Below are 288358 nucleotides of genomic sequence, written 5' to 3'. Positions count from 1 at the left end.
GTGTACTCTCTGGTCTCACATAATAAATTCAGTCTATTCTTCCCATCTCTCCGAGCCTTCTGACCTCTCCTCCTCATTTCTCTGCTAAGGTTGTTCTGGCTCCTCCTTGTTCCCATCATTGTTTCCAAGTCTCAGCGAGTCATCCCAACAGATTAGGATTGGCTCCAAGGTGTCCTTGCCAGGACGTTAAATCTTGAACCTCAGGAGAACGCCCTTGTATCAGTAAATGTCCTCCTGGCCAGCTGTACACTGTAAATCCTCCAGCCTGTGATGTTCTAGTTCCAGCCCATGCATATTATCCAGATCCTGTAATAATATCAGTATCTAAGCTATTTCCTCCAAGAGCAAAGGAAATGAAAACGGGAAAAGGGGGTCATTTCTAAAGAAAGATCCAAGGAAGTCTTCATAGAGATGACACTAGATCTGAGTGTCAGGAGCTGAGGAGAGTTTCAGAAGGCAGAGGGTGCTGGGGAGAGACAGAAGGGCTCGCCATGTGTGAGCAACTGCACAGGGTACCAAGTGGCTGGGCACATCGAGGAAACAGCCAGAAGAGCAATTTAGTAGGAGTGGAGAGTGTGAACGGAGTGCAAGACAAAGCTCAGGATGCAGACGAGGGTCACTGAGGGAGGGGCTCGTGCGCTAAATGAGAATGCTCCCAGGCACACACATTCACTAGTGCTCCCCCCAGCCCCGCGCTGGAAGGATAACGGACAACAGTTCTGTAGGGCTCAAATACCCCATTTAAAAGACTGTGGTTTGGAAGGACAGATATTTGTTCAGATACCAGAGTTGAGATAATCTTAACGATGGAGCCTACAGAGTAGATGCTGTGGGGAAGCTGAAATTCCATCTGCATGTCGGTGTCAAGTTTAGTGGAGGAAGTGATTCTCTACCTCACCTGCTGCTGAGAATGGAGTGTCTGATTGACACCACCTGCCAGACAGACTGGCTGCCATTTTTTATTGCTTTTGCGTTCCATACATTTTGCATCTATTTCTTATATCTATTTCACGCAGCTTCCCTATTTTAGAGTTGAGGAAGTTGAGTTTAGAGAGGTTCAATGCTGTCCCCAAGCTGTCCCAGCCAGTAAGCGACAGAGCTGGAATTCAGACCCAGGCTTCTTGGTTGAGTCATCTCCAAACATGACGCTTCATCACGTCTGACATGGAAATCGAACAGGCTAACGTAAAGGTTGAAGCTCTCCAGGATTTGCATCTGTGTGGCTTTCTGTTTAATATCTGTCTGGGTAACTTCTCTGAATTATTGCAAGATGATGATGATGATGATGAGAGTAATAATAATAATAAACATATATGAAAGGGCATTGTCAATGGTTATAATATACAACAAAATATGAGGAATTTGCTGTTGTTTTTATTATTAGTACTCACATTATTTTGTTTAATTTGTATTGTCATCAGCATCTTAATTTAAAATCATAACAGGCTAAAGAATTATTAGCAAGGCAAGTAATGCAACCCCTCACTGTGTTTTGTTCTTTTCCACTTGGGACTATAAATTAAATGTGTGAGAAAACTAACCTTTACTCCGGAGGAGAGATGATTTAATGTTGAATGACACCAACCCAGGTAGAAAACATCCCCAATGAAATAGGAACTCCAAGAGTGATTTAATGCTTGTTCAAGCGGGACAAAATCACCCCACGAGGCAATTAACTCTGGATAACATGACCAATGGGTTTCTGGACCTTGATGAGTGAAGGTGAGGAAGGTCCATAAAATCTGCAGGGAGCCATCCAGGAGGATCACAGTTTGTAACCAAAACATCCAGAGAGGGAGGGAGAGACACATGGCATCTGGCAGAAAGAATTATTTATCCAGATATTTATTCCAGCTCGACACCAAGCATCTGCAGGGAGCGTCCAAGCATCTGTCTGAGGCTGTTTGTTATGGAGGTGGGGTGCACGCGCGCGCGCGTGTGTGTGTGTGCGTCTGTGTATGCATGTGTGTGTATGTGTGTGTGTGTGTGTGTGCATGCACGCGTTTGTGTGTGTGAGAGCCCGTACCAAATGGAATAAATCAAACAAAACATCTGCAGAAAAGATGGAATGACCGAGGCAGGACAGAGCAGTTGTAAGCCCTCAGTTCTTTGAAATCAGACACAGATGCATTTAAATCCCAGCTCCGATGCTTACTGTGTGTGCCTCAGAAATTTTCTTAAGCTTCCTAAGTTTCAGTTTCCTGTTATGGAAAATGGGAATCGTAACCGAGAGGGTCGCTCTGGGGATTATGTGAGTAAACGTATGTAATGTGCCAGCTACAGGATAAGTAATTAGTAAACCCTGGCCACTCTCACAACCACTGTTGTTGTTGACAGTCTACTGTGTGAGCCCTGTGGAAGGATAATAAAGCAAAAACCAGACGGGTGGAATTTTCCTCTTTTTAACCAGACATGTACATCTCTAATAAAGCAGCTGGGATTTCAAATCATCAGAAAAGTGAAAGATTGGGTCACATTCAAAGAACAGATTTTGAATTATTTTGAAGCAAATTCTTCACAAAACACAAGGTTCTTGCCATGCAAAGTGTGCTCGGCATCACCTGGGAGCTTGTTAGAAAGGCACTGTCTCGGGTCCCACCCTAGAGTCTACTAAGTCAGAGTCTGCATTTTAACAAGATCCCCACGCAATTCATAAGCACTGAGCTAGGACAGAGTCTGCTTTTGTCCACAATCACATCAAATCTTCTAATGAACGAAAAGGAAAGGTCCATTTAGCCAAGCAGCCGATCCATTCAGTCAGACCTGATCCATTTATGCCCCAACAAGGAAAGAGCAGAGCTGACCAGCTCAAATGGAGCAACGCCCAATGCAACCAGCCTAAATGGGAAGCAGATGGTGCATGTGAATGGCCTCCAAAAATATTTTAAATAAGACAGTCCCTTCCCCCATGAAGTTTACAACCTATTAGGGGTAACAGAGGAGTAGAGTGCTGAGTCAAATTGCTAGATAAGTAATAAGGAGAGGAGGCAATTTTCTGACTTGGAAAATCAGAGTAGCTTTCTTGGAGAATATAGCATTTTTGGTGGTCAGTTGATGAATGAGAAGGATTTCAACAGGTGAAGAAGGAAAGGAAGATGCAGCTCAAGTAGAGGGGATCCATGGGGTGGAACAGCAGAAAAGCGTCTGATGTGTTCAGATGCATGAACGGACACAATGAGAGTTAAAGCTTGAATGGGCTGGATCATATAGTCTTGAAAGCTGAATCAGGTGTCCCAACTTCAACATCAAGGCGAAGAAAATCAAAACATTTAGGAATTTTGCCTTAAACAGGGATCTGTCTTGAACGTGTTTTTAGGCCACAAGTGATACCTATTTTCTTTAGACTTCTGCATAAACAATAGGGTATATAGGGTATAATCTCCCTGTGACTAGAGACAAGACAATTCTATGTATTCTGGCCTTGATGTGTCATGTATGGTGTCAGAGTCAGACCCCCGCTGGTCCTCACTTAGGTATCTAAGGAAACCACCTCTCTCTTTGGGGATTTCTAGACTTATTCACTATGCACTATAATTTACTCACTCTTCTGCAGTGCAGAGTTATTGCTGGAAAGCAGCCGCTCATTCTGGCCCCCCATTTTCCAGCCTCTCCTCACACGTACGTGTAATCGTAAGACTAATTCTCACCAGAAGAGTAGAAGCAGAAGCAGTGTGTTCATGCACAGGCCAGAGCTTTGAAGAAGTGGCCGTGTCTTCACTCTTTTCCTTGCTACAAGCCTGATGCAGATGATTACGAAACCCTAGGCGATGGTAGAGCCTGGGCCCCGAGTCTCCACGTGAAGTAAAGCTAACTACCAGACAGGAACATCCACATCACCCTGATACTTACAAACAAACAAGAAATAAGCTTCTACTGTATCTGAGCCACTACATGTTTTGGGGTTTATATGTTACAGCAGCTAGTATTAGGCTAATACAGACCTCACAGGAGCAACTAACAGAATCAGAGGAAAGATGGATAAGAAGTTGCTTTATAAATTATAATGTCCAGGGCTTCCCTGGTGGCGCAGTGGTTGAGAATCTGCCTGCCAATGCAGGGGACACGGGTTCGAGTCCTGGTCTGGGAGGATCCCACATGCCGCGGAGCGACTAGGCCCGTGAGCCACAACTACTGAGCCTGCACGTCTGGAGCCTGTGCTCCGCAACAAGAGAGGCCGTGATAGTGAGAGGCCCGCACACCGCAATGAAGAGTGGCCCCCGCTTGCCGAAACTGGAGAAAGCCCTCGCACAGAAACGAAGACCCAACACAGCCAAAAATAAATAAAAATAAATAATAATAATAAATTATAATGTCCAGAATAACACTTTCACTGCATTAAATATTCAACAAATATTGATGGAGCAGCTAATAGACACCAAGCATGTACTTGGTTCCGAGCAATCAGTGATAACAGGACAGACACACTCTCTCTCTCCCAGACTAGTATCCAGTCACTACCTCCCAGCTTCGGCTGGAGCATAAGAATCACACCGTCTGCCTTTCAGCAGAGGAAATAATGCATCCTATCCTCATTTATCCATCCAAGGGGACAAAAGCCAGGCAAAATTAGAGCCTCTCTCATCGAATGGCTTTCACTGAGTTTCTATCTATGTAGTTACTTTTAAATACTTAACTTGCTTTGTTCCAGACAAGATTTAAGACAACTTACAAGAAAGCTTAATTTAAAAATAAAAATGAGAGACGTAAAAATAGAATGAGAACATGAAATGCAGCCACAATTATAGCTAAATATGCAGTTACTAATGACTTACTCTCTTGCTACAAATTTAGCTCTGGGCTTCCTGGAAGCCGGATCAAAATGTGATATTCTTAGTGGTATGATATCTGTAATTAACTATTCAGTGTCTGTATTCCCCATAGACTGGAGGCTTCATGGAGGACAAAGTCTGTCTTTTACTTCCTGTTGTACCCACATGATGTAGCCTAGTTCCTGGTCCACAGAAGTCTCCAAGAAGCTTACCGTCAGGTAAAAGCAGATCAAGCCTGAGGTCCAGTCACACCTGGCACTGAGACAAAGAAGCACATCCCCCAGATCCCCAGCAAGATGAGCCAGCGTGGTGATGAACAGCATATCCTCATCATATGCTTGCAGTGGACCCAATGGTAAGTGACCTGTGGCTGGTCCCCATTTCCCAAACCCCATGTGTTCATGGCATCAGACCAAAGCACAACACAGAAAAAGCAAATTCATTAGGGAATCCAGTATCCTGTGGTCCCAAACCCCAATTTCTGCTGGTCTGATATGGTTCAGGGAGGACTGCTGATGACCTGGAAGAGCACATGGACACATGACTTCTTAAGAAGCCTCTCAACACTATCTCCCTCATGGTATTTTAGATCCCATCAACGAGGCAACTCTGACTTCATGTCTTTGACATATATAGGTCATTACAAGAAACCATTTTCTGAAGCCAGAATCTCCATTTTCCATGTGGAAAATTGAAAGGTACTGTCTACTCTGTCACTTAGGGGTTCAAATATGAAGATGTAATTGGTTGGATCAAAGTGACATACAAATGTCACTTTTGCTACAGAATTAGAGAAACCTTTCCTTCATGTCCTTTGGGTTCTTACGCTGACATGTTTCCCTTTTTTGCTTAGGGCCCTGATTCCAGAGACTGAATTGTCAAGATCACCAGTGTAGTCCCAGCTAGTTAGAAAGGTGCCCAGTGTAGGTGGCAGAGGATAAAGGGCCAGCAGGGGCAGCAGAGAGCAGGGCTATGTCTGAGATAAGCACTGAATGGAGGCAGATCTACAAACCCAGGCCACCGTGGGGACAGCACAGGATTCCCGAAGGCGTTCCCAAGAATGCACCGGAGTGAAAAAGCTGGGCTGGAGGTGAGCAGGAACCAGTGGCCTCTTGCACAACTCCACAGCACTATTTGCACTGGCCACCTTGAGTTCAATGCGATGGCTGCCCGTGAAGTTGTGCTGTGCATCTGACCTGCAGAGTGTGAGACGGCTCATCAACAGTAACAATAAGAACCAACATTTGCTGAGCGCTTTGGATGTGCCATACACTCTGCTAAGGACTTTATAAGTATTAGCTCATCAGGCTTTCACAACAGCACTGAAAGTCGACACTGCTGTCATTCCCATTTTACAAAAGGGGGGTCTGAGACTTAGAGAAATTAAGTACTTATCCAAAATCATCCAGCTGGTAAATGATGAAACTAGAATTTGGATCCAGTCTGACGTCACTGCTCATGCCCTTAACCACTCTACTATTACTGCCTTCCTAAGAGTTGATACAAGTAACTTTACTTTTCAAGATGATGTACCCAACAGTTTTCGAATTCTGCCCTAGCAACTGAGGACCCATGCCTGAATTTCACATGCTGATTCTACTACCTTGTCTAAGGGGACGTCTTCAAATTATGGTGCAGAGGTCAGTAGCCGCATGCACACACACGTCCTGGAGAGACATTAACACAGAGACATTCATGGTCAGGCCCTGAAAGCGCTCCTAGCACAGCGGGATGGATGCAGCGTCTAACAGAGAGCTCGGCAGCAGTAACCTAGGCATTTATTATCAAGTCCCACTGGCTAAATTCTCTCTTCTGATGCTAGCAGATGACTCCCATTCTCCATCACGAGAGCTGGGTGAGTGCATTCAAGGGCAGAGCACAGCCGGGGGCTGCATGAAGTCAGGGAGCAGGGAAGAGATGGCTTGTAACACATTATTCAGAGAGGAGCGGTCAGTGCAGAATAACCCTTGCCCAGCAGCCAGGGCACCTGTAACCAGGAGACACCTGTCTGCAAAGTGAAGAGGGAACAGACATCTTCACAGAAAGAAGACACACCCAGTGATGTGTTCTCAGTAAGTTTTCCAGGCATCCCCCAGATGCTTTTTACTCCCTCAGAGATAAATTGGCCTGGAAAGATGCAGCGTAATACATTTCAACCTTCTTTTTTCTTTTTTTTTTTTTGAGGGCTTTATTTTAGATCGCCTTGTTCTTCAACTGACACTTCAATCCTCTAAATGTAGATTTCACTTTTTAGTCTGTTTGGAGCTTGGTTTGGTTTAGTGGTGTGCTTTCCCTTCCTTTTGTCTACTTAAAGAAGATCACACAACATAAAAGTTGTGGTTTAAGTTTTATTCAGGGTCTTGCTGAGGACTATAGCCCGGAGACAGCCATAGTTGGCACTGAGGAACTGCTCCAGAGACGTACGGGGAAAAGCCGGTTTGTATATGATTTTTGGTTTCGGAATACGTGCAGTCAAGCATACATCTTGGTAAAAGATGACTGTTAATCATAAAGAACGGGTATTTCAAGTTAACGATTTTAGTGCTTTTCTATGAATGGGAAGATTCAGGAATCTGGGGTCACTGACAGTTTTCCTGAGATATGCATCTAATTATCTAAGGGGTCATTTATCCAAAGCACAGAGTGTCTCATCCTGTTTTTCATCCTGAATTTCTCTCAGGTTGCACTGTCAGTGGGCAACTGCAGTGGGTTATGACTTAACCCTTGTAGAACTGGGGGGAGAACAATGCTCTTTGTTCTTTGTTTGCCCTTTCCTTCCTCCTTCCTTCCTCCCTTCCTCCCTTCCTTCCTTGCTTCCTTCCTCCCTCCCTCCCTTCCTCCCTCCCTCCCTTCCTCCCTCCCTCCCTTCCTTCCTCCTTCCTTCCTCCCTCCCTCCCTCCCTCCCTCCCCCCTTCCTCCCTCCCTCCTTTCCTTCCTCCTCCCTTCCTCCCTTCCTCCCTCCCTCCCTCCCTTCCTTCCTTCCTCCTCCCTTCCTCCCTTCCTCCCTCCCTCCCTCCCTCCCTTCCTTCCTTCCTCCCTCCTTCCTTCCTCCCTCCCTCCCTCCCTTCCTTCCTTTCTCCCTCCCTCCCTCCCTTCCTTCCTTCCTTCCTTTTTTCCCTCTCTCTCTCTCTCTTCCTCTTCTCTCTCTCTTTTTCTTTCTTTTTCTCTTCAGATATCTGGAGCCCTGCAGACTGAACTAAGTTTAGGATGATGGGCCTTCATTGTGCAGGAGCTCTACACATACAAACAAGAGCAGAGAAGCAAATGACTGGATGCAATCCAACCATCTGCATCTTTGCCCGTCTCCAGCCTCAGCTCCTCTAGCATGCTGGTCCCTCTGGGTACCGGCCGCCCCTACACTCTTCCAGATCCTGGAGCATACTGCCTCACCTCCAGGGCCACACTCGGGCTGCCCCTCTGCCTAGAGCAGGGCAGGTAGGGGCAACACTATGGTAGAGTTGAGAATTAATCACTAATCTGGAGTCAACCGTTTCTGTGCCCTGCCCCCAAGTCTCCTAATGTCTGAGGCCATTCACAGAAAGAAGACAAGGCTCCCTTCACCTAAGCTGCTGGATCAACCTAGAATATTACTGTAAAGTGTCATAGTGTTCATTTTTAAAGTTTCCCACGTTTCATTTTAATTTTGCTTACAAATTTGAATCTTTGTCCAAATAACTTTTAGGGGATATGAAGAACATTTCCTATATTTTATGCCTTTTAAACACCTTTGGGTGAGTGTGTAATCATGTACAGCCAAGCTATTCAAATCCTCTTGCGGTCTTTACCATCCTGCAACTTTGAAGCATTTTTCCCATCCAAGGGGCTAGCAGGTAAGTGAAATAATTGGAACAGTTCTCAAGGTCTGGAGCAATAAGTACCTAACACAACTTCGCATTCTGTAGCAGATTTCTGTCTGTTTGCCTGAGATTTTGGGAAATCCCTAATTATAGTCCCCAACTATCTCTAGGCTTTCCAACACAGCAATGCTAAGGGTGCATTTTACAAACTGCTTTTTCTTCACATAAGCGGAGGGAAATGCTGTGGAGAGGGTAGTTTGTTAAAGAGATTAGGGGAAAAAAGTAGAACTTAAAAAAGGGATGTAAGCAGGTATGATAATAAAGCTGGTGGGGGAGAGAGAGAGAGATTGAGGGGGAGACTTTCAGAAAGTTCTGGTGAAAGTAGTTCTGTTTATGCCTTTGTTATAAAGTCCTTGAGAGAGGTTATTTGGGAGTCAGCATTTCATTCTGAGACCCCAGAATATCAATCAAAGAAAGCCTGCCATTGAATGGTTGGTATTTGCATCTCTTTGGAGTTTCTCTTAAGTCTATGGTTTTTCAACATATTGAAAGTCTCCTATAATGACCACTGAATTCTAAATCTTTCTTAAGGAAATGCCGCCTTTTACCAAGATAGATGCAAGAATTAGCGTTGTAGTGAGAGGACATTTAAGAAGCAGGAAAACTCCCAGGTGGAGGCTTTGGTTTTGATGCAGGACAGCCTATGACACACAGAAAAAGTGGTCACTACAGCTAATCAAAATTGTGTGCTTATGAATGGTGGCTCACGTTCTCACTAAACAGAGTCTAAGAGAGAGCTGCACTGACTTTGTATCACAATTTGACAACACAAGAAACATCCTTAGGAAGGTTTTGGTAAAGTACTCAAAGTAAATGTTGACCAATTTCTCCTGCTTGAATTGGTCATTGGTCTAATAACCATTAGTCATGGGTCTAATCGACCTATAACTAAAACCAAACAGGACCCTGTGGGGCTCCTGGGCACAAAAGCCTTTTTGTGTCCCCCTATTTTTGTTTGTAGGAAATAGGTTTCCTTCAGCCTCCACGACCTTCCCTGAGTTCCAAGGAGCAGGTTCAAACAGTTGCTGATCAGGGAAGGGAGGGTATGCAGAGATAAGGGAGGAGAGGTCAAGAAACAATAGTGCAGCCTTGGGGCAGGGTCCTGGTTTCCCCTCAAGGATACACATAACAATATCGTTGAGCTCTTCTGCAGAATTAAAACCCCCATCAAATGGAAAATGTTAACGACCTGATGCAGCATTCTTCATTCCAGAGAAGGTCACAGTTTGCCCATCATCACCTGAGGCCAGATGATCTCTAGATTGAAGCAATGCAGGCCTGCTCACACCCTGATCCTCACCAGCAACCCCACCCCTTGACTATAAAACTCCTCACAACCCCCCACCCCACTGGGACACACAGTTTTGAGATCATTAGCCCGCTGTGGCCCCCTTTGCCTGGCGAAGCAATAAAGCTATTCTTTCCCACTTCACCCAAAACTCTGTCTCTGAGATTTAATTCGGTGTCGGGGTAGAGAGGTTGGATTTGGCTTCATAACCATTAATCATCAGGGCCAGCGTGGACCACAGGATTAATGAGCTTATGCCTTCATTTGTAACTTAAGGAGCACTTCCTTGACCATTCAGCATATACCAGACAATTAAGGACAATGCAAAAGCACATGGGCCAAGATGATGTATAAATAGAAAAATGAAACGTGAAAGAATATAAAACAATGGAAGAACAAAAGGAATAATGGAAGAATATGAACAAAAAGCTTTACCTCCCAACCAAAAACATTTACTTCCCTTAAATAAATACCTATTTCCTCACAAATCCAAGGACTGCAAAGTAAATTCAGCAGTGAGACCTCAGTGATTCGAGTTCAGATCACTGTTGAGAATGACTCACCTCCCAGAGAAGGTGGAAGATAATCCAGGTGGAACAAAAGGGGCTCCATGGGCATACCAGTTAACGCAAGGTTCAAACCACCATCAGAGTGACTCCAATTGTGAAGGAAAAGACTGTCACTCACAATATCTGGGACAAAGATGCTGCGTTTATTCCTTTCTAAGCAGGAGAGAGCTGTACTTGCAAATCACAGTCTCTCTGAACAAAGCAAAGAGCGTTATTTTTGCAGAGACTGGGGATCAGAGGGCTTTCCCAAAGAAGAGCATTTAGGGATTGGTTGGCAGTCAGAACCATGGTCACTGTAGTGTGGGTACAGCTGATGGACTTCCAGGATGAGAGTACTGAGATGAGGCCGATCCTAACTGATTACAATACTCAAAAAAACACCCAGAACAACCAAAGCAGTTTAACAAAGACCAAAGTTGGAGGACTTTCACGTCCCACTTTGGAAACTTACTATAAAGCTAGTGATGAAGACAGTGTGGTACTGGCATATGGATAGATCAAGGAAAGTAAATTCAGAGTCCACAAATAAATCCTTATATTTATAGTCAATTAAATTAGAAAAAGGTGCTTTTGGAGCCCAGAGAAGGCCACCCCAAAATGTGCCTCAAAGGCATACTGATTATTTTGAATTGAAGTTACTTAAGAAATGGCCAATGCAAGATGGGCCTTCTAAACCTCCTTCCTATCTGCCTGAAAGCAGGAAGTCTCATGCGTGAAAGGTACACTCCCTGTACCTGGAGGTAGAAGAACACTTTATCACCAAAGGTAGGGAATAAGGGCTGAGAAGCCTGTATAAACAAACCTTGCTACTTCTATATTACCCCAAGCTGTTTAGATTCTTTACTGATTGGACACCTAAAACTTAGGTTTCTTTGTCCTAGCAATCCCGCACAAATTTATTGTTTTTGTCTAAAGAGTATGAAAGCTGCCTGCTTTGACCACTTCTTAGGTCCCATTTCTGTGGGACCTCCCTAAGCATGAATTTAAAAATTTTTTTTTCTACTCTTAATCTGTCTTGTGGCATTCTGGTTAGTCTGGCTACAAGAACTCAAGAGGAGTATAGGGGGAAATCTCCAAGAAAATTCATTGCGGGAAAAGATAGACTGTTTGTCCCTGTGCTAGACAATTAGATAATCAATGCATAAAGGTGAACTTAGGCCCCCACCTCACACAATACACAAGTATGAACTCAAAATGGATCAGAGACTTAAATGCTATAAACCTTTAAAAAAAAATAAGGGACAATCCTTGAGACTTGGGCTATGCAAAGATTTCTTAGCTACGAAACCACAGTCCATAAAAGAAAAATATGTGTTAAGTATTGGATGTCATTAAAACTTTAAACTTTTACACTCTAAAAGACATCCATAAAAAATGAAAATACAAGCAACCGACCAGGAGAAAATATTTTTTACATTTATATCCAAGAAAGGGCTCATAGCTAGACTTTATAAAGAATACCTACAACTCAACAATAAGAAGACAACAAAACAATCAAAATATGGGCAGAAGTTATGAACAGACATTTCACCATTTAAGATTTACACATGGCTAAGATGAACATCAGAGATTTTCAACATCGTTAGGGAAATGCAAGCCAAAACTACAATGAGATAACATTCACACACAATAAAATGGCTGTAATAGACACACAAAAACAGAAGTTGATGGGGATGTGAAGAAATGGGAACTTTCACATGGCGCTGGTAGTCATGTAAAGGGGTGCAACCACCTTGAAAAATATTTTGGCCGATTCTCAAAAAGTAAAGCATAAACTGTCATAAGAGCCAACAATTTCACGCCCAGGTGTCTGCCCAAAAGAAATGAAAACACTGAATTGCACCTGAATGTCCACAGCAGCATTATTCATAACAGCAAAAAAACAAAAACAGCCTACATGCCCATCAACCAGTGAGCAGGTAATCAAAATGTGGTATATCTATACAGAGGAATATTATTCAGCCATAAAAAGTGATGAAGTACTGACACATACAATAGCATGAAGGATGCTCAGAAACATTACACTGGGTGAATAAGCCATGTGCATAAGGCTGCATATTGTGACTTCATATATCAGAATAGACAAATCTACAGAGACAAAAAGTTAGTGGTTACCTAATGCTGCGAGAGGGAACAGGAATTAACTACAAACGGACATGAGTGATCTATCTTAGTGGGGGGATTAAAATGTTCTATAACTAATTTACGGTGATGGTTACACCACTGGGTAAAGTTACTAAAAATAACTGAATTGTACACTTGCAATGGGTGAATTTTATGTTATGTAAAATATAATTCAATAAACCTGTTAAAGAACAATAAAATAAAAAAATAGCCTATGGAGAAATATCAACATGTGTTAAATATAGAAAATGAATAAGTGAATGTCTGTACTATAAATCTCTACCTTTTATATGTTTGGAATGTTATATAATTTTTAATTGGAAAAATTAATAAATAAAATCTTTTACTATCTCAGATATGACATTACCCCTGGGAGCGTGTATCATCATGATTGCATGATGCACATCAGCATTTTTTTTTAATTTTAAGGGTTATTGGGCATCTATGCCTGTTAACTGCCCACTGTTTTTCTGCCTCTTCCACACCACCTGGCTCAGGGCCTGGCTTAGAGGAGACACTTGTTAGCTTCATTCAATGCCTTCTGTTTGCCCAGGTCCAGTGAGAGTTCCCACAAGTCTCTTGGCCATGCAAGAAGTTTTTCCTGAGACTTTTGCAAATCTTCTAATTAGAAAAGGATACTGTAATAATGAGCAATAATGGTGCTTTGAGATGCAAGTACAATGCCAAGGACTGAATAGACTCATTCGTTCAGTGATTCCCTTCTGCACCCCAGCCTAGCAGTCCCCGTGATTCAATTCTTGCTTCAGCAAAGACCCAAATCATTTTACGGAGTGTAAGCTTAAGGTGAGAAGCCAAAGTAGCAAATCCAAAATTTTAATGCATTAGTAATAATATCCTTTACACACATTTTATTAATTTTCTAAAAGTCTAATCGATTAACAGAAGCCATTATTGCCATATTATTGCCATTTTTCTGATGAGGAAATGGAAACGCTGAGAAGTATGTGACATACTGAAAATCGTGTGATACAGGAAACATGCATGTAGCAGATTTGGGACAGAACTTCAGTTCTCTCGTGTGTTAAAATCAGGTTACAGGAGAATGTATACAGTGAGATCCTATTTATGTTGATATTGGACAGTATATCTAAAACCAAATTCCTGATCTTCACCACCAGGGCCCAATCTGCTCCTTTTACAGTCTAGCCACTTCTGTAAGGGTAACTATCTCTCTAGTTGTTCAAGACAAAAAGGTTTTGGTCTCTCCTGAAATTTTTCTTTCTCTCCCCACATTCACTCTGTTGGCAAATGCTGCCATCTCTTCAGTACACATCCAGAGACCCACCACCTCTCAGTAGCTGCACCACATCAATAGTTGCACCACGTCAACAGCCAGCTACCATCTTGGATAAGTGCAACAGTCTCTTAACACACATCTCCCTGCTTCCGCCCTGGCTGCCCTAGAATCTGCTGTTAACTCAGCGGCCAGAGTGAATTGAAAGGAAGTCCAATCATCTTCTACTTCTGTGCAAAACCCCCCATGGCTGCTCATCTCAATCCAACTCTCTACTGTGTTCTACGAGGTCCTCTATTAGAAAGCCCCACTTCTTTGACGTCTTCAGCCACCTCTACCCTCTCTACCCCCAGTTTTCCCTCCCCACCCTCCCATCCCACCTTCTTGCTATTTATCAAAGATGCTACTCGTGCTACTGCCTCACCTTTGCATGTGTGCAGGTATGCCTCCTCTATCACTCCCTGCATACACTCGAATGTAACCTTCTCAGTGAGCTCTCACCTGACCATACACCCCCTGCCCTTCTTGATGGACTGTAAAAAAAAGAGGTCTCAATCCCCCTCCCTGCACCCGTTCCTCTGCATTGTGACTGCAGATTCTCCCACCAAGAGGGCAAGCCTCCACCAATTCCCTAGTGAGTAAGATGCTGGTTTTTTCAAAGGCCATACTTTTCCTCTCTACCTTACACTGGCTTAGTCTGCTAGATAAGGAGCTGAGAAATCAATTACTGATACAAACATGGAAGGCAAGAACAAGCTCACCTGGGCTTTCAGTGACACAACCCAGACTTGAACCCAGGCCTCCTGACTCTGATTTCACTTCTCTTTCCAGAACTCCACAATGCCTTTCAGGTAATTATTAACTGAGCCCAACCTTGAACTTTCACAAAGCACTTGAGTCACATTCTGTCAAAGCAATATTTCTAAGCTTGTCCTCATGAGATCCCCAGGAGTGAGGAAGTCAACCAGGCCATAAGCAGTACAAAAGCAGTCCGAGAAACGAGGGTATAAATAGCCTCTCACAGCCGGTGCACGTGGGATTACAAGCAATAATGCTTTATCACTGAAGACATTGCACTTCATCGCAGAAACACTTCAGCCATTGCTCTGATGTGTTTTATAAATAATCCAGAACTCTCAGAGGGTCAGCCCTACCAAGTTCCTGCCCTCCTGTCAAGAGTTTCTTGAATCTCAGCAGCGCCAGTCATGACTGAGTCCCTAGTTAAATCCTGACCTACTTTAAGGAATTCTAACCCAAAATTCTATGTTGTAGTGCCAAGTCATTTACCGATTATTTGTAACTAGTACATGGTGAATGTTATAACTGGGAGCTTATGGAATGTACATGGGAACATACAGCAGGACCTAACTTGCTGTGGTCAAAATATAAACGTTAGGGGCCTTTCATCATACAGGTGGTAAACTCATGGGATTATGTGATTTTAACCTGAGAAAATTTAAAGGATAAAAAGAGGGCCAAGAACAGAACTTCAGGTAATGGGAACCAGCAAAGGAGACAGAGATGGAGCCAAAAGAGGCAGGAGAAGAGTAGGTGAAGGATGGCATGGTAGCCAAATTGGGACATCATACATTTTAAAAGTAGGCAATAGATAGCAAATTCAGGCAATGGCAAGCTAGTTCATTACAGATCAACACTCCTGCCAAGAATAAAGCAAAAGCAGGATAAAATGTTAAAAAACCTATTTAAAGTCATTGGAAAACTACTCAGTCCGTGAGAGCATAAGGACCAAGATGCTAAAGAAAAGGAAAGCACAGAAATGTGAGCCCAAATCTACATTACGTGCCACTTTTTCCTTTTTTTTTTTTTTTTGCTGAGTTAAAGACAGAGCCTCCAAGAGTTTTGTGAGGTTGGAGGAACAAAAACTGGAGTTCAGGACTCATGAAAGATAAGTTTCCTTGGTTAAACAGCCCAAGTTTTCAGTGGGAATTCCTGAAGGACGAAACCATGAGAATTGGGGAACACATGAAACAGAACATTTCTCACAAATGCTGAAAAACATCTTTGATAAACCGGGCTTATCCAACAGAACTTGCTGTAATGATGGAAATGTCCTCGACCTGGGCTGTTCAATATGGCAACCACGAGCTACATTTGGCTGTTGAGCACTTGAAATGTGGCGAGTGCAACTGAAGGATGGAATTTCTAATTTTATTGAATTTTAATGATTTCCAATGTAACTTTAAATACCCACATCAGGATTGTTTCAGCTAAAGAGAGGTGACCTTGCCCAAGATCTAGTCTGCTTCCTGGGGTGACCCACATCAAAGAATGGTCCATACACAGGGTACAAAGGCCAAGCCTCTTGCCCTAATTCAGGACAACTGGGAAAAGCCACTTAAGCCTCAGAGCTCTCCATGGGGTTGGCCAAGCTCCATGGGTACTGCTTCATAGCACAAATTCTCCCTCTGACAATCCCTTTCTTTCCCTTCCCTTCCATAGGTATTGGTCCCAAGACTATTCCCCAGTAAAACTCCTGCATGCTAATCTCCAACTCAGAGTCTGGGTCCCAGGAAACCCAGCTTGTAATATTTGGAGCTTGCAGTAGTCTACGAAAGCAGATATTAATATGTGAATTTGGAGCTAGATCACCCTCTGCCCAGCTGGCAATGAGGTTCCATCCCTGGTGGGAGACGACACGTGGTCTCTGGCACAGTAGCAATGCAATTATAAAACTTTCATTAATTGTGAACTGGGATGGGATTCCGAGAGAAAAACACACATTAATTAGTGTGAGCTGTCAGACATTTGAGAAATATGAGGGGAACGGTAGCAGTAAGGACAGTGGAACTGAGTGCCTTTGCGGAGTTTTGATGGATGCTCTGGAAAAAACTAAATAATGAACAGCTGAGAGTAATTAAACACCAATTAAAAGGCAAATGTGAAAACCAGAGTGCTTCCTCAGTAGCATATAAAGAGGCTTTCCTCTCCCGTAGTAAAAGGACAGAGAAAGCTGAGAACCGCGCTCCAGGTCCAGTAATCAGAGTGGCCAAGCTCCAATATGGTTACACTTCCAAACAAGGAAGGTCTGCTGTGTCAAGGACCAAGGACAGGAGGCCCAATTACAAAAGGGTGAGGCTCTCATGCATGGAACAGCTGATATCTGGATAAATGAGCACAAAACCTTGAATTCCCAGATTCCCCATAACATCCTAAGCCTTCATAAATGGTCCACTCCTCCCAATTTAGAGCTAGGGCAATGCAGGGTCTTCCTGCCCCAAGGACACATGCACCCCTTCACAACCTGGCCCCGCCTTCCCTCCAGGTCAGTAGGTCTATATATTTAGGCTAAGGCAGTCACCACATAACCCACCTGATAAGAGAGTGAAAAGGACTAGACTCCAGGATCGACTTGACCTTGTCAGTATGTTCCATTTTCCAGCAAGAGCCAGGAGAGTACATGTGGGACTGTATTCTCAGGGTGCTTGATAAAGGGTCAGAACCTAAAGCTGGATAAAGGTGAGTGTATTGATTCTGAAGCTCTCTTGTGGGATACAGGAGTAACATGAGGCCAGGCCCCAAGAGATGCTGCAAATCCTGTTAGGATGACTCCTAGAAACATGAAAAGAAAAGATGGCTCCCACTACGTGAGACAGATACACTAGATTTCTTCGATAGACAGCGGAAGAAGGGATTAAACAGCTGAAGAAGCAGACGTGCTCAAGCGGATAGACAATGGAAGGCCGTAAATCCCACCAGAGAACTCCCTTCCATGGGAGGAGCCAGAGGCTACGCCATTTGCCTTAGCAACGTGCTGGTGAGTGGACACCAGCATCACTGAGAAGCTCCGTGAGGCCAGGCTGAGAGCAGGATACGCCATTACAGAAGTGGGCTCAATGACAGCAATGTGGATAATGGGGTCCAGAAGAAGAGAGTCCAGGTGGCTGTGTGTGACCCTCAGATGCCGGGTGGATATAGTCATCATAAGGCACAGCAAGGCTGGAGTGACAGTCAAAAGAGCCTGACCCACAGAGAGTTGCAGATATGGTTAGTATAACATGGCATCCATAGGGGCAAATACATGGGCAGCTATCAAGGATCTGGCTCAATCTGTACAACCAGAAGAAATCAAGAATGGATGAGCGAGAGGACGGGGACAATCGCCCCAGTGGAATGTCACAACCCACGCCTAGTTTCCCGAGCAAAGCCAGGTTTGGGGCCTGGGACCCAATGAAGGTAGTAGAGGCAGATCAGCAGGAGAGAGGACTCTGTGACAGCACAGCACGTGTGCATGGTAGGGATGCCCCCCAGTCGAACCCCAAAGGGACCTACAATCATATACTTGGTTAACAATGTGTTCGGAACCAAAGCAAGTCACGTGGCCAGCCCAGAGTCAGTAGGAAAAGGTCTAACAAAGGGGGCGGTACGGGGAGAGGAATGATATTGTTGCTTTTTTCATGTTCTATCTCACCACACACTGACCTCATGCTCTGTCCCGTTCACTGATCCTTCCTCCCACCATCACCCAATCACTCAAGCCAGGAGCCTAGCGTCATCCTTGATTTCATCCTTTATCTTACCTCCCGCCCCTAAATAATCACCAATCACCCTTACTGTTATCCCTTAACTACTTCATCCCCTACACTCCTCTTCATCCCACTCAGCCTGCTCTGCTGACGTCCTCACCATCAGCTACCCAAATGGTCTCCGTGCCTCCTGTTTCTTCTCAGAAATCCCGTCACTGCATTCCTATTTCAATTACATATCTAGAGTGAAAATTCACCCTCATGCTCAACCACACAAAAACCATACATTTCCCCCAAATACTGATAAGTCTGAGCTCTTCGTCATCCCACAGACCCCCCCACAACATGGGCCTTGACGAATGGTCAGGCTAATCTCCTGCCCCCTCCCAGCTCACGGGGTGCACTGCGCATGGGCCGCAGCACTCAGCATGTCATCTCACACTTCGGTGATTTGGTGCCTGCCTCTTCCCACACCTTCACCTGAACCACAGCCACTCCTGCTGCAACTCTCGGTTAAGGCGTCAGCCTCTATGAAAACTTTTTCTGATGATCCTACAGCACATTAGGTGACTCTCCTCTGACCTCCCAAGCATCCTGTGCTTACCTCTGTCATGTGTTCATTAAGGGTAAAGGCTCCAGATTCAGACCGCTTGGGGTTAGTTCCTAGATCTACTCTTCACTAGCTCTGTGACCTTGGGAAAGTCATTAAACTCTAAATCTCAATTTCCTCATCTGCAAAATGTAGATAATAGTATTACCTACACGAACCAAGACTTTTTTGGGGGTGCAAGTCAAAGAAACCCAACTTAAAATTATTTAAGCAAAAATGATGCACTGTTTCAGTTAATGTAACAGAAAAGTCTAGTGTTACAATGACTTCAGGCATGGCTGGATCCAGGTGCTCAAAATATGCCATTGAGATGCTGTCCGTCTCCATTTCTCAGCTCTGTTTCCTCTGTGTTGACTTCTTTCCCAGGCAAGATTCTTCTTCATGGTTGCCTCTGCTGCTTTCAGTCCTGTGTCTTCACAGCTAGGTTAGTACTAGGGAAGGAAAGAGCTTCTCATTCCTCGCAGGTTTAAAAACAAAGTAGACTTTCATTGGAATGGCTTGTCATATCATGTGCCACCCCCAAACTAGTTGGGTTTTCCAGGAGGTTATAATGAACCGATTGACCAATTTTGGGTCAAGTGCTAAATTTTTAGAACTGGAGGCTAGGGCCTTCCAGCAGCACTCACTGCTCTTGGACCAAGGCAAAAGGGGTGCTAGTCCTTGATCCCATTCTTTAGAGGGAACCACTTACCACAAATAGAAACAGAAATAGGTTTATTAAAAAACACAAGGGTGGGCTTCCCTGGTGGCGCAGGGGTTGAGAATCTGCCTGCCAATGCAGGGGACACGGGTTCGAGCCCCGGTCTGGGAAGATCCCACGTGCCGCGGAGCGGCTGGGCCCGTGAGCCACAATTACTGAGCCTGCGCGTCTGGAGCCTGTGCTCCGCAACAAGAGAGGCCGCGATAGTGAGAGGCCCGCGCACCGCGATGAAGAGTGGCCCCCAGTTGCCACAACTAGAGAAAGCCCTCACACAGAAACGAAGACCCAACACAGCCAAAAATAAATAAATAAACAAATCCTTTAAAAAACAAAACAAAACAAAACAAAAACACAAGGGTGTGTCCATCATGGGATCCTGCAGTCCCTGAAGCCTGGAGCTTCTTTTAACTTCCATCCTCCTTAAGTTCACTGCTCAGGTCCCAGGAAAAGACTTGCTCACGTCTCCCACCAATGTCCCTGAAGTGGACTCAGACATTTCTTAAAGCACAGTTGGTGGGGGGCGGGGGTGGGGCCTCAACGCCAGAAGACCCTTCAGGAAGTTTTGAAATAGCCATTGTGAGGAAGGTAAAGGGATGACCAGAGCTGACTCAAAACGCACCCACCCCCTACCCCCCGCCTTTCCTCTACACGGGATTCATTAACGATGCGCAGAGCAGATCATCTCTAGTATTCCTAACTCGGGCTGAGCATCAATGTGACGAGAGGAATCATGGCAGCTCGCAGGCAGGCGGTCCGGCCCCGAGACAGGCCCATTTCTGCCTCATTCCTCAGGCTCCCCGAAGTGCTCTGGTCCAGCTCTCAAGGGTCCTGCCAAATGGATTTGAGGAATGAAGAAACTGAAGTCCAGCCCATTTATTTTTAGCTAAGTGAACCCTGAGTTCCCACTGAAAGCGAGAGTGGCCTCGACCCCGCCCAGGACCAGACCAAGAGGCACAGATTCCATCCTTGTGCCTGGCTCAGCATCTTCTCTCTCTCCTTCCCAGCAGGAATCTTTCCCAAGTGCAGAGCTGACCATGTTGTTCCCCGGCTGAAAATCCTTTTATAATTCCACATTGTTCAAAAATAATAGGGTGCCTCCTATGTGTCAGCCTGTGTCCTAAGGACTTTATATAAATTCAGTATTTTAACCTTCACAACAACCCGATGATAAAAGCAGCATTATGTCCCCATATTACAGATCAGGAAACTGCGGCACAGAGATGGTAAACAGCCCCGCAAGGTTACACAGCAATCATGTGACAAAGTCAGGATTTGAACCCAGTGTCCGGTCTCCACGACCTGACTCTTAACATCTCTTGGAAAAGTGCAAAAAATGCAAGATCTCAAAAAAAGGGAGACAAGTCCATGGGAATCCCACGTGGGGTGGGCTCTTCTGCCCCTTTCCACTCCCTCTCTGTGCCTCTCTCCACAGCACAAGCAGGGAAGTGGGTCGCAGCAATCTGGCAGCCAAGGGATTGCGTTTCAGGGTGAAATGGAGCAGAACCAGAGGAAAGCCTGTCACTCGAGCTGTCAGCGTGCATCGCCCAGGTCAGGGGCCGGATGGGGCCAGGTGAGGAGGGTGGGAGCCCAGAGGGAGGTACTTCACCCCAGCCCCACACTCACTGAGCACCAGCCAGAGCCCCCAGAAGCCAAGAAGAGCAGCTGCGCGAATGGGGAGCTTTCATTTGAGGGAGATTTTGTGTTTTACTAAGAGAGCGAGCGCTTGTTCTCATTAACCGTTCTCCAGACAAGACGTTTGCTTCTCCAGTACACGAAGAGGTACCAAACTGGAATACGGTTACTGAAAGGCAGGGGCAGGAGATGAAAGTCCAGGCTCCAGGCAAAGCCCTGGAAGCTCCAGGCCCTCCAGGGCCCAGCCTGACCTTCCCACCATTCCTGGTGTTCATCGCCTCTCTGCCTTGGCCCATGCTATGCCCTCTGCCCGGGACGCCTCCTCTCTCCATGCCCCCATTCAAACCCTCTCCTGCTCACCCTTTACAACACCTGGGCTGGACGCTTCTTCCCCGCCACCCCCAGCTGGAAGCGACATCCCCCCATGGCTCTCACGGGATTTAGCCTCCTCTCTTAGGACACAACGGTGTCCTAATTCTACTTTGCACTTGCTAGACCCCTTGCCCTCTCAGAGCTCACTCACGGGAGGTACCGTTCGCTTCCCCAGCCGTGGGCAGGGTGGCATCATTCTCTGCATTGACAGAGGTAAGGGAGTCGAGGACCAGAGGGAGGGGACCTGCTGAGTCACAAGGTTAGTAATCAGGAAAGATGACCCTACCTCCCATACAGGGGTTCAAAGCCCAGGACTAACACCGTCTCCTGACCTTGGAGTTCCTAGCGAGCTCCACTGAGCCCTTACACCCGGTGGCTGCCTGCTCGCCGTCCAGGGGGTTTTGTGTGCTCTCCTTGGGAACTTCATTCGCCAAACTCTTCGAATGACTCTTCGGGTCCTGGGCGAATGGGCACCTACACCTGCGAGCTCCCCTCTCTGCCCTGTCCTCTCCTCCCCACGCTCTGGCCACACTGGTTTGCTCACGTTTCTCTAACATGGAAAACTCCACTTCTCTCCACCTTGGAACATTCATACACGTGGGTCCCTTCACCCGAATTTTCTCCTTCCTCCCCAGCGCCCTTGTCCTCCAACCCCCCACCTGGCCCTCTCTTCTCAGCTTGGAGAACACTCGCCCTGAACAGGCGAGGTCTACCTGCTTCACAATCTCACAGCCCCGTTATGTGTTTGATAGCATAAAGCACCTTTGGTGATTCATATTTTTATTTTTATAAATTGATTATATTAAAATAAAAAATATTTTATAATTCATTTAATGTTTATTTCCCTCACTAAATTGGCTACGTGGGTATAAATTGAGCTACACCTATTTTGTCCATCATGGCAGCTCTGTGCTTGGCATTGTACGTGCCAGGCATCAGCCTATCTATCTATCTATCAATCAATTGATCGATCGATCTATCTATGTATCTATCCAGCTATGTACCTATCTATCTATCTATCTACACATACATATTATAAATACGTGTGTGTGTATATATATATATGCATATATTTGCTGAATAAATAAATGAAAAACAAGATAAATGAAAAAAGTGCCACCGGAAGGATCCTGGAGTAGACAACTTTGAAAATTCCTTTTACTTTTAGAAAGAACATCCTTTTATTTTTTTAATTATTTTTTTATATCTTTATTGAAGTATAATTGCTTTACAATGTTGTGCTAGTTTCTTCTGTACAACAAAGTGAATCAGCTATATGTATACATATATCCCCATATCCCCTCCCTCTTAAGCCTTCCCCCACCCTCCCTATCCCACCCCTCTAGGTGGTCACAGAGCACCGAGCTGATCTCCCTGTGCTATGCGGCTGCTTCCCACTAGCTATCTATTTTACATTTGGTAGTGTATATAGTCAATGCTACTCTCTCACTTCGTCCCAGCTTCCCCTTCCCCTCCTGTGTCCTCAGGTCAGTTCTCTGCACCTGTCTTTACTCCTGCCCTACCACCAGGTTCAACAATACCGTTTTTTTAGATTCCATATATATGTGTTAGCATACGGTATTTGTTTTTCTCTTTCTGACTTACTTCACTCTGTCTGACAAACTCTAGGTCCATCCACCTCATTACAAATAACTCAATTTCATTCCTTTTTATGACTAATATTCCATTGTATATACGTGCCACATCTTCTTTATCCATTCATCTGTCGATGGACACTTAGGTTGCTTCCATATCCTGGCTATTGTAAACAGAGCTGCAATGAACACTGTGGTACATGACTCTTTTTGAGTTATGGTTTTCTCAGGGTATATGCCCAGTAGTAGGATTGCTGGGTCGTATGGTAGTTCTATTTTTAGTTTTTTAAGGAACCTCCATGCTGTTCTCCATAAGGAACATCTTTTTAGACAAGAAGGGGAAACTCAGGTTCTGTCCTTTTAGAGAAAGTCCTTAGAAAAGTCAGCTTTCCTGATCTCAGCTGTCTAGTCACGTGTCAAGGGTCCTTCCAGATTTAATTGAGCCATCTGTGGAGGCGCGTGTCTTGGTGCACGTCTCAGGGAGCAGAAGAGATAAAAGACGTTGGAAGGTGCTGGTTTCACTTGAGGGAGAAACAGACTGGAGGGAGGAGCCCAGCCGAGGAGCCCCTGGGAAGGAGCCCGGAGCCAGTGAGCTTCTAAATGCCCCACAGCTGCAGGGGAGGAGTCCGGATGGGTTCTGTCCAAAAGTTGAAGCCCCAATGCACAAAACTGTTCTTCCTGCCGTTTGCTTCACTCACCCACAGCAGCAAAAAAAAAAAAAAAAGGTCTTCTCAGCTTTGTTTTCATACACTCAATGGAAAATAAATATTGGACCAGCTGTCTCCGCTCTCAGCACCTCCAGCAGTCTCTCCGCCTCGCCCAGGATCACCCAAAGGAGCTGAAGGGAGTTACTGAGTTTATATTCTGGCCCCTTCAACTTTAAAAACTGAACTAAAATGAAATATATTCGGAATATAGGATTGAACTGTCTGTGCTACTAACTAGTTAATTGGCCTTGGGGAAATCATGTAGCTTTCCTGAAACTTAGCTTTTTGACGTATAAAATGAGGATTAAAAAATTATATATGAATTGTCTTTCGCACAGGATTATATCAGGGACCAAGTACATCCCGAAACAGCCCAGCGCCATGGTCTGGAAACAGGCAGACTTGGATTGGATCTTGATTCTGCCGCTTGTTAGCTCTGTGGCCCTAGGTAAGTCACTTAACCTCTCTTGGCTTTAGTGTCGTCATCTATAACCGGAAACACAAAGTTCACCTGCCTCTGACTGCAAGGGCTGTTGTAAGAATTAAATAAGAAAATGTACACAAGGTGTTTGGTTCAGGCCTGGTACATGGTAGAAACCCAAGAAATTATAGAAGCAGTAACAGTATTAACAGACTTAAGATAATGTAAGCTATAAATCACTATAATAGGTAAATATAATCAAGATCGTCATGATTACCAACAAAGTCAAACCCTTTTTCATGAAGACTCTTCCTAAGAATTATTGCCTATTAATCATTTCTTTTCCTAAACTCCTATAGAACATCTTCTCTGCGCTGCATATTTGGAATTTAACTATATTCTCCCATATGTTTTCTCTAATGGTTTAAGTTACAGTTAGAAACAAACATAGCTTGCCTAGGCCACGCCTCCTGGGCTGGGATGGGGTGTGAAGTGGGCAGTATATGATAGAGTCACCTGATTCAGAGCCTAGAAATTAAGGGTCCAGGGACTTCATCTGAAGTTCGTTCCCAGAACTGAGTGTTCTCCCAGGGACTGGTTTGTACCAAATCCCCTCTCCCCCACACCCTCACACACAAAAACAAATGCATGATAATAAGTAAGCCTGAATTCTAACACATTTCTTAGAGTGGGAAATAGTAACATCCAGGTACAAGAGCACAACTTTTCACAACCCAGGGTCCCCCTCACTGGCTGGAGGACCCAGGAAGTACCCAGAATGAAGGAAGTACTCAACAAATATTTGTTGAATCAATAAATGAATATTATTAATGAGAGAATTGTGGGAGTGGCAGTTACCTATTACCACAATGATGCTGCAGAAAAGCAATCCAAACAGGCTCGGTGACAAACTATTGCTCATACATGTCAGGTCGACTGCAAGTAGGTTAGGTAGCTGTGCCATCCTGGCTGAGGGGGGATGTGACTGCCTATGGGCATCACCAGAGGAGGAGCTGGGCAGGAGCCGGATCCTCTAGCACCAACCCAGCGCCCTCCCAATCCTCCCAGGTTCTCCTGGGTCTCAGTGCTAAGATTCTGTGTCAGGCAGAAGTAGAATAGATAGAGCATGGGTACTCACACCGTGCACACACAAACACAAGCTTCCCCATCGCATGCAGGACCAGCAAAATTCCAACAAGCTGGGCTAAGCCTGAAACAAGCTCGAACACCATTGCCAAGATCCGGGAGGCAGAATTTGGGCCAGTGCTACTAATGGGCTACATCTAACGAGGGACCAGGGAGTAGGAAGGGCTCCTTTGGGAACAGGAGTGTTTGCCTACAAGAGGTACATCATCCATCCCAGCCACTGCAAGGGAAGCCATTTGCTTGGCATATGCATGCATCACCCCCCGGCCCCGGGAGTGTTCTCTTTTCCAGTTCACAGATCAGAAATGTACAGGTGGTAAGCGACTTATTATATTTCTTCTGAAAGCCTGGATCCAGGGCTCAGAATTGTCCCCCTGGATCCAAGATTATAGTCACACACACAAACCACCGTGATGAATTAATTTCTTTAAATCTTGCAGAATCCAGTGAAATCATCGTTAGTCTCTTCTTCCTACCTCCAGAAAATCAGGTGTGGGGGATTTTTCAATCTTCACCCATTGGCTCACATAGAAAGACTCTGAATATGGGGTGAGATAAATGTCAGCCTCTGATCAAGGTCGTTCCCCCCCGCAGGGCCATCTTCCTATGTCTTGTGATTTGAAGACGTGGAATGGCCATTATTCTTTTAAGACTCGTTAATTCAGTCAGTAAGCATGCATTCAGCATTATATACCAGCTATTGGACTAGATATTAGTGTTAAGAATGAATAAGCCACAGTCTCTAACCCTCAGCCAATGACTTACAGGTGACTCTCACCCCTGAGTTTGTTTTGTTCTGTTTTTGTTTTTTTCTGCCTAGTGGGGAAAAGAGAATCATAAATAATTATAAAACCATTTGGAAAAACATTGCAATGGGTACATGAGCTATATAACACGAGATTAACAAATGAACCTGAAGAAGGAGGTAATATTTGACATCGATCCTGAAGGATGAAAAGGCAATCCTAAACAGAGAGAAAAGTATTTGCTGGATATTGTGGACTGGCTCATTCAAACTCCTTCCCTTCATCTTTCTAGGGGAGATTGGAAAGGCAAAATCCACATTTCACAGACTCCCTTGCTAAGGTCCAGATACAAATTAGATTCCACCAATTAGATGATTTTGAGTGGGATGTGAAAGGTAGAAATAAGCTGAACCAACTTATCTGCCTTTTGGGTGCTACCTCTGCTGGTAAGGAAGACTATGGGAATGTGAAGATTTTCTGCAGTAGCATTTCAGGGTCTACTGTCCAGCTCTGTATCTCCCAATAGGCATTTGAAATGAGAGTAGAAGTCCTTTATTCCAGGAGAACCTCCCTGACAGCCTCAGAAATAGAAGCACCCCTGGTTAAGCTATTCTATGCTGATCTGGGAGTGATTCCTCCCAGTGATTTCATTAGCACTGAATTCCTTGTACCAAATGCCTTTCTGCTTAAAATACTTAAGTTGACTTCTATCTCTTGCATTTAATTCTTACTGATATGGAATTTAGAGTCAAACAAATGCTTAGAGATGGGAACGTGAGATTTTTTTTCTGAGCTTACTGCGTTTGAAGGCAGGAAAAATGCCATTACCATTTGAAAATGGGTTACATGGCACACAAGGGCAAAACGGTTACTTAAAATATCACCTCTGAGCTTCCAGGTATGATGGTCCAACTGGTATCAGACTTGCCTTCCTGAAATAAGCAATCATGAAACTGAGAAAAGCATATAAGACAACTGTTTTTCAGACATGTGACAATAGACTACACAGACTGATATTCCCAAGAGAAGAGAAATTCCCAGGTGAGCCTCATAATTGCCCGAGCTCTCTGCGAGGGAACTTCCTGGCTGTGAACCGGAGTCAAAGAACAACAAGCTGAATTGCAGAGTGGCCAGAATCTGTGGAACAGGGCATTGGAGGGGACAAAGCTGTACACATGTGTATCTCAGGGAGGTCACCTACAAGTCACTGACTGAAGGCGAGGTTGCACAGGCAACGTGAATGACACTCCAAGAGGCTTACCATAGGAAGTAGAATAGAGATACTACTAGAGGTTGAACAGTGTCCAGGACTTTGAAGTTCTGGTCCAGCAAGAGAGGAGTAAGTTCTCAACCTAAATCAGAAGGGCCCTGATTTAGGTTTAAGGACCACATCCTACAGTTATGCCTGCACTAGATATACCCCAACAGATCCTGAAGTCAAGACATGATAAGACCTACAACAGAGACAGGTTTAGAGATTGGGTCTTCCCAAATTACAGGGCTTGAGAAACACCTTAGGTTTTTCACAGATCAATCTTTACAAAGCACAAAACCAAACCAACACAAATTCAAGGTGATTAGCTATTAATTGAGCCACCTCCAATTTAAAAAGTCAGTATTCTTTATTCACTTTGTTCACTAAAAAATTCAAAAGTACTAGACATGCAGGGAAAAATAATATATGGCTTACAGTCAAGAAAATTAAAAACCAAACACAAACTGGCACAGATGTATTATTTAGCAGACTACAATTTGAAAGCAGCTGTCATGTTCATTGACTTAATAGAAAATGTAATCTAAATCTAAATGGGTGAACAGATAGGGAATCTCAGCAAAGAAATGGAAACTATATAAAAGAACCAGATGGAAATTCTAGAACTGAAAACTGAAATAAAATAATTGGATGAGCTTAACAGAAAATTGAAAATGACAAAAGAGTCAATGAACCTGAAAATAGGTCAACAGAAATTGTTCAATCTGAAGAGAAGAGAGAAAAATCTTGGAGGAAAAAAAAAATGAACAGGGCCCTAGGGGACAAAATCAGAGAACTCCTCAGAGACTTGTGGGGCAATATCATATGTGTATGATAAGAATAAGAATAATAAGAATCCCAGAAGGAGAAGAAAGTGAGAACTGAGAAAGAAAAATATTTCAAGAAACAACAGGCCACTGGATAAAAAGCAAGAATTCTCAGAGCCCTTAATAAGCTATACATTAAGAATTTCCAGAAGAGACCATCATAAGCAGAGTCCGCAAAATTTGACTCTAGAACCTCTATACCATGGAGTATATCACAGAACCATGTTCTATAGAATTCACTTTGGGAAACATCCCCCTACAGACTGGACATGCAGCTCAGGCATTTCTTGGGGCTCAGTTGGTTCAGGTGAATGAGCGATCCCGGTCTCACAGAAGATGACATTCAGGGGTGGGTGACAGTTAACAATGACAAGAATACCCTAGGAGTTCAGGGAGGACACAGAAAGGGAGGTGGAAAGGGCTGAGGACAAATATCCTCCACAGACCGACACTGGCTCTGAGCCAGCCCCTACTCAAGTGCTACTTAACATCTTCAGGTTCACAAGCACTATTCGGTGCAAGCAGCACTGGGAGTCCCCCAGGGAAATCAGGGTCCAGAACTCAGAAAACTCATTTCCACCAAAGGAAACAGGAGCCCTGGAGAAGCGCCAAAATCCAGGTGGAGAGGATTGCTTTGTGTTTTCAATTTTTGAAAGTGACAAAATTGTAAGGAAGGCCATCCGATGTAAAAGGAATAGCACAAGACCACAAATTGCAGTTCTCTGGATCACAGCTGAGTCTGACCAACTCTTCCTATGTGACAAATGGGAGAACCCAGAGGATATTAAACAAAATAAACCACAAAATATAAAACAAAAACTCAAGTAGTGACTAAGAGACAGGTCATGTGACTGACTGCATATTAAAATCCTGCAAATGCATAACCCTTTCATGTAGAGAGCGTTTAAGAGTTCATTATTCCATTTGATCTTCAAGACAACCCATGAGGCATGTGGCATCTTTTCCATTTTACAAGTGAAGAAATAAACTCAGGAAGTACTGTGAATTTCCAGATACCACGTAATTAGTAAACAACAGGACTGAGACTCAAATGTAGCTCAGCCAAAATGGAAGGAACCAGCCAGGGCTAGTCCCTGGCAACATTGTCAAAAGTCTGTCTTATCCACTTCCTTTACCATGTCCCTCTTCTCACCACAGCTCCCATCCACCCCATCCCCACCATCATACTCCTTCCCAGAACTGCCCTTAATCTGGCAGCTCTTTTCTTCCTCTGCTCTCTTGTTTACTGCGTAGAGTTGGTAAGATACTGATTCTCTCTGCCTCAGTCTCTTCATTCATAAAATGGGATAATAATTGCTTCCATGCCTAGCCCATGATAAGTATCCAAAAAGCAAAAGCGTAGAAAAGTACTTAAAAACAAAAAATGATGTGTAAGTTCAGATATAATTTCCTCTTGTCTCATCCTATAGATACTGATTGTCATAGAATGAATAAATAACAGCTTTTCCTCCAAAATGAAAATTGTCCATCTCTCTAATTATAAAATTATTCAAGCAGATTATGAATAACCTAGACAATATCAAAAAGTACAGAGAAGTAAGTGAAGCGTCCATTTTACACACACACACACACACACACAGGAACATACATATATATACATGTATAACTGATAAACCCGATTGTCATCTTTTTATAGACTGTCGTCTTTGTGGTGTGGCATAATATAGCACAAAGAAAAACCTGGGTCATAAAATCTTAGGCGACTTTGATTTTATTGATGAAGGATGCTTCCCAATGTCATGAGAGCAAGGTTACTGGCATCTCCCAATGTAGCTCCAAGGCTTAGGCTGATCAATAATACAAAAGTTCCCTTTGCCCAGCATTTCAAGTCTTTCTAATTCCAGGTCCCCATCAGCATAATAACCCAGAACGCAAAAAAATCAGTGCACATCATTTAATAGTGAAGTACATGCAGAATGATCGATGCCTGAAAAGTGTCTAAATTTTGAGAACAAAGGGGAAGAAATATTAATATAGGTGACTTGAATCTCAGCTTACACAGCAACACTCCAATTTTAAGACATCTTCAAAAGATAAATATTTTCCTTTAAACAAAAATAGAATCATAATATATATACCATTTAAAAATCCACTACTTCCTGTTAATGAAATATCATGGGAAACTTATGTGTCAATGAGAATCTATCTATGGATTTGCCTGCTCTGGACCATTTGTATAAATGGAATCATGCAATATGTGATCTTTTGTCACTGCCTAGTGTTTTCAAGGTTTACCCATGGTACAGCATGTATCAGTACTTCATTCTTTTTTATTGCTAAGTAACATTCCATTTTCTAGATATACCAAACTTTGTTTATCCACTCGTCAGTTTTAATCCACACTGTCAATGGATGAATAATAGGTTGTTGTCTGTCTGTGCCCTCACTATTTCATACCTTGATGATTGGCATGTGGATCTTTCTAAATGTTTAATTTCTATAGACAACAATGCAAATCACAGATTTATAAATATTTCTTTATACACATTTGATAATATCCTTACCTCACACCATAAACAAAAATCAATTCCAGATGAATTATAGATCTAAATGTGAAAGATAAAACAATAAATGTTTAGCTGATAATATAGGAAAATATAAATATGGCCTTGGAGGAAGCAAAGTTTCTTAAATAGAACACACACACAAAAGAAGTAACTGCTAAGATGGTTAAAAGATGAATAAACGGAACATTTTTAAGACTTAAAACTTCTAAAAAATCAAAGTCACCATTGAATAAGATATTTGCAGTACATATATCCAACAAAAGGCTCATATCCAAGATTCCTAGAAAACTCCAAATCGATAAGGAAAACACAGGTAACCCAACAGAATATGGTTAAGAGAATTGAACAAGCACTTCACAGAAAGAATATCAAAACGACCAATAAACACATGAAAAGATTCTCCACACCTTCAGTCACAAAGAAATGTTAAATTAAAACCACAATAAGACATAACTACACAGCTACCAGAAGAGCTTTTTCTTTAAATAACAAATATATAGAGCAACTGAAACTCTTACACTGCTGCTGACATGGGTTTATGTTATTACAATCACTTTGGAAGACTGCTTGGGAGTACTTACAAAAGCAAACGTGTACCCTAAGACCCAGAAATTCCACTCTTAGGTATATATCCAACAAAAATAAATACATCCATGCATCAAAAGACATGTAATAGAATGTTCGAAGCAACATGATTCACAGTAGCCCAGCATTGGGAAAAAATGTCCAACAACAGCCAAATAAATAAATAAATTGTGATATAGTCTTGTAGTAGTAAGCGGTGCAGTGATGAAAATGAACCATTGCTACATACAAAAACATGGATGAAGTTCAAAAATATATGTTGAGCCAAGGAAGCTAAACACGAGAGTAGGTGACACATGATTTCATTTATATAAAGTTAAAAACTAGGAAAGTTATTTGATGATGAATGAGAACAATGGGTAATTTTGGGGCACTAGTAAATAAGGTGCTGTTTTGGTCACACAAGTACGTTCCCTTTGTGAAAATTCCCCAAGCCACACACGTGATTTGTGCACTTTTCTGTGTGTATATTACACTTCAGTATAAAGCTTATTTGAAGACAAGTGCTATCCAAGACCACTGGATGAACTTTCATGCCCCACCATTGTAAAACAAGCCGTTGTGATGGAGTGGTGAGTCTCCCCACCCACAAGGTAGCACTGTCCACCATCCGCCCACAGAAGGAGGAGGTGGTAGGGGCAGTGTGGTCTGATGAGCAAGGAGGTTGGAAAGGAGATTGGTCCAGGAGAAGAGACTCTAGGACCTCAGTGGTCTGGAAACTCAATGGTGCCCTTGACACCTGGGCTGAAGAAAACTAGGATTGGAGACACGGGGACCATCTTTGCTTCCCTGGCTGAAGTGGGAGAGGGCAGGGAAGGTAGCACTTCCTTTCTGCACACCCACCACCAACTGCCACTGAGTCGACAGAGACCTGGTTCTTCCTCCATCACAGGGCCATCAGCAGGCAGCACATCCCACCCCCTCCACCCCCAAGAAATGGCTCCAAATCATCATTAGGAGGATAGCAACTAAAAGGCCAAATTCAACACGTAGAAAACTATTTAGGGATGTCAAAATATAATACGCAAATTGTGAATTATTTAAAACAAAAAACAGAACATGAAACTTGAGGACTGCCTATCGTTCAGAAACAAGACAGACCACAGCACGTGCTCTGATTGAGCTGCACGCTGTTTTTTATTGAGTCGCTCCTCTAAGCTCAGTTATACTTGACCCACAGAGCTCTAAATCTCATGAAGGTTGTGTGGCAGTCTTTTTACTTTGGTTCTATGTCGTTTGTGTCCTCCTAAAGAAGGGAACTCAGGAGGGTCTTCTCTACTCTTTCCCTGGAGGGGAGGTGTATGCAGCTGTATTCCCCTCCTGCCCCACAGTGACAGATGAAGAGAATTCCTTTCTTTGCCAATGAGGGGAACTGGGGTAGAAAAGAGGGGCCCAGTCCCTCAATGTTTCAAATGCACAGAAGGGATCATATACACACTCAACCCTGACAAAGTTTTAAGTGTCTGCATACTTGAAGATTCTGATGATGGGATCAATCCAAGAGAATCAGAGGTGGAAAACCGGCCAACATGGCCCGAATCTGGCCACCATATCCCAATGCACCATGAAATGGATGGCTCCAGTCCCAGAGAGGCTTTCCTGCCCAAACTTTGGAATCACCCCCTACCTTGAACACTTCCACGCTCATGGCACTCTTGTCTTCTCTCCAGCTCCCTCAGCACGGATACTCTCTCATTTAACCCATTCCTCCAATGGACAGAGTATACTGTCCATCCCTCAGAAATTCTTAAATCCACATTGTGGCATGTAAATTGCATGGCCTTTGGCATATGTGGTAGGTAAAAGCATTCATTCATTCATTCATTCATTCAACAAATATTCACTGAATGTGCCTTTCGTCCTTTGCTAAATCTCTGCCTCTGGCTGGAGTGGACCAGTCCTAGAAGTGGGAGAGGAGGAATATTATGGGGTGGAGGTCCTCCCACTCTGAATTTCAGTGAGCTTTCTCTCCAGGTATGGTGGACAGTGGGTATGTTTTGAACACCCAGAACTTATTGATCCTTCTTTTCTGCTAACAGCACCTTGACTGCCCTTTGGCGTGCCACCCTCCCCCCTTTTTTTTTTATTTCACTTTTTAATCTATTTATTTATTTTTGGATGTGTTGGGTCTTCGTTTTCTGTGCAAGGGCTTTCTCTAGTTGCGGCAAGCGGGGGCCACTCTTCATCACGGTGCACGGGCCTCTCACTATTGCAGCCTCTCTTGTTGCAGAGCACAGCCTCCAGACGTACAGGCTCAGTAGTTGTGGCTCACAGGCCCAGTTGCTCCGCGGCATGTGGGATCTTCCCAGACCAGGGCTCGAACCCGTGCCCCCTGCATTGGCAGGCGGATTCTCAACTGCTGCGCCTCAGGGAAGCTCCACCCTCCTCTTAATATACATGCTTGTGGTAGCACAGACTCACTCCCTGGCTCCAGAAATGGAACACGTGAGCCAGCCAAGCCAATCAGAGCATTGGCCCCACTTTGCGGCAGTGATTGATGGACACCTAACCAGTCAGTGTTGAGATACAATGAAACTTCTGAGAAACAAACCATGCTCCACTGGATTTGGAGTTATAAGAATATGACACTTGAGGCCCTGAACCAAGATGGCAGAGTAGAAGGACGTGCTCTCACTCCCTCTTGTGAGAACACCAGAATCACAACTAGCTGCTGGACAATTATCGACAGGAAGACACTGGAACTCATCAAAAAAGATACTCCATATCCAAAGACAAAGGAGAAGCCACAGTGAGAGGGTAGGAGGGGCACAATCACAGTAAAATCAAATCCCGTAACTGCTGGGTGGGTGACTCACAGACTGGAGAACGCTTATACCACAGAAGTCCACCCACTGGAGTGAAGGTTCTGAGCCCCACGTCAGGCTTCCCAACCTGGGGGTCTGGCAACGGGAGGAGGAATTCCTAAAGAATCAGGCTGTGAAGGCTAGTGGGATTTTTTTTTTAATTTGTTTTTTATTTATTTATTTATTTATTTATTTATTTATTTATTTATTTATTTATTTATTTATTTATTTTTGGCTGTGTTGAGTCTTCGTTTCTGTGCAAGGGCTTTCTCTAGTTGCGGCAAGCGGGGGCCACCCCTCATCGCGGTGCACGGGCCCCTCACTATCGCGGCCTCTCTCGTTGCGGAGCACAGGCTCCAGACGCGCAGGCTCAGTAATTGTGGCTCACGGGCCTAGTTGCTCCGCGGCATGTGGAATCTTCCCAGACCAGGGCTCAAACCCGTGTCCCCTGCATTGGCAGGCAGATTCTCAACCACTGCGCCACCAGGGAAGCCTGGCTAGTGGGATTTGATTGCAGGACTTCAACAGGACTGGGGGAAACAGAGACTCCACTCTTGGAGGGCACACACAAAGTAGCCTGCGCATCGGGACCCAGGGGAAGGAGCAGTGACCCCAGGGAAGACTGAACCAGACCTACCTGCTAGTGTTGGAGGGTCTCCTGCAGAGGCGGGGGGTGGCTGTGGCTCACCATGGGGACAAGGACACTGGCAGCAGAAGTTCTGGGAAGTACTCCTTGGTGTGAGCCCTTCCAAAGTCTGCCATTAGCCCCACCAAAGAGCCGAGGTAGGCTCCAGTGTTGGGTTGCCTCAGGCCAAACAACCAACAGGGAGGAAACCCAGCCCCACCCATCAGCAGTCAAGTGGATTAAAGTTTTACTGAGCTCTGCCCACCAGAGCAACAATCAGCTCTACCGACCACCAGTCCCTCCTAACAGGAAGCCTGCACAAGCCTCTTAGATAGCCTCATCCACCAGAGGGCAGACAGCAGAAGCAAGAAGAACTACAATCCTGCAGCCTGTGGAACAAAAACCACATTCACAGAAAGATAGACAAGATGAAAAGGCAGAGGCCTATGTACCAGATGAAGGAACAAGATAAAACCCCAGAAAAACAACTAAAAGAAGTGGTGATAGGGAACCTTCCAGAAAAAGAATTCATAATAATGATAGTGAAGATGATCCAGGACCTCGGAAAAAGAATGGAGGCAAAGATCGAGAAGATGCAAGAAATGTTTAACAAAGACCTAGAAGAATCAAAGAACAAACAAACAGAGATGAACAATAGAATAACTGAAATGAAAACTACACAAGAAGGAACCAATAGCAGAATAACTGAGGCAGAAGAACGGATAAGTGACCTGGAAGACAGGATGGTGGAAATCACTGCCATGGAACACAATAAAGAAAAAAGGATGAAAAGAAATGAAGACAGCCTAAGAGACCTCTGGGACAACATTAAATGCCACAACATTCGCATTATAGGGGTCCCAGAAGGAAAAGAGAGAGAGAAAGGACCAGAGAAAATATTTGAAGAGATTATAGTTGAAAACTTCCCTAACATGGGAAAGGAAATAGCCACCCAAGTCCAGGAAGCGCAGAGAGTCCCAGGCAGGATAAACCCGAGGAGAAACAGGCCGAGACACATAGCAATCAAACTGGCAAAAATTAAAGACAAAGAAAAATTATTGAAAGCAGCAAGGGAAAAATGACAAATAACATACAAGGGAACTCCCATAAGGTAAAGAGCTGATTTCTCAGCAGAAACTCTACAAGCCAGAAGGGAGTGGCATGATATATTTAAAGTGATGAAAGGGAAGAACCTACAACCAAGATTACTCTACCTGGCAAGGATCTCATTCAGATTCGATGGAGAAATCAAAAGCTTTACAGACAAGCAAAAGCTAAGAGAATTCAGCACCACCAAACCAGCTCTACAACAAATGCTAAAAGAACTTCTCTAAGTGGGAAACACAAGAGAAGAAAAGGACCTACAAAAACAAACCCAAAACAATTAAGAAAATGGTCATAGGAACACACATATCGATAATTACCTTAAATGTGAATGGATTAAATGCTCCAACCAAAAGACACAGGCTTGCTGAATGGATACAAAAACAAGACCCATATATATGCTGTCTATAAGAGACCCACTTCAGACCTAGGGACACATACAGACTGAAAGTGAGAAGATGGAAAAAGATATTCCATGTAAATGGAAATCAAAAGAAAGCTGGAATAGTAATACTCATATCAGATAAAATAGACTTTAAAATAAAGAATGTTACAAGAGACAAGGAAGGACACTACATAATGATCAAGGAATCAATCCAAGAAGAAGATATAACAATTATAAATATATATGCACCCAACATAGGAGCACCTCAATACATAAGGCAACTGTTAACAGCTATAAAAGAGGAAATCGACAGTAACACAATAATAGTGGGGGAATTTAACACCTCACTTACACCAATGGACAGATCATCCAAAATGAAAATAAATAAGGAAAGAGAAGCTTTAAATGACACAATAGACCAGATAGATTTAATTGATATTTATAGGACATTCCATCCAAAAACAGCAGATTACACTTTCTTCTCAAGTGCACACAGAACATGCTCCAGGATAGATCACATCTTGGGTCACAAATCAAGCCTCAGTAAATTTAAGAAAATTGAAATCATACCAAGCATCTTTTCTGACCACAACACTGTGAGATTAGAAATCAATTACAGGGGAAAAAACGTAAAAAACACAAACACGTGGAGGTTAAACAATACGTTACTAAATAACCAGGAGATCACTGAAGAAATCAAAGAGGAAATAAAAAAATACCTAGAGACAAATGACAATGAAAACACGACAATCCAAAACCTATGGGATGCAGCAAAAGCAGTTCTAAGAGGGAAGTTTATAGCTATCCAAGCCTACGTCAAGAAACAAGAAAAATCTCAAACAATCTAACCTTACACCTAAAGGAACTAGAGAAAGAAGAACAAACAAAACTCAAAGTTAGCAGAAGGAAAGAAATCATAAAGATCAGAGCAGAAATAAATGAAATAGAAACAAAGAAAACAATAGCAAAGATCAATAAAACCAAAAGCTGGTTCTTTGAGAAGATAAACAAAATTGATAAACCATTAGCCAGACTCATCAAGAAAAAGAGGGAGAGGACTCAAATCAATAAAATTAGAAATGAAAAAGGAAAAGTTACAACAGACACCGTAGAAATACAAAGCATGCAAAGAGACTACTACAAGCAACTTTATGCCAATAAAATGGACAACCTGGAAGAAATGGACAAATTCTTAGAAAGGTATAACCTTCCAAGTCTGGACCAGGAAGAAATAGAAAATATGAACAGACCAATCACAAGTAATGAAATTGAAACTGTGATTAAAAATCTCCCAACAAACAAAAGTCCAGGACCAGATGGCTTCACAGGTGAATTCTATCAAACATTTAGAGAAGAGCTAACACCCATCCTTCTCAAACTCTTCCAAGAACCTGCGGAGGAAGGAACACTCCCAAACTCATTCTATGAGGCCACCATCACCCTGATACCAAAACCAGACAAAGATACTACAAAAAAAGAAAATTACAGACCAATATCACTCATGAATATAGATGCAAAAATCCTCAACAAAGTACTAGCAAACAGAATCTAACAATACATTAAAAGGATCATACACCATGATCAAGTGGGATTTATCCCAGGGATGCAAGGTTTCTTCAATATATGCAAATCAGTCAATGTGATACACCATATTAACAAACTGAAGAATAAAAACCATATGATCATCTCAATAGATGCAGAAAAAGCTTTTGACAAAATTCAACACCCATTTATGATAAAAACTCTCCAGAAAGTGGGTATAGAGGGAACCTACCTCAACATAATAAAGGCCATATACGACAAACCCACAGCAAACGTCATTCTCAATGGTGAAAAACTGAAAGTATTTCCTCTAAGATCAGGAACAAGACAAGGATGTCCACTCTCGCCACTATTATTCAACATAGTTTTGGAAGTCCTAGCCAAGGCAATCAGAGAAGAAGAAGAAATAAAAGGAATCCAAATTGGAAAAGAAGTAAAACTGTCACGGTTTGCAGATGACATGATACTATACATAGAAAATCCTAAATATGTCACCAGAAAACTACCAGAGCTAATCAGTGAATTTGGTAAAGTTGCAGGATACAAAATTAATGCACAAAAATCTCTGGCATTCCTATACACTAACAACGAAAGATCAGAAAGAGAAATTAAGGAAACAATCCCATTCACCACTGCAACAAAAAGAATAAAATACCTAGGAATAAACCTACCTAAGGAGGTAAAAGACCTGCATGCAGGAAACGATAAGACACTGATGAAAGAAATCAAAGATGATACCAACAGATGGAGAGATATACCATGCTCTTGGATTGGAAGAATCAACATTGTGAAAATAACTATACTACCCAAAGCAATCTATGGATTCAATGCAATCCTTATCAAATTACCAATGGCAGTTTTTATGGAACTACAACAAAAAATCTTAAAATTTGTATGGAGACACAAAAGACCCCGAATAGCCAAAGCAGTCTTGAGGGAAAAAAACGGAGCTGGAGGAATCAGACTCCCTGACTTCAGACTATACTACAAAGCTACAGTAATCAAGACAATATGGTACTGGCAAAAAAACAGAAACATAGATTAATGGAACAAGATAGAAAGCCCAGAGATACACCCATGCACCTATGGTCAACTAATCTATGACAAAGGAGGCAAGGATGTACAATGGAGAAAAGACAGTCTCTTCAATAAGTGGTGCTGGGAAAACTGGACAGCTACATGTAAAAGAATGAAATTAGAACACTCCCTAATACCATACACAAAAATAAACTCAAAATGGATTAGAGACCTAACTAAATGTAAGACCGGACACTATAAAACTCTTAGATGAAAACATAGGAAGAACACTCCTTGACATAAATCACAGCAAGATCTTTTTGGACCCACCTCCTAGAGTAATGGAAATAAAAACAAAAATAAACAAATGGGACCTAATGAAAGTTCAAAGCTTTTGCACAGCAAAGGAAACCATAAACAAGACGAAAAGACAACCCTTAGGATGGGAGAAAATATTTGCAAATGAATCAACAGACAAAGGATTAATCTCCAAAATATATAAACAGCTCATGCAGATCAATATTAAAAAAACAAACAACCCAATCCAAAAATGGGCAGAAGACCTGAATAGACATTTCTCCAAAGAAGACATACAGATGGCCAAGAAGCACATGAAAAGATGCTCAACATCACTAATTATCAGAGAAATGCAAATCAAAACTACAATGAGTTATCACCTCACACCAGTTAGAATGGGCATGATCAGAAGATCTACAAACAACAAATGCTGGAGAGGGTGTGGAGAAAAGGGAACCCTCTTTCACTGCTGGTGGGAATGTAAATTGATACAGTCACTATGGAGAACAGTATGGAGGTTCCTTAAAAAACTAAAAATAGAATTACCATATGATCCAGCAATCCCTCTACTGGGCATCTACCCAGAGAAAACCATAATTCAAAAAGACACATGCACCCCAATGTTCATTGCAGCACTATTTACAATAGCCAGGTCATGGAAGCAACCTAAATGCCCATCGACAGATGAATGGATAAAGAAGATGTGTTACATATATACAATGGAATATTACTCAGCCATAAAAAGGAACGAAATTGGGTTATTGAGACGTGGATGGATCTAGAGACTGTCATACAGAGTGAAGTAAGTCAGAAAGAGAAAAACAAATATCGTATATTAATGCATATATGTGGAACCTAGAAAAATGGTACAGATGAACCGGTTTGCAGGGCAGAAATTGAGACACAGATGTAGAGAACAAACGTATGGACACCAAGGGGGGAAAGAGGTGGGGGGTGGTGGTGGTGGGATGAATTGGGAGATTGGGATTGACATGTATACAGTGATGTGTATAAAATGGATGACTAATAAGAACCTGCTGTATAAAAAAATAAATAAAATAAAATTTAAAAATTAAAAAAAAAGAAAGAATATGCCACTTGAGCTGCCGCAGCCATCTTATAACCATGAGGAAAGAACCTGCTGAGAGTGGAGAGAAAAGGCAGCTGAGAGTAAGGGGAAATCTGTGTCCCAATGAGATGGTTCAGGTCTCTGAATCAAACCACACTTAAATCTGAATCCACCTAGAGTTTTCTACTATGTGAGCCAGGAAATTCCCTTTGTTCTTAAGTCATCTGGAGGTCTTATCTTGTTTTGCTTGTGACAGAAGGATTCATATCAGATGTGTCAATTACCTAAAATAAATTGGAAATCCCTCAAACATAAAGATGAATTTCCTAATGAAGCTCTCACCAGGTTCCATGAGAGTTTTGCATTCCTCTTACTAACATAACTTTGACCTTATCAGGCTTTAACAAAAGAAGGAAAATTTTCACTCCTACCCCCAATCCTAGGCCATTAATTTGACAACAAAGGGCACTAGGTCCAACCCTCTTCTATTTTACCAAGATTTCTCCCCCGTTGGACAAAGGTGGAGAGGTGGGCTGTCCTGCCAAAATCACAAAAGCCCCCCCAAACAGGTCATCTCCATCCTCTCAGATGAGGACACTAACACACACGTACCACCAAATGGCCCGGGAGGGGGTTCCACATCTGTCAACGTACCCCAACGGCCATGCCCTTAACCCTGCATTGCCCCATGTTATTTCCAGGACTGAGCTCTTCGGGAACCCACTTTATGGAAGTGCCAGGACTTGACTCAGCCTCCTAGGCCTTTCACAACCTGTGTTCCATCCCTGGCCTTTTCTGATTGCTGCACAAAAAGGAAGCAGATGATTCTCTTCTCAATGGGGCCACCGGCTCTCTCCTTCCAATCCACTAAGCATGGCATGGAGCTGTGAAACTCCGCACACGCCGTACTGTTCTGCGTAAATAGGGACCATCCATCAGGAATGTCACAGACAGGAAGCCAATGAAGTTTCTACGACCAATTCACAATCAGGATCTGCTGTAAAATGCACACGGAAAATGCCTTAACAGATTGAGAGGATGTGAAATACATATTATATGCATGGTCTATGGAGTCCTGTTAAATCCAGAAGATGGAACCCCATGAAGAAAAAGTGGAAAACGCACAAAAATGAGGGGACAAATGATGAAAAGGTGGGGTCTGTATTCACGTTTGAAAATATTATGAAAAACCGTAGCGTGGCAAATAGAGTAACAATGTCCCACTTTTGCCATCCTGCAAAGTCAGCAAACCAGGGGCACGCTTACAAATAAATGTTCTTGAAGCTGAATTTATCACCACTAGGCTAAAAAGTATAAAAACTTAAGATTTCTATTTAGACAGAAAATAAATTTAACCAAGGGGATAGCAAAGCAGGTTTTCTGAGCCTGAGCTGCCAACTTCCTCCAACCTTGTCCCAGAAGATTGACTCACAGGCGTAAAATTTCAGCCTGGGGTCAGGGGTGTCGCTTCATTTTTTAGAAGCTTTAAAACTATCCTTGCAGGACAAGGAGGAGATTTGTCCATCCTTCTCACCATAGACATCCTGAGCTCTTGGCTCCAAATCCCACTCTCCCAGGGACTGTATCCTGACTCCCCGCTTTACTCCAAACCCAAGAGAACACCCCAAACCATTCCACCACCCACGTGACTTTTACCCAGCCTTAAACTAAGATGCTCACTAAATTTATAGCTGAATGAGTGAGTGTGCTCAGGTTCAGGATCTAGCATAGAGTGAAAGGGGAATTTCCTGGCGGTCCAGTGATTAGGACTCCGAGCTTTCACTGCCGAGGGTCTGGGTTCGAGCCCTTGTAGCGGAACTAAGAACTAAGATCCCACAAGCCATGCGGCGCGGCCAAAAGAAAAAAAAAGAATACAGTGAAAGTATGATACAGAAATATACCCAGGATGGTGTGTAGGGTGCTATCACAGAGAAACATAATGAGATATTTAGGAGCAGAAAGGAGATATCCCCCCCAATACTGTGAGTCAAAAACCTAGTGTCCTTAAATTGCAACTATTTTTTTTTTTAATGATAAAGTATTAGGAATAACTTTTAGAATACTTCTTTCAAAGCCATCTCAGAGATCAATCATTACTCTCCAGTTCTTCACAGGTAAGCAATCTGATTCTCAAAGCTCATATATACCCTCTCAACAGAAAGGTGAACTGGAATGGTTGGTCACCAAAGATGAAAAGTCAATTTCACATCACAGCAAGAAAATCATTTTCCCAGAAGTTACACAGGTCAGCAAACAACAATATTCAAACCTCTGGGCACTGGCCTTGTCCAAGGAAATAAATCTTGAATTTAAGGAAACTGCCCAAAGAGATTGGGGTGAAGTCACCGCTCTAGAAATTGACACGACCAGTAACAAAATGCAGAAGCTAAGTCCTCCAGCTTTGCAAGGTTAACAGAAATAAATGTCTGTATAGATCAAAAACTGCAGGCCACCGGATGCTGTAACTTCTCCAAAATGAGTAAAAATCCTGTCAATTATAAACTAGTGAGCTTGACTTCCATCATAAAAACTGTCAGTTGAAAATGAGAACCTTCTTTACAAGCCCAGCATTAATTATGGCTTGTCACATCAGTCACGTCCTGAGCTTGCCAGTGGCAATGGACTCGCAGCCCTGTGGTTTACCACGCGTATGCTTCAAGACGGAAAAGTCAAAGTCCAGTGGAAGAGAGCTGCAATGAAACATTATTTGATGATTCTGCCTTCTTTGCATATCTCTTCGAATGAAAGAACCCTTCCTTTCGCCCTGCCCTTCTCAGGCCACGTGATTCACTCGGCCTTGACCTACACGGGCTCCTTGGGCGGGTGGCATGTAGCCTACTAGCCAGAGCAGTCAGTGAACTCCATCCCTCACAACAGTGATTATTTCAGTTTTGCTCACATGACTCAAATCCTGTTGGTTCACAAACCAGCCCCCAGTACACGGAGGGCAAAGAGGCTGAAGAAAGAGGCAGACGCTCCAGATCAGCAGGCGGCATGTTTAATAAGCAAGGGGACTTACTTAGGACCAGACTTGTCTTGGGCTACAAAATGAGTAGATGTCCACCCCAAGCCCCTGGATTCTTTCAAATACTTTTTTTTTTTTTTTTTTTTTTTTTAATTTTTATTTATTCATTTATTTATTTATTCATTCATTTATGGCTGTGTTGGGTCTTCGTTTCTGTGCGAGGGCTTTCTCTAGTTGTGGCAAGTGGGGGCCACTCTTCATCACGGTGCACGGGCCTCTCACTGTAGCGGCCTCTCTTGTTGCGGAGCACAGGCTCCAGACGTGCAGGCTCAGTAATTGTGGCTCACGGGCCCATTTGCTCCGCGGCATGTGGGATCTTCCCAGACCAGGGCTCGAACCCGTGTCCCCTGCATTGGCAGGCAGACTCTCAACCACTGCGCCACCAGGGAAGCCCAAGCCCCTGGATTCTTAAAAATCTATAGAGAGGCCTTTATAGGGTTCAGTCACATGCACCATCCGTATGGTCTCAACTACACATGCTCTCTCAAGGCTGCGTCCGTGAAAACAGTTCCCCCTGTGGGAACGGTGGGCAGAGTGTACATTCCAGGGACAGGGGAGGGTCGAGGAGCCTCCAATTGCCCAGGTTCAGTCCTTGGGTCAACCTGTGGTCACATCCTCTCCATGACCTCCTTCAACAAAATCCACCCAGTGAAGTCAATCCTGTGACTATTGCTGGAACTACTGAGAACGGGTCTCTCTCTTATCTCTAGGATTGAGAACCTGCTAGAATGTAACCTGGAGTTTCTTGAAGCCAGTACAAGGATAGAGGCTGTATAAGAATAAGGATATCACAGCGGGAGGCAGAGCTGAGTGATGGAATAAGAGGATGTGAGCGCACACTCAATGTTCCCTGATCCTGCCCTGACTCGAGCTAGATTCACCCCTGACTTTTGCCAAATGCCAGTAAATTCTCCTTTTTTCCTTAAGTTGCTTTGATTAACGTCCTGCCTCATGCAAATGCTGCACTCTCTGAGTCCTGAACAGCACCTCTCCCCAAGCTGGAGACATTTAGGTTCATCCTCAACCAGCCCAGGAACAAGCCTGTTCAAGCAGAGGACTAGGGAACAGTCATTCAAAAGCTTTGATGGCTTTGCTTTACACGTTGCTGATCCCCCTCTGGGCCCCCGCGTCGATAACTCCAATTCTGCCTTGTTCACATAAACGAGCTCCCACCTGGTCTCCCGTTGTAGGGCCTGGGTCCTGTCTCACTCTGTGTGCTTTTGAAAGTTTGCCTTCAGGAAACTTCCACACAGGCATAACTCCATCATCTTTGATTCCAAATTGCCTAGAATAGTGTCTGGGATGTAACAGAGGTCCATGAGATTTTTGATAATTCTAACAGTGACCTCATTGATTATTTGTAGCAGATAATGTTGGTGTCCTGCCCAGATCGTGTGACCCAGAGGGTGAACTCATCCCCAGCTGTGGGTGTTGGCTGCTAATGGCTCAGATCTGCACCTTCCTCTGAAGGACTGCCCTTGGCTTACCTATGACAGCATATCTCCCCGGAGCTGCCTAGAGGTTATGCTTCCCCCACAGCAGGGAGGAGCTTCTAGACAATGGTGAATCTGCTCTAAGCCACCTTTTCTTTGGGCAAGACAGCTACTGTGTCCAGTTCACACGCTTGCACTCCCTGTGGGATCAGGCTGAGGCCAGGCTTTCCCTGAAGCCTTCCCCCTCACCCCGCCCAAGTTTTATTGAGATGTAACTGACATGTAACATTGTATAAGTTTAAGGTATACAACTTGTTGATTTGATACACTTATATATTGCAAAATGCTTACCACCGTGGGGTTAGCCAATACCTCTATCCTGTCACATAATTTCCATTTCTTTTTTGTGGTAAGATTATTTAAGATCTACTCTCTTAGCAACTTTCATGTACATAATACAGTATTATTAACTATAATCACCATGCTGTACATTAGATTCCCAGAACTTATTCATCTTACAGCTGGAAGTTGGTACTCTGACCAACATCTCCCCCTTCCCTCCACCCCCAGACCCTGGCAACCACCATTCTAGTCTCTGTTTCTATGAGTTCATGAAACCTAGTTTTCTTTGTCTCGCTTCTTTCCTTGACCCATCCTGCTTGCCTCACTCCCTCACAGGTCCCTCTTTTGAACAATCCCTCAATAAATTGCTTTCATGAGAACTTCTCAGACATGATTTCCAGGGATCTGGGCCCAAAACATTGATCAAGCAATACTTGTCAACGTTGGGATCATACAGACCAAGGAAAGGCCACACTGCACTACACAGAAGAGTTGTCATTTCATGCAGACACTGAAGCATGAACGGGATTTCACAGGTGGAGGTGAGGAGAAGGTGAGACATTGCACAGGGAACTCCATGAGGAAGGGACCAGAGGCAGATCTGTGTAGTAGGAGCATTGGATAGACAAGAAAGGAGGGGGAAGCCGAGAGGAAAATACTTAATTTTCATCTCCTCTGTTTTACTTGCAATACGTCCCCTTCCACGATGTCATGACTGGTCATAAATCACAAGCTCAAATGGAGTCACAATTTCCTTCCCATGGTGCTCATGCTGGAACCCAGAAGATTCAGCTGGAGGAACATGTGAGTCAGTGCTGGGCTCAGCGTATGGAACGGCGAAGGATGACAAAGTTTTACACTCAATAGAGAAGAAGGAAAATAATTCCCCCAATGTATTTGTATTCACTGGAATACTCCCCAGGAGAAGGGATCTCAGAGGCTAATTCCAAGAAGGGGAAATGAGGAGTAAAAGCCTTGTAATAGGATTAGGAAAGTAGGGGATGCAGTAAATAGCAGATAATTTAAAAGGGAAGAGGCCTGAACATGTTTGGATAGTTGTCACGAGCAATCATTTATTAACTCAAGACAAATTTGTTGGGTTTGTATTATCCAGAGGCTGACAGAAGCAGCACACCCACGGTCAACGTAGTAGTCAGGGTGGTCTAAGGCTTCACCAGTCAACCCCTAAAGTGTATTTCCCCTTTGTTAAGTAGTCCATAATGAACATTCCTGGGAAGAAAATGTTTTTTATTCATCTATATAAGTAAGTAAGGGTAGATCCTGAAGCCTACATGGAATAGTTCAGGGAAAAGAGAAACTACAGAGAATAGGGCTTTCTCCAGTGCTTGTGGTAGAAATGGAGTCCAACACCCACAAAATTATAAATTCACAAATATCTAAAAGGAGAACCGACCGTACAGACCCTACGCTTTGCCTCCTGAGAGCTGAAACCTCCAGGTGGTCTTAACAAATACAAGTAGATGCTCTATAGAGACAAACTATCCAGTGATCAAAACTCAATAAACGTGAGGTCAGGGAGGCAACATGTAGTTGCAAGAAAAAGGATACACGAGAGAAGCCCCAAGTAATTTTTTTATTATACCTGGTACCTTCTCACTGCCCATGGCAGTAAAGTGGATGTTCAGCAAATACTCATTTCATTAAACTGAAGTTATCTTGCTCTACACCTTAAACCTTGTTAAGCTTAGGCTTCTTATCTGTAAAATGCCACCAGTAATAACCACTGTGCGTTGCTTCATAGGCTTATGTTAAATGAGATAATTCACATGAATTGTTTCTGTAAACTCCCAGGCACCATGCAAACATATTCACCTTCTCTGAAAGCAGCACCTCCAAAATACTAGCATGTTAATTATTTTTTATTGGTCAAAAATGAAAGGAAGGTCAAAATAGTGACTTAACTATACCGCCAAAAACACAAGAGATAGGGAAAAAAACTGTCTGCCATGAGAAAAAGCATTAACCTATGGCAATCTCTTTTTATTGTCTGCTTTCCATGCTCTGTTCCAAGCTTGGCATAGTTAGCTTTCTGAGGAAGCAGATGGAGGTTGGTGGACATGTGACCTGCCCACAACAATTACACAGCTTTACGGTGCTTTAAATCATCCCAAAGATAAAAATCAAAAACAAAGTTTTGGAGCTTGTCAAAACTAGTCTAATTAAAGCAGCAAATGTGCTAGTTGGCAACTGTGTCTCTGCAATGAGATAATGCAGACACTGCTGGCTGCAAGGCATGCTGGGATCTTATTGACATGGTCGGTGGGAGGAAGGATAAGGAAGGTGTTCCGGAGCACAGTGGACTGAGGCTTGGTTGGTCCTGACTGTACGGCTCAAGAAAGTCTAAGCTTAGGGGGGCAGGGAGTGGGAGATCATGGCAGTTCACTTGGGTACAAGACCCTAGCCTGCGGCTGGTTGGTAACAGTGGTTACAATTCTGGATCTCAGGAGCTGTCCGAGGTCCTGAGAATACAGGCTTGAAACAAAGCCTCAATAGCTCAGAAACTAACAGGCTAGGAGAGAAGACAAAAACACAATCAAAGCAATTTGGCACAATTATAGCAGCATATGCCATTTATTCATCCTCTACTCTGTGCCAGACAGTGTGTTAGGCATTGCTTCATTGTTTGACACCAACAAACAGAAATAGTCTTAAACACGCCGTCCTACACTGACCCCTGCCCACATTTAAATGAGCATGTATAGGAAAATTTCCAGGTGCCAGACACATTGCTAAGAATTTTCTATAAATTACCTCATGAGCCACATAAGTACAAGGGTGGTTCCCAGAAGCCACGTTTTACCACCTGGCCTGACTTTCCTGGCAACAGATTCTTGTACTGAATACTTTACTCTAAATGGGCTAGTGATAATGCTTTTCCTGGGAAAAGCATTTTTCTTAGTCTGCTATTTTTGCTTCATTCTGTCTCTTGAACAGAGGAGATTAAAACTAGGGATTTTTTTGTGTGTGTGTGGTCTTGAGGACTGAGAAACAGGTAAATCAGACTGCAGTGAGAATTATCCAATACATTTGCAGAAAGAAGCAAAGACGAAGGATGGAAAATCTTTCTGAGTTCTTACAGTTCTACAAACCACGGGCTCACATCAGCGGCCTAGTTATATCTGCCCCCCACCCCTTTGGAATCCATTACATATCCCTGAAACTTAAAGACAAATATTCCTATTCGGTTAAACTAGTTTAAGTAAGTCTCTTTTCTTGCACTAAGAGTCCTAACTAATGCGTCTCTCAGAGACACCTAGATTGTAAACAGGGATTCAGCGCAGTCTCTCAGACAGAAGAAACACTGGACTCTGAACCCACCACACATTGTAACTCCTCACGCCACCTTTCCGGACACTCTCTCTGTACACCCTCACCTTACGCTCCAGCCAAACCAAAGGACTGGCAATTATTTAAACTCTCCCTACAGCCTATCATCTACCTGTCATTGTAAATGTTGATCTCTGTACTTAAAGTTCCCTTCCCTTCTTGGTCTGGTACACTTGCATCTATCATGCAAGACTCAGCTCAAAAGCACTTGCCAGACTCAGCTCAAAAGCACTTCCAAGACTCAGCTCAAAAGCACTTCCAAGGCTCCAATATGGGTTTTATGTCTCCCACTGAGGTTTCCATACTAGTACACCTGGCTTTTCCAGTACACCAGCCTACTTCCAGGTTGCATATCCCCCTTCTGTGCACACAGCCTTCTGACTGTTAACGTGTCAGTCTCCCTCGCCACAGCCGGCAGCAGGGACCAAGCCTTTCATCTCTTTATCTCCACTACCTGGCAGAATGCTTAGCACTTAGCAAGAACACAAGTAAAGTTTTCTTTGTTTGAATAAACACTAAAACTAACATTTTTGGCTTTATACATTTCTTCCAGTACTGTGAAAGATGGTTGAAACCTGGTGCAGTGGGGGGAAAACAACCTGACTGGAAATCAAGATACAAACTGGGTTTATTTGGATAAATCTCCTATCACCGTGGGATAATTAAATTGAGAAAAATTTCAGAGATTAGCTAGAAACACGGTCTTTGCTGCTGGGCAAACTTCCCCCTACCTTTTGCCTGCATCTTCCTTTGCCCCTATATAATACCTCAGTCTCCATACAGCAGCCAGAGTGATCTTTCTGGAAAATGTAAATCAGATTATAACATTATTTATCTTAAAACCCTTCCATAGTTTTCCATTGCCTCCAGAATAGAATCCAAATACTTTATAACAATCTAACCCAAGTGCATCTCTCTGACTTCAACTTGTGCCACTTCCCCTCATTCTGTTTCAGAAACATTTACTTTCCTTCCATTGTAACTTACCAAGCTGGTACCTGCCTTAGGGCCATTGCATTGTTTTTTTTTTTCCCCCTCAACCCTCATTTTCAAATGACTAAATCTCATCCCAAATAACATCTTTTCAAAAAGTCTACCCTGTCTCTTTAGTCTAAAGTAGTCTGACCCTTTCCCCATCACTTCCTGTATCATTCCCCTCTTCTGTTAGTTTCACATCTATCATCACCTTAAGTATTTTGAGGACTTGTTGGTTTGCACCTATATTTACTCTCTCCTTTCTAGAATGTAAACTCTTTGATGGCAGAGATCATATCTGTCTTGTTCACTGCTGTACACCAGGACCCAGGAAAGTGTCTGACAAATATAGTAGACTCTCAATAAATATGCATGGAATCATTGAATACATATGAGTTCAAGTGTGGACTGTTCTTTACTATTTGGATGACTGTGGGGAAAAATCACTCATGTTCTCTGAGTCTCGGTTTTCTTATCTATAAAAGTTAAGAACCCTAGTAAACAATTCCATCTAACTTCAAAATGGCATGTTGCCATGATGGTGGGCCTTTGGGGGACATTAGAATGAAGGGACTTGCCCTTGGATAACTTTTTAATGACAGCCCCTTAATGCAAACACTGAAGTTGCACATGTCTGATGTCAAGGTTGATCAGCACAAGCCCAGCTGAGTATACTTTGAGTAGAAATGAAACTCCATCATGGACTTTATAATCATCTCTGGGGCTTTTCTATCCTGTCCATTTTACAGCCTGGAAATTGCATCATAAAATTAATGTATCTGTGTACCTTCCCTCGAATTTGTCTCTGTCCACCAACCTATGCAGAGAGGGAGTGTCTGGGTTTATCTAACATTAATGACAGCCTTGCTCTTGGTCCCGTGGCCCTGGCTCAGCAGGGAGGGTAAAAGTTCAAGCCCAACTGGACTACTGTTTATCCTCGGCCCTCCTTCCCAAGCCGTCAATTAGACTTCCAGAAAAAAATGGTTGTCAGAATCATGATCCTCCCAGCATTTAGCAGAGGCAGTATTTTAAAAGATTAATGGCCTGTGGCCAAGACTGCTTCTCCCCTTACTATATGTATTTCTTCGTGCAATTTACCTAACCTCTTTAAATCTAGTTTAGCTAATTCCACATTACAAGTTCTTTTTTTCTGTAACATTGGGAAATTATTTCTCCACTGTCTTCTTGACCCCATTGTTACTGTTGAGATATTTAATGCCAAGGTGATTTGTATTCCTTAGGGTTTGGTCTGTCTTCTCTCTCTGTAGAAACTTTTCGAGAAAGAGGAAAGCCTGGTGCTTAAGAACCCAGACTCCAGAACAAGAGACTGCTGGCTTCAAGAGCCATCTCACCTATGGCATGAGATCTTGGGCAAGTTACTTAAAACCCTCAGAAAATATTTACCTCCCCAAACTTGAATTTGAATTATACTGGCTTGCATATAAAAGCAAGTCACTGACCTTATGAATGAAGCATGACAACTGCCCCACATCTATGCTTTCATGTTGCTTTTCATGCCCCCTTAGACCTGGTAATGAGCAGAAAACCATAACAGATTTCTTATTGCAAGGAGTCTACAAAGGAAATCAACGGTCAAAGGAATGGAGATATGTGAGGACTGGGGCAGATCTTCTAAGGATCTTGTTCATAATCGTGTGCGGGGTTGATAATGTCTAGTAGCATCATGTCGGAATAGAGAATGCCTCCAATCCCAGAGGGCACCAGAACTGCCTGGACCGTGGAGCAAAGCTGGTCTTTGGAGCTGACTGATAACACACTGATCTAGCTGAAGCCCCACATGCACGATGGACTCCCTCTAACTCTTCCTGGCGTAGACTTTGCAGTGATACTGAATTGGGTTCAGATTCCACTTTCTGCCACCCTATCCATTTTATGGCCAAGTAATATAATGGCTCTATGCCTCCGTTTCTTCATTATAAAGTAGGGCCTGCTGTGAGCACAGATCAAGCACCTACCCTAAGCCGGCTGCTGTTTAGGAAGAGTCAGCCATACCTCTGACCTCCAGGATTTCACAGTGGCACAGACAGACTAGCAGACGTACAATTACAATAAGGTGACAGGGCTGTGGTAGAGGCAGACGCAAGCGAGGGGTCACGGACGGTTTCTTCGTAAACCTGCACTGCAATCTCTTTTTCTATTGATCTCTCAGCATGAAATCAATCGCTAACTCAAGCTTTCAATAATCACAGCACAGTGCTATTATAGCAGCTACTTTAGGGATACATGATCAACCCAGAATCTCACCCACGTCCTTTCTTTTGTGCTTAACACAAAGGGCTCTGGCAGGCAGTCAAAGGATTGGTTCTCCGTCCCTTGCATCTCGAAGATGTCCTTCTGACCTCAACTTCTGTCACGAACTGCACAACCAAAGTAAGCCAGAGCCCGAGGCATGCTGGGAGCTTGGAGCCTGAGTCCATGGAGAGTTAGGAGAGAGCAGGGAGTTGGCAGGAATGGGGCAGAGGAAATTGTGCCAGTGATTGGGATGGTCCCAGCGAGGAATGGTCATTGACAAGGGCCATAGAGAGTGTTAAAGGGATCTGGGTGAATGGGAAGTTGGTATGGCCTAGGATCACGCTATGTCCAGGGACTTGGAAACCTGACCAGGAAAAGGACAAGAGTAATGTTTCCTTCATCTCTGTCTCTCCCAGCACGGCAAGTACAGGGCCCCAGTACATATTTGTCAAATGAATTAATTAATAAATCAGTAGACAAACAAAAATGGATTCCTCCAAGCCTGGAGGTAAACTTTCAAAGGCAAGATTACATGTCCCTTGGTCTTGTTGAGAGAGTGTATGCTAAAGAGCTCTGAGTCTTTATCAATTTAAACTTTCCCCAGAGAAGCAGAAACCGGGAGAAGCCAAAAGGCAGTATTTACAGAAGAAGCCCAGGTTCCGCTCAGTCTGGCACATTTGTTGCAAACTCAGAACCAGCTGAGGATTTTGCTGCCCTAACCTCAGATGGCAGGCTGGGACTGTCAGGAACAGGCCCTGGTATTAGCATTTTAATAAAAGTGGAATCAAGCAGGATGCCATCCTCCGTGCCTGCCAACCGGGAATGAGCTAATAGAACAGGTCATCGTAGTCCGTCCTGGATATGAAGGCACATCCAGGAGGCGGGGTTGATAACACAGGCCTGGTCACAGGATCCCACACACTGAGGTCCAGGCAGTCACTCTAGAATGCTCCGTGCAAACACACACACTTTGCATTGAGACAACTACGGTGTACTAGGAAGAGGCTGAATTTGTTTGGCTAAGCTAGTGGGTGTGATATAAGATAAGCCAGGGGCCCAGAGTTGGAGGAAAACAGGCTGGAATCCCACTGGCTTCTAAATGACGGACGACGGCAAGTTTTCTAGCCCCTCTGAGCCTTAGTTTCCTTATTTGTAAAACAGGAATAATAAGATTTGCAGCAACACGGATGGACCTAGAGAATATTATACTTAGAGAAGTTAAGTCAGACAAAGACAAATACCATACGATATCACTTACATGTGGAATCTAAAAAATAATACAAATGACTCTAAAACAGAAACAGAGTCACAGACATAGAAAACAAACTTATGGTCACCCAAGGGGAGGGGGAGGGGCAAATTAAGAGTATGGGATTAACAGATATTGTACACGGCTATACACAAAATAAACAACAAGGATTTACTGTATAGTACAGGGGATTATATTCAACATCTTATAATAACCTATAGTGGAATATAATCAGGAAAAAAAGTAACTGAATCACTATTCTGTACACCTGAAACTAACACAATATTGTGTATCAACTATACTTCAATTTAAAAAAAGACCAGGAAAAAAAAAGAATATCCACCTCGTAGGGTGGTGGAAATGTGGGAATTAAATAGGACGATACATGTAGAGCAGCAGCCCCAGCTACCATCCCACCAGCTAATTGCCGATTCACAAGAGAGCCCGCAGCACGGAATAAAACCCACATACAGCGTGGCTCTAGGAGAGGTGTGGTGCCATTTGGGCACCTGGAAGGCACCAGAACACCCTGCCCACGGCAGAAGCTTGAGTATGTTCACAGCGACTCTGGCAGCAGAAACCAACCCGCTGGTATCTGCTGCGACCAGAGCAGCGTAATGCGGAAGAACTGTTCCTGAGAACTTGTGAGACACCACTGGGGCCTCTCAGAAATAACCAATGTGCTTCTTTAGGTGGGAGTGATGAGACAGCCAAATGGGATGGCTTATCCTTGAGGTGAATCCAGCAAAGCAAAGCCGGGAGTAGATCATGTGCCAGAAGCACATGGTCACGGCAAGCCAGGGCCACCGCCAGGCCAGCCGGAGTTCAAGCGATGGGTGATGTTGCCCAACCGCAGCTTGTTGGGGGATCCAGGGACATGAGGGATTCCTCTGGGAAGTGGAAACATGATTTCTCCACATCGAATCCCCACTTAATGCTCCGCGGGTGGTTTATTGAATTTTGTCTTAAGGAATACGAAGCAGATCAGTGTGTCTGGGACACACCATGCAATCAGTGAGTGTTCCTTGAGTTGACTTACAACAGAATGTATAATTTTATTGCCTCAGGGATGTCATTCAAAAGGTTTTGGGAACCACTTCCATGTAATTAGTGAAAACGATCAGGTAGCTACGGAAACAAGAGCACATTACGGCAGAAGAGGTGGTTGCTTCTGGAATGCACATTTCAAAACAATTTCCCAACTATTTCCTGATTGGATCACCTTATTCTAACTTATCAAATTAGGTGAAACAGGAATTATTAGGTATATTACACTGGTGAGGGTGCCTCCACAACTGGAACTCACAGACCCTCGGATTTCCACAGTCCATGGATTTGGCAGGAGGTTTGAGACAAGCTTGCCCAAACCTCGAGGGACGGGAAGCCTCCTGTCCGACAGCCGATTCCACGTGCAAAGTGCCGGACAAACTGTAGGACCTCAAGCCACATCAGCCCCCTGCCCACCCGCTAGTGGACAATGTGTTCAAAGTGACTTTCTGAATTAGCGAAAATACCGTCCCACCAAGACTGGTCTCTAATGCAGAGTGTGCTGCACTCCACAGCCAAGGAGATCCCAGGAAAATCAAGAATTGAGACACGGACCTGGAAAGAGAGGAACCAATCAGACCTGAAATCATATTGATTTCTTGACCCTAATTCAGCTCCTCGAATGTACGGCTCAATGACCTGTAACACTGACAAACGAGGTGCGTCTTCGTGTTAATTGGGGTATTTGTATAAGGTGCCTCCCTCCCCTGGGTGGTCCCTACAGCACTCAGAGAGGAGGGGGCTCTCCAGGAGAGCAGGGGCTCTGTGCTGAAGATCTGAGGATTCTTGGGAGTGTTTGGTGCAGACACATGTGAGTTCAAATTCCAACTTTCCTATTTACTCTTTGGTAACTTTAACAAATCACTGGGCTCCACCTATGAAATGAGGCAACAACAGTAATTGTCCATGTAATTGTATACATCTATTAGGGTTCTCTAAGAGCTATGTACAATTATATGTGCAATTGCTAGATACAATAACGTATGTTTGTGAGTCAGAGCTCATTCGACGCCTTCCCTGCCATGTCCTTGCTGTGTGGCTTTTGACAATGCACTTGACCTTCCTGCCTTTCATTCTCCTTAGCTGTAAAAATGAGGATGATAATCGTATCTCTGGCAGGGTTGATGTGAGGATTAAATGAGATTCTATATAAAGCAATTAGCACAGTGCCTACCACACAGTAGGCACTCAAACAAAGTCAGCTATTCACAATAATAATTGTATTATTTTTACTATTGTTATCACCAGTCTGTGGAGGAGACAGACCTATAAATAGTTGTGATAAAGCACATTTGGCCTAATCGTGAGGGAACTCCAGGGCAGAGTGACTAACACCGGGCGCTTGAAGGACAAGTGTCCCACAGGTTGGAGCAGCTGTGAGAGGGAGGAGAAAAAAGGAGAAAGAAAAAAATAAGGAATATGGGCGCTAAAACCAGGAGAGAGTTGAGCGTTGACGAAATGTTAACATATTTTAACTTCACTTAAATGTCACACACACGGATGCACGCACACACACACACATACAACCCTAAACTAAAGACAGTAAAACAAAGGACTCTTGAAACAAGTTGATAAATGTAAGTAAGAAGGCCAGAGCACTAACAGCTATTTTGAATGACATGCTCAGAAAACACAGTATTCTAGATTCATGGGCTCCCGTCCTCATGGGATGAATCTGCGCTTTGGAGCCAACAGGCTGGGTCCTGTTGGCAGCTCTGCCCCCAGTAACAATGTCACAAAGTCACTCTGGACCTCAGTTACCTCACCTTGAAAGTATTGTTTAAAAAACTACAGAGAAAGCATGGAAAGCCCCAAGCAGAGTATCTGGCACACAACAGATGCCCAGCAAATGACACAGCTAATAATAATGACAGCAAATACCAATATAGGATCTGCTAGGTACCAGTTCTCAGCACTTGAAATAGTCACTCATTCATGTGTCATGATTAGCTCCTGTGAAGGAACTACTACTATTATGCCTGGTTTACAAAAGAGAAGTAGAAGGAAGGTTAATAACCTGTTCAAAGTCACACAGCCAGTCAGTGGCAGAGCTGGGGTCCAAATTCAGGCAGCCTTAACTTTTACCTCCATTGCCTCTCCCAGTGTAATAATGGGGGTAGCAGAAGAATCGTTCATTAGAATCACAGGTTCTTAGAAAGAAAAAGCCTAGGATTTTATTTGTTCAACAAACCTTTACTGAGTGCGTTATCTGGGTCAAGGGTCAGGCCAAGCACTAGGTATACTATCATGGGGGAATCAGGTAAATTTCTCCCATAAATTCATTGTCTCTTCGAATTCCTAATTGTGGGTAGAAAAAGGGAAGAAGCTACAGTGGCGTACTGGAGCCAGCTCACATGGGCTTGCAAAAGCCGATTATTAAATTCTCAGAAATTTTGCAAGGTGGTTGTTAAAGCCAGCCATTATTGAAAATTAAATTACAGAAAGAAACATAATTAATTATATTAATAACAAAGATAATAAATTATAAAACTTCACCACTTGCTAATTATTTTGCTACAGTTTACTGTATCTATGCTCTTAAGGTAATTTGCATCTATTGCCCGTTTGGTGGAAAAACTATTAGTGATGCATCTCTTCCCAACTCCAAGTTCAGTGGCATCATATTGGTAGCTTGAAATCAGTTATGGTGGGAGTGTTTACACCACAGAAGTCAGCAAACTCTACAAATCGGCGCTTGACTTATTGTTTTGTTGATTGTTTAGACTTTGAAAAGTGATGGAGAAAATGGCAATCATATATCATGTCTGTAAGTACTTTGTTGTGAGTAGCACAGAATCTGAGGAAATAGTCTGGAATTCCAAAACTACTATCTATCTGACTCAGCAAAGAAGCTGCCCACGTCGTTGAAAAATGAGTGAAATCTTGACACACAATTCCATTGTTTCACGTTCATCTTATTCATTAACGTATGCAAAACTATCAACTAACATTCGTGTTGAAACTACTCATTCATCAATTACAACGGTAGGTTGCCTACAGATAAAACCAATAAAAAGTAAAGCTGTAATGACATAAAAAAAAAAACCAGTAAAAAGTTGGCAAAAATCATCCACAGTGTTCTGTAAGAATCTATTGGCTATATGGAACTTATAATAAAGAATATATTGTATATTTTACTATTATTTATAAATTGTGTGCCACGCATCTTTTATATAAGTAAAATTTATAAGCTTATGTGTGTGTGTATATGCATACATTCTTCCCATAGAGCCATTTGTTAAACATTTACCAGCAGACTTCTGGAAAAGGGTGAATTAGGGACTTCCCTGGTGGTCCAGTGGTTAAGACTCCGCGCTTCCACTTCAGGGGGCGCGGGTTCGATCCCTGGTTGGGGAACTAAGATCCCACATTCCGTGTGGTGAGGGCCAAAAAAAAAAAAAGAGGGTGAATTAGATCTAACTCACAGGGGATGTGAGGCAGGCATGTATATTTAGAAAATATGCTTCTGAAAATATTTAAAGGCCTCCCCACTTCCCCCACTGAGAGCTTAGTCTTAGCATTATAAGCCCATGTGTCCCTCAGGGCTTTCCTCACCTAGAGACAGAGGTAAACTTGGCCTAAACACCCCTCTGCCTGGAGTATGTGCACTCAGGGCCCTCCCCAGCGCTTTGGTGAACCCCTGCCCTGTCTTCCTCTTGGTGGATTCAATTCACTTCTTCTCCTTCCATGCTTGTTGTTTTGGCTTAGCTTTGGCCTGACCTGGGCAGAAACCCCAACTTCCAAGAAGCCCTTTCCCAAGAATAGTCCACCAAGCAAAATATCAAGAGTCAAAAAGATTGTACTAGGGAACCGATGTCCCAGGAAGCAGCTCTTATGATGAACAGGATTCAATGGAAAAAGTATTTCAGTTTCCTCACCCCTTAGGTGGGCAAACTCTGAAGCATGTTTCTCACTGTCTCCCCAAGGTCCCCATAAGAATTACCTGCCAGTTTCCCTTGGAAATAATCTGCTCAACACGTCTTGATTGCCTTTCTTCCCTTTCTCGGCTCACTTTCCTTACTCCCTTACTGCTATTTCCTGGGATCATCTCCCACCAAGCAAAGCAGAATCATTGTTTCATGGCTATAATGGATGGATTGCAAAAAAAATGGTCCCAGTTCTTCATCTCTTACTGTACCCAAGCCCTTATAATGTGACTTCACAGCTCTTCCCATCAGCCTTGTGGATGCCATTCATCAGTGGAATGCAGTGGAAGGGTCAGTGTGCCATTTCTGAACCTGGGCTTCAAGAAGTGATGTGCACTTCCACTGTCTCTTTCTCAATCCTTCACCATCAGACATGCAGCCTGCTGGAGTATGAGACGACTGTAGCAAAACCAAAATCAGCCCTGTTGCCTAAGCTGAGGACCAGAATATAAGAGAGAGTCCGGCCAAAATTAGCAAAGCTACCTTGCCAAATTTCACCTGACTACAGATATACAAGTGAGCCCAGCCAAGCCCAGTTCATGTCAGTAGAACCAGTCAGCTAATCTACAGGTCAGTAAACAAAAGTAAATGTTAACTGCTGTATGCTACCAAGCTCTGTGCTCAGTTATTACATGCAATACTGTAGCGAAAGATAACCAGCTAATCTATAGGTCAGTAAACAAAAATAAATGTTAATTGCTGTATGCTACCAAGCTCTGTGCTTGGTTGTTACATGCAATACTGTAGCGAAAGATAACCAGCTAATCTATAGGTCAGTAAACAAAAATAAATGTTAATTGCTGTATGCTACCAAGCTCTGTGCTTGGTTGTTACATGCAATGCTGTAGCAAAAGATAGCCTGGCTATGAATCACATTTTTCTGTTTCTTTCTATGTCTAGTAATTTGGTATTGCATCCTAGACATTATTAAAGATACACTGTAGAGACTCTGGATTCTGTTATGTTCCTTTTAGATTATTGATTTTCATTTTAGCAGGCAGGCAGTTAACTTGGCTGATCTCAAACTCCAAACCTTGTCTCCCCTTCAGTAGCCAACAGAGAAATTTCTACCCAGTTCTTTTCATTTTAGCTGGACTACTTGGATTTGCCCCAAGAATGCATAATTGAAGACAGAAATTTAGGCAGAGTTTATATATGGAATTTAGGCTGCCCCCTCTGTGTTTCCCTCCTTTACAGATTTCTCCTCTCACTTTAGAGATGTGGTGATTGTTCCAAACTCAGTCCTCTTGATCCCTCAAAGAGTAAAGCTTCAAGTATCTATCTGAATTTTTTGCTATAACTTGAACTTGCTCTCAGGTGCAAAGGTATAAAATGGGAAATTCAGTCAGGGATGATTCCTTCTTCAGGTGTCAGATCCCCTCTAATTTCTACCTGTTTTTGTCACTCTCCAGGGTCTTCACATAGTGCTTTTTAAAAATATTTTGCCCAGAGTTTACAATTGTTGTTAGAAGGAGCGTTGGTCCATTACAAATGACTCCACAGTTACTAGAAGCAAACTTTCAGCAATAGACACCTGGTGAGCTGATAGAAACACAGCTCTTCCTAGCATGGTAGCTTGAATTCAAATAAGCAAAAGAATCTCTAAGTTGGAAGTCATCTAGTGTTTGCTCAATCGATGTTGCTGAATTAAATTGGACAACAAATGTTGGGATCTCAGGGACTGATTTGTACAGCTGTAACATGGCTCTAATCAACGGCTTATTGACTGTTGTTCAGACTGGTGCTGCAGGAAATGTCTGTGCGCCAGTCCTGAGAGCCCAAAGATCAAGGGACCTGGGAGGATGGAATGCTTTTGCTCAGAACCAGGCTGGAAAATCATCTCCCTCCCATAACAAGTTGCCACAATTCTAACACCTTTAGGAAAGTCAGAGAAGTTCACAGAACTTAAGGGAAGGTTGCAAGAGGCAATGAAGGAACACTGCAGTTTGGAGCTTCTGAGAACTAGAAGACATATTCTCATAAGGAAAATGTCCTAGTGTATTCGGATATAAATATATGACCACATAGTCTATCATTCAAAACAGGGCACTTGTGAGAGTGGAAGGGGCTTCTAGTAATAATTATGCCAGGGCAACAGGCCTGAAATAATACTGCTGCAGTCAAATTGGTATGTATAAAACCCTGAATGGCAGTGGGTGTGGTATTGTGCGATGGTGTTGGGTCTCTCTTGGGCATATTGGAAGATGGTGTATCCCTGATTCCCTACCAGCAATAAAATCATGGCCAGTGAAGTTGTTACCCAGTCATCTTGGGTACCAACAGCATAGCTCTAGATGATCCTGGAACTTCAGCACTGGGCACTTGGCAAAGGCAGGAGGCTGGAATAGATACACTGGCCCCTGGAGCTGGAGCAGGTTTAAAACTAAAGATAGCCAAATACCCCATTTTCAGTGTCCAAAGGAGCCTGGAAAATGTGCGCTTGAGTCACATAGAAGCTGATATCCCAAGTAGATTGAACATGGCAAGCAACACCCACACTGTGGCAATTCTAGAAGCCATGGCATTCTAACTGGTTTCATTCATTCATCCATTCATTCATTCGTTCCATAAACATTTATTGATCCAGGGCACTGGGCTAGGAGCTGAAGACACAGTGCAGTTTGAAAGGCACCCCAGTTCATAGGGGCCAGGGTCTGGCCTCAGCAACTGGGGCTTTGAGGGCTACTCAGGTGGTCAGGGCTCTGCTGAGATTGCTGAGATTCAGTCCTGGGGTGCAAGGCAAGCAGAGAGCTGGCAAACAAACAGGAACTGTGGCAAAACTCAGATTACAAAAAAGCATGCACCTTGGGATGGTGCTGAGAGCTTATAGCTGGTGTACCTGTGAGTACGAGTATCACTTCTGCAACTTCTGTGCACCTGAAGTCGGGCTGAGGTGCACTGAGGACTCCCAGACCCTGCCTGCCACTGGCTTGTGAATGATAATAATCAGCCAGTCAAGTCAGCGGGACAGACATGCTGAGCCTGAGGGTGGATGCTTGGCTGGGTGGGGAAGCGGGGCCAGGGTTGAAAAACGGGGGGCCAACGACCCAATCTACACATCACACCGATACCATCCCATCCCCTCAACACCCTGTAAGGTGGACAGCACCATCCCTAGTACAGAAAACTAAAACTCAGGGGCGTTCATCCACCTATGAAGGTTAGAGAAAGAGCCAGAAACGAAACAAGCGCCACACCCTCAAGTGCCGAGTCTCCTTCCAATCATCGACGCTTCCCGAACTAGAGGAAAGGACTGGCACAGAGCTGAGTCTGTAAGTACTCGGTTCCCAAGGCTGAGGAAATGAGGACAGCCCTGTGTGCCCTGGAGACACCCGTGGAGGGTGCTGGCGCGCCCCAGAGTCTGGAGTGGAGCCGGGGGCAAGTAAAATCCAGAACGCTCAGGGGCTGGGCTGTATCTGTCCCCTGTTGACAGCATCCGGACCCAGGAACAGCGGTAAATTAAATCCAGGCCTCCAAGCTGAGACCTGAAAACGTCTAGAGCTGTGTTTCACCCCGACAATCGCCCTCAGAGTCAAGGACAACTGCTGTGAACAGAGGGACACTGCTTACACAGCCAGGTGCCAGTGAGGATGAATGTATCTGGGCAGGGGTTCTGACCCTGGGGAGGTTGGGGGCTGGCTGGGGGACATTCGTCAGCTGAGCTTTGCCTCATTCCAGCGCCCTGAGGAGATGCCTGGCTCTGGTGTTCAGACCTGAGTCCAAATTCTGGCCATACCACTCAGGCTTCTCATCTGCGGAATGAGAGTGATGACTTCCACTTTCCAGAACATCCAGAAGCTGGGAGCAGAGGCTGTTAGGGTCCACCTGGATCCCTTCTGCCACAGGTGCACCCAACCCCCAGCTGCTTCAAGGACTATGGGGAATTCTACCCCATAAGAGCCTGGGAGGTTACACACCTGCCCCAGGTGGCCAGTGACCATGATGGACATATAAAAGCCCAGCCCTCTTGTCTCAAGAGGGGACAATTCTGTGGCACAATTTACACTCCAGAGCCCCTCTGTGGACCCAGCCCAGGCTAGACTTGTCACCTTCCCTGGGACCACATCCTTGCTCCCCTCCTTCCCCCTCCCTACCTGTCAGGGGTTCTCCAGAGAACAGACCCATAGGACATACGAGCTGATGCTGTAATCCAGAGGCGGAATTTCTTCTTCAAGGAAACCTCAGTGTTTGCTCTTAAGACCATTAACTCATTGGGTGAGGCCCACCCGCATTATTGAGGGTCATCTCCTTTACTTCAAGTCAACTGATTATCAATATTACCACATCTACAAAATATCTTCACACCTAGATTAGTGCTGAATTACATCATTAACTGGGTACTATAGCCCAGCCAAGTTGACACCTTAAACTAACCCATCACATACCCACCTTCTTCACTCCCTCACAGGTTTTGTCTGAAGATCACACCCTCATTAAATCACATGCACCTTGCCTCAGGCTCTGCTTCCAGGGAACCCAACATGAGATAAAGGTTAAACTGCCCACTGGTCTCTCAGCTCCCTGACCACTGATCCCTTCTTAAGGTATTTGATGATTTGGGCAAACAAATCATCCCATGTCCTAAAAGCAGTTACATTTTAGTGGAGGACGGTTGGAAAGAAAAGGGACTTCGGGACCCAAAGGAATGTCTTCTATGCTTAGACTCTGGGTGACTTTCTCTGCTGGGGTGAAAGTTGGGGTCCCAGGGTTCTTAGTTGGGATTTGTGGCCGTGGATTTGCTGTGTGACCGAGGACAAGCTATTCATCTTTTACAATGCCAGCGATGGGAGATGGGGCTGAAAGCTCGTGACTGGAGAGGCCAGGCTGAACCCTGTGTACACTGAGGTTATAGGGGAGCAGAAGACAAAAAGCAGGCAAAAGACTTGAATTCCAGGCAAGAGGCGCTGGGGAGAGGAGATCAGGTCAGGCAAGGGCTTGGGGGCAGGAGAAGGAGCAGACACACTGTAAGGACAAGGCCACATGGCCGAGAAAGAGAAAGAGGCTCAGAGAGGCTCCCTGCGCTCCTCACCCTGCCCCGGTCTCACACATCCCTCCCTCATCCCCCTCTTCTTAAGGTGCCTGCGTGACTCTCCCGATCTGCCAACCAAAGGAACCAAGTGGCATCTGGGTGGCCCTTCCCCTGACTTGTTCACGTGGCCACTCCTACCCACCTTCAGATCTCAGCACAACCTCAGCCTCCTCCGGGTACCCCCAACCTCTCCATCTGATATAGACACCTACCCAAGTTCCCATGCTCCTGGAACACTGTGATGTCTAATTTCTCATTCTCCTTCCTGGTTAGACTGTGAGCACCCCCAGGACTGGGGCTGTGCCTTATCTGTCCCTGGACCCAAAGCACCGTGAGTGGCACACAGTAGGTGCTCAATGAACCAATGAGACACAAACAGGGCCCCGTGCCAGTGCGCAGGAAAGGGGAGAGAGAGGCAGCCCCGGTCACAGTGCTCCCATCTTTTAGAAGTGGCAAGTGCGTGCCTCGTTATCATTTGAAGTTGGTTGTCACAGTGCCATGGCCCAGACACACCCCCAGGGCAACACGAAGGAAAAGTGAATTCCAAGTGGGCAAGCCCAACAAGCCCTCCAGGAGCAGGGGGCACCTGAGCTGGCTGAGAACAAGGAGGGGAATGCCGCCAAGCGAACAGGAGGGGCTTTGCCACAAGGCCTTGGAGCCACAATGGCGTCTGGGAGGTGGGAGGATCCAAGTTGGGGAGACAGTGAAGGGCCCCCCAGGGGACTTCCGGGAGCCCTTCACCAGGATCTGCCCCATCCGTGCACCAGTCAGGCCCAGTGCGAAAGCAAAGGCCATCCATTGGCTGGTGTGAGTCGATGTCAAGGCCCAGCTTGGATTTACAGTGACGTGCATTGATTTTGGCTCTTGGAGGATGTCAGCTCACCCATAAATTAGAAGATTTATCTCAAGGAGCTACACAGATAAGTGGTTTTGCACATAAATACCTTTTCTTTCTCAGCTAAGAGTGCTAACGTGCTGAGGACGTCTGTGGGACAGGCTTTAGGGAGCTCCTGCCACATCCCCAGGTCCGGCTCTGGGCAGGCATATGGACACAGCCAAGTACAACTGCAAGGTGCCCCAACCCTGGTCCAACCTCAGCTCAGGAAAGGGTGTGCCGTTGGCCTTGCCTACCTTGCTTCGTGCTAAAGGATTCACTCACTCACTCATTCATTCAACAAACATCAACTGAAGGTCTGTTCAGTCAATGGCCACGTCGGGGGCCAGGGGCTGTGGATGGATGCAGAGGGGGACTAGCCCAAGTCCCTGCCCCCCACCCCCGGAACTCACATGCCAGCGGAGGACACAGGTGATCAATGACTGAGAGGACATCAGGTGTGCTCTGCGCTGTGAGGAAAGTAAACTGACTGACGTGAAGGATATGACCAGGGCGGGTGGAGGCTTTTCAGATGGGGTGGTCAGGGCAGGCCTCTCCGAGGGTGGCCTCTGAGCTGAGCCTTGAAGGATGAGAATGAGGTAGACTTGCAAAGAGGAAAAGGAGGGAGGGCATTCCAGGCAGAGGGAATTACAGAGGCATGGGAGAGCTTGGAACGTTCCAGAAACAGAAAGGAGGCTAGAGTGGCTGGATGTTGGTGAGCAAGTGGGAAAGAGGTGGGAGGATGGCATCAGGGGCTGGATCCTGCAGGCCAGTGGATGAGGTTCACATGTGACTGAAAACATCACGGGCAGCTAGTGAAATGGCCTTAAGCAGGGAAGTGAGATGATTCCCTTTGGGTTTGCAGGATGGCCTGGAGCGCCACTGGAGACTGGACTGGGGGGGGTCACAGGCGCGGAGGAAGGGAGGGCAGTTAGGGCTGCCTGGGCATCCAGGTGAGCGGGAAGGGAGGCTACTCAGAGGTGAGGGAGGTGACAGGAAGCAGAAGGATACAAGCTGCATCTTTGGAGAACGTGGTCGATTCCTGCGCCAGGAGAGAGGCCCGGCCAGCTGGCTTCCCAGGCTACAGCTGCTGCAAACACAGCCGAGGCCACCCACGTGGAGGCCACGCAGCCCATCCCTGCAGCCCACCAACATCGTCCTCGGATTCCCACGTCCGGGCTGCCCCGGGGCTAAGTCTTCTGAAGCCTGAGTGGCAGTAGCCGGACACGCTCTGCTCCGTGGATTGAATTTACGTTCCTACAAGCCCAGGGGAAGCGCCACAGAAAAGCAGACATTGTTCCATGTACCAAATGACCCCTTCACCTAAAATCCATCCTCATGTAGGGTCTTTTCCCTTCTATTTGGATATCTTATTATTTTTTTTATCACCCTTCTATAATTCTTGAAAAGGATTTTTCCCATCAGTTTTCCTATAATAAATCCTCATTAAAAGGCGGTACTTTGGTTTGTAACCTTGTGTTTGTGATCAGGCTGAGTATTTGGCAAAATGGCTTTAGACGTACTGGTCCCAAATGAATCTGCTGGGGGTGAACTGTCCCTGTTTTAGCATCCTCCACAGGACCGCTGTTTTTCAGAGCTGAGGATGGACCGGGAACAGAACACTGAAGGCTGCCCGTGTTCCCTCTTCCCACAGAAGACCCACCAGGACACATCGAAGGACCTCCATCCACATGGCAGACACCGCCGTTATCTCCTGGGTACCTGATTCAGTTCAGGTATCAGAGGAGGTTGCCCTCTCACATCAGAGTTGTTTCCAGTTCAAATGAGACACTTTGATTTATCCAAAGATGAACCCTGGGGGCAAGAAGGAAAGGGAGGGAGCGCTGGGTTGAGTGCTATGGATAGAAGAGGACAAGGAAAGGGGTTCAGCTGGAGTCCTGGAGGTCCCGGAAAAACACAGCCTGTATAAGCCTTCCTTGAAGAGTAGGTGAGGACCCCACATGGGGCCACCCAAGCATGGTACCCGAGGAGGATTTAATAAAGCGGTTATCAACAAAGGGGATGGGAGGGTGTGGAGAAATCACAGGGTGAGTGCAAGATATGGGGGCTGGTAACAGTGGGCACCTTTATTGACCTGAAGCCCAACAGGGAGAGGAAGGGCCATTCCCACCACCAGAGCAGAGACCTGTGCGTCCTATAGGAGCTGGGACCTACGGTCAAGGGATACAAAAGTCCTCAGTAACCCTGCAGGGGAGTAAACACCCCGACCTCTCTCTCCTTCTTCCTCCTGACCTCTCACTGTTGCTCCCCACTGGCCGGACCAGAGTGCAAGGGGGCCAGTAGAGGCAACTCATATATGTCTTGAGTTTCCTTTCGCTGCTGTAATAAATTATAACAAATAAAATGGCTTAAAACAGCACAAATGTATTACCTTACAGTTCAGAAGGTCTGGGGTTCAAAATGGGTCTCATTGGGCTAAAGTCAAGGTGCAAGCAGAGCTGCATTCCTTCAGACTCCAGGGGAGAACCTGTTCACTCCCTTTCCTACTTCCAGAGGCTGCCCACGGTCCTCAGTCCATGCTGTCTCAGTCTGTTTGAGCTGCAATAGCAAACTACCAGAGACTGGGTGGCTTATAAACGACAGAAATGCATTTCTCACAGTTTTGGAGGCTGGAAGTCCAAGATAAACTGATCCAAGATCTAAGATGGCGGTCTTCTCGCCGCTTCATCACAAGGTAGAAGAGTCAAGGAAGCTCTCTGGGGTCTCCTATATAAGAACACTAATCCCACTCATGAGGGCTATCCTCTCAAGACCCAATCAACTCCCAGAGGCCCCACCTCTAAGGATGGGGGGCTTAGGATTTCAAGATATGAATCTGGGCAAAACACAAACATTCAGTCCATAGTACATGCAGTATCTGTGACTGGTTTATTTCACTTAACATACTGTTCTCCAGGTCTAACCATGTTGTTGGAAATGGTACGATTTCCTTCTTTTTTGAGGGTGAATTCTATACACGTACATTTCACATTTTCTTCATCCATTTGTCTGTCAATGGACATTTTGGATGTTTCTAAATCTTGGCTACTGTGAATAACGCTACAGTGATCATGGAAGTAGAGATATCTCTTCAAGCTCGTGATTTCAATTTTAAATATATCATCCCAATTAAATTTCAGTCATCTTTCAGGGCAGAACGTTGTTTTTTTGTTTTGTTTTGGTTTTTATCCTACTTTCAGATGAGGGAATGAGATGCAGAATTAGTACTGGTGGGTAACTTGAAGCTCTCACCACATGCCAGGCCCTAGAAGTTCGGGACACTCTTGTAGACAAGGCAGTAAGTGGCAGAGCACACAGGGCTGCGTTGGCCGGGATCACTGCCCCATTCAGCGCCTGGTGCAGAGAAGATGCCTGGGAACTACCTGGTGGGGGGATGAATGAAGGGGCTGTGAATGTCCACCTCTCGGGAGGGTATCGGAGCATCATAGACAAGGGGGAAGGGAGGTGTTTAGAAAGACTGAGCCGTCTCGTGGGAAACTTTCAGCTTCCAATCTTCCCTCCATAGGAACAGCCCTAAATGTTTGGGAACTTTCTGGGACTTTGCCTCCAAAACAGTCTGCACCCCCCTACACTCTTTTTGTGACTGTGCTGGAAAAGACTCTCTTTCTCTTTTTTCTCATTCCCTGACAATGCATCAAGAGAGACCGAAGTTGGAAATCCAATTCCTGGCACCAAAGCAGTGGGTCCAGGTGCTGCATCCCAGGCTCTGGAAAGAGTCAGCCCCGAGGCAGCCAAGGACATGGGAGCTGCCAGAGGCAGGCACACCACCCAGGCAGGGGGCAAAGCCCTTCCTTCAGGCGGAGAGAAGGGCTGGAGAAAAGAAGAAAATCAAGAAAGGTGGGGAGAGGGCCAACCACTTACACGAGAGCACCGAAGGCTAAGAACCCACACGGACTGGGTTCCTGTCGTCTTCGGCAAATATTAAGGCACAACGGCAGGCATCTCAGTGCCACTCCGATCTGATCAAATGGCACTTTCATCATCGTAGCACAGAACAGAGCAGGAGCTGAATGGTGGCAAACGGATGCTCAGCTCTGTGTGTGTGTGTGTTTTAGAGTCAACCATTAATAATTCATGCCGCGAGGGTCGGAGCCATCCTCAGCGCCCTCCCCCAGGCACCAGCACCTGCTCCCCGCCACCGACCCCTCTGGGGGACCGCCCGTCCCTCTCTCTGCCTGGGACCAGAAGCGCCTGCCTGCTGTGTCATGCAGCGCCTGACACGCCCGGGACAAACGCTGACATCCTGCGTCAGGCTTTTCCTTCCACCCACCCAAAATCAAACAGGCTACAATGTGGCGATTTATCCTCCCTCCCATTGTCCTCAGCCTCACCCCTGCCCCTCAGAGGATGCGGGCCAGCTGGACAGGTCCCCCGGGTCACAAGCTTAATTCCCATTGGCCCCTGCCCCGCAGCAGCAGCCTATCCGATGTGAGCCTGGACATCCAGCCCTAGGACTAGCTTTTAGTGATGCCCAGATGCTTCTTCGAGGCACTGGGCAGGTTTCAAAGGGGGTGACGAATGCTGTATTATTTCGCCCCTCCTGCCCCCCAACCCAATTCTTGGCGCAGTTTGTCCCGGCACATCCCTGGACAGACGTTCCCATTCCTCACCTGAAAAGGGTTTCAGGACATCTCCTGTCCCTGCCCAACTCCATTCCTCAAAGTGGCCTGACACGTTATCATGGTGGTAGCCGTGCGGTCCCCGTAGCGGGGAGGGGAGGTCTGACTCAGGCCCCCAGCAGCTGGTGCAGCCGCAGCCCCGAGGGAAGCCTCTCGTCTCACCCCACAGTCCCCTGAAGTCGGGGCCTGGCACAGCCACGCAGCCCACGAGAAATCAAACCAAGGCCGCGAGGCAGGGGTGGGACACAGCTGTGTTACTGCGGACGCCCTGGGGGTCAGCGGAGACTGTGAACATCACACAGCAGACCCACACACCTCACAATTACTTCTTGGTGCCGTTTTTTGTTCCCCATTTACCTCCTGAGGGCCCATTTTTTATTCAGTAACTATTTAGGGACTGCATACCATATGCCAGGCACCGAACCAGGCACTGGGGGTAGAGCAGTGAGCGAAATACAGCCGCTGGAGCTTGTGTGTGTGTTTTGGGGTCGGGGGGGAGCTAATCACAACATATGGGTGTGGGTACGGATAGAGACGGAGATGCAGACTGCAGATACAGATGTCAGCATTGCACTGCGCGGGGAGGGAATAAATGAGTCACGAGGACCCTTCACCACCTCTGTAGACGCCATCTCTGCCCAAGCTGTTTTGCAGGAGCTTGCAGTCAACTATGTCCAGTTCAAGCTCCAGCTGGCTAAGAGGCTAAGACCGGCTGGGACCACCACCCCTCCACCTGGGCACGCGTTCTGTTAAGTGTCCGCTCGGTGACCTTTCCGCGTCAGGGGGCCGAGAACTCCACCTCAGAACACGCCCACACTGCCGTTTTCTGCACACGCGTCCCATGGAGAAGCATGTAGCTTAGCTGCACCTGTGCGGAGTGACGATGACCCTCACCTTTTCCTCGTCTCCAATCTCCTTTCCCCAGGCTCCCCAAGCCTCAGCCCACCCGGCTGCTTTAGCCCATAAATAACCCAGCCCCTCACCTTCAGGGAAGCGGACTGGAGTTCTGTCCTCCCGTCTCCTCGCTTGGCCGCCTCACGAATAAACCTCTTCTCTGCTGCAAACCTCGGCGTCTCAGCGTTTGGTCCGCTGAGTGTCGGGCCAACGAACCTGGTTCGGTCACAGGAGGGGCAGCCGGAGGCCGGGAGGCCGGGGGGAGAAGGCAGCGGGAGGCGAGCGCAGAGAGGCCCTGGCCCGACGAGGCACCCCGGGGGCGTCCCCCCACTGAGGGAGGGGGCAGCAGTGGACGGCGTGCGCAGAGGGTCCCCCTGACCTGACGGTGTCGTCACAGGCCTGTGCAAAGGACACGGGCAGGAGAAGGGAAGTCGGCCGGGGGGAGCAGAGCATCCAGGCCTTATGGTGCTGGGACCCGTCCGGCGGCTGTGAACGGGGCCCAGGGACCAGCCTCTGGATGGTTCTACAGGGCAGAGTGCCGGCTCTGCTGACGGGCTGGAAGTGGGGTGAATAGAGGCCCCTCCTCCTGGTGGAATCCACACCCTTCTCTCCACCTGGAGGAGGGCGTTGCCTGCTGCCCGCAGCTCACTCCCACCGGGCCCCGAGGCGCCAGACGAGCTCCGACCTGGCTGAGCTGCCGCTTCTACTCTTCCCCAAGCGCTAAGTGCAGAGGAGAAGGGAATGAACCTTCCCTGTGCCCAGGGCCTGCTGTGTGCGGAAGCAAGCCAGGCCCTTTGCTACACACCCTCAGCCAGTCCTCCCAACTGACCTGTGCTAGGGTCCCCAGTTCACAGATGGGGTGTCTTGACATCTCAGACTAGTGTGGGCCGGGGACAGCCCTGCGGGGTCTCCGCTACAGGAGCTGGCAGGCAGGGAGTCACGGCTCTCACCATCTGACTCCAAGCCACTTCCCTTTTCCCTTAAGAAAACTCTGGTTTCCTCTCTCTTGCTCCTGGTATAGAAAGGCTCTCCCGCCACCAGCTGTCAGCCTCTCTCACTCAACTGTTTCACTGATTCAAAGACACACCCTCTGCTGTTCCTTCCCCGATTCCTCTCTCCTCCTCCCTTGGTTTTAAGACTTTGAAAAGGAGAAATTTTATGGGAAAAGAGCTGCATACAAAATCATATATATTCTGTTAACTCGTTTTATAAAACAAAATATATGTTTATGCTTACATAAATACGTTGAACACTAATCCACAAAAATCTAAACAGTTTAATTCTCTAGAATTTGTATTTTCTTCTTTGTTCTTTTCTATATTTTCCAAATCACCTGCCATTTATGGGAAGCATTATTGCATGAGGTTTACAAACATGGGCTCTGGGACCGGGAAGCCTGGATTCATCCCTGGGCCCACAAACTCCTCTGATTTGGGGCCAATTCTCGGCCTCATTGGGCCTCTCCTTTCTCTTCTCTAAAATGGGGATCAGGACTCCCCTGGTGGTGCAGTGATTAACAATCCGCCTGCCAAAGCGGGGGACACGGGTTCGAGCCCTGGTCCGGGAAGACCCCACATGCCGCAGAGCAACTAAGCCCGTGCGTCACAACTACTAAGCCTGTGCTCTAGAGCCTGTGAGCCACAACTACTGAGACCGAGTGCCACAACCACTGAAGCCCGCGCACCTAGAGCCTGTGCTCCGCAACAAGTGAAGCCACCACAATGAGAAGCCCACGCACGGCAACAAAGAGTAGCCCCCGCTTGCTGCAACTAGAGAAAGCCCGCGCACAGCAACGAAGACCCAACGCAGCCAGAAATTAATTAATTAATTTTAAAAATAATAAATAAATAAATAAATAAATAAAATGGGGATCATAATAACACCCCTTCCTCCATCCTCGGGCTGTTAACAGGACCCAGCGGGGTAGGGCCGGGGAACTGCGGATGGCACTCAGGCCGGTGGTCAGAGCTGAGGGAGTCATGCCTCTCACAATGCACTTGCACTGCTTCTAAAATCACAGCGTGCAGAGCATTTTTAGAGAAATATTTTTTAAATAATTCAAAAGCCAGGGTGGGCGCAGGAGAATTAAAACTTGTTCTAACCTTCAGAGCCTGTGAATCTGAGGCTTCTGTGTTAAGAACATTTCAAAGCTTCCTGGAATCTATCTTCATTTGGTGCCTAAGCGCTGGGGAAAGATGATAAACAGGCCTGCGGCCACAGACAATTAACAAACCATCGGATATGGAGAGACATTCCTCAGGGAAGAAGCAGGGTCCTCCCTTGCTCGTGTTGCAGGGGTGAGGGTGGGGAGATGGTGTGTGTGTGTGTGTGTGTGGTGTGTGTGTGGTGTGTGTGGTGTGTGTGTGTGTGTGTGGTGTGTGTGTGTCTGTGGTGTGTGTGGTGTGTGTGGTGTGTGTGGTGTGTGTATGTGTCTGTGGTGTGTTGTGTGTGTGTGTGTTGTGTGTGTGTGTGGTGTGTGTGTGGTGTGTGTATGTGTCTGTGGTGTGTTGTGTGTGTGTGGTGTGTGTGTGGTGTGTGTGTGTGGTGTGTGTGTGTATTGTGTGTGTGTGGTGTGTGTGGTGTGTATGTGTGGTGTGTGTGTGTGTATTGTGTGTGTGGTGTGTGTGTGGTGTGTGGTGGTGTGTGTGTGTGGGGTGTGTGGTGTGTGTGTGTGGTGTGTGTATGTGTGGTGTGTGTGTGGTGTGTGTGTGTGGTGTGTGTGGTGTGTGTGTATGTGTGTGTGGGGGTGTGTGTGTATGTGTGTGTATGTGTGTGTGGGGGTGTGTGTGGGGGGGTGTGTGTGTGTGTGTGTGTGTATGTGTGTGTGGGGGGTGGGGGGGTGTGTGTGGTGTGTGTGTGGTGTGTATATGTGTGGTGTGTGTGTATGTGTGTGGTGTGGCATTGAGGACGTGGGTCTCCAGGGCTGGCACAAGCTGAAATGGAGGCATGCACACATCTCTGGTTTCACCTCCACATCTTAGCCTGCGTGCTGTGCCGTGCACGGGCTGGGCATTGCTAGCCAGATGTAGAAGGGCCCAGAGGTCCAATCACAGCCAGGTGGCCACTAATGGTCCAAGAACATCTGGAATGGCTGTCCTGGGATCACCTGGGACACCTCAGGGGACAGTGGCAGACGAGATGGCCTGCACCGTTCTGGCCTGGAAGGATCCTGCACTGGTCCGCACAGGGGCACCTTGGAGACTGTCCTTATCCATGGGGGGGTCCTGAACCACACTGGTCTCCTGTGTCCCCTTCACCCCCCCCCTTGGCCTCTGCTCTGTGACTTTCCATCTCCAGAGGCTGGGCTGATGGCCCTCGCCGACTCTCTTCAGTGGGTGGAGGCGAGATGGAAGCTGAGGGTGCTGGCCCCAGGTGGGGCGGGGAGATGGCCCTGGGCCACTGTGCTGGGCGCTACCGGATTGTCACCCGTGGCCTGGAGTCTGAGCTGAGGAACCGGACAAACGTCAGGGTCACAGGGAGCTCATGAGGCCAGAGACCAGACTCGAGGGAGGCGAGGGGCTGAGGAGCTCAGGGCCAGGTCAGCGGGCCACGTGGAGGCAGGACAGGGAGAAATGGCTCAGGTGGAGGCTGGGGTCAAGGACAGGAGGCTGGGGTCAAGGACAGGAGGCTGGGGTCAAGGACAGGCTGCTAAAAGCTTCTTGTTGCCGATCCTTGGTTGCATCCCTTCCACTCCACCCCTCGTCTGCCGGCCTCCAACACCCTGTGCAAGGCTCTGCTCTTACACGCCAGGCTCCTGGGCACAAAAGCCTTTCTGTGTCCCCCATTTCTTGATTACAGGAAATCGGCTTCATTCCATGACCTTCCCTGAGTTCCAAAGGGCAGGTTCAAACAGCTGCTAATCAGGGACAGGAGAGGATGCAGAGACAAGGGAGGAACAGTCAAGAAACAAGAGTGCAGCCTTGGGGCAGGGTCCTGGTCCTCCCTCAAGGGATACACATAACAACATCTTTGAGCTGTTTTGCATATACTGAAACCCTCACCAGGAGAAGTAAACTGTGTGCTGCCCACAAGCATGCAGACCCCAGACCAGGTGGAACCGGAAGGTTGATGATGCCGACTCCCACTTACCTCCCCACCAACCAATCAGAAGAATGTCCACGAGCTGATCACACCCTCTTTGAGCCGTTGCTATAACACTCCTCGCTACCCCCTCCAGGTTGCGCCACACGGTTTTGAGGGCATTAGCCCGCTGTGGCCCCCTTTGCCTGGCAAAGCAATAAACTGCAAACTGCCTTCACACATCCACACATTCCTACTTCACCCAAAACTCTGTCTCCACGATTTAATTCAGTGTCGGGGTACAGAGGCCGGATTCGGCTTCAATATCATCTCCATTTAGCCGAATGGCCCCAAGAGGCTGTCACACTCTCCCATTAGGGAGGGAGGGCAGAACTGTCTCACGTCAAATGCTGGTGTCCCCCCCTGCTGCTCCCACGTCAGCCAAAGTGAGCCTACAATTGCTCCTTTACTGCCTTCAAAGTGTTTCCAGGCCACAGAAGCAAGGGACAACCTCAGCCGAACCAAAGAGACTCCCTGAGCTGAGAAGAGGGAGCTGAGGATACAGAGAGAGTTCACAGGACAGAGCACTAGCGAGAGGAGAGAGCTGCACAAAGAGATGCCCAGAGATCTGCAGAGAGCCCTGCGGTCAGCAGAACAGCCTCCAAAGATGTCCACATCCTAGTGCCCGGACCCTGTGAACATGTCACTTTAAACGGCATAGGGGAATTAAGGCTGCTCATCAGTGGACCTTAGAATAGGGGATGGACCTGGATTATCTGACCCCAGCTGGGGCAGAGACATGAGATGAGGAGGAGAGATCTGAAGTGTGAGAGGCCTCAACCCACCACTGCTACCTCTGAGGACAGAGGAAGGGGACCATGAGAAGGACCGTGGGCAGGCCCCAGAGGATGGAAACGGCCAACGGGTCACGGCCAGCAAGGAAACGGGGACCTCAGAAGGAAGTGAATTCTGCAGAATCCGAGTGAGCAGAAAATGGATTCTCCACCTCCTCCAGAATCCAGAGGATTCTAGAACAGAGCCAGAGTAGAGTCTCCAGAGGGAACACGGCCTGCCGACACCTTGGTCTTCGCCCATGGAGACCTATGTTGAACTTCTAACTTTCAGAACAGGAAGACAATAAATTTGCATTGTGTAAGCTGCTAAGCTTGTGGTAATTTGTTACGGCAGCGATAAAAAATGAATTCAACCCCCTTGAGTATTCTGATCAACGCATGCATGTGAGAAGAATACCAAAGGTTGGGCAAAAAACATCTGAATGGATTAAAGAGAACAGATCCCAGGGATCACATAGGGCCCCGCCTTGTGTACTGACTGGATGGAGTGGCCGACGGAGCTGTGACCAGGGGGAAGCAGAGACTCGGTTTCCGGATCTGGTTCTGCCCTAACTCATCGGTTGTCCTGGGCAAGACACACCTCCCCGGCGTCTGTTTCCTTGTATGGGAAATGTGGGCTTGGTCTGGAAACCTTCCAAAGCCCCCTCTCCACCCCATCCATTGTGATGTTCTTCCAGTCCTCATCACCGAACAACGATCTAGTCTTGGATTGGATTGGATTTCAGGGGTCCTTTGGGTCGAGAATAACTGAGCTGTGTGCGTACAGCTTCCCTGATTCCCTGCATGCCCATGTGAAAACCATCACTGGGTCCAGTTCTACTGCAGAACGGACACGAGGCAGCCAGTCGGTTCGGTGCCATTTCCTACTTCCCTCCACTGGCAAGGAAGGCCCTGTCAAGGGGGAGACCCACGGATTGTAAGAGTGAAAGAAAATGAAACAACCTAATATCCATCAAGAGGGGAATGCTAAATAAACTCTAAGGATCCAGAACATGGAAGACGGTGCCACCTTTTAGGAATGAGGTAGATCCAAGTGTGCGATGCAGAAAGTTCTCTAGTTCTCCACACACGTGGATGTGTAAAGGCAGTTTGCAGAGCAACGCATACAGAGTGACGGTGCTTATGTTTGCTAAAGGAGAAAGATACAAATGTATGTGTGTGTGTGTGTATATATATATAACATGTACATTTTTATGTATGGTATATGTATATATATTACATATAGACATAAAACGCATTGAAAAGGGGTCTATTCTGCACACAGCCGCCCAGCAGTCCTTTCAAAACATGAGTTGGTTCATGCCCTCCTCGTTCCCAACGCTCCAGCAGCTTCCCAGCTCACAGAGAACAAGACACAAAGTCTTTTCCGCGGCCCGCAAGGTCCCCTATGTTCTCGCCCACTCCTCCCCAACCCCGAGGCCTCCCAGGCCCTCCCCTCGCAGTACACTTGGCCACAGTGCCTCCTGCTGCCCCTGGACCAGGTGAGTCCGCAGAGCCCGCACCTGCCTTCTGCTACCGGGCACACCTTCCCCAGGTGTCTGCCGGCCCACACCCTCGCTTCTCGAAGGCTGCTGCTGCAAGGTCTCTCATGGAAGGAGTCCTGGTCTAAGATAACACTTCCTCCCCAGCGGCTCCCCTCCCCTGCCCCGCTCCACTTTTCTAAAGAGCACTCATCATCCTCTAATGAATTTTAATCTCATCTGCAAGCTCACTTGCAGTTTCACTCCCTCGACTAGAATATAAGCTCTTAGAGGAATGCCAGGCACATAGTAGGTCCTCCATAAATATTAATTAAATGAATCAACAAATAATAGACAGCAAACCACACGGAGTAGTTGCATCTTGGGAGGAGACAAGAGCTGCTCTGGAAGAGAAACTCCAGCTTTATCTGTAAGGTCTAAATTGTTTACAATGAGAATGTTTTCTTGGATTACTTGCGAAATTAAACACTAACGAATATTTAGGAAAAGGCCATTATAGTCCATTGTGATGAGTCCGTCGTAGGAGGAGGGGTGCTTCTCTGGGAACTCAAAGGGATCTAAACTGGGAACTGAAGGGACTTCCCTGGTGATCTAATGGTTAAGACTCCACGCTTCCACTGCCGGGGGCACGGGTTCCATCCCTGGTCGGGGAAGTAAGATTCCCCACGCCGAGCGGCACAGCCAAAAACAATAAAAATAAAAAAATAAATTGGCAACTGAAGAATGGGCAGGAGAGAGGAGAGTAGTAAGAGGGTTCCAGGAAGAGGGAACGGTGTGAGCAAAGGTGCGGGGGTGAGATGACTGAGGCACAGCTAGGCTGAAAGTCAGGTTGAATGGAAACATACAACTTGCTCTCTATGGCAACGCTGCCTGAACCTGCAAGCCGCCAGGAGCTCGTGCTACAATACAGACATTACAAATCAATGCACAGCTTCCCCACTTCCTTCACTGAAAAAGTCTTAACACGAAACAAACAACACGGAAGTTCTGTAATGGGAATGAACAGCCTGCTTGATGACCAAGTCGACTTACATACTGGCCTGGAGCCGGGTCTGGCCTGGAGGGTAACAAGTGGTTGGTAACTGGGGACTAGTCCTCAGGGCCGGCTCCGTAGTTCTCCGTGCAGGTCCTCTCGAGCCTTGGCTGAGGAGGGGGAGTGCCCGGGGGCGTGGAGGTTTGGGGGTTGAGGGGAGGGAAGGGGCAGAGACTAGGGCCACACCAGCTGCTTCTTGATCCATGGGGGAGACCCTAAGCCCCAGGGGCCTGCAGATGTTCACATGCTCCACACCCCCCATCTTCCTTTTCTTCTTTCTCTACCTGCCTTCCCTTGTCTGACGTCTTTCTTTCATCCACAGGTATCTGTTGATTCCTCCTTTCCCTGTGTCCCCCCACCCCGGCCATGTTCTCACTGGCCTTGGCGCCTGTCAGGCCCTCCATCTGGCTAAAGCCTGGACAGCTTCAAGGATTTGGCTGCAGCATGTCCGGCACCCCGAGGAAGCCTGGCCCTCCAAGGCGGGTTGGGGCTCCCTCTGCGATGTCTCCACAGCCCTTGGAAACACCTCCATCACTTGACGTTGCCATTGCCCAGTGGCCTGCTTCACCAGATGGGGAGACTGGGTAGGGCTTGGATGAACTCACGTTCACCTCTGCAAGCCCGGGTCTCAGGGCAGGATGAGTTCTCGGTAAACACGTTTTAAAAAGGAAACAAAGTTGGATTGACTGTGCGAGACTCCATGGGGAAAACGCTAATTAGACTATTTCATCCACATCCGGGGGAAAACGCTAATTAGACTATTTCATCCACATCCGGGGGAAGCTGACTTCTCACCCGCAGGAGGCAATCACAGCAGGTGAGGAGAGGAAAACACCAAGGGGCTCCGTGCTGAGCTGACGTGGTGCTGGCGCAAACATGGTCAAGGTGCCGTCAGGGGACCAGAGGCAGGAAAGGCTTCCAGGAGGAAAAAGGCCTTGGAGGGTGGGGAAGATCCAGGGCCACGAAGAACACACTCCTGGTTTACTGGGACCCCAAAGCCCGGGTCAAAATGCACATCCCACTCTGATGGGGGCTGTGGGTAGGGTGGATGCACTAGAGGCTGGGGGAGGGGTCAGACGACAGAGCTCAGGATTAGCAACAGAGAGCCTGTATTTGGGGAGGACGCTTCCCCAGCCTCTCCGGGAGGAGCCCCCAGACCACACTGAACCCCTAGCGCTGGCTGAGGCAGAAAGCATTCATTGCCTTTCTAAACTCAACAAAGATCATCCATCTTAATTAAGCTTGGCCCGTCCTGGGACCGTCCATCAGCTGTTGGTGTGGCAGTAGCAGGAGGGCAGCTGGGAGTGGGGGGAGAGGAAAGGGACTCAGAGGGGGACTGATCCCCACCGAAGGGTTTGCTAAATGTTCCTGCGGGTCAGGCCTCGGGTGTCCGTGATCTTGGACGACAGGGAGCAGAGCAGCATCTTAATTAATCCGCAGAGAGCGCCCTGGCCGCTGCATCACCCACTGTTCTCGATCGCTCAATCCTTCTAATTTCCCAGCAATTTAATTAAAGGATCTTCCCCTTATAAGAACGTCTCATTTTCCACGGAGCAACATTAAAAGAATTAGGAGCCGCTAAAGCTGATCGGACGCAGTTGTTTCCCTGTCAGAACAGAAAGGGGACAACAGGATGACTCAGGTGCCCACTGCCCCCAACCCCTTACCCCAAGCAGGAAATCGAGGCCCAGGGAGAAGGGGTATCCTCGGGGTCACACGAGGAACTAGTGGCAGACTCGGATCGTGACAAACCCTTCCAGGTCCCCTCCATCCACTCCATAAAGGGCTGTAATCTTCAACTAGTGACTCCAGTTTATGCCTCTTTAAAATGACATGATAGTCATGAAAGTTAAATTTGGGTATGAGTGTAAAAGTACTTGGTTGCTGGAAATCAAAATTAACACAAATGCTTTTGCCGTTCCTAAGAAGCTGGCCCTGTAGACCCAGGCACCTAGGACAGGAGTCAGTAAACAATGGTCCGTGGGCCCAATCTGGCCCGCCACCTACTTTTGTAAATAAAGTTTTATTGGAACACAGACACACTTATCGTTTCTGTGCTATCTATGGCTGCTCTCAGGTGACAGTGGCAGAGTTGAATAGTTGCAACAGAGACTGGATGGCCCACAAGGCCTCAAATATCTATCTGGCTCTTTACAAGAAATGTTTGCCAAGCCCGGGCAGAAGAGGGCAGGCTACATGCCAAGGAAATCAGACGACGGCGTTTAGAACATTGCCACGGGTAATCCTGGCGCTGACCCTACAGATGGGCGGGACGTCCCCACTCACCGAAGCTCAGGGAGGCGGAGGGGCCGCAGAGGCCGTGGACCCGTGAGCCGAGGACAGAGCCTTGCCCCACACTGCTGCCTGATGTTAGCTCCTCCGCACCGAGTGACGCCTTCCTACCCCGGGGTGGGCCCTCACAGGTCCTCCAGCCCCAATCCCCCACTGTATGGTAGGGAACTGAGGCCCAGACAGCAGATGAGCCCTCCAAGGTCACCCAGAGATGGGGAAAGGGCCCAAGGCTTCCGGCTCCCAGCACAGTGCTCCATCCGTCCTGTCAGGCTGAGCTGAGGTGACACACAGGCGGGAATGATGGAGCACCTGCTCCGAGTCCGGTGAGGTGCTAGGCAGGGACCAGGCCAGATCTCCAGCCACACAGGAGTGACGAACACAAGTGTCATCGTCCCATTTTTCAGATGAAGATACTGAGGCTCAGACATAGACAGGGAAGTATCCCAGGGCGTCCAGCTAGCAGAGCCCAGGCACAAACACAGGTTCCCCTGAGTCCCAAGTCTGTTTCTTCCAGGTGAACTGGAGCCCCGGTTCCAGGCTTCCGGGTGAACTGGAGCTGCCACAGAAGCAGAGAAGGGTCGCCCCCCTCTGCTCTCCAGGGCAGTCCTGATCCATGGAACCCACTATCCGCCAGCACCAAGGCCGGGTCAGTGGCTTGGTTGTCCTGGAGGCTCCTAGCTCCCCCTGCTGGTGTGTGATTCCCACGGCTCCATCTCTCTGTTGTTGTAGCTAAAAACCTGCTCTGGACTAGCGTTCAGTCTCACACTGCCCTGTACTTGCAGGTTACAAAGAGATTCCACAGGCTTTGGTGCAACCGAGATGCACACAGACCAGGCGGGGGTGCAGGAGAGCTGGAAGCAAAGGGCTCTGTAGCTGGGCGTGCCTGCGTTCAAATCCCTGCGGGCCACCCACAGGCTCTGACCTCCGGCAAAGGCACGTGCTCCTCTCAGTGCCCCGTGACCTCTGGGACCCACGATTCCACCTCTGTGAAACGGGCAGCCCAGGTCACCTGCGGGGATTAGGAGGTGATGTATGCAGAGTGACTGAGCACTCCCCTCACGGGCAGGGGCTTGTCCTTGCAGTGGGGGGAACTGGCCATGACCCCCCTGCCCCCTCCTGACAGAAGGTCCGGGTGGTGAGGTCAACAGCATCAAAGGATGAAGGCTGCCCCCAGGGGGGGCAGAGCCGCAGGGAAAGCCTCCCCAGCAGCGGGGAGGGTATCTCAGCACCGTCAGGATGCTTGTGTCACCAGTGGAGCCTAGCAGCGCTTCCCATGCCCACTTGTTCTGCGCAATGCGATGAGTCCCTTTCCCTCTCTGGGCCTCAGTTTGCTCACCTGTAAAGTGGGGCTGCTGTCTCGCTCAAGTTCCTTTAGCTCTGGCACCCTGTGCCTGGTTCATAGACTCTGCTGTCCTTTTTGATTATTGCCAACTGGGGAGTCACCTGTAGCTTCGCACAGCCTCTGGGGCTCCTTTAGTGGTAATCCATCCTCCAGCCACTCTGCCATTCATGCATTCAACACAGTTACGACAGAAGAAAATGATGACAATAATTGAGGGGATGGTAATAATTAACCCAGGTTGGATGCTTGTGCTGTGCCAGGAAACGCACAGGTATCGTCTTCTCTAAGCCTCACAATGACTCGATGAGCAAGGTGCTATTGTGATCTTCATTTTAGAGATGGAAAAACTAAGGCTCAGAGAGAATGTGTGATGTACCAGCTAGTAAGCAGTGAACCCCTGGCTCCAACCCGGGAGTCAGACCTCAGACGTAACAAAGGTTCAGCTGTTCACAGCATACCCACACTTCACAGAACGCCAGGTGACAGGTTTAAAGAGACCCCTGGATGGAGCCGACTCTACTGATTATCACAGTCAATGCATTGTGACCTACAAGGCACAGAAACCAGGTGAGCATGCCTCCCTCCAGGCCTGGCAGAAGCTGTCTTTCAAGGCTAATTTCCATCTAGGTACCCGGGCAGGATGCATGTGACCTAAGTACCCACCACAGGTAGGTGGCCAGTTGTGGTTCCCTTATTAGTTTCTCCTGGTCCATCACAAGCTCCCCGAGGGCGGGGCTACTGTCTGGGGCATCTCTCCATCACCCGAGGCTATGGGTGACTCCCCAGTTTGCATCTCTCCATCACCCACAGGTCTGCTTTGGGGACGGTCCAAAAAGAGGTGCAGAATGGAAGGACCAATGCTGAGCACCGGTGGGGGGCAGCAAATACCACAGGCGACTCTGGCCTGACACGCCTTCTTCTGTCTACACCTACCTGCCCTTCCCTTTTGTCTGTTTTGTGATAGTTAATATACCAAACTGTCACTGCCTTCTTAGCCTGCCGGAAGTGTAACAACTGTTATCTACCACAAACCCCCGAAGCCTTAAATTGCAGCAGGAATGGTGACAGTGATAGATCAGAATTTTTAAAATCAAACCCAAACGTGTCCCTGTCATGGCTAAGAGAAGGGCCAAGTTGACTTGAAAATAATTTACTTAGAAAATTTTGCGATGCACGGTAAATTAAGTCCTCCCTTCAGAATACGTTTTGTTTTTTCTTTCCTCTTCCAAAGTATTAGTCCACTTAATTGATTCCCAAAGACTCCCTGCTATGACTTACAACTATTACCACTGGGGGGAGAGGCATGCGGACCTGGATTTCATCCAAGGGCAGGATGGACGGTTCACTTTGAAATTGTAAAAGGGGTTGGTGGCGTGATGGATCTGGAATCAAACAGTCCTTTCTCTCCAGCCTTGAAAGATGGAACCGAAGAATAGGGAGAAAATCATCAGTGACAACAGCTAATGAATTTTAAATACTTATTACAAGAAAAATTAATTTGCTAAATTGGCCCTGTAGATACAGGTTATAAAATAAGTCACTGTCTCCTCAAAACACGCGAGACTCAGAGCAACTAACGCAGCTCAGGCTTGGGGCTGCACAGCCACGGCCATGTTGGAAGGTCACGGCCTCCTTACTAGGCACTGTCTTGAGGGGCCAGAGCCGTCCTTCTCTGCCTGACACTGTGTCAAGCACCTCACAGACATTACCCTGGTGGACCTCACTACCTGTGGGGCTAGTTGATCTTCATCTGTACACTGGGGCAAGAACACCCACATCTCCCAGCACTGTCCTAAGGACACATGCAAAGGCCCCGACACAGAAAGTCGTTAACCCCTCGCAGCGATTATTTTATCATCCGCATTAGTGCAATGGTGAGGTGACGTAACCTAACTTCCCAAAGTGACACAAATGCCAAGAGGTGGAGTCAGGTCTTTCTTGCCTGGGCTGGGCTCCTTATTCAGAGCCCAGCCTTCACCCCCTGCGTTAACAGATGACAGCCCAGGAGGGAGGAAAGGCCATCCGGAAGCAGGGCTGGTATTAGGGCTGCCGGCACGTGACTCTGGCTGAAGGGGTGCCTAGGGAACAGAGTCAGGGGTCTTCAAAGGCCGGTCATCCAGCACTGCCCTCGGCATCCTCCCCAGCCCCCCCGCATCACAGGCCCGTCCTGGCTGCTCCCCATCTCCTGCCTGGCCCTGGGTCTCCTGCCTTCTGCTGGCTCCTGCTCTCACTTGCTCTGGCCTTCCAACCAGAGGGGCCCTGGGCTTTCGCTCCATGTAGCGGACCTTGGCATTGAGCCTCGAACCCCTCCCTGCCCCTGGAACGTGACCTTGCCCCCGACATTCTGCGCTTGCTCTGCTTTCTGGTGTCAGGGAAGAAAGGTAACAGGGGAGGCGTCGTGGCATGGGGGGTAGAAAAGCAGCTGATGAGACGGGCCTCTCACACTGGATCCTAGTCCCAGACACACCCCTCTCTGGTTTCAAGTGTCACCCAAGGCAGGTTGCTTATCGAGTCTCCGTTTTCTCAGCTGTGGAAGAGAGACAGGAGTTGGCAGAGGGCGCTTTGGTTGTGAGTATAAATCTTGCTTGGGCTCAAATTCTGGCTCACTACTTCCTGTGTGACCTTGAGCAAGTTTCTTAATCTCTCTGTGCTAATATTCTCCATCAGTAAAACTCTAGATAGCATCCAACTCGTTGGTTGCCGTGAGGGCTACACAAGGACATCCATACCCTTGACACAGAGTCAGCACGAAGACTGGACGCGATGAGGCACAAGAGTAGCCTAGTGTGGTGCCTGGCACACGGCACGTACTCATCACACATTATAAAGCAGGAAGGCAGGAGCCCACTCCGCCTTTCGGCACAAACTTTCACCTCTCCTGGCACAAAATACAAGGTGGGCCCGAAGGTGTCTAAGTAAAGCAGTGATCGGGAGCTGACGGCTTGAATGTCCTGTGGGGCTCAGAAACCCAGCTCCCGGCTCAGCAGTAGCTGCCCAGGAAAGGATGCGACAGAACCACGCCCCCTGTCCCGCCCCGCCCGACTCCACGGGGATCCTGTAATACAGACAAGGGTCCACCTTTCTGTGTTTCCGGGACAGGGGGCGGAGAGCTGTGCTAAAATAAATGGTCTGCTGTGTCAAGATAGGTGGTCCTCTGAGAGCAATCGCTCTCCAGGGACAACCCTGCCGGGGGGACAAGGGCCAGACGATGTAATGACACAGATGGAGAGAAGCAGTCTACCGACACAGCAGAATACGGTGAATGGCATCAAATGGCGAAAGTCTCTCCGTTCTTTCCTCCAACCTCCTCCCCCACCTCCTTCTGCGCGGCCTTAGGTCTCGCCAGCAGGCGCCCTGCCCGCCCAGGGCCTTCTCTCCAGGCCAGATGCCCCCGCTCGGGGATCCGGGGATCCGGTTGGCTGGGGGCGGGGTCTGAAGCAGGCAGCCCCTCCCCATTTCTGGCTTCCCCTCTTGCAAGCTATGGCCTGTGGGCAAGCTTCTCGACCCCAGGACACATTCCCTCTTGGTCAGATAAGGGTGATTGGGAAGCTGCCCCGAGGCTTGGTGTGGGAATCGGTGTCCGGCCCGTCTGCACTGGACCTTGGGCCTCTGTGACTCGCCATTTCTGGGCAGGTCGTGTTTGGTCAGGCCTGGTGTCTTGATGCCCCTTCTCTGCCTGGATCCGGGGCTCGGCTGAGGCGGCAGCGAGGCCCTCTGTGTACCCCTCGGAGCCACACCAGCGTCCCCCTGGGTCCCTGCAGCGTCCCATCCCTTGTTCGCGCCTCTGCCCGCGGACCGGGTGGGGACTTCCTTGAGCCCGGGACCACGTGTCGCTGCGAAGCTGTGTTCCCACAGCTTCACGGCCAGCGCCGGACCGCTGCAGGCAGTCGATTCGCCTTCGCTGAATCAGGGGCGAGTGGGTGCCCACGAGGCTGTGGCAGGCCCAGGAGAGGCAGATGAACGACGATGTTACCGGGTTAGTAAACAACGGCCAGACACGGGAGCCCCACCCTGCTCACAGGCGAGCAAATGACACATCCCTGTTCACGCTGCCCTCTGCCACTTGCCCGGGACTTTACCAGGAAACCACCGTGAACAACAGGAAGCAGAACAAATATTTATTGTGTTCCTACGACGTGTAACACAATGTGCCGGATGCTCTGATGTACGCTGTCAGGGTTAACCCTTAAAACGAACTAGGCAAATGGGGTGAAATCATTTACCCCATTGTGTAGATGATGAAACTGATATTCATAAAGGTTAACCAACATCACAGGGAATCATAAATGGGGAAGCAGGATTCAAACCGAAGGCCACCTTGTCTCCCAAGCACAAGGCCCCCATGACCATTTAAAGTCACTTGTCCCTTCTATCCATGTTGATAAGTGCCCAGGACTGCACATGACCCAGCAGATGCCCAGCGCATGTCCACTGAACAGCCGCCCAGCACAGTTACCATTCTTCGGGGGGTTTTATAAATTAGAAGAGTAAGATCTTTTAATGATTTCAGGGTCACTGAGGAGGCAAAGAAAGCACACGTTGGATGGGACCCTCAGAAATAACCAGCTTTCGAGGGTAGCGGCATGCAGGACTGACCCAGCCCTGAAGGCACCCAGACTCTGAGCTCTGTGGTCGTTCGTGCAGACAGCCGAGAGCTCCTGCTGAGCGGCTGGGCACCTGCCCCTCCACGTCACATGACCCCACCAGTTCTGGTCCAAGGCCTCGTGCCAGGGGACCTGGGACTGGCAGGCTCCTCCCTCCAGCCTCACCCCACGGCTTACACCGAGCACATGCAGTTAGACTTTTCCTCTTATGCGTTCATGTTGTATCTTTCCCACGAGATCATGACCATTTTGAGTGCATCGTTTGAGGGATGTTCATATTTGTGGGCCCCTTGACTAGGAGCACAAATAATAATGGATAATTACAGAGTGTGGGCCAGGTGATCTGCTAATGGCTTCTTGCGCTTTGTTCAGTTAATGCTCTCAGTAATCTTAGGAGTTAGCAATTATCATCAGACCCCTTTCAGAGATCAGTAAACTAAAACTCAGACAGGCATAGAACATGCCATGGTCACTCAGAAAAGTGACAGAACTAGATATGAGCCCAGACTCTCTGTCTCTGACCTGGATGCTCAACCATCTCAACAGAACTTACACGGATACTTGGGCAGGATTAGTGTCTCTGGAATACCACTCTGACCTTTGCACCCTGGGTCTATTAAATGGCCACTGTGTCCCCATTTAATTTTATTGAGTTACGTTTATTGAATAAAATCAATATCCATCATCTCCAATATCCAACCTGTTCCTCTAGGTTCTGGCTTCTGGTTGACCCTTCTGTCTTTCCCCTTACAGGACCCACCAGCCTAACGGAAATGCTCATGGCTCACCATTCATCCTCCATGCTGTCCCACCCCCAGGGGTTAGTGCCACTGTTACTCTTTTTTGGAATCCCCTCCCTCTCCTTCGACTCCACTCCCTGCAAGTGCAAAGTCTATCTAGTTTACAAAGCCCCAATCACAGGCCACCTCCACCACGAAGCTTTCCCTAACTTATCCTGAGTGGGAAGTGTCCTTGCTTCCTGAGTTCCAGAGGCACTTCTTGCCTTCCTGGCTTAGGGAAAGCAGCCACTCCCCTCCTTGTATTAGAGCAGCAGCTTTTAAGCTTCCCTCAGGAGGTCCCCTCAGACCTGGCTGGGGTGAGAGGGTGGTGACAATGAAGGCCAAGTGCATGGGGCTATGGACTCCACCCTCTTCATCCAGAACAGTTACCACTTCACCTGTTTGTACATCTGCTTATACACCTGCATGAGATTTCATTTGAAGAAAGGGTTCTCGGAGAAAACAAACTTTGACCTCAGTGAGAAGTTACAACTGACACCGCACAAATACAAAGGATCACAAGAAATGACTATGAACCCCAAAATGACTATACACCCCAAAAATGTACAACCTAGAAGGAATGGATAAGTTCCTAGAAACGTACACTCTCCTGAGATTGAATCAGGAAGAAATAAAAAATATGAACAAATTACCAGTAATAAAATTGAATCTGTCATAAAAACTCCCAACAAACAAAAATCCAGGACCAGATAGTTTCACAGGTGAATTCGACCAAACATTTAGAGAGGAGTTAACACCTATCTTTCTCAAACTATTCCAAAAACTTAAACAGAAAGGAACATTACTGAACTCAGTCTACGAGGCCAGCATCATCAATACCAGAACCAGACATAGACACCACACAAAAAGAAAATTACAGAATAATATCACTGATGAACTTAGATGCAAAAATCCTCAACTAAATATTATCAAACCAAATTCAACAATACATTAAAAGGATCACACACCATGATCAAGTGGGATTTATTCCAGGGATGCAAGCATAGTCCAATATCTCCAAATCAATCAATGTGATACACCACATTAACAAATTGAAAAATAAAAATCATATGATCATCTCAATAGATGCAGAAAAGGCTTTTGGCAGAATTCAATATATATTTATGATGAAGACTCTCAACAAAGTCGGTATAGAGGGAGCACACCTCAACATAATAAAAGCCACAAATGAAAATCCCACAGCTAACGTCATATTTAATAGTGAAAGGCTGAAAGCATTTCCTCTACGATCAGGAAAAGACAAGAATGCCCACTCTTGCCACTTTTATTCAACATAGTATTAGAAGTCCCCAGCAATAGCAATCAGACAAGAAAAAGAAATAAAAGGAATCCAAATTGGAAAGAAAGAAGTAAAACTGTCACTGTTTGAAGATGACATGATACTATATATAGAAAACCTTAAAGGTGCCACCAAAAATCTGTTAGAACTAATAAATGAATTGAGTAAAGTTGCAGGATAGAAAATTAATATACAGAAATCTGTTGCATATCTATACACTAACAATGAACTATCAGAAAGCGAAATTAATGAAACAATCCCACTTATAATTACATTAAAAAGAATAAAATACTTAGGAATAAATCTAACCCAGGAGGTAAAAGACCTGTATTTGGAAAACTCTAAGACTCTGAAGACAGCACAAACAGATGGAAAGATATACCATGTTCATGGATTGGAAGAATTAATATTGTTAAAATGATCATACTACCCAAGGCAATCTACAGATTCAATACTGTCCCCACCAAAATACCAATGGCATTTTCACAGAACTAGAATAAATAATCCTAAAATTTTTATGGAAACACAAAAGACCCCAAAGAGCCAAAACACTCTTGAGAAAGAACAACAAAGCTGGAGGTATCACACTCCCTGGTTTCAAACTACACTACAAAGCCACAGTGATCAAAACAGTACGGTACTGGCACAAAAACACATACGTAGATCAATGACACAGAAGACAGAACCCAGAAATAAACCCAACTTACACGGATGGTCAATTAATCTACAACAAAGGAGGCAAGAATATGCAATGAGGGAAAGAAATTTCTCCAATAAATAAACGAAACCTCCAGCTGAGAAAACTGGACAGCTACATGTAGAAGAATAAAATTAGAACATTTTCTCACACCATATACAGAAATAAACTCAAGATTAAAGACTTAAATCTAAGACCTGAAAACATAAAACCCCTAGAAGAAAACATAAGCAGTATGCTCTTTGACACCAGTCAGAGCAATATTTTTTTTTAATATGTCTTCTCAGACAAGGGAAACAAATGCAAAAATAAACACATGAGAATACATCCAACTAAAAAGCTTTTGCACCATAAAGGAAGTCATCAACAAAATGAAAAGGCCACCTACTGAATGGGAGAAAATATCTGCAAACAATATATCAGATAAGGGGTTAATATCCAAAATATCCAAACAACTCATACAACCCAACATCAAAAATAAATAAACAACCCAATTAAAAAATGGGCTGAAGACCTGAATAGAAATTGTTCCAAATAAGACATACAGATGGCCAACAAACACCTGAAAAGATGCTCACTATCACTAATCATCAGGGAAATGCAAAAGAAAACCACAACGAGATATCACTTCACTCCTGTCAGAATGGCTGTTATCAAAAAAAAACAGCAAATAACAAGTGTTGGTGAGGATGTGGAGAAAAGGGATCCCTTGTGCACTGCTGGTGAGAATGCAAATTGGTGCAGCCACTATGGAAAACAGTATGCCGGTTCCTCAAAAAATTAAAAGTAGAACTACCATACAATCAGCAATTCCACATGTGGGTATTTTTTCAGAACAAAAACACTAATTCAAAAAGATATATGTACCCCTATGTTCACCGCAGCATTATTTTCAATAGCCAAGATATGAAAGCAACCGAAGTGCCCATGAACAGATGAATGGGTAAAGAATATATGGTATATCTACACAATAGAACATTACTCAGCCATAAAAAAGAATGGAATCTAGCCATTTGTGACAACATGGATGGACTTAGAGGGTATTATGCTAAGTGCAATAAGTTAGATAAAGACATATACCATATGATTTCACTTATATGTGGACTCCAAAAAACAAAACAAATGAACAAACGTAACAAAACAGAAACGGACTCACAGATACAGAAAACAAACAGGTGGTTGCAGAGGGGAGAGGGGTTGGAGGGATAAGTGAAATATGTGAGGGAGATTTAGAGGTACAAACCTCCAGTTACAAAACAAATGAGTCATGGGGATGAAATGTACCGGATGGGGAAATATAGTCAATAACTGTGTAAAAACTTTGTATGATGACAGACAATAACTAGACTTACTGTTGGTTATCAGTTTGTAATGTATAAAAATATCCCATCACTATGTTGTGTACCTGGAACTAACATAGTGTCGTAGATCAATTATATGTCAAGAAACAAACAAACAAACCTGACACACAAGCTTCTAAACATTAAGAGAAAAAAAAATCCACCATTTTGTTGCACCATTTACCTTTACCAAGACTGGTAAAAATCCACCACCCTTATTAGAGAGATAACTCAAAGTTCATTCTTTACTGAAAATGGGTAGTAATGTCTTCCTTGGAAACAAAGGACAGCAAACCACTGTAGGATTAAAAATAATTCTCAAGCTTTTTCTTCATTTGTTACTGAATCAAAAGTTTTGGCTGTTTTTAGTGCCCAAAGAGCATCAAAAACGTTGTTTCAGATGAACAGTTTTGTGAGCCGTCCTATGTAATAGAGATGATTTCATTGTCTAGTCTAGAAATGTGAAAATCTAAAACCATGAGGCAATAGCTTGGTAATTTACAACTTAAAAGGATGGTTTATTCAAACAATTGGTTAGAATCACTATAAATTAAATAAAATTTCATTTGATAGAAAAAAGATCTTGACCTCAGTGAGCTGGATGCTGGGTGACAATGTCAGGAGACCCCGGGGCTGGACGGGGGCAGTAGGACTCGCCTCGGTGCCTCCACAAAGCTGTCACACGGCAGAGGCGCCAAAAGATATGGGATTTATCACGAGCACCAGGACTAAAAAGGTCAGTCGGACTAGAGAGCATCACAAAGGCTCCTGACTGTCGGTTTACTGCTCCTCCCGAGGTGGGAAGGGGCTGCGGCAAACCCAATGCGAGGCGCCAGGACGTGGGGCGTAAGACCGTTAACCTCAAACAGTGGCCCCAAAGCAAGGCTAGTGCTTCAGAGGGAGAACGAGCATCACTGTCACATTTTAAGCGCTTGGGTCTCAGAGGGGGAGGTGCTGGGTCTCAGAGGGGGAGGGGGAGGTGCTGGGTCTCAGAGGGGGAGGTGCTGGGTCTCAGAGGGGGAGGTGCTGGGTCTCAGAGGGGGAGGTGCTGGGTCTCAGAGGGGAAGGTGCTGGGTCTCAGAGGGGGTGGTCCTGGGTCTCAGAGGGGGCGGTGCTGGGTCTCAGAGGGGGCGGTCCTGGGTCTCAGAGGGGGTGGTGTTGGGTCTCAGAGCGGGTGGTGCTGGGGTCTCAGAGGGGGTGGCCCTGGGTCTCAGAGGAGGTGGTGCTGGGTGGGGTCCAGATCCAAGATTCTGATTTGGGAAGGGGAAAGGTAAACCCACCAACCTAACAGAGGAGCAGAAGTACTCAGGCAGAGAATGCTTTTATTCTATCCACCCCACCTCCTCAGAGTAGGAGGTGAATAGGAGAAAGTGCATTTATTTTAAAAGCAAAAGAATTCCAAGATAGTAAGCTGAGACCACCACCTGTGATGGGAGCGGGAGGGCCATCAAACCATAGTTACTTCACATGATAATAAGCGCCCTTGATGCTTGAGGAGGGTAGAACTGTGTAGATAAGCCCTCCCCGCTCTTCTCTCACAGGTGATTCAAAAACCGTTAAGGTCACTTTCTCTGACAGCTGTCTCCTGGTTACCAGGCTGCAGAGCAGTCCCAGGTAAAGAGCCGGCACCTAGACGGGGGTCAAGGATTTGGGCTGTGATTCAGGGAAGACGCTGATGAGGACTGGGGGTCTCTGTTCGACGCTTGAAGCAAAGGGGCTATGCGGTATGGGCCGTGTCTGGGGAGTTGAGGCACAGGTCCTCCTGGAAGCAGACGACGCGGGGGAAGGTGTGTGTGCCTGTGCCGGGGGCAGCACCCTGTGTCGCTGGTGACGCTGACCCCTCGCCCACCCAAAGCGGGGCCAGGAGAGCCCCACGCGGCCGCCGGGGCGGACAGCGCAGAGGAGGGCGCTGCGGAGAGCACTGCCCTGGGGCCGCCCCGCCCTGCGTGTCCCGGCGGCTCCGTAGAGGCCGGCAGCCCTGCCCCGTGGTGCTGTCCCACGCTGCGTGCCCCCTAGAGCTCCGGGGCCGGCTGCCCCACGGCCTGCTCCTCCACGGGCTGCATGGCCTCCTGCACGTAGACGATGAACTCGGAGGCCTCCCCGCCCTGCGTGTAGACCGTCACCGTCTCAATGCCCTCCACGTCGTCGGAGGACACCACCAAGTGATGCTGCTCGGCCAGCTCCACGGCGGCCTGCTGGAGGGTCTCCTGGATCATGACCGTGCGGTTGGAACTGGGCTCCTCGTCCGTGACCTGCGGGAGGGCAAGAGAAAGGTCACACGGGCCCCACTTCCAGGTCCAGCAGGACAAGAGAATCACCGCGACTGCCTACGGAGCATCTGGCACATTCCAGGAGCTGGTCCTTCCTGCACAGGATCATCTCAGCAATGCTCTACGCTTGCTCTCACCCCCGGTTTATAGGTGAGGAGAGTGACGCCCACCGGTGCAAAGCAACGTGGTCAGGGGCCCCAGCTGGGGCTAATGGTGGAACCCAAGTTCAAACACCCAGTCCAAGCTCTTCTCGTGATGCCAAGCTGCCTCCCAGAGGCGTGGGAGTTGCCGAGGCACTCTAGGAGTTATTTTCTGCAACCGTGTAGAGGGTTGGGTGCGGGGTCTCCTGGAAATTCATAGCTGGTCCATTTGGTGGTGAAAAAGGGACTAGTTTATCCTGGGTTATCTGTCTCTCCACACACTCTGGGAGCTCAGCTCTGTGTATGAGGAAGATCAACATCACACCAGGCAGGAGTACACGCCCTTGCATGCCTGGTTTTTCCCAGGTGTCGTCCACCAACACTAGTGCCTCGGAGCCACGGGAGGGGCCTGCTGATGGGCACTCACTGCCCCGGGGCTCTGTCAGTGGAGGGGGCCTGCTCACTCCTACGGGCGGGCCTTTCTCTGTAGCTCCAAGCAGGCAGATTCCAGACAAGGCCAAATTCCAGCTGGTGCTAAGGCCCCAGCTCCCTGACTGTGCATTCTGGTCTGTTTTACAGCTGTCTTTGATTTTGAGAAGAGCAATAATACAAACAATATGGGAAAGATTTAGAAAGTGTTGAGACCCTAAGAGCTGCAAAAATGACTGAAGGATTAGAAAACCAGCCCAGGAGGACAGTGAAGGGGCCTGGACTTGCTGAGCTGGGGAACAAGAGCCCTCAGATGTAGGGACGGATGTCAGAGAGACCGGCCTTTCCCAGGGGGTCCGAAAGGTGAGGTGGAAAGAACTTTGTCCTGCACTTCGCGGGGCTTACACAGCAGCTCCCCCGCAGTTAGCTGTGAGCCTTGCCCACTTTCCCCTGGGACTCTCAGGTGTCTCATCTGTAAAATAGGGACGAAAATGCCCACTTCAGAGAATGGCTAGGAGAACTGAAGAAGATTCCGTATGCAAAGTGGGTGCTTAATAACATCACCGTGCTTTTGGTGCCTTCATTCGTGTACGGAACGTTTTCTTAAGGTACTGCGGCATGTCAATTATTCATTCATTCAACAAAACCTTTGTCAATTTATCAGGTCCCAGTGGACTGAGCTCCGTGAGGGCTAGGACAGCACTGCCCCGGCACAGCTCTTCCCCCAGAGCCAGGTGGGCAGGGCGGATGCCTGGCACGGAGCAAGAACCCAGTATTTGTGCAACGATGCTCCACCGGGTGCAGGTGCTCTGATGGGCGCTCAGGCAGCACATGGTGGAAAGCCAGTCTAGCGGGGCAGACACAGGAACCGAGCGATGCTCTGACAGAGTGCCAGGGCAGCCTCCGGAGGAGGCATGGGGACGGGGCTCCAGGCAGAGAGGGCAGAAGGAGCAATGACTCCCAGGACCCCCAGGAGAGACTGGAAGCAGTGGGTCTGCTCAGGTGGCCTCCGTGAGCTCCCATTCATGATGCTTCTGACTCCCTTCCCAGCTGGAGCCTGGCGTGGGATGGTCTCCTCCCTGCCCGGCCCTCTGTAACAAGCCACGACCCCAGGCTGTCTCTGGGAATGGCCCATGGGGCTTCCAGGGGTCTCCCTAGGCCCTGGGCCTGTGTCATTCCCTGACAGCAGGAAGGGCTGTGTCAGATGGGGTCATGTTTAATGCAGAGAAGAAAATGGACGAGGCACCTCTGGGGTGGGCTCCACACAAAGTTACTGATTGGAAGGAACCTTTAACTTGGACTGACGGAATTTACCAGAAGCTAGAGAGATACCCTAGTGGAAAGTATTAATCCATTTAGCCTGAGCTGTTTTTCTGCAGTAGGTGGAGGCCTTTTTTTTCTTCTTCTTCTTTTACTGTTTGTTTCAATTTCATTTAAATGGGAAAATGCACTGTGAACCAAGACTTTAGAAGTAAATATTGATTTATTTCACTTTGAAAGAAGGTACCTGACAGAAGGGTGGGAAAGGGGGAAGGAATACTCAACAAATGCTCTTCTCTTAACTGTCAGTAAATTCTACATGAAGGAAGAAGTCAGGAGGCATGGGTGATTTATGCTGAGGTCCCAGGACCTCAGGTGTGCAAAACAAGCTGATGCACTTCAGGTAAACAGATGACACAATGGTGATAAACAAAAAGGGTGAGATCAACCAATACACGAGCTTTGTGATACACTCCTGGCACTGTCGTTCACACACAGTGATTGCCGTCATCAGAAATGAAGCCTAAAATGAGGACGTCGCCAGCCTAAGATCTCACTGTCCTTTTGGACAACTCTAGTGCCTCCATGGCTGAGTACTGACAAGGGCTGACACTGCTGCCCCGGACAAAGCGATCCCTGCCGGCCCAGGGCTTTGATGAGCAGAGGCTGCAGCCCCTGTTCCCATGGCAGCAGGGTGGACACACATCCAGGAGGTCCCAGGACGACTGAGGCGTGGCCACTGCCCACAGATGTGGAAGAAGGGCAGAACCAACAAGAGGCCACCGTGCTCGAAATAAGGGCGATTACACGCTAACTCTGTCCCATCAGGGCCCGGGGCCACTTCGCGGAAGGCGCTGTCTGCAGATGGTGGGAAAAGGTGCGGCAGGCCGAGGGAAGGCGGCAAAGGGCAGGCGTGTGCCCACAGCCCCACCAGGGCCACCGCCACCTCCCAGTCACCAAGCCCACTGGGCAGGGTTCCATCCTCACCTCTCCACACGGTCCTCTGCTGTCTGACGCTGCTGAGCCAACCTCAGCTTTACCCACTGAGACGCCCTCTTCGCTGCTTCCACAGCCCTCCGATTCCAGGCTTCCCCACCACGCTTCTCGTGGCCCCCCTCAAAGCCCGGAGGACTCCTGCATCCCCATCCTGAGTCTCCTATGGGCCCCTCGTCTGCACTGAGGCTTTGCTCCTAGCAGAGCGAGGGACCCCAGACCCCGAGTGTGTCTGCACAGGGGAGGCCCCCAGGGGCTGTGTGTCTGTCCAAAGTGCACGAGTCACAGGAGCGGCGGTGCTGGGGAGCAGGGGCGGGTGAGGCCGGAAACGACGTTCACAACCAGATCCTGAAGAGCCTCGCTCACCAGCTGAGAGACTGAGACTTGGTTTTACGAAGGAAGACGCTGGCGGCTTCCCAGGAAGGGCCCTGCCTCCCCCAATCCGCGGCAGCCCCTGGACCGCAACTCGCCTAACACGGGAAGAGAAGACTTAGCACCATCTGTCTCTCCCACTAAATAGCTACATTTATTTGCCCATATTACCTTTTCTACGTATTAAGTCTATTTAACATAATCCTTTCTCCATTTTTTTTTCTAATTTTCAGCTCCAGGGATTTGTCCACCGGAATCACCAGTTAAGTTCACTCACTGCTAACTATAAGAGTAAAATAAAGTTTCCAAACACTGTCCGTTGGGCTTAATTCAGCAGACAGAGTGATGAAGACAAAGATAAGTGTCCAGTTCACAGAAGTCCTGCGAAGAGTGGCCCTCCAGATGGCACAGCTGTAATAGGCGGGGCGTCCAAAGCCTAACTCATGACAAGTCTACGTTCTCACGAGCTTGTGTGAGCAGCTCCGCCAGGCCCGGAGAGGCCCCGCTTCACGTACAGCTGGAGAAAGAGGAGCCAGGAGTGGTGGAGGGCTGTGTTACAGAGGGAGGCACGGAGGCTCCCTGCAGAGCAAGCCCCTCCTCCCACTTCCTGCACTCCACCTGTTACGTGATTCCCACTCTGTTTGTTGTTTTGTTTTATGTTTCTGCAAACCATGGAATTCCTTCCCTCTCCCCATGAAACCCAGTGGACACTCTCCCTGCCTCATCCCAATCATTTGCGCACAGCATCTTGTGGCCTGGGCATCTCTGAATGAAACCTCTAGCGTCTGGTGACTCATCTAAGGTCAAACAGCTGGAAAGTAGCAAAATCTGGACATTAGTCTGGGTGACCTCAGGTCCGGGGACCTTCCTCAGCTGCTGTAGTGTGGCAGCGACTAAAGGGATTACATGCCATAGATCAACAGGGTTAAATTATTACTCTTTACCCACCCCAATCAGTTTGTGGCTGGCTGTAGAGCTCTCGACCATTTTCTTTGTTCAAAACAATCACACTCTAGCAGTTTAATCTATTAGCACAGGCTTGCAATTGTTCTCCATGGTAGAAATAATCTGGCTTCACAGTGTCATTATCCCCTGAGATGGGTACTCCATTTTCCCCAAGTGCTGTATCTAACACATCTTCCAGCTAAATTATCGGCAGCATAGAGAGCTTAATGGAAAACCTTAACCTATAGGACTGTGCAAATTATTCACTAAGTCAGCCTCTGAGTTCTACAGCTCTGCCCACCTCAAGTGTTCCAGAATCTAGACCAGATCACTAACAGACCCAGGCACTCTACTGGGCTCTGTTCTCGCGGGAGAGCAGCTTCCCACCGAGACCCCATCTCCTGCATGGAGATGATGGCGGCTAAGGGATAGTTGGGATGTGGATGGGGTCGCTTGTGCCCCAGTCTGCACACCTCTGCTCCGCTGCACCGCCTCCCAGATACACAGAGAGGGTCCTGTCACCTAAGACGTGGACACTCAGCACCTCCCTCATGCCCTACAAGCTCTGCGATAAGCGAGAAAAGGCTTATGTGCGAATGAGTGAAGAGGGCAGCACACAACCCTACGTGCCACACTGTGTGTCCCCTCACTGAGCACAGCCCCTTGGGCATCCGTGCCTGGCCAGACCCTGCCTGCCCGGAGCTGCCGCCCCACGCCCAGTGCCCTCCCGGCCTCCTGGGTCCTCCCCCAGCGTGACTGCCCTGCTCGGAGCCCCTCCCTCACTCCCTTTGGGCTCCTGCTCCATTGTCACCGCGTCCAACAGGACTTCCCAGAGCCACCCCCCTAGCAGAAGCAGCAGCCTCGGGCACACTCGAGCCTTCCTGCCCTCATTCCTTCACTGCACTGTCGCCCCTGGAAATCACATCACCTGTTCATCTAACTGCTCATCATCGTGAGCTTCATGAAAGCAGGGACCTGGGCCGTGTTTTGGCCACTTTGTTCCAGCACCTGTGATGTGGCCTGGCATGAAGAAGGGCCTAGCCAGTACCTCCTGAACAGACGGCATCGGGCTCCACGCCCGCACCAGAGGGGGGTTGGCACTCCTCGTGGGCGTCTATGTGCTGTACAACCATGGGCCCCTCTTCTTTTTTCTGTTAGCTAAATTTTTTAAATAATACAGTCCTTTAATAATTGGGAAAAATGAGGCAAAAAGCGAGAGAGGAAAAAAGAAAAAGAAGGAAGACGCAGAATTGCTTCCTCCAAAAGCCACAAAGTATTTTGGCCGAGAAAACATTTTCCCTCAAAAGCACAGGACGGTTCTCAGTGCTGTGCTGGGCACAGAGCTGGCGCTTTGAAAAGCTGTGGAGAAACTGAACTCTCCAGAGTAGCGCATCAGCGGGGAGGTGAGAAGAGGGTGGGCACCCAGCCTGCGCCACGAGGGAAGATGAGGCGAGAGGTCCCAAGTCAGCATCTCCTCCTGTACCAGCAGGAATGAAAGTTCCTATGCAGAGTGAACGCAGCAAACCCTGCAGAAGGTGGATGCAGACGCTGGAGCAAGGCCGGTTTTCTAAGGAAGACAAGGTCTGATATTGAAGAGAGCTTGCAGCGTAAAGTGCTGCTTGCCGGGGTCCTCACGTGTAATCAGGCCCTAACGAGCATCACCCGATGATAATGTCCAGTAGGCAGGTGGGCAAAAGTTACCAGGCCCAGAGCAAGTGACACACCAGAGGAGGGACAGAAGACAAGCTTTAAAATCGGAAGCAGATCTGAAGGGCCAGTGCTTGCAATGGTCTGCTGGCCAGGAAAGGTGCTACCGGGGCTGCAGCAGGGATGTGCAGTTACATTAGCACCTGTGCTGAAAGACAGACAGACTGTGGCCTCTGTATGGACAACTCTGAATGGTCAGCCATTCACTGAATAAGCCACCTGACAAGCCTCTGTCTCTCATCTGTCGTATGCTGAGTCCCCATGTACTTCAGATGCCCTCTCAGCCTCCTGTTCTGAGGAGAATTCAATGTGTCAGACACTCTGCTGGAAGCTGGAAACAGAACCGTGGGCCCCCCATGCTCCCCATCCTGAAAGGGCTTGCAGACTAGTGGAGGGGGCAGACAGGACACTTCTCCTGGACCCCCAGGGTGGGCGGGGGGCAGAGTGAGTGGTTGTCAGGGGTGGTTTCCTGAAGGAGATGGCCCGGTCTTGAACACGGTAGCATTTCCAATAATCAGAAGAATGTGAACATTTTCTAAGGTCCCTTCCACTGCAGAAATTCTCGGCCTCTATGATACGGTAAGAATTAGAGGGCTGCAGACAAAAGTCCAAATAGTACAACCAGACAAGAATGAAAAAGAACACCTGGCAGTGTCTTGCATGGCCCGCCGAGCTGAGGTGTCCCTGCAGCTATTTCGCAGGAGCAACACTGGTCTGAAGATCTGCATGAGGCCTCTGCACGCTGCACCCTGTGAGCAAGTGACACTAGACTATGCACAAAGGAAAAGAGAAACAAAGAACATCAGAAAGAAGATGGTGGAGTAGAAGGATGTGCGCTCACTCCCTCTTGCGAGAGCACCGGAATCACAGCTAACTCCTGAACAATCATTGACAGGAAGACACTGGAACTCACCAGGAAAGGTACCCCACATCCAGAGACAAAGGAGAAGCTGCAGTGAGATGGTAGGAGGGGCGCAATCAAAATAAAATCAAATCCCATAACTGCTGGGTGGGCAACTCACAAACTGGAGAACACTTATACCACAGAAGTCCACCCACTGGAGTGAAGGTTCTGAGCCCCACGTCAGGCTTCCTAACCTGAAGGTCCAGCAACGGGAGGAGGAATTCCCAGAGAATCAGACTTTGAAGGCGAGTGGGATTTGATTGCACGACTTCGACAGGACTGGGGGAAACAGAGACTCCACTCTTGGAGGGCACACACAAAGTAGTGTGTGCATCGGGACCCAGGAGGAAGGAGCAGTGACCCCAGGGGACACTGAACCAGACCTACCTGCGAGTGATGGAGGGTCTCCTGCAGAAGTGGGGGTGGCTGTGTCTCACCGTGAGGACAAGGACACTGGCAGCAGAGGTTCTGGGAAGTACTCCTTGGCTTGAGCCCACCCGGAGTCCACCATTAGCCCCACCAAAGAGCCAGGTAGGCTCCAGTGCTGGGTTGCCTCAGGCCAAACAACCAACAGGGAGGGAACCCAGCCCCACCCATCAGCAGACAAGGGGATTAAAGTTTTACTGAGCTCTGCCCACCAGAGCAACAGCCAGCTCTACCCACCACCAGTCCCTCCCATTAGGAAACTTGCACAAGCCTCCGAGATAACCTCATCCACCAGAGAGCAGACAGCAGAAGCAAGAAGAACTACAATCCTGCAGCCTGTGGAATGAAAACCACATTCACAGAAAGACAGACAAGATGAAAAGGCAGAGGACTATGTACCAGATGAAGGAACAAGATAAAACCTCAGAAAAACAATCAAATGAAGTGGAGATGGGCAACCTTCTAGAAAAAGAATTCAGAATAATGATAGTGAAGATGATCCAGGACCTTGGAAAAAGAATGGAGGTAAAGATTGAGAAGATGCAAGAAATGTTTAACAAAGACGTGGAAGAATTAAAGAACAAACAAAGAGAGGTGAACAATACAATAACTGAAATGAAAACTACACTAGAAGGAATCAATAGCAGAATAACTGAGGCAGAAGAACGGATAAGTGACCTGGAAGGCAGGATGGTGGAAATCACTGCCATGGAATAGAATAAAGAAAAAAGAATGAAAAGAAATGCAGACAGCCTAAGAGACCTCTGGGACAACATTAAATGCACCAACATTCGCATTATAGGGGTCCCAGAAGGAGAAGAGAGAGAGAAAGGACCAGAGAAAATATTTGAAGAGATTATAGTTGAAAACATGGGAAAGGAAATTGCCACCCAATTCCAGGAAGCGCAGAGAGTCCCAGGCAGGATAAATCCAAGGAGAAACACACTGAGACACACAGTAATCAAACTGACAAAAATTAAAGACAAAGAAAAATTATTGAAAGCAGCAAGGGAAAAATGACAAATAACATACAAGGGAACTCCCAAAAGGTTAACAGCTGATTTCTCAGCAGAAACTCTACAAGCCAGAAGGGAGTGGCACGATATATTTAAACTGATGAAAGGGAAGAACCTACAACCAACATTACTCTCTCCGGCAAGGATCTCATTCAGATTCAACAGAGAAATCAAAAGCTTTACAGACAAGCAAAAGCTAAGAGAATTCAGCACCACCAAACCTGCTCTACAACAAATGCTAAAGGAACTTCTCTAAGTGGGAAACACAAGAGAAGAAAAGGACCTACAAAAACAAACCCAAAACAATTAAGAAAATGGTAATAGGAACATACATATCGATAATTACCTTAAATGTGAATGGATTAAATGCTCCATCCAAAAGACACAGGCTCGCTGAATGGATACAAAAACAAGACCCATATATATGCTGTCTACAAGAGACCCACTTAAGACCTAGGGACACATACAGACTGAAAGTGAGGGGATGGAAAAAGATATTCCATGCAAATGGAAATCAAAAGAAAGCTGGAGTAGCAATACTCATATCAGATAAAATAGACTTTAAAATAAAGAATGTTACAAGAGACAGGGAAGGACACTACATAATGATCAAGGGTTCAATCCAAGAAGAAGATATAACAATTATATATGCACCCAACATAGGAGCACCTCAATACATAAGGCAAATGTTAACAGCTATAAAAGAGGGAATCGACAGTAACACAATAATAGTGGGGGACTTTAACACCCCACTTACACCAATGGACAGATCATCCAGACAGAAAATTAATAAGGAAACACAAGCTTTAAATGACACATTAGACCAGATAGACTTAATTGATATTTATAGGACATTCCATCCGAAAACAGCAGATTACACTTTCTTCTCAAGTGCATATGAAACATTCTCCAGGATAGATCACATCCTGGGTCACAAAGCCTTGGTAAAATTAAGAAAACTGAAATCATATCCAGCAACTTTTCTGACCACTACACTATGAGATTAGAAATCAATGACAGGGAAAAAAATGTAAAAAACACAAACACGTGGAGGCTAAACAATCCATTACTAAATAACCAAGAGATCATGGAAGAAATCAAAGAGGAAATCAAAAAATACCTAGAGACAAATGGCAACGAAAACATGACGATCCAAAACCTATGGGATGCAGCAAAAGCAGTTCTAAGAGGGAAGTTTATAGCAATACAAGCCTACCTCAAGAAACAAGAGAAGTCTCAAATAAACAATCTAACCTTACACCTAAAGGAACTAGAGAAAGAAGAACAAACAAAACCCAAAGTTAGTAGAAGGAAAGAAATCATAAAGATCAGAGCAGAAATAAATGAAATAGAAACAAAGAAAACAATAGCAAAGATCAATAAAACTAAAAGCTGGTTTTCTGAGAAGATAAACAGAATTGATAAATCTTTAGCCAGACTCATCAAGAAAAAGAGGGAGAGGATTCAAATCAATAAAATTAGAAATGAAAAGAGGAAAAGTTACAACAGACACCACAGAAATACAAAACATCATAAGAGACTACTACAAGCAACTCTATGACAATAAAATGGACAACCTGGAAGAAATGGACAAATTCTTAGAAAGGTATAACCTTCCAAGACTGAACCAGGAAGAAATAGAAAATATGAACAGACCAATCACAAGTAACGAAATTGAAACTGATCAAATGAAAGTCCAGGACCAGATGGCTTCACAGGTAAATTCTTTTTTTTTTTTTTGAATAGGAAGAACTTTATTTAATGTGTTACTTTTTATTTGGTTCTCATAGCACAGAGAATATTTTTTAAATGAATATATTTGGAAACTTTTTAGTTCTTGAGTTTTAAGAGATAGCACTGTCATATTTTGGGGCTGCTGTTAACAAAAAGCTCATTAAGGTAGTTAAAATATTACATAACCCAAGAAGGTAAAATCAGTGCCTCAGGGTCCCCCTCCAAAATAGTACAAATAATAATTTTTCTGAAAAATAATGACATGCCAGACACCTAAAGTTTCTTAAACCTATGAGTCACTGATGTATGGAGTTTTGATCTACTATCTCTGGATTCAAGGCCGCCTAATCACATCACAGTATCTTGTTAACAAAAGTCACAATACAGTATGTCTTAAAAGTTTTACTTCACACCTACAGAAAACCACTGAGAGCATTGCCTTTACCTTTCCTAGTGGAATTTCAGTAGCAATATTTATCCTCTTAAAACATTTTTCAGAGTAAAAGTTTTACTATGGAATGCAAATCAAGCACTGAATTCCAAAACTTAGAATCACTGTAAATGCAGCCTTTGGGTTCAGTTCAATTAAATCATTCATTTATCAAAGCCCCAACTACGCAGTAACTTGTTTGTAATTGCTCCCATGCATTTTTTTTTAAACATCTTTATTGGAGTATAATTGCTTTACAATGGTGCATCAGTTTCTGCTTTATAACAAAGTGAATCAGCTATACATACACATATATCCCCATATCTCCTCCCTCTTGCATCTCCCTCCCACCCTCCCTATCCCACCCCTCTAGGTGGTCACAAAGCACCGAGCTGATCTCCCTGTGCTATGCGGCTGCTTCCCACTAGCTATCTGTTTTACATTTGGTAGTGTATATATGTCCATGCCACTCCCTCACTTCGTCCCAGCTTACCCTTCCCCCTCCCCGTGTCCTCAAGTCCATTGTCTTAGTCTGTGTCTTTATTCCTTCACAGGTGAATTCTATCAAATATTTAGAGAAGAGCTAACACCCAACCTTCTCAAACTCTTCCAAAAAACTGCAGAGGAAGGAACACTCCCAAACACATTCTATGAGGCCACCATCACCCTGATACCAAAACCAGACAAAGATACTACAAAAAAAGAAAATTACAGACCAATATCACTGATGAATATAGATACAAAAATCCCCAACAAAATACTAGCAAACAGAATCCACCAACACATTAAAAGGATCATACACGTGGTGAAGACTTCTCTGGGGAAATACTTTCTTTAAACGATTATTTCAGAAATTATTTTTACTTGTTGAGTCTCTTCAGTGGAAGTTTCTTTTAATTCAATTTATAAATTCCTTTATAAAAAATACTACCATAATAGGAAAATTTAATGAGAGTAAAATAAAAGTAGAGTGGACTAACAGTTCTTGCCTGAACAGATATAAGAGAAAAAAAAAAAAAAGGATCATACACCATGATCAACTAGGGTTTATCTCAGGGATGCAAGGATTCTTCAGTATATGCAAATCAATCAATGTGATACACCATATTAACTAACTGAAGAATAAAAACCATATGATCATCTCAATAGAGGCAGAAAAAGCTTTTGACAAAATTCAACACCCATTTATGATAAAAACTCTCCAGAAAGTGAGCATAGAGGGAACCTACCTCAACATAATAAAGGCCATATACGACAAACCCACAGCAAACATCATTCTCAATGGTAAAAAACTGAAAGCATTTGCTCTAAGATCAGGAACAGGACATGGATGTCCACTCTCGCCACTATTATTCAACATAGTTTTGGAAGTCCTAGCCAAGGCAATCAGAGAAGAAAAGGAATCCAAATTGGAAAAGAAGTAAAACTGTCACTGTTTGCAGATGACATGATACTATACATAGAAAATCCTAAATATGTCACCAGAAAACTACTAGAGCTAATCAATGAATTTGGTAAAGTTGCAGGATACAAAATTAATGCACAGAAATCTCTGGCATTCCTATACACTAACAACGAAAAATCAGAAGGAGAAATTAAGGAAACAATCCCATTCACCACTGCAACAAAAAGAATAAAATACCTAGGAATAAACCTACCTAAGGAGGTAAAAGACCTGCATGCAGGAAATGATAAGACACTGATGAAAGAAATCAAAGATGACACAAACAGATGGAGAGATATACCATGCTCTTGGATTGGAAGAATCAACATTGTGAAAATAACTGTACTACCCAAAGCAATCTACAGATTCAATGCAATCCCTATCAAATTACCAATGGCATTCTTTACAGAACTAGAACAAAAAATCTTAAAATTTGTATGGAGACACAAAAGACCCTGACTAGCCAAAGCAATCTTGAGGGAAAAAAACGGAGCTGGAGGAATCAGACTCCCTGACTTCAGATTCTACTACAAAGCTACAGTAATCAAGACAATATGGTACTGGTACAAAAACAGAAATACAGATCAATGGAACAGGATAGAAAGCCCAGAGGTAAATCCATGCACCTATGGTCAACTAATCTATGACAAAGGAGGCAAGGATATACAATGGAGAAAAGACAGTCTCTTCAATAAGTAGTGCTGGGAAAACTGGACAGCTACATGTAAAAGAATGAAATTAGAATACTCCCTAACACCATACACAAAAATAAACTCAAAACGGATTAAAGACCTAAATGTAAGACCGGACACTATAACGCTCTTTGAGGAAAACATAGGAAGAACACTCCTTGACATAAATCACAGCAAGATCTTTTTGGACCCACCTCCTAGAGTAACAGAAATAAAAACAAAAATAAACAAATGGGACCTAATGAAACTTTAAAGCTTTTGCATAGCAAAAGAAACCATAAACAAGACGAAAAGACAACCCTCAGAATGGGAGAAAATATTTGCAAATGAATCAACAGACAAAGGATTAATCTCCAAAATATATAAACAGCTCATGCAGATCAATATTAAAAAAACAAACAACCCAATCCAAAAATGGGCAGAAGACCTGAATAGACATTTCTCCAAAGAAGACATACAGATGGCCAAGAAGCACATGAAAAGATGCTCAACATCACTAATTATCAGAGAAATGCAAATCAAAACTACAATGAGTTATCACCTCACACCAGTTAGAATGGGCATGATCAGAAGATCTACAAACAACAAATGCTGGAGAGGGTGTGGAGAAAAGGGAACCCTCTTTCACTGCTGGTGGGAATGTAAATTGATACAGCCACTATGGAGAAGAGTATGGAGGTTCCTTAAGAAACTAAAAATAGAATTACCATATGACCCAGCAATCCCACTACTGGGCATCTACCCAGAGAAAACCATAATTCAAAAAGACACGTGCACCCCAATGTTCATTGCAGCACTATTTACAATAGCCAGGTCATGGAAGCAACCTAAATGCCCATCGACAGACGAATGGATAAAGAAGATGTGGTACATACATACAATGGAATATTACTCAGCCATAAAAAGAAACGAAATTGGGTCATTTTTAGAGATGTGGATGGACCTAGAGACTGTCATACGGAGTGAAGTAAGTGAGAAAGAGAAAAACAAATATCTATATTAACGCATATATGTGAAATCTAGAAAAATGGTACAGATGAACCGGTTTGCAAGGCCGAAATAGAGACACAGATGTAGAGAACAAACGTATGGACACCAAGGGGGGAAAGTGGTGGGGGGTGGGTGTGGTGGTGGTGGGATGAATTGGGAGATTGGGATTGACATGTATACACTGATGTGTATAAAATGGATGACTAATAAGAACCTGCTGTATAAAAAAATTAAATTAAATTAAAAAAAAAAAAAAAGAACACTGCCGTCAGTCCTTTCAGGCGAAATACTCCCCTATGTGTGTTTAAGCTCTGGGGAAGGAGCCTTACTTTTTACAGCAGTTAGGGTTTCACTCACTGCTCTAATTACAACCAAACAAGAGGTTCCTCTAGCATTCTCAAAAGGGGACTGCAGACCCATTTTACAAGGTTAATAAGCAAGCACATTTACCGTCACGACCCTAGGTCAGGTGTGGCGTTGCATATGTCGGAAACAAAGGGAAATGGTAAATACTAACCTGAATTTATAAACGAATGTGGTTTATAAAAAAGCATCGTAAATTCCCAACTCTAAAACTATACACATATATATGGTACCCAGAAAAGGGGTAAATATTATGTGCGAGAAACTTGTGGAAATACCAAAAGATATTCATAGGCAGGAAGAAACCATTCCATACATCAATGAAGATTTAAAGCGTTTTAAAAAAAAGAAAGAATGCACGGGAAGTGAGGAGGGCTGTAATGCATGCCCGCGTCAGGCAAGGCATCTCTCGTGAGGAGACGTCATAATGCCTCCCCTCCACCCTATTTCTCTCTTGATTGTAAGGAGACAGCAGACATTTTCTTTTCTGTAGACCCCATAAACAGCCCAAAGCCCGGTGTGTAAAGACAGCTCACTAAAAACAGTCCCCGCCAGTCCCCACGTGTGTACCCTGGCTCTCGGAGACGCTGCAGGGTCCAGCTGGCCGACACTCGGCCACCCCGTGCTGAGGCCCCAGAGCCCCCGGGAGCCCCCTGCATAGGGTGGCCTTGTCCATGGGGTCCTGGCCTGCAGGGGACAGACAGGTCCCACTCTCTTTGCTGTGACAGAGGGGTCTGGAAACAGGAAGAGAGGTGCCTCCTACTGGCCCCAAGCCCATCGTACGATGAGGATGGAAAGGCTTGCCCGTTGGCCAAACCAACTCGGTAGCAGCTGGGTTTAGAGGCAGGTGCGTGAGCAGCGGAAAGAGGGCGTGCACAGCTAGGACACCCTGTGTTTCTCAGGAGTCTAAGCACAGGTGAGTGTGATCGCGATAACCACGTGACCGAGGAAAGACGAATCCCTCCTTCTCTTGTAAGTGGTGGTACAATGGGAAGGGCAGCGTGGTCTCTCTCAGCCCATGTGAGAATAAGAGATGGTGGGGCGCCCGGGGCCTGGCGCAGGGCGAGTGGTAAGCAGTGTGCGGTGCTCACAACTGCTAGCGGTGTGTCATCCCCTCCAGGGGCGGTGTCCCCACCAGCCCCACCTCCCCACCGCCCCCCAGGGTGCACGATTAGCACACCCACCCCCAGACAATGTCCACACAGCACGTGGTTTATAGTAGGCACTCCACACATGCCTGACTTGAATTCTTCTCATGTCTGCCCCAGGAGATCTTTTCAAACCGAGCTCAAACAGAGCATATTCACAGCGACAGGGAAGGAGGCAGGCGGTAGCTTCTGACCGCCTCTGAAAATCTTCTGATATTTAGACAAGTCTATCGTGCATAATGCTGCACGTTGGTGACCTTTCAGCACACTACATTGAATTCCACTTAGTACCACGCACTGCCTGGGCTCTGCACCCCTGTCAGGCACCTGGCCCAGGGGGCCATGCTTCTCCGAAAGCCTCACCTCTGCCTGGTAGCCCGTCCACAGATGGGCCACTCCCGGGGTCAGGCAGGGCTTCCGATATTGTTCTCACTGAACTCCCCTCCACGGCAGTTTGAGAACATTTCTCTCTGCACGCGCTCAGGACAAAAGGCCTCCACCCTCCTGATGCTCACCAGACCCCGCCTCCCCCACCTGACGGGCAGGTGCTCGATGGAGACGTGGGGCGGTGGACCCCCTCCCTCTGCCCTCCCCTCTGTGCTGGGGAGGCACGGGCTTCTCTCCTCAGCCGGTGCAGACTCTTCTCCCCCCGATTTAACAAACTGTTTCCTCTAGCAGTTCCTCTCCCTGTCCTTTTACGCAGGTGACGGGCAGCCTCCACAAGACCCCATGGGCAAGGACACGGAGCTGGCAGGACGCGCCCTGTTCCTCCCTGGACCTCCAAGCCGCCGCCCTCACCCGAGGGAGAAAGGCAGGCTAAATTCCCAGTGATGGAGCACATCCGCGTTCTGTTTAAAGGATGTTTATCATCACAAAACATAAACCACTTCAATCGCTCCTCAAACTCACCCAGGTTAAGTTCATTAGTGGCAAAGTAGGTCTAAGAACAGAACACGGCACTGCGATGGTCTGACTCTGAGGCCAGTGCAGTGTTGACGCCCACCCGGCGCGCTGACGTGAGCAGCCCAAGACCCCGCCCTGAACCTCCGCGTGGATGCCGCCTCCTGCTCCTCAGCGCCCCTCGCCCGCCCCTCCTACTGGGACTTCTCTCTCCGAGTAGGGAGACCTGCCCACCTCGACTCTCTCTGGCCCTTCTCCCTTTGCCTGCTCTCAAGCCTGGTGCCCCTTCTGGCTCAGAGCCCCCCACCCAACTCCCCGTTACTTTGGGCAAGCGGTTGCATGATGCCACTCAGCACCAGCTCTTCCAAATCAGCCTCCTCGAGGGCCTTCTCCAGAGAATGACCCAGAATATCACGACAGCTGCACGTGGTAAGGGGTCAAACTGTCTCCAGCCACAAACACGGCGGTTTACATAATGCAACCACCTGCTTGGACCCAGCAACAGACTCTCCTACGAAGCAGGCAGTGTTTCATCCACCCTGGGACTCCTACTGCGGAGCACAGGGCCGGGACGGCTGCATCAGTACCTGCTTGCTGAGCAGAAGCTTCCAGAAGCAAAAACAGTTATGGCTGAATTCTACGAGCAACTCGATGAGCTCAGACAGGGGTTAAGGAGCTACGTCACTCCTATGACAGGAGCTAAGATTAGACCTAACCAGCGCCAGGCTCCCTGCCAACTGCTTCATTTGCATCATTACGCACAACCTGTACATTAGCCCCATGGGGTAGGTTCTATTATTTTCCCACTTTACAGATGAGAAAACAGAAGTCCAAAGAGGAGAAATGCTTTGTCCCTAGTCATACACTACGAGGTGACAGACGCGGGGTCACACCCAGGCCGCCTGGCTCCGAGCTGTGTCCTCCTCCACGCACTGTGACCTGGCCCGGCACAACCCCCAGAATGGGCTTCTCGGGAGACCCCCGTGCGCTGTTCATCCAGGGAGGGCCCCTGTCTCGGAGGCCTGAGGCTCCCCAGGCGGGGCACCCACAGCAGCTGGAAATCACCAGGCTGCTCAGCTGGGTCCCGACCAGGGCACCCCCAGCCCACCCAGCTCGGCTTCCCGAGTCTGATCCCCCAGTGGTGCTTCTGAACGCTCCTGAGGCCTTTCTAATGTGCCAGGCCCTGAGCTAAGTGCTACAGACCTCCTCCAACTTGCTGGGGAGAAAAGGCGGGTGCGCAAACCGGCTACCTAAGATACGGCTGGTGGCACGGTCTCTGAGAACTGACTCCTGCCCACCCCCCATTCTCCCCATGACCTAGACAGATGGGAGGGGAGCTTCGGCCCCCTGCCCAGGGCCAGCCCCCTTGTAAACATCCCCTTCCTACTTCCCGACTGGGGAGGGAGGGCCACAATCAGCCCGGGTGGTCCAGCCCAGAGTCTCAGATCCAGGCCACCGTCCATGACAGGCCCACAGCGGGGCTCCGTCTCTGAGCCTCTGCTTTTCCGTGGAAGGGGCAGAGCGGTCTTCTCGTGCTGGACAGCCACGCCTCCACCCGCTTCTCTGGTTACTCAGGGGGGTGGACTTGGAGCTCCTGGAGAAGCAGGAAGCCCCCTGAGGCCTCCGGGCCGCCGGTGCACCAGAGCGGCCAGGGCGGGTGCCGCAGGCACGTGGCTGTTAACAACGGGGCGCTTCTCTGCCCACGCGGTCCGTGGCCATGTTCGCTTTCTATCACCACCATAAAACCACCATGAAGGCAGCGGCTCAAAACACAGATCCTCCGGCTTCTAATCGCGCTGACGCCTGCCCCCAGGTGAGGCAGTTCCCTGCCTTCAAGGGCTCAGGCCACTGGATCAGGCCCCCCTGGCCCGTCCCCGTGCTCAACCCCACTGTGCCATCTCACAGCACAGTCTGGGCGGTGACGGCTCGTCGCAGTCACAGGTTCCGGAGGACGGGCCCGACAGGACCTGAGAGGGCCGAGCCCGGGCCAGGAGTCAGCCCCGCCGGGGGGGAGGCAGGAGCGCCCGGGGCACGGGGCGCGGCCGGCGCGGAGGCCTGGAGGTGGGCACAGAGCAGCCCGGTGGGTCGGTGCATCCAGAGCGAGGAGATGCCGCGGGAGGCCGGCTGCTGTGGGGCCGGGAGGCCAGGGCGAGGTCCCGTCCCAGTTTACCGGAGACTTGCAAGTTACTGGAGCGTTTTCAGGGAAGGATGCCGGGATCTGATTCACATTTTGAAAAGATCGTTCTGTCTGAAAACTGCATCTTAGAGCAGCAGGAGAGACAGTAAGGAGCGAGGGGAAGAGCAAGGCCTGTGCCCAGGGAGGACGGCTGACAGCTCCGAGCAGAGCCCCTCGGGCGCCACCGTGCACGCGGGCCGCCGGGGGACGGGGGAGAGGGCGCGATGCGGAGTTTGATTCAGCAGGTCTGAGGGGAGCCAGACGTTCTGCATTTCTAACGAGCCCCCTGTGCCGACGCTGCCAGCCCGGGGACCGCGTGTTGCGTAGTCAGGGCTTGCTGGAGGCGGCAGCCTGGGGCCAGAGGGGTGCTTTAAGGTGCGTAGTGAAGGGAGCGCCCACAGCAGGGAGAAGACTTGCTGATGGATCAGATGCGGGGCGGAGAGAGGCCGAGGAGGGAAGACAGACCCCCAGCAGCTGGAGTGGAGCGCGTGCATTTACTAGATGGGGAAACTGGATGGAGGGGGGGTGGGGAAGAGGTGTGGAGTCCACACCGCAGGACACTAAGAGTCCCGCTCAGGGGACCGCCTCCGGCTAGCATGGAGGCTACTGCCCCAGGGGGAGAGAAGCGCGAGAGCCAGCCTGCAGCCGAACCCAAGGAAGGCTGGACCAGAGCCCTTCGGACGGTGACTACAGTTCTGGCTTCTCCTACCAGGGCCATCCCAGCCCTGCCTTTGCCCCCAACCTCGAACAGACTGAGCGATGTCAGCCAGCAAGGGGAAACTGCAGAGAGGGGAGGAAGCAAATAAAACCCACTTGCCCTGGCCAAGGACACGGACCAGGAAATGGGCACTCGAGCAAACAGTAACAAGCACAGCAGTATAAAAACTCAAGTAAAGTGGGATTCTGCAAATTGCACCAACCGAGCTGCAGCTTCTTGGGGCGTAATGGGAAAATTGGGTCATAGAAAAAGGGAAAGAGAAGCAAAGTTCAATAATTGAGATCTTCAGGTCAGCTAAGGATGTTCTATATGAAAAAGAGTGTCAGAATGGGATAGGGAAAAAGCCTTTATTCTCTGTTTTTTCAGACAATTTCCCATATGGCCACAGGTATATCATGGAGTGTACTTTCACTTTTAAAATTTCACAAAGAAATGGAATTTTCAGTCACTGCTATGGAATAAAGGGGCTCAGCAAGTCATAAAAGAGCTACGAAAGGAAATAGTTTTGAGTGTCAGCCATCAGAAATCATACCAGAAACAGAAATCTCTGAAGGAAGTTTTATTTAAGACAAAGAAAAAGAAAAGATTCAAATGGCTAAGGGAGAATTAAAGAAGGCTCACAAAGGACAAGAGCTGGCATTAAGTGACAGGGGAGAGTAACCCATCGCCAAGACCCTGAGTGAACTGTCTCGATCTATATGCTGAAGGTCACCACTCAGCAACTGCAGGACAGACGCTCTATAAGGAATGTGAAGTATGCAAATATTTGAAGAGGCTACCTGTGTGTGTAATTAGAAGCTTGATATAATTAAAGCTGGCAGGGCCCCAGGATCAAATAAATGGCACCGCAATGTTCTTTAGGCAGGAGCCAAACCTCACTAATCAAAATACGCAGTTGAAAACGGGTTCTCACAGGAAGGGGTAGGATAAGAGGGAAAAACAGAGAAAGGAGTCAGTGAGACTTCCATATTTACACAGCGATCAAAAGGCCTGGGAATTAAAAGATAAAAGATGTCTATCCGGATTGCAGGCATCTCTACCACTAACAGAGAATCCAGAATTAGATCATCTGAGGGTCAGGAAGCACGGGGGACGCCTATACCCTCAGCCCTGCAATATGCATCGGATTTGATCACCTACAAAAGACATGTGGCTCCCCTGCACGGGCCTTCCAGAGGCATGAATCCATCATGACTGTAATTACACCACGGAGCCAGTAAGCGTGGAGTGGGTGTGCCATTCCCATCACATGCTGAGGACGGAGAGAAAACACTAGCAGTTACGTCCAGAGGACAGACACTGCAGTTACTATCAGTTCTTTTAACATTATACATGTATCCTTAATCTTCTGGGAAAGAATCCTTAGATGAACCACAACGATGGCAAAGCCACCCTAATGGGGAAGTGGAATAAATGAACGAGACAACTGAAGATGCTGGGGTTTCGTTATGAGGAAAAGAATAAAAACCAGCGATTATAATGTCACAATTATGTGTCACTGCCACACTCACAGGCAAGTGATCTGAAGACAAATGAGGCTCTGAGTGAGAGAGGTGAGCAGAGCGAAAAGAACGGGTGGCTCTCCTGTAACCTCCGTGCCTTCGGTAAAGTCAGCGAGAGGTGTGTTTACAGTAGGAGTCCAACAGAGCCTCTGCAGGAACAAGAAGAAGACATCCCGTTAACTCACCGATTACTGGAGCTTAAAAGGATAACAGAACAGGAAGGCTTCACCCGATCCTGTCTGTGGGCAGGACAAGGGGGGAGATCTCAACTCAGTCCCACTTTACAGCAATGCGGGCGGCCAATATCTCCTATGATCTTCAAAGGACTACAAGAGTGTCCCGCTTGGACGTGATTCTTCTGTCAGGTCTCTTGCTGTGTAGTTAAATGATCAAATTCATGGAATGGAGTGATCGTTTTTAAATAGTAATGAAAATAGATTTTTGCACCCTCACACGAATCACGTTCCAGATCCCTCTCCCCGTTCTTCTGCCACAAATCTTATGAGATGTTCAACATCCACCCCCAGACGGGCAGGAGGCCCATCCCGGGCTCCTCTTCCGGGTGGATCACAGGAGCGAGGCTCCCCCCAAGCCAGAGGCTGCACGTGAGAGGTCCCCCCTGCAGAGCGGCTTCTCCCGACCAGATGCCCCTGTACAGACGGACAGTGTGAAAGAGTTTCCGGGGACCACATTACTCAGGGCCTGAAATGAAAAACAGGACAGGCTGGACCCGAGTTTCCTTGCACACAGGCAACTGATGTACGTGGTCAGCCACAGGAGTCGATTGCATTTCCTCGCAAAAATAATGAACTGCAAATAACAAACAGCAATTCCAGTGCTGGCTGCCAACCGACATACGTCTTCCAGTGAGACCTGCTACCGAAAGTGCCTCTCAGACTGGCACTGCGTGCTGAGCCCGTCAGGGAGGCTGGCGAGTTCCCCTCCTCCAGGCTGGCGTGTCCTGACCTCACCCTCCAGTGCCAGCCAACACAGGGGACCTGCCCGAAGGTGACAAAGGCTGCGGGGAAGCAGCCAGGAGAGGTGGGTTGCTTTTGACAAAGCTAGAACTTCTGCTTTGGGTTTTGTTTTTTTGTTTATTTTTTTAACCAGCAGTTAAAGCAAGTGGGAAGAAAGGTTGAGATGCTGAACAAGTCGATGGTAGCGTTATTCTGGGCCTGCCAGGCTGAGGGTCTGCGTTGGGGGGGTGGGCGGGGCGCCTGCAGCTCTGGGCGGTCTTAATTGCTCCTTCCTGGTGTTCCGCGCCACTGGCGCACTGGCCGGCAGCTTGGCGGCATCCGGCACCTCCAAAAGCAGGAGGGTGGCAATCCCAGGGGACGCCGCAGGGAAGCAGGGCCGGGCACAGAGACACAGGCCTGCCGACGGAGAGGCCCGCTAATCCGAGTCGCCACTGAGCGCCTTAGTCCACGGGAGGAGGCCCAAGGGCCGGGCACAGAGACACAGGCCTGCCGACGGAGAGGCCCGCTAATCCGAGTCGCCACTGAGCGCCTTAGTCCACGGGAGGAGGCCCACTAAGAATGGTCTGGCTGCTCTGGACCTGGGGGTGAAGGTGGAGCGCGGGTGCGCGTGCAGGGCCCCTGGGGGCTGCCTCTCCTCAGCCGTGACTCTTTCAAGGACCTGCAAGGGGGCGCTCATTCCTGAACCGTGAACGGAAATGTCGACTGCAGTTAGAAATAAGGATATACCAAGGTGTACGTGCTCCCCAGAAACTACCGCATCGCCCCGAAATCTGTGACTCAAAATCGTCTCTATGACAACTGAGTATCTCAGTAAACAACAACTTGGATGAACAATAACCCTCCATTGACAAAGAGCACATACTCTGAAATGCACTACATGAACATGTGTGATGGCTAATTTTAATGGGCCAAGGGGTGCCCACATATTTGGTCAAACATTACTCTGGGTGTTTCTGTGAGGGTGTTTCTGGATGAGATTAACATTTAAGTGAACAGACTGAGTAAAGGAGACTGTCCTTCCTGATGTGGGTGGGCCTTATCTGATCAGTCGAAGGCCAGAATAGAGCAAAAGGGCTGACTCTCCCTTGCATAAGAGGGAATTCCTCCTGCCCGACTGCTTTTGAGCTGGACGTTGGTTTTTTCTTTTTTTCCTGCTCTTCGATTCTAATGGAAACATCAGCTCTTCCTGCATCTCAAGCCTGCTGGCTTTCAGACTGCAATTTATACCATCACACCATCAGTTCTCCTAGTTCTCAGGCCTTCAGACTCAAAGTAGAACCTGCACCATCGGCTCTTGGGTCTCTAACTTGCTGACTGAAGATCTCGGGACTTGTTGGCTGTCAACCTCCAGAATCAGTGAGCCAGTTCCTTATTTTATACACACACCACACACACACACACACACGCACACACACACACACACACCATTGGTTCTGTTTCTCTGGACAACATTACCACAGTGTGTTCTCTCACGGGGTCTCGGCAGGGCAGGAAGGGTAACTGAGCCACAGAGAAGCAGGCTTGACAAAGTGTGAGCTCCTCAACAGCCTTCTCTGGACTAAACCTACAACAGTTGGGCCCTTCCACACAGGGGCACAGCCTAGCCTGTTCACACATGGCGCATGGACTGAAAGGCTGTTGTGTTTTTTAAAAGCAACACGGATGAGTGAATGACCTGAACCACTTCACTTGCATCTCAGGGATCTTCTCCCAGATGGGCCACCCCGCACCCCCAGAGGGTGACACCCCACAGTGTACCCAGTTCCGCCATCTACTGTATAGGGGTACCCCCAGCAGCAATAAACAGCACTCAAGTTTAGCTCAAAAAGACCCTGGATCATCATAACGGTAACCTGTTGAATCATCCTGACCTTCTTAAAAGGAAGATGCTGTGTGATGATCAGGTCTCCCTATTATTCACAGACAAACACCCTGAGGGCAGCTGCTGGCCTGCTGGGCCCAGACCCTGGACACCACGGCCAGTGTCAGCCGTGGTCTCGGAAAGCTACAAGCTCTTCTGCTGAACGCCAACTGGCAGGGCTGCTCAGTGCAGACTCACTGCTTGGAAGAACCTGGAAACTGTGGTGTGTTAAAAATGCCAACAAGGCCTTCTAGAGGGCCGCACAGGTCAGGAAGCCCGTAGAGGAAGGACGTGGGGCTTGGAGAAGCAACAGGAAGACGTGGGCTGCTTGGACTCACCCTTTCTCCACTGGCCTTCGAGCCGGAGGGAGAGACCAGGCTGAGGCGCTTCCTGGACCAGGGCTCCTCCCAACCCTTCGCCCCCGAGGTGACGACGGGGCGTGTCATTTCACCTAAGTGGTGCCTCATGTGTCACCTTCCCCGCTTCCAGCAGCATCGACCACCAGCTCCTGCTCCCACCTCTGCTGGAGCCCTGCCCCACCCAACTCCCAGCTACCTTCCAAGACTCTCTTCGGGCACGCACCAGGGCATCCACGGAGGCCTCCCTGCCCAGCACCTGCCGCCACCCCAGACCCAGGGTCAAGCTGGGCCACCCCCCAGCACCCCAGAGTGCTCTCGGCCAACCTCCCAGAAGCATTCATTACTCTCAGTTGGAACTTCCTGTTAAAGGTCTACATTCTCCAGACCAGTTCTGCTCATTTTTTTCCATCTCACCCCTAACATACTATCTTACGTACTTATTTATTATATGTCTGGGGGTTAGCTAGCTCCCTAAATTAGAATGTAAGCTCCTCAACCGTACCATTCATCTGCTCTGTTCACTGCAATATCCCAAGCACCGAGAACAGCGACCTGGAGGGTGGAAGCAGCTCGGGGGCCGTGTGCTGGATGAAAAAAATAAAGCATTTCCCTCACTAGACTATTTGCCTTTTGAGATCGGGGACCGTCTTAACCCTGTAACCCAGAGTGGCAGGCAGAATAATGCCCCCACCCCAAAGAGTGCGTGTCCTAACCTCCGGAACCTGAGAACGGTTCCTTATGTGGACATCAGCCCATGTGACGGAGTCGATGACCTGGAGATGGAAGAAGATCCTGGATTATCCAGGTGGGTCCAAGGTAGGCACAAGCGTCCTTATAGGAGGGAGGAGGTTGGTCAGACTTGGAGAGGGCTATGTGACGACACAGGCAGAGGTCAGAGCGATGGATGTGGGACGACCTGGGCCTGCCTTTGCTGGCTTTGGAGATGGAAGAAGGGAACCACAGTGAAGGAATGCTGGGTGGCCCCTGGGCCGGAAAAAGCAAGACAGGGATTCTTCCCAGAAGGAAGGCAGCTGTCGACGCCTTGATGTTAGCTCAGTGAAGCCCATTTCAGACTTCTGACCTCCAGAACTGGAAGATCATCAATTTGTGCTGTTTTAAGCCACTGAGTTTGTGGTGATTTGTTGCAGCTGCGATAGGAAACGGACGCCCCCAGGGACTGAACACACAGCTGCGGCTGCGCAGTGAACGTCTGCTAAACGGACCTTGGGAATTTCCAGTAAAATGTCACTTTCAGTCTCTAAAATAAATTTCAACCCACAAGGACAGCAAAGAGTGATTTAAGCCATGAGCCAACGGTGATGGTGGTTGTTATTTTCACTGGTCTTTCTTTTCCTTTAAATAACTAATTTTGACTCAGAGATGCTTGTGATAATATTTCCCCTCTGCTGGTACGTCTTACATTCAACCTACTTAGGCAGCTTTATTAATCAAATATAAGTTTCCTCCTCATAAAACCCTAAAGCAAAAATTTTTTTAAAGAAAAAGAAAAAAAGAAACCAATTTATTTAATGAAAACTGGTCTTAACAAACACGCAAGTAGCTGCATTCAAAGTTGTCATGTGACTTCTCAGGCCAGGCTGGTGAGGCACATGCAAGGTTTCTTCTTTCTGAACATTTCCAAATGCTCCATCCCCATGAATCTATTTTTAATGCTGACACTTGGGGAAAGAGAGAAGTGATGGGAAATCATTGAGGACTCATTTCTGTGTCCAACTAAAAATTTAAATGGTCTGAATGACGGGCCAAATCCTTGCCATGTCTCATTAAAAACTAAGAAGAAAACAACCTAAGAAACACCCTCAGCTCTTAGCTTTCCAATCCCCTCAGCCTACCTACCAGGCCTGTTAGTATTTTCATCCCAGAAAATGAGAACCCCTAAAGACTGGAGATTAATAAATAACTTTCAGTTACCACTGATAAACTTTGATATGTGAGATTCTTTTCAATTTACAGTAATATATCATGAAAAAATTATAAACAGAGCATATAACTAATTTTTTATATGGGAAAGAAATCTTGAAATTTTTAAACATCCAGAATGAATTCACATACAACCCAGAATTTATTTTTGGCCCTTTGGAAGACAATATATATATATATATATATATATATATATATATATATATATATATATATATATATAGGAAACTTTTAAAAGATCTCAAAATATGCTATCCAATAGTAATTTAAAATCGTTTTTTTCTACAATATATAGTACATACTTTATGACAATGTGTTCTTGCTATTTTTTCTACAGGATATAATTGGAGAATCAAAACATAAAGCCCACAGCATACTCCATCCTACTTAATAAACATTTACTGAGCAACTACGATGTGTGAGACCTTGAGCTGGAGAAAGACGAAGTCCCCAACATCAAGGGCTCCCCACAGGGTGAAGGGAGAACATTACTGCTTCCCAACAGGTGCACCAGGGTCCACATTTGAGTGGCTTAAGGACACTCAATAAACAGATATAATTTCTGTACTGAAAAATCCTAAACCACAGTTTAATTAAAAGAAAAAATGTTGAAACTGATTCATTTCTCTAATAAAAACAGCTACACTTAAACTGAAATAAGACAACTGAATCCAGAGGGCATTCCTTCACCTAGGAGAGGCTGACACAGTGCAATCCCTTTGCCATCGGAGTGGGCGTCTGACGTCTCCCGCCCATCAGTCCATCCATCCATCCAATCTCCCATCCATCATTTACCAACAGCCTCGGCGCGCCAGGTGCCAACCAGGTGGACAGGGGGATGACTAGGACACACATCCTCGGGAACATTTCCAAATGCAGTTACTCCAGACTGTGTTAAACAGTGACACTCCTCTTAGCCCTGTGTTCCCAATAAACCACGAGGCTGAAGGGTGCCACTGTTTTCTGCCACTGCAAACACTTTATACCTGTTTACACTGGCTGCGCCGGAGGCTCACCTGCCTTATCCCTCGTCATGCTGTCACTCTAACGCCTCAGAGCACATCTAAGCTGTACCCTTCACCCGCAACCTCGTGTATCACCGCATCGCCTGCGACGCGCAATAAATCACGTCTCTAAGTAACAGCAAATCAATCCAGCTCCTAGAAGGAAGACGCAAGTCACAATCGGTGGCGCCTCCCTGCAATTCTCTAAAGGATTTGGCGTGTACGAGACATCCAAAGTTCTCCTATACCCTTCCTGAAGTGCCAGGTCTAGCTCAGGACTCCACAGGCCATGATGCAAACGAGGAGTTTCAGAAGAGATTTACAAGACAATCTGAAGATTGCAGTCTAATAAATACAAAGAAAAGCTGCAAGAGTGTCTGGCCTAGAGGTATATGAGTCTGTTCCCAAACAATGCAGAACACCAGGCCCCTGCAGCCTGAAACATCAAGCTCCTACTGTCCTGTCTGACTTCTGTCCAGGGTCTCGTTGACAGAAAGCATACTAATGGAGGAGGGTTTCCAGACCACGTGGTCCTAACGTTCATCTAGAGGCGCCAAGTCTTGTCTGTGGATCCAGAAATCCAGAGGTGAACCAGCATGTACTAATTCCCCCGGGAAGTGCTCAGCCTGAATGTCATGCTTTGTGCTGTGGCCTGGGCACACCTGGGGGGATGGTCACGGAGACAGCCCTGGGAAGTCCACCGGGTCATCAAAGGCAGGTCGCGGGGGACATGTCACTCAGGGATGCGAGAGCCGAATTAAGAGATTCTTTGTTACTTGCCAAGAAAAACTTACCTCTTCCGCTGTTAACTGCTTCACGCTTCCTTCTTGTTTTTTGTTATCAGATTCGGTACCAAGTGTACAGCAGAACTTGGATCATTCCAGTAACTCCCACCTCTCCCAGGTCTGTGAGCAAATGTCAGACAGCTGCCCCAGCAGCGCTTTATAAAACAGCCCCCAACACCCCGGCTCCTCAGCCCACGCCCCTCCCCCTTCCTCATTTTACTTCTTTCCACTGCTCTCGTTCACCATTTGACATCCTTTCTGTCTTACTTTTTCCCAGTAGAGTAACCACTTTGATGGCAAACATCGGTTCTCTCCTGGAACCCCAGCAATGAGAACACTGCAGGCACTTAACTACACGCTTCCTGAGTGAATCACTAAAAGATGGATAACCGTGTAAAACTCTGTGGTCTGCAATTCAACCTTCTCCATGAACGTGAACTTTGATTCTAAACCATACACCCTGGGTCTGCCCTGGTTCTGATGTGCTTACTGTCGTTTTTGCTTTTTTAAGTATTTGTGTAAGCCAGCTCAAATCTTGTGTACAGTGAAGCAGGAGAGAGTAGAGAGAGAGGTACAGACAGATACAAAGGATGATCTGATTATCACACACGCCGCATCCTAACAGATGGTAAAGTCTCCACTGAGGTTAGAAGGAGAGGAAATGAACCAAACAGTGTGACAATTAACTAGAGTAACCTTCATTCAAACACTGGCCATCTTCTTCCTATCAGTTTAGTTCAGTCATCCTGAGCTGATTCCGCCTGGTGATGTTTAATACTTAAGAGGCCAGTCCCTCCTGGCATCTCTGGCTGTCCCCCCCGCGCCCCTCCTCCACAGACTCCGGCCTTAGGGACCGAGGCTGCTTTTGACCATAGATGCGTCCAAATGCATCCATATCTCGCTCGTTTCGCTCTGGGATGCCTTTCATTGAAAGGAAATGAATCAAGTTTCCAGAACTTTTTGAAATATACTACACTTTTCCCCTACAATACAGCCTCACATATGGCGCTACCGCAGATACAATCCCATAAGAAGAAGAAACTGCATGAGACTAGACCAATTTCATTCCAAATTCCACCTTAGATAGGTTAAAGCCCTGAAAACCTAAGGGGGCAGGGGAGAGAGAGGGTGTGTGTCAGCGCAAGGAGACAGCATTTAACAGGGAGGGCAAGGTCCTACCTGCTTCACGACTGTCACCGTCCCGGGCGCCATGGCGACCACCGAGGCAACGGCAGTGGCGTCGTGGGTCTCGGTGCCCAGCTCGATGATCTGCTGGAGGATGTTTACAGCCGTGGGGTCAAGTCGGTCACCTTGCCAGGAAGAAGCAAACAGGAGACCGGTAAGGCCATGGGTGGTGAAGGTCACTGAACACAAAAGCAGCCCTTAGCAGAGGCCATTCTTGTGTGGCGCCTTCTCCAGGGATGCGCGGGTTCTCAGTACGCGCTCATTTTGACCACAGAAATAATGTGCATGGTACTTCACAGCCGACAATGCACTCTCTATAAGAACATCTCAAAACTCCAAACAACCTGTGAGGAGATGACATTGTGGTACTATTATCCCCACTTTATAGATTAGTCACCTCACTGCAAAAAAATGGAAGAGGATTGTCTTAGGCCATTGGGTCAGTCGGTTACATCACAAAGCCAGGGCTCAAGCCCAGATGTTCTGAATCCAAACTTGTTGATACAGGACTGCCTCTCAAAACAGAAACTCCTGAGAAGCACCAGCTATGACGTCAAACCACAGAGCTGGTTTTCCTTGAGCACAGGCATGGTAGGTGGTCAGTGAGCGTTGTGCCAGATAAATTACACAGGATACAGGCAGAACACCCAAGGATGTCTCAGTTATCAAGCCAGTGGGCTTTAGAATTCTAAATTAATGTAAGCTTAGGATTCTCTTTCAATCATCTCAAAAGACTGTAATCCATATCATCAGGGCAGCTACTGAGTGTACCCTTTCACTCAGCTCTCACCATCTGCTTGGCCATCTGTGACTCTCCGGAACACAGCACTCTGACCCTGATCATTACTTCACTATGAGGGAAATTACTACCTCATCTCCAGGCAAGCATAATATTATGAAGTCTCCACCAACGTCTACATACTCCTGGACGACTTTCTGCGGGCCACGTTCCAATGCGAATCAGTAAGTGATGAGGGAAGGGAATTCAACGTGTTCTACACAGAGGGTAGGACGTGGCATACGACTGAGGCAATGACATTAGCACCTGTTCACCATGCACCAGCCTAGCATCCCCTACACACACCTATACACACGTACACACACACTCTCCTTCGGCAGGGGGGCGGGTTTCAACTCTGCCTTGCAGCCAACCGCTCTAAACATCTAAATGCTAAACAAAACATTGACCTTAAAAAATGTACTGAAATAAGATCTTAATTCCTCATCCATTTACTCCCTCAATGACCATTTATCAAGCTGAACTGTCAGCCAGGAACATGGTTCCCAGTGGGATACAGCCGGGGTCCCCAAGCCCCGGGATCTAATGCCTGATGATCTGAGGTGGAGCTGATGTAATAATAATCGAAATAAAGTGCACGATAAATGTAACGCGCTTGAATCATCCCGAAAGCATCCCCTCCCCCCGTCCTTGGAAAAACTGTCTTCCACAAAAATGGTCCCTGGAGCCAGAGAGGCTGGGGACCGCTGGGATACAGGCAAAGATCTAACGCTGCCTCCCCCCACCCCTTCCAGGGCTCACAGGTGACTGAGACGGACCGTAAGCAAATCATACAGTCCCTGGTCGGTTCCATATCAGGGGGGCGACTAGGGAGCTCTGTGGGAGCTCTGTGGGAAAGTCAGGCGGGCTCCCGGGAGATGACACACCATCTGAATACTGAAGACGAAGACGCGCTTGCCAGAAAAAGTGCTGTGGGGGGAGGGGAAAAGGCCAGGCCCCAGAGGGCACAGGAACGTGTGGGTGAGAAACAAAGCTCACGCCGAGAACGGCAGAGTCTGGCCCAGGAGGGCACGGCTCCAAGGTGGCCAGAGATGCAGCGCAGGGAGGCCAGGGCCCAGAGCAGGTGGCCCGGCCGCCGAGCTGCAGAGTCTGCAGTGTTTCCTAAGAGCCAGGAGGAGATGCCGGGGGCCTGAAGGAGTGAGTGAGTGAGCGCTGGTGGGGGATGAAGACGGGCAGGCTGTCCTGGCAGGGCTTGAGCAATCGCTGAAGTCACTGGACAGGAGGAAGGAAACACACACTGAGACATGGCGTCAGCTCTGGGAACCGCACCAAGAGCCGGCACCTTGACGCCCCATCTGCAGAGCCTGCTTCTCTCACAGGCTGCAGAGCTGTCTCCCGAATCCCCCGGTGAGCACAGCACCAGCAATGAATCTTCCCCAAAGTGACCGGCCCAAAGGGGTTTTCTGGGCACCCTTCTTACAACCTGGGGTTTAGGGATGTAAGAGCTGGATGAAATGGCAATTTCCTGTCTTCTATCACCAGCTGACTTCACTTAGTGCTTCCTCTAATCCCACTTGCTTGACCTCTGTCCCCCAAATACACAGAGGGCTGTGGTACATTATATTAACTCATACTCCTTTCCTGTTTTGAAAAGAGCATCAAGAAAAAGTTTTCTAAGCACAGTGCCCCAACTGCCACTAGGCTGGCACAGTGGTTTGTTTTTTAAAATTGATCGAACATTTGAAACGGACGACATTTGACATAAAAATCCTGACTTGGGGCTTTTCAGACGACCTGGGAAGTGGGCAGCCCCAACAAGAAGTCAGGAGACCTCAATTCCAAGACCAGCTCCAACACCCAACAAGTGGGTGATCCTCAGCCAACTGTTTACAAGGAGGCAATCTTCCGCATCTGTGAAGTGAGGACAGTAGGACCTGCTTCTCCCTGTTCTGAGAGGTGATCACATGTGTGGACATCCGGCAACCCTGTCAGGCGGCACCACCTTGGCTGGGGCCCTGTTCTAGAACACTGCAGGAGAGCTCTCCCTCCAAGCCTGACAATGGGACCGCTCCAGTGGTCAGAATGCAGTGGAAGGAGATCACCTGGCGGACATAATTCATCCGTAAAGTCACTCCTTCAGCGTGCCTATCACAGGCCAGTTCTAAGGTGCCAGAGGGAGGCGGGGAGCGCGCTCTCACCGCTCTCTGAGGTGTATCTCAGGTCCTGGAGGGCAGCCACTGCTGCCTGCGTGCCCTGGACATCCTCTTCAGCTTCGGTGATGTGCAGGTACTGGGTGGAGGGCTCCTCCGGAGTTTCTGTTGCTGGCTAAATAAAAACACAGTATCATCCATGTGACCTTCTAGAAGATCACCTATTCCCCAGAAGTCCCAGGATAATGGATTAAGACACAACAAATGCACATAAGCAACGCTTTTGCAGCAGCTCATTAAGCGGGCGCCCCTGAGAAATCAGTGCTCCAGTAAAAACCTACTTCCCAAAGACAAAACTTCTCTTTGCAAGTGCCGAGACTTTTTAAAACCAGCGTCGGTGGAAAGCTTCCTGCAACACATTCTTGCCGTAGGGAACGGAGTATGCTGTTCATAACTAGAGATGACACACGCTCAGAGGTTCTCGTGTGTGCTCTTCTGCTGTCTCCTCTGCTCTTCCCATGGCCACCAACGCTGCCCTAATCTCCCCTGTGCCCGGGCCTCCTGCCGTGAGGCCGAGAGGAAGGCACAGCAGTGGTGACGGTGGAAGGGAGGAGAGGACGCGTAACCACATAACACTCGGCAAGCTTCGAGCACGGGTCCCGGCACAGAGCAAGATCTCAGCAAATCTTAGCTACTCATGCTGCTCTGATTTTTACAGGAAGGATATGAGAAATACAACTGACCAGAGAAAATGTATCTGTGCAAAATCAGGACTCATGAGAGTAGGAGAAGCTAAAGAGACATTCACAGGTATCTTATACCTAAGGAGAGAAGAGGTGGGATGGAATTTTCACAAGAACTAGATATTGATAATCACCTCCTTCTGGAACTGCAAGGCAGGAAACATGAATGTCACCAATAAAGAAGAACAAAAAGGAGATTTTACATACAATTTATAGGAGCCAAAGTGATCACGCTCTATAAGCACTTATCATTTACTCACACAGGTTCAGAATAGAATGTGATTATTCTTTTACAACCAAGTGGTCGAGTTCATTTAGGCATTTCCAGCCTGACATTTAGTAGACACCCAATAAATGTCTGATGAATGCATAAATGGACAAACAGAAGCATATTTCCTTTTAAGTACCATTAAGCATCATAGTGGCCAACACTGGTTGGATCTGAGGAATGGCTTAGCCTGTGATGAAGAGGATGGGCATGGACTGGCTTCCCCTCTTTGGGGTACTCTTTGTAATAACCATCTGTGGGAAGGACAGTGCTTTACAGGGCATTCCTGGGAGGCTGGCGACAGCCCAGCTGCTGTAACAGGCAGCTTGTCGTCACACGGGGACCACCCCCCGCCCAGCTTCTTAGCTGCTCTACTGTCTCACTTCTGGAGTCTAGTGCGTGGCTTGGTGTCAACTATTTTTATTGAGTCACAGTTCTGCTGAAGGTGTCAGGATCTGCAAGGAGCGAGACCTCCAGAGGAGAGGGCCATGACTGCACTAACAAAAGCACCAACTGGCCAGGAGAGATGGTGTTCTACATCAGGAACTGGCATGCCAATGTCTGTGTGTAACAGAGAGCAAATCCTTGCAAGTATGAACTTGAAACACCAGAGGACTGACTGTTTCCCACAGATGAGGATGTGACGTTGATGCTGGAGACACCACCACCTCCAGTAACCATGGCAGCTGCCATTTACTGTAGGCCTACCGGGGACTAGACAGTAGCCCCAGCGTTTTATAGACAGCGCTTTAACACACTCCTTACATTTTCTTATAGAAAATGTCAAACATACGCAAGACAGAGAGGTGAGCCTCCATGTACACATCACCCAGTCTCGACAATCATCAGCTCGTGGCCAGTCCTGTTTTGCCTGTCTCCCCACGCACGCCACACAACTGCCCTTTGATTTGAAGCAAATGTGGATGTCACATCAATTTATCTCTAAATAGTTTAGAATGCATCTGTAAAAGGTAAAACTCTTTCAAACCATAACTACAACACCACTGTCACACTCAAAACACTTAACAGTAGTTCCTTAATATCTTCACATATCTAAATGGTGTTCTAATTTCCCCAATTACCTCATTTTTTCACAACTTGTTCTACAAATCATATTTAAGTAAGTTATTGAAATCCATATATTAGAACTGACTGATGAAAGTCTCATAAGACTTGTATTTATAGGCTCTCCCTCCACTCTTTCTCCCCTGCTTATAGTTTTGTTGGGAAAAGTGGTCGTTTGCCTTCAGAGTTTCCAACAGTCTGGCTTTTGCTGACTGCACCAACATGGAATCACTGAATATGTTCCCTTGTCCACTGTATTTCCTGTAAATTGGAAGTCAGACGCAGAAGCTTAATTAGGTATCAGTTCCCTTTCTGGAAGGAAGGCTCCACGGGTAACATTGTGTACTTCCATCAGGAGACACTCTGTGTCTGAGTGTCTCTGTTTTTGCCGTGTTGGCAGGAGGCTGATGGTCATCGCTTAGACCCATGACATCGGTGGAGGGTTGCAAAATGGCAATACTGTAAATCTTCATTTGTTAGCTGGAATACTTCTACAAAAAGAAACGTCTCTCCACAAACATTTGGTTACTCTGAGATATAGTTTATTTAGATGAGGTAGAAAAACTGTTTGATTCTGAGCCTTTATTTACAAAAACAGAGTTTTATTTATCAAAATAGAGTTGAGGGCTTCCCTGGTGGCGCAGTGGTTGAGAGTCTGCCTGCCAATGCAGGGGACACGGGTTCGAGCCCTGGTCTGGGAGGATCCCACATGCCGCGGAGCAACTGGGCCCGTGAGCCACAATTGCTGAGCCTGCGCGTCTGGAGCCTGTGCTCCGCAACAAGAGAGGCCGCGATGGTGAGAGGCCCGCGCACCGCGATGAAGAGTGGCTCCCACTTGCCACAACTAGAGAAAGCCCTCGCACAGAAACGAAGACCCAACACAGCCATAAATAAATTAAAAAATTAAACAAACAAACAAACAAACAAAAAAAAAAACCCAAAAATCCCTAAAAAAAAAAAAAAAAAAAAAAAATAGAGTTGATTCCCTAATGTCCTACAAAGGTGACTAAGGATTTTTCTCCCAGTATCATTATAAACTCATGGATTTAAACACACTTGATGTGCTTCACTCCAGTCTGTAAACACTAACAACAGCCTTGGAGTAACAATATCAACCCTACCACTGACAGTGGAATAACTGAAAACAGTACTTTTTTTGCAGTTCTTTTTGCCCTTAGGTTATATCCCACTAGGGAGGAACAATCAAATTTCTATCTTAAAGTCTCTTGAAATAGTCCTTCCCTATGTAGTTCTGCCATCGTTTTGATATATAGTTCATATACTTTATTTCATTCTATTCTCAATTTTTAGGGTTAGGGTTTGCTTTTTAAAGTGTAATTTTGTTTTTATTATTATATAAGAAATGTATTTCTTATATTTACATCAGAGCTTCAGAGTCAAATCTGCACAGTAGGTCTGCTAAGACAAGTTTAGCTTCTCTCCTACCCTCTCCATCTTGTTATCTCCCTGCCTTTTCTACCTATGCTTTCCTCCCTTTTTATAACTATTTTATTTTGAAATAATTTTAGATTTACAAAAGAGTTCCAAAAAAAATACAGAGAGTTCCCACATACCCTTCATCGCACTTCCCCTAATGCTGACATCGGCTGTAACCATGATACAATGATGGAACCAAGATATCAACATTGGTACAACACCAGATTCCACTGGCTTTTCCACTGGCGTCCCTTTTTCTGTTCCAGGATCCAATCCAGGACCCCACAGTGCATTGAGCGGCCACAACTCCGAAGTCTCCTCCAACCTCTGACAGTTCTTCAGACACTCCTGAAGAGAACTGCTCAGGCATCTGACCACCTGCATCATCACATCATTTGGATACATCGGATGGTCTCCCATGATTAGGTGGAGGCTGGGGATTTTCTGAAGAGCACCACGAGGTGACTGCCCTTCTGATCACATCATATCAGGGGGTACGTGAAGTCACTACGTCTTACTACTGAGGATGCCGACCTCGATCACGTGGTTAAGGTGGTGTCTGCCAGGCGTCTCCACTGTAAAGTTACTACTTTTCCCTCTATAATTAATAGTTATTTAGCGGGAGGTATTTTGAGGCTACATGAATACTGTATTTCTCCTTAAACTCCTGTCTACTAATCCTAGCACTCATCAGTGGATCTTGCCTGCTGCAATTACTACTGTGGTGTTCTAATGGCAATTTTCTATCTCCCTCATTCTTTCTACATTTATTAATCAGAATTCTTCTGCGGGGAAGAACTGTTCCTTCTCCACCATTTATTCAATCATTTATTTATGTCAGTATGAATGCAGAGATATTTATTCTATTCTTTCAGTTTTAGTCCAATACCATCATGATTTACTTTGTTACTCAAATTGTTCCAGCTCTGGGCCATTAGGAACTCTTTGGGTTGTCTCGTGTGTCCTTTTGGCATGCCTCCATCTTACTTTCGTGGAGCACGTTGTTACTTTCTAGTACTGCAAAATGCTCCAGGATCAACTTACATAATTTCTGCCTCAGCCCTGGAATCAACCACTTTTCAAAGGGCCCCTGGTTCCTTTTGTTGGAGAATCCTGAGAAACCAGGATCTGGATACCAGGTGTGCTCATTGCCAGCGGGGTGTCACTGCTTCTAGGCCCTCTAAGCACAAAAAGCTACGAAATACATGTATGTATACTAACCATGTATACACATATATCTGGAATTATTTCTACATCAATCTATTGGTGTGCACACACACACACACAAAATCTATCTACATATTATATATAACAGTGTTGCAGTAAATAGCCTTGTGCAGACACCTTTCCTCATTTTTGTCAGTATAACTTTGGGATAATTTTCTAACGGTGGGATCGTCAAGTTAATGGAAAAAGAAACACATATGTAATTTTAGTAGATATTGCTAAATTCCCCTTCATAAAGGTCACATCGTTTTGCATTCCCACCAGCAATGCATGAGAGTGCATATTTCCCTTCAGCCTCTCCAGCAGAGATGATGTCAAAACTTTCGGATTCTTGCCAGTCTACTAGGTAAGAAATTCTATCTCTGTCAAGTTTTACTTACATTTATTATGTGGGAGGTTGATTGTGCTTTCAGATATTCAAGGTCATTTGCATTTCAGATATTCAAGGTCATTTGCATTTCTTTTTCTATGAACCTTTCTTATCTCTCGCCCATTGGGTTGTCGATCTTTTTCATCAGTATTTCTAGAAGCCTTTTATAATGTAAAGATATTCACCCTTTTTTCTATGATATGACTGAAAATATTTTTTTGTCATTTGCCCCTCTACTTCTTGAGTTCTTTTACATAGTAGTTTTTAAATTTTTTTATGTGGTCAATTTTTTTTCAGTCTTTTCCCTAATTGAATCTGGATTTTGAGTTACAGTTAGGAAAGTTCTCCACACTCCCAATTTATAAATGAATTCACTTATGTTTTCTTCTTGTATTTGTAAAATATCTCTTTTTTTAAATCTCTGTTCCTTTGCTCTAGGTTCTCTCTATAGATAAGTCATTGATTATTGTATACTGATGTTTTAATCTGCTGTTTATTGTGTGTAGTAGATTTTCACTCATTCTTTCAGATTTTCAAAAACATAATCCTGTGTCTACAGAGATACTTTATTTCTTCTCTTCCGATTCTTATGTCTCTATTTACTCTGCCTTTGTCCAACACACCAGCTGAGGCCTCCCATGTGATGTTAAAAACCAGAGCCCCTGGGGCACCCTCATCTTTTTCCCAACTCTAACGAGAAACCCCCTAGTCTAGGATGCCAGCTTTTGGGCTGAAACACATACATTTTGTTTTTCATCTTAAAGATGTATTCATCAAATTCTACTTTATTGACTGTTTTTAATCAATGGATGCTGAATTTTGTCAAATTTTCATAGATGCCTTTTCTGCATCTATGAAGATGATCATTTCATTTTTCTCCCTAGTTCTCTCATTACGATGGGTTACATGGACACAGTAACACACTCCCTCCTACTGGACAACCCTTCCCCTGAATTCTGGAATACTCCTCACATTGTCATGATGTATTATTGTTTTTCATGGGGTGTTGGATTTCTTTCAAAGCCCTTACTCTTAACTGGAGTAAGCCCACTGGATACTCTAATGCCCTAGAAAGTTCTCAGGAAGTGGTTCTCAATTGGGAGTGATTTTGACTCCTGGGGAACACTGGCAATGTCTGTGATAGTCTGGTTTTCACAGCTGGGTATGTGAAGGGATCCTAGTGGGTAGAGGTCAGTGATACTACTAAACATTCTAAAATGCACGGCACAGCCCTCTACCACAAAGAATTATCCGGATCATAACTTTAGCAGGACTCAGTTTGAGAAACTCTGCCTAAGGTAAACTGCAATTTGGTGTGACCCCTGGTACTTGAAAAGAGAAACAACTACAGGCTTTTAAAATACAGCTACTGGCTTTTATATAATTCAGTCAGGAAACTGGTTCCAACACCTGAGGGGAAAACAAAGGAGACAGGTAGGAGGACACGCCTCCAGTGGAAGGAGAGGAGGGCCGAGAATCAGCAAATGGGGCCCTTCCCTGTCCTCTGGGGGAGGACTGCCAGTACATGCCCTGTCGTGCATTCTTCTTTCAGATGCAACTTCCGAAGCTCTGAATTCGTGGTAACAGAAGTGAAAATACCGATGAGCCCAACACGGACATTCACAAACCAGCCTAAACGCAACCCAGAGCAAGAAGTCACATGCATGGCCTGGCTCTCACCCAGTGGTACCCCTCAGATATGAGGCAGGGTTTGAAAAGATTTCCAAGTTTCCCAACCAGAAGACCCACTGCTCTGAGGAACAGCACTGGGCTTGCCTGGTTTGTCATCTGCGTTTAGGAAAAGTCACAATCGATACCATGCTTTAAAAAGTACCTCCCACTTGGGATCTCCTTCGTTCTCCACCAACTTCAGGCCGTGCTTGTTCTTCAAGTGCCTGTTGAACTCCCATTTGGTGCCATAAACGAAGCTGCACACAGGACACTTCAAACAACCTGAAAGCACAGACACAGGTAAAAAGAAGCATTCACAACACATGAATTCTGCCTTCCATTCAAATGCTTCAAATCTAAGGAATGTATTTTTTTGTCTCTAGTACTTACTTTCAATCCAAGCTTACCTTAATATGAAACAGAATAGCAACAGTATATGTGTTTTTCAGGGCAAAGGTTTAAAACTTAATGCATTTCTTTTCGTTTATTAAATGAGAATTTGCAGTTGACCTAATACACACATAATATTTTAGGTGCCAGAGAGAATTAAGATGAGTAACATAATTCCCTTGGTCAAGTGGCTGAGCAGCTTAAATGATTTTTTCATGTTTTTATTCGAAAATAACAAATAATTTGGAAAGCAAAAAATAACTGAAGGACAATGGGTGCTTTTCTCAATCTCCTTCGTCCTAAAACACTAAGACCAAGGGCCAGATTCTCAGTCTCCTTCACATCAGAAGCGGAGCCAGTGATATAAATTCCCATGTGACTATCCCGCTAAAGAACAAATGAAAAAGCTGGTGACATCCTGAAATGTCACTATTTATTTAATTGATTAAATTTTATACATGTTCCAGGAAGTATCTGGATGCTTTCATTAAGAGAATATAAAACTCTAGGATAAAAAAAGAAAAACCAAAAAAACCGACACACAAAGTCACACAAAGACTCTCTTTCTAAAATTATATCAGAAGCAGCAACTAAATTGGGAGCTGGACAAAAATCACTTATTTATTTGTCTGTTTATATGAAGCAGAGTTGATACACAATGTTGTGTTAGTTTCAGGTGTACAGCAAAGTGATTTAACAGGTTGTGCTTCCAGAAGCAAACTCCAGCCCCTCAGGAGGCTAACTGTAGTCACGGCAGCAGGCCTCCAAATCTACCAGACACTTAGCAGGCCAGAGTCAGGCTAAGTGCTGGCACACTCAGGTGTGCACCCTGAGCCGGCCGGGGCAGTGAGATGGGACCACCAGGCACCTAACTGGTCTCCCCGCAGCCACTGTTTGTCTGCTCTACACCCGGCACACAAATAAAAATTCTTAAAAACTCAAACAAAATCACATCTCACACCTCTACTGCCTTCCCATCACACCCAGAATAAAACCCCAGCTCCTTGCTGTGGCCTGTGACCCCAGGGGCCTGGTCCCTGCCTCCCTCTCCAGGCTTGTCCCCTCCCCTTACCCCCCATCCTCGCCTTTCTCTGTCTTTTGCATTCCCCAAGCTCCTTCTCTTCTCAGGACACCTGCTGTTGGCAGTCTGTCTGCTGACCCGGTCCCCTGTCTCTGCTGGACCTGCTGTGCTTCCCTGTGCCCTCCCAGCATCAGTATTTATTTCTTGCTCACTGGGGCACTAAGGAGGGAGGGAGAGGAATTCTGTCCTCATGACAAGGTGTCTTAACAAATTATATAAGAACTAGACAAATCTCATGGTACACATCACATAATTTAAGCACCTCCTAGATGCAGCTGGGATGTGCTAGCTCTCCTGAATCAATTCCATGTCAGTGACTCTTAGAGAGCACTCAGGAGTTCTGTAACCGGGGTTTCCTGTCTACCACCTGAGAGGGTGGGCAATTCCCCAGAAAGTCATGAGAAGGAACGGAAGCCAACCCAGGTGGCCGACAGCACAGCCCCTCAAACTTTCGGCCTCCCACGCTGGGAGGGCACAGGAGAGCACAGCGGGGCCAACAGAGACAGGGGCCAGAGTCAGCCCAAAGACTGGCAACAGACACCAATTCTGAACTTCCAGAACATTCTACAGAAAAGGCAGCTCAAACAGATGCTTGTTTTCTGAAACTCAAACACACTGCACTCTTTTTTTAGGCAAAATCAAATGGGCTTGTTCTTTCTTGCCCAGAGGATAATTAAACTTACTTTTTAACCTTCTTTGTTATCGCTTATTAATCATCTAAAATGAAATATTTTCCTACAATCATCTTTTAAAACCCTCCAAGGTATGAGAACCACTACCTTTTCTTTGGGTTAAGCTGACATTGCTTCTATAAAGACTTAATACGAGGTAATGAACACAAGCAAACTACCTAAGGTTAAAGTTAGGCTTTAAAATGAAATTGAAGGTTCCTTCTGGGCTATTCTTTAACAGAAACTAATTTAGGGAGAAAAACATCCTTATATTATGTTTAAATTAAAATTAATATGAGAATGCCTCCACATTAATTAAAACTTCCACCTTTGCCATGGTGGCTTTAATTAAAGAACAACAAATGGAAATACGTAATCTAGACCGAAGGTGTAACTATGCCAGTTAATTGACATTAAAGCTGAGAAAAATTAATTTCCATTTCAATTCATTAAATGCTTAGGCCACACTCAGTAAAGGTCACGGGGAGGCTTGGTGAATTTCCTTGCAGCATTGATATTAAGTAGGCACCATAAAACCCTAAACATCCCCCCACCGCCCAAGTCGCAAATTCCTCCGGAGGAAAGACAAACCAGGCCAAAGGATAGAATTTCAGGAGCAATTTTAAAATTCCATCATGGAACCCTTTATTCTTTTTGGAATGCAATATATTCTGGAGGAATTTTGAGCATTAAACTATTTGCACTCCTTTGCAGTGGCTGACATTACTGAAAATTCAATTTTATCTTCAATAATATAACTCCCAGAATGGCATGGGACACTGGGCTGGGCAGTCAGAAGACCTGAATTTGGCACTTGCTCACGTGACTCAGAACCACTTCCTTAAATTCTCGGGTCTTGGTTTTCTCTTCTACCAAGGTAAAAATGCTAAAGCTTATATCCTTATAAAAGGCAGTGAGGTCAGCAGAACAATGGGCCCCCCAAAGATATTCACATCCTAATCCCCAGAACATGTGACTATGCGACCTCCCATGGCAAAAGAGATCTCAAAGGTAGGATTCACGTAAGGATCTTGAGATGGGGGATTATTCTGGACTATCTGGATGGGCCTAATGTAATCACAAGGGTCCTTCTAAGAAGGGAGTGGGAGAGCAGATCCCAGTGAGGTAACCTGAGAAAGACTGCTGGCTTTGGAGGAAGGGGCGCGAGCCAAGGAATGTGGGCAGTGTCTAGAAGCTGGAAACAGCAAGAAAACAGATCTTCCCCTAGAGACTCTAGAAGGAATGCAGACTTGTTAGCAAACTTGACTTTAGCCTGTGAGACCCATCTTGGACTCCTGACCTTCAGAATGGTAAGATAGTAAATCCGTGTCGCTTTAAACCACCACCAAGTTTGTGGTCATTTATTACAGCAGAGATAAGAAACTAATGCAGACACTCAAGGGTAACTGGACCAAAAGCAGCTTAATTATCAAAGGAAAGTGGATACAGAGTAATTTGATTTTATTAACAAGTGAAATACAAAATCGGACTTGGGAAATACTGCAGAGGAAAAACAAAGTGCATTTGACTATAAGCCAGGCTGACGTCCCAAACCCCAGCGAGGAATTGGTAAACGGAGCTTAAGCAAGGTCTCCCCCACCTCTCCTGGTCCCCTCACATACTCCTCAAAATCTTGGGATCTGAGATCCAGCCTATCCGTGGTGAGAAGCCAGACTCTGAATCAGGACCCGGTCTGGCTTGACCACCGGCTCACTTTGTGGCCGGGGCCGGTCCTTTTCCCTCCCTACGTTTCCTCATTTTAAAATGGAAATGATGACGCCAACCCCACAGGGCTTCGTGAGAGAGAAGATAACATGTAAAACAACAACCAACAACACGGCGTAGCATCACGGCACTGGAAGCACCTGCCAATAATGTATGGGATCTAGGCCCTAATAAAAACAATTTTAAAATAAAAATGTCCAAAAGTCAAATAAAGGACTTTGGGTTAACTGATAGTTTCTGGATTTTTTGGATTTTCTTCTATACTATTTTCCCTGAATCTGGTGTGCATGTACATCTAAGGTACGGATGTACACATATTTACACTTTTCTAATACAACTGTTCAAAATAATGCAAAGATTTTAGCAGATGCCACAAAACTAAGCCTTCTCCTGGTCCTCTTCCTCACATCTTTTCTCATCTTAATTACCTGCCCTTCCTCAATGATCCCCTAAAACGGGGAGCCTGAGTTAAGGCACAACACCCAGGAGAAGCAGATAATTTTCCTTCTATGAGCAACATGGGGCCTGTTAAAAGGAACGTGTACTTTCTGTTAGAGGACCAGAACACGGAGGAGCTGCCCAGCCTCTGTCTCCAGCCCAGGCAGGAATGGCAAAAACGCTACCACATCCCAGTGCCTTGCACAGCGTGGAACACATGAGGAGCTCAAGACACACCATGAAGAAGGCCTTTGGGAATAAACATGATAGGGAATTTGAACCATTTATCAGGCACTTGTTACACGTCAGGCATGGTCTGGAATCTTCAAGAATAAGATCTAGTCTTTGCAACCTGATGCTCAGAGAAGGTAAGTAACTGGTCCAGGGGCCACAGTGATCACAGACCCGCCTCCAGGGTCTGTGCTCCCAACCCTCCGCTCGTGCCAACAGCCTGGGGCGACCTGAAGGAGGGCCTTGAGGTCACCGGAAAAGGACCAGCCCGCTAAGCCCCATCATTAGCCCACCGTGAGCTCCAGGAATGAGCTGAGAGCTTGTGACACTTAGCATCAAAGCATCGGACGCCTCTCACAAGCTGTGATTTAGTGAACCAGCTCCTGAGCTAGCTTCATCAGGGGCATGCTAAAAGGAGGAAAGGGGCAGGCCCACGAAGCGACACAACGTGGAAAATGTGTGTTTTGTGGGAAAACGCCTCGAATCCATATTAATGAACAAGTGATGGGCTGAGAAGAATAAACAAGAGATTGTCTGATCTGCTTTCAAAATATCAGAAGTACATAAAACACAAGCAGGGAATAAAACACTTAAGTAGCATTCAGTACGAGTCTAATTGCCAAAAAGCACTGGAGCCCGAGGGAACTGGTGCCTCCTGACGGGGCCCAGCTGGCATGCGGCTGGAAGCGGCACCTGTGCCCCCAGGACCAGAGGTGTGCTGGGGCCGCTGGAACCATCTCTTCCCAGCTCAGTGACCTCACACTGGAAGCTTAAAATTGGCCCTGGCGGAAATATTCACGGCACAGAAATTGGCAAATGCTACGAATCAGGTTCCCTTCTCCCTGCCCCGGGAGAGCCAGCTGGTAAACACTCACAGAACACGACGAGTGGATGCCCTAGCAGCCCCGATTCCAGAGCTCGCTGAAAATGACCCAAACTCCGTGGAAAACACCATGTGCCTTTCCTCAGAAACCTACACGGAGCGGAAACCTCAGCCTATTGGGCCTTCTTCCCGCCTCTCCTGCAGTGCTGGGCACAGACGCCCTCCCCACACCCCTGAGCACGGGGGCAGTAGAATCTCTCCCAGCAACTGATGGCTCTGCCTGCGTCACAGTGCGACACCGTTTAAACACTGCTGATGGACAAGGAGTCCCTGCACTGGTTTCAGGAGACTAGCATCATTTTGATAAAACTACATTTTATTTGTGGTTTTTTTAATTACGTCATCATTTTAACACATATTCCTCTATCTCAAAACAAGAAATTATCAAGTCCCACAGAGATATCTTTTGAGGAGTGATCTGAAGCCGAAAATAAAACCAAGTGGGGGTAGGGAGAATTACATGAAATTAATCAAAAGGAAATGAAAAACTCCAGTGGTACCAAACACCTCGTCATTTCCAAACACAGTCATTTTATCCAGTTCCGCTTTCTCCGTCTCCTTCACTCTCCACAGCGAGAGCTGTGTGCTCTTGAGATCTCTGAGCTGCACGCATAGTCAACCAGCTCTCTGCTTTCAGAGACAGTTCTCCCGCCAACACTCAATGGCACAAGGTCTCCTATGAGCCAAGAGACATTTAGTTGTTTCCTTCCACGATATGTCTCTTAAAGGGGGGCATAGGAAAAATAAATAAATAAACACACACACACACAAAGGCCAAAAATAGCCCTGCAAAGATTAGAAATAAAACCCAGACCCTGTCAGGGAATGCCAATTGATTATAGAGAGTCTTGGAAAGTTAAGTGAAAACTTAGGGCATGAAGCAACTTGACCTCAGCACATTTTCTGCAAGGCAATGATGAAAGTTTGGAAGCACGGAGCTATGACAGTGTCATCAGTCAGATCCCCACGCCTGTCCCAACTGCCACAGTAAACATCTATTTCCTGCCAATCCAACCCAAGAGTGTGAAGGATGTTAAAACGAATCACTAGCCCGCTACTCCAATTATTTACTGTGACTCTAAGGCGATGCATCCTCTCCTCTGTGATTCCTAGAGAGGGGAGTCATCAAAAATGATGCACCAGCTCCAGAAGGACTGGCATATTTTCGGAAAAAAAACCCCATAAAAACAAAAGAAAAGGGCTTCCCTGGTGGTGCAGTGGTTGAGAATCTGCCTGCCAATGCAGGGGACAGGGGTTCGAGCCCTGGTCCGGGAAGATCCCACATGCCACGGAGCAACTAGGCCCGTGAGCCACAACTACTGAGCCTGCGCGTCTGGAGCCTGTGCTCCGCAACGGGAGAGGCCGTGACAGTGAGAGGCCCGCGCACTGCGATGAAGAGTGGCCCCCGCTCCCCGCAACTAGAGAAAGCCCTTGCACAGAAACGAAGACCCAACACAGCCAAAAATAAATAAATAAATAAATAATTTTAAAAAAAATAGTATGGTCCTGAGAGGTACAAAATTAGTGATGAGATTTTTAAAAAAAATTTTTTTAATAAAAATAAAAATAAAATAAAAATAAATAAATAAATAAATAAATAATAAAATAAAATAAAAATAAATTAAAAAAAAAAAAGAAAGGAATGAAAATGTATTGAGTGCCAGACACTCAGGTGTTCTCGTTTCATTCTCCCCGCGATCACAAGGGATGGCTGCTGTGAACTCCACCTGAGGTGCAGGGCCTCAGGTAGAGAGGAGAGTAACTTGCCCCAATGGCACCGCACCTTCCTGCCCTCCAGCTCCGTGAAACTGCCATTCACACCAATGCCAGGCCCACGCTCCCGTTACCCCAGATGGATGGCTTAAAATTATCCCGAGTTTTTTCTGCTCTTCATCCATTTCCGTACATCAGCCCTGTCACCGAAAGTGCTGAAGGATACAGTCAATTCATTTGTTTTACATTAAGATGCCTTTCGTGGCGATTACAGCAAGTGGAGCTTCACGCTGCAACAGAAAACTAGGAGCGGCCCCAGCTGCAGCCGAGTTTACAATCCCACAGCTCTGTTTACGGGGGCAGATTTCTAAAATGGTCTTCAGCTTCAGAGAGTCACAGGATTCAGGAAAGAGTAGCAACTGACACATGGCACGGTGCAATCATTTTTCAGCTGAATTACCGAAGCGCAGATATACATACAACAGCATTTCTCTGTGTGGCAACAGCACGTGAGCTAAACCCTCTCAAGTGGGAATGTGATTATTTATTTAAAAAAGAAGCAAAACCCCCCCAAACTTTTCAATGATATTAGAGGTTTTCATCCATTCTCTTTAGTTTAAATGTTCTAAATAGTTTTTCCTTTTCAAGATACATAAGTAATCTGAGCACTCAATAAATATTTTTGGATAATCTAAAGAATCCCACCTATAAATGTGATCAGTATAGCATTATTTACAACTGCAATAAAAGAAAAATCTGGAAACCCTACTGTGTTCAACAACAGGAGCATAGTTAAATAATACTTGATGCTGTATCGCAAAAAGCCCTCAGAGGTTAAAGTAGGAAGACAGTGTACCAAAGGAAAACAAAATGTGCATGTTAATCATTGTTAAGTAAGCCATGAACTTTCACTTGTGCAAAATGTGTGCATGGACCAAGGACAGAAGGCAATACAGTCAGCCCTTCGCATCCCCGGGTTCTGCATCCAACGTGGGGCCGCAGATACAAATGCTGACTGTTCTCTGCCATTTTACACAAGGGATCGAGCATCCGCGGACTGCGGTATCCGTGAGGGTCCTGGAGCTGATCCCCCGCAGATACCGAGGGACGACTGTACTGACAAATGAACATTATGGGAAGGGTGGTAAAATTTGTGGGTTAATTATCACTTTGTTCATTTAAGAGTTCCATTAAGGTCGCTGTAATACAATCCTGGCATAAGTAACACGACATAAACAGCGAGGAGGAGGAGGAGGAGGACGGCAGTTATGATGAGGACCGTTCAGGAATCAGGACTGCGCTGCAGAAGCCGGCAGCGCCGCCCCGTGGGGCCCGGCCGGGCAGGACGGGAGCCGCCCGCTCGCCTACCTTGCTGGATGAGCGCGTCGGCCGCCAGCTCCCCGGTGCCCACGTTGGTGTACTCCTCGTTGGGGTGTTTCCTGTTGTAGTGCCGCTTCAGGGAGCCCGAGATGTTGCACGAGTAGTGGCAGTGAGCGCAGCGGAAAGGCTGCAGGGACAAGGAGGAGGGTTAGGGCCAGGCCAGCCCCCGTGCCATCGAGCCCCCTCGAGAAGGAGGAGGCCCAGCTCCCCCCCAGTCCTTCTCCACAACTCTCCCACCTGTGAGTGTCCGCTTCCTGGAAGGCCTGGGAGGGGCCAGCCGCCCGCTGGGAAACGCGCCAGGAAAAGACGCCAACCTGGGGCAGCTGAGTCCTGCCTCTGCAGGGACCGTCCCAGTCACCTGGCAGGCGCCCCCAGGGTAGGAGGGGTCTCTGCTAAAGGAGGCTGCTCTGATTTCTTTTCTTTGCTGCCCACCCCAGATTTACGGTTCTTGTTTGAGAAGAAAATAACAAAAAGCAACCCAGGAATCTATCAGTTTTCTTTTCTTTTTTAAGTGAACGCCATTCAAGCATCTCCCCTTACCATTAATTCCCTGATGCATCTGCTTCTTTCACTAAATGGGCTCCTCCACAGCATTTACCTGCAAGCACCACGCGTATACGTCACTGTCCCCGCTTAGGGAAATCTGCCTGATAAAATCTATTGCCAACCCCCCCACCTGGGCAAGACAAGGCTCTTTTAGGATCAGGGCACCCACGGGTCGTTTGTGCAGTCATATCTGTCAACTTGCAACCGCTTCGGGGGATGCAGAGAGCGGTGAGGGGAAGAGGTGCCTGCTCAGGTCTCTTGGGAGGCCCAGTGAGACCCCTGCACTGGCCAGTCGAGGGATGTACACCGGATCCCTGTCCTTTCCAGGCCCTTACTCCTGGTCAGGACAATATCAAGTGTCCCTCTGAGCCATGTGCTACACAGCTGTACAGCCCAGGGCTATGGAAATCCCAGTTCTGCATTCAGGGCCTGTCTGGTGACACAAGCAACTTCCTGGCCCAGCGGGAACGGAAGAGCACAGAGCGGCCCACAGGACAGCAGGGGATTCAGATGCGGCAGGTTCAACTGACCCCCAGCACAGCCTGGCCATGGAACTTCAGACAAGTAGTGAAACTCCTCTAAGCTTTGAGCCTCTCATCAATTCAAAGGGGATGATACCACTACCTGGTAAGCCTGCTGTGAGAATTAAATGATCCAACATGAACTGGTATCTAAGATGCCACAGAAAGCACTGACTGTTTTTACAATTTTACATTTACTGTTTTAGCAATTTTACACGGCCCTTACTATGTCTGTGGGAGCTGATGCACCACTGTGTCTGGTGAGACCTCAGATCCACCTCGCCTCCTCAACTGTCCAAGTCATCAATATTCCTCCACTGTCACCTGGAAGAGCTAAACCAGAACCGTGCAACTCTGAAGCGGGATGCACCGACTACGGGAAAAGTCCTCTCTTTGACACTCCACTCAGCCCCTCTTTCCATGGTTCTTCAAGCCTACAGATGTGCTGAAGTCTCCCCACTGAGAGAAAGAAAGAGATGGAGGAAGGGAAGAAAATGAAAAGAAAAGCCATCTACCTGGGCCCTGTTTAAATCACTCTACTCCTTGCTTGTAGGCCACCTCCCACCCCACCCTCTCGAAGCGCAGTCCTGCCTGCCACCTCCATACCATCCCCTCCCTCTCTCAGGCCCCCCAGATCTCCCAGGCAAACCGCTCCTGCGGGTACAGCCCGGGCTCCCTCTGCAGACCTCGCCCCCCTCCTTCCCCACCTCCTTCCACTGGCTGCCACCTCCCACCATGACGCGTAACGTGGTGACAATCACTATATCACCAGGTTCTTTCTCGCTCTGAACTTTCTCGGGTTATTTTACTAGATCTGCTTCCCAGGCCTGAGGTGAAATGCTGACTTTCTCCAAGGTTCTGCCCTGGGGTCTGTTTTGTTCTTCCGCGGTGGTCCCAACGATCGCTTTTACATGCTGATATATCCATATATGTCCAGTTGTGATGGCTCCCAAACCACAGATAGGAATTTTCAACTGTCTTCCAGGTACCTCTACAGGGATGCTCTGGAAGCACCTCAAAATAAACACACACAACTTCAGACTCACGATCTTTCTGCAGAATCAGCTACTCATGCAAAGACAGAAACCTGGGCGTCACCCTAGACTTTTCCTTCTCTCTTACCACCCAACCAACTACCGAGTCTGCCCAGGCTTCCTCAGACATGTGTCCAGAGCCCTCCCCCCGCTCCTCTCATCTGTCACTCCAGCACAGAGAAGGTGCTGACCTGGCCTGTAAGGGAAATGCTGTGACTCCCAGGAGAGCAGTTCTCAGACAGCAAGACTTGGGGGGGTTCTCTGCTGAGCCAACCTGCTCCGAACCCTTCCCCAGGGACCCCACCCTCCATCAAGGCCACAGCGTGGTCACCGGATGCTTTGTGTTACACTGCACGTGCCACTTTCCATCCTTCATGGAGAAGAAACCCGTGGTTTGGCCTACAAGGGCTTATTAAACAAAAGGACCTGGAACAAAGGCAAAAATTAGCCAGGCTTCTCACCTATCTACTGAGCAGAGAATAAGAGACCTAAAATGCCAATATATGATTATCTGCAAAGTTAAAATAAAAGCTAAAACCTTCTGAAGTGCTATCATCTCCATATAAGCAAGTTCTATGAAATTATTTTGCAAATATTAGCATTTGCATAGAAATCAAAAAGAACCACCAAAAACGCTTCCCTGCCGGTGCTGGGTAGTCGGTGAGCACAGAGGCAGGAAGAGGCAATTAAAATGAGAAATGGTCCTACAAACCTAACTTCAGGCTTGAGAGCCAATTCCATTCTTCTTCTAGCAAAGCGGATAAACTGCCTCATGAGAGTTTCGACTCCTTTAACTCCCCACGCCTGCTCCTTGGTAGAAGTGCTCATGAAAAGAAGAATGGCCAAAACGTGAGCAGATAGGCCAAAAAATGTAGAGGTGAGCCCAAGTGAGAAATCAGTTTCTGACCTACTGATTTCTATGAAAATCTTCAATTCTTAAAGTTGAAAGGGACACTTTCAAAGACTGACTTTGACCAAGCCTCCCTCCATGACAAAACAGCCTTCTGCAGCCTCTGACAGTCTGTGATCTCAGCCTTTGTTAGAGGCAGGGAGGTCAGACCCCTGGCCCCTTGCACTGCTGAATGGCTCCAGGGGTTTAGGAGGATAAAGCTTCCCGTTCTCTTCTACTCCCTTGAAGCGGCCATCACCTTTCACACGAAATCAATCACCACCTAACTTCTTCTTAGGACCCTCTCTCTTTAAATGGTGTAGCTGAGCTGCATCTTGGCCTTTCACACCAAACAAGTTTGAACTTGTGGGACATTGCCACACTTCAGCAGGGAGTTCTGCTGGGGCCGTCGCTGTGGAGCAGGAGACATAGGCAAAGAAAAGCGTGGGTGACGCCCCTGCACCCAACGCCAGGCATGGAGTCTGACTGCATTATTAACAGTGCACATCTTGGGATTTCGCTTATGGAGCACGTATTTACTGACCTCCTGCTATGAGTCAGACATTGTTCTCTCACCCTGGGGACATAGTAACGAATGAGAGAGGTTCGTGATCCCCTGAATACACAAGAGTGTGGGGACTAAAGATATCAACTGCAAAGATTAAATGCTATCTAGGCAAACTAAATCACAAAACTTGTTTCCTAAGTCTGATTACTTGCAGATAGCAAAGGACGCTACACCTCAAAGGGAAGTTATTTATCGAGAGCTTTCAGGCCAGAATCCAGCCAAGAGTTATGAGGAAAATATATGCAGGCTATAGTCCTGTAGTGCATGTAAGACAAAACATCCAAAAAGAAAGTGGATCAAAAACAAAGCAGAAACCCATGGTCATGCCTACAACGCAGTGTTGCACTAGATTTGTTAAGTAATGTGACCTAACATAATAACTATTTTAGCTCACCTTCACTGATAGCTATCATATGCCAGATAGTTCTAAGTTTTGCATGGATTAGTTCCTGGAAATCTCACAGCCTCCTCATGTGGTAGGTACAATTGTTATCTCCATTTTACAGATAAGAAACTGACATGTAGGGCTTCCCTGGTGGCGCAGTGGTTAAGAATCTGCCTGCCAATGCAGGGGACACGGGTTCGAGCCCTGGTCTGGGAAAATCCCAAATGCCGCGGAGCAACTAAGCCCGTGCACCACAACTACTGAGCCTGTGCTCTAGAGCCCACGAGCCACAACTACTGAAGCCCGTGTGCCACAACTACTGAAGCCTGCGCGCCGAGAGACTGTGCTCTGCAACAAGAGAAGCCACCACAATGAGAAGCCTGCGCCCCGCAACAAAGAGTAGCCCCCACTCACTGCAACTAGAGAAAGCCCGCGTGCAGCAGCGAAGACCCAATGCAGCCAAAAATTAAATAAATGAATAAATAAATTAAAAAAAAAAAAAAAAAGAAACTGACATGTAAAAGGGTTAAGGAATTTGCCCAGAGTTTCACAGTCTCCCAGCCTGACCACTTGGTCTGCACTGGATTTGGCGCCCCAGACCAGCCAGCAATGAAGAGATGATTTGACTTCCCGTTTGTTATTTCCTGAACATCTGTCTTCCCTGGGAGGGGCATGGTTTGGTTTGCTTGGATTTTCTAGACATAAGGCAGCCCACATCTCACCATCAACTTCTACCAATGAGGACCGCCATGGTAAGCTGGGAGGAATGCTGGCCGTTCCTGGGGGGCAGGGACGAGGCAGGGATAGGTGGAAGCCAAGAAGAGGGCAGACACAGCCAGGTCACAGTGGGACGTGCGCCGAATCAGGAAATGGGGTTTTTGGGAGATGGGGTTTCCGGTGGGTATCGAGCAGGGGGTGACATGCCAACTTCACAATGTTCACTCTGGAAATTAACAGAGGGTGGATTTGAAAGGAACAAGACTGAAGGCAGGGAATCAAGTGTCCAGTTGCTGCAGTGGTGTAGACAAGAGATCTAGAGGCCTAAAATGAGAGAGTGGAACAAAAACAATGGGAAAGGAAGAGAGAGTTTAAGAGAGATGGAGGAGGAAAGATCAGCCAACCTGAAGGTGGAGATGCAGTGTGAGAAGACAGAGACAGAGAGCCTCAGGATGACTCCCAAGTTTCCAGCGCGGATGGCACAGGAGGAAGGTATCCGGGCAGCCGTGGAGGAAGTTCTACAGATACTGAGAGAAAGAGGGAGAACGCAGAGCCCTGGACATCCAGGAGGGCAGGTCCAGAAAGCATTTGAAGATATAAGGTGTTCGGAGTCTAAAGCTCAGAGGACAGTTCTGGGCTAGAGGTACAGATCTGAGCACGGGCAACCAGAAAGTGCCCTAGGACAGAACACACCCATTGCCAGTGAGTGTGTAAAGTGATAAGACAAGTGGCCTTAGAACAGCACCCGGGAACACAGGAACAGCAAGAGAGGAGCTCGTGAGGAAGGACAAGAAAGAACGGCGGCAGGCAGAAGAATCAGGGGTGTGTCTGGAGACGGGTGTCCTCCATGGAGGGAGGGGCTGACACACATCCGATAAGGCCTAACAAGTGTCCACTGGGACTGGCCATCAGGGAGGCGGGCTTGTGGCCTGACTGAAAAGAGCTGGTTTCAGGAACATGCCAAGAACAAAGGCCAGGTCACGGGGAGACGGCAGGGGCAGAAGCTGGATTTGAGGTCAGGGGTCAGTGATGTTTCAACAATGCAAACGATATGCCTTTTTCAAAAGGCGCATCAAAGGATCCTCCTCGAAAGGTACACTGACAACCATCCATTTGAGTTGAAAGAAAAAGTACAACTGAACTTGTGGAGGCTGGAACTCTAAGTTCTCAGACTTATGTCAAGAAAGCAAGTAAATGGCTTCCCTGGTGGCGCAGTGGTTGGGAGTCTGCCTGCCAATGCAGGGGACACGGGTTCGAGCCCTGGTCTGGGGAGATCCCACATGCCGCGGAGCAACTGGGCCCGTGAGCCACAACTACTGAGCCTGCGCGTCTGGAGCCTGTGCTCCGCAACAAGAGAGGCCGCGATAGTGAGGGGCCCGTGCACCGCGATGAAGAGTGGCCCCCACTTGCCACAGCTAGAGAAAGCCCTCGCACAGAAACAAAGACCCAACACAGCCAAATAAATAAATAAATAAATAAAATATTTTTTAAAAAAAAAGAAAGCAAGTAAAATACACTTTGTCAGAATTGGACGATTTGCTGTTCTGGTTCTTCAAACAGAAAGAAAGAAAACAGCAGAGGACAGGAAGTCCTATCTCACATGTGAAATCGGGCTCTGACAAACCTGATGAGAAGACATCAAACTACATGAGAGAGGCTAATGCAATCTCCCACGGGCGTCAAGAGACGGACTCAGAGGAACGTTTAAAACAGATGAGAAGCTGGTGAGGACGTCATGTCCAAGGTTGTGACATCGGTAACCAATCACAGAGCACAGGATGGCTTTCTGGCAGAAGGAGAGGGCGCCCTGCTGGCTTCCGTCCACAGCAAGCAGGAAGGCTCTCACCTGGCAGGACCCTGCGGGCCACTGTGTGGAACCACGTGCGGCGTCACGGTCCTATAACTACACCCACAGGCTCAGAGATCAGCATGTGAGCCTCTCCCTCTGTGATGGGCCTGATGCTCTCTGAAGAGGATGGGGAAGCATAGTGGCAAGGGAGAAGGTTCCGGATGACCTGTGGGTAAAACCTACGGCCACGAGTCATGATTTCATAGCCTTAGTTTAACAACCGGGTCAATGGAGAGACAGAGATAAAGAAGGAGATAAACCACAAGTCTAATTGGTATTCAGGTGAATTTGGATCCAAAATGCTGGAAAAGATTATATGATTGTTACAACCTAAATTAAGTGCGCTGGTTGCTATGAGACAATTTAGACGCTGCTTGGTGGAAGCCAGGCTATTAGAACGTGGCAGCTCTGCACCAGAGGGAGACCTTGGTGTTGACGCGTGTACAGAGCCCCAGATGGCCTCACCTGCCACACCTCTCTCACAAGGTGAGTCAGGCTCCGGGCCAGGTACCGCCCAGGGGCTCCTCCACATCTCTCCTCTGCTTCTACTCACGCTGTCAGGCTGCTCCTTTTTCAACACTTAGCAACACTCCCGCCGGCCCTCCTCTACCTGGCTAACCTCCAGGACAACTTCTGGGGCCTTGTCCCTCGGCGGGCCCCCAGACTGCCGTACGAGGCATTCAGCCCTGCCCTCTGACGTGGCGCCCCCTTCTACTTGAGTTCCTTGCGTCAGGCTCCATCTCTCTTCTTCTCAATAACCTCGAGAGAGAACCGATTGATTCTAATACTGCACGAGCCAAGGCAAGAAGGGGATGTAGCTGTCTCAGTGAAACATGTCATGACAGTGGAGATCAGCCCATCATCCGAAGGAACAGGCTGATCCAGTTGGATTCAGCACCGACCCATTCATTCGAAGCAAAGCCTCCAGTCCTGGATCCCCAAAGCATGAATCACGGGATTATACCAGCGAATATACCCGCCCTCCCCCCCACTTAAAACAATGCGCCTCTTTGCTTTGAAAGAAAACAACACTATTGTGCTTCACGGATTTCAGCCCAACTGGATGAGTTCAACTTTCTCTTTATCCCCAAGTCACGAAACATGTCTATGCTTTGTCTGGAAACGTTCACCAGACAAGCTACCATTCATTCTGCAAAAGTCTTAGCTCACAGGCTACTCTCTGCACCTTCACCTCTGAAACCTTCCCTAACTCCTGGGAAGATATGACTTTTCCTTCCCATGTGCCCCCCAGCACCTAGGAAAACCTGGCGGTATGAATCCTGCTACGGCGTAACTGTCCTCTGGAGGTCCAGCCCCCCACCCCCTCCCCAACTCGCTCCAGGCTACAGCACCTGAAGAGCAGAGTCTGTCCCAGCGAGGCTCACCTGTGCTCCCTTGACAGCCAGGCAGGCTCGGCCCAGGTGGGCTCCCTACTACACCCATGTGGCTAAAGCAGAAAGGGCAAGCCACCTTCCTCCTTCTGTTACTGACTCCTGTAAGCCTCCCAACAGCAACTAAAACTAAAACTCTGGATAGGACGTTTCTTCAAACGACATTAAATTTAACAACTGTAAAAGACATTACATAGGGTGTGGGGAAAAAAAAGCCACAGCACGAGAGACTGCATTCACAACATGTAACCAAAAAAAATGACCCACACCCCCGATATATAAAGAATTCCTGAAAACAAATAAGAAAGCAAAACCACTCAATAGAAAAAAATGAGAAAATATTTGAACAATATTTTTTTTAAAAAAAGGAACGAGAGGGCTTCCCTGGTGGCACAGTGGTTAAGAACCCGCCTGCCAACGCAGGGGACATGGGTTCGAGCCCTGGTCTGGGAAGATCCCACATGCCGCGGAGCAACTAAGCCGGTGCACCACAACTACTGTGCTCTAGAGCCCTCGAGCCACAACTACTGAGCCCATGTGCCACAACTACTGAAGCCTGCGTACCTAGAGCCCATGCTCCACAATGAGAAGCCACCGCAATGAGAAGCCCGCACACCGCAATGAAGAGTAGCCCCCGCTCGCCGCAACTAGAGAAAGCCCACGTGCAGCAACGAAGCCAAAGATAAATAAAATAAATAAATAAATTTATTTAAAAAAAGGAATGAGAAATAAATACAAATGGCCAAAAAACATACGAAAAGGGGCTCAATTCCATTAACCACCATGAAAATGAAAATAAAGCCACACAGAGAGGCCAATGCAGGCCCAGCAGGTTGGCCACCCTGAACGTTCACCCTGGGACGTGGAGCAACAGAGGCTCCAGGCCGTGCACCTCTACTGCTGGCGTAACCTGGTGCAACCACTGTGGAAAACGGTTGGGGATCGCCTCGTAAAGCTGAAGAGGTGCCCACGGCCTGCAAGTCCTCCCCAGGTGTGTTCACCCCGGAGAATCTCGTAGACGAGCACACCAGGACTCGCACACAGACAGTGCACAGCAGCAGCGCTCGTAACGGCAACACGACAGAAACAGCCCCACTGTCCGCCTACGGCTAACGGATGAGCTGAGCAGATGAACACTCCCACAGGGGCTGCACAGCGCGTGCCACGTCCCACTGGGGAGTGTGGTGCCACAAGGGACGGACGAAGGAGGGAGACATGCAGTCTCACCGACATAACGTTCAGTAAAGAAGCCAAGTTGAGAAAAAAGAATATAATAAATTCCATATATGAATCCATACATAGAGATATATGCCTAGATAATATAAAGTTCAAAAACATGCAATGCTAAATTAGTTTGTGTAGGGATGTATAAATGGATGGTAGACCTACAAAGGAAACCAGAAAGTAATTCTCAGCGAAGTCAGGATAAAGGTCACCTCCGGCTAGAGGAAGGGGGTGGGCTCAGGAAGGCCCCAGGAAAGGGCTCTGAGGACTGGCAGTGGTCCATTTCTGGGCAGTGGGACATGAGTGTTCATGTCATAATCATTCATCACACCACATACTCGTGTATATGCAATATTCTGGAGGTACCTTCTATTTCATAACAAGAGAAGTAAAAAAAGAAATGGTTGATTAAATAGGTAAATATGTGACCAAAAAAAAAAAAAAAAACAAAACTCTCTTCACAAGGTTTCTGAGGATTACAGGTAACTTAGATCAAATGCCTTGAATGACATAGCACCCAATGAGTGGCAGCCATTAGTAATGTTAATAACAACAATAGCAAAGGCACTTATACCCTGACATGTAAAGCGATCTTTACCCTTATTTTCTTTCATCGGTGTGACAAAAATCACGTTGATACTAGAACGGGGTTCTAGCATATCCGCCCTTCGTAACCCAAAAGGTCCAAAAAGAAGACTGCAGTCGGGGTGTCTCTCTAAAGAGAGACCTGGTCACAGGCCTGGAAGAAATATTAACTGTAACGCTGGCATCGCCAAACTTCAATCAAGTTACACAGGGGAGAGAGACGGTCCTGGATCACGCAAGCACTTCCCTGGGGCCTGGGCTGTAGAACACCTATCAGATTTACAGCCGCGCTTCTGCAGCTGAGAAAACCCGACAGGAAGATGGAATTTTTTTTCATAAACGTCTGAGGTGGTCATCAACTCCCTCAAATGCAAGCCAGCACCAAGTCACCCTGAGAAGCGTGCAGCTGGGCGGGGGGAGGGCAGGACCCGGGGTTCTCGAGCACTGTTAATTCAGGGCTCCCCTCCCTCAGAGACTTAATTCAGTTATGTCTGAGACTTACGAGGCAGTTTCATCTCATCAGAGCCTGGAAAGGACAGGATGAAGTGTGACAGCTTCTTCTAACTGTCTTACCTGGATTTTATTTCTGGAAAGAAACAATCAGAACAGACGCTTCCCCACCGTTGGCCATGGAGAGCTCTGTGGTCCAGAATATTTTGCACAAACTTTGAGTGGCAGGGGTTTCAGGGGGGCAAAGAGACCTGGGCTCAAGTGGGGATCTAGCACTTCACAGCTGTGCAACTCCGGGCACGTTTCCTCATTTTAGCACAAGGAGTAGCGGTAACATAAACAGGGCAGCCTGCGTGGAGACGCTATCAGATTATTATCATTGACGGTTTAGACATAGAAACTCAGGGCAAACTGCTTTATTAAAAAAAAAAGAAAGAAAGAAAGAGAGGAAGGGAAGGGGAGGGGAGGGTATTCCTTCTGGCCTGCATACTTGCATGTGGGCTTCAAGGATGTCCACGCTTACATGTGGAGCACTGGGGGAAGGCCAGATCAAGGAGGGGAGCCAGAGTGCACTGGTGACAATGACCACGAACCCTGAGTCCCTACCGCAGGCCTCACGACCACCTTGGGAAGAAACCTCAATTCCCACTTCCCAGGTGAGGATGCAGAGGCCCTGGGAGGGTAAGTGGCTTGCTGAAGGTCATACAGTCACCAGGCAAGCTGGGTGTGAGCCAAAGTCTGTCTGGACCCCAAAGCCCATGAGCCATGCCCCTTGGCCGCTGGTGTACTGACCGCAAGGCCCCCTGCCAACAAGCCCCGCTTCAGCAACAATCTCCCCCATGGAAGGATTAGACGGATGATTTCTGCAGCTCTCCCTATTATGGTATATTTTCAGCTTTGCAAATGACTTTGGTGTTTCCAATTAACAGGATCAACAAGACAGTACTGTTTTCATAGTAGTATTTCCAGCACATAAAGTTCTGGTACACAAACTACTCACTTTTCTTCCCCTGGTCTCCCTATTCCCCCCTTGGGGACCTGGCCCTGCACAGCCCCCCATCTGGACAGCCCACGGGGTTGCCTGCTACCCACCACTACCTCTGAAACTGCAGGTCAGACAGTTAACAGCACTGCCATACTGAAGTCCATCATGTCTACATTTCCACAGATTTTCAAGGAACACACCAGAAAAAGAGTACCCACATTCCCTTTGACAGGAATCTCCTCTGAGATATATGTTGAACATAACACAATAATGAAGCAAGGCTCACTATGCCTGACCTAAGAAAACAATACACTTCCAGATACTAAATCTGCTCTTTGCTAAGAGAACAGCTCCTGGGGGGCCGCACCGAGCCTCCACCTCGTGCAGTGCCTGACTCTCAGCAGGAGGTCAACAGCACTGGGTGAATCGAGAGAACCCCATGACCTTGGGACCACGCTTGATTACACGTGCTTTTTCTCACTTTAACCTCGCTACTGAGGGACGGAAGTGCCGAGAGTGCAAGGCCACACAGCGAACTCAGAGCAGAGAGGAGAGCAAGCAGGGCTCAGCGATGAAGAGCCGCTGAACCCCGTGCCCTGGCGGCTACAAGCCTTGCAAGGAGCCCAGAGGCCCACCTCCACCTAGATGACTTCCAGGATCAGCCTATGTCACTGAAGTTCTACGGAATCTATTCATTTACTCATTTGTTCACTCAACAGGTATTTATTAAGTGTTGCCTCCCTGCTGAGACTAGAACAAAAGCTAAAAGTGCTCCCACAGAATGCACATTCCAGCATCATAAACAAGGAACTACACAATCTGCCAGATGTCGTCAGACAGCATGGAAAAAATAAAGCATTTGAACCAAGACCAGAAAAAGGAGAGAGACTCCCGTGGCTTTCTGGGAGAAGGGCAACGAGAAGAGGGAAGGGCAGGGGTGAGGCCAAGCGAGGATGCACTGTGTCTGCGGCAGATGCGCGGTGTGGAGGCGGGGCCAGGCGGGGAAGCCACCTGTGGTCCGCAGGGTGTGGGCTTTAACTCTGGGGGCGAGCAGAGGCCGCTGCAGGGCAGATATATGTGGGGCTCGATACACTATTTTTTTCTACTCTTTGATTCTCCAATAACCAGCGTTTCCCAAGTTGTTTCACAAAACCTAAGTGCTGGGAGGGAACACTGCGGGGGAGAAAAGGGAGGGAGGGGTTCTGTGGTGAGATAAGTCTGCGAATCACTGCACGCTGCGCCCCTCCACACAATGCCTGAAACATCCCACAGAACCAGTGTTCCAAGGAACACACTCTGGAAAATCCCGCCTTATGCCATCCTCCAGCCCCCAGGTAGACCATGTCCCCCTGAGCCACATGCCTTACACTTCTGCTGAGTCGCCCACTGTAGCCAACAGAGAGCAGTGGGTACCAGAGACTTGCAGAACAAACCATGCAAAACAAAAACCCCGACTGATTGGCCGTTGGCTTCAAAATCTCCCTACTCAGTGGTAAAGGCGCCCATGAGAAACTTCTTTTCCACTCAGAGAAATGTCATCGCGTTGGATCTGTGAACTGCCAAGTCCCATTACCCGGCACAGGGTCATCCAGCAAAGCTAGTGGCCCTTTGAGAATGTTCTGGATGATGACATGGGCTGGGAGACTGACATGTTTCACAGACTTACAGAGCGCATCCCCACAGCTGCTCCGAGAGCCCTTTCAGCAGAGCCACATGCAGGCCCCTCCCCCTGTAGCAAGAGAAAAACACACTGGGCCAGGTCAACCGCCAAGAGACTGGACCTGTACCCCTGGGCTGGGAAGTGAGCCACTCAAAAAGAAAAACATGCATATTCATAGGAAAAAGGACGGAGATTGTAAATTATAAGACACACGGTGATGCCGATACGGGAAACTCCTAAAGAGCATCTGCGTCTGGAATCCTGGCTCCCTCACCTCCTCCTCTAGCCTGGGCTCAGAGGTAGATGTGAATGACGCACACGTAGAACCAAGTGGGGGGACGGGTAAACTAAGCCCCAACCTGACATACACACAAAGAGCCTAAGGATGCACAGTCACAGGGGACAGACAAGGAGAAAAGGGACACAGGGGCAGAAGCAAAGAGACACACACCAGAAAGGAAAGGACCTGCATCCCACGGAGGGCCGGGGGCAAGTGGGCGTCCACGGACTCACGTTCCTCAGGGTCAGCCCTTAAACAGGTTTGTGCCAAAGGTTTCAAAGCAATGCTGTCAGAGTGAATGAGAGTAGCACCCCGTCTCCTTGTCCCACTGGTCACCCTGTGGTCTACAACCCAAGCCTTCAGTCAAAGCTTCCCTGTACCATCTGTGCAGAAGAGAAGAGTTTTGTAATTTTTTTTTTTTTTTTTTTGGCCCTGTCTCTTCAGGATTATAAGCCTGAGAGCACAAGGTGGGAACTTCATTCCTGGGGTGGCCACAACAGGGACAAATCCAAGCTTGGGGCCAAGGATCCAGAGAGAAAAAAGCCAGGTCTTCATATATTTCACCAAGCACAAAGTCATCTCTGTTGTAAAATAAGGCCCAAGACAAATTAAACAATTTAAAAGAATAAATGTTTTAAAACCATGGAGTACCACAAGTTCCAAAATGCCTTATGTTGAGGCAATTATCTCATCACAATAATGGTAAATCAATCCATACTAATTGCTTCTCATGCAAGAGCTTAGAAGACTCTTCAAATGTTCTCCAATGATTGATTTTTTTTGTAATCGCTTATGCTGTCAAAATGCAATATTTCCAGAGAATATACTGCACACTATTAGACAGACAGGATTTTAATTTAACATAAAACAATCCGATTTCCTTTTTTTTAATCCCCCAAAGTGCTTAAAAAATCTAAAATACAAGGAAGCTGAAGATGGTGTAACAGGTTTTTAGCAGAGACATTCCAGTTCAAAACAACTTAATAAATGGCCCCTCTGACCACCCGCCCCCCGCCACGGCCCTTCTTCCTCCTCATAGGCAAACACACACTTAAAGGAAAAAAGGGAAACATGTAATCTCAGATTCTCCACTTTCATGGAAATTAAGAGCTGAAAAGCAAAATAAACACCACCGACAGCAACCCTACAATGGACTTCTCCCTCTCTTTGCCCCATGGTTCAGTAATTTCCACTCATCTTGAGAAACGCTACAGCTGCTAAGTTTACACTCACTCAGCATTCTGCTTAAAGATTCTGCTTGAGTCTTGATAGCTAAACATCTAACTGCAGGCTTACCTAATCAAAGCAGTGAGGGGAAAAAAAGGACGAGAGAGTCAGAACATCCCTCTGCTTGGCTTGAGAGTAGGAAAGTGGAGGGTAACGCATGGAGGGTAGCTTTGTCTACAAAGAGACAAGGCTCAAAATGCCAGCTCCTCCACTTACGAATTGTGTTACTCTCGAGTATGTTACTTAACTGGACTCTGGGCCTGTTTCCTCATCTGTAAAACGGGAAGATCAATACCTACATCATAGTAGTTTTGAGGGCAAAATAAGGTAACATACATGAAACACCTGTTGAAATGCCCAGCAGATGGATATTATAAAAGGGGTTGGTCCACCTGTCTTTTTTATTCTGACACAAGATACTTAAACATTCAACACTGTGGTGGAAGTTTCTCATGGAAAGATGAAACCATCTCCTGGGTAACAGACGAAGTTACAGTAGAAATAAAGCCACAATGCTTGCTATAAGCAATGCCGGGTGACTCAGCATTCTGGGGGATACTGAGGATCTCAGACTCAGGATTAACTTGAACTGTTTATAAATGTGTGGTTCTAAACATTCTGCTTCTTTGACATCATTTCTGTACTTTCACTTCCTTGTTTATTAAGTTTAGAGTGGAAACTAGGAGTAAATTAGTTCACTTCCTGGCTGAACTCATCCAAACACCATCTCTGTTCAATTTAGTATCTAAGCCCCTTACACAGCCTATGAGCTCAGCTGCCTGGCATCTTCTATATATATAACTTGATTCTGCTTCACATGGACACATTATGAACGCCTTTGAGACCCATTTCATTGTCAGAAATACAACAAGGGATTACACTAATTCCCTTTGATTTGTGGATATCAGTCGATCAGAAATTTTTGGTTGCTATAGGTTTCAAAAGCTATAGATTTTGCATGATAAGATAATATTATATTAACTCAATTAAAACATAGCTTTTAAAAAATGATAGAGTTGTAATAATTAGTTAGCTGGTCTTCTGGGTTCCCACAGATTTTCTTGCAGCAGTTAACTTACTTGCTGTTGCTTTTTATGCACAGGTGGCTCTCCCCAGACCCGTGAGCCGGGCAGACAGAGGCCTGGCTTCATCCCAACATCCTCTGCCCTGGCACACAGTGGGTGCACAGAAAACACAGCAAGGACTCCAGGGCTGGAGCAGGTTGGGGAAGAGAAGTCCACTACCATCCTCATCAAGTGTACAAAGCCTTCACCAAGTACACTGTAGGCTCTCCTGAGGTCGGGCTGGGCAGAGAGGGGAGAGAGCTCTGCAAGGAGCAGAAAGCCAGAGAGAAACAGGACTGCCTCAACAACCACATACCAACCAAGGGCCAAGCTCGCAATTACAGCTTTGAAAGGACAGCTGTCAGGCCTGCTATTCTCTGTACAGTCCCCACTCTAATGGCCTGATACAAAGAGGCATTTCCTTTCCCATGGACAACAGTCTCTACTGTTCTTTCACACGTAATATCTAGCGTCCAGGTAAACATTATGAGATATGCAAAGAAGAAAACGTGACCCAATTCAAGAAAAAAAGTCAATAGAAACTGATGCACAGATCGCTCAGATTGAAATTATTAGACAGAAACATTTAAATAATGATGATAAATAAGTTAAAGGCTCTAATAGAAAACATGTGTGAACAAACGATAATTTTTAGCAGAGAAAAAAACTATAAAAAGGAACTAAATGTCAATGCTATAAATCAAAAAAAATCAGAAATGAATAATCATTTGAGTATCTAAATAGCAGAACTGACACATGAGAGAAAGGATAAGTAAACTTGAAGATCAATACAAATCATATAAACTGAAACACAAAGAGAAAGAAGAATTAGAGACAGAAAGAGAGACAGATCATCTGAATGCTGTGAGATATCAAACAGTTTAATATATGAGGTATTATAGTCCTAGAGGAAAAAAAGGAAGCAAATGAAGCAGAAGTAATATTTAAAGACATAATGGCTGAGAACGGTCCAAACCTCATGAAAGATATCAACCCACAGATCCAAAATCTCAGCAAGGTAAACACTAGGAAACCACACCTAAACATAATGATGTTAATATGATGAAAAAACAAAGAAAAAGAGAAAAATCTAAACCAGAGGGAAAAAAGAACCATTACATATAGGGGTAAATGATAAGGGTTAGAAATAATGAAGGACAAAACATAATGGGACAACATCTTTAGAGTGGTGTCCTCCTAGAAATCTATAGTCACCAAAATATTCTTCAAAAATGAAAACAAAGAATTTCCAAATAGACAAAAGCTGAGATAATTCAACTCCAGCAAAACAGATATATATAACAAATGCTAATAGAAGTTCTCCAAACTAAAGGAAAATTTATCAGATGGAAGCTAGGCCTGCAGGAAAAAAAATAAAGAACACCAGAAAGGCTAAATATGTAAGTAAACATAAAAGACATTTTTAAGATTATATTTTCTTACATATATTTTAAATACTGACTAAACCAAAAATTAACACTATATTGAGGAGTTTAGAACACAAAGAGAAGTGATATATATGACAACAAGAACCCAAAGGGTAGGAGGGGTGTAACGTGAACTATAATGATTCATGGTTCTTCCATTGTTCATAAAACAGTATATTTGCAGCTAGCTAGAATGTGTTAAAATACAGATGCATAGTGTGATGTCCACAGCAATAACTAAAAAGAAAAAAGAAAAACAACAACAACAAACAAAGAAAGTATAGTTAAAAAGCAAACAGGGACTTCCCTGGTGGCACAGTGGTTAAGAATCCACCTGCCGGGGCTTCCCTGGTGGCGCAGTGGTTGAGAATCTGCCTGCCAATGCAGGGCACACGGGTTCGAGCCCTGGTCTGGGAAGATCCCACATGCCGCAGAGCAACTAGACCCGTGAGCCAAAACTACTGAGCCTGCGTGTCTGGAGCCTGTGTTCTGCAACAAGAGAGGCCGAGACAGTGAGAGGCCCGTGCACCGTGATGAAGAGTGGCCCCCGCTTGCTGCAACTAGAGAAAGCCCTCGCACAGAAACGAAGACCCAACACAGCCAAAAATAATAAATAAATAAATAAATTAATTAAAAAAAAAAAAAAAGAATCCACCTGCCAATGCAAGGGACACGGGTTTGAGCCCTGGTCTGGGAAGATCCCACATGTCATGGAGCAACTAAGTCCATGCACCACAACTACTGAGCCCGTGTGCCACAACTACTGAAGCGCGTGCACCTAGAGCCCATGCTCTGCAACAAGAGAAGATAAGAGAATCCACTGCAATGAGAAGCACATGCACCGCAACAAAGAGTAGCCCCCGCTCACTGCAACTAGAGAAAGCCCGTGTGCAGCAACAAAGACCCAATGCAGCCAAAAATAAATAAATAAAATAAATAAATTTATTTAAAAATAAAAAAGCAAACAAATCCTAATTGAGGGCTATACTATAAAATACCTCATCAGTACTCCTCAAAACTGCCAAGGTCATCAAAAACAGAGAAAGTCTGAGAAACTGTCACATCCAAAAGCAGCCCAAAAAGACATCATGACTAAATGTAATATGGTATCCTAATGGGATCCTAGAACAGGAAAAGGACATTAGGTAAAATCTAAGGAAATCTGAATAAAATATGGACTTTAGTTAATGATGTATTAATATTGGTTCATTAGTTGTAGCAAATGTACTATTGTAAATGTTAGATGCTAACAACAGGAGAAACTGGGTATGTGGAATATGGAAACTCTCCATATTACCATAACAATTTTTCTGTAATTCTACAACTGTTCTAAAATTTAAAATTTACCTGAAAAAGAAAATCTCTACTCTCAGGGGAAAAAGTCAAATGGAATACTAAAAAATACCTGATTCACCCAAAAGAAGCCAGAAGAGGAGGAGAGAGGATCAAAGAACTGACATGACAGAGAAAATAAACACCAAGACCATACTTTTCAAGTGAGACATGTCAAAAACTACATTAAATGTAAATGGACTAAGCAGTCCAATTAAAGAGCAGTGACTGTCAGACTGGTTGTGTGCGGGCACGTGGACACACACACACACACACACACACACATATACAGGCCACAACAAGATCCAGCTATATGCTATTTACAGGAACACACTTTATATAAAAACTCAGATAGGACCTTTCCTTCGCACAGTTCAAAACCCAGTGCAGTGGCTGGCAGATTATGATTTGTGGAGCCCCTGCCTCAGAACCACATGGGAATGTGGTGTAGTCAAGGATGCTGCGCTGGCCTCCAGGTTTACTGAAAGAGAAGAACTAATCTGATGGGAAGGGTGGCAGGAGGCCAGAGCTGCTCCCATTAAAAAGAAAGCCCCCCAGCTCTCGTTACCAAGAGAGCAAGCCTGAGGCCCTCCCAGCACCTCCTCCCTGGAGCTGGCCTGCACAGGGCTGATGGTCCAGGTCTGTCCAAAGCAACGGGGGCACATTCCTTCTAATCTGCTCCCTCAAATCAACCTCTCCTTCTTAATGTAGCCCTTGAAATAATGGTATCATTGTTCCCAATTTTCAAATAAGGAGACAGTGGCCCAAAAAGGCGAAGGATCAAAATCCCCAAAGGTCAGCTAGTTAGTAAGTAGTGGCATTAAGATTTTGACCCTGATCTGCCTAACTCCAAAGCCATAAGCAACAACAAAAGTAAAATAACACCAACATCTAAAAAAATATATAAGGAAAACACAACACCTGGAAAATATTTAGAATGAGTGATTTACAAACATAAATTGAAAGCATGATTAGACTGGTTTATCATCCTTGCTTTGGTTCTTTTAGGAATTGGAGTCATTTTTAAGAGACAGGGGAGGGGGAAAAGAGCCAACATTTTTTGATCATCTATCATGTACCAGATCCACTTCTCATAAAAGTGATATTGCCTTTAATATCTTCAATACCAGGAGACAGATATTGCCATCAACATTTTACAAACAATAAAATTGTATAAAGAAGTTAAATAACACAGCCTGTAAGTGGCACAGTCTGTCTAGTTCTAAACCTGAGTCTGTCTTGTTTTAAAGCCTGTGTTTTTCTACAAGATCTCATTGCTCTCAGAAATTTTCAAGTGCCAAACAGAATCTCAATGAACTTCCAAATGGCACAGCTACCGTGGTACAAATGGCATGGTCACTTTGGAAGAGAGTTTGGGGGTTTCTTACAAAACTAAACATACTCTTACCATACAATCTCGCCATCGCACTCCTTGGTATTTACCCAAAGGAGCGGAGAACGTATGACCACACAGAAACCTGCAAATGGATGTTTACAGCAGCTTTATTCATAATTGCCAAAACTTAGAAGCAACTAAGATGTCCTTTAGTAGATAAATGCATAAACTGTGGTCCATCCAGACAATGGAATATTATTCAGTGTTAAAAAGAAATGAGCTATCAAGCCATGAAAAGACATGGAGGAGCCTTAAATGCAATTACTAAGTGAAAGAAGCCAATCTAAAAGGGCTACATACTGTACAATTCCTACTATATGACATTCTGGGAAAGGCAAAACTATGGAGACAGCAGAAAGATCAGAAGTTGCCAGGAGGCAGAGGGAAGAGAGGGATTAACAGGCAGAGCAAAGAGGATCTTGGGGGCAGTATAACTATTCTGTATGATACTGTAATTGTGGATATATGTCATTATACATTTGTCCAAACCCATAGAATGTACAACACCAAGAGTGAACCCAAATATTAACTATGGGCTTCAGGTGATTATGATATATCAATATAGGTTCATCAATTGTAACACATATACCACATTGGTGGGGATGTTGAAAATGGGGGAGGCTGTATGTGGAGGGGGAGTGGAGTCAGGTGGTATATAGGAAGTCTCTATATTTTCCTCCTAATTTTGCTATGAGCCTAAAACTAGATTTTTGTTTTTTTTTTCCGGCTGTGCCACATGGCTTGTGGGATCTTAGTTCCCCAACCAGTGATTGAACCCGGATCTCTGACAGTGAAAGCGCCAAGTCCTAACCACTGGACCACCAGGAATTCCCCTAAAACTACTTTTAAAAATAGTTTCTAAATTTAAAAAAATAGATAAGACTGGTAAAATCCAAATAAGGTCTATAGTTTAGTTAATAGTAGTGTCGCAAAGTCCACTTCCTAATTTTGACAATATACTATAGCTAAAGATGTTATCACCGAGGGAAGGTGGGTGCTAGGTATACAGGAACTCCGAGACTTTTTGTGAGTCTAAAATTATTTCAAAATGTTTTTAAATTAAATAAAGCCACTTTTTATTATTGATGTGCAAGGAGACTGGCACAGAATCCACCAGCCCTATGACTGAGAACATTTCTATCAGCAGAGTTATGGGTTCATATGAGCCTAATGGAGAAAACTCCACAGCTGAGTCTGCCTGGTGATCCCATTGCTTACAGAATGGCATACGGCTTGTTTATGTGCAGGAAGCAGAGAGCTGAACAGCTGGGCCAAGGGAACAAGCCTGTTCCTGTTTAGAGACTCCTGGCTCAACGCTGGTTCCTCTCGTCCGAGCACCTTCTCTGGCACATCTTTAAGGTCGATTGTGTCAGCCCCACCCTAGGGAATGCATTTTATTTACAGCTGCAAGAAGCACATATAAAACCTTCACTGTCTGTGAACCCTCAGTGGTTTGGTGGGCTTTGCCCGGTGTTTCATAGTCTTTGGATTTTAGGGTGACATAGAAATGCTTTTGGTATGACGTCTACTGTAGGGTTACTTATAACAGCAAGAACTGGGAACGACCAAACTGTCCAATTATGAGGGGAATGTTAAATTAAACTATGATACTCATCCTTATGCAGCCATTAAAAGTAGTTAATCAATGTATTTTCATAGAATGAAAAAAGGCCTATGAAATGAGGATAAAGAAAAAAGGCCGTATTTACAATGCCTAAAGTATGTAGGTGCCCCTGTCTGCCCTTTGACTGTGAGGTTATTCTAACTCAGAAGCGAAGTATTCTTAGCAAACCAACCGGCCACTCATTTAAGCCACAATTCTCCAGCAAAGCTTCATCACTGATAAAGCTGACATTTTAATCTCCATCCAAAAAAATGCTCATTTACAGTGTGACCTCAACCATGTCTAAAAATATATCCAAAAATTCCCCCAAGGAAAAGAACCAAAAAGCATTTTCCAAATCTTATTTAGTGACTACATTTTAATTTTATTCTTAAAATAAATACATGAGTGACGCCATGTAATTTTAAAAGGCAATACAGGAGTTTGCCTTTATTACAGTGTTTCCTGACACAAATTATATATTGAAAATTACACATCCAAATCTGGAAAGGCAAACTGGTTTCCTCTAGCAAGCCAACTGCAATGGATTAGCTGTATTTGCCCAAGATGTTGAAGTCTCATCTCAGATCAGTAAAACAGCAGTGATGCTTGATTTCTTCATAATGTTTGCTGTGGGTAGGAAAAGGGAATGTAGGAGATGCATACTACATATTTTCTGATATGGATGAAAAATTTCTACCAGACAGATAGATGTGAAAGGAAGAAAAAAGAGTGGGGAATGCAGTAGGCAGAAAAATGCCCTCCCCAAAGATGACCACGTCCTAATCCCTGGAACCTTATGCGGCAAAAAGGAATTAAGACTACAGCTAGAATTAAGGTTACTGATCCTCTGGCTTTAAGATAAGGACATTGTCCTGGGTTATCCAAGTGGGTGCGCTATAATCACAGGGTCCGTTCAAACTGGAAGAGGAGAGTCAGAGGAGGAGAGAGATGAGGGATGCTCTCACCTGGCTTTGAAGACAGACGAAGGGGCCACGAGCCGAGAGTGCAGACGGCCTGTAGGAGCCAGAGAAGAGCAAGGAAATGGATTTTCTCTTAGAGCCTCCAGAAAGAACATGTCACCTGCATGTTAGCTCAGTGTGACCTGTGCTGGAATTCTGAACCACAGAACTATAAGACAATAAAACTTGTGTTGTTTAAGTTACAAAGCTGGAGTAATTGATCACAACAGTAATGGAAAACTACTACAGGGGTGGACCGAGAGGAAAGGGAAAGGGCAATTACAGTTAGGATGAGGGTGGCTGACAGGAGTCAATTTCATTTTGCCTCATCAGCCCCAGTTAACTGAGAAGCACGACTTACACGCATGTGTGCAAGAAGAGCATCCTGACCTGGAGGAAGGGAGAAGCCCAGGGCTGAATTAGTGGTTCTCATTCAGGCTCAATCTCATCCGCAGCTGGGGCACCGCTCAGCAGGGGGACCCCTACATCCACAGAGAGCCCGTGGGAAACCGGCCATGACCCAGGGCCCAGCTTAGTCGGGCTCCCGAGGCCCCGGAGTACAACCATGTGATGGCAGAAAAAAGCTGAGAACCACATGTGAGAGGGACACCTTCAATCAAATCACCCCCAAATGCACTTCTGCACACAAACCAAAGATTCCACAAATCTGAGGAACAAGTCAATGAGGACTTCAGGGCAGAGAGACTGTCTGCTGTGTCTGGTTAGGAAGGGAAGATGCTCCACACGGAAACTAAGGAATGAATGAGAAGTCTAGCTCCGATTCTGAAACAGCGAGGACAGAAATCAACCTCCCTGGGTCTACACTTCTCATCTATAAAGTGAGGGTTGCCCTAACTATGCGTCCTCTAGTCCTACAATTGCACTAGTCTAAGAAAATCCAGAGTCCCCCAAAGAAACACATCTATGAGAGGTGGAATGTGACATTAAGCCCTTAATTTTAATTATGTGCAAAGCATGCAAACATGGAACATCCCAGTTGAGACGTTTTGCACTCCTGCTGGGTGACACGTGGGTCTCACCTGAGAAACTCGTGTTCAGTGCAGACCTGAAAGCAGCTACAGAAGCGACAGGCACAGCAGCCTCAGGTTCCCCAACTGCCCCCTTTCTGCCATCAACGAGGGACTGAGAAGATCTGGTGAGAGACGCTCAGGCCTAGGACTCGGAGGCAAAGCCCCAGTTCTCACTCCCTCACCTCCTGGATAGTCAAAGCACACGAGCCCTCATCCCCCCCGAGCCACCTGGTTTCTTAACTACAAGAGGAGAGATCATGAGGCTTCATGTGACTTCATCCCAAGGCTGTTCTGAGCATCAGATGAGCTTGTCGTCAGGGAGGGTCCTCGTACCTCAGAAGGGGTGACAGACAGCATAGGCTGGCCACTACTGTAACGGCGACTGAAGCCCGTGGACATGGGCCTCGAGGAAAGATCCGTGGGGGTCACTTAACTTATGTGAGATGCAGGCTGTTCAGGTGTCCAATCCGGGCAATGATATCTACTGTGTGGAGATCAGAGTTGAGGGGGGTAAAGCTCCTGGCACAGTGCAGGGACACAGTAGATGCTCAATAAATATAAATGCACCTCTGAGTGTGGTGGCTCAGGGTCCCTCCACGTTCTGCCTACCGCCCTCTGGGACTTAGCAGTGGACACGATTTCAACAAACATCTCAGAGCATCGTGTCCCCACCTTCACACGCACGTGCCAGCAGCAAGAGCATCGATTTTAAGGGTCAAGTTGCTGAGTGCTGAGCAGAATTTTTTATTAAACAAACTCACTGGACCAGAGTTCTTGTTGTCAATAACTGCACCATAAGCAGTGGCCAAGGGGATATTACCATCTACATGAAAGAAACATCAACTGGAGGTATTAAAAGAATAAGGAAAGCCACGGTCTCCCGAGCCCCTGTTACACGCTGGCACCGTGGCGGGCACATGAGCGCCATTTCCAGCTCCTACTAGCGCCTGCCAACCGGGCATCATCACACCTGCCGTATCAGGGGTTCACCTGAGACAATCCAGGATCTGACAGCACACACTTGTCCTTAAAGCACGTACCCTCGGCTCTAAATCACTCTAGTTTTTTACGGTGAGAGGGTGCCTTTCTCTAGTCTGCGTCCTCTTACACTCTGTTCCTGGACTTGGTCCCCAAAGTCCAGAGAAGCGCTACACTTGCAGAAGGAGAGGGCGTACAGTCAGCTGAGCCACACCCCAGACCCCACGTGCACTGGCTGAGCAGGCCCGGAAGGGAAAGGGACGCTCCAGAACAACGAAAGGAGGCTCCCTCCGTCTTTATTTGGAAGAGCGGTGCGCTTCCGACTTGAATGTCCGCTCCAGCGCCGAGCCCCTTACCTTGAAGGAGGCGTGTTGCTCCATGTGCCGCAGCAGCTGTGGCTTCTGGGCTGCTGTGTAGTCGCACACCGTGCACTTGAACTGCTTCCCTGAAAAGAAGGGAGAAGAAGGTGAGCGCCGTCAGGCTCGCAGCCCCTGCATGTGAGTGGAGCGTGCACGAAGGCAAGAAGATGCCCCGTGCCGTCGGGGGGGGTCCAGAACCTCGGGGGGAACTGGCAAGGAAGTGCACAGCCGCAAGGCAGCATGCTCCGTCTAGCCCAGGGGAGGCTGGGGGGCCGGACGCCAGGGGCCTCAGTGTCTCCCTAGGAGTGTGGACGCCATCCCGAGAGCCGACAGCACCTGCAGAATGCGCTTCAGCAAGAGAAGAGATCTGTGTTTTGGAACTCGTAGGAGCGTTAAAGGCAGATTTCAGGAGATGCTAGAGAGAAAACGACAGAGAAGTGCGAAACGTGGGTCTTTTGAGAGGATTAATGTTTCAGCAATTTATAAACATTCAGTAATGTGATAAACAAGCCCACATGTTAAATCAATGGATATATGGGGCAGGCTACGTTTTTTACCCCTGAGGAGCAAAAATAAAACCTCAACTTGCAATAATACAAATGTACAACCAAATAAAAATATGGCCTACTTCTCAGAGCAGCGACGTTCACCATGCAGCTTCTAATGGCTCTAAGCCTCCGGAGGCAGCAATGACCACAGTCACTGCACGTGATGCCACAGAAACACTGGCTCCCTCCGGGAACCTCTCACACCTTTCCTTCCCAGACGAGCTGGGTGAAAAAGCTGTCCACCTCTGCAGCCTCCATGCTCCTTTTCTATCCACTCTTGCGCCCACCCAAAACTGGCAGATGACACCAGCTCACCCCAAAACCTGTCTCGCCACGGTAACCAGTGACCTCCATGACGCCAAGCCAATGGCGGACTTCAGTCCTTATTTGACAGGACTCTACCGCACGTGGCTCTGCTAACAGGCCACACTTGGGAAATCCTCTGCTCCTCTGACTCCACGCCACTACTGCCTCTCCGTGCCTCTCTATTCGTTCTGTGTATCCTGGAAACACTCTCTCCCATCTACAGCTTTTATACACTGAGGTCCCAGACTGCTCTGGCCCACACCCCCGTTCTCCTTCTACAAGCATCCTTGCATGTAAACCTTTGAGGTCAAAATCTGTATCTTCTACTCATACTTCTACACCGTCTACCCTTCCCTAAACTTGAGATTTGAGTATTCAACTGTCTGCTGGACTACTGCTTAGCTGTCCCAAATGTCCTAATTTGGACTCTTTGCCTCACCCATCATATGGGTTCCACCTCCAGCCTTCCTAGTTTATCACCCACCTGATCGCCCAAGTCAGAGACCCAGTAGCCTTCCTCAACATCTCCATGACCCCAACTTCACTCACCTTATTTTTTCAGCACCTGATTTCAACTCCCAGTATTTTTCTATTTCTCTCTGTTTCTAAAACCTCCACACTGGTTTAGGCCCTCCTCATTTCTTTCCTGGACAATGGCAAAAGCCATTGCTCAAATGAATTGGTTTCCTTTCTTTCAGGCAACCCTCCCATCCATCTATCACCCACCCACTGCCCCCCCTCCATCCATCATCCATCCATCCTGATGCCCTATCCTCCATCCTTGATCTAACACACAAACTCGTCCACAGCCCTTGCTGCACAGCCCACCAATGACTCCAAATACAGATAAAAGTTGAAGTTCCAAAGCATGGCACAGAAGGCACCCCAAATCAAACTAACTCTCCCCTCCTGATCCCTCTCTCTGACTTCCTGTTTTGCCTTTGCAGTCTAAGAACCCTGAGCCTCTGCTAACATCTTCCATGCCTGAGATGCACTGTCTCTTGGCATGTGGTCATTCTTCACTTTAACTCAAAACTCCAGCTGAACAACATCTCTGGTATAAGCGGGCTAAGAGCCAGCCCCCTGCAGCTCCCACACACACTCTCACACACTCTGTCCATACCCTGGCCCTGCAGCATGGTCATGACCTGCCATTGGCCTCCCATCGGCAGGAACCACGTCTTAGTCATCTTGGCACTCCTAGTGCCTGAGCGCCTGGCACACACTGAACATATTCTGTGCATTCTACTAAACTGAGCTGGGCAAGAAGCAAAAAGGAAACTTTGTACATCTTACTTGACTAATGCTCTCAATAGCAGCAGCAAAAGGGAAACAATAATATAAACATGTTAATACTGCAATTGTACCTATCATTCCAGGCGAAGGACCCCCAAACTCTAGATTCTACTAATTCTGCAAGTCCAAAGTATGAGGAAAACTTTGTCATGTGTAAGGCAGAAAAGTCATAATTAGAGTGCAGTTAACACCTGCCCTTGAACACAGTACCATCGTTTTCAAACAGAAGGGCTATGCATGGCTCCACATCTCCTGTATAAACTCGGACACCCACACTTCTCCACTGGTGTGTGACTCGCCTAAATACATCATGACTGTGCCAGGCAGCCTGAGCAGAATGGTGTCTAGGTTCCCCACTGGCACCGTGCGGGGAGGAAAGCTGATAAACCCATTCTCCACGTTGATAGATATTTTCACTCACTACCAATACACTTGGATCAAAGAGTAGGAGATTAAGCTAAAAATGATTTGTGCCTGAAATGAATAAATGGCATCACCTCGTTTGAGGTCCACAGTCAACCTTTTATGAATATACTCCCAGGGCTCGCCAGAGACAAGGAAAGAAGGCAGCTCTTAAAAGCCGTCCCTTAGGAGGCGTCAGAGCGCAGGCAATAAATGCTACAAATGTTTTCAGCGACCACTGACGCCCTGCCACCGAACAGGCTGGGAGAGCGCTTGACATAATCTTTTGCTGCCTAATTAAAATAATGCAATGTAGATGCATGACTAACCGTAAAAATGTAATGATTTGAGACTATCAGATTGTTTTCTATCAAGATACTCCTGAGAATCAAAGGGAGAATTGTCTCAAAAATGCAGTATTTACCCGGGGTTAGAGTGACCTCAAAGGGCTGGTAGGTGCACAGCAAATGGCTGTATCGGATGTGAGTCACAGAGCAGCCCAGGAAAAGAAAGGAATGATGACAAAGAAAAAATGAGGTGGACTTTTTTAAAAACTTAATTCATTTTGCACACAACATGCCCGGCTAGCTCTACCTACCGAGCTGCTGGCCGTCAGCAGCTGCGCCAGGACTTGGCGTGTCTGATCTCCTCGTGCTCCCCAGAACCCGGGGAGGCGAGGCAGGGTACCCTTCTTATGGATGAGGAACTAGGAACAAGAAGCTGAGCAACCTGCCAGGGTGTGAAGCAGTCGGTGGCAGAGCCTGGATTTGGACCCCAAAGCTCTGACTCAGCTACATAAGAATACTCTCGGCTAATAAGGACATGGAACGATTTCCCCAAAGGGAACAAAGAATTTCCAACAGCAAGGGGCACATGTGACCCACACGCGTAAAGCCTGGTCCCGCAGGATGGCGGCCCCAGGAAGCACCAGTGTGGCAGGGGAGGGGCGCTCTCCTGCAGCCCTGGCCAGCTCACCTGTGAGGCCCGGGGCTCATTCCTCCCTGCTGCTCAGCGTGTTCCCACTAGAAAAACGGGGAGGCAACCTCTGCCTGCTGCCAGGATGGGCTCAGACTCTGGGTGGCAAGCACCCGAAAAGTGATCCCCTGAGAGAAGAGGCTGAGGGTGTGTGCAGGTGACCCAGCAGCGGACCCTGCTCTGCCACGGCCACTGGGGCAGCGCCCCTCAAATCCTAGCGCTTTGACCTCCCTGACACTCTCGGGGACAATCCAAGGATAGGTCCAATTAAGCCAGCCTGAGATAATATTCCTTAAAATAGAAAGAATACAAACAGAGAAAGGAAAATGATAACGTGTAAGTAACTTATAATATCAGAGTTCACAGAAGGCCTTCCGCATCCTGCCCCCAGCAACTGCTCTGGGCTTGTCTCCACCCGCAGCAGGCCGTGACCACCTGGCAATGGCTGGTGGGGCCCTCCCCGTTACCTCCTGGGCTCAGCCATGACCCTCGCCCCCTCCCCAGCCCAGGGACACAGCACAGTCACGCCAGCTCCGGGCCTTTGCACGTGCTGTTCTGGGGCCTGGGGTGCCCTTCCTTCCGTGCTCTGCTGGCTGGTTTCCCCTCCATGACCGCCCCGTCTTCCTTCACTGATTCATTTGTGACAACCCTCACCTTGTAACATTTTCATGTTGAAATTGAGCCGTTTCACATTCATATTTTCATATCTCAGTTTTCTCAAAATTTAAGGTGTTTTTTCATATCTCAATTGTAATATACCCCCTATTTTACTGATTTACCTTGTTTCTCATTTAGCTTCATGACAGTGGGGTGTTTAGTTTCTGCTTTGGTTGTTGTTCGTACTACCCGCTGCTGTATCCAAAGTGCCTAATTCCAAGTGGCTCACCGATTCATCTCTGGTTGGTCCGTCTGGCGCCCTCGGTGGGTTGCAGGTACTTTGGGGACAGGGACAGTAGACTTCTCATTCCACATCCTCGTGCCCGGCAGCGAGGGCATGCCAGCTATGAGGCTAGCGGCAAGTCACAGGGCCGTCCCAGCAGGATGCCTGCGCAGCCACGCGCCCTCTCCCTCCCCACAGTCACCACCATCACACAGGGCACCTCCAGAGCCTTGGATATGGCCCTGCCCACCATCCCTGCACTCCCAGCCACAGGTGATGGGACCGCTGTGGACCAGTGACCCAAGCTGAGCCAGGAATCTGAAGCCTGTAACTCAGAAGCTACTGGTCATTATACTTTCACTCTGTGGATGAAATAAGAACACAAACCAGTCTGCAAAGGGAGACAGAGACAGAACATCAGAACCAGGAGGCAGAGAGGAGCAAAGGTGAGTGACGAAGACATCCGCTCAGCAAGCACTCCCTGAGGGGCCACTGTGTGCGGGGACCAGGCCGGACCCCTGAGCACAGCAGTGAGCAGACAGCGGAGCCCCTGCCCTCGTGGAGCTCACGGCCTATAAGGACAAGAAGCAAATAAATCACTACAAATCACAATGGGCTATGGAGGAAACGGACAGGGCAGTGGAGGAGGAGGAGGCCGGGACGGGGTGTGGCCACGGGGCTGAGCCATCAGGGAAGGCCTCTGTGAGGAAGCGACGGTCAAGCTAAGGTGAGAGGTTGACAGGGCCCAGCCACAAGAAGAGGAGGTGAGGACAATCCTGTGAAGAAGCAACGGAAAACGCAAGGATCGCAAGTCTCTGTAGGATATAATAAATGTCCCTTTTCTGTTTCGGTGACCTCAAGTGAGTTTCTGACAATGGCAACCAAGAGTCCCAGCAAATACAGCTGTTGAATGAAGCAGTGGGTGCATGAATATAAAACGCCAAGACCCCTCAAGGCAAAGATATAAAAAAGGACATGAACAAACAATGCACTCAAGAGAGGATTAAATCCGACTTAATTAATCAAAAGAAGTCCAATGACAGCAAACACTTGCACACAGCGCTATGAACCCATCAACGTTACAAATTCCTCACGCACGTTACTCATGTAATCCAGCTAATCCTCTAATTCACCTGATCGATTTCATGATTATCAAATCCCTAAGAAGTATAATAAAATGGTAAGATCTGATATCCATTAAACTAAGAAACTGAACATGTTTAATATCATGCAAAGATGAAAGAGTTCAGTGAGAACGTTGTCATGTTTCTGGTACAATTTTTTTGAAAAGTAAGCTGGCCGTGCAATGCATGATTCAAGCCACCAAAACGAAAGAGCCACCCTGCTCCCGGAAATATGTCCTAAGGAATTAATTCTTCCGTTAATTAATTAATGCAAGAAAGCATTCCCTGCAACATAAGCTGTAATAACGGGAGGACAAAAGAAAACAATACATTGCCCCAAAATAAGAGAATGGTTATGTAACTCATGGATCACCATCTTAATGGAACATTATACACCTCTTAAATGTATTATTCATGGACTCTACAGCAACAAAAACTAATAGTAATTTTAAAGCTAAAAGAATGATATTTATCCTTTAATCACAACTATGTAATCATTCCATCTGAACAGGAATAAAGGTTGAAAAAAAATTTTTAAAGAATAATTCATTTGTTGTGTGATAGGACCATGGGCATACTTGTAGGAAGGGGTTAGATTTTTGTGACTGGGCTTTTAATGTTTTCTGTGTAACAGAAAAGCATTTCTGGTAAATTAGCACCCATCTCTGAAAGGCTGGGATGTTGGATCCCATTTGCTATTGCCCACAGTCCGGAAGACGGGTCTTTCAACGTGGAACAATAAAGTGGTATCAGTGGTTCCCGAACCTGAAGCTCAAAAGAGTTCACTGTCTTTTAAAACACCGCCCAGCCTTGATTAGCTGTACACTGACTTAGGCATCTCTACCCCTCCTCTTTGCACAGAAAAGACAGTGGCCTAATTCTGTGAATCATCTCAGGGTGGTCATTTCTTGTCTTCTGAGTCAGGATTGAACCTTTCTCAACAGTCAGAAGTCACTCTGAGCCAATTCTCGTCAGTAAGGAGAACAAAAGAAAGCAGAGTCATACCACTCTCTAGAGAAACACTCTTTTGAGGGAAGCACTCCAAGCTTACTGCAAAAACACTGGCACAATGAGAAAAGCTAATTGAAGGTACAAAGTCTTCCTCGTTACAGACGACAGAATTTAGAATCTCAGTTACTTATGAAATTCTTGTTTGATCCAGAGGCCCAGATGTTAAACGTCAAAATCACAACAACCCAGATGAACCTTACAAATTTAACGAGCAAAGGAAAAAGCCAGACACAGAAGAGCACGTTTATACGAATCCGTTTATATGAAGTTCAAAGACAGGACAGATCGCCTTCCGGTGTCAGAAGTCTGGGTAGTGGCTACCTTGAGGAGCAGTGAAGGGGAACAGCTGGGGGGACGGGTGAGGAGGGCTCCTGAGGGGCCGGCAATGTTCGTGTCTCATCCTAGGATGTGGTTACACGGTGTGCTTCCTTTGTGATAATCCACTGAGTGGAACACTTAGCAATTATGCATTTTGTGTATGTGTGTGATACTTTAAAAAGGTGAAAACAACAACAATACAAGAACCAAACAGTCAGGCTACCTTCCCCAGAAGGGGCTCAGGAACTGGCACCAAATTAGTTCAGGAAAGACAAGATGTGACGGGTAGTTCAAGGATAAAGTGTGAGGGCTGCGTGGCAGTGTGTGAATGACCCTGGCGGCTGTTGCAGGCGGTAAGAAAAAAGACACAGTCGGCAATCTCCGCACCTGTGCTTTCCCGTCAGGCATCCTTCTGAGTGCTGGGCTTGCTGAGATTTCCACTGCAGATACTGCTGCTCGTTCTGGAAACACAATGCTTCACCAGCGGCTCCTATCTTCCTCAAAATGTGTGATGGTGCAACTCCCGTTCAAAGATGGGAGATCGGGGGGTAGAAATGTCACCTCCACTACTTCTGTTCCTCCCTCAGTAGGTGAGGTACCATCTTTGCAGAACCTCCGTTTTCAAGTTTCCTCTGGGAGGAGAGTACTTCACGGCCAACTGGCTGATGGAACAAAGCTGATCTCTGACCTGCGGACACTGGCTGGGCCTGGCAGTGGGATGCAGGCTAAATCAGGTACCACCAGAAAAAGCCCAGGGTCTGGAGGCCGGCTATCCTGAGCTCAGCCCTTGACTCAGGTCTTAGGCAGAAATCTAGTCAGCTTGTCCTGCCAGGTAGAGGGGACAGGATTTGGAGGTGGGATGGGGGAGAAAAGGAACAGAAGTCCCTGTTATTCTGCCTTGGGTTAGACATTGAGAGGTGCCCCCAACCCTGGGAGGGTTAGGACTGCCCTTCCTGCTAAATTTCCTTCTGCTCTGGAAGGAAAGGTGCATGCGCAAGAGTGTGGGGCTGGGGAGGGGGGCAGCGGAGCACCTGCCCTGCTGAGGCCCCTGGGCTCAAGCAGGAGATTCTCCTGAGTAGAGGAGACGGGCTCCGCTCCTAAAAATAAAGCTAGTCATCCTCACCTGCTGGCAGCTGTGTGGGGCTCACTCCAGGATATATAAAGCCCCCAGCCTCGTGACCAGCACTTAGAAAATGCACAGCACCTTGGCGAGGATGTGGTAAAAAGGGAACACGTACATTGTTGTCGGGAATGTAAACTGGTCCAACCACAATGGAAAATAATATGGGGTTTCTCAGAAAATTAGAAACTGATCTACCATATGATCCAGCAATTCCACTACTAGTATATACCCAAAAGAAATGAAAATAGGATTTCAATGAGATATATGCATTCCCACGTTTATTGCAGCATTATTCACAATAGGCAAGATATGGAAACAACTTAAATGCCCATCAACAGATGAATGGATAAAAAACATGTGGCGTGCACACACACACACACACACACACACACACACACTGGAATATTATTTGGCCGTGAGAGAGGACAATATCCTCCATTTCCAACAATATGGATGGACCTTGAGCACATGATGCTAAGTGAGATAAGTCAGACAGAGAAAAACAAGTACTGTATGATATCACTTATACGTGGAATCTAAAAAATCAAAAGCAAAGAGTAAAGTACTGGTTAATGGGGATGAGGGAGAGAAGGAGGGAGGGATAAAAACTGATGTTATTTAAGGGTACAAACTTGCAACAAGTAGTACATACGCCATAGTGATGCTTTTTTTTTTTACTTTTTGGATGCACCACACGGCATGTGGGATCTTAGTTCCCTGGCCAGGGATTGAACCCGTGCCCCCTGCAGTGGAAGCACAGTCTTAACCGCTGGACCACCAGGGAAGTACCACCATAGTGATCTAACACACAGTATAATGAATATAGCCAACAATACTATACTACAGCTATATAATGAGATAAATATCACTGCAATGGCAATCATGTTATTGATACAACATATAAATGCATCAAAGCAACACGTTATACACATTACATTTACCTAATGTTGTATGTCAAATATATTCAATAAAATTTAAAAATACTTAATCATCACAAGAAAGAAATTTTAACTAGGTGATAGATGTTAACTAAACTTATTGTGGTAGTCACTTCACAATATATACATATATCAAATCATTATGTTGTACACCTTAAGCTAATACATTATATATGAGCTATAGTTCAATAAAACTGGAAAAAAATACTTTAAAAAAAAGGGTAACACACACCACCTGCTGGCTTCCTTTGTTTCCTACTGCACCCTCGTCTGCTTGATGAGTTTCCCCGAGGATGGTTCCAGCTGCTTAGTTTCTTTAAATAGAGCTCTATATAAAACCAGGGCCGAATGGAATGGCAGAAAAATCTTAAACCGTCAGAAGAAAATAAAACTGTCCCCTTGTCTTCTGGCATTTGGATTCCATCAGAAACCAAAGAAAGACAGTGATGGAAAACTTCTGTTTTAAGGCAACATGTTTGGAATATCTGCTAAATTCAATAACTCCTGCCAAATCAAACTTCATGTGTACCTCAAACTTGAAGGAACACTAAAATATTTAAAGAAAGAAATCTGCATAAATATGAACTATTACTGGTAATATATGGAGGCATAAAAGTGAAAATGCCTTCTTATGACTGTTTATCCAGTCTTACTGAAAAAGGTGGTATTTTGCATAAGCAAATTTTTCAGAAAACTGCCTTTACCCTTTTCAACACTGATACTCACTCTTTAAATATTAACTCTTGCACTGTGCCTTCCTAAAGAAGGAATATTTGAGAGAAGAGTAATTTGATCTTTCCTAAATGACACAGATGATGTAGATTAATCACCACAAATATCCATTTGTACACTGTGTCGAGAGTGGCTGGGAACATGAGAATACCGATCCCTAACGGAGCAGGTATACGTACACCACTTAGAATGAACCCACACTCAACGTGAACCCAATAAACCTCCCCAGAACCCCACTGTGGTAAGCTGATAATGCCCTCCCCCCAAAATACCCAGGTCCTAAACCCCAGAACCTGTAAGCATTACCTTATATGCAAAAGGATTTTGCAGATGTGCTCAAGTTAAAGATCTTGAGATAGGAGATGAGCCTGGATTATCCAGGTGGGCCCAATGAAATCGCAAGGGTCCTTATAAGAGAGAGGCAGGGGGTTCAGACTCCGAGAGGAGATGTGATGAAAGAAACAGAGGGAGAGAGAGGGGGGGTGAGAGCTATGGTGCTGGCTTTGAGATGAAGGGGGTGCTCATAAGCCAAAGGATATAGGCAGCCTCTAGAAGCCAGAGACGTTAAAGGAACAGATTCTCCCCTGGGGCCTCCAGAAGAAATGCAGCCCTGCTGACAGCCTGATTTTAGACTTCTGACCTCCAGAGCTGTCACATAATAAATCTGTGTTGTTTTAAGCCACTAAACTTGTGGTAGTTTGTTACAGCAGCCATAGGAAACTAATACATCCCCATACACAGGAAACTTCATCACCCCCACGTTACAAATAGGGATGACAGAGCACCTGTTCAAGGTCATTCAGACAGGAAGTGGTTCCGACCTGGGACTGCCCCCGTGAGCCCAAGGTTTTACTCACTCTGCCGTACTGCCTCTCTACACAGCCTGGTACACACGGGTCTGCCGCCTAAAGTGAGAGAAGCACCCTGCAGGAAGCATAACAGGCATTTTGCAGCAGGCATTTTGCAAAGCACACATCTTCGCAGTTCTGGCATCTGCAGTAATTTGTGCGATGGCAACTCAGAACAGAAATAGCTACAGCAATAAACAGGCAGTTTAAGAAGTCTCTGTACTTTAACAGCTGAACTTGAAGCAGCTTAGGGACGGATGATTCTCTGTAATTAGTACATCAGTTTTGATACAAGGAGGAATGGATCAGCATTAGACAGAGAAAGAAACAGAAGGCAGAGCTCGATAAAAGACCAGGAAAGAGCAAGGCACCAGAACAGGATTAAATTAGAGTCTCTGTGCCAGGTATTTGCAGCTGAGACCCCTCTACCCAGCTGAGGTTGTAGGTAACCAAGCCTTATTCAACAGTTAATCTGTGTATTAGTCTAAGCTAACTTGTTCAGTAAGCTGTACAGTTCATTTTATAGTATGAGCTCAGTTATTCTTTTTTTTTTTAAATTGGAGTATTTTTGCTTTACAATGTTGTGTTAGTTTCTGCTGTGCAACGAAGTGAATCAGCGATATGTATACATATATCCCCTCCCTCTTGGACCTCCCTCCCACCCACCTAGGTCACCACAGAGCACCGAGCTGAGCTCCCTGTACTATACAGCAGGTTCCCACTAGCTGTCTGTTTTACACATGGTAGTGTATTTATGTCAGTCTTAATCTCCCAATTCGTCCCACCCTCCTCTTCCCCCACTGTGTCCACATGTCCGTTTTCTACATCTGCCCCTCTATTCCTGCCCTGCAAATAGGTTCATCTGTACCATTTTTCTAGATTCCACATATATGCGTTAATATATTCTTATGGTTTATAAAAACCTCAGAAAAAGAGCTTCAGGTGGCCCCAGACAGGGTGCACACAGAAACTGGGACTCCTGGGCCCTAAAGTCAGCCCTCCCCTCTCCTGCCCATCACCCAGACACTAGCCCGTGGAGATAAGCCACGAAACCTACTGTGTTCACGCTGTTGCCCCACTCCCACCCCTGACCCTCGACCTGTTCTCCAGGAGTAAGCTGGAGGAAGGCTAAGAGGGACGAGACCAGTCTCACTGAAGCCTAGTAAAGGAACCTGGTAAGATCAACCATCTGGCTGCTCAGGTACCATTTTCTTTTAACTTCTTGGTTCTAGAGTGTGTGTTTATAGAAGTAAAAAGACTATGGATAAGTGCAGCTACTCTACGCTAGAGTGACTGTTTTTCAGAGGAAAGAGGAGATTAAAAAACTCCATACTTACCTCTCCTAGAATATTTCAATGTGTAGCCATGGGATCTCTTATTATAAATCGAAGAAGCAAGGGAAAAAGTGGTACTTCCTCCACTCAGACCTAATTTCCACATTCAGCTCTCCACTTGTCCAGTTACTACACACACAAGAGTGCATGAAGCTTGGATAATTCCTCTTTGTAAATTTTACCAGAAAACTTCTTATCTCCAGTGTATGAGGGCAGGTTGGATTGGGAGAAGGAGGGGACCAAAGGAATTAGCACTGAACTTCAAAGAGCTTTTTATTTCATGATTAGAGAATTCTTGTTTGATTATGTAACCTAAAGGCACTGCACCATTTAACCTCCCCCATCTGCTCTGGGTGGGCAGAATCATGTATAAAACTCTAGACCACACATCACGTGTCTAGACCCTCCTTAAAGTCAAAAGCAGGGAGATGTGTTACCAGCATGATTTCTGCATTAAATTCTTGCACCCACTGGCATACGTGCAAAGGGTTTAATCGGGCCCTTTACAGATCAGTTATCTCTCTTCGTACATATCAACTGGCAAACCTTTCTAACAGAAACCTTCACCCGTTCTGGCCTATCTCTTCTAAGGCACAGTAATGAGCTCCTCTGGGAAACAGGAATGAATAAACAGGAATAGATCACTTTAAAGAAGCCAATACAAGTGAAAAGTTAGATTCGCAAGCAGGTAAAGGAGAGGGTAATTACTCAATTCCTTTCTACTTCATTAAAAGATACCCAACAAGATTCATTTAACAGTGAGTTCCTCTACCGTATTTTAAGATTTCTAACTCACAAGCATTTGATTTGCTAGAACTGTCTGGGAGATGAGGTGCAGAAAAGAACTGGCACTTTCTGAGTGCTCCTACACTCCATCCACTTTATGGAAGGCACTTTACATTTTCCTTCACTCATTCAATCAACAAAAATTTATTGAGCACCTAGTACAAGTCAGGCACTGTTAGGTGCTGAGGATACAAAACAAAACCAAGGGGGCTTCCCTGGTGGCGCAGTGGTTGAGAATCTGCCTGCCAATGCAGGGGACACGGGTTCGAGCCCTGGTCTGGGAAGATCCCACATGCCACGGAGCAACTGGGCCCGTGAGTCACAATTACTGAGCCTGCGCGTCTGGAGCCTGTGCTCCGCAAAGAGAGGCCGCGATAGTGAGAGGCCCGTGCACCGCGATGAAGAGTGGCCCCCGCTCGCCGCAACTAGAGAAAGCCCTCGCACAGAAACGAAGACCCAACACAGCCATAAATTAATTAATTAATTAATTTAAAAAAAAATAGTAAGGTTATGATGCTGCTATATAGTATTAAAAAAAACAAAAAAAACAAAACCAATAGAGTAAGTCAAAAATCCCTGCTTGAGGAGCTTACAGTCTAGTGGAAGACACAGAAAATCATGAAAATATATATATATATATATATATTGCACATTATAGAAAGATAGCTCTAAGAAGAAACAGTAAGAAACATGGAAGAAACTATGAAGTTAGTGGGAGAGTCCCAGTGGTAGAGACAAAAAAAAAAACAAAGACAAACAAGAAAACTATACAGTACACTAGAGAAAGATAAGCCAAAAGAAAAACATAAACACGAGGGGATTTGGGATGATCTGGTGGGATGCTGAGATTTTAAACACACAGTGTAGCCAGGGAAGGCCTTCCTGAGAGAAGGACTCTCGAGTGGGACCTGAAGGCCATGAACGAAGTATCCATTCAGGCATCTGGGGGGGAAGAACACACCAGGCAGGGGGAGGGCAGGTACCCTGAGATGGGCATGTACCTGGCAGATCTGCAGAGCAGGGAGGAGACCGACCCGTCCGGAGGGGGGAGAGTCAGGGGAGAGCAGCGCAGAGGAGCCCAGAGACGGGGGCGGGGTGAGGGGGTCAGAGAGATCACAGTTAGGATTTTGGCAGTCACTCTGAGACGCGTGCAAGAGGACTGACTGTGGGGACAGGGCAGAAGCAGGAAAAGCAGCTGGGACACTACTGCAAGAACAGAGGCAAGAGGGGACAGCGGCCAAGCCATGAGGACACCCAGAAGTGGCAGAATTCTGGATCACGTCGAGGCAAGAACACACAGGATTTGCTAAAGGACCATCTGCAGGGTGTGAGCAAGACAGTCAGGAGTGACTCGAAGTTTCTGACCCGAGCACCTGAAAAGGAGCTGCATTTACTGAGATGGGGTAGAGCAGGGGTCGGCAAACTACGGCCCGCGGGCCGAATCCAGCCTGCTTCCTGTTTTGTAACAGCTGGGGGTTAAGAATGGCTTGGACATGTTTCAAGGTTTGTGAAAACAAACAAACTAACTAAAACAAAGAAGAATATGCAGCGGAAGCCCTAGGTGACACTCAAAACCTAAAAAATGTACTGTGTCTTTACAGAGTTTGGTGGCCCCTGGACCACAGGAGACGCACGTGCTAAGTCTGAGGGGCCTTCCAGACGCAGGCACAGATGCTGAGTGGGCAGCGGCAGACGCAGGGCTGAAGGCTGGGGGCGAGGACGGGGCTGGAAATGGAAGTTTGGAAGCGTTCACGTAAACGGCGTGTAAAGCCATGAGGCAGAGAGAATCACCTAGGGTGAGGGTGTAGAAGGAAGAGTCCTCGGATTGAGCCCCGCGGTCTTGCAAGATGTAGAGGTCAGAGCTGAGGAGGCACCAGGAAAGGAGACTGAGGGGCAGCCAGAAGCATGGGAAAAAGCCCAGACGAGGAGGGATGCATCGCCTGCCCTTCCAACCTCGCACCCGCTAGGCGAGGGGGGTATAATTATTCCCACTTCACAGAGGAGGAGACTGCGGCTCAGAGAAGCCACTGAGCCAAGGTCACCCTACCAGGCAGCGGCAGGCAAGACTCAAGCCTGCCTGAGGAGCAACCCGCTGAATTATTACTGATACAACTGAGCGGAAAACCAAACAACTTCAGGCAGGCTTTAAAGCCATGCCTGCTTCTAAATAAAGAGCTAACGCTATGGTTACAGGCTGGGAGCCTCATCAAGGTAGCCAGGCCCCTAGTATGAGCACATTTCCCCGAGGAATTCAAAGCATGTTTCAGCTGTTGTCAAACAGCTCATGAGGCCATCCAGTTTACCCAAGGAAATAATAATTAAATGAGAAAAACCAGATGTCCACAAAAAAAAAAGAAGAAAAAGGAACAATATATGTATGCATAATATTATAATTTTTTAAACAGTATCTTGCCAAACAATGTACTAGAGCAAAGATCATCAAAACAAACCAAAATCCCAGAATACACCCAACATCTTGAGAAATTCTGGCATTTCAAAACAAAATGGAAAGGACTGATTTCTCAATAAATATGCTGAGTCCACTGATAACTGTTGAGAAACAAAGAATCCTATGACAGACCCTGCACCAGAATAAATGTCAAGAATATTGAATTTCATAAATGTTATAAACCCACGAAATAAAACTTGAAGAAAATACAAAAGAACTTTCCCCTAAGATGGGGAAGGTTTCTTTTAACATAGAGAAATAAATGGAAATAGGAAAAAACATAAAGGAAGAGACTGACAAATTTAAATATGCTAGTTATTTAGCATCTATACATAAAAAGATACACTAAAAACATAGAAGCAAATGGTAAGCTGGAGGGAAATATTTGCACACTATGACAAACCACTGAGATACAAAAAGCTTTCAGAAATCAGCAAAATAAAATGTGAGTACTACCAAAAAATGGGTGAGAGGTGTAACTAAAGTTTTTTAAAGCTTTTTTAAAACTGAAAAGGAAAAGAATAGCCTATAGTTACAGAACAGATCACCAGTGGAGATGAACAGCTGGTCTACAACCCAGGACTCCACCCACGAGGCTGGCCTTTGAGAAGGCGTGACACCACAGCAAGTGTCAAAACAGACACACAAAGGAGTCCCAGCAGGCCTGGGGAAGAAGTGGTCACCCCAAAGTTAGACCAGAGAAAATGACATTGCTCCGCACATTTCCACATCTGAAGCACTCCATTACACTTGCCTGCTAGAATCACAGAGCATCAAGGCTAAAGAGACCCAAGAAACGCTAAGGTCTCACGTCCTTATTTTGCAGCATAACAAGACCGAGGCCCAAGTACGGAAGAAGCTGTCCCACGAGGATGCCCCTGTCCCACTGTCCTCCTGGGGGTCACACCCGAGGACTGATGCCCTTCTTCCCAGACCGGCGAGTGTCTGAAAATAAGACATGACTTTACAAATACCTCATCCTCCCAAGAAGGTCAGGAAAGAAAATGAAGAGTAACCATGCACACTTCCTGCTTTGTTAAGAAAATATTTCATAAAGCCTTTTGGGAAGGTCGTGTTACTGCTTTGACTCCGCACACATATCTGTCCATCTGAATTCCCCTTCCTGCTGAAGAGCTCAGGGAAGCAAGTGAAGTGACAGGCGGGACAGGCTGAGTGTCCCTGGGATGCCTGCTGTGACACCACTACTCACACCAACCCCATCCCTGCACGACCCAGGACGGCCCATCCACGATCCCTGATCAGACGCGCGCCCCACCCTCCCAAAGCCTTTCGGCACCGAGCCCAGACCTCGGAGCCGGGCACGAGGCCACAGTGCCCTTCCCAGCCCTCGCGGCCCAGTGGACACGCCACACCTCCCTGGCTCTGGGGACGGCTGCTTCTCATAACTGGCACTGTATCTTTAGGGATTTCAGTGAATATGTGCGACCATGTCAAGAAATAGCAGTGAGGCTTATTGCTGGCAGAGGTGTAAGAATCCATGAATAATTACAGGACTTAATGCTTTCATTACTCAGGATATGACTGCTCTACTGTCATTGTATCTTTAATTACTTTGACTATGGATTTTTTAATTTACCGCACACTGCTTAAGTCTGAATAGCAGGGCCCTGGCTTTGGTTCAGCCTGAGGCAAGCCCTGATCCTCCATTCTGACGCGTCCCAGGCCGAGCCCCTCGAGCTCCCTGACGGCACACAGGACGAGATCCCCTGGAACGATCTTAAAATAAAGGTAGAACCTAACGGCTGGATCATCCTCTATGCTCTGAAATCAAAAATCTCTGTTGAAATCACTTTAGTTTTTATAGTGGACTCCAATTTTTGTATACCATTGTGCTAAAATAACAATTTATTGGTATAGTTTATTAATCTCATTACATGTAATATTGACAAGACCCTCACAGAATTGGGGTTCTAAAGGAAAATTTTAAATGTTATAGGTCTTTTATGGTCTGGCTGCCTGTCTTGCTAAAATAATTTTGTGATTCAGCCTTTCTTTCTCTATCGGGCCCCTCTCAGGGTGACCTTCCCGGTCACTGAGACGCACACCTTCCTCCCCAGAGCTCCCAGCTCCTCGCATCCCAGCGCCCGCCTTCCCCATGGCCCACAAGCTCCTCTTCCTCCCGCTAGACTAGAAACTTCTTGAAGGCAGGAACTGTTCCTTATTGACCCTGTACCCCAGGCAGAGGGCAGCACACAGGAAGAACTGGGTCAGCGGTTCTTAGTGAATGAATGAAACCCGAAATCCACTCAGGTGTACTTTATCAAGGTCAAACCTGCCCAAATGCTGTTTGTATTTTAGACTGAGTCTCATTTTGGACTGAATACGGAAACCCTGAGGTAGCTTGGATGATAAAGGGCATCCCCTTGAAGCGTCAAGTCAGGTGTGGTCGCGGCCACTCCGCAAGACGGTCAGGCTCGGGTGGGGACGGAGGGCTGAACAGGACTGAAACTTGCAGATCAAGGCCTCCAGAGGATGCCTTATTCCCTGAAGGAGCGCCCCCTCCACATCCACCCCCAACAAGTGCACGCGCGCGCACACACACACACACACACACACACACACACACACAGCGAGTGTTCAGCAAGCTCTGGCGGGGTCAGCACGGCTCCAGCGCCGAGCACAGGGCAGTGAGGAAGCAGGCGAGCTCACCCTGCTCTCCTTCACAACGGAAACTCCAAAGACAGAGGCTCCTTCCTGCTCGAGGTGCAGCCACGGTTTCCGCTGGACTCGGGATGTAAGATTCCAACCACACTTTTAGGGGGAAAAACTCCCTGTGGGGTCACTCACTCACCGTCAGCAGTGTGAAGGAGCTTGTGGCTTTTCAGTGTCCCTTTTGATTTGAATTTCTTGCCACACATGTCACATAGGTGGGTCTTCTCAGTGCTATGACGATTCATATGAGCCTTGAGGTTACTCTTGCTACGAGTTGCATACTCACACAAAGAACATTTGAAGGGCTTCACACCTACCGGAGGAGAAAAAATAGATATACACATGTATTCATGTATATGTGTGTGTATCGGAAGGAACATACATGTACACATATCGACACGCACATCTCCTTGTCCATTTTGAATAAAGCAGTGCACCTGCTGGTCCCTAAACACGCCGCACACTTCCCCAGGCCGTGCTCCTACCCGTGCTATGCCTTCCAACTAGGATGCCCTTTCCTCCTGGGCCTGCAGTAGAATTCCTTGCCTCCCCATCAGTGCACCCAAATCCCGCCTGTCACTACTGCTGCACTGCCCACAGCTCTTTACAGTGAGTAGCTTACACCCCCTCTCCCCACAGTCTGGAACCTCGGAGGGCACAGACTCGAGCATTTGGAGCAGCAGACGTTCATTCACCTGAGTTGAGTTAAAGTGACAAAAATTAACCAAGGGCCTTGGCCAAAGTCCCCAGGATCGGGCACGCAGGATCCCATGCGAGAGCATATTTTAGTTCATAAAGTAAGCAGAGCTTTACAACGCTAGTCGCCGCTGCTGGGCTAACGGCTCGACTGCAGGGACGTCTTACCATCTGGCTACTCCTCCTTCGTTCCACAGACATCTACCGAGGACCTACTTTGTAGTAAACACCGAGGGTTGATTTCAAGGCGAGAAGCCCTGGCCCGGCCTTCACTGCCCAGAGGGAATGGACCAGCAAAGAGCCCTTACCACCTGGTGTGACGCGCTGATGGGGGAGGGGAGCTGTGTCTGCACCTGAAGACGGGGTATGACGGGCACGTTTCAGTGCGCCCAGCACCGCCACCCCTCGTCTGTACTACCTGCGGCCTTGCAGTCGAGGAGGCCCAGGCTTTAACGAGGCTGCGGGGTGCGCCCGGCGGCACAGAGCGGAGGCGCGTGCGTGCTGGTCAACGAAAAAGCAGCTCCCAGCCTCGGCTTCCGTCCAGCTCCTTCTGCCGCGTCCAGGTTCCTACTCCATCAGCTACTGTTCTCTTTACTGAACCGTTCGCTTGATCCCGTATCGCAGAAAATACTTATTCCTTCCCCCCGTGGAGCCGTCCTGTCTGCCTGCCAGCAGCACCGCAGGCTCCTGACTCACAGGAAGGGCCCCCCTGGCCCCAGGCTCCGAGCCTCAGCACCAGGAGAGTGGCGTCCTCTTCCGACGGAGAGGCACAGCCCCGCCGTCCCTAACAGCACCCTGACCTGCAACTGCCCAGCGTCCCAGAGTGCGGCCCACACCTCCCTTCTCAGGCGGGCACCCCAAGGCACGGCCTACCTTCCTCCTCGCCCGGCTTCGTCTCCACCCTGGGCTTCCCCCGCCGCCGGAATCAGAGGACTCTGCCGTCCTCCTGGCCTTCCTTCACCCGCGACACCAGCAACTCCCCCGCTGCCTACCACCACCAACGTCCCGGGGGTGGCCACCAGAGTTACCACCGTGACCAGGCCAGCGCGATTGCTGCTCTCCTGAAGCTTGCTTTCCACCCAGGAGTTGTGGTGATTTGCTTAACTACGGCTCCAACCAGAGCTGCAAAGAATGCACACCGCTGCTCACCGCAACTGCAACTGAGTAACGCTTTAAGTCTGGCTGACGGACACACTTCTCAGCACACTAAAGAAATTCTAACCACGGGGGATGCGGAGGTATAGCTTCCTCCTAAAGAATTCCCAAAGGAAGCACAAAATCACAAAGGGGCTCCATTTTGACGGAGGAATACTCACCTTCATGAGCCCAAATATGACGCTGAAGGTCTGAGCCATTCTTCATGAAATAGAAATCACAATACGGGCATTTCATGGCTCTCTTTCCGATGAGCCCTTTCAGCTGCACCCTCCTCCCGAGAACCTCGGAAATGGTGCTCATGGAAACCTCTAGAAGAAAAGCACGGTGATAACCAGAAGCAGCCAGAGAAGCTTGGCTCAAGTTAGATGCAAATGAGCCTCCTGACAGAACCCGAACCTCCGGTCAAGCCCAGCAGCTCTGACGCGGCGAGTTAAGATGTGCCTCGTGGCGTCAGGTGATAGGACTTCGGCCTAAAAAGTCAAACCAGAATCTAAGCGAGGCTCAGATCTAAATTTCTGTTAACACAAAATGTGAGGGATGGAGAAACAGTATCACGAGGCCACAGCAGGACAAAGGCAGAATGTGAAACCACTCAGGAAAAGAGACCCAGTTTCCCCAACAAATCCACGTCATGGGGAAAAAAGCAGGGCTGGGGCTTACGTCACCTAAGTTTCTGCAGAACACAAGAAACTTAGGTGACATAACAACTCGATTCAAATAAACCAACTGTAAAAAGGAAAGTCTGTGTCAACTGAGGAAACTTTAAATGGACTAATACTAACTGATAATAAGAAACTACTTTTAATACTGTTTTAATGGTGATGTGTTAGTTCTGTTTTTAAAAAGTCCTTGTTAGTTGGAGATGCAGGCTGAAGCTTTTTTATGGGGAAATCACATCATGTTGCGATATACTGTAGAATATTTGAGGGAAAAATGTGGGGGTCAGCTCCTGCCAGCAGCTTGACCAAACGTAGACAACTGTGGAAGCCGAGTTATGGGTACCTGGGTTTTCTTTCTATTATTCTGTGTATTTTGTACACATTTGAAATTTTACATAATAAAAAACTTAAAATAATAAGCAAAAGTTGAAGGGGTTAAATGGGTATCCCTGGCCCACACTGGACACAGGTTACACAGGACGTGGGTTAACACGGGGAGGACAGAACTGGGCGGCCAGAGAATCACATAACCCACGTGTCCCCACGTGGAGGAAGGCCACAAGGCTCCCCGATCCCAGAAGAAACAGGGTTAGCACACTTCTGTTATTTCTTCATTTTTCTCCAATAGCATCTTTAATCAGTGGGTCAGTTCCCCAATAGGAGAAGCAGACACAAGGTAAGAGAAAGAGAAAAGGGACACGGACCTAGCTGCTCTGTTCCCCATTTATGCACACACAGCACACATCTGCACTCATGGGCCCCGAGCGATGTGGCACCGGGGGTCTGGGGACAAGCCGCTAAGGATGGTGGCCCTGCCTCAAGGCTCTTGGGCAGCGGGAGAATACCAGTGCCTAGAGTACAGGGGTGAGTGCACCGTGACGGGCCGCATGGAGGGGGGGGGCCACCAAAGGCTCCCCAAGGTGGCTCTGAGGGAGGACGTCGAGAAAACACAGGAATTGACCGGGCAGAACCAAGGAGCAGGGTCCCAGGCGGTGAGAACAAAAGTGACAAGGCATGTGATGCCCAGGGAGTTTGGGGGTTGAGGACAGCGAAGGTGACGGTCACTCCAACTCACTGGGTTCCTCGGCCTGGGAGGGAGCCCACACTCCTAGTAAACCATCACTTGGTTCAGGAACCTACAAAGGGGGCCAAGGAAGTAGAATCTGTGTCGGGTCTGCACTGGGTAAGTGACCCGTCTAAAGGCAGTCACAGTTACTATTAAAAGGGGAGGGGAGCACGGGGAACTCTACTCAATACTCTGTAATGGCCTATATGGGAAAATAATCTAAAAAAAAAAAAAGAATGGATATATGTATATGTATAAATGACTCACTTTGCTGTACATCTGAAACTAACAGAACATTGTAAATCAACTATACTCTAATAAAAATTCTTTAGAAAAGGGGGGGGAAATCATGAGACTGGGGCAGATGTATCTGAAGACCAGATAAAAGGATAAAATGAAGCACATAATTATATAAACTCCTGAGCTTTAAAAAAAAGATAATTCTTGCCCTTGAAGTTACTCATATCTTTATTCCCTCTTATATTTCCATTTAATACAGTTGATATATAATGCTGTGTCTTAAAATAAACATAAGCATTTTAAAATCAATCTCCCACTCTAAGATGCATAACCTTACCGGGATGGTTGGTCTTGATATGTGACTTTATCAATCGATCTTCTGAAAAAGACTTTTCACACACAGGACAAGAATAACTCCTTTTGTCCTTAACAGAAAGAGAGCATAATCAATGGACTGTCTCGTTTAAACTCAGGCTCTGTGGGAAAATACCACCACCACCACCATCACCGTCACAGCTAGATGCACAGCACGCCTTTCCCAGCGCCTGGCATGCAGTCCGCAGCTGGCCCCACACAGCCCGGGGAACTCGAGGGCAGTGGGGCAATGGCCTCACCTCCATTTCAGGAGGGAGGGACAGGCCTTAGAGACAACGGTCCTGTGGAGGTGGCCAGGCCAGGGGAGGGCGGGGCTTGGCCTCGAGGTCTACCATGCAGACCAGGGCTGCTCCACAGCCTGACACGTATTCTGCCCTCCAGTGCTCAAGGCATGGTGTGTGTGAAGGGTTCATACAAGCTATTTTATTGAGACTCATGACCACTCTTGAAGGACAGGCATTATTACGCTGTTACAGATTAAGAAACCAAGACCAAGGGCAAAGAGCCCCAGGTCTGCAAGAAAGAGGCAGCGTCGGAACCCGAGGGTACGGATGCCCACCCCAGGCTCCGACCACTCCAAGGCCACGTCCCACCCAGGCTGCAGGTAAGGAGTTCACTCTGTGCTGCTGCTGGCTCATCAACCCACCTGCCTGCAGTGCTACGTTTTCAATTAGGAAGAAGCTTCTGTGAAGGATCACGCCATTGCTCATCTGCCTTTCCTCTCAGAGCTCACTTTAATGCCATTTCACATGACAGTTCTCCAGAGGGTGGGTGTTATGGTTTAAATTCTGCCCCCACAGATTCATGTGCTGAAGTCCTAACCCCCAGTACCTCAGAATATGACCTTATTTGGAAATATGGTCATTACAGATGTAATTAGTTAAGATGAGTTTGCAGGCCCTAATCCAATATGACTAGTGCCCTTGAGTGGCGTGGACATACATACACTACCAAATGTAAAATAGATAGCTAGTGGGAAGCAGCCACATCGCACAGGGAGATCAGCTCGGTGCTTTGTGACCACCTAGAGGGGTGGGATAGGGAGGATGGGAGGGAGACGTAAGAGGGAGGAGATATGGGGATATATGTATATGTATAGCTGATTCACTCTGTTATAAAGCAGAAACTAACACACCATTGTAAAGCAATTATACTCCAATAAAGATGTTAAAAAATAAAAAATTTTAAAAAAGGAGGAAATGTAGACAGAGACCTGCAAGAGGGAGAACGCCATGTCTTCATGGGAGAAAGAAAGTACCCAAACCCACCCCAAGAGAAGAAAATTACAAGCCAGTATCTCTCAAGAACATAGATGCAAATATTCTCAACAAAATATTAGCACAGAAAACCCAAAATGTTTAAAAAGAACTATACACCACAACCAAGTGGGATTTATCCCAGGTACAAGGTTGATTCAACATTCTAAAATCAATTAATGTAATCCATCACATCAACAAGCTAAGAAATAAAAATCACATGATAATATCAATAGAGGCAGAAAAATAATTTGGCAAAATCCAATACCTATTCATGATAAGCAATCTCAGTAAAGCAGGAATAGAGGGGAACTTCCTCAACTTGATAAAAAATATCTACAAACAACCTATAGCTAACATTATACTTAATGGTGAGAAACCAGAGACTTTCCCACTAAGATTAGAAACAAAGCAAGGATGTCCCCTCCCAGCACTCCGTTTTAACATCATAGCTGAAGTCTTAGCTAATTCAATAAGACAAGAAAAGGAAATAAAAGATATAGAGATTGAGAAAGGAGAAATTAAAATTGTCTTTGTTTGCAGATGACATAATCACCTATGTAGAAATTCTCAAAGAACAGACAAAAACACTCCTGGAACTAACAAGCGATTATGGCAAGTTACAGGATACAAGGTTAATATACAAAAGTCAATTGCTTTCCTATATACTAGAAATGAACAAGTGGAATTTGAAATTAAAAACACAATACTATTTACATTAGCACACACAAAATTCAATGCTTAGGTATAAATCGAACAAAATATGTACAAGATCTATATGAGGAAAACTTCAAAACTGATAAAAGGAATCAAAGAACTAAATAAACGGAGAGCTATTCCACGTTCAAGGATAGGAAGACTCATTGTTGTCAGATGTCAGTTCTCCCCAGTTTGATCTACGGATTCAATGCAATCTCAATCAAAATCTCAGCAAGTTATTTTGTGGGTACTGACAAACTGATTATAAAGTTTATATGGAGAGGCAAAAGACCCAGAAGCCAACACAGAATACTGGAGGAGAAGAACAAAGTTGGAGGACTGACATTACTCAACTTCTAGACTTACTATAAAGCTACAGTGATGAAGAGTATGTGATATTGGTGAAATAACAGACAAATAGATCAAATGGAACAGAACAGAGTCCAGAAATAGACTCTCTTAAATACAGTCAACTGATCTTTGACACACGAGCAAATGCTACACAATGGATCAAAGATAGTTTATCTCAGGCTTCCCTGGTGGCACAGTGGTTAAGAATCCACCTGCCAACGCAGGGGACACGGGTTTGAGTCCTGATCCGGGAAGATCCCACATGCCACAGAGCAACTAAGCCCATGTACCACAACCACTGAGCCCGCACGCCTAGAGCCCATGCTCTGCAACAAGAGAAGCCACTGCAATGAGAAGCCAGCGCACCGCAACGAAGAGTAGCCCCCGCTCGCCGCAACTAGAGAAAGCCCGCGTGCAGCAACGAAGACCCAACGCAGCCATAAATAAATAAATAAATAAATAAATGTATTAAAAAAAAAAAGATAGTTATCTCAACAAATGATGCTGAAACTGGACAGGCACATGCAAAAGAAAAAAAAAATGAACCTAGACCAAAACCTTACACCCTTCTACAAATATTAACTCATAATGGATCACAGATCTAAATGCAAAATACAAAACTATAAAACTCCTAGAACACATAGGAGAAAACCTGGATGACCTGGAGTATGGTAATGATTTTTTAGATATAACACCAAAGGCATTATCCTTGAAAAAGAAAAGAATTGATAAACTGGACTCCATTAAAATTAAAAATTTCTGCTCCCTGAAAGACACTGTCAAGAGAATGAAAAAACAAGCCACAGACTGAGAGAAAATATTTTCAAAAGTTACATCTGATGAAATAGGCCAAAGACCTGAACAGACACCCTACCAAAGAGGATATACAAATGACAAGTAAGCATACGAAAAGATGTTCCACATCATATGTCATCAGAGAAATGCAACTCAAAACAACAAGGTAGCATTACATACCTACAGAATGATCCAAATCTAGAACACTGACAACACCAAGTGCCGGTCAGATGTGAAGCAATGGAAACTCTCATTCTTTGCTGGTGGGGATGCAAAATGGTATAGCCATTTTGGAAGACAGTTTGGCACTTTCAAAACTGAAATACTCTTACTATATGATCCAACAATTGCACTCCTTGGTGTCTATCCTAATGAACTGAAAACTTACGTCCACACAAAAACCTACACAGGGATGAAGCAGCTTTATTCATAACCGCCAAAACTTAGAAGCAACCAAGATGTCCTTCAGTATATGAATGGACAAATTGTGGTACAACCAAACAATGTACTGTTATTCAGTGCTAACAAGAAAAGATGTGAAAAAAACTTAAATGCATATTACTAAGAGAAAAAAAGCCAATCTGAAAAGGCTACATATTATATGATTCCAACTATAAGACATTCTGAAAACAGCAAAATGATGGTGACAGTAAAGGGACCCGTGGCAGCCAGGGAGTAGTGGGGAGAGAGGGGCGAACGGGCGGAGCAAGGGGGATTTTCAGGGCAGTGAAACTACGCTGTAGGATATACTATAATGAGGGATATGCAGCATCACACATTTGTCCAAATCCCAAAAATGTGCAGCACCAAGAGTGGACCCCAATGTAAACTATGGGCTCTGGGTGTTACTCATGTGTCAACGTAGGTTCATCAACTGTAACAAAGGTAGCGCTAAGGTATGGGATGTCAAGAGTGCAGGAGGCCATGCACGTGTGGCGACAGCGGGTACACGGGGAAATCTCTGTACTTTCTGCCCAGTTTTGCAGTGGCCGATGCCACCGACTGCCACCCAGGCTACATCACAGGGCCCAGGCTTGTCAATGTACTCCCATCAGTGAGCTCCTATGCCCTTGACCTTCCAGGCCACCCCATCACTCCCGGCACCTGCACACAGGAACTGGTGCTCTCACGGCCTTTTGAAAGACGTCCCGGGCAGCACACATCCTGGAGGAGGCCTGTCGCCACCCCTGGCTGCCCCAGTGTCCTCCTCATCAGAGCTAATGGAGGCATTCAGAAGGGCTTTGAAGGAGTTTACACTGATCTCTCCTGAGCCCTTGCTATTTGATTTTTTTTCTTTTAATCTCTGATAGTCTGAAAGCAATTTATCTTAGAGCTTATCAGGGTCCCTCATTTCTTGATGCCTTTGAAGACTGTGGGAAGGATGCAGGCAGTGGGAAAGGGTGTTGGAGAAGGGTGCACGCTAAGGACTCATTTATTTCTTTCTCAGAAACCTCAGTTCCCGACCGGAGATGAAAACCCAAACTGACACAGCAAACTTAAAAAGCACAGTGGTGAAAAGAGTTCTCGGCAGAGGAGGAGAGAGAGCCCCGCGCCGTAATGGAGGTAAAAGAGCCCAGCCCTCGCAGTTTGTTTGCTCTGATGGAAATGGCCTTCAAAGCCACACAGGACTCTTTGAAAGAAGGCAGGTGGCAGCAGGAGGCAGTGGCCATGGGGTGTGGGGCGGAGGCGGGGCGGGAGGAGCTCCGGGGCTGAAGCTCCGAGCCCGGCTCGCAGCTCTGGGTGAACCCCGCCTTGGCCTATGCCTCTGTGGCAGGTTCCTCGGCCCCCAAAGCCACAGGGCGATTCTCAAGTCTGAAACCAGCGGTGGGTGGAAAATATCAAATCTGCCTCCACCCTGCCACCAAGTGTACTAACGATCACATAAGTACACCTATAAAGTATCTGACATCAGGTTAAAAAAATAAGGTGGGAGATTCCACTCTGAACAATTTCTCAGGATAAAAAGGCCACGGTTCCAGCATCTGCTGACCTCTATGGACTCACTCATTTATTCCTCAAACCTTCCGGGGCCCGTGTGCTGTGCTGGACATAGCACTGGGGACAAAGGTGGGAGACTCTGGCCCTGCCCTCAAGGGGTTCATAAGCTGGTGAGCACTGCCAGCACACAGAGGTCACTAATCATCGTGGGACACAGAGAAAGTGTGACAAAGACAGGAAAACTGACACACACATTGTGGCTAATTTAACAAGTTAGAAAAGAGCCAGAAACGCGCTCCATATGGGATTTCGACTCCAGGCTCTTCCTGCACTGAGCGCGGCTCTGCTTTGCCAGGCCGTGCCCCTCACTTCCGGCCCTCGGGCTTGCTAACAGGCAGCTGTTTTAGACCCAGGAAACTCCGCTTGCCCGAGGTCCCCAGCACTGCGGATAGATGCTCAAACAGGGCAGCACAGAAACAGACAGTCTGCGACCACGTAAGCAAAGACCATACTCTTGCAGCTCTTAGAAAGGAAAAACCTTTTGTCCAGTCGCTTTAGTTCAATAACATTTTCCTCTACTTAAAAAAAAAACTACAGACAGACCCATTTATTTCCAAAAAGATACTGGAGGTCGCTCCATCTACTTCTCTGTGTCGGCAATATATTATTTTAGTTTACTTCCAGCAAGGACACGTAAGATTTCATAAATACATTTACATTTATAGCCAAATACGGTCTACACACTTCTCGAAGACAGGCATTAATTTTAAACGTTTGTTGAAAGGCCACCACACCCTGGATGGAAGCACTGCCACCACTGTTACTATTCCTCCTCCCGCCTCCTGCTACGCTACTAAAACGGAGGAGCTGGTGTAGACTGGCCTCCCCGTCACGCCTGGACCTGTGCTGGGTCCCCCACGATCGTTATCTCACTAACTTCCCACAGCAACCCCGGAAGCGGGGACTGCCACCCCACTTCACAGACGAGGGGTCAGAGAGGTTAGGCGGTGATGCCACACCACTTGCAGATGGTGGAGTCTGAACGCAAGACCAAAATGTGCCCGCTCTTCCCAAGTGCGGACTTGTAACTGCTACAGTGCCCTGAGCGTCGGGTGCCTGAAGATCTTCTGAGAAGTAACACAAGCCAGAGACAAAGCGGACAGACTGACGTATCCTGAACCTCCACCATAAGCTCAACTTCCTGCTACATCATATGTCTGTATCAGGGCGAACTTATTTAAATAACAGGTTCCCAGGTCCGGCCCCCCCAAATTATGGTGGAGCTCTGAGCCAGGAATCTCATTCATAACGTGCACCCCCAAGTAATTCTGATTCAGGATGTCATAACTTACATCATCGAGGTCAATGACTTACAACGTTATTTAATGGGACCTACACAGGAGGTCACCCATTTGACATCACCACCCAGAACATACTTGCACACACAGTGGCATATAAACACACTGAAACACAGGACGAAAGGTCTCAGAAAACAATACCCATTACCTTGTCATGGGTAAATAGTGCTGATCATTTCTATTTCATTCTATTCCATTTCATTTTTAAGATAAACTGGTTGTAATCCACTAATTTCACAACCCTATAATGGATCATGACCTGGGGGCTGAAAAAACACTGACCTGGGTGTTCTATACTTATTTTCTAGTTTAATCCTCACAATCCTGAGAGGTTGGAGAGAGTACCATATCTCCATTTTACAGATGAGAAAACTGAGGCTTAGGGAAACTAAGCAATTTGCCCAAGATCACAGAGGTGGATATGGGGTCTTAACTCTAACATGCTAGAACCCAAAGGCTCCCTTTTATTGTACAGAAACCATGTTTTCTCAAGTCTCCCTTTCACAAAGTTTGCACAGTGCTGTAAATAAAATGGGTTTGCTCCAGAAAGTCACTGACTAACTCCTTTGACCAGGTCCCCACGTTTCCACGTTTCCTTGATGCCAACACATCCTTGACTCCAAGTCATGCCATCTGTCTACTAATGGGAGGGAGGAGGTGGTGGGAAGAAGCTACATTAAATGTACACACCTTCCAGTCATTAGGTGTATCTTTAGCTAAGAAACGGTTATTGAGAGTCACAGAAACGGGCACTCAGCCAAATTATCCCAAAGTCCTAGTGCAACCGGAATGGACATGACTATAGGCTCATTTTGGGAGGGATAGAGGGGGATGCATTCTACTTTAAATTTCCTTAGTTTTTCCACCACATGGGAATCTGTGTTGCAAAGAGGTAAGTGTTGGATGGAATGTGAGAGCCCAGCCAGACTTTCAGCGCCCCTGGCCCCATCTCTCTAGGTCACAGGCAAGGAAACCAAGGCCCACACGCACGTGGGGACTGGACCCAGGTCAGAACGGCACTGGGCTCCCCGCCGGAGAGACGCCTCCCCACGCTTGACCAGCGTCCTTAGGCACCTCCCCATCACAAAGCTCGTTTGTGCTCCCTCCTTGGACCCTCACCAGCACCCTGAGAAAGTGGGGTGCGGTATGCACACCATTATTGCGTATATATATGTCTTATGTCTCCTTTTACATGAAGTGTCCACAATGGGCAAATCCATGGAGACAGAAAGTAGACGGGTCGTTGCCTAGGACTCAGAGAGGGGAAATAAGCGATGACAGACAATGGGAGGTCTTTCCACCGTGTCACCATCCCCTTGGTGCCTGTGGCTTCATCACAGACAAAACTGATAGGCTCTAAAGACAAACGTGGTCTAAACTCAAAATACTGGAACCTGTTTTCATAAAGAATGCTCTCTTCCCACACTGGCAATGCAGTCCGCCTGCCTCCGGGAGAGCGCGTAGCCATTCGACGTCCCAGGTAAATGCGTGTGCTGCCTGTGAGTAAACAGGAATAGCGCACCTTTCATGCCCCACACGCACAGAGAGAGAGGGAGAGAGAGAGAGGGGAGAACAGGAACTAAGAGGTACCAAGTGACATACAGCAGCTGCCACGCTGTCACCTGTACAAGCTCTGAGCCAGGTTCTTTACCTAGAGCACTCCATTTTAACCTCCCAATAACCCAGGAGACCCATACACATACACAAAGACATACACGTGTGTACATGTGCGTTATGTGTTCAGGGGTGTGTGCGGTACACGTGTGTACACATGTGTAGACTGCATGTGTGGACGTGTCTATGCATATGTGTGTATATATACGTGTGTGTTTGTGTGTACAAAGCTGATATACTTTTTAATATATATTTTATACAGAAGGTTACCAAGTCTCAGAAAGGACAAGTGACTTGTCCAGCATCACACAGCCTGTGCAGATACTGGAGACAATACCTGAATCCAGGTATCCAACCCCAAAGCGCATGCTCTTACCTACCCATGAAACCCAAAACACCCTGACTTCACCCTTGGTGACAAACTGCTGGAGCGTTAGTGATTTTTAGGCCAGAAAACGGAGGTGGCACATCAAGTTTCTGAAGCCTCAACGTGCACAGTCTGTGGCCTAGAAAGGAATGCAGTTAAAGCAGAACCACACCTGGGGCCAGGTGCGCCTCCTTCATAACTTGGAGAGTCTCAAACCACTCTCGGGTGTCAGCCTCTCAAGTGAGAGTAGCATTTGCTAAAATAAACATTCACTCATTGTGTTACATGTTCAACACCCACCAGAGAATTAAACACATTTTGCCACCGTGAATATTAACAGCACCTTGAATTAACATATCACTTTTTTTTAAAGTGCTTTACAGACATGCTTCCATAGACTTTCCAAGAAATAGCACAGTAATACAACAGTGATCATCAGCGTTTACTGTGCTCTCACTATGACCCGAACACCGTACTTAGCACTTGACAGGCATCATCTAACTCACTCTCTCAACAGCTTTTTAGTGGCGGCTATTCTTATTATCATCCCTGTTATTAAGGGTTCTTTAAAACGTCATTTAAGAAACCCTTGCTTTATTCCTATTCTGTAGATCTTTCTTCTGTAGACTTTCTCCGATGCTTAAAAATCTGCATAGAAAAGCAAATTTATTCAATGTAATCTTTTTTCCAACATATGTGAGACTGTCCCTGTGACAGGAACCCTGGGGTGGAGGCCTCTGTAAAGTGAAGGGCCTGTCTCGTGAGAAGGGCCTCTCCGTTTTCCGGGGTGGACGCCCACACGCTGGGCTCACAGGGAGCAGGGGCACCTCCGTATGCATCACTGTGAGGAAGCAGGGAGCACCCAGGGGAGACGGGGCTGCCGCTCGGGCGTGCTACTTACCAGCTCTGTGTGAACTTTAAGATGTGCCTGCAGCTTATATTTATCTGGAGTCGAGTAGTCACAGCCGTCAGTGGGACACTTCAGCAAGATGTTACTGTGTTTCTGAATTACATGGCGTTTAAGGCAGTTTTTGGTGATGGAAGAATAATGACACTGGGAGCAATAATACAGATGTTCCCGGGTGTGGGTGCGGACATGCATGTCAAAATGCACTTGGTACCAAAAAAGTTTGCCTAAAAAAATATTTTCACATGAGAACAAGGAAGTTTCTTTTATCCTGAAGTTGATTTCTTTTAATTAGTATTATTTTTTTAACTACTATATTTCTCTCCCTCTCGTGCTTGTCCGGGTCACCCTTCACACTTTGCACCACATCTCTGGCTGGACATGACTTTTCAAAGGTGGCAGGTGGCAAACATTAAGGGTGCTACTACTTCTGCATGATGTCACAGCTGGGAGAGGAGGAAACGAACGTTTATCGAGGACCAATTACGGTGCCAACTACCTTTATGCACGCGCGTGAAATCAACGAGGCTCTAAACTCTGCTGACACCTGGGCCATCTACCTGCTGTCCTGCCAGCTCGCCACGAGACCCAGAGGCCACGCTTTCATGGCGAGCAGGGAGGGTTGCATTCGGGGTCTCCCTACCAAGAGCTGCAGCCACTTCTGTGATCTCTCTCTGCTCATCTAGGACATGGCCACAGCTTAAACCTCGACTTTAAACTTGTCACGTGCCAGAAGAAAGGTGCTTCTTGGCTACAGTTCTGGCAGAGGTCGTGGGCTAAGCGTCCGCCTGCACGCCTGACGGAGCCAGCACGGTTAGCTGTCCCGCCATCCTGGCTGCCTTCACAGGCTCCACGTGCTAAACTGCACGCACCACGGTGCACATCACTATCTACGAATGACGGCTAGCTCACTTAGAAGGCGTTCTGTGCAAAGAGACACGAGCTCAACTCAAACACCAGGTGACCCACAGCCAGGCGGGGATGGGAGGGGCTGCTGGGAAGAGAGCCCCCAGCCGCGCGCCCCGGCGCCCCCCTTACCACAGTATTCGCACTCCAGGTCGCCGTACACCTTCCGGATCCTCTCGCACAGGCCGGTATTCATGCGCCTCTTCTGTAAACTGTCCAGGATCTTCATGAACGCAGTGATGCCCGTGCGGTGCTCGGGGGCGGGCATGCGAGAGTCAGGCTGGCACAGGGCCGCGTCCCTCCCACCAGCTCCCGGAGGAGGGTCTGAGGCCTCGGCTGGGTTTGCCCTGAGACCCCTGCCGGCATCTGGGCCGTCGGATGGGAGGGCAGCCACTTGCTGCCCTTCAGCCGGGGCGCTCTCGGCGCCCTGGGCTTCCGGGTTTGCTGCGGCGCCTTTGGCCTTGGACAGCAGTGGTGCGACGTCCTGGCCCTGAGCTGGCGTGGGGCCTCCCTGCTGGGTGTGCAAGGTCTTCTCCGGAGCAGCCAGAGCCTCGGCAGAGGAGGGATCGCTCTTCAACAGGAGCTCATCGGAAACCGCCGCGCGCGGACTAAGGTCCGAGGACACCGCGGAGGCCGCCGGCTCGCAGGGTGCTGGGGCGGCGCTGTCGGCCTGGGCGGCGGCCGAGCGCACGGGCGCGGCGGGCACATCGGACCCCTCCTCGGGACGAGCGTCCCCAGCGCCGGCCGCCTCCTTGGGTGCGTTCACCCCCTGGAACACAAACTCCTCTTCCGCCAGCTGCAGCTGCCCGCCCAGGGCCTCCTGCTGGATGTCCCCGCCGGGCCCCAGGAGGCAGAAGCTCTGGTTGATGGAGCTGGTGAAGACCAGGGTCTCCTGGGCGGCCCCGTGCGCCTCCTTGATGTGGGCGCGCAGGCGGATGGAGCTGACGAACTTCTTGAGGCAGAGGGCGCAGACGTACACGAACGGGTGCTTCCTGACGTGCAGCTCCAGCGCCTGGTACTTGGTGGCCCCATGGCCGCAGAGCTCGCAGGCGAAGGGCCACTTGTCGCCGTGGACCAGCATGTGGCGGTCGCGGTCCAGCTCGTTCTTGAACTTGCGCTCGCAGATGTGGCAGTCGTAGAGCAGCTGCCGCTTGCCCTCCCTCGTCATCAGGCAGAGCTCGTCCAGGGCCTCCTGGACCTTGTGGTCCTGCGGGTCGTGTGCGTCGCGGATGTGCTTGATGAGGTTCTTCACGTCGGAGTACTTCTTCTTGCAGAAGCGGCAGTGCTGCTTGATCTTCTTGTGTACGCGCTCCACATGCACCTTGAGGTGGCCCTTGCTCAGGCAGGTGAAGGAACAGCAGTCGCAGGCGAACTTCTCGCCCGTGTGCTTGCGCAGGTGCACGTTGAGGTTGGCCTTGATGGCGCTGGCGTAGCTGCACTGGGAGCACTTGTACGGCTTCTCGTTGGTGTGGATCCGCAGGTGGGCCTGCAGCGAGTGCTTGAACTTGAAGACCTTGTTGCAGTACTCACAGGTGAAGATCTTGAGCTGGGTGGGCCCGAGCCTAGGAACAGAAGACAGCGCCATTACCGGTGGAGATCCTGCACCTTCCTGATGACCCCGACTTCCTTCCAGCTGCCAAACACCAAAGGCTTAAACGTGAGCTAAAAGGGGCTGAGGATGGATGCACGCATTCATTCATCAACAAACAGGACGGGAAGACCCGGAGCGGACCAGGCGCACGCGGAGAAGGAAGCGCGGGTCTCTGCTCCCCTGGCGCTGGGAGAGAGGAGACAGGTCTGCACACGGCTACAGGACAGTGTGCAAGTGGTGGCAGGTGCACGTGCAGGTAAAAGAGAAGGAGCCCTCTAACGTGGATGAAGGTAGCTGGGAAGAGGAGATGCCTGCGTTGAGGGATGCAGAATAAGCAAGAGGGAGGCAAGAGAAGGCAGAGGGATGTGTCATTTGCTAGGCACACAGTAGCCAGCGGTGCTCCAAAGCTGACCCGGACAAATTCCGAGGTATTCTAACAGGACCAGTCTTAATGGAATGAACTAAGTCTGCTCCATGAAACTACATACAACCTGCTTGGGTTTGTTCAATAGTTTTGATCATCCAGACTCGCCTATTCATTCCATCAACTGTCAGGGTAACACTCTTTCTCTCTGCTGCAAGTTTCCATGTGAGGGCCACTCTTTCGTGAAAGACCCCTGGCCTTTCTCCATGTCCTCACTTCTCCCCAGGAAAAGGGAAGTGGCGTATCTGAGCGGGGACTTTGGAACAGGACCAAGCCTCCACAGCCGCGCTCACTCCTGCCTTTCTGGTGAGAAGGCATCTGCCTGTGGACAGCACATGACACAGTAGGCGCTCAGCCAGGAGAGTCTGGCGGCAGCAGTCAAGGACCGAGGTGGGGGGAGGCAGATGTGCAGGACAGCCAGCGGGAGCTCAGCGTGACCTGCCCCAGGCTCCCTTCTCCCATGGCTCCACCAGTCGTGGGCCTGATGTGTGAGCCCCTGTCTTCCTCCTCCTCCAGCATGTCTGGTTCAGAACTCAGACAGGGAAAATAAGGTTGTTCAACTGCCATTTGTTAAACTCAGACATCATTAATTAGTAAATGATTGCCATTTTATTACCACTCGCCTGTGTGTTTTGGGCACTGTGTTAGATTTTGTGTATGCGATAGAGGATGAAAGCCTGGTCTGCCTCACGGGTCCTTTCTCTCTCAATACGGCGACATATATGCTGAATGAGATGGTAATAGTCATCACAGCTAACAATTACTGAGTACTTACAATACTCAAAACTCTTTGCTAAGTATTTAATCTCAACCCTATCATTATGCCCATTTTACAGGTGAGAAAACTGAGTATAACCCAAGGTCATACAGTTAGTAAATGGTGAAGCCAGGATTTGAACCCAAGCAGGCTAGAACCTGCACATTCTTCCACATCCTCCTACTGCCTGGAAACACTGTGAACACCAACCCCCCTCGCCGGTGGGACCATACACGCGGAGAAGACCTCCTGTGTGGGGCTTCCATGGCTATTGGAACAGGTGTGCCTTGTTTCTGAAATCAACAAATGACAGTCACCAAAGTGCTGCAACTTGCACCCAGGACAGGAGTTGGCAGGTGAGCCCAGGAGGCAGGTGAGGCTTCCTCTCTCCATAACTGCTCCCTCGGGACTCTGCCCAGATTATCCAGGTAGGTCCTCAGAAACACTGACGATCATTTAGTGCCGTTAATCAGACACCATTAAGCTGTACCCACTGTAACTGTAAAGTCTATATTTACGGAACTATCCATACAACTGTGTTTGACCAACACAGGTCACCTTATGTTTTAAATGAAAAATATTTAAACAGACTGCGGTCCATAAACACCAGAGGGTAGAAGTCTCATGGTGTAATTAAAACATTCAAATCTGAAAGTCAGTACTATGCCTGCACGCTAAACCCAAGGCTAATTTAAGGAAACTAATTTGGACCTTTCTTAAATGACAAAGATACCCAGAAGGTGATCACTTTACTGGAGGAAGAAACTCTGGATTCACAGCATTAATTAAACAAGTCACGGTATTTCCTTCTCTAGTGCAAGGTCTAAATGGTCTTAGGAGCATCTCTGACTCTGATTTTTTCGTAGTATTACCCGAATACCTGGTCAAGCCCTCAGTGCTGCCTCCCACCAAGGGTGATGAGTCGGAAGAAGTGGCCAAGCCACCTGCACCAGGCTCTCAAGCGCAAGCCTGTACCTGTGGGCTGATGCACAGAGCTGCGACGTCGGGGGATTCCTATCACATTATTTCACTCCGAATGTCCCCTATTCATTGAGAGAGGCACTCTCTCCCACTGCATTTTAGAAAGCATTCAGCCAGAGCTTTAAAAGATCAGACCCCTCGATCCGGTTATTGCACTGCTGGGAATCTAGCGAAGGAAAGAATACGAAATTCAAGCAAAGGTGCTCACTGCATGAGTTTTCACAATCGTTTAAGAGTGGAAGCTGCTTGAAGGTTCCAACGTAGGGAACTAGTTTGGACATTTTTTTTTTTTTTAACTCACTCATTCACTCATTCATTCTTTCAAAAAAGTATTCCAGGCACTGGGGACACAATGGGGACAGAAACAAACACAACTCATGCTCCCTTGTGGTGCACCTTCTATAGTTAAGTGGTGGGCCAGCCTGGTAACCATATAAATGAGCAGATAAGGACCACCAGTTCCCTGTGATGGAAAAAGGCAGGATGCTCTAGGAGCCCAGGTCAAGACAGACTGATCTGTCTGGGGGACAGGGAAGGCCGCCCTGAAGACTGGACATTTGAGCAGACAGCTGAAATATGAACAGGAGTTAACCAAGTCACGGGGAGGGGAGACATCCAGGAGGAGGAAGAGGCACCTGCGGGAGAGGTCAAGGAAATAAAAAGGACCCGGATGGCTGGAGCCCAGAGAACCAGAGGGAGCACAGGAGGGGGACCAGGCTGGAGAGGTGGCAGCCGTGGAAGACCCTGTAGGCCAAGTTCTCCTAACAGCAATGTGAAGCCTTAAAGGGTACGATCAAATTTTACAAAGAGCTCATTGGCTGCGATGTGGAGACCTGAGTCGTGGATCGCGATGCTACAGCACGTCACTACAAAACAGAGTTTGTGAATAATTTGAGTAACAAAGGAAAGTAAGTATAATGGGATTAAGTATTAAAAGCAGGATACAAAATTGCAAATAAAATATAAACTCGATTTTATAAAATATACGGGCTGAAAAAAGGCTGGAAGGAAATAACATTAAAAATATTAACAGTGCTTATCTTAGGGTAGTGAGATTACAAATAATTTTTTTTCCTTATAGATTTCCGGACTTTCGCCATACGAAAAGCCTCTTTTGTAACTGTTTTACAATTTAGACTATAAAATATTAATAGAATGCTTGACAACAGGAATACAGCCTCAATCTACTGATTAAATATTGAGTATATTTACCTGTAACTAGATTAGCATTGAATTGAAACCCTCCCCAACAGACCTTGAAATATTATGAAGATAATTAACTAAGGTCTACAGATCAACCTGGGTTGAGACAAGAATGATCTTCAAAATTAATTCCATTTCAGTTTTGCCAAAGGAGTGCAGATTTTTACAGCTTTATCGATTAATTCAGTTGCTCACATTTGCAAGAAGAGAGGAGTGAAGCTACAGATTAATGAAGCACCCAGATGACATGATGTTATAATTCAACAAGAGCGCTCTCCATGTATGTTATCCTTTATTCCCACCACTAAACTAAGTCAGATTCTACTGGACAATCTTGTGGCCGGTGTAAGAGAGGCTCAGAGGCAAAAGCATTTGTGTCCATTCACAGCAGAGCCTCGTCCAGGCATTGGCCATGTCTGTCCTAATCTCTCTCACATCCCCAGTGCCTGGCACATAGAAGGTGTTTAATCTGTTGAACTGAAGTCCAGTAGAAGGGCCTAGAGCCAACCCAGGTCTGTCTGGCGCTAGAGCTTACGCTCTCATCAAGAACACCTCATTTCCCCCCTTCCAGAAACAGAGGGAGCCCACTGGCACTGGCATTTTGTCTTTCCCCTCAGCTGGGAAAATGTGTACAGAGCTCAGGTGATGAGAGTCTGCTGATCTACGTCAGCAGGTACGCATCACAGCTGAGCTGGTGACCATGGGGAGGGTGGGGGGAACACGCAGGCTAGTCCCCTATAGGACGTCGACTCACCCAATGTATTTGGAGGACAGTTTTCAATGTCGATTCAAGTTTTAAGCACTCATATCCTTTAAGACGGCAATTTCAATTCTAGCAATTTATCCCACAGGAAGTCTTGAAGAAGTATGGAAAGAAACCTTGTGAGGGCCACTCTTTCATGAAAGACCTTGTCCGTCAAGCAAAAACTGGCTATATATAAACTGTAGTGCATCTACATGACAGCAAACACACTTTAAAAAACTATGTACTGAAAAGGAAAAAGTCAAGGTGTGGTAAGTTTAAAAAAATAGGTTGATAACACTGCCTTTGGTATTTTGTGCTAGGAAAAAAAAATAACAAAATTAAAGTGCTATGTTTTAGTATATCATGAAAAAATTATGGTGGCCTGTGAACCACGCTGTCTATAGTAGTGACCACGACCAGAAGAGGCGCTATGGGTTACTGTAACTGCACATCACACGGATGTTGGAACCTTCTACAGGATGCTTGTGCTACTTTTGAAAGTAGAGGGGAAAGAGAGATTTTCTTTTTCATTATAAATTGTGGAGCTATGAAAATCAGCTAATTTACTAAGTAAGGCCTTGTTCACACCTCTTTTCATTCAGGTGAAGCATACATCTGCCTTAAGCAAAACGCTCCACCTTCCTTAAGCCGAGGCGCTGCGTTTCCCAAGCATGCTTGCTCATCTGCCACGCATCCCACAGAGGCTGCCTGGGCTCAGCCAGCACTCTAGGGCCGTAATGGAGGGGCTGGTTCTCAGGTTCAGTCAAGAAACCAAAACACTTCACAGATGGGTTTGCACACAGCGTCCTGATAAGCTAACACGCCCGTCTCTCGCCCTCTGCAGCGGTGGCTGGAGTCACACAGAACAGACGCTTTACCTGCTCGACTTCATGGGCTGCTCATAGGGTGTCTGCTGGATGGCGTACTCCTGGTACCCTCTCCGGGGCGCCAGGTCGGCCGCCGCGGCCTCGGGGTCTGCAGCTCCTGTTTCCGGGGGCCCAGCCTCCACCGGAACAATCTTGGTAGCACCTGAGATGAAGGCACAACGCACCACGTATTAAAGAGGCGCCGTGAGGGCCCTGACCACACCCCTGCGCCCCCAGAGCAGGGGACAGAGCCTGGGAAGCGTATTTCTTTACTGTGTGGCACCCATGCAAGGGACTAGTTTTCCTTCAGTTCACACATTTAACTTGTGTGTTTGTATATGTGTACGCGTGTGTGTGTGTGTGTGTGTGTGTGTGTGTGTGTGTGTACGTGTGTATGTTTGGGGGGAAAGGGCAAGTTTTCCAATAATCAAAACCTTCTTCTGAGATACATTTTCACTTGATTTCTTTATTAAAAAACAAAAAAATAGATCCATATATACATATATGCTTCCCTGCAAGATTTCATATAGATCCACATGTGTTAAACTTTACGTAAATGTAAAACAGCATCAAGACAGAAGGGAGCGGTGGAATCAACTGTGAACAGGAATCTAAGCTGCCTGGGATCTGGTCCCAAATATGACATCACCCTCCCGCCTCTGGACCTCTGTGTCCACCCTGTGAAATGAAAGGTCTGGAGTGGAAAACACACAGGTCACCTTTATTCGTGCAAGTCCAGGATGTGAAACGATCAAAGACCGTGTATAGCAGCGTGTGTGCACGAGGGTACACGCACACGCACGTTACACATCAAGTGCACTAAAGAAAAGGCTCCGATCTACCCCTCGTTTCCGGAATAGCAAAGGAAATTAACCACTTTTCACCCCCCTTACAGAAATCTCAAAATACTACCATCAATTCTTAAGAAATCATTACAGAAAATTTCTCTAGAGACAGCTAAACACAGGAACCTCTCTCCTAGCATTTCCATTTCCCGGAATAACACTTCTCTGAAGTAGGGTGGGGCAGACAAAGTGACTTTCCAGAAACAACTTCTAGTCACATAATCTTATATGGCTTTTTCTCTACTGATTACCTTACCCTGCACTGAAGTCACAAGAGGCATTTATTCAGCGTTTTCATTTAAAATAATGAGTTATCAATACTATTAGCACTGAAAAAAGATGGTTAAAAAGGCTCTAGCTGTCCTCAAAATCCTAAACGTGATTTTTTAAAATTTTATTTAACAGCTATCACCTCAAATGGATAGGAAAAAACCCATTATTATACTTTGGAATCTACTATCATAAACTGCTTTTTGTCTAAAGTATCCTTTCCTGGAAGAGACCTTTTTTTAAAAAGGGTAGTATAAGAAATCCACTGGCTATTTTATGTGAGAGGAAGAGGAGATAGGAATTTCTAGTATCATAAAATATATGATGAACCCACTAAAAAATGCAAAAAAAGAAAAAAAAAAAGTTAGGTGGACGGTTTTGGAGAAGCAGCCGACCTCCATCTGGTGCGAGTGGTCTTGCACTTAGGACGGGGCAGTAAGGGCGGGGAGGACATCCAGGAGAGTGGCTGGTGAGGGGGCAAAGAAAACAACACTCTCCTTGGCCACTGCTCCTCTGAGTGGCCACTCAAACGACAGGACAGGTCGTGGCTGCAGAGGTGGTGGAGGCAGCAGCGGGAGCGGCCCTCACTCGCTGTCCTCTGGACACGCCCGTCCACCACAGCCCTGGGCAGTGACAGGTCAGCCTTCAGCCCAAGTTACTGGGTAACTCAGTGGAGAGCCGGACGCTGATGACGCCACTCAGGATCACAGCCCCAGCTGCCAGGCTGCCTGCGGCACAGCCCCGCCCACAGAGTCCCACTCTGTCCCCTCCCGCTTGTTTTGCTCACCTGGAATCACTTCGTGAGCCGTTAAAACCACACTTATGATGGGCTTCTTGGCTCCGGAGATCTGCGCGGCCTCTTTTCCCGAGCAGACCTTCTGGACTTTCTCCACTCTCTGAGTCCGTAGTCTCTTCGGGGCCTTTTCTCGATCATCTTCCTTATACTTCTTCTCCAGTTCAAGGTCAGATTCGTTACCTAAGGAGCAAATACCAAGATGCATAGAATATCCTCCTGTGTCAGTGATGGAGTCAGGAAGTGCACACAACCCCAACCCTTTTACAGGATGACAGTAAAGGAAATATACACGTGTGATACAGACGTTGGTCCACGGTGCCGTGCAGGCCCCTTTACCACTTCGGGCATCATCTTTGCTTCTTCAGTCTTTCATGTGATTCAATAAATATCCTCCCCCCGCCACAGGCCACCACGTGGGCACGGAGAATACAGCTGACAGGGCAGGCAGAGCCACTCATCTTGTTTTCATGAAGCCAACCAGCCCACAGAGTCATCTATCAGCAATCAACACTGCGGAGAAGACGTGGTCTTCTTTAGATTTACAGCCTAAGAATAAGTCGTTCAGTTACTCATCTTCCAGTTAGTAGGTGCCTTCCATGTGCCAGGCGTGGTGAACATAAAGGCTGACAGGGTTTTGTTATACAGCAGAAACTAACACACCATTGTAAAGCAATTATACTCCAATAAAGATGTTTAAAGAAAAAAAGAAAACAAGCTTAGCTACAAAATAAATAAATAAGTAAAAGTAACCTAAAGAGATTGTAAAAAAAAAAAAAAAAAAAGACTGACAGGGCACAGACCCAGACCCTGCTCTCGAAAGCCCTGCAGCCTGAGGGGTAAGAAACACTTCATATCAAAGTGAAGCATAAAGAAGTGCGTGCTATTCCCAATTCCTAAGTGAGAAGGAAATACGGGGAAGGAAAGGACAGGAGTTGTCTCTTTCCAAGAATCACAGCCACAAACCTGAAGTAGCCTGCCCAAGTACTACTTCTTCAGAACATTCTAACAAGGAAACAGGACCCACTCGGCACAGCCCTGCATTAGAGATGAACGCGGGGTGGGTGGATGGTCACGGGACAGGCACATGGTGCAGGCTTGGAAAGCGCTGGAATAGGGGTTGTCAGGGAGGTGAAGTCAGAACCAGGAAGTAATAAAGCAGAAGCCGGAGAAATGGGAGAAACCAGAGGGAGACAGCCTGAGGCAACTCAGGAAGCCTGTGCTTCCCGTGATTTAAGTTGCCCACAGCTGGACCCACACAGAAACCCACCGATGGACGCCTGAAGGCAAGACAGAAAATGGAGAAGTGCAAGCTCCTAGGACGGCATGCTGGCTGAAGGAAATCCCTCTCAAGACGAGGCCAGGAAAAAACTTGGCTAATGGCGCAGGTGGATCGAAACAAACAATTTTCTGTGTTCTATAAATGAGAGTCTTTTCGTGCTTGTCCCAATCATCCAGGTGCTTGAACATTTTTAGATCTGGTAGAAACAGTCATGGGTTTTTTTTAACTGCTGGAAAAAAGGTCCTTAGTCATATAATTAGTGTCAGCACCAAACATGATAACAGCAAACTGAAAAGAAATATTAGTAAATGAGATCATGATTCAGAGTGTACTCTGCAAGGCCAAAGGGAAAAGTCAAGACGGTTACATATATCCCCCCCTTGAAGAACACGATGACTCCTAAAAAGCTAAAGAACGGGGCAAAACAAGTTATCCCCAAAGTCACTGCCAATGCTTACCTGATGTTCTATGATTTTTCATCTGCATCGTGCCTGATTTTTGATCTGCATCGGGCAGTTTTAAGAGATAAGTGTGCATAAATAATTATAGAATATACTGGATGCTATAAAGAGGTAGAAACATACTATGGGACTTTTTGCTTTTAAAAATGATGCTTTACTTTATAAAAGAATTCACCACAGATGACAATTCAATATGTGGATGGCACAGCAGGAACAGATAACGTTTACATTAAGAAAACAAACAAACAAACAAACAAAAAACAAGAATTAGAGCTTGCCATAAGCTGAATCTGGGTTTACATCATGAATCAACTACAAAAGCCGAAAGCATACACACAGTGTCAGCCGGCATGACCACGAAGTAGCTGAAGCGATCATGCTTACACTCCCCACACTCTGCACTGGGTTGACCATGTCTGGACTCAGCTTTACGCATCGTGTGTTAAGAATACACTGCAGAACTGGGCGCACAAGGATGGTGGACAGGAGTGGAAAAAAGTCTGGAGGACTGAAACCCGCTAAAGACACGGGAGTTGACCCAGGTGGAGATGAGGAGACCGGATGGGACTCTGGTCTCTCAGCCCAACTATTACCACAGCTCCTATTCGTGTCCTTGCTTCAGCCACCCTGCCCGGTCCCCAGGACAACGAGGAGGCCGCTCCAGCCATTCTGGCAGCGGGAAATCCAGGACCCCAGCGTGGCCAACGGGGTCTGGGGTGAAGGCTGCCAAGGGCTTCTGGGAACGGTTTCCTTCCCTAAGAAAACCTCTCCTTCACTGGGCATCACTATGTCCACTGCCTGGAACTGAGGCAACCAGCCAGAACCTACAAGAGATCAAGGGAAAGCCCAGGTCGACGCCTTGAGGGTCCGGAATGAAGGATGGACCCTGGGACAGCAATGGCACATCTGCACCCCCCGACCCGACCCGACCCCACCCTGGAACCGCTGATCCCCATGCATCTGTGACATGGGAGAATGGACATTCCCACTTTCCAATTCGTTTCTAATTGATGCCTCTACTGAAAGTATCTCAACTAACACACTCTCCAAACCATTTTCCATCTTGACCAGAGAGTGACTCGTTTTTAAAACCCAAATCTGACCCTGTCAGTCCCCTGCTTAAAACTCTTCGATGGGTTCCCTCCCATCTCCATGAGCAGAAAGTGCTAGATAAAGTCCTCCAAGATTTGCCATCAATCATCTCTCCCATGACCCCTGCACCCTCAAGGCCAAGATTCCCAAGCACGCACCCACGTGTACTCATCTGCTCACTCCTTCAGGCTCCAACAATACTGAACTACAGCCCCTGGAACTGCACGCAGGTCCACGTAACATCTAACACCCAACCCACGGGCCCCTGCTTGTCCAGATGACAGAGGCAGTTCAGATTTACACACACACACACACACACACACACACACACCCCAAGATATCAACATTATCAGTGGTTGGACTTCCCACACTGCTTTGCAATTATCTGTTTGGATGCCTCATCTGTGCTGTAACCTCCAGGAAATCAGGTCTGTGTCTTCTTGTTATTTTATTGAGCCTGACACAGACCAATAGCAGAGGACCTAACCTAGAACACAATGAAGACCTGCTCTGTTGTGCTCAAAAAGGCGAAGCTAGGACCAATGGGTAGAGGTCAGCAACAGACTTCACCAGAGGAAGAAATTTCCAGCAGTCAGAGCCATCCAACGAGGGAGGGGTGGCTTTAGAGATGCGTTTCTCAGGAGGGTTTTCGAGGAGCTTCACATAGCAATCGTGATGCTGTGAGAAAGACTGAACCACAGGGGGGGTCAAATCAGATAAGCTCTGCATCTCTGAATTCTGAGACCCTCCCAACAGGGAGATGGAGCTGCTATGTAAGGAGGACGGCAGGAGAAAGGAGGTGGAGGAGCTGGCAATACGAGAGAGTAAAAGAAAATGCAGAGTAAAACAGTGGGCAGTGGGAGAAGATGCACCTTCCACCTCCTGGACGGCCACCAGCATCCTTCTGTGCCTGTGTGGGCTCTGATCCTCCCCGTAGCAAATGCCAGAGGGGCTCTCTCTATGTCCCCAAGGCCCACACACGACCTTGGCAGCAGCTACGGTGGACACTCAGGCTCACCCTGCACCCCAGCGTCCGACCTCAAGCTTGCACAGGTGTCTTGTAGCATTCGAGCTGGGCCCCTGCAGCCCAGAGGTGGAGACGGGTCAACGTGGTGGGGACGACCCTCAACCAAGGAGGGATGGGAACCAATGCACAACCACTCTGGGCTCCCGACCTGAGTGCACACTTCTGGGATACATTCTGGAAGCTTCGAGATCCTGGCAGAGTCAAACGCCCAGTGACCACAGCTGGAACCCAGCAGCAAACCCTTGTCTCTCCCCCTTCCCTGTCTCACCCTCCCCACACCTCACTCCTGCTTCCTGGGATCACCACCCCAGTAACTGCCTGCAGCCGGGGCAGCTTGCAGGGAGCATAAGCTAAGTCACCCCCCATTCAAAACTGTCCCAAACGTGCACCTCCAAGCCCCCACGCCCTCCATCAATTCCCTGTGGCCCCACGCGACATGGATCCACAGCCCATTTAGCTACATTCCACTCTCGAGAGCTTCCAGCAGTTTCCACAGTAAGTTTTCCCACTGATCCAGGTACCACGTGGCAGACACTGTACAAGCAGCTTGCCTTGGAAATGATTCTTGGAGTTATCTTAACCCAATTCCTTGATGACTGGAGCGCGGTGGAAAGAACACAGCCGCTACAGAACAAGAAGCGTGTGCGTGCAGGAAACAGCAGGTAGTTCCGGGTAAAACGCCGCGTATAAGAAAGGGGAGCCGGGAGGTGGAAGAAGGGCAGGCGGGGACAGGGCATGAAGACCCTGGACGACAAAGGCAAGTGTCTCCTGTAGAGAAATGAGGGTTCTCTGCCCCATCCCTGTGCACGTGTAGCCCTGTGCCCAGCCCACTGCAGCCCGCACGACTATCTATTCGCATCCCCAGCAACAGGTCAAGCACGTAGAAGGTGCTACACACTTGTGTGCAGAAAACAGGGAGGGTGGAGGGAGAAAGAGAAGGACATCTCAATAAAAGTCTTGTGGGTAATTTTGTGCTCACTCCCTTTGGACACCAAAGAAGTCCTCATTTCCACTCGACCTGCTTGTTTGGGGATTTCCCTGCATCCTCACTTGACCCATCTCTGTACTTTTCCAAGTTGCCACTGAACCGCTCCTGCATGCAGCCCAGGAGTCCTGCCGGCACCCGCATCCCTCCCTCGGCTCACCTGCACCACGGTCTCCCACACGGAGCTTCTCCACAGTCCCCTGCTCCAGCCACTCTTCACCACGTGCCAAGGCGGCACAGAGGAGAAGCGCAGCAACAGGCACGTCTGAGACTCTGCCCGCTTCCTACCCACCAGGCTGTCCTCTTCCCAAGTCTCTCCCTCCACTCTGATCTCCTACCCTGGTGTTTTGGGATGTGCTATGTGTAGCGTCTGCTGCAGAATGAGGTAGGGGGTCGCATCTCTGGTTTCCAGCCTCTAGAGGTAATTGGATTTAATCAGCAAAGGTCATCACTAGTCCTTTGGGAGTCAGGAGAGGAGAAAGTCCCAGGACCTCATAAGAACTTCCACTGACAAGTCCTGTGGACTCTCCGCCCACATCTCCCACCCAAACTAGCCCAGGATGGGACCGCTCTCCAGGCTCACGGTGGAAACACCCTCTCACTCCAGACCTGACGCTGCTGGAGCCCGAGACAAATTAACCCACCAGGCTCTGTGGACACACTCACTTTTATTTGTAGGACTCGTCCTGGTTGTGACTCAGAAAGGCCAAGTCCACGCTGGGTCTGACTCCAGGTCTACCTCTTCAGTTTCTCTGCCTGTTTGCTAGTTATGACCCTCTCCTCAATCTGGTTAAGGATTCATGTCAAGTAGTGTTCTTCTGAAAACAGAATTTCTATTTCTAATACCAAGTTCAACAATGATTCCCTCATACTTAATAAGACATTCTCTTTGTGAGCTTTTTTTTCCCTTGTTCTCCCATTTCCAAATTTTCTCAGGGTCCATCTTCAAACAAACCATCATTTCGACACAAAAGAAAGAAATATTTACTTGTAAATTATCCCAGCACTACAGAATGTATTTGTTCTTTACCAGCCACAGTCACTCAACATATACTTATGGAGTGCCAGGACCTGTTCTAAGCATTTGTGATACTGCAGGGTACAAAACAGAGAGAGACCCTTGCCTTCTGGAGTTTACGTGCTGGTGGGTAAAGACAGACAATACAGTTAAAACATAATAAATAAGTAGATTACATAATATATCAGAAGGTAAGTTTTAAATTTCTCATTTTACCTGAGCCTGGTGAAAGAGCACAGGCATTTGGAAGATGAACAAGTCTGAATTTTTTTTTTTTTAAGAGAACCATTCTTTAGAGGGCCCTACTCCATTCTACAAAGGAAAAATAACCTTTGATCAGAATCTCATAAAATCAAAATAAAAAGAATCTTATAAAATCATCTGCCCCTTTTACAGGAATAAAACAAGTCTGAATATTTATGTGGTGTGGTCCAGTGCTCTAACAAACACATCTCACATGACCAGTTTCTACTGATGGGGAAAGTAATTGTGACAGGGCTTGTTTATTTACTTGTTGACTTTGTTTCTGGTCTGTCCCCCTAGACAGTGTAAGTGCAAGGCAGCCTGGCAGGATTGAGCCCATTTTGCTGGACACCTGCCACCGGGCCACTACCCTGAAGGGCTCCGTGAAGTGGAAAGAGATGGGTGGGACCTCACCTTCACAAAGCGGGAGAGTCAGCCCTTCATTAAACAGCTTACAAGTGAAGGCCTCTCAGACGCCTGGCCCTGTGCTGGGCTCTGGGGGCCCAGAGAAGAGCCCGGCCTGTCCCTGCCCTCGGGGAGACGAGCAAACGCGGAAGGCTGCCCCACCCATCAGAAAGCCCCTCCCGCCATCTTCTCCTTTAGTCCTTGGGCCCTAGAGAAGCTGGACTGTTCCTGAGCCCGTTACAAACACCCCACATCACGCCTGAGTCCCTCTGACTGCAAAGTGCGGGCTCCCGGCTGCCCTCTCCTGCCTCCGATGGACCAGGAGGAGAAGTTTAGACAAAGGACCAGAGAGGAACCAACAAACAGCGGGCCCCGTGGTGAGAGGCAGTGGTCAAGTGGCAAAGCCTAGTGCTGTGCTACGGGGACCAAGAGGACAGGGGTCCTGGCTGGTCAGCCGAGAAGTGAGGTCCACGACCATTGCTCTGCTTCCTCCGTGGGGAATGGTGCTCAGCTTAAAGGCTCTTCGTGCACCACGATGCCTGGTCTTATTTCTAAGAAGCCCTTCTCCTTCCCCCTCCTCTCTCTGACAGGGCCCTGGTCCATCTGTGCTGAAGGCTGGCTGAGAAAATAAAGGCTGGCACTTGCTCAGTGCGTCCTCAGCTGAGTCCCCAGAAGCGGCAAGAGGCCATTTGCTCCTGATCGCCATGCAGATGAACGGCCCACCTGGGCGCCCGCCTGCCCGCATGAACGCACACAACGCGCAGGGCCTGCCCAGCTGGCAGCGCTGGCTCAGCAGACGGCTGCTCCGGCCCCCGCTTCCAGGGCCAGGCGCTTAAAGTCCTATTGTGCGTGGCGACGGCGGCCCGCTTCTTCTGCTCTGCAGCCACGCTCCTTGCTACAAAGAAGCAATTCTTGGAAAGTGAAGAAAACTACAGTTTCTGTTCTGTTCAAACTGGTAAATGTCTACCTTCCCTGCACTGAGACAGACTAAACCCTCTGGCAATGAACAAGGCTAACTGAAGGTGGCTCTTCTGACACAGTCGGAGAACCCCAGCTGACACCCAGGCTCCCGGGCTGATGCCAATGGGTAATTTGGGGTGATTTACTCACTCTTGGTTCAGAGAATGCCCAGCTGACCCCTGGGCTGACACAGAGTGCCTGGTGAGGGACGGGCAGCAAGTGGATCTCTTTCAATAAATACACCCAGCATGGAAAATGAAGACAGTGAGGGGAGCTGGGCGTGAGGGGGCACCCGGGTCCCACTCCAAGTCTTCTAGGTAGTGCTTTCCAGATGAACCGCCTTCCAAGTATGCTGCTATTTTGCATGTGTTCATTACGCATTATGCAATGAATTTTAAGGTAGCATTTTATCTTCAAATTGTATGAAGCATCTGTAATATCTTCACTGAGCTCTACAAAAGGCTCTATCCAAAAGAAAGCAGGATGTGATTTTAAGTGAGATCAAGAGCGGAAATCTGTCTGAGATGCTTAAAAGGCAGAAGAGATGGGATACCATCAACCCGACCCGGTAGACCAGCAAGGGCACAGGAAGGAAGGTCAGTGTTAATCCCATCAGCAACAAAGGGTTTCAGACTGAAATATCTGACAGTGGTCTATGCCTGTCTGGTATTTTTCCCTTAGTCAATAATCATGAGAGGGAGGTAAACTGTACCACTATAATAGCACGACCTTATCTTCTGAGAGGCTCATTACAGTTTGCAAAGCACTTTCATGAGCATTAACTAGCGCCTCTAACTCTACTGTCATGTGCACACTGTGCCTTTTTAATCAATCTTTTTACATTTCATTTTTTCCTCCAAGGCTCTAATAAAATGTGCTTTTCCGGAATATGAGGTGCTTGGCTGAAGTGCCCTTGTCCAGCAAATTTCACACCGTGCTGCATCACCATCTGAATCCAATTGTTATCGTAGCTGCATCAGGATGTGGTTTTCAAACATTTTTTTTTTTAGCAGCAGGACATCTTGAGTGAATTCTTTAAGCAATTTCAACATAAACAATCAATAAAAGGGCATGACTGCTCTGGTTGAAGTGGGTAGGGTCCAAGCCAGCCCCCCACTAGCTACCCCCTCCACGGCCCTCCCAGCCCTCCATCTCAGCCGCCAAGTGCCTCAGCTTTAAAACAAGTGGATGAGGATGCAGGAGGGACTGTCAAATACCACCTTCACCACCGTCACTGCTCTGAGTGGCCAGGGCAGAGCCAGGGTGTGTGAGCTACACTCCAGCTCTGCCGTCGAGCTGGACCAGTCTGGAACTCTCTACACCGAGGGTCCGAATCTGCAAAATGAGTCACTGTGAGGTTCAAGTGAGGGAAGGTGGCAGAGTCCTCTCACAGGGGGGCGGGGGGAATCACGCAGTTGCCCCCAGGCCGCATGCGTTCGGGGCCAGTGACTTCACGCCTGAAGACGCGCACGTGCAGCTCAGGGCTGGGCTGGGATCAGGGCTTCGCGGTGGTTCTGGCCGGTTTGTGCTAACAGGAGAGGCGCGGGAAGGGCTGCCTCACCCCGCCCCCGAGCCTGGAGCGCTCTGCGGAGTCAGCGCGTCCCGGGAACGGTATCGTTCAACTTCGTGACATCCGTGCCTCTCACGGCTCTTCAACCACAGCGCGCTGACAGAGTTCTTTACATCTCATTTCCCTTTGAAAAGACGGCGTTTAAGAAGTGATGACACTGCAACATGGAAGCGGGAGTTCCCAGGCGGGTGCACGCGCCCCTCGGTGCTGAGACTGCTACGACAGCGCCCGGGGCCCTCACGCGGGGTGGGGGAGGCATCCTGACTTCAGCCGAAGGCGGCCCTGCTTCAGGAGCAGAGACCAAGCATGTGCTCCGTTCTAAGGGTAATGAGCAAAGATGCAGTGTCCCCAGTGTTCTAGAAAGTTCCCACTTGCCCCTCCAGGCCCACCCTCATCTGTCTCCACCCAGCTCCCGGAGGCTCACCTGTAAGGGTCACACAGGGGCTCCATTGCCCTCTGGCCTCCCACAGAGTCACCAGCAGAAGTCACCAGCAGAAGATGGGAGGGAGGGAGGGGAGTAGGGGGGGATATTCTCCAGGCCCCCTCCCTGCAAAGGCTGCAGCTCTCCCGGCAGCTCTCTCCTGCCTCTACACCTCGGGTGACAACGACTCCCCACTGTCCCCAGCCTCCCCCAGGACCAACACCTGCCCACACTTTACAAATAATCCCTTTAGTCACCTCTCAAGTCGCCATCTGCTTGCTGCCAGCTCCACGGGGCGACGCTTTCAGTCATCTCTAGATGACCCCTCTTTCCGGCCCCAAAATCTCATCTTCACCCCTGCCATGTCAAGCATCCCCGACTGACACGGCTCCTGCTCAGGTCGGCACAAGGCACATTCCCAAGACCAAAGGACTCTTATCCCAGCTTCGTCTCATTGACTCTCCCTGCATCACTGACCATCGCTGATCCCATCCTTCTCCCCCTTTAAGGCGGCCTTCCTGCTTTTCTCTCCCTTGGGATGCTCAGCACCAGGGTCCTCAGGAAGCCACCCTGCTGTTTGCTTCTGTTCCATCCCAACCCCTGCTGACCACCCACCTGTGCCCTCACCCACGAAGGGGCCTCCTGCCGGCCCCACACCCGGGTGGACGACACCCCCACGGACACCCAGGGTCCACCAAACTCAGTGTGTGGCCAGACAAACTCACCCTCTCTCCCCCAAACCTGCTTCTCCCTTGGGTTCTCCGGATTGGCAGGGGCCGCCCTCCACCCCAGCACCCAAGCCACAACCTCGGCCCCCTCCCTCCCACAACTTCCCGTCCACATCAGCCTGTGCCCAGGGCCTGGGAATCACACTTCCTCAGCAGCTCTAGAATACGCCCCCTTCTCTGACGCCCACTGCCACTGCTGAAACCAGATACTGAAGAGCCTCCACCAGGCCCCGCACCAGCCTCCTACACAGTCTCCCCGCAAGCACGTGCGGCCAGCGGCCTCCTCCGGGCCTCACGGGATGCTACTCTCTCTGCCAGGCTGCATTCCGCATGCCTCCCCCGTCTTCTCCCTCCTCTCACCTCCAGCCCCACCCACCCTTCAGAACACCAGGCCCACGTGGACGTCAAAGCTCTGCCCAATCCCTTCCTGACCTGCCCTGCTCTCCCAGGCTGCCTCTGAAGCCCCGTCTCTGAGCTCCCTTAAGATCCCATGTGGCCTCTGCAGGTGCTCATCACACTTACCCCAAAGGGTCAGTGTCATCTGTTTGCCCCGCCCACCAAACTCTGAACAACTTTACTACACAAACTTCCGTTCACTTGACATCACATAGCCCAGCAACCACCGCGCGCCTGGTACCCAAACAGTAGGTGCTCAATCAATGCTTCCGATGAATTAATGAAAGATCTACAGCAGGGGTTCAGAAATATTCCCACTTTTCTCAGCTCCTAACCATACACACACATGCACACACACACACTCCTTTAACTCTGATGAGCTTCTCTGACTTCACTAAGAAAAACGAAGCTCATCTGATACAGAAGCTCTCAACTAAGGTCCCTTTATCTCAAAGTCTCCCGCTCTTTGCTCACCATGCCCTCCTGTCCTAGAGGAGTTCCTGTGGGAGGGATACCGTTCCATTTTCCAACTCCACACTCTTAGCAGTGGGATCTGTGTCTGTGTTTACCCTCTAACTCCCCAAAGGACTTCGCAGAGTCCCCGACATGGAATAACACGCAAGCAAGGCAAGCTGATTTAGGAAAGGGCAGATGAAGAGTTAACCATATGAGCAATCACACATTTGTAGAAATTAGTTCATACACACTCATTTATAATCAGCACAGCGCTAATATTCTAAAGTACCTATTCCAAATTGCCCAAGAACTAATTAAATCTCAGAACACCCCAGAGAGTCAAGTGTTATCAGCCACATTAATAAAAAGCCCAGAACAGTTGTCAGAACAGCAGCCTGATATGGGATTATATTCTGGGGCTCTGCCACTGATTCATGCCACACTGCTAATGCAGCAGTTTAAGAAACTTATTAACCCAAGATAACTCTATCGAACCTGCTCACTATGCATCACTCTCCCCTTCCCTCTTCCCCTCAGGCTTTCTCAAGTCTTCCTGTCTCTCTTGCTCTGAGGGAAGGACAGGCGAGCACCTGCTCCAAGCACAGCATTCCCACAGACAGGAAACTATGCGCATAAGCACACGCCGAGCATGAGGCCGTCAGCCTCCTTGTGACCCTGTCCTCACTGCACACTCACCACAGTGAACTAGCCAGCATGCCTCAAACACGCCCCCAGCCCTGCGCCTGCAGGCTTTCGCAGCAACCATCCTGACGGAAATGCCTAGCCCATCCCCTCCCCCGCCCCCCATGTCAGCCTTAGACATGGAGTTCACGGCCCCTCTCCAGGATACACCCGCGGGTGCGTGGTCCTGCCCTGCCCCTCTGCATTGGGCTGGCCGCTCCATCGTCCTGTATCCATTCACCCCTTGGTCCTCCTCCCCAGGCTCAGCTGCTCAAGGGAAGAGACTCATTTTACTCGCTTTGATCTCCAAAGTCTGGCTTAGTGCCCAGTAACAAGCTCAGGAAGGAGGAGAAAAAAGAGAAGAGGATCGGCCGCTGCAGGGATCTCACTCAGCCCTTGGCTTCAGACAGCTCCTCAGCAGCTGGGAAGCACCAGGCACAGCAGTAAGTCCGGCTTTAAAGGCCGCTGGGCCACGGGCCACGGGCCATTCATTGCAGCACTTCTCAGTACTCGGGTTGTTAATGGTGAGAGAGAGACTCCTTTTCAAAACAGGGGGGTGGGGGGGAAATAATAAGTAGCTGCTACTTGTCTGAAGAGCCATCACTTGGAGCAAAGGTCCCCTGTGTCACAGGCTCCATCCCTCCCATCATGTCCCTCGAGGCGGGATATAGGCAGCCCCCTGAACTGCAGACAGCACAACGCAAAGGGGCTGCAGCACAAGAGGCCAGCCTCCAAGATGCTGGACAAGCTAGCCCTCCTTCCAAAGTCCTGACATAAAGCCCTGCTTGGGTGGGATTTAGTTAGTTCCTCTTCTCCCCCGGCCCCTGCCTCCCACCGTGAAAAAAGGCACTGAGTGCCCTCTGGTTACCTGAGAGTCACAGCAAGTCTGTAGTAGAGAGCACAGGGCCAGCTCCACGTCTGACTTATGTCACATGTCTCACGTTGGGACACTTAGTCACCAAAGGGACTGGAGGTTTAATTCAGGTGACTCTGGGCCAGGGCAAGGTGGAGAATCAGAGGACCGGCATTCGAAGACGGCTGGATCCACGTGACAAAAGCTGGAGCTCGGAAGTCGAAGGGACCAGGATTTGTGTAATTACTAGCTGGCCTCGGGCAGTTTCCTTTGTCTAGCAGAGCCTGTATCTTCGTCTAAGCGATGAGCTGGCAGCCCTGCCTTGGCACCCAGCAGGAGGATGAGAACAGATGCTCAGCACCCTGACCGCAGCTGGCACAGACGGGCACACGGTAAGAGGAGGCACCATCACCCCTGCAGGGCCCAGCCGGGGCCCACAAGCATCACGCTCCCTCTGACCTGGGTCTAGGATTCTGTGGACCTACAGGAAGCTCTGGACCAGCTCGCCTCTGGAATTATGGAAGCATGTAAACAAACATCTGCCAAACGTAGCAGCCTGAGCCATACCCACAGCTTGCTCACCCAGGGCCCGTCTCTGGGGCCTGTCAAGGCTCCCACGGGCTCAAGGCTGTAGATCTCACACGCTCTTCCTTCCATAAATAACTCTGACAATGGATCCCATTCGCATTTATCTGAATTTTATTCCAAGTGTCAGGAGCTACTCTTCCTTCCATAAACAACTCTGACAATGGATCCCATTCTCATTTGTCTGAATTTTATTCCAAGTGTCAGGAGCTATTGGAGAGAGAAAGGTCACGTGCAGGTGTTTACCTTCAGCGGACGTTTAGCAGGGCTGCCTGCACTAGGGCGCCGGGCCGGCCTCAAGCATGAGAAACAGCTAGGGAGCTGGCTTAGAGGGTTGAGGGCAGCCTTCCAAGAAGAAAAAGTTGCCTGCACAAAAGAGTCCATGGGACAAGTGGGGCGGAAAGCAGGCAGAGGTGAGACCCCTCCATGCAGCGGGGGAGGCCATGGCAGGGCTCTCAGCAACAACGTGACGTGTCACCTTGGCACGTGACGTCCTTCTGGGAAGGGCGAGCTTATGGGGAGCAGGTCTAGAAGCGGAGCAGCCAGTCCGCTACGCAAAGAGTCCCTATGAGAGACGAGAAGGCCAGACCCGGGGCAGGGAGGACGCCCGGGGAGGAGACCGACCGAGGGCTCCGGAATCGTGGGGAGGGGTCAGCAGGCTGACGGGGCCGGCAGGCTGCAGGTCAGCCAGAGGAGGCCTCAAGGGTGACCCCAGACTCTAGCTCAGAGGACTCCACAGCACTGGCAAAGGAGAGGTAACCTCCACAGGCAACCCTCGAATACAGGTGAAAAGAATGACAGCGGAAACCTGAAATGGGAAGAGCAGGGTAGAAGGAGGAAAGAAGGAAAACAACTGCAGAGTCAAAAGCTGAGTGGAAGCCAGTACAATGGCCAGACAGACAGTCAGCAACACGAACCCGGGACCTCTCCCGCGTCCTGTGACCCACTCCGCACAGAAGCGCAAACGGAAGTGATGAAACATGCTGGGTTTCCCCCGTTAGACGCTGCACAGTCCTAGTTTCTGCTCCATGAAGATTCATGCTTTCACTCACAAGATATTTACCGAGCACTCGCTGCGGACAAGTGTAGTTTTTCAGAGGGCAAAGGGAAGCAGGGCATGTCAAGCAAAATGAACAACCCACGAGAAACCAAGAGAGCACAGGGCACTGTGGCCTCTGGATGTTCATTACAGAGTCGTAGGTGGGCACCATGGGACGGGGTAAGAAATCAGGGTACAGGGCGGCAGCTGCCAGGTCATACATAAACAACCTAGCAGGTTCTTGAGGAGCTTGGACTGTCTCTGAGCAGCGGTGGGCACCAGGGCGGGCTGTCTTCAGGGAAGGGATGTGACCGGTTTGCATTTCAGAAAGATGGCTCTAAGGGCAAGAAAAGGCATGGTTTCCAAAGCAGAAGGCACATATCCAGGGGATGCCTAGGACAATCCACTGAAATCTGGGAAGAAAATAGTAGAATTCCTCTTTACTTCTCTTACCTCTTCCTTTTGAAATGTATATCTTACGTATGTTTCATAATGCCTATAACACACGCACACGGCAGTGTATGTATTTGAGCCAAAACGCCTGAGTTCCCATCCCGGGTCCACCGCTTCCTACCGGGTCACACTGAACAGCATGCTTGCCTCAGTTTCCTAGTTTGTGAAATGAGGATAAAAACAGTAACCATCTGGTAGGATTTTTGTGAAGAGAAAATAAATTAATACTTGCAAGACACTCAGAATAGACCCATATCAAGAGCTCCATCGATACTTACTAAATTTTTTAAAATTATTTTTATTTTTATTTTTAAATTTTTGGTCACACCACATGGCATGTGGGATCTTAGTTCCCCGACCAGGGATTGAACCTGCGCCCCCTGAAGTGGAAGTGTGGAGTCTTAACCACTGGACCGCCAGGGAAGTCCTGATTATTAAATTTTAAAAATGCAACTTTGGGCTTCCCTGGTGGCGCAGTGGTTGAGAATCTGCCTGCCAATGCGGGTGACACGGGTTCGAGCCCTGGTCTGGGAAGATCCCACATGCCGCGGAGCAACTGGGCCCGTGAGCCACAACTACTGAGCCTGCGCATCTGGAGCTTGTGCTCCGCAACAAGAGAGGCCGCGGTAGTGAGAGGCCCGCACACCGCGATGAAGAGTGGCCCCCGCTTGCCGCAACTAGAGAAAGCCCTCGCACAGAAACTAAGACCCAACACAGCCATAAATAAATAAATAAAATTAAATTAAAAAAAGAAACCAAGCCTTCTTAGTGCCCCCCCCCCCAAAAAAAAGCAACTTATTAGTAAATAAGTAAATATTTATTGGGGATATATTTGCAGATCACTGATGCACATCGAGCATGGATCAGAGAGGGAGGGCAGACCAGACTTCTTACAAGAGTCCATGTAGGAGATGATGGAGCCTGACCCACAAGAATGGCAGCAGAGATGCAGAGAAGAATCAGAGGAATATTTAGCAGGAAAAGTCAGCTGACTGTGGCAAGTGGCCGGATGTAACAGGTGAGGGAGAGGTTTCTGGATGAGACACCTGGATGGGGTGGCCAGTCACCAGGACAGAAGAGCAGGGGAACATTTATAAGGAGCCTGTGGGACCCCAGACTGAGACACAGGCCTTGCGCTCAGGACATGGTCGGGGCAAGGAGGACATCTGCAGGTCCCCAGACCACAGCTGTGGGCAAATCCATGGAAATGGTAGGAGCCATGTGGTTGCCACTAGTGACAGCCACCAAACCTTTCCAGTCCTCCCCCACCCTGGGCACGGCAGGGTCACTCTCCCTGGGCCCTTGACATTGGGGGAGATCAGTTCTGGCTAATGAACTGCAGGGGCAGGAATGACAGAGGTCACTTCTGGGCTGACATGAAATCCTCAGGCTCTCCTCCCCTCCTGCCCGGTGACCAGCTGTGTTCAGGATGCTGACTGCTCTCTCTGCCTGGGTCCCTGGGTGAGCAGAGCCTCCTGAGAGTCTGCAGCAGAACAAGAAGGAAAGCTTGGTTCTGTGTGGCCACCGCGATGGGGGAGGCTGGTTATAAGGGCGTACCCTGGCCCACACCGACAGAACCTGCAACAGTTAAGGGCTAAACAGAAGGGCCCAAGCTCACGAAGCAGGTGGGGCAGGAGGAGCTGGAGAGACAGGAGGAAAGTGGGACGAGGGGGGGGGGGTCACTGAAAGGTGACACTAACTGTCCCGAAGTCCCACATTTCCAGGCATGCTGAGGACCACGTATGCTTGGAGGCCGCTACACTTTGCATTCCCCTGATCAGCACAGAGATAAAACAGGGTTCACAGGGCAGCGAGAGGAGTCAGACTTTACCATTCTACATCTTTCCACAGAGAAAAGTGTTCTACTCAGAGACTGACACTGCTCTACCTTTCCACTTGCAAATTTTCAAACCCGACTCACTCAAAACAGTTTTCGATCACAGAAGCTACTTATCAAGTCAGCTGTTTTGCTAACACAAATACAGTAGAAGACACTTGAAATATTGCTGTAAAAAATCCTCATGAAGATTATAGGTGCATCTTAAATAAGATCTTAAAATAAATGCCTTGGGGACTTCCCTGGTGGCGCAGTGGTTAAGAATCCGCCTGCCAATGCAGGGGAGACGGGTTCAAGTCCTGGTCCGGGAAGATCCCACATGCTGCAGAGCAACTAAGCCCGTGCGCCACAACTACTGAGCCTGCGCTCTAGAGCCCTGCGAGCCACAACTACTGAAGCCCGCGCACCTAGAGCCCGTGCTCCGCAACAAGAGAAGCCACCGCAATGAGAAGCCCGCGCACCACAACGAAGAGTAGCCCCCGCTCACTGAAACTAGAGAAAGCCCACGCGCAGCAACGAAGACCCAACGCAGCCAAAAATAAATAAATAAATTTATTTTAAAAATTAATTTAAAAATAAATAAATAAATAATAAATGTCTTGTCTTCTTTAAGGAGGATTTAACAAGAATAAGAGCAAATTTTTGCAACTCTCCTTGCATAAAATGACCCCAGAAATAACAAGCTTAGAAAGGTTCAGAAGTCACTTTATAAACTTGACATATTGATTTCTGTAGGCTGCAAAATGTTTTTCAAAAAACACCAGCTGTTCCACATAATGTCATTGGAAAAAAAAATCTCTTTTCCTGGTTTCTTTTACTATTCAAATGCAGAATAAATAAATAAATGTTGAATATATATCAAAAATATTATTTTAACCTGCCATGGTCAGTGTAGGGAAAAAGCTTATTTTGTTTTCTTCTAATTGTTTTAACAAGTGAAAGAGTCAAGGTCAATTCTTTGAAATGTCACTAAACTGCTCTTTACAGAGCATGAATTAAAACAATTACGCAAGAATTTTCCAAATTGTAATATTGTGCTTGGCAAACTAAGGAACGTGGAGCAATCATCACAGGGACGTCAGCCACGAGGCAGCTGGGCGTAAGGTCATTTCTGCATATTTTAGAAGCTTCAGCAGTGGCCAGAAAGGGAAAAACACCCAGAGCTTCTACCTTTCCATTTGGTATCTGTTAAATTAAAGTGCACTTAGGTCATCCAGATCAATGGACTACGAGGCCGTTTTCTATACAGCTTAGCACTGGAGGAAGTGATAATCGTGTTAGAAAGGACTGTGCCTGTCTGCCACTGCTGAAGAGACTGCCTAATTAATTACAGAATAGGAAATAAACATCAGGACCATACAGGATGGAACTTTCATTTCCCATGAGGTTAGAGAAAAAGCTGAGAGAGGTATACTGAAATGAACAAAATCAACATCCACGAAGTAGAAATGAGACTGGTTTTAAGACACAAACGTGGTAGAGCTGGGCCAGCCACAGGGTAGGAGTGGGGACACATGGGATGGTACCCAGCCCTACCTCCGAGGAGCTGTGTGACTCTGGATAATCATCACTTCTGGACCTCAACTTCCTCAATTATAAAATTATGAAATTGGTTTGAAAAGGGGGTTTTCTGAGCCTATCTTAGAAGGTCACATATCCTTGTGACCCTTGTCAGGGTTGGCGATCAGTCGTTGCAGGGTGACTATAAAGTGGGAATACAAGGGAGACGTCTGTGGTGACGAACAGTCCTGTCTCCCGACTGCCGTGGCGGCTACACAAACCTACATGTGCGATGAATGATGAACGACGCACACAGTACCTCACTGTCAAGGTCCTGAACTTGACATTGTGCTGTAGTTATGTAAGACGTCACCACTGGGGGGAAGAGGGTAAAGGGTACGTGAGACCTTTCTGTACTATCTTTGCAACTTCCTATTATTCCAATAATTGTTTCAAAATATGAAGCTTTATTTTTTAAAGCGTTTCTTAGACTTGGAAGCAGACCCTTATTACTTTCTCAAATTGTACTTATGAAGATCATTCCTTTGCCCATAGTTATTGATCAAATATATATAACTGTCTTACTTCACAACTTTCACAGAAATACAATTTCCAGAAGGATCAAAGATATAGATAAAAAATGAAACCATACAAATAACAGAGGAGTATATAGAAGGTTGTTTATTATTTTGGGGTATAGGTAAGTGTTCTAAGCTATGATAAAAAGGGCAAGAAATTTAAAAGAAATATTTGACAGTAGTGACAATGCTGATATTTAAAACTACAGTAAAATGCAAAAGAAGAAAGCAAGCAATGCTACAAATGAAATTAAAAGACAAATGATAAAACTGGAAAATATTTTCAGAATATATGGTGATCTAAAAGTGTAACAAGTAAAGGGCGTGAGCGAGAAATGCCCCAAATTACACACAAAACAAAAACCCCTAATAACTGCAATGAGAGAGTCCACGAGTGACCAAATAGAGGGAAATTAAAATAATTAAAGAAAATTGTTCACATTAGAGATTAACAGGATAAAGACTGACACAACCCAGGATAAAGAGGGTAAAGGCGGATATGAGGACACAGCCAACGTCGGAAAAATAACTGATAGACACAGTCTACCGGGTAGCTTGACAACATGCGTATGTGTCAAAATGTAAAAGATGCCCTATTTTTTGTTTGTTTGTTTTGTTCAAATAGTTTTATTGTTATTTTATCAACTAAAGTTTTCATATGATTTATTCAGATAAAACTCACATAACATAAAATTAACCATTTTAGAGTGAATAATCCAGGGACATTTAGAACATTCATAATGTTGTGCAAGCACCACCTTTATCTAGTTCCAAAACTTTCTATCATTCAAAATAAAACTGTACCCATTAAGCAGTTTCTCCCCATTCTCCGCTCTCCTCCAGCCCCTGGTAACCACCAACAGTCTTCTGTCTCTATGGATTTATCTCTTCTGAATATTACATATACATGGAATCATAAAATATGTGACCTAAAAGATGTCCTATTAACCCGAGAATTACATTACTAGGTATTTATACCTAAGATAATAAAGACACAAGTGCAAATATAGTAATAATAAAATTAAAATGCATGCTTGATTGTACACCGGGTAGTTTTCTGTTTGTTTGTTTGTTTGTTTTAATCAGGGAGAAAATTTAAAACAATATTCAGTGTCAATCAACTGGAGACCAATGAAGGAAAACCTATGGCCCATGCACACAATGAAATGCTGCGTGGCCTTTAAAAATGACAAAAATCTACACTTACTGACTGTTTTCAGTCAGAAAGCAGAGCATCGCAATCAGAAGCACAGACCCTGCAGCCAGAATGTGTGCATTCAGAGTCCAACTCCACCCCTTATGGGCTGTGTGATGTTAGCAAACTCCTGAACTTCTCTGTGCCTCAGTTTCCTGGTCTATAAAATGGGAATGATAATAGTGCCTATGATGTTGCCATGATAATGAAATGAGCTATTGATAATAGTTGTAAGATACTGAGAACAGTATCGGCAACATAGAATGTGCTACAAAACAGCTTGTTAAAGAAAAAATATTGACATGAAAAATTTATCTGCTCCATTAGTGAGTGAAAAAAGATCACAGAACATTATATATGACCTCATTTCTGAAAAATGTATATGTACATATATAGAAGTGAGAAAGATCTTTCTTCACTTTTATACACAGTGTAATAGACATTATACCTAGGCAGTGAAATTTTGGATTATTTTTACTTTCTTCTTAGTATTTTTTATATCATTCCAGGTATTAAAAAAGAAAACAAATAATAATGATAATATCCAATTGGTACTCTTGGATACTTTTGGAATCTAAACTGGTATGAGCTTTCTAGGGGGCAATTTGGCTATATGTAATACACTTTCTGGCCCAGTAGTTCTACTTTTAGGAATTTATCCTACAAAAATAACAAATAATAATCCACACATACACATATATACACATACACAAACGCATACATATACATAAGGGAATGTTTATTAGAGCAATATTTATAACAGCAAAAAATATGGAAATAACCTAAATTTCACCAAATGTACCGTGGTTGGCATGAACAACGGACTACTATATGGCGTGGAAAAGTGACGCTGCAGAGCTCCATGAAAGATCCTTTCGGCGAGGGCCGTTGAATACCCAGGTGAAGAGCTTGTACTTCCCTGTGAAGCGGCGGACACTGCAGAAGTGTGTCGGGAAGAAAACCCCGAGGGCAGCACAGCCTGGGGGAACATCCACGGACCGGGCTGAACTTCTCACGCGCCCTCCAAGTTAGACCTAGGCCTAAGGCCCGGAGGAAGAAGCAGCCAGAAGGTCCGGTGTTGCCAAAGAGGGATATCCCTGATTTCTAACCACAGCTGTGCAGAAAGCCCAGGAGTCTCTCGGAGGGGAACGGACAGGACAAGCCGGCCGTGCGAAGGCACAAAACCAAACGGGACTCTCAACGAGACAGCCCTGAATAAGCAGAGACCTGGGTTCCCAGAAGGACTCGGGCCAGTCCAAGCAGAGCTGCCCTGACGGCTAGGTCCGGCCCCTCCGCTTAAAACGAGACAACCACTGAGTATTTGTGCGAGAAAAAGAGAGCAGGGGCCGGGGCGGGGTGCGTGCGTGTGCACATGCAACACACTCAGAGGGTGGGGGGCGTGGGTGGAGAGAGGAGGGGAGCAACTGCATGACCAGGGCCGGAGGGAACGAGTCCCCTGGAGATGAGCGCCTCAGGTGCAGGGCCGTGGCCTCCTAACCCTTCCGCCATCGGCCACCTTATTGCTAAAACTCGGTGTATTTGCCCAAAGGACATTAGGCTCTGAAGCAAGGTGCTGCTTCCTCCGAAACCACCGTGCTCCTGCCCCGTCTCTCGCACGGCGAGCACTCACGCTCTATCTTGGGACGGCTGCCAGCCCGCTGCCTTATCCTGTTTGACTCCGTGTCCATTATTTGCATCAGCCCCTGCAGTCTAGTAAGAGTTCACGTGGTCACCTGAGAGCAGTTCTTTAAAGGAAAGAACAACATTTTGTGTTTTCTACAACTTGCACAGGTGTTGGCAATGAGCCTTGGCCACCAACCTAGATGTCTGATAAATATTAGGTGATGTCTTACCTCAATAATTCACCCAATCTGTGCTAGGATTTTACACACCAAGGGTCTTGCTCTACTGTTGGGAGGTGTTTCTAGGGCTTAAGAATTGGGGTTCAGAGTCAGACAGTCTGGTTTCAAAGGCCAGGATCCCTTTCTAGCTAAAGAACCCCGGACAAATTGCTTAACGTCTTAGTGTCCGAATGCTCTTATCTATAAAACAGGAAGGACAGCAATAGCACTGTGTCCATACGGCTATGAGCTACAGTAACAGCTAACATTTATGGGGTGCTTTTTTTTTAACTTTTTATTTTATATTGGAGTACAGTCGATTAACAATGTTGTGACAGTTTCGTGTTCACAGCAAAGCGACTCAACCACACATATACATGTATCCTTTCTCCCCCAAACTCCCCTCCCATCCAGCCTGACACGTAACATTGAGCAGAGTTCCCTGTGTTACACAGCAGGTCCTTGTTGTATCCATTTTAAATATAGCAGTGTGCACATGTCAGTCTTACGGGGTGCTTTTGAAACGGCAAGTACCGTTTCTAAGCACTGTACAAAGTCCTGTCTCATTGAATCCTCAAAGTAATCATATTAGCTAGTGCTGTTTTTATTCCCATTTTACAGAGGAGGAAAATAAAGCAGAATGAAGTTAGTAAATACTAGAGCTAGGATTCAAACCCAGGCAGCCATAGTCCAAAGCCCAAATCCGTAACCAGAACTGCATGCTTAGCGTGGTACAAAACACAGTAAGAACTTCCTAAATTCTCAGACGTGGTTTGAAAACTTCAAAAATGGTGCAAGAATCAAACAACAACAACAGCACGACAGCAGAGGCCCTCAGCTCTCCGGTGCAATCTTGCCGTTTCAGTCCTCCTAGAAAGTCGTCTAGGAGATGTTCCCCGCTCACACTCACACGTCCTTCGGCCTCTTTCAGAAGTTACTTCAGAGCTGAAGCCTTGCTAAGTACTTACCTGGAGGAAGCACCTGGTATTCTTCACGTTCTTCAAGAATGCCTGCCACAATCCAGGCCATCAAGGTCACTCACAGGGGCCTCGAGCATCCCACTGTCTGCTCTCCTGCTCACACGGCCCCACTCGTCCACTGAGACACCCTCCCTCCTTTACTCCAAACGCCACCCAAACTGCGACACCAGGCTCAGTCCGGAATTCCCATCAGAACACTTTCTCAACTCCTGATTTATTATCCTGTAACACTTTGCATTTTAAAAGCCCATCGTCTTACCCCGAACATAAGCTCGAGAGCACAGAGACTGTCTTACCCTCTCTGCAACCCCCCGCAAGCATCTACTCAAGTACCCCCGTGACCTGCGCTCTGTGGGCATCAGCTACCAGATGATACACTCGATTCCAAGATGACGTACAGTAACAGTCAGTAATCATTGCAAAAACGAGCACTTTCCAGATAGGCGAGACATGTATAAATATGTGCGATTTCCAAGTAACAAGTGAACCAGTGAAAACAGATGTGAGTAGTTACATCCGTGTGAGTTATCAGAAAGTGACGCGGTCGGCCCTCGGGCAGCACTTACCTGCCTCTCCCTCCTCCTCGCCCAGGTTCAGCACGATGATGCAGATATGCTTCCTCAGCTGGCGTGGGTTGGAGAACTTCCGGCAGCACTTGCTGCACTCCAGGCTGCTGGGAGCCAAGCTGCCCCCTCCCTCCGGGGCCCGCGGGCTGTCCCCGCTGGGAATAACGTTGTTTTCCGCCAGTTCCTCTTCGGGGCTGGCCTTCTTCGTGGACCCCTTTGGCCTGCCTCTCTTCCTCTTCATGACCGAAAACTCTATGAAGGAAGAAAGAAGGCACCATGTAGTCACAGGAGGCGACAGTGCAGGGCATGCACTCAATTTCCAAGTGTGGAAATATGTTTGGTTCCACGTTTTGTTAAAAAAGGAAAGTCTGAAGCAGTTCCAGAAATGAACAGCTGCAAACAATCATTAGTGCTAATATCTCTGCACCTCTATGCTATTGTATAATCAATTTTGTAATAATGTGATTTAAGAATATCACTTTATCAGAACCTCTGCACGTGCTTCTTCTGTAAGGTGGGCAGGATGTTTTTGTTTTTGTTTTTGTGTTTGTTTTGGCTGAGCAGCCTGTGGGATCTTAGCTCCCCGACCAGGGATCAAACCTACGGCCCCTGCAGTGGAAGTGTGGAGTCCTAACCACTGGACCGCCAGGGAAGTCCTGGGGAGGATTTTAAGTTGTGACCATCAGCCCCCAGTTCACAAACCAGGCTCCTTATGAACCACCATTTCCACTGAAATCCAGTTCTCAGAAACTTGCTAAGGACTTCTTTGCAAAGCGTTCTCAAAGGCTGCTTGGCTTTTCATGCTCTTAATGAGTTACACAACTATTCAGACTATTTCAAGGCAACATAATTATTAGATGCAAATTGTTCTGATGAAAAAGAGAAAAAATAATTACAATCTAAAGCCACCAATTATAGGACTAAAGACAGTACGTTTCAAGTTTCCTAGAAACCAAATGATTTAAATGTCATGATCAGAGCTGCTTTAGAGTAAGTTTCAAATCATTTTTCATCTTTTATTTCTTCTTAATTAGCATTCATTGTTAAGGCACTTGTCTCCAAGGGAAGGTGGGAATTAAGATGGGTGAGTGGGGTCAGGGGGCATCGTGCCGTTGTGTGAAGGTGGAGTGGTGTGTCTTAGGTGATGTGACTTGAGGGGTACCCAGAGGAGGCCAAGCAGGGTGGCCAGCACAGCCCTGGCCGCCGTGCCATCTTTGGAGAGCCACCTGTCTGGCTAAGGCACGGCATGTCAGCAGCCCTCTTTGCATCTGAATATCAGGGCAGAGGAAGGGTCCTAGGTTCTAGCACCATCTTGAGGGAATGTCATCTGCGGAATTATGATCCGTTCAAGGTCCCTCCTGCTCTCCCCAAGGCTACGGTTCTGCCCAGGAAACGTCAGCCACAGTGCCCACTGCTACCACCGTGAGGACTCTTTAAGTGGGTCACTTGTGCTCCCAAATCAGACAGGAAAGCCATGGGGCGGGAGAGGAGGGCAGGAAGGTTCTGGAGCCAAGTCTGCAGGGAAAGAGCAGCGTGACAATGAGGGCTCTGAACAGACAAGGCTGCTCTGACGTGGGGGTCCCCCAAGAGCTCAAGAGGGGTCAGGCAACCAGCATGGGGGAGGCGCTGAGAGAGGGGAGCTCCCTGGGGAGCAGAGTTTCCACTGAGCTGCAGTGCCAAGGGCGGCTCCCCCTTGACCTAGAGCTCCGACCAGGGGCCTTCCGTGCCAGGGCAGCCCAGCCCCAACACACAATCACTGCCTTCCCTCTATCTCACCGGGCATGTCAGAGACGAGGATGGGGTGGTCAGGAACAGGGGAGAAAAAGTACTAAACAACAGAGAAGCAAACGAAGCGACCAGAACAAATGAGCAAGGGCAAAGCCCCTTGGACCCCTCTGCCCACACTGAGATTTTACCAAGGAGAACGACGGCTGTGTGGACACGAGGCCCAGCCGGTGCGGAAGGGGGGCTGGAGGGGGAGGTGAGGAGAGCGAGGGGCAGAGCAAGGACAAACTCTTCACCGCCACGTCATTGAAAACTCTCCTTATTATTCTTACAGCAGCGACCTAGTGGAGCAAGCAGGTAATAGAGGACGGAATTCGCAAAGAGGCTAACAAAACGCCCGCCTCGTGTCACATCGCGGCGCTGCAGAAACGTGCTGCTTAACAGTTTGTAGGAGACCGTGGTCCAGCCCAAGCCCGATGCCAGACTCCGCACCCCGCCATACAGACACAGGTCCTCCTCTTGAAATGTCCTGAGGATGCAGCTGGCAGTGAGAAGGGGCTTTACCCGCAGAGAGGTCTGGCCTCTGCCCTCAGCCACTGGGGGTGACCTCTAGGCCCCTGGAAGGCCCTGCCTGACAGCAGTGCCCACGTGCACCGGGGCTTTAGCCACGGGACTAATGCTGTGATTTGTTTCAGGGGCTCTGCAACAGGTCAGGTCAGTCCTGACCTCTGGATGAACTGGAGAAGAGAGGTATTAGTCTGACCCGCAGGAGAAGCTGGAGACTGGGGGCCAGCCACGTGAGCAGTGAATCATCGAGCCCCAAACATCTCCGGACACCAAAGGCTCGGGTGAGCGTCCCTGGTTGGAAATACTCTTGAGTCCCATCATGTAATGTAGCCAGAAGAAGGCAGCGGCGTCCAGGACATCATGGGTGTAGGAGGGGGACCGAAAGCCCCTTGTCTGGAACCCCCCCGGTCCTGACCTCACCCAGGCATCTCCCCCTTTGGCTCGTTCTGACCTGTACCCTTTTTGTTTAGAACTGTCATCACAAGTACAGTGCTTTCCTGAGTTCTGTGTCGTTCTAGAAAATTATCCAACCTGAGGGAGTCCTTTGGGTGCCTCAAGCTTGTACCTAGCTGCAGAAGTGTGGGTGGCCCTCGGAACCCCCAAGTTTGTGGCTGGCGTCAGCAATCCTGGGCAGACGCAGAAGTCTTGCAGAAACCGTGCCCTTCACCTCAGGTTCAGATTCGGCGTTCATGGTGGCAGCGTACCCAGCGCCCTCTCCCCGGGGATGCCCAGAGCAGGCGGCAGCCGCGGTGCCCACGGGTGCGACCCCTCTCCCCGCACAGCGGGAGTGCAGCACGGCCGGCCGGACCCGAGAGTCGTGCGTGTGTCTCCCCACAGGCAGGACCCCCTGAAGACTGAGTCCCGTCCCGATGGCTTTTTATCCCCCAGCACGTGACCCGGTGTCCCGCCCAGTGGGCACCCCATAAATCGTGGTGATTGCACCCCAACAAGCAGGGTGCAATCTGCTGTCAAGGAAGAAATGTAAAATCAGCCCTGAAAGCTCTGGAAAACCTCTAACACGACGGTGACAAAACTAATCTTACATCTTGCTGCATCCATAATTCAGATCCTCAAGACCTCAAGCTAAAAATGAAATACTCATAAATGAACTTGGAATCATTTAAGCACCGAAAAAGAGTTGCTGCTGTCAACTACCCCCACGGTACAGAAGAGCAGAGAATCCTAGAACTGGGCGAGGAAAATCCTGTCGCCTCTAAATCGACACATTTTAATGGCATCTGAATGGAGGAAATTTCAGTTCCTGCTCCCTAAATTCCTCTCCTCAGGCGTCACTGAACTCTGTGGATTTTGTCCTGAAGACATCTGCCCGTACACCCCCTCTCTGCTCACCTAGACCCCTGCACGCCATCTCAGAGTCCAGCTTTCTGCTCTGGTCTCTCTCAGCCTCCACCCCTTGTCTCACTGCCACTCACTTGCTCTAGAACTTTCCATTGTTCTTGAGGACTTTGCCCCACGACGCTGAAACCTGGCTTTCCAGGCCCTTTATCACACAGTTCACCCTACACATGTGCACACGCATGCACAGACACACAGAAGCACACACACGCGCATGCGTGCTCGCTCGCTCTCTCTCTCTCAACCACTCAAGGCAGTGTTCTAGGCCTCCCTAAATATGCAGAGGGAACACCTGCCTCTTTTTTACTTCCCTGTGCTGTTCGCCCTCCTGCACCCCAATCAGAACCCTAACTCCAGGACAGACCCTAACTCCAGGCCCAGTTCACATCTCAGTACCTCCTCTGTGAGGCAGCTCGGCCGCCCCTGGCTGGTCTCGCAGTTGCGTGTAAGGCACACACGTGTGCAAGCTCACCCACACCATTTCCTGACTGTGTTTCTCTCCCCCCACCTTCCATCATACACCCTGAGGTCCCACAGGATCTCGGGCAGAGCTGGAGACGTAACAGATACTTAATACAGAAATACACGTTGATCAGCCGCTTAATAATAGGAAAAGATGCATTTCGAAAACAAAGCATTTCCTAGGTCCCAAGTTTCCAACAGGAAGAAAGGGGCAAGCCACGGTGCATCTGGGCCCTGTCCCAAATCCATTACTGGGGACAACTTCCTCAAAGGCAGAAAATTATCCTTGTAGATCCAAGGCCCGACCTAGCAAGGGATGGAAAGAATCAGCCCAAGGTTTTTAAATTTAATCAAAAGACGACATGAGCATTATGAAAAAAACCTCAACATTATCAAAAATCTAATAACATAAGCCCTTTATTTGTACATCACTCAAGTTTGTGAGGCACTTTCCCAGCTATTATCACATTTTATCCTCATAAAAACCTTCAGAGATGAATGTAGCAAATCTAACTCCTCAATAGGAAAAGAAATGAAGGACCGACCCAAAGGTTGAAGGGACTTGGCACATTTTCCAGAACCTTCCACTGAGCTGGCAGACCCAGGATCTGGGTTCCTTCTTCGCCGCCCAGATCTTTCTGCTGGGTCTTGTGGCCCTCGGGTCAGTTCTGGACATGGTAGTGGAGCCAAGAGGTGCACTGCAGAGAACAGCAGCTGGGAGTTAGGCAGACCTAAGTTCAAATCCCCGCCAGCCTCAGTTTCTAACATGAAAAATAAACACAAAACTGCCTCTATTTTATAGAGTCACTATTAATAAAAAGCAGTCCATTAAAATGCTGAGCACAGCACTTAGGAGGTGATCGATATATGGCGACTGCTTATTATTATGGCTACAGGCGTGAGTATTCTGACTTGGACTGTCTCTCTGAAGACACTATTACCTTCCCAGTCCGTCCACTGTTAGATCGTGTGATTCCTCGACGTACACCCATTCTTGTTCATTAAGGCACTTTTTCCTTGATTTCTTCATTTTAAAACATCTCACACACCGAGAAAGCCAATATAGAATTAGAGGCGTATAAATTCCACTCTGCCTAAGACCAAGGATAAAGCCAGCCTTCCAACTCCCACTTTGCAGCTCAACCTCCAGTCACACCAACTCGAGAAGTTAGGAATATCCTGAACCACTAACACTGCCAGGCCCTGGCAGTCAGCCTCCCCGACATTTAGTGCCCAGGAGCCCAGGCAGCAACAGAGAGACGGTGAATGATGTCAGAAACAAGGGACCGTGGGGCTTTTAGGGGCATTTAGGTTTACAGGGACGCAGCACCCCTTTACAGGACAGGCTGCAGCCTGCCCTATAATGCAAGGCTCCAGGGAGGCAGAGGGCACCCCAAGACTGCTCCCTGTGGTTTTAGCAGCAATAATGGGGAAATGCCACATAAATAACAGCAACAATTAATAATCACCAGGCACATACATCTCAGGCACATGCTAAGCCCTTCACATGCATTGCCCCAGCAAATCCCTGAGGATTTCCCATTCTACAGAGGACACTGAGGCTTAAGAAAATTAATCAGGACTTCCCTGGTGGCGCAGTGGTTAAGAATCCACCTGCCAATGCAGGGGACGCGGGTTCAAGCCCTGGTCCAGGAAGATCCCACATGCCGCGGAGCAACTAAGCCCGTGTACCACAACTACTGAGCCTGTGCTCTAGAGCCTGCGAGCCACAACTACTGAGCCCGCACACCTAGAGCCCATGCTCTGCAACAAGAGAAGCCACTGCAATGAGAAGCCCACGCACCGCAACGAAGAGTAGCCCCCGCTCGCTGCAACTAGAGAAAGCCCGCACACAGCAATGAAGACCTAATGCAGCCAAAAATAAATTAATTTTTCTAAAAAAACTGAGAAGAAGAAAATGAATCAGTCTGCCCCAAGACCCAGAAGTAGCCGAGCTAGGATTTGAACCCAGATCTGTTTGCCTCAGTCCGTGAACCTCACATCCACGCCAGTTAGGTTAATATCGGAGCACAGAAATAGCACATTTTGACCTCTACTCTGAGTTCTGCAGGAAAACGATGATAGTTCACCCAGCCGCAAGCTTCAGTGTGACCCGACTCCCGACCTGAACAGCAGATGGATACACAGGGGGTGGGAGGGCTAGAAGGGCACCGTGCACACACCAGGTTCTAAGATGTTAGGTACTAACATGCATTTGTCTCAGGATCCGTTTTTAAAAAGGCTAATATCTTATCTCCCTTTAACAGATAACAAAAGCCACTTGCCTAAGCCACCAGCAGCCCCTCCGCGGCTGTGGTGCAGGCTGACCCCTGCGTGAGGGCCACAGAGGGCAGGCGGGGGCCTGTCCCTGTCCCAGGCCAGGCTCCACCAGCAGGCGGAGCGCCCTGCACTGCCTGCATCAGCCCTGAGCACACTCTATCCCTGTTCACCCAGAAAGAACGCCCATGACTAACTCATCGGCCCAGGATGGAGGCACCTTTTTGTAATCCCCACAAAAGCAGCAGGTGTGCCGGCGCAGCCGCGGCATCCCATGAAAGCCCCAGCACTGAAACCTGAGTCCATCGGAGGCCGCTGTCCCCAGGCTGCCTGCCAGAGCAGACGAGAGGGCTCGGGGTGCAGCGGCTCCTGGGACAGCGAGTCCAAGATGCCTACACACTCAGAGTGACTTTATTCGTGCCAAGTGCCCAGAAGAGACAACACAGAGATTTAAATTTAGACGCCAGCCTCCCTTGGGAAGCCTCCTTTCACCCTCCAACTAGACCACGTGTCCCGCCTCTTTAGCAGCCCAAACCTAATCCCAGAGAAGCACCTTCCCCACTGCACTGAAACCGCCTCTTTGTCCAAATGCCACCCACCAGCCAGGAGGCAGAACCAGCAGGAACAGTGCCTGGGCCTGCTCTGTGCTCCCAGCACCTAGCACAGCACCCAGGCATAGAGCAGGTGCAATTAAGGAATAAATTAAGAAGGAGGGAAGGGGAAGGGGAGAGAAGGAAGAGAGAAGAAGGAGAAAAGAAGAGTTCCTATTAAAAGTATGAAAGGGGAAGATGATGGAAGAACCAAAACCCGGCTCTCAGCAGACCCAGGTAAATTCCTGCTCAGGTAAGCCCAGTGTCCCCGCCTCCATCAGGATGAACAAGTGTGCGCACACACATTCACCCATCACACACACACTCACCCACCACACACACTCACCCAGCGCACATGCACTCACCCAGTGCACACGCACTCACCCAGCGCACATGCACTCACCCAGTGCACACTCACCCATCACACACACACACACCCACCACGCATGCACACACCCATCACACACCCATTCACCAATCACTAACACACACTCATACAGTCACACACTCACACGCACACATTCTCTTTTACACACTCATACCTACATACAAGAGGGAGAATGAACTTAGTCCATTAGGGAATTTTTTTCTCGGACCAGAGCCAGAGATTTGATTAGCAAGAAGGGAGAAAAATAAAAGGCTCTTCTGCAGACCTTTTCCAACACGAGCAAAAGAGATTAAAAGGCTATAAAATAAACCAGAGGATTTAGGAACCTTCATGTTATAAAGGGAGACCAAAATAATAAATCAATTACTACTCAGGTAAAGGTTTAATTAAACCATTTCAAGCATCTCTCAACTTAAAATGAATTGTGAAGGTTAAACCTGAATGGAAATCATTAGAGAGAAACTAAGATTCTGGAAGTTTCAAATTTTATGGGCTTGGACAAAGAGGAGAGGAAGGACTTGGGGTTCTTAATGAAAGACTCTTGAAGAAATTTTCTCATATTAACAGTCTAAGTCTAATTAAAGTCTTAAGAAATACTTTTTAAAATTAAATTACACAGGCAACTCATCTTCCAGTACATACACACACACACACACACACACACACACACACACACACAAAGAGAAAATGTATTCAAGAAGAATTTAAGTGAAAAGTAAATTAGTTAATAAAGGAAAATAACTTTTAAAAGAAGTTCAAAGGTAAGAATTTGATCATACCAAGAGTACCACAAGAACACTGCATGGTCAGGCCGCTTAAGATGGCTGCACTCTTGCTCTCTGTCCATCCCCTGCCCGACCAGGGCTGCTTCACCTGCACCCTACTCACCTGACTGACCTTCCTGTGTACTTGACCCAGGCCCCAGCTAGTGATAGTTTATCAAAGGGGCGGTGAGGGGCGTGCCCCTCGACTGGTTTCCCTGGTAACTAATGAGCCCAGCTGACATCAATTCCCCTGTAACTGGTAATCTCCCCTTCCTCCCACCCCAGGACCAAGGCTACCAACACGTCCTGCCCTCCACGCCCCACACACGGTGGGGTGTCCCTCCAGGACTTTGCTTCAGATGTGTAAGCTCCCCCACCCATTAAACCCCTGATGTCTCTGTTGCTGACTCCGGGCTCTTTCTTTGGCCTTGAAGCTGGGCAAGCACAGGCCTTGTAGGCCTGCAGGGTGCAGCCCAACAATTGGAGGAGCAGCCGGGAGACGGAGGAGACTCCCGCGAGCACCGAGATGTCGGGCATGGAGAGCTGCGGAGGCCGTCCACTAGCATGCGGGGCCCGAAAGCTGCGGGCGCAATCCCGGGGCGGCTGTCCACTAACTCGTGGGCCCCAAAGTTGCGGGGAAATCCCAGGGCGGCTGTCCTTGCTGAGTGAGGGCTGCCGAGAGATCTGGAGAGCAGTGCCCTCTAACGGCTCTGCTACTGTATCTAAGTGAGCCTTTTGTAATTGGTTAAGCTAGCTCTCTAGAAGGAACTGGTATTTCTCTTGTGCCTTTGAGAAATAAATGATCTACCTAGGCTCCACGGAACTTTAATCTTTTGTGATCTCTAAGAGTAAAGGAGAAAAAAGAGCCTCTAGGTAAACTCTATAGAAATAATTATGTTAGGGGAATGTCCATCTAAAATAGTCTCTCCAGATTTCGGGAACTTGAAACTAAGTTAAAAGAAGAAAATTCATGGGTCATTTCAAATAAGATAAAATATTAGAACATTAATTGCTGGGTGGGTCTAAGTTTATCTACCTATGCCTGCTTACGAGAGGAAGACTAAAGCACTAAATTTTCCTATCAGGAAATGCAGAATGACTTGCTTCTTGGTTTTTGCCAGAGGTTATGGTTTTCAAGGGATAAAATTATAATCAGTCATAATTCTAGTTATTGTAACCAAGTTTATCGATTACATTGTAATCAGGTGTTTAACCATGACTTTTTTAAGTCTTTTGTCTTTTATAGACAGTTATTGTTTTACTCTGATGCTTTTGCAAAAGTGCTTCATCTTCAAGAAGATTCACAGTTAAGGACATTTTGACAGTAACAGGTCTCTGATAAACTTCAGAATATACTGCTGAACTGGGTAAGAAATTAAAGAATCCTAATGGAAAACTTGATGGCTTCATTAAAAGTTAACAGAAAGATTGGTTACTGAGTGAACTGGTCAATATGGTTATAATTTTTATGGGTTTTGTCTGGAATGTTCCTGGTTTGATCTGTTTTCCAGATAGAGGGAAACCCTTCCCCTCAAGTTGGTTATGACTTACAGCAACTGGGTAAATTACACCTGTGGGTAGAATTGAAACATTCTTCTTTTCTCTCTGCCTGGTCCCTCCAGAAACTGGGAACTCTAGGGTTCTGAGCAGCCTTATCAGATGAATGGGGAAGACCGTCTCCTGGCATGTGCCGGAATCTCAGTGTTTTGGGGACCGAGAGGTCCACCGAGGCAGAGCCTGATGGCAGGCCTTTGGCATGGTTTTCCTGGCCCTGAGAGGCCTTTTGGGAATTCAGTCTGAGACTCCTGAGGACTTCCCCCTCAGCCAGTTTGGAGGAGCCTATGTGGTCAACTGACCAGACTTATTTTGCCAACAAATTAATTTTGATTGGCTGAGTTTGGTGGAGATGAGGGTAATTTTAGAGAGAACAATATTATGTTTCAGTGGATGTTAAATTCCAGTTCTGTTAATTGAGGTCTGTATTTATGTAAGTTATTGTGTTAGCCATACTTTTGCCCTGATGTTCTGGATTGAAAGAAAATGATCTAGTGAAACTGTCACAGAGTATAATCACTCATGAAGTACGACACTGCTTGCTTTAAGTCCGCTGCTAAAAGCACATGTACAGTGCTTGTGTGACAACTGGGTACAAGTGATAAAATGTATAACCTATAGAGTGTTTCCCCCATTAACATACCTGAGCCTGTTCACGAGATCTGGTTAGTTTTCCCCCAATGTGAACGACTAGGTGAATATAAAGGAGACGTAGCAGCCACGTGATCTGAACCTGGGGTAGGAGAAAGCGCCCCAGCATCTCGGGACAAATGCTTTGATCATCAGTGCTTTCTACTGGAAGACGTGCAATCAAAAGGGGAAATGATGGAAAAATCTGCACATGCTGCAGTATGCGGAAGTCATTCCGGCTTACACATGGTTTAACTTAAACTTTACTGACCAGAGCAGCCTGTCTTGTGGCCTTTCAGACAGGCGTTGTACGTCTGCTTTGGCCATTGAGGAAGGGAATGCATTTGAAAGCCAAAACGGTTCAGACATCCAAGGTAAAACTAGGTGGCCACTGTATATGCGATTTTAGACACGTTCTCCTATTACTGAAGAGTCTTCTGAACTGTATCTCAGATGTGGTTACTGCTCGTATTGTGCTTAATTGTCACGACCTCCCCTGTGTCGTGCCTGTTAGGTGTCTCACATTTCGTCCCCGGCCTGAGGGAGGAAGTGTATCCGAGGACACAGCAGCAGCACGGGCCTCACTGCGAAATGAGTCTAGTTGCTGAGTGTCCCGCGAGATGCCGTGGTCGCCCTCCTCCAGGCTTCCACGAAAAATCGACCCGGCTACTGTGACTATGCGGGGACTACTGACCATGGGGGAGAAAGACTCTCACCATCTTCCTGTCCCACAAGCCAGTACATCAGAAGGACCCCCATCGGTAAACGTTATTGTACAGCTGACTGCCTAAGAGCCCCCCTGGGCTATGCTGGGTGGAGTGGAATAGGCTGGCTTCTGGACACACAAGTCCAGCTAGTGGGATTAACTGCTTTTTGTTTAGAAAGACCCAACAGGTCCACCCCTAATAGCACCCAACATAACACAGGGTGGCAGACCTGTCCTGTGACTGCTGACTCCTGGCTAGGCCATCAGAATGTTCCCCTTAAAGCCGGGCCTTCGCCTCCCCATGGGGTGGCTCTGGGTTTGTGAAAACTAGACATGGCCTTACCTTCCTTATAACTGGACAGCGCACTGCTGCCATTGACTCCCTCTCCATTGACCTTGTAAGCACTTGGCTCCAAACTTTGCCCACGTCGCGGCAAATGACTGCTCTGAGCGTACAGTTCTAGGTGTCTCACTCATGCTACTGTGCTGTGGCGTCTGGCTGCAGTGCCCCCACACACCCGACCCCAGGGATATCAAGGAAGACGAGCGGACCAAGACTGTCAGGGTCGTGCAGGGTACGCAGGGGTGGAGGGTACGGTCAGGCCCCTCAGATGGCTGTTCTTTTATTCTCTGTCCACCCCCTGCCCGGTCAGGGCCTGCTTCGCCTACACCCTACTCACATGACTGCCCTTCCTCCGTCTTGCCCAGGCCCCAGCTAGTGACAGCTTATCAAAGGGGCGGTGAGGGCTGTGCCCCTCGACTGGTTTCCCTCGTAACTAATGAGCCCACCTGATGTCAATTCCCCTGTAACTGGTAACCTCCCCTTCCCCCGGGAGCAAAGACTGCCCCATGTCCTGCCCACTGTGCCCCGCACACGGTGGGGTGTCCCTCCAGGACTTTGCTTCAGACCTGTAAGCTCCCCCACCCATTAAACCCCTGATGTCTCTGTTGCTGACTCCGGGCTCTTTCTTTGGCCTTGAAGCTGGGCAAGCACAGGCCTTGTAGGCCTGCAGGGTGCAGCCCAACAATTGGAGGAGCAGCCAGGAGACGGAGGAAACCCCCGTGAGCGCCGAGATGTCGGGAATGGAGAGTTTTCACCTTATGCCACTAACAGTAACAAGTAGAATTTCTCCTAACTTCTCAACAACTCAATCTTCTGTCAGGCATGTTTCTCTGAGCACCCTGGGAATGGCCAGAGGGACTCAACCAAAACCTTTTGTGTCTGGAGTCTCTCCTTGTTAACGGTGTCAGACAGATGATCAATAAGCCAGCCTCTTTAGAAATGCCAGTCTAAATATTCCCAAGAAAGAGCAACTGGATTATTAGTGTGACTAACGAATCCTGCGACGGGACGTTTACCGCCACAGATCGCGCTTCTGCACAGCAGACTGGCCATCATCTCTCATCGTATAAAAATAGTTTTCTTGGGGCTTTTTCTGACTCTGGTTTTCAGCTGTTCCTCCTATACCATATATTTTCTTTGTCTGTGGGGACCTAATTACAGCGCCTGGATGGTTTCTCTAATCCATCCACCTGCTGCATCTGATGCCATTCAGTGGGAAGTGTCTGGACACTGCAAACAAGATGTATCTCACTTCCGACACTGACTGTGAACCTGAAGCATTCTGCGAATCAAAGCTCTGCGATGGGAATCCCTGTTCCAGGTACACATGAGCGGTCCAGCCGTGCTGTTTCGAAGATTATATATCCTTATTCATTCATGACGTATGTTATCATACAGCTTCCCTTTCGTCTTCTCTGTGCCAGGCAGCATCCTTGGTGCTGTCACCATATCTTTGCCTTAATCCTCACAGACCCCCTTGCAACAGGCAGATTTGTCTTCATTTTTCAGGTGAGCAACGTGAGGCTCAGAGGAGTAACATCATTTGCTGCAGGTAATGCGGTAGCAGGTGCTGGAGGCGGGTTAAACACGCTTGTCGGACAATAAGCTCATGCTTTTTACCCTGCTGGATGGTGTCAACTCATTTCATTCATTCATTCATTCATTCATTCATCCATCCCTCCATCTACCAACCAGGCATTGGAGAAGCACCTACAGAGAATGGGTACAGGGAAGTCAAACACACAATCTTACTTGAGCAGATCTACAAATGGAAATTACTGTTACTTCCGGTTGGAGATTTGGATTTTTATGAGACCCTATGCCCACCAGACAGAAACTGAGAATCAAAGCATCTGAGAGCAAATAAGCATCATCATCGCCCTCAGGCACACCGTGGGCGTGGCGCCCTCACCCAGCACCCCAGCCCCCTTACCATCTCCGGTTTTGCCTGGGTTGGTGGGTTCAGGGGTACTCAGAGGCCTCAGGGGAATGATGATCTCATCCACATTAACCCCCTCTTCTGCGTGCTTCTCAGAAACGTGGGAGAGGAGTTCCGATTGACTTGGTGAGAAAAGGTTACAACATTTACACATGAAGATGGCTGGGTTTTCTGGAAGGAAAAAAAAAGCAAAATATGTTATTTCATCTTCACCGAAACAATGACTACATCCAAATGCCAAAGAAAAATACTGAAGGTTGCTCTTCTGAGCAATCACCAGGCGCCAACAGGTGTGTCCTTCGAGTGGACGCTGCACAGCCAAGCAGCTCACTTCTAACTGCAGGTGGCCCCGGTTGCCAGAAAATTCTTTCTTCAATATTCCAAAACCTCAGTCCTTCTGGACCGTGTCTAATATGGACCTCCCTGTTACCCTAATCTACTCAAGAGCCTAGATTCCGGATTCACATAGCAAAGTAAAATATGAATATGGAACTTGAAAATTAATCCAACCTTCAAACGAATGAACCACACTGACAACACTGAAGTATTCTAGTGAGACTCACTCAAATTAGGTGCAAGGAAAAAATGATCAAAACAGCATTTCTTAAGAGCCAAGCACCTTTCACTGGCGGGCACAGGAACTAAGAGCAAGAAGAATGGGAAGCTGTTGCTTTTTTAAGCCATTTAGTTCCTATTTAAAGCATTACCACCGTTCACAAATATTTATTAACAGTCCATTACGTTCATCCCATTATACTAGACGGGAAGACATATGGGGAAAACAACTCATTTTTGAGTCCAATAAAATAATTACAGGCACATATAGGAATATTAAATTTAGGATCCAATAACAAAAGCTAGATTGTTTTTCCACATTTACACTGAAAGGAAGAATTGGTATGATGGCTTTGAAGGTTCAATTTCCAACTCCAGACCCTAAATGCTGTAAAGCTGGATGACCTCGGAGAGGTAGTAATAATCTCTCGGTTGCAACACTGAACAGGACATGCAGGTAACAAGTCTCCTCTGCAGCGGGAACCCAGGAGGCTCAGTAAGCCACGCCCCGATTCAGTGCAAGCCTCCACCTACTCTGTGCTCTCGCCCGGCGCAGCTGTAACCGCTGGAAATCCACCCCACGCTGCCGGGCTCCCGACACGCACCACCGCCAGCCTCACGGGGACTGTTAACACGGCCTCGTGCAAGGCGTCGAGGCCACCGACTCTGCCAATGGCGACCAAGTCTATCGCACCTCTTCCTCTCCCCTCGCCCCCGTGCTCACAGCCAGCTGCCGACCGGCTTCCCATTTCCCTGAAGCGGCCAGAAGACGGTGCCAGAGCCTCCTGGAGCAGCCGCCCACCTGCCGCTCCTGCCGGGAGGAGAGGGGGCCCAGCAGCGGCACAGAAGGGGGCTGTATGCGGAGTGGTCCACCCCGGGGCAGGCGGAATGTTGAACACGGTTTAGCAGCTCGTGGAGGTGAGAGAAAGCAGACCAGCATGGAAACTTTCTAAAGACAACGCACCCCAAGCCCCTATACCTGGAGGACTGCTCGGCCGGCCCTCACCCCGGAAGGCACAGGACAGAGGGCAACGCCGTGGCCCGTGCGCTCCAAACCCCCGCCTCTCCCACCACCTCACATCACTGTTCTGGAACCCTGCTTCTCTCTCCAGGTCAGCCACTTTTCCCCCCTGCTGACCTCTGCACGCCATGACTGCTCCCATCTTACCACAAAACCAAGCAAAAATCTCTCTTGAATGCCACTCCCCCAATCTCCCCGACCCCATTTTCCTCCTCTTTACAGCAAGACCAGAAAGGAGACGGGGAAGCAAAGCAGTGGACCTACACGGTGCTGCCACCGTGAGGACCGAGCCCGCGAGGCCCCGTAGCAGAAATGAGGCCCTCTCTGCCTTCAGAGAAAGGGTTTCTCCATGAACAAGCAGGCGAGATAATGACCTACGAGAATTCTTTCCCACCAAATGGCACATGGAATAGAAATTTAACAAAGCAGAACATTGCTTCGTCGATGAAAATCTCTCATGAATACCGTCAATCGATATTTTATTTTTTTCCAAGAAATGCTTGATGCCTAAGGAACCCAAAATGCTTCCAAAACAGGAAGAGATCAAGTGACAGCTTTTTTCTTCGTAAGAGGCCATGTCGTTTGCAACGTGCACCCTGCTGATCCTATGACGACTCTATGATTTAGGCAAAAGGGGGTCTGTCATCCCCGTTCCACAGCTGAGGAAACTGAGACCGGGGGGAGAAGCAATCTGCCCAAGTCACACCCAGACTCTCTGCCACCTGCTTTTGACAAGAACTCTGTTTGGCGACAGACCATGAGCTGAGCGCCTCCAAGTTACAGCTAAAACGCTTATCCCTGTAGCCAACTGAGTCTGAAATGAAAATCATTACAGAGCGGAGCATAATCCCCAAATCACGTATCAAGTTCTTTCTTGATCATTTCGGCATCCACAGAGCAGCGGCCACAGGGTGGGCCCCAGTGCAGGCACCAGGGACGCAAAGATGAGTCGGGCATGAGGTCCTGCACAGAGGAGGCCACCAGCCCACGGGGGAAACAGACACGCCCAGAACAACGGCATCTTAGGGCTTTTACCGAAACAAGTTCCCTACAGACCAGGACGTATTCTTGATTCCCGTTATGCTTTCAGGAGAAAGGGAATTCTGCGACACGTAGCAGAGAGCACTGTCGGGGACCACAGGGTTACCGTGAGGGGTCCCTTAGTTCCCAGGCACACCAGGCATTGTCTGGAGACCAAATAAATACAACTACTTTTGCATCTGCATGTGACCACGTGTTGGCATCAGCTGTAACTAACCTACTGCCCCGTGTCCCACAGAGCCTGGAGGCCTGAGCAGCCTGGAGGCCTGAGCAGCCTGGAGGCCTGAGCAGCCCGGAGCGCCGCCTGGCCTTGGCCATCTGCCATCAATCAGTGCGTCTCCCGAATGCCCACCGTGTGTCCAGCGCTGGACCTGGGGTCCCCGAGGTGCAGGCGGAGACAAGCACACATGAGCAAGGACAACTGTCACAGAGGAGAGGGTTCCGCGTGCGAGGGAGACGGCGTGGGGGACCGGCATCTGCACTGAGACCACGGAGGCCAGCGGGTCCCACTGCAGGGCCCGCGCTCGGAATGGCCGACAGGAACACACCGTGCCACCAGCGAAGGGGCCAGGAGCCCCTCCAAGACGCCCGCTCGTGTCTCCTGAGCAGCGGTTCCACTTCTCGAGATCCAGTCTTCAGGAGCATCCAAAACGCAGACAAGGATTGTGCACAAAGATACTCAACACGGAGGTGCCTGTCAAGTTCCAGAAGCCACCACGTGCTCTGCAGCGGGCACGTCAGGGCACATCCCCCAGAGAAATTCCACGCAGCCACTGAAAATCATATTTGTAAAGAACCTGAGTGACACGGAAAATGCTCAGAATAAACGTTCAGTTCTACAGAGTGGGACACACCACAACTCGGTATGTACATGACTTTGTTCCCAATGGAGAGACGTGGTTTACGGGCGGATGGATGGAAGAACAGACGGCCAGGCTGAAAGGAAACACAGCAAGATCCTGCCTGCTGGACTCTTCTTTATAGGCACTTATGGATTTTCCACAATGAGCCTATATGAGTTTTAAAACTCAGGAAGGTTGCTAGACCTCCTGAGAAGTGAGGTAGCAGGTAAACACAGGAGTCAGGACACGGCTCCGAGTGATGAGCGCTGAGCAGCTCGGGCAGGGCGGCCTCTTGTTCAAGGCTGCGTGCCCCAGCCTGGCCAGAAAGGTGTTCAAGGAACATGCAAGCCGAGATGGGTGCTGCAAACAACAGACACGGTGGGAAGAGGGAAGGCAGGGATCCTAGGCTAAAGTTCCCGGAAGGCTTCCAGGAGGAGGCACTGAATGGACTGTGAAAGCGGCCCTGAGAAGGGCACTCAGGCTCCAGCAGGCACCAGACACACGGGCTCCAGGCCACACCCCACAACACGACCTCACGCACTCCCCCACCTCCCGGCCAGCCAGGACTCTCATCCCCACACGACAGGGGCAGGACTGGGGTTCGGAGAGGCTGACCCCGAGGCAGAGCCCAGCTTCACCTGAGCCAGGCCCAACGTCTCCGATGGGCCACTCGGTCCTTCCGGGGTCAGCACTGGGAGGGAACACGGCTACACAACGGCCAGCAGGACCACAGAACCCTCCTGAGCCGGGTCAGCGGGTGGGCCGGTTTTGCTCCCAGCAGGGCAGTCCTGCACTAGGAACAGCCTGTTCAGAAGCCCCGGCAGTGTTCCCTCCGGATCATCATCTGTGAGCCGCCCCCAGGCCTCTGGCAAGGAGGGAAACTGTGCACTCTCTAGACACGTTCGCACAGCAGTGTATCAGCAAGATGCCAAGACACGCAAAGAAAGTGTCAGATAGGGCTGCATCCCGCAAACATTAACAATTGTTAACCTACCAAAATAACAACAAAGCAGCTCTTTTCATTTTTTTTATAGTAGACTAATATGAAAAAAATGGATCTTATACCCTGAAATATAATCATAATTATGTTGTCAGCAAATTCTGATGAAGATGCCAAAATTTGAATGCATTTTTAGGTTCAATTACTGTGTACTCATCCTTAACAAAAGGATTCAAAGGGAAAATGACGTGTTCAGCACAAGGAAAATCACAGAAGTTTGGGGTTTGAGCGTTCGATTTCTATGAACTTTTGCCAGTTTTTAATCAGCTACTCTGTACTGTTAAAAAGGAAAACTCTTAAACTAACTGCATAAAGTCCTCGTTTCTGAACTCTGAGTTGCAAACACTCCCAGCCAGGAACAGCCAGGTCCTGTCTGCGACCTCTGACCCCCTACCTGCTCACCCCTGCCTAGGAACCAGAGACGAACAAGGGCCTCTGACCGCTCCTCCCAGAGGAAGGTCATGACCTGGAGGGCCTGTGGGTCCCGGGAGGGCGGTCAGGCCCCTCTGACCCTAGGGAAGGCCACCCGGAGCTGACAGGTCACCGGCGTGGGTGGCCAGGCCTCTCCTCCCCATTCTCAGGCCCTCGAGCAAACAGGCGAAGAAGGTCAGTCCAGCCTTGAGCTGAAGTCGTGTGCTCCAGCCGGCTCACAGGACGTCCGGCCCAGCACACAATCAAGGGCGTCCTTTCCTTTGTGCTGTTGTCCTTTGTAAGTGCATCTCCTGTGGGGACTCAAGGGTGGGACGACCAGAGCAGGATGCGATCCAGGCATTCCAGGTCTCTCGGCCCTTAAGCCACCTTGTAAATTATTATTATTAATTATTACAGAAGTCACAGGACGAATCCGCGCTCGTGGCGTAACAGGCAACACAGAAGCACGCGGAGCAGAGACGGCCGCCTGACCATCCCCCGCGAAGAACAGCATCGCTGAGCAGGGGCTTGTGCTGTGCGTCCAGGGACAGAGAGAGACAGGGACACCCCACGCACACGCCTCTGCTGCCCGCTGCCCCGTCTCCCCCCACGCCCTGGGCCCTCCTCCCTCCCTCCGCCCCCCAGCGCTGAGCTCCACACAGAAGGAAGGGACGGGGCATCTGGTGTCGCTGACCTGGGGGTCTCAGGGACCCCGAGCATAAACTCAAACTACGTTTTCCGACAGAAGCAACGTTAGAAGTGGCCTCAAAGTCTGCGAGGTCTCGTGGGGCAGCCGGCGCTGGGCGGGAAGGGTGCGGGATCCCAGCCCCCGACTGCCTGCGCACCTGTGGGCCCGGCACTGACGCTTGCACTCACGGTATAAGGGGCGGGAGGGGGTAGCCCAGGACAGAAGTGCGCCCTGTGGTGCTTTTCAGTCTGGGTTTCATGACACAGGCGTGACACAAACACAGCAGCCAGATTCACTGGAAACACACAGGCATCAGAGGGTTCTGGGGAAGGGAGATGGCACAGGTAAGCTGGTTCCGACATCCCAACTTCCTCCTTCAAAGCACCAAGAGAGTGAAGGCCCACGTGAGGGCCCACGCATCTACCCGAGGCCAGGCCAGACCATCGGAGACCAGGATGAGGGAGGAGAGCTGTGGGGACCTACTCAGAGACACGGACTCCCAGCCACACCCTGAAACGTGCTTCATCCAAATGAAAGCTGACAAAAACCCAACAGGGCATTATGAAGGTAAGAAAAGGAAGTGGCAGGAAGGTAGCCCCAGGAACAGGTCATACACAGCAAGGCCCTCCACGTGGGAAGGCAACTGGCAGAAATGGCAGAAGCCGTCAGGGGTGAGGTAACAGGGCTTGGAGGGATGTGGCAGCCTGCGTGGCCTAAAGGTTCCCAGCGTACATGGATGTGGTTACAGATCTCTCCTACGCTGCTCCTGGGGATGCAAAACGGCACGGCCACTTTGGAAGACAGTTTGATAGTTTTTTATAAAACTAAACGTACTTCACCATATAATCCTGCAGTCGTGCTCCTGGGTATTTACCCAAAGGAGTTGAAAATGTGTGTCCACACAAAAAACTACAAACAAATATTTATAGCACCTCTGTCGTAACTGCCAAAGCTTGGAAGCAACCAAGATGTCCTTCAGTAGGCAAATGGATAAACTGTGGTGCGTCCAGACAATGGAATATCATTCAGCACTAAAAAGAAATGAGCTATTGGGAAGGGGGGAGGGGTAATATAGGGGTACGGGAGTAAGAGGTACAAACTATTAAGTATAAAATAAGCTCCAAGGATATATTGTACAACACCAGGAATATGGACAATATTTTATAATAACTATAAATGGAGTATAACCTTTAAAAATTGTGAATCACTATATTGTACACCTGAAACATATAATACTGTACAGCAACTATACTTCAATAAAAAAAAGAAAAAAAATGATCTATCAAACTATGAAAAGACATGGAAGAGCCTGAAATGCATATTACTAAGTGGAAGAAGCCAATCTGAAAACGCTTCATACTGTATGATTCCAACTATATGACATTCTGGGAAGGGCAAAATTATGGAGACAGTAAAAAGACCTCCAGTAAAAAGTAAAAAGACAGTAAAAAGGTGGCCATGCTTGGGGTGGAGGGGATGAACAGGCAGAGCACACAGGATTTTTAGGGTAGTGAAAATATTCTGCGTGATTCCATAATGATGGATACATGTCACTACATATTTGCCCAAACCCACAGAATGTACAACAGCAAGAGTGAAGCCTAATGTAAACTCTGGGCTTTGGGTGATGACGATGTGGCAGTGTAGGTTCTCCAACTGTACCAAATGCACCACCCTGGTAGGGATGTTGATAACAGGGGAGGCTGTGCATACCTGTAGGCAGGGGGAATATGGGAGATCTGTACCTTCCTCTCAATTTTGTTGAAAACCTAAAACTTCCCTAAAAAAAATAAAGTCTTTAAAAATATATATTGTGGGGCTTCCCTGGTGGCGCGGTGGTTGAGAATCTGCCTGCCAGTGCAGGGGACACGGGTTTGAGTCCTGGTCTGGGAAGATCCCACATGCCGCGGAGCAACTGGGCCCGTGAGCCACAATTACTGAGCCTGCGTGTCTGCAGCCTGTGCTTCGCAACAAGAGAGGCCGCGATAGTGAGAGGCCCGCGCACTGCGATGAAGAGTGGCCCACGCTCGCCGCAACTAGAGAAAGCCCTCGCACAGAAACGAGGACCCAACACAGCCAAAAATAAATTAATTAATTAATTAATTTAAAATATATATATATATATATATATATATATATATATATATATATATATATATATATATAGTGGCAAAAAGTTCCAGAAAGATGCAGCAGATGTACCGTTCCCTATTCTTCCCACTAAGTGCAACTAAAACCCTGGACGTCACAGATAAAATACACATAAGACTGTGAAAGTCGGAGAGAAGGTGGCAGAGCAGCTAACAAACAACCTTGCAAGCTGAGACAGTAAGTGCCCGGAGCTTTCCTTTCACCCCCTAGAACTCAGAAGCAGAAACATCAACAGGCACAGGAAGAAACAGCTCCAACAAGAGCCTGCTCTCACTGGCCAGCGGGCCAGGAAAGGGACAGCCTCACAAGACACAAACCTTTTAGGCAATATCCATCCTGCAACACTCAAACCCCACAGACAACACTGCAGCCCATCCCCACCCCTGCGAGAAGAATCAGTGACCTTGAAAATAGAACAATAAAAAACACACAATCTGAATAACAGAGAAAACAGACTGAAAAAGAACAAAGACAGCCTCAGGGACCTGTGGGACTATAACAAAAAACAAGTCTACCATTTGTGTCAGTAGAGTCCCAGGAAGGGAGAAGGACAGTGGGGTGGGAAAGTATTCTGAGAAATAATGGCTGAAAATTTCCCAAAGTTGGCAAAAGACATAAAGCCACACAGTCAAGAAGGTGAGCAAACTCCAAACAGGGTAAACCCAGAGAAATCTATGACAAGACACATTATAATCAAGCTTCTGAAAACTAAAAACAGACAGGAAACCTGAAATTAGCAAGAAAAACAGTTTCCTGTGTGGAAAAACTATCCGATTGACAGCAGACTTCTCCTTAGACGCGTGGAGGCCAGAAGGAAGTGGCACAGTTTTCAAGTGCAAAAAGGAGAGAACTGTCCACCCATGATCCTACAGCCAGCAGCAACATCCTTCAGGAATGGAGGGAAAACCAAGACATTCCCAGATGAAGGAAAAGAAACAGAAGTTGTCACCAGCAGACCCAACCTAAAAGAATGACCAAAGGAAGTTCTCTAAACAGAAGGAAAATGCTAAAACAACGACTCCTGTGACATCAAGAAAGGTAAAATGAACAAAGGAAAGTGTAAAACTTTGGGCAAATACATCAGATTTCCTTTTTCCTGTTGATTTCCTAAATGACGTTTGCTATTAAACAAAAAGTATAACTCTGTCTGATGCGGTTCTCAACGTCTGCAGAAGAAATTTTTATGACAATTATAAACGGGGGAGGTAAAGGGACACAAGGTTGGGACTTCCCTGGTGGTGCAGTGGTTAGGACTCAGTGCTCTTGCTGCTGAGGGCCCAGGGTCGATCCCCGGTCAGGGAACTAAGATCCTGCAAGCTGCACCCCAACGCCAAAAAAAAAAAAAAAAAAAAAAAAAGGACACAGGGTTTCTCCACTTTACTCAAACTGATAAAATGTCATCAAACAGCTCTGTATCTTGATTGCAGGGGTGGTTACACAAATCTACACATGTGGTAAAAATGGATTAGAACCATACGCGCCCATTACACCAACATTAATTTCTTGGTTTTGATATTGCATGACAGTTTCACAAGATGTAACCGCTGGGTTGGGATGATGAAAGAGTTCTGGAAAGGGCTTCCCTGGTGGCACAGTGGTTAAGAATCCGCCTGCCAATGCAGGGGACAAGGGTTCAAGCCCTGGTCCGGGAAGATCCCACATGCCGCGGAGCAACGAAGCCCGTGCGCCACAACTACTGAGCCTGCACTCTAGAGCCCGCGAGCCACAACTACTGAGCCCACGTGCCACAACTACTGAAGCCCGCGTGCCTACAGCCCATGCTCCGCAACGAGAGAAGCCACCATAATGAGAAGCCCACGCACCGCAATGAAGAGTAGCCCCCGCTCGCTGCAACTAGAGAGAGCCCACGCACAGCAACGAAGACCCAACACAGCCCAAAATAAATAAATAAAATTAATTAATTAATTAAAAAAGAAAAGAGAGTTCTGGAGATGCATGGTGGTGATGGTTCCACGACAATGTGAATGTCCTTATGCCACTAAACGATACACCTAAAAATGGTTAAAATGGCAAATTTTATGTTATATATATTTTTTTACTCGCCTCCCAAAAACATAACCATTGGAGTAAGCCTGGAAAAGGGTATATAAGACCTCTCTGCACGATCTTTGAAACTTCCTGTGAATCTACTATTATTTCAAAATACAAAGTTAAAAAAAAAAATACTCCAGCCAACAAAACATACCAATGGCTGCCAGCTTGGAGTCTCTGGAAAAGGCACTAAATTTGAGAAGAATCAGGTATATTGTTTGACATACCCATGACCCCGTCCAATCCCAACCACCCTATGAGGTCCAAATGTCCCGCAGAGGTGGAGTGAGGTAGCTCACAGGGGGCAGCCAGGGCTCAGGCCAGGTCTCTGTGCTCACCTCCATGAGAAGCAGGGCTCTGCACCCCAGCACCTTCCATACCACCTGCACTCATTACCTGCAGCCAGCGCCCCGCCCAGCCCAATGTCATCCATCCTCTTAGTGACGCTGCTGCTAGGGACACAGTAGGCACTCAATGTTAGACAAACTGATGATCACAAATAGCCTTAAACATTTATCGATAACCATAAGAAGACAAAATGCTCATTACTAGACTACTAAATTCCTCTCTTTAAAAGTGACAGTGTAAAACAAACTCTCTTCCTTCCTCTCCTTGATTAGTATAAATCATCCTTCGCTGCTTTTCAACTATCTTTTACTTGGATTGATTAACTTTAAAGAGAGTTCAAGAGCCAAAATTAAGGCCCTAATAAATTGCCTACCTTATGAGAAGAATAGGATGGCAAGTTCTTTCAGAGTTGTATTTTTGTTTTCTTGTTGTTCACTTGCCCTTAAGTTATTAAATTCAAAAGAGCTGGCAGCTTCCCAATAGGAGTGGAAATATTTTAGCAACATGCAGCCAGATTGCTGTCACATCCAAGGTAATGAATAAACTCTCGTATTGTGCAGCTTACTACAATCGAAAATACTTTTTTCCTTTATCTTCAGGAAGAGAGGCCTGGGCTTGGACAAAACACTTTCCTTCCATTTAGTTTATTCTGCAGAACTTTTCATGAGCTGTGGATATGCCGTATAACATCATCATCACCATCACACTTACTGAGAACTTGCTGTAACCAAAATAAGGGCATTCAAAGAGGAAGAGGGAGAAGAAAAGAAAGCTTAAAGCAATTAAACACTCACCATGAGCTGGCACCACGCAAGCCTCATGCTAAGAGTATTCAATCTTCACAACAATCCTATGAAATAGGTTTCTTTATTGTATCTCCTCAAATCTAAGACAACATCTATTTTAAGAGGCACTGATACTTTACATACCACTAAAAGAGATTAAAACGCTACCAAATAAATTAAAACACGCTGGTTTCTTACCACACCAATTGTAAGACATCACCTGATTTTAGGGATGTTAAAATCAGTCTTTGAATCAGTGAAACTCAGGAATATTTCCAGATTCCGATGGAGATGCAGTATGGCCCAAGTGCCCGGGAGATTGGACTCCTAACCCCTGTTCTTTCCTTGTAAGGCCCCATTTCCCCCCTCAGCACCCACAACAAACACACCTGGGGGCCCTGCCTCTGGGCTCACCTCCATGACCTCCTGCTTTCAAGAGAGAAGGAGGGCTTCCCTGGTGGCGCAGTGGTTGAGAATCTGCCTGCCAATGCAGGGCACACGGGTTCGAGCCCTGGTCTGGGAAGATCCCACATGCCGCGGAGCAACTAGGCCCGTGAGCCACAACTACTGAGCCTGCGCGTCTGGAGCCTGTGCTCCGCAACAAGAGAGGCTGCGATAGCGAGAGGCCCGCGCACCGCGATGAAGGGTGGCCCCCGCTCGCCGCAACTAGAGAAAGCCCTCGCACAGAAACGAAGACCCAACACAGCCAAAAATAAATAAATAAATAAATAAATAAAATTAAAAAAAAAAAAAAAAAAGAGAGAGAAGGAGACAAACGTTTCCTGAGTACCAGGCACTTTCACACTCCTTATCACACGTAATCCTGACAGGCAGGGCAGCTGCTAGCCTACAAGTCACCTCTGTGAGAAAAGGAAAAAAGGTACCCTTTCCTTAAGACACTAGCTCCCCCTGTCAGAAAGTGGTCAAAATATACTGATTTTGTCAGAACAAGATACTACCATTTGCAGAAAACTGTCATAATGAATATACAAATCTATGATGTGAAATGGTCCCCTTAGAGGCGGTACCCTTGTGCAGTGTGCGACCTGCACAGCTGTACACAGTGGCCCTAATGAGTCAGCCACGAAGATACTATTATCCCATGTTACAGATGAAGAAGCTATAACTTGCCTAAGAGGATCAAGTTCAGGCCTATATGGTTTCAAAGCTACCTGGTCAACTCACAAGGGACTTAAAAATCAGGTAGAAACACAGGCTGTATGCATGCATGTGTGCGGCGGTGGGGATGTCTATACAGGCACATACTAACCACATGCCACCAGAGAGCATGGGGAGGACGCAGAAACCCCGTGGCTGAGGCACCTGGGGAAGGCTTCGCGGGGGAGGGAAGCTGAACGGATCCAGGAGGTAAGGAGAGCAGGCGAGCAGAACAGAGGAGAGCCTCAACCCCGGGGAGCCTTGAGTGTGTAGAGGGGGGGATAAAGTCAGGGTCGAGGGGCAACAACGCCTGGTCCTCGGAACACCCACCACGAGAACCTGCCCAAGAAAGGCAAGGGCACCCAGCCTCCAGAGCAGGAGGCCCATCGAGAGGGGCTGGGACGGGGCAAGGCACACAGGAAGCTTGCCCCATCGGGAAGTCCCCAGTCCCGCTGATGGGGGCTGAAAAGCTGAATCTGTATTTGAAATCCGTGGATTTTTAAATGCTGGCAACTAAATGAGATTTTCCTGAAAAAAAAAAAACTGTGCAGGCCAAACAAATCAAGTCTTCAGGTTACATCTATCCTGAGAGCTGCCAATTTGCAACTTCTGAGAAAAGGTTTTCCACCTGGGTGACTAGGACCACTGTTAAGTGGCAGGAGGAAAGCCAGAGAGCCTGGTCTGAAGAAACAGAGAGAGAGACAGACGGACAGACACAGAGATAGAGCTGAGGCCCCAGACCCTTTCCCCACCCCTCTGGCTCCCCAACACCCAGCAAAGCGCCGGGTTCTGGGTAGGCAGATTCTGAATGCTAGTTATTTCCTATTTCACAGACTCTGAGTTTTTCAGATCTTCCACAATGATGCTGACATGTGTAATCCAAGAAAAAATTAGATTAAAAAAATGTACATTGATATTAGAAATAAAGGCACAGTAAGTGACAAAATAAGGTCTCCTTCTTGGGGGAGAAAGACACTGATCCCCAGACACCCTGGGCCCCAGACAGTCTGACAGGCTCTGGGCCAAACACCAGCTGAGGAAGGAGAGCAGGGCCACAGCTGCCGACACTCGGCAGAGATGCAAACTCTGGTCACAGACAAAACGTGTCTCCCAGCTGATGGTGTTCTGATATTCCTCACTGAGGCTGATTAGACATTTGTGTGTGTGGAGGAGGTGGGGGGGACATCAAACCTTACGCCTGTCCCTGTCGTTCTCTCGTAAGGATATATTAGGGTGACACCAAAAGTGCATAGTGTTCAGGTGACAAAAAAGAAAGAAAAAAGAAAAGGTGACAGATTTAGAATCGATGAGGAAAAGGCATTCTTGACACAACAGTTATACTTGCTACAAGAAGATACCTGATAGGTGAGGACGGCCAAGCCTCGAAGTGCCCAAGTCCAGAGCTTGAACGCATGGGCCAGGTGAGCCGGCGCCCAGGTGCACAGAGGGCCCAGGTGAACAGAAGGCCTCGCAGTAGGGGAGGCCAGGCATGGAAAGGTACCAGAGCTCCCAGAGCTGGGTGTCCTCAGAGAGTTCCCACATGTCGGCCATGGGAGGGGGGGCATGAAGACAGCATGGCCCAAAGCGGCACCCCCGGCCTCCCTGCTCACCCCAGCTGCAGAATAACATTAGACTTCCTGCTCTGTTCACAAAGATCTGCATGTCAGTGACCGCACTTGATCCTCCCTGCTATCCTGTGGAGTAACCAAGTAGATGGTGCCACCACCACCATCAGCATCAGCATCACCACCACCAACATCATCATCACCACCATCATCACCACCATCACCACCATCAGCACCATCATCACCGCCACCACCATCAGCACCATCAGCATCACCACTATCACCACCACCACCACAATCACTACCATCACAACCACCAGCACCATCACCACCACCACCAGCACCATCACCATCACCACCATCACCACCACCACCATCTCCATCATCACCACCATCACCACCACCACCATCACCACCACCACCATCTCCATCATCACCATCATCATCACCACCACCACCATCAGGACCATCATCATCACCACCGTCACCACCACCATCACCACTACCACCATCACCATCACCACCATCATCATCACCACCATCACCACCACCACCACCACCATCAGCATCATCACCATCACCACCATCACCACCACCATCGCCATCACCACCACCACCACCGTCATCACCATCATCACCACCATCACCACCATCACCATCACCACGATCATCACCACCATCACCACCACCATCACCACCACCACCATCAGCACCATCACCATCACCATCACCACCATCACCACCACAACCGTCACCACCATCAGCACCATCACCATCAGCACCATCACCATCACCACCATCATCACCACCAACATCACCATCGCCATCACCATCATCACCACCACCGTCACCACCACAACCATCACCACCATCAGCACCACCATTGCCATCACCATCACCACCATCACCACCACAACCATCACCACCATCACCACCATCACCATCACCACCATCACCACCACTACCATCACCACCATCACCACCATCTCCATCATCACCACCATCACCACCATCGCCATCACCACCATCACCACCACCACTGCCGTCACCACAACCATCACCATCACCACCATCACCACCATCACCACCACCACTACCATCACCACCATCACCACCATCACCACCATCGCCATCACCACCACCGTCACCACCACAACCATCACCACCATCACCACCACCATCGCCATCACCATCACCACCATCACCACCACCACCACCACAACCATCACTACCATCACCACCATCACCACCATCTCCATCATCACCACCATCACCACCACAACCATCACCACCATCACCACCACAACCACCACAACCATCACCACCATCACCACCACAACCATCACCACCACAACCATCACCACCATCACCACCACCATGAACATCAGCATCACTATCATCGTCGTCCCCATTGACGATGGAGAGAGCTAGGGCTCAGAGAAGTTAGCAAGATGCCAAGGAGCCCCGAGCAGACAACACACAAAGTCAAAATCTGACCAAGACCTTCCAAGTCGACCTCCGTATGTGCCCACCCATGTGGGTCTAGCACTGCTCCAGGAGGGAGTACTGACAGCGGGGCCCTGGGAGGGACACACAAGCCTTGGGCCCCACTCTGCACCCCGCCTCATGGCTAGAGAGACATTCCGAACGATTCGTTACAACCAAGAGTAGCTACACCAAAAAGGGAACTTCACCCTCTGTGTGTTTATTATAATTTACAACAGGCACTCACTTCAGGGAGCAGTAAGCTGGAAAATGAGAGCACCAGATGCAGGGCCACCAACCCACCCGGAACACGTAGTTAATATGCATGCCCCTGCACGGCCTGGCAAGAGATCTAGAACTAGGGACAGAGAACCGCCACATACAGGGCATCAGCTTTGCTTGGCCAAAAAAAAAAAAAAAGGGTACCAACACACACCATAAACCCAGGGCCTTCAGGAGGCAAGAGTGGGCACCATACATGTGCCAGCAGCACCCCCTGGTGGCCAGTCTGAGCACTACACCCTCCATTCCCAGGATGAAGCCATTCCCAAGACTGAGCAGACAGACCCTAATGAAAACACAGCTACCATTCCCTGAGTCCTAACTCTGCCAGATGCTGTGCTTTGCCCGCCACCCACTTAACCTTGACATTAATCCAGTGAGGGAGGGGCTGCTATCCCCATTTGTAAATGAGTAAACTGAGCCCAGGGAGGGGACTGCAAGATCACAGAGCAGGTGAGCACACAGCAGAAGCACAGCCCAGGCCTGCCTGATGCCTGTCCTAAATGACAAGTCACCACTTGATGTACAAAAGGGGTCGACTGCTCTGCACTGTCTGAGTCAGGCCGAGTTTCCCCTGGGGGCTGGGGCCAGGGGCTTCTGCCCCAGTTCCGTTTGGTCTCACAGTGAATTCAGTCTGTGAACATTCACAGAGCTCTTTGTCTCTTCGATACACACCTTTCTATGTGTAGGTTATACATCAATTTTTTAAAACTTAAAAAGCAAATTTTAAAGGGAAAGATATAGGAGGAAAAGGGGATTCTGATTCACAAGTGAATCTCTTATTTAAAATGACAAAGTGAGGTGAGAAGCCCAGACCTGGCCGTGAACCCACCCTGGCCATGTGTTCTTGGCCTCCCTCCTGAGCTTCCGCTTCTACATCTGCTGGGGCTGCAGGAGGACTGCAGGACACTCCCAGCCCGGTGACCGACACCTCTGAGGCACTGTCTCACGTGAAGCCATAGAAGGGCACCTGTCTGGGTCAGGACCTGGGTCCCCAGCCCCTAGCCAGCCCCAGCTCCGCACCTCCAGTGTGATGGAGTCTGTAAGTCTCCGAACCTCTCCAGGCCCCGGTGGGAAGTGGCCTTCGCATGGTTTAAAGTGGAACCTGGTCTCCGAGCCTCACCCAGAGGCTAATTTACAGGGAGACAGACAGAGCCGCCTGGACAGAAGCCAGGGTGTGCAGACGGCCCCAGCCTCCCCCATGGCCCGGAGGGGCCTGTTATGCACCTGCCCTCCCGCCTGCTACCCCACCCATGGATCACCTCCAAGGTGCCCTCCAGCTCTGAGGTTCAGTGGGCTGAAGTTGCAATAAATGCACACCCTAATCTGTGGTATTATTACCATGCAGCTCATGAAATGCTGATGAGCATGCCCACTTCTACAGCTCACAAAGTTAACATTTCTATTAAATGCAAAGGAGAAAGCCCATGGGTGTTCCCTTGTTGAAACAGGTTAACACAATAAAATGAGAAAGGCTCAGTATCAGCTATAATTAAGGCTGAGCCGACAGCTGCATTATAATTTTATGCATACGCATTTCTTCCATGTTGAAACTTGACATAATTTTTCTAAGTTATTTTTAAGCACTCTCAAAGTGAGAGCCCCAGGCAATAGAGTCTGCTACTCACATTTAACATAATCATAGCTGAAGAGCAGCCCCAGGGCCCTTTCCTTCGGAAAGCACCACAAATAATTTTATGTAAACAGAAACTGCGCCCCCATGACCCAGTTCTCTAAGTGGCAGCACCGTCCCGCCCCAGCGGATGTGTGGGAAGCTCTGAGAATGTGGGAGCCCCCGTGCACGCTTCTGACACCACAGCTCCCCTTGTGCAAATCACCGAGGTGGCCCCAGAACTCTTGACACCATGCCTCCAAAGCAACCGAGTCTCCGGGATCGTTTCCATGGGAAAAACTAAATGTGCAAAATCCTCCCCCGTTTTGCGGTGTATTTTAGGGGGACTGCAATGCCCAGGGCTGCCACCATCACCAGGCCTCTGAGTTTCCGGTTTGGGATTTTTGCTGTTTCAGTTTATTTTGGTTCCTTTCTGTGGTGGAGGCACCGTTAGTCTTAACTTGGGAAGGTAAAGGGCTGCCTGGAACTGGCTTCAGCACTGGGCCTCAGGACAGAGGCTCCGGGGTCAAACCCCACCCACGTGGCCACTTCTGCCTGGCTGGAGGGACCTCTCCTTTCCCGAGCCCGTAGGTCCTTGGCTGGAAACCCGCAGTGGCAACCGCAGCCGCCCTGCTGACCTCATGAGGACGGTGGAGGCAGGGGTCACCATGTGGAGGGACCTGGGGAAAGGGCGCTGGGGACTGCTCCACATGACGCAGGTGCAGAGCAGAACTGGGAAGAGTGGCTGAAAGGGGCTTGTGAACACAACCCACCCGGCAGGCGGACACGGCTCAGCACACACACCGCTGCTGTACATACTGGGCAGGTTCCTGCAGATGGCAGGCGGGTCCCTGTGCACGGGTCACTGCCTCGCGTGGGGAGACCCACACACGTGTGGCTCTCTGCAGAAGCTCTGGGAGGGCGGCCACCAGGGCTCAAGAGGCCCAGAGCCCCATCCAGGCCAGTGCTGTCCCACAGAAATAGAACCACTGGGACTTCCCTGGTGGTGCAGTGGCTAAGAATCCGCCTGCCAGTGCAGGGGACACGGGTTCGAGCCCTGGTCCGGGAAGATCCCACATGCCACGGAGCAACTGAGCCCGTGCGCCACTACTGAGCCTGCGCTCTAGAGCTCGCGAGCCACAACGACAGAGCCCACGTGCCACAACTACTGAAGCCCACACGCCTAGAGCCCGTGCTCCACAACAAGAGAAGCCACCGCAATGAGAAGCCCGCACACCGCAACGAAGAGTAGCCCCCGCTCGCCGCAACTAGAGAAAGCCCACATGCAGCAACAAACACCCAATGCAGCCAAAAATAACAATAAATAAATAAATTTAAATTTAAAAAAATTTTTAAAAAAGAAAGAGAACCACTGGTGTGATTTCAAATTTTCAAGCAGCCACGTTAAAATGAAAAAAGTAAAATTAATTTTAATAATATGTTTTGTTACCCCAGTATATCCAAAATACTATCACTTCACTTGTAATCCATTTTTAAGAGAGAGATGAGAAATTTCACATTCTTCTGATGTTGCTGTCGTACTAAGCGTTCAAGATCTGGTGTGTATTTCCCACTTCCAGCACGTCGCAGTCTGGCCCAGAACACAGACCCAGCATTCACATTATTTCCAGGACACCTGGCAACTTTTTCACTGCAGATCAGAGAAATGTGGACTGCAGGTCCCTCTCCCCGACAGCCAGTGGGACAGGAGAGGGCCTCCAGCACCCCGAAATCTTTGGGACCCACAGAGTTAGGAAGATGGAGACAAGGAATTAGGAAGCTTAGACCGTGCCGGCCAGAGTTACTGCCCACACTGCTGAAACAGAGGCAGACGATGGGGACACTTTCATTTATTACCGTCACAGGCTTTAGACGCTGGCTGTCTGCTCCAGGCCCCTGAGGTCATAATCAAAGGAGATAAAAGAACAGCCTGGGCAGGAACTGAAGGGAGATGTGGGAAACATGCAAATACAGCTTCAAATTTTATTATTTTTTTAATAAGTTTATTTATTTATTTATTATTTATTTTTGGCTGCGTTGGGTCTTCGTTGTGGTGCGCGGGCTTCTCACTGCAGTGGCTTCTCTTGTTGTGGAGCACGGGCTCTAGGCGTGCAGGCTTCAGTAGCTGTGGCACCCAGGCTCAGTAGTTGTGGCTCGCGGGCTCTAGAGCACAGGCTCAGTAGTTGCGGCGCACAGGCTCAGTTGCTCCGCGGCATGTGGGATCTTCCCGGACCAGGGCTGGAACCCGTGTCCCCTGCATTGGCAGGCGGATTCTTAACCACTGCGCCACCAGGGAAGCCCCCAACTTCAATCAAACTTTAAGTACCTGCTTTACTTATCACGAAAGCCTGCGAGTCGTCTCAGTTACAAAGTATTTTGAACTTGCAAATTAATTCAAGAAGAAAGAACTGCCCTCTAATATTCAGACGTGTCTAAGGTCTGTTCAAATTCCAGAACAGAGCTTTAAATTTAAGCAAGAGCCACAGGGACAAGAAGATTTTCCAAACCCCACCAGCCACCCAGCTCCAGCCTACCAGAATGATCTGGTCCATTCTTCCTGGTAACCAATATATGAAGTAAGCATTAGGTGTGTTCTCCACATACCTGGGCTATTCAGTTTTTCACTAGGGAAAAAAGTAATTTTTAACTTAGTCTCACAATTCAACATTTAATGAATGCCTAATATATACCACATACTATGCATGCGAAGCACATTTGGAAATGAGTAAGACACAAACTCCAGAAACATAAACAAATAATGCCATGTTGTTCGTGAAAGCAATTTAAAGTGACCGTGGTTTTATCTGTGGCCCAAATTCATAGACTGCTGCCTTGGAAGGGACAGAGAGTCCAGACTTCCAGCCAGTGCCCGACCTGCCCCTCACGGGGTTTGGGCAGCTACCACTTTTTTTACAGGGCAGGGACCTTTAGAAGGTCAGGCAGCCTGTCCTCCTCCCTGACGCGGCTCCAGCTCGCGCAGCCTTACGGTGACCCTGGAAAGGCCAGCTCCTCCCACTGCCTCTGATCAAGCCAGCGGCGGCCCCTGGACCTCCTCCCCTGCAGGTCCAGCATCCCGGTCTCAGCCATGCCCTGCCATACCTGACGGGTCCCGCTGCTGGGACAGCGCCCACACGGTGGCCAGGCCAGTCCCCACGTGCAGCCGCCACCTCTGCAGGCACAGCTGTCTCCTAGGCTATCTCCACTTCCGCAGGGCCTTTCCCATGCATGTCCCCTAGGGGGCGACAAAGCGCAAAGGAGAACTCCGGCCTCAGGGAGCTAGTTCTGAGCTGCCTGAAATTCTGCAAAGTGGAGAGGGCTGGCGAGCGCCTGCTGTCTATCAAACTTTTTTTTTTTTTTTTAATCCAGAACCTCATGCTTCAAGTTTCAACTCCAACCTCAGTTTGTCAGAGGCTTTTCTTAAATCCCCTTCAATATAAATTAGGTCCCCATTATTTTCTCTTGCCCACTCCCCACCCGCATCGTCCGCTTTGAAGCAATTACCGCAATCTGTAATCATGTATTTAACGGTGTATTTATTTGTTTAACCTGTCCCTCCTAAAAGACTGTAAACTCCAAAAATATCAATATCATTTAATTCAAAATACAGTTAAAAGCTTAAAGAGATCAATGTTTAAGGTCAACAAATGCTGCATTTCCCTTGTCGTGAGGACTAGAGCATTTCCAGAACGTTCACCTAAGAACCCCCGAGGCTAAGGTTAACCAAGGCAGTCAACTCACACTTCCCAGAGAAACAGACAAGACTAAGGGCTGGGGGAGAAAGAGTGGCTCAGGGTAGGTCAGCCGCCAGCCAACCCACATCCCGGTAAAACCACAACTTCTCCGGTCCTCTGACTCCTGCCCAGCGACGGGTAAGGGCTGCCCCATGGCCGTCCTGGGGCAGGGCTGCACAGAACTTCAGCTCCAGGGGCCTCTTCAGAGCGGAGGGAAGGGCCTCAGTCCCCAGGAAGGGTCTCTCTGAAGTGCTTCCAGTAACCCGGCAAGCCCTGCACCAACTCAGAAATAAAAACAGGGAGCAGAATTCAAAAGCTTTTCTCTCTACCACTGCAGGGGGGAATTGAAAATAATGGACCACGGCTGTGTGTATGGAGCCTGGAAAGTTTCATATCCCTGTGCCTGTTCGGTTCATCACTGCTCTTTCCCTGAAACCAAACACAGATGAAGGCTGGCTGGTCTCTAAGCTAAAATCCACTCAATCACCAGTCCTATGGGTTTTTACTCTGGTCCATTTCTCTAAATCTGCCCCAAACCTCCACTCCCACACCCACTGCCTTGGGGTGAGTGTCGTCGCCCCTGGGATGCACCGTAACAGCACCTGATGACGGGTCTTGCTCCTGCCTGCATTTCTGCCCCTCCAAAAAATGTCCTCCTATTTATTCTTTATAACTTCAGAAATTACTAGAAAGCTACAGTAATTCACAGTGTGTTGCTGATGAAGGATAAACAAACAGATCAATGGAATAGACCAGAGAGCTGAGAAATGGACCCACATGTAATTTTCAACAAAGGATCAAAGTACCTAAGTGGCTGGGCTAGGTGCGCCGCACCCCCTCAAGCCTTCAACTCTCAGGGCTTACTTCCAGCATAGTCTCTGGCACCATCTCCTAAAGGATCGGTTTTCCACTGCTAGGACTCTACGAGATCCTCAAGAGGAAACAGCGAATCACACGTGACTGCATTCTCACCTCCTGGCACAAACTTTGGCACAAACATTTGGGTGAACCAAGGAATCTGCTTGGAAGAAAAAAAAAAGAAAGAAAGAAGGAAGGATGGGAAGGGGGAAGGGAGGGAGGAAGGGAGAATCCTAAGGGGCAGAGAAGTGATGGTGGCCCCAGAAGAAGAGGCCTGCTGGCAGAGATGGGAAAAAAATATCTAACAGAAAGAAGGAAGCCAGCTAGGGCCCTACAAGGAGGCTTGGGGCTGACTTACAAGGTCCTCCAGGTTGTCAGGACCTCCAAGACCCTCCTTTTCCAGAATGCTGCTCCCAAAGCCCCCTGCTCCTTGGCTCCAGATGCGGTGGCTGATTTGGTCCCCTCATCCCCCTACACCCCCAACAAGGCCAGCAGCTGCCTCTGAAGTCCGGTCCCCACCCTTCCCACCCTGCCTCGGCCCAGACCCAACTAGGGCACAAACGTGCCAGATTCCAGAGTTCAAAAATTTGCGGCTCCATTTGTTACATGATTTAAAAGAAGAAAAATCTGTTACCCAAGTTAAAATCCTTTTTCTATTAATATGCCAAGCATAATCTGTTTATAAGCATATAATTATATATTTTATGTTCCTTGAAAAAAAAGGACGTAACTTCAAACCTACAATAGCTGTTTAATATGACAATTTGTTTCACCCCCAGATTACTTTTCTTTCTTTTTTAAAAAAAATCAGTCAATGGGAATTCCCTGGCGGTCCAGTGGTTAGGACTCAGTGCTTTCACTACCGGAGCCCAGGTTCAATCCTTTGTCAGGGAACAAAGAACCTGCAAGCTGCACAGTGCGGCAATAAATAAATAAATATAATAATAAATTTTTAAATCAATCAAAGTCTATCACATTTTCCAACCACAACTGTTTTCAAGGAGCAAGTAGATCTCAATGCACTAAGCTGCACAGCAGAGAGACTGGGGTCTCGGTGAAAGGGATAAAGAGCAGTGCCCACAGCATCTACAGCATCCTGCAGATGAAGCGGTGGGTTCCAAGAGTTATGTGACTCCCTCAGGTCAGGAATCTGGTGAGTAGCAGATCTCTGGCCCCAGAGCACGTGTTCATTCCACCCTCCAGACTGTTCCAGCCCTTAAAGTTGACACCTGCCCTTGAGAAATGGCAAAGACAGTGAAAGTTTAACAGAATGAACAGCTGCTAACAAAGAGAAAACAACTCTAGGCTAAATCCCTTCTACATAATTAAATCAGCCCCTCTTGCTGGGGAGGTTTTCAGAAGCAGCATGCATGAAACTATCTACAAAGGAAATGCAATTAAGGAGAGTCTTTTTAATATATCCAATTCTTGACTGCCCTTGCCCTAGGCAGAAACTTAATTCTACTGAAGGATAGCTGTCTTTGAAAAGTTGTTATGTAAATTGTAAGGTAAGGGGAGAAAAGACACAGGAACCATTTTACAAGGTAAATGGGAAACCGGCTGAGAAGGGAGCAGTGCGGTAACAGATTTCCAGTTCCCAGCAATGACCATCGCGGCTGGCTTACCATCAAAAAGCTGGACCTTAGAGACCAAATGCAACTCCATCTTATCATTTATTTTACTGGCTCTCCTACGTTAACCCAACAACCAAGCAAAACAGGAGGCTCTTTTCAGGAATGAGCTGACCACAAGTTAACAGCAACGCATTTTAAAACATGATTTTTGGTAACTTATTACAGCTGAAAATTGAAGGAAACTACAACAAGTGCCAGGTTTTAAAAAAAAAAAAAAAAAAACTGTTCAGTAAACTCCAGAAGAGCAGAGGTGGGCAGTGCATGTCGTGTATCATCAGCAGTAGCCCAATGTCTTGGGAGAGGGAAGGCACCAAACAGAGAAGACAGTGTAATAGGGAAGAACAAATCTGACTCCATATTGGATCTGGTTTTTTTCCTTTAAACTTTGTATTCTATTGCCTTTGCTACAAGTTAAGAATGTTGCCTAAAATATACAGGTTAGCCCATTCTCAAGGCTCTGACCTTTAAAGGTACAACACTTCTCCATTCACACAAAGATAAAAAGTCCCGACACACAGGATACCATTTGTCTTGGAGGTTTATAGGATCACTGTGACCAGACCTAGGTGCACAGCTGCAGGAACAACAGATTCCAGCACCAAGAAGTTCGCAGCAACCAACCAAACGCCCTCCACTTTTGGTATAAAAGAAGGCTGAATTCTAACTCAGGTAAGATGGTTCTTTGGGACACTAGTCCACCATCTTCTCAGTCTGCTGGCTTTCCAAATAAAGTCACTATTCCTTGCCCAAAAAACTCACCTCTCGATTTACTGACCTGTCGTGCAGCAAACAGTACAAGCTTGGACTCCTACCATCGTCATTGTCAGAAAGAATGCCTGGCATAGTTCAGGGCTCCTGACCCACCACTCCGGCTCTGGGTCTGCTCCGTCACTTCACACACACACACACACACACACACACACACACTCACTTCCGGAATCTGACACAACAATGGGATGAAGGCAGGACCAAGGGTCAAAGGACTCTTTACCATCCCTGCCTGGCATGTTGAGAGGAGTGTCATGCAAAGCTGTTGGCTTGAACTGAAGAAGCCAAGAAAAGTGCCCCCGGGGTTTGGGCACCAAACACCCAGCAAACACAAGCTCTAGGTGTCTTCTGCAGCCCTCAGCATGTGGGACACTCAGTATAGCTGCTTCGGTATGAACCGGTAGGCTCAGAAGATGAAGCTGAAGGGGCAGTTGTGGAGGGTAAGCCCTGTGACACTAAGCTGATATTTCCAAAGTCACTGGGCTCTGCCAGGGAGCCAGGCTGGAAGGGGGCAGGAGGCAGTCAAATAGTTCATTCATTCTTCCATTCAATAAAGGCACCCTGGGCACCCACTCGGGGCCAGGCGCTGATCCAGGGGTTGGAAGTACAAGCCAAGCAGGCACCCAGAAGTTTGGATTTCATCCCAAGTTAGAGGAAGTTGATTTTTAAAGCCTCAGCTCTGCCATTTCTAAACTGTATGAAGTTGACCTCTCTGAACTTTTGTTCCTCGTCAGTAAATGACACACAAATTAGAGGTGTCGGGAAAACTGAGTAGCAAAAAGCATGAGGTCAGTGTCCCAGTGTGGATGCTTACTGTTAATTACACAGGAAGGAGCCCCAAGGTCAGCGTTAAGGGGCTTAGACCAGGTGTTCAGTGGAAGATCCATCGCGGTCCTGCATCCAGCCAGCGAAAAGGGTGCGTCACCCAAGAAGCCAGGGACGGCTGCCTGGAGGAGGTGGCATGTCAGCTTAACTTTAAAGGGTGAGGAACAAGGGCCCACAGAGCTAGGCGGCAGGTAGAGGCTAAATTACAATTTATTGGGCTTCCCTGGTGGTGCAGTGGTTAAGAATCCGCCTGCCAATGCAGGGGACACGGGCTCAAGCCCTAGTCCGGGAAGATCCCACATGCCGCGGAGCAACTAAGCCCGTGCACCACAACTACTGAGCCTGCGCTCTAGAGCCTGCGAGCCACAACTACTGAAGCCCGCGTGCCTGGAGCCCGTGCCCCACAACAAGAGAAGCCACCGCAATGAGAAGCCCGCGCACCGCAACGAAGAGTGGCCCCCACTCACCGCAACTAGAGAAAGCCCGCGCACAGCAATGAAGACCCAATGCAGCCAGAATAAATAAATAAATAAATTTATAAATAAATTACAATTTATCACAGGGTATTACTGGGTTACCAGCAGTAACCAGCTAATCCCTGGCGTTTATGGCTCCCCCTACAGGACACAAAGAAACTTTCCTTCAGCAGCTCGGTGGAACCCTTTCCCTTCAAAACATCCTGGCCAAGTACATGGGTCTAAAGAAACTATCCATTTCACAGAGGAGGAAACTGAGGCCAGGAAACAAGGAGGCCGAGCCAAGGCCCACGCGGCCACACAGTCAGCAGCATCGGATTCGAACCTCCCGCCCGCCAGGACGCCTGCGCTGGGTCGCTAGCGCGCGCCCCGACCCCGCCCGTTGCCCCGGAAACGGCCCCGCACGCGCGAGCGCACTGCTTTCCCTTGCTCGTTCTTCCGCTAGCACCCTCGTTACTTTTTTTTTTTTTTTAATAAAAACCCAAGGCGGCGGAATACTGCCAGCGATTTAACGTGCTGTCAAAGGACGCCGCTACGTCCGCTCTCCGCCCTGGGCCGCGGATCCCTCCGCCGCCCAGCGGCCTGCGCGCTTCTACTCGACTCCAAGCTCGAAACGGCTTCCCGCGCGCCGCGCCGCGCCCCACCCCCACCTCATCCCCACCCCAACCCCCAGCCCGGCTCACCTGCCGCCCGCGTCTCCATGGCAACGCCCCCACCGCGGAGGAAAAAAAAGCCTCGGGCTCTTCCGGGCCCCCTCCCGCGCCGACCGAGAAGGCGGGGCGCTCCGCTGATGCTTCGCTTTTTATTTTTATTTTTTTAAGAAAAGAGCCGGCGCGGTTATGGCGAATCTGCGGCATCCAACATGGCGGATGGAGTCTTCGCCCTCCTCTTCCCGGGGCGCTGACGACGGCGTCGCGGACGTCAGGCTCGGATGACCCTCCCCCAGCGGCGAGAGCGGCCGGGCTGGGCCGGGCTACTGCGCATGCTCGGCTCTGGCGGTTGTGCTTTGTGTCCCACTCCGCAGATTCCGTCGCTCCGGGTTTTGAGCCTCTCCTGGGAAGGGGCTAACGAGAGGCGTGGAATGCAGATGGGCGGATTGGGAGTCTTCATAGTGCTGCCGAAGCCAGCATCTACCTGCCGGCCCATCCTTGGACCCACCCCTGCACTACACCGGGCTGGACGAGGTTAAGGCAGCGCTCCGGTCCCAGTTCCCAGCGATTTAACTTTTCTTGGCTTTAGTTTACTAATTTGTCAATCGGGGCGGTAACAGCCTGCCTCCCTCTCAAAGGTTGCAGTGTTTCCTGTTGTGGGATGCTTTCCGCTAGGAGTACCCGACTTGATTTAGTCTTCCAGACTGAATTAAACAACTGGCACCACCTCGACAGAATGACTGCCTTCTCTCTGTCCTCCTGTCTTGCAGAAAGTCTCAGTTGGGTGTGAGCACGTCTCCCTAACCCTTGCTCGTCTCCCTGAATCTGGCTCACAGTCTTCTTTCTGCAGGCAACAATATCTGGTTGAGATGTAATGACCTCGTCTTCCTTTTGGTCTACCACTTCCTTCAGATCTCTGCTCAAATGATATCTCCTAGCGGGCCCTCCCAGACCACCCCATCCAAAGTAACCCTCCTAAGTCACTTTCTGTTTTCTCCCTAGTATCAATTTCTGCCTGACATTAATTTATCTCCATCTCGTCTTTGTCGCCCCTTTAGTCCCAGAATCTAGAACAGCCTGACAGTAATTTACTGAATAAATTGAGTTCCTGTTGCCTGTATTTTTAAGCTTAGCTTTTGTTTTAACAGTGTTTTTCATTTATGGTAGTAATGTATAAAGTTTTCTTTTTAATCCCAACTTACATTTTTAAAAATTGGCCAACTTAAAATGGTGCAGGAGGGGCTTCCCTGGTGGCGCAGTGGTTGAGAATCTGCCTGCCAATGCAGGGGACACGGGTTCGAGCCCTGGTCTGGGAAGATCCCACATGCCGCGGAGCAACTAGGCCCGTGAGCCACAACTACTGAGCCTGCGCATCTGGAGCCTGTGCTCCGCAACAAGAAAGGCAGCGATGGTGAGAGGCCCGCGCACCGTGATGAAAAGTGGCCCCCACTTGCCGCAACTAGAGAAAGCCCTCGGACAGAAACGAGGACCCAACACAGCCAAAAATAAATAAATAAATAAATAAATAAAGGAGTTCCTTTAAAAAAAAAAAATGGTGCAGGACTTACCTGGTGTTCCAGTGGTTAAGACTCAGTGCTTCCAGGACTTCCCTGGTGCGCAGCGGTTAAGAATCCACCTGCCAATTCAGGGGACACGGGTTCGAGCCCTGAACCGGGAGGATCCAACATGCTGCAGAGCAACTAAGACCGTGCGCCGCAACTACTGAGCCTGCGCTCTAGAGCCCGCAAGCCACAACCACTGAACCCGCGTGCTGCAACTACTGAAGCCCATGTGCCTAGAGCCCGTGCTCCACAACAAGAGAAGCCACTGCAATGAGAAGCCCGAGCACCGCAACGAAGAGTAGCCCCCGCTCGCCGCAACTAGAGAAAGCCCACGTGCAGTAACGAAGCCCCAATGCAACCAAAAATAAATAAAAATTTTAAAAAATACTATTTTTAAAAAGTATTAAGAAATTTAAAAAAAAAGAAGACTCCGTGCTTCCAATGCAGGGGGTGTGGGTTCGCTCCCTGGTCAGGGAGCTAAGATCCCACATGTCGTGTAGCATGGCCAATAAATTAAAAAAAGAAAAAAATGGTGCATGTGGTACAGAGACAAGGCCCCCAAAAAATGTAAAAGTGAACTTCAAGTGAGAAATTTGGGAAATACTGATTTATTTTTATGGTTCTCTTGAAGTGCTAATCTGCGCCTGTTGTCTTTTCCTGGAATAGCCTTCCCTCTATAGCTGCTCGACTTGAGAAATTGTCCTTCAGTTCATGCCTGTGTGTTCCCACACTCCCGCTCACACTTCCCTTTACCCTCCCCACACCCGTTGCATTTATCTGTTTGCTCAGCCCCCCTCCCCATGAGCTAGGCCATGAACTTCATGAGCACAGATTTTTTTATCCTTGTTTCCCAGCTCCTACTGCACAGAAGTGTCACTCAGCACATTTGTTCCCATTGTCACTTGTTTTCCAGTTAGTAAAACTCCCGTGAACACTGAGCTTTAGGATGACGCTCTGATTTCTCAGGAACATTCTGCCTTGCTCCTTAATCCTGTTCTTGGGAAATAAAGAGTCATTATAAGACCCCAAATTTACCCAGTCCATTAAATATATGTTCAGGGATATCTCCTCCCCCAACCCCTTCGTTTCATCCTCACAACAACTGGAGGGCTAAATTGGACAGATACGATTATCGTGCTTTTCTTGAAGAGAAAAGGAATGTTCAGAGAGGTTAGGTGGCTTTCTGAGATCACACAGCAAGCCTGTGAAATCCCAGGTGTGGAACTGGACTTTCCATGCCCAGTATTCTCCCCACATGGCCATCGGGGATGGGCCCACAGTACCCACTACACCCCCAAAAGGGCCAATTTCAAGGCAATCATAGGGTTATTGCCACCCACCACATCCTACATCTCAAGATAGATGGCGAGGTGGAGCCCATCACAGTCCTTCATTTGCAAATGAACTGCTCGAGAAGCTGCATTGATGAGCTTTCCTTTTCAGAACGATAAATATTTGCAATAACCACTATTTTGCTGTGAATTGATTTCTGTCAGGAAATTAGAGTTGTTCTGAGTTGCTGACAGTATTGGTTTTGTGCTGGGTTGCCTTTCTGGCAACAGCATTTAAATGTTAGTTATTGATTAGCAGATGGATTGCTCCTGGATGTTGTGACCAAAATGAATTTTGGAAATGAAGCAATTTAAAGTTTGTCTCAAAACCCAATTGCCTCAGAATATTAATAAAGTCAAATTTTAAAAAAAAGAAATTGTGGATTATGAATGACAGTCCCGGGTTAATGATTTGGCCAGTTATGATTTTCTCCGTTATTCTCATGGCATTTTCTTCCTTCTCTATTCAGAGAAGAATCACTGAGCACCTATCATTACTGAAAACTGGCCTGGCCACAGGCATACAGAAATGACGAAGAGCCAGTCCCTTTCTATGGGACCAGATCTGCAAATGGAGAGAAGAGTCCACCCCTGGCTTTGCTGAGTGATTTGTACATTTTCAGTCAGCAAAAATCTTTATTCTTTCCATTTGCGTACTATCCCAAAATGCCTTCAATTAATGAAGGTGCATTAGTGGAATTAAATATAAATTGCTCAAAATTGTATTATTAATGGCATCCTGCTTCAACGACAGTTCCTAGAGGAGATGAGCTTCCCAGCTGGCCCTCTGGTGTCCATCAGCCTCTCAAGGCTAGCACGGGAGTGAATTTGTGCCAGAAATGTATCACCATGAAATGGCATTTGGTTATATAATAATAAATTAATATAATTGAATATATTTGTGTCAATAATTTTATAGTTATGTCTAATAGGTATATGACAAATGAGCATTTACAGGAAAACAGAAAAATTTATATATATAATTTTATACGACGTTTTCTTGAAAGCAGGTTCTGATAAAGTATACATACGAGTGACCTCAAGATAATGGGCCTTGAGGCACACAGAAGTTGATAAGATCAGAGGTTGGGATAATCACAGTCTGAGTGAAGTGTTAAAATCGGAATAGGCACGTTATAGAGAAAAATCTATTTAAAACTGTATAAAAGAAGAGGTTGTAATAGTAGAATGATTTGAGCAATTTGAGAACATAATTATGACCTTAGGAAGCAACATCCTCTCTAGTTCTTCCTTTTCAGTGGCCATGGTGTGCCATCTCATCACCAGCACGCACATATTGTACCCTCAGCACACACATTGATCTCAACAGCATTTTTCGTTAGCGGTACCCAGGGCTCCTTCAAAGGACCTGAGTCCACGTCTGGAAGCAGGGGAAAGTCAGAATGGCCTGAGACAACTTGCTCTTGCCAGAAAACCAGGCTGCTATCAAAAGTGCTGGGCTATTGCTGAAAGGACAAAGGAGTTGACTGAAAAGGAAATGGGGTCCCTCTGGTCAGGTTGTGACAACTTGGATATAACAAAGAATAGCTGGGTCTACAGTTGTCGATTTACCAGAACAAGTTGAATCTGTGAAAAGCCATGAGTCCTTAATGATCAAAAAGGATAAGTTAGGGACTTCCCTGGTGGCTCAGTGGTTAAGAATCCGCCTGCAAGTGCAGGGGACACGGGTTCGAGCCCTGGTCCGGGAAGATCCCACATGATGCGGAGCAACTAAGCCCGTGTGCCACAACTACTGAGCCCACGCGCCACAACTACTAAAGCCCATGCACCTAGAGCCCATGCGCTGCAACAAGAGAAGCCACCGCAATGAGAAGCCTGTGCACCGCAACAAAGAGTAGTCCCCGCTCACCACAACGAGAGAAAGCCCGCATGCAGCAACGAAGACCCAACATAGCCAAAAATAAATTAATTAATTTAAAAAAAAGTAGGCTGGTCTCTGCAAAATTCAAATATCAGAGGGGGCTGACATCCAGACTTGCTGACCTGTTCTTCCATCCTTACACACCACTGACACTTATGTCAAAAGAAAGCAGAGGGGCTTCCCTGGTGGCGCAGTCGTTGAGAATCTGCCTGCCGATGCGGGGGACACGGGTTCAAGCCCTGGTCTGGGAAGATCCCACATGCCGCAGAGCAACTAGGCCCATGAGCCACAACTACTGAGCCTGCGCGTCTGGAGCCTGTGCTCCGCAACAAGAGAGGCCACGATAGTGAGAGGCCCGCGCACCGCGATGAAGAGTGGCCCCCACTTGCCGCAACTAGAGAAAGCCCTTGCACAGAAACGAAGACCCAACACAGCCGTAAAAATTAAAAAAAAAAAAGAAAGCAGAGAGCAGTCTGGCCTGGGAGTCATTTGCTGCAAATGAATAAATCCTGAGAAGGTTGAGGGTGAAACCTGCATTCCCCCCGATGCCTCAGGCTACCGTCCTCCGGTGACCAGGCTCAGGCAAGCATCAACTCCTCCCTCCCCCAGTCACCCTCCAGCCTCTGGTGAAGTTCATCAGTGCCGATATCTCCCATAATCTCGCCTTCTTAAAGTGCATTTGGCACACTCACAGCCTCCCATGGACGATACGGGGTCCCCCCGGCACACAATCCACTTTCCCCTCCTGCTTCCTGCTGGAGCTGTATGACAGGAGAAACCCAGATCAGTCTTACCATCATGAGCTCCTTCTGCCACAACTGGAACATCCTTGGCTCTCAGAAACTGTGTCGGAAGGAAGAGAAATGGGATGAATAAATGTCTCCATTTGCTACTGTCAGCAGATAAACATTAACAGGAACATTTAGGGGAGGGTGGCCCCTGTTTAGAGATGTACATGGGCATCTCTGCAAGGGTTCCCAAGTTAAGGTTTAACACAGAATGTTGGAGTTAAAATGACTTTAAAGATCTTTGAATCAAACCCCCTTATTTTACAGATGGGTAAACTGAGGTCCAGAGAGGCTAAGCCTGTTGTTCACCAGGCAACCAGGATGGCGAGGGCATGCAGACCATGTTTTCCAAGTGACTTTAAAGAAGCTGGAAATGTTTAGTGTTCTTTCCCTGGGAGAAGACAGCATTTAGTGGGGACACACGTGTTGATCTTTAAATATCCAAAAGGTGATTCTATGAAGAAGAGCTTCTTAAGAAAACAAAGTGTCCAAAGATGAAACAGTTGCCCCCTAGATGCAGTGAGTGCTCTAACCCTGGAGGTGCCCAACCACAAACTGAGAAATAACTCATAGAAAGAGGAGAAGCATCAAAATGGGAGCAGGGGAAATGGCTAAAATGATAAAGGCAGGAAATACCAGTGCAGAGAGCGTACGGAGCAAGTGGAACTCTCGGACACTGCTCATGGGAGAGGTAACGGCACAACCACTTTGGAAAACTGATGGACGGTTTCTGATGAGGTTAAACTTACGTCTGCCCTATGATCTAACAAATTCACTCCCAGGAACAGACCCAACAGAAGTGCACACGCATGTTTCACCAAAAGACATTTAAGAGATGCTCTTAGCACATTACTGTTAATAGCCCCAACTCAGAAACTACACAACTGCTCATTAACAGTGAAATTAATAAATAAATGTTAGTATATTCACACAATGGAATACTATATAGAAGTCCCAGAGCTTTTTCTGTAAAGGGCCAGAGAGTATCTCCAGCTTTGTGGACCTTATGGTCTTCTCAGCTTTTGTCTCTGTAGTGCAGTGCAGAATGCAGCCATAGACATGTACACAACTTAATTGGCATGGCTATATTTAAAAAAACAAAAACAAAAAACCCCACAACTTTGTTTATGAAAACAGATGGAAGGTTGAATTTGGCCTGCCAGCTGTAGAATGCCAACCCCACAACAGTGAAATAAAAATGGACAATCTATAGCCACACCCAACAATATGGATGAATCTCACAAACACAGTGCTGAGCAAAAGAAACCAGACCCAAGAGCACGTACTGCATGATTCCGTTTATACAAGGTACAAACACAGGCAGAGCTACAATCGAGGGTGTTGGAGGCCAGGACGGTAGTCATGCTCTTGCAGGGTGAGCGACTAGAAGGGGGAGTGAGGAGGTCCTGGGGATGCTATTTCCCATCTGGGCCCTGAGTACATAGTGTGTTCAGTCTTTGAAAATTCATCAAGGTGCAGAGTTATGATATGTGTATTTTCCTTCTTTCTTTCTTTTCTCTTTTTCTTTTTTTTGTGACGCCGCACAGCTTGTGGGATCTCAGTTCCCTGACCAGGGATTGAACCTGGGCCACGGCAGTGAAAGCGCCAAATCCCAACCACTAGACCACCAGAGAACTCCCTGATATGTGTACTTTCTGAGTGTATATAAAAAGATGTTCCATTAAAAAAAGGTTTTCCACTAATCAGAAAAGATACATGTTAAAAAAAAAAAAGAAAAGATACATGCACCCTAATGTTCATAGCAGCATTGTTTACAATTGCCAAGATATGGAAGCAACCTAAGTGTCCATCAACAGATGAATGGGTACTTCCCTGGTGGCACAGTGGATAAGAATCCACCTGCCAATGCAGGGGACATGGGTTCAATCCCTGGTCTGGGAAGATCCCACATGCCACGGAGCAACTAAGACCGTGCGCCACAACTACTGAAGCCCAAGTGCCTAGAGCCCGTGCTCTGCAACAAGAGAAGCCACTGCGATGAGAAGCCTGTGCACCACAACGAAGAGTAGCCCTGCTTGCCACAACTAGAGAAAGCCTGCACACAGCAACAAAGACCCAACACAGCCAAAAATAAATTAAAAAATAAAAAATAAAAATAATAAATGGATGCATGTAGTTAAAAAAAGAAAAACAGATGAATGAATAAAGAAGATGTGGTGTATATATACAATGGAATATTACTCAGCCATTAAAAAGAATGAAATAATGCCATTTGCAGCAACATGGGTAGAGCTAGAGATTGTCATACTGAGTGAAGTAAGTCAGACAGAGAAAGACAAATATCACTTATATGCAGAATCTAAAAAAAAAAATTGATACAAATGAACATATTTACAAAACAGAAACAGACTCATAGACTTAAAGAACGAACTTATGGTTATGGGGGTGGGGGGAAGGGTGGGGGGGGAGGGATAGATTGGGAGTTTGGGATGGACATGTGCACACTGCTGTATTTAAAATGGATAACCAACCAGGACCTACTGTATAGCACAGGGAACTCTGTTCAGTATTATGTAACAACCTAAATGGGAAAAGAATTTGAAAAAGAATAGATACATGTATATGTATAACTGAATCACTTTGCTGCACACCTGAAAATTAACACAACATTGTTAACCAACTATACTCCAATAGAAAATAAAAAGTTAAAAAAAGATGTGATATATATATATACATATACATATATATATATATATATGTATATATATATATATATATATGTATATATATATATATATATACATACACACAACGGAATACTGCTCAGCCATAAAAAAGAACGAAATTTTGCCATTTGCAGCAACGTAGATGGACTTGGGTATTATGCTAAGTGAAATAAGTCAGAGAAAGACAAATACTGTATGATATCACTTACATGTGGAATCTAAAAAATACAACAAACTAGTGAATATAACAAAAAAGAAGCTGACTCACAGATATAGAGAACTAGTGGTTACCAGTGGGGAAAGGGAAGGGGGGAGGGGCAATATAGGGGTAGAAGAGTAAGAGGTACAAACTATTGATGTTAGGCATAAAATAAGCTACAAGGATATATTGTACAACATGGGGGATATAGCCAATATTTTACAATAACTATAAATGGAGTATAACCTTTAAAAATTGTGAATCACTATATTGTACACCTATAACATATAATATTGTACAGCAACTATACTTCAGTTTTAAAAAAGGGTTTTCAATTTTTAAAAAGTTAAAAAATAAATAGGAGCAGGGCAGCTGTTGGCTTGTGGTCTCCGATTTGTGACTAATTCCTAGACACAAAGTTGGATGATAACAAAGCTGGAACTAAAACCCAGGTCTCTAGCTCCCAGTAAGGAGCAGACAAGGAACTGATGCTCAGTGAACATTTCTATGTGTAAGCCACATGTAGCATTCAATCTTCTTAATAGCTCTCAGAGAAGGCATTATTGTGTTCATTTTTGCAGATGAGAAAACTGGGGCCCAGAGGGGGTCTGCATTTAGCTAGTTAGCGGCAGCAGAAATGTCATCTGAGCCCAGGACTGTCTGATTCCAGCCCCATGTTCTTAAGCTGCTCCACAAGTTTTAAATGCAAACATGGTACTTCTTATATGAGTGTTGCATGAGCACAAAAATAAGCTGTCAACCTCATGTTAAGAAATATTATCCAGTTATCACTGGCTTTGGCTGCCGGCAGCCAGGGCTGCTAAATCTTATTAGGCGATGGCTCTGCTGACTGCTTCTGGGCAAACCCTGGCCACAGGCACAGCCGGGAGGGAGAACATAGGGCCTCCACGGGCATTTTCACTGTGCTTTCTCTCTCTGAATCAAGTGGGGTGGGTGGGAGTGGGGGAGAAAGAGGATGGAGTGAGAACCAGATGGGATTCTGGGTGAGGCAGGCACACTGAAGGTGGAGGGGCTCATCCCAAGCTGAGCGAGCTTGAACCAGAAACCAGAAATCGGAAACCAGAAATCAGAAACAAAACTGGAAACTGGAAGCCATGCTTCCTTCAGGAACCATCTCTCCCTCACGCTTGCCTCCACTTCTGAGATGACCCTCTCCCTCTCCCCCATCCCCCGCCTCCAATACCGGTTGTAAAAAGCGAGAGAAAGGTACCTCCTTATCCAACCAAGAGAGGTGTAGGATGAAGGTCTACCTTTCAGTATTTTGTGACTATTTCAATCTATTTTCAGTAGTTAAAAATCGGGAGTTACGTGGAGGAAACTTAAATGCATATTTCCAAAATGAAAGAGGCCCATCTGAACAGGCTACATACTGTACAGTTCCAAAGATATGAACATCCTGGAAAAGAACAGAGACAGTGAAAAGATCACTGGTGGCCAGGGGTTGCTGGGAGGGCAAATGAAGAGGGATGAATAGGTGGAGCACAGAAAAGTTTTAGGGCAACGAAATGACTGTGGTTGACACCGTGTTGGTAGATACATGTCATTATACATTTGTCTAAATCCATAGAATGTACAACACAAAGAATGAATGTAAACTATGGCCTTTAGTTAGTAATGATGTATCAATATTGGTTCATCAATTGTAACCAATGTACCACACTAATGCAAGATGCTAATAATAGGAGAGACTGGAATGGGGCTGGGGGAGGGAGTATATGGGAACTCCCTGTACTTTCCATGCATTTTTTCTGTAACCTAAAACTTCTCTAAAAAATAGTCTATTAATTTATTTTTAAAGTCAGGTAAGTTCATGGGAAAATCTGGATTTCTGGCTTCAATGGAAAACTCTGGTCTGTGAACACAGAGCCTGCTGCATTCCTCGGTCTGCCAGAGTCTAGCAACAATCAATCCCATGGAAGAAGCACAGCTTTTCCTCTGGGGCTCCCTCCACTAGGACACCCCAATTTTGTCAAAGCCAAAACAAGCCAGTGTCACTCTTTTATGTTGTCCATCTGGACTTTGGGGTCACTGGAGTTTGGGATGCCAAGACTAAGACCAGTAATTTAGTGCAATAGGTTTCAAACTGGGTTCCTCAGAGACCTTCCTGCCTCCAGGGGTATCGGGTTCGGGGAGGAGAGGGGGAAGTGTATGGGCTCTGGCCCCCTCACTGCTGCTTCTCCTTTATCTGCTGGACCTGTTGGACTTACTGTATAGGATGTACTCCAAAAAAGTGGTCTGTGGCTAAATAGACGTGCAAACACTGGGCTAACCCAATGCCTAGGGTTTTGAGAATCCAAAGGGCAGTGTCCGGCTGAAGGTGATTGCTCAGAGGGGAGGCGGTGTTACGTCTCTTGATTGTCCCTCTTAAGTTCCCTCTATCAGACCCCTCAATTTCCCTTTATGGCTCGTCACTAACAGTTCATCACGGTGTCACCCATTTCTGATGTGACTGGCTTTGAGGGCTGTTTCCTGCTGATGGAACATCCCTTCCCGTCTGTGCAGGACTGCCTCGTTTGCTGCACCAGCTTCGTCCTCCTGCCACACCGCTCCTCCCAGACCCTCTCAATTCAGGGTTAAGGCCCAGAGATTTTATTAAAAGAAAACGAAAGCATGTAGTCCTGAAAAACATTAGGTCTGTGAGATGCACTAGGAAAATGAGACCTCTGCACGAAAACAAACTTTCAAAGTGCTCGCTCTTGGGAAGTCCCTGGCGGTCCAGTGGTTAGGACTCGGTACTTTTATTGCAGGGGGCCCGGGTTCGATTCCCTGGTCAGGGAACTAAGATCCCACAAGCCACGGTGCAGCCAAACAAAACAAAACCAAACCAAGTGCTCGCTCTTGTTACAGAGTGTGGGGAAGGCAGATGGAGTCCCAGAGCACCTTCCTGCTCCGGGAGGCCCTTCGGGGACTCTGCTGCAAGCTGCTCTTGGGGTCCAGGCTCCAGGCTCAGAGCCTCTGGCCTGCCAGGTGCACCGTCTGTGTCCCCTTTGAGCTGCTCACGTATCACACTGCTCCCTCCGCTTCAGGCTGCTCTTATATACCCTTGTGACTAGTCTTTACTTTTAGGAAAGTTTTCATGAACTTGGTGCCTCTCCGGTGTGTCTGTCTCCTACACGTGTCCTGTATCATACTGCTCACTTTCTTTTCGTAGGTTGACCACATATATATCACTCAGTCATAGCATCCCCCAAACTTTTTTTTTTTTTTGGCCTCGCTGCCGGGTTTGCAGGATATTACCTCCCCGACCAGGGCTCGAACCTGGGCCCCGGCAGTGGAAGCTCAGAGTCCTAACCACTGGACTGCCAGGGAAGTCCCACCAGAAATGTCTATAAAGTAACCGTTATGCGTCAGACGCTGTGTAGGAAGCTGGTCTTTGTCCTCAGGAAGCTCATCCTCTTGATAGAGAAGATAATCTGTGAAAAAATAACTGCTCTAGGAGTCCCACACTTACCGTGTAGCAAGCACAGGAAGAGAGGGGTGGGTGTGGGGCGAGCAGAGCGCAGGAGGGAGCAGCTAAACCCACCCCCAGAACTAGGGCAACAGCTCAGAGGTGAAACCTGAGCCAGTCTCCAAGAGCAAGTGGGTGCTTGACCGGAGGGGCGGGGCATTGCCCACAGAGGGCACGCCTGGGCAAAGGTGTAAAGAACATCACCGTGTGTTTCAGGAAAGGCTGGTGTCTCTGGGGGCCAGCACGCAGCGACTACCTGGGCAGAGAGACGTTTTGCATCCGAGGAAGAGCTGAGCTGGGGCAGCTGCTTCGTCCGAGGGCATCAGGGATGGTGGGAGGGAAGCCGAAACTTAATCCTCTTATCAGATCAGTACAGCCCGGTCCTGCCTCTGCTCTGTCCTTCTCACCATGTCAGCGGCTTGCCACAGGGGCGGGTGACCCACACCTGCCGCTTGTCCTGTGCTGGAGCGAGCTGGTAGAAGTGAAGTCACATGGGTACGAGTGTGTGCTTGTCACCTGTTCCTCCTCTATGATTTATTAGGGTCAGCTGTCCAATTTGTGCTTCTTCATGTATCAACTTCATCGTCATCTTCCAATGTCGGGACTGGAAAGCAGGAGTTTTTATCTGGGTCCGTGGCTTTGGGGGAATGTATCAACATCCTGAAATTATGTACAGAATTGTGTTAGCGTGGGCATTTTTCCCAGGGAAAGGCTCCCAAGCTTTTATCAGAGCCTTAAACGGTTCTGAGACCCTTTTCATTGGAGGAAAAGGCAAACAAAACCTCCCAAGAGCCGTGGATGCTTTTTCCCAAGAACATAAGTACAGGAGGAGCAGCACTGAGATCAGCACTGAAGTTGGACAGTGGGCGTAGCTGATCCTAAGTCCAACCAAATAAATACGTACTTCAAAAAACACTTTGCTTACTAAAATTCAAAATAAAACGTAAAAAAAAAAAAAAAAAAAAAAAAATAAAACGTGATCTTTGACAATGCTGGACTATCTAGTGTAACCATTTTAGTAGCAGTTCTAATTGGCTTTTTTGCATGTATTTGTGTGTGTTTTCATATTTTATTACCTTTTTACTTATTAAGGGACTTCCTCTCATACCTAATCTGCAAATGAAACACTGAGGGAGCAGAGCAACCTGAGGGCGTGGGGTTTTGTTTGTTCATTTGCTATAAAATAAGATCAATAAATCCCTCATGAGGGCTGTAATAGAGATTAAGTGCATACGACTATGACATGTCATGCCATTACTGTTAAAGTAAAGCTGACTTCATGATCCCAAGAGGGTGAAACATGATTTTCACTGGTTCCAGGGTTGCACAAAATAGGAGTCAGAATTTTTAAAAAGTAAAAATCACGACAACAACAAAAATGTCAAATGATATTGAATGCCACCTGTAAGTCCATCCCTGATTTATGCACTTTATAACCACCTCAGGAGGCAAGGCATGGGATCCAAGGAGGTGGGCAGACACAGATAAGGCCCAGCCTCCAGTTTTAGTCGGAAACCGGGGTCTCAGGCAGCTGAGAAGCAGGCTGGGAAGCAGGGACCAGGGCTCTGCTGACCCCAGATGTTAGAACTGACATTCATTAACAGGGTCATGAGGGTGAGAGTGAAGACCATGGCCACAGAACCCCAGTTATTAGAACGGGAACATGGTAGGTAGGGAGAGAAGAACGGATGCGGGTTGAGAATTTAAAATGATCACACCCCGGCCACCTACTGCAGGTCGCCTTGCTTGTATGTTCTTTCCAGCACTGGGTCCATTTTCATGAATTATACACTGACGCTCATGACCACTATCCATGTGCAAACGCAGACACATTCACACATCAGAAGGTTTGGGGACCACAAACGAACATTTCAGGGCAGGACATGGGGGCCCTGCCGGCTGTATGAGAGCTCAGTTTCAACAGTCGACACCTTTGTTCTACAAACTTTGCTGCAAGTGGACTCAAGTGATTATTTGAGAGTGATGGCATTCCCACTGCTCCCTAGAGCTGGATTGGCCTGGGCTGGCCTCCCAGTCCCCTGAAACCCTCCAACACCAGCAGTTCTGCCCACATTGACCTCTATACTGAGGCTCCCTGTAAGATATCACTTGGAAAAAAAAAAAAAAAAAAGGTTTTGCTGTTAGAACAGCTTTTTTTTAAATTTAAAAACATAGTTCTATTGATCTTTCCATAATGTTATTCTGTGAAGATCAGTGGAATGGGGCACTGAAAGCAATGACACTCATAGTAAGCTGGTCAAAAGCAGCGGCTTGTTAAGCCCAGTAGGGACAACTCTTCAGACTTAAGCCAGGGCTCTGTGTGTTCAGTCTTCGGGGATAAACAAAGTTAAACAGATACAAAATGCTGGGGCGCGGGAGGTGTCAAAGACTGTGTCTACAGAGTAGCGAGTCCTTAAGGAATAGCTCCATTTCTGACACGTGGTTTTCAGGGCTCATCATTTAGGTTCTTTTTGCACATGCAAGTTGGGACTGCCCAGCTGCGGCAGGGGTGGAGGTGGGGTAAATCTGAGCAGGATAGTGAGGGGCTGAGGCTGATTAATTCATTTTAGTTTCCAGGCAGAATGGGTCTGGGGTCGGACAGCCAATATATGTACCGAGGGTGATGGGTGGTGGATATAGGAGGGGTCTGACACTGCTGCACCCAGAGCCCCCATCCCTCAACTCCTAGGCTAGTAATTGCCTACAAGATCAGGGAGTTTCCAGCCTGCTTACTTTGTATTTATTTATTTTATTATTATTATTATTATTTTTTTTTGGTCACACCACGCGGCATGTGGAATCTTAGTTCCCCAACCAGGGATCGAACCCACACCCGCTGCACTGGAAGTGCAGAGTCTTAACCACTGGACCGCCAGGGAAGTCCCCAGCCTGCTTACTTTGTATCCCACCAATTATCCAAGCAAAGAATGCAGTTCCCTCAAGATAAAAGAGCAAAACAAAACAAAACACACACACAACCATTTTTGTGCAAGGAAATTGCTCTGCATTGTGTTGCTGTTCAGGTCTCTTGGTAGAACTGTTATGGTAAACACCTGGCGCCCCCTTCATTGATTCCCATGACAGACCAAGGCCGAGCCTCACCTTGTCATGATCTTCATTCCTCCAGTCTAGTGTTGCTTGCACCTCAGTTTCCTATCAACACAGAGAACTAAATAATTTCATGAGCATCAACAAAGAAAACAAACAGGTAGGACTCAAATTTCCCTAAATGACTCCGCCCAGGCTTCTTCCCCAAGGTCCCCAAGCTGTTGAAATCAGGCAGCTCTAAATCCAAATGCTGAGATGTCATCCTCAAAAGCTGTTTGGCCTTAGGCAAGCCCAAACCTTCTGAGTTTCTGTCTCCTTATCTATAAAATGAGATTAATAATGGTTATCTTGGGAGGCGCTGGTGAGGATTAGCTTTTAATTTGATCATTAATCCATTCATGCAATCCAAATATTTGAACACCAACTCTGAGCTGGAGATGAAGTGCTGAGCAAAATCAGACATTGTTCCTTCTTCTCAGGGAATTTAGACTCTAAAAGGGGAAGTTGTCCTGCCCACAGATGATGCCAATAAATAGTGTCCACTTTTAAGCTGGAATAATTGCCAAGGGGAAAGTAGCATAGTTTCCAGGTGAGTGAGTGTAAGAGGGCTCACTCAGGCGTGGAGGGTGAAGGAGGCAAGGATGCAGAGCAAGAAGTCTTGCCTCAGGAAGACACCAGAGCTGATCAATGGGAGGTGGTACAGGTAATTAGGCAGAAGCAAGGGAACTGCTTTCCAGGCAGAGGGAATAGCATGTGCAAAGTCCCCAGGATGGGGACAGCAAGACATTGGTTGAGGAATTCCCAGAAGCCCAGTGTGGCAGGAGAGCAGGGCGATGGAGAGAGTGGTGGGACCAGGCACAGGGCCTGCACTCAGAAGCAAGCTTCAGAAGTCCTTCCAGGGCCGGAAAGAGAAAACCAAATAGCGTATATTTACGCATATATGTGGAACCTAGAAAAATGGTACAGATGAACCAGTTTGCAGGGCAGAAATAGAGACACAGATGCAGAGAACAAACGTATGGACACCAAGGGGGGAAAGTGGCAGCAGGGGGGTGGTGGTGGGAAGAATTGGGAGATTGGGATTGACATGTATACACTGATACGTATAAAATAGATAACTAATAAGAACCTGCTGTATAAAAAAATAAAATTCAAAAATTCAAAAAAAAAAAAAAAAAAAAGAAGTCCTTCCAGGAAAAAAGCCAACAGGCACAGCTGAGCCTGCTAAGAGTCACCGAAATCAAAAACACCTTCAGGAGGTACAGGGTGGGTATGACTCCAGGGGACAGTTCACGGTGAGCTTGAGGGGGATAGAGCTGAAGCCACTCCCCTTCCCTTCCTTTTATACTGTGAAGTCCATTGGGGGCAATCCTGAACGGCCTCAAGATGGACAACTCCATAGACCCCGGCCGGGTCTGCAACCTGTAAATATCTATCAAGAATATTCTTGTTACCCGAAAACTGGGTTCACCTCTTGGTGGGTGTCAAGCCAAAACGCAGGAGAAGGAAGGATTTATTACTTGCAGCAAGTGAGGACAATATCGGGGAGCTTTCCCAAAGCACTGTCTCTCCAAACAGCTGTATTGGGGAAGTCTTAAGCTAAGGGTACACGCATGTCCATGAAGGAGGCTGGGCTGTCAACAGAGTCAGAGCTTTAGTTGACTGAAGTCAGGAGGGTCAGAAAAGTTCAACATCATCACCTCTTAGGTTCCAGTTGATCTGGGGTTGAGCGCTTCAGGCTAATCTTTACCATACCATTGAAACAGATTGGGAGTCTTCACAACTGATACATTATCTTTGCTGTTGTTACTTCTCTTGCCTGGTAACAGTTTGTTCCTGAATTCTTTTGTTCCCTTAAGATCATGAATTACTGAGACCTGTTCCAGGGCAAGCACTGTGGCCAGGCTTAGATCACAAAATGGCTTAGGCGAAAAATGGCTTCTCTTCTGTCAAGAAAGCCATGCCTGGTTCCAAAAAAAAAAAAAAAAAAAAGGTATCAAGTATGTACAGATTGGGAGTCAAAAGTGTGTGTAGGTGTGTGCATGTTAGGGTAGCATGGGGGTAAGGAATGGAGATGAAAATCCTAGGTAGCTGTAATCAGACAAGAAGAGCCAGGATTTGGAATTGGGAGATCTGAGTCTGCCACTGGTTAGCTACGTAACCTTGTGCAGGTCACAGCACTGTCAGAGCCTCGGTTTCTTCATCTATAAAATGGGGATAAGGGCAATCCCACCCTGGGGCATTGTGAGGGTCAGAGGCATGCATTCCTCATCTTCTGGGTACTAAAGACCACACCCCACGATGAGGATCAGAGATCGGGGAACAGCCTCTGCCTTAGAGGAGCTCACAGTCTAGGTCCTAGATGCTATGAAAGAAACAAGGAAATAGATAGTTCCAAACAATGCGATGGGCACGGAGCAAGAGGAAAACGCGGGCATGATGGCACTGCACCTGGAGGCTGCACACGTAGCACAGGCTGCTGGCTCCCTGTCCTTGGCCAGCTGTTCCAGCCCGAGCTCCCTGCCCGTCCTTGCCTGGAAGCTCTCTGTGCACTAGAGCCTGCAGGCAGGAAGTGAGGAAGGATTACCACCAGCAGCTCTCAACCCGTGCATGGCAGCTTTGCATTAACACCAAACCCTGTGCCCTGAGTGGCCTGACTTCGAGGCGAGTGTTCCCCGATTTCTCAGAACTTCCCCCAGCAGGACCAAGGCCAGTTGCCCCCATGATGACTTGCTTATCAAGCCCCCTCTTAGTGACTCCTTCCCTGCCTCATTTCATTTTCCCAATCTCTTAACAGTTCTTTCTGGGGTCATTTCCCAATAATCTCCTAGCACTCAAATCCTTGTCTGGGGGCCTGTTTCCCTGGAAACCCACTGGAAGGGGGGTGAGACAGAGTCTGACCTGAGCTCGTTGGGCTCTGACGGTAAACACGGTTGACCACCCCTAACTCCCGGGCACGGGTAAGGCATCCAAATTAGCATCACAATTAAAGGAAGAAATTGACCAAAGCCAGGTGGTTGAACCAAGGCATGTCCATGAACAATGTGTTACGGGTCCAATGACTGGAAGTGAGTCCACACCAAGAAATTAAAGAAAACAAACCTTTATACAGATAGTTTGAGAAGCCCAAGCTTAGAATGCCCCGTTCCCTTCTTAGCCATGCCTTTTTGTTTGTTTCTTGTGTCCACAAGCTAAACAACGGTACTTTGTCCCAAGTCTTTCCCAGGATAGGTCAACGCAGAGAAAAAATAAAGCACAAGGGCCCCTTGCATGGAATTTAGCCTCAGGCCTCCGGAACCATGGGATGCTCTGGCCTTAGGAAGGACCCTCTCCGGCCCCCAGCTTTCCAAGGGCTCCAGCTCACGTGCTACCCCTCGGGAGGGCTGGGAGCCGCATCAGCACAGCCTGTTAATCACCCCATGGCAGAGCCAAGCAAGCAGCTCTGGGAAGCCAATTAGTGGAACAATGTCTAGAAGACTGAGTACCAAATAACATCAGAGGCAAGGGTTGATGGCACCTTATCTACCAGAGCCAACCTGTTAGCATGGCTTTGAAGATGTTTCTAAGAATAGGGTGGAAAATTATTAACCTCGAATTGCAACCTTTCTCCACCCCTCCCCAACTACAGTATCCAACGCAGCCGGGGCCTTACACACAGTAGGTGCTCTGGAAAGTTTATAAATACATAAGAGAAAAATATGTTATGTTTCTATTTTTTTTCTTTTGATTTCCATCTTAGTTGAAGACCTTCTCTCTGATACAAAGAAGCAAATTTCAGATAATGTAGTTGGATGAGTGGGTAAGCACGTTATTTCATTCAAGTTGCAGCCCAGTTTTTCTTTTTTTGAGGAATTAAAAACAACTGTACTGTCTTACAAATCAAGTCTTCACAAGAACAGAAATGTGGCTCTAGAAACAATTTAAAGCCCACCTACCCCTTTACCAATCCCAAATTCTCCCCCATCGTCTCAAAAGGCTTGCAGATATCGTAAAAGACCTGGGCTTAGGGAACAAAAGTCCTTCTTGGTGGAAGCCTTCTCCATCTATATTGACTCTTTCCCATCAGAATTCAAACCAATTCTTGCTCCCCCCAAACACAGTCCCTCACCGTCCTCCTCCTCCTGTCTCTCCCTTTTTTTTTTTTTAAAGATTTAATTTTATTTATTTTTGGCTGCATCGGGTCTTCGTTGCTGCGTGCAGGCTTTCTCTAGTTGCGGCAAGCAGGGGCTACTCTTTGTTGCGGTGCGCGGGCTTCTCATTGTGGTGGCTTCCCTTGTTGTGGAGCACTGGCTCTAGGCACGTGGGCTTCAGTAGTTGTGGCACATGGGCTCAGTAGTTGTGGCACACGGGCTTAGTTGCTCCGTGGCATGTGGGATCTTCCCAGACCAGGGCTCGAACCCGTGTCCCCTGCATTGGCAGGCGGATTCTTATCCACTGCACCACCAGGGAAGCCCCAGACAAAGTTCTTGAAAGAATGATGCTCCATCCTTACTCCGTACTGTATTTACCCGTCACATCACCTTGCTCTGGCTCCTGCCCCAATACTCCTCTGAAACTGCTCTGGCCAAGATCTCTGACAACCTCGTCAACCTTAAGTTGAATAAGCCCTTCTCAGGTCTCCACTGTACCTGCCTCTCCGCCGTGTTTAGTTCTTCTGACCCTCCCTTTTTCTCTCCTCTCTTCCTTGGCTCTTGTGACATCACACCCTCCCCATTTCCTCCCTGCCCCTGCACGGCTCCACTTCAGTTGGCTTTGCCAGTCTGCTCCTTTCTGGCTGTTTCTTAAATGTAAGTGTAGGTGTTTTCCAGGATTCTTTCCCACATCTTCTGTTCTCACCATTCACAATCTTTCTGGCAACGGAGACATTCACTGCAGATTCATTACCATCCATATGCAGATGCCTCCTAAAGCCATATTCAGTCTGGACCTCTCTTCTTAGCTCTGGACCCAGAAGCTTCCAGATCTAGACTGGTAGGGAGGTACGCGGGTCTAGACCTCAGAGCCTGCTTCTCCTCCTTGGCCTCCGCAGGATAGTGAAGATAATAGAACCCACTTATCTACTTCTTTCTACTCACCAAGCACCTGGGGAGCTATATCTCCACGAGGCTCTGCCAAAATTTACACTTCCCTTCCCTTCTGAGCAAAGAAGGACATTGATTTTTTTTACTGCAATGCCATAGAAAATGCAGGCTCTCAAGAGAAAATGACAGGGATGGCCAAATGGGTTTCTCACTCCTGTACACACTTTCCATTGCCTGTAGTTGTTGCAAAACATATTCCCGCACATTTAGAGACTTAAAGCTGTACACATCTATTATCTCCCACTTTCTGTGGGTCAGAAGTCTGGGCATGGGTTAACCGGGTTCCCTGGTCAGGGTCTCCCCAGGCTAGAATCACGGTGTCATCTGGGCTGGGGTCCCACCTGAGGTTCGGGGTCTTACGCTAAGCTCACTGGTTGTCGACAGGAGTCAGTCCCTTGTGACCGTGGGGCTGAGACCCCCATTTTCTCGCTGGCTGTTGGCTGGGGCCCACTCGCAGTTCCTAGGAGCCTACAGTTCCTTGTCACGTTGCTCCCTCTCTAGGCCGGCTCCTGTGGCAGACTAATTCTTCAAAGCCAGCAGGAGAATCTCTTGTACTTTAAATCTCTTCCTTATGAAGTACCAGGTCCCTTTAAAGGGCTCACCCGATTTGGTCAGACTCGCTCAAGATAAACTTCCTTTGGAGTAACTCAAAGACAGCTGGTTTGGGACCTTCACTCTATCTACCAAACCTCTTCCTCATTTTACCTAATAACCAAAATGAAACCCATCCTATTCACACTCCAGGGAAGGGGACTGTGCAAGGATATACACCAGGGGTCAAGAGTCTTGAGCCACTTTGGGATTCTGCCTAGCACATCTCCCTATTTTAATTCCTCCATGACATGCAATACCAAGTCATGTCCGGGTGTCACCTGCATTGCTCTTGTACTGTGCTGCGAGGGGTTGTGCAATCTGCCAAGCTTGCCTGGCTATGGACATGGATGCAGAAAGATTCTGCCCTGAGTCTACAGCTGAGCAAATATTCCAGCAAGGAGAGGGTCGATGTAAGTGTGAAAGATGGCTTTGAACCTTTTACTGTCTCCAGGACAGAAATGGCAAAAATGGGGGCTGATGATAACATGAAATCACAACTTTTTTTGCCTAATTTGGATAGTAAAAGTGCCAAGTACTCCCAATTTTTATAGAAAAATTCACCATAGGCAAACGTGATTTCTAGGCAAAGGAGATTTTATCAGGGGATAAAAATCTTTCTGCCTTGCAGGTTTGAGGACCTAAGATTCCACTGAAGTAATTTCCACAAGGGTTATCAATAAGAGCATTGTTTTATTTAATCATCAAAAAAGTTCTGTGAATTATATAGAAAATGGATATACAACAAGGTCCTACTGTATAGCACGGGGACCTATATTCAATATTCGGTGATGAAACATAATGGAAAAGAATATTAAAAAAATAATATATGTATGTATAATATATATATAAAAATCACTTTGCTGTGCAGCAGAAATTAACACATTGTAAATCAACTACATTTCAATTAAAAATAAAGCCCTGTGAGACGAGTATGTTACTATTCCTATTTTATAAATAAGGAAACCAAAGCTCAGAGGTTAAGTAACTTGCTCAAAGTCACAGAGCTATTAAGTATAGAAAGATAGGATTGATGGCAGGTCTGTATGGTTCCCAAGCCCTTGCCGGTTACCATTCGTGAGGTATTATCCCTCGTTCTTACCTCGGTCCCTGTGCATGTGCTCTTCTGGGTCCCTTGTGCCCAATACTTCACAGGGATGCCCCTTCCATGTTGCATTGGCCCAAACTGTAGAAGTTCTTTCTTAATCTGAAATCTACCATTCTATGAAATTTCTCTGAATTCTACCCTTTGCGGCACGTTGGAAAAGCAACGAACCAACCAATGAAAAGAACTTCCTCCTTCTGATAGCCATCCAAATATTTAAAGACAGCTCCCAGGTTCCCTCTAAGGTGAAATATTCTCAGGTCTTCTCACATGGCTTGATTTCCAGATCATCCATAATCCCACTTGTCCTCTGCTCATTTCTTGGTTTATCATTTCCCTCTCAAAATGAGACACTCCAAATTGAAGAGTATTTCTGCTCTGTCTAGTGAGTCTAGAACACTGTGAGACCATCACCCACCTGATGTGGACACTATGCTTGTATTAATACAGCCTAAAATCACATTAGCTTTGCACGTGGCCACATCACATTGTTGGCTCAAATGTAGACTGCACTTGGCTAAAACTTTGGGTCTTTTCCAACTACACTGATGTCAAGTCAGATTGTCTCAATCCTGACCTTGTGTTGCTGAACTTTTTCTAACCTACTGTTTTTCAATAGTTTCAGTCCTCTTTTGGAACACGTTTAAACCCTTCTACGTGTGAGTCTGCAGTGCAAGGTATAAACTCTTCTTCCAGTTCTGGGTCACACGTACAGTTGATAAGTACGTTTTCTTCCTCTTAATCCAGATATTTATCAAGTGTTATATGGGCAGGCTGAAGCACTGAGTTCTTTGAGGTTGGCATGACAATTTTAGTAACCTGACAGCTTTTAAAAAACATTAACTTCTTAATTGAACCAGCACCCATGCCTTGTGAACATTGAGATGTGGTATGTCTGTGACATTCTCTTTATCCATGAACCTAGTAACTCTCTTAAAAATGGAAATAAGACTAATGAGAAAAAATTTCCCTAGAAAAACCATGCTGATTTTTAATCATTACTAACGATCACAAACCATGTGCTAACATTCATAGCCTACTGCTTTTAGAGGATTGATGCTATTATAATTTGTTCCTGGAGTATACCTTCTTCACTTTTCTAAAGATCATTAGACTGTTTGGAAACCGTGCTTAAGCATTCTTTCTGAAATTTCATTCATGTAAATAATTGGCTTAAATGAATATTTTTCCTAATAGATTTTCTAAAAAATTCAACAC

The 288358-nt window shown here is 47.5% G+C and overlaps 1 protein-coding gene across 2 annotated transcripts; it reads right to left on the bottom strand.

The window, feature by feature from the left end:
* Positions 1-90392: 90392 nt before the first annotated feature.
* On the bottom strand, positions 90393-266624 carry ZFAT (zinc finger and AT-hook domain containing). Of its 2 annotated transcripts, XM_036830779.1 has the most exons (17): positions 259555-259669; positions 258990-259079; positions 239454-239630; positions 226159-226410; positions 203001-203189; positions 201111-201261; positions 194664-196093; positions 193620-193852; positions 184303-184390; positions 182159-182308; positions 180286-180459; positions 162401-162489; positions 137929-138067; positions 129592-129710; positions 122696-122822; positions 119753-119883; positions 90393-91339 (listed from the first exon to the last, which is right to left on the bottom strand). In XM_036830779.1, exons 3-17 carry the CDS (start codon positions 239611-239613, stop codon positions 91100-91102), a joined length of 3672 nt encoding a protein of 1223 aa, XP_036686674.1. In that variant the 5' UTR covers positions 239614-239630; positions 258990-259079; positions 259555-259669; the 3' UTR covers positions 90393-91099. The 2 variants fall into 2 exon arrangements, with proteins under 2 accessions (XP_036686674.1, XP_036686673.1); XM_036830778.1 differs by lacking the exons at positions 258990-259079; positions 259555-259669 and adding an exon at positions 265431-266624.
* Between the last annotated feature and the right edge of the window lie 21734 nt (positions 266625-288358).

Source organism: Balaenoptera musculus, chromosome 17, assembly GCF_009873245.2.
Source record: "Balaenoptera musculus isolate JJ_BM4_2016_0621 chromosome 17, mBalMus1.pri.v3, whole genome shotgun sequence".
NCBI lineage: Eukaryota > Metazoa > Chordata > Mammalia > Artiodactyla > Balaenopteridae > Balaenoptera > Balaenoptera musculus.
This window is presented reverse-complemented; position numbering and strand designations above follow the sequence as displayed.

Coding starts and splice junctions, on each gene's coding strand:
- ZFAT (XM_036830778.1), bottom strand. Junction 193,853..194,663: donor CCTGGAGTGCGAATACTGTG/GTAAGGGGGGCG, acceptor ATATTTTTTTAG/GCAAACTTTTTTGGTACCAA. Junction 180,460..182,158: donor TCATATTTGGGCTCATGAAG/GTGAGTATTCCT, acceptor CTCCTCCGGTAG/GTGTGAAGCCCTTCAAATGT.